The sequence below is a fragment of the Colletotrichum higginsianum genome, chromosome 2 (assembly GCF_001672515.1).
Source record: "Colletotrichum higginsianum IMI 349063 chromosome 2, whole genome shotgun sequence".
NCBI classification, from domain to species: domain Eukaryota; kingdom Fungi; phylum Ascomycota; class Sordariomycetes; order Glomerellales; family Glomerellaceae; genus Colletotrichum; species Colletotrichum higginsianum.
The window spans coordinates 2,999,458-3,225,690 of record NC_030955.1 but is presented as its reverse complement, the minus strand read 5'-3'; the positions used below and the strand labels follow the sequence as shown (position 1 = coordinate 3,225,690).

At 56.2% G+C, this 226,233-nt stretch overlaps 62 protein-coding genes across 62 annotated transcripts; 29 read left to right on the top strand and 33 right to left on the bottom strand.

Annotated features, from left to right (window-relative positions):
- Positions 1–530: 530 nt before the first annotated feature.
- On the top strand, positions 531–2,498 carry CH63R_02688 (Protein kinase; the record flags this gene model as incomplete). The annotated part of the gene is made up of 7 exons (XM_018297663.1): positions 531–617; positions 695–823; positions 917–978; positions 1,049–1,230; positions 1,283–1,896; positions 1,975–2,164; positions 2,254–2,498. The coding sequence occupies 7 exons, from the start codon at positions 531–533 to the stop codon at positions 2,496–2,498; spliced, it is 1,509 nt and encodes a 502-aa protein (XP_018162479.1).
- Positions 2,499–3,905: 1,407 nt separating this feature from the next.
- Positions 3,906–6,121, top strand: CH63R_02687 (Phosphoinositide phospholipase C; the record flags this gene model as incomplete). Its single annotated transcript, XM_018297662.1, has 2 exons — positions 3,906–5,481; positions 5,607–6,121. The coding sequence occupies 2 exons, from the start codon at positions 3,906–3,908 to the stop codon at positions 6,119–6,121; spliced, it is 2,091 nt and encodes a 696-aa protein (XP_018162478.1).
- Positions 6,122–6,511: 390 nt separating this feature from the next.
- On the bottom strand, positions 6,512–7,547 carry CH63R_02686 (Mold-specific protein MS95; the record flags this gene model as incomplete). The annotated part of the gene is made up of 2 exons (XM_018297661.1): positions 6,512–7,459; positions 7,524–7,547. 2 exons carry the CDS (start codon positions 7,545–7,547, stop codon positions 6,512–6,514), a joined length of 972 nt encoding a protein of 323 aa, XP_018162477.1.
- A 3,063-nt stretch (positions 7,548–10,610) lies between these two features.
- Positions 10,611–12,394, bottom strand: CH63R_02685 (Histidine acid phosphatase; the record flags this gene model as incomplete). Its single annotated transcript, XM_018297660.1, has 2 exons — positions 10,611–10,724; positions 10,784–12,394. The coding sequence occupies 2 exons, from the start codon at positions 12,392–12,394 to the stop codon at positions 10,611–10,613; spliced, it is 1,725 nt and encodes a 574-aa protein (XP_018162476.1).
- Positions 12,395–14,988: 2,594 nt separating this feature from the next.
- CH63R_02684 (uncharacterized protein) lies at positions 14,989–17,508 on the top strand (the record flags this gene model as incomplete). Its single annotated transcript, XM_018297659.1, has 1 exon — positions 14,989–17,508. The coding sequence occupies one exon, from the start codon at positions 14,989–14,991 to the stop codon at positions 17,506–17,508; it is 2,520 nt and encodes an 839-aa protein (XP_018162475.1).
- Positions 17,509–18,343: 835 nt separating this feature from the next.
- Positions 18,344–21,408, bottom strand: CH63R_02683 (DNA ligase; the record flags this gene model as incomplete). The annotated part of the gene is made up of 5 exons (XM_018297658.1): positions 18,344–18,880; positions 18,949–19,717; positions 19,773–20,940; positions 21,002–21,132; positions 21,269–21,408. The coding sequence occupies 5 exons, from the start codon at positions 21,406–21,408 to the stop codon at positions 18,344–18,346; spliced, it is 2,745 nt and encodes a 914-aa protein (XP_018162474.1).
- Positions 21,409–21,871: 463 nt separating this feature from the next.
- CH63R_02682 (Pyruvate dehydrogenase E1 component subunit alpha) lies at positions 21,872–23,351 on the bottom strand (the record flags this gene model as incomplete). The annotated part of the gene is made up of 4 exons (XM_018297657.1): positions 21,872–22,380; positions 22,438–22,892; positions 22,962–23,095; positions 23,214–23,351. The coding sequence occupies 4 exons, from the start codon at positions 23,349–23,351 to the stop codon at positions 21,872–21,874; spliced, it is 1,236 nt and encodes a 411-aa protein (XP_018162473.1).
- A 1,003-nt stretch (positions 23,352–24,354) lies between these two features.
- On the bottom strand, positions 24,355–26,609 carry CH63R_02681 (WD domain-containing protein; the record flags this gene model as incomplete). The annotated part of the gene is made up of 5 exons (XM_018297656.1): positions 24,355–24,600; positions 24,664–25,018; positions 25,072–25,458; positions 25,485–26,080; positions 26,142–26,609. 5 exons carry the CDS (start codon positions 26,607–26,609, stop codon positions 24,355–24,357), a joined length of 2,052 nt encoding a protein of 683 aa, XP_018162472.1.
- A 5,331-nt stretch (positions 26,610–31,940) lies between these two features.
- CH63R_02680 (ZIP Zinc transporter) lies at positions 31,941–33,191 on the bottom strand (the record flags this gene model as incomplete). The annotated part of the gene is made up of 2 exons (XM_018297655.1): positions 31,941–32,127; positions 32,182–33,191. The coding sequence occupies 2 exons, from the start codon at positions 33,189–33,191 to the stop codon at positions 31,941–31,943; spliced, it is 1,197 nt and encodes a 398-aa protein (XP_018162471.1).
- Positions 33,192–34,177: 986 nt separating this feature from the next.
- Positions 34,178–35,746, top strand: CH63R_02679 (Histone acetyl transferase HAT1; the record flags this gene model as incomplete). Its single annotated transcript, XM_018297654.1, has 3 exons — positions 34,178–34,196; positions 34,258–34,533; positions 34,590–35,746. 3 exons carry the CDS (start codon positions 34,178–34,180, stop codon positions 35,744–35,746), a joined length of 1,452 nt encoding a protein of 483 aa, XP_018162470.1.
- Positions 35,747–36,179: 433 nt separating this feature from the next.
- On the bottom strand, positions 36,180–51,221 carry CH63R_02678 (Midasin; the record flags this gene model as incomplete). The annotated part of the gene is made up of 2 exons (XM_018297653.1): positions 36,180–43,898; positions 43,956–51,221. The coding sequence occupies 2 exons, from the start codon at positions 51,219–51,221 to the stop codon at positions 36,180–36,182; spliced, it is 14,985 nt and encodes a 4,994-aa protein (XP_018162469.1).
- Positions 51,222–51,658: 437 nt separating this feature from the next.
- Positions 51,659–52,361, top strand: CH63R_02677 (50s ribosomal protein l12; the record flags this gene model as incomplete). The annotated part of the gene is made up of 2 exons (XM_018297652.1): positions 51,659–51,886; positions 52,038–52,361. The coding sequence occupies 2 exons, from the start codon at positions 51,659–51,661 to the stop codon at positions 52,359–52,361; spliced, it is 552 nt and encodes a 183-aa protein (XP_018162468.1).
- A 466-nt stretch (positions 52,362–52,827) lies between these two features.
- On the bottom strand, positions 52,828–54,196 carry CH63R_02676 (CTD kinase subunit gamma; the record flags this gene model as incomplete). The annotated part of the gene is made up of 4 exons (XM_018297651.1): positions 52,828–53,277; positions 53,362–53,538; positions 53,625–54,034; positions 54,118–54,196. The coding sequence occupies 4 exons, from the start codon at positions 54,194–54,196 to the stop codon at positions 52,828–52,830; spliced, it is 1,116 nt and encodes a 371-aa protein (XP_018162467.1).
- A 212-nt stretch (positions 54,197–54,408) lies between these two features.
- Positions 54,409–55,497, top strand: CH63R_02675 (Pyrroline-5-carboxylate reductase; the record flags this gene model as incomplete). Its single annotated transcript, XM_018297650.1, has 2 exons — positions 54,409–54,466; positions 54,533–55,497. 2 exons carry the CDS (start codon positions 54,409–54,411, stop codon positions 55,495–55,497), a joined length of 1,023 nt encoding a protein of 340 aa, XP_018162466.1.
- An 804-nt stretch (positions 55,498–56,301) lies between these two features.
- On the bottom strand, positions 56,302–57,968 carry CH63R_02674 (Pyridine nucleotide-disulfide; the record flags this gene model as incomplete). The annotated part of the gene is made up of 3 exons (XM_018297649.1): positions 56,302–57,042; positions 57,133–57,704; positions 57,818–57,968. The coding sequence occupies 3 exons, from the start codon at positions 57,966–57,968 to the stop codon at positions 56,302–56,304; spliced, it is 1,464 nt and encodes a 487-aa protein (XP_018162465.1).
- A 725-nt stretch (positions 57,969–58,693) lies between these two features.
- Positions 58,694–64,203, bottom strand: CH63R_02673 (BP28CT domain-containing protein; the record flags this gene model as incomplete). The annotated part of the gene is made up of 3 exons (XM_018297648.1): positions 58,694–59,596; positions 59,648–63,773; positions 63,827–64,203. The coding sequence occupies 3 exons, from the start codon at positions 64,201–64,203 to the stop codon at positions 58,694–58,696; spliced, it is 5,406 nt and encodes a 1,801-aa protein (XP_018162464.1).
- Positions 64,204–64,403: 200 nt separating this feature from the next.
- On the top strand, positions 64,404–66,012 carry CH63R_02672 (GDSL-like Lipase/Acylhydrolase; the record flags this gene model as incomplete). The annotated part of the gene is made up of 7 exons (XM_018297647.1): positions 64,404–64,494; positions 64,547–64,671; positions 64,721–64,860; positions 64,909–65,068; positions 65,123–65,219; positions 65,278–65,402; positions 65,455–66,012. 7 exons carry the CDS (start codon positions 64,404–64,406, stop codon positions 66,010–66,012), a joined length of 1,296 nt encoding a protein of 431 aa, XP_018162463.1.
- A 2,277-nt stretch (positions 66,013–68,289) lies between these two features.
- Positions 68,290–70,236, top strand: CH63R_02671 (Ubiquitin carboxyl-terminal hydrolase 19; the record flags this gene model as incomplete). The annotated part of the gene is made up of 1 exon (XM_018297646.1): positions 68,290–70,236. One exon carries the CDS (start codon positions 68,290–68,292, stop codon positions 70,234–70,236), a length of 1,947 nt encoding a protein of 648 aa, XP_018162462.1.
- A 735-nt stretch (positions 70,237–70,971) lies between these two features.
- Positions 70,972–71,785, top strand: CH63R_02670 (Isochorismatase; the record flags this gene model as incomplete). Its single annotated transcript, XM_018297645.1, has 2 exons — positions 70,972–71,123; positions 71,215–71,785. 2 exons carry the CDS (start codon positions 70,972–70,974, stop codon positions 71,783–71,785), a joined length of 723 nt encoding a protein of 240 aa, XP_018162461.1.
- Positions 71,786–71,964: 179 nt separating this feature from the next.
- CH63R_02669 (Hydroxyethylthiazole kinase) lies at positions 71,965–73,853 on the bottom strand (the record flags this gene model as incomplete). Its single annotated transcript, XM_018297644.1, has 3 exons — positions 71,965–73,159; positions 73,259–73,394; positions 73,568–73,853. The coding sequence occupies 3 exons, from the start codon at positions 73,851–73,853 to the stop codon at positions 71,965–71,967; spliced, it is 1,617 nt and encodes a 538-aa protein (XP_018162460.1).
- Positions 73,854–74,731: 878 nt separating this feature from the next.
- CH63R_02668 (tRNA processing endoribonuclease) lies at positions 74,732–77,137 on the bottom strand (the record flags this gene model as incomplete). Its single annotated transcript, XM_018297643.1, has 5 exons — positions 74,732–75,471; positions 75,545–75,822; positions 75,923–76,168; positions 76,246–76,947; positions 77,028–77,137. 5 exons carry the CDS (start codon positions 77,135–77,137, stop codon positions 74,732–74,734), a joined length of 2,076 nt encoding a protein of 691 aa, XP_018162459.1.
- Positions 77,138–77,975: 838 nt separating this feature from the next.
- Positions 77,976–79,938, bottom strand: CH63R_02667 (5-aminolevulinate synthase; the record flags this gene model as incomplete). Its single annotated transcript, XM_018297642.1, has 2 exons — positions 77,976–79,504; positions 79,560–79,938. 2 exons carry the CDS (start codon positions 79,936–79,938, stop codon positions 77,976–77,978), a joined length of 1,908 nt encoding a protein of 635 aa, XP_018162458.1.
- Positions 79,939–82,294: 2,356 nt separating this feature from the next.
- On the bottom strand, positions 82,295–87,799 carry CH63R_02666 (SNF2 super family protein; the record flags this gene model as incomplete). Its single annotated transcript, XM_018297641.1, has 2 exons — positions 82,295–82,813; positions 82,874–87,799. The coding sequence occupies 2 exons, from the start codon at positions 87,797–87,799 to the stop codon at positions 82,295–82,297; spliced, it is 5,445 nt and encodes a 1,814-aa protein (XP_018162457.1).
- A 1,453-nt stretch (positions 87,800–89,252) lies between these two features.
- On the top strand, positions 89,253–90,996 carry CH63R_02665 (Glutathione synthetase; the record flags this gene model as incomplete). The annotated part of the gene is made up of 3 exons (XM_018297640.1): positions 89,253–89,560; positions 89,646–89,921; positions 89,970–90,996. 3 exons carry the CDS (start codon positions 89,253–89,255, stop codon positions 90,994–90,996), a joined length of 1,611 nt encoding a protein of 536 aa, XP_018162456.1.
- Positions 90,997–91,379: 383 nt separating this feature from the next.
- On the bottom strand, positions 91,380–91,941 carry CH63R_02664 (Single-strand binding protein family; the record flags this gene model as incomplete). The annotated part of the gene is made up of 3 exons (XM_018297639.1): positions 91,380–91,432; positions 91,502–91,590; positions 91,664–91,941. 3 exons carry the CDS (start codon positions 91,939–91,941, stop codon positions 91,380–91,382), a joined length of 420 nt encoding a protein of 139 aa, XP_018162455.1.
- A 1,480-nt stretch (positions 91,942–93,421) lies between these two features.
- Positions 93,422–94,723, top strand: CH63R_02663 (Pheromone receptor; the record flags this gene model as incomplete). The annotated part of the gene is made up of 2 exons (XM_018297638.1): positions 93,422–94,043; positions 94,197–94,723. 2 exons carry the CDS (start codon positions 93,422–93,424, stop codon positions 94,721–94,723), a joined length of 1,149 nt encoding a protein of 382 aa, XP_018162454.1.
- A 1,038-nt stretch (positions 94,724–95,761) lies between these two features.
- Positions 95,762–98,104, bottom strand: CH63R_02662 (uncharacterized protein; the record flags this gene model as incomplete). Its single annotated transcript, XM_018297637.1, is given in 3 exon segments — positions 95,762–95,869; positions 95,940–97,375; positions 97,381–98,104. Coding segments are annotated over 3 exon segments (2,268 nt in total).
- Positions 98,105–103,337: 5,233 nt separating this feature from the next.
- CH63R_02661 (uncharacterized protein) lies at positions 103,338–104,920 on the top strand (the record flags this gene model as incomplete). Its single annotated transcript, XM_018297636.1, has 2 exons — positions 103,338–103,810; positions 103,858–104,920. 2 exons carry the CDS (start codon positions 103,338–103,340, stop codon positions 104,918–104,920), a joined length of 1,536 nt encoding a protein of 511 aa, XP_018162452.1.
- A 6,388-nt stretch (positions 104,921–111,308) lies between these two features.
- Positions 111,309–114,720, top strand: CH63R_02660 (uncharacterized protein; the record flags this gene model as incomplete). Its single annotated transcript, XM_018297635.1, has 2 exons — positions 111,309–111,618; positions 111,692–114,720. The coding sequence occupies 2 exons, from the start codon at positions 111,309–111,311 to the stop codon at positions 114,718–114,720; spliced, it is 3,339 nt and encodes a 1,112-aa protein (XP_018162451.1).
- A 1,103-nt stretch (positions 114,721–115,823) lies between these two features.
- Positions 115,824–117,550, top strand: CH63R_02659 (Sodium/bile acid cotransporter; the record flags this gene model as incomplete). The annotated part of the gene is made up of 4 exons (XM_018297634.1): positions 115,824–116,004; positions 116,081–116,266; positions 116,401–116,839; positions 116,929–117,550. 4 exons carry the CDS (start codon positions 115,824–115,826, stop codon positions 117,548–117,550), a joined length of 1,428 nt encoding a protein of 475 aa, XP_018162450.1.
- A 483-nt stretch (positions 117,551–118,033) lies between these two features.
- Positions 118,034–118,761, bottom strand: CH63R_02658 (uncharacterized protein; the record flags this gene model as incomplete). Its single annotated transcript, XM_018297633.1, has 3 exons — positions 118,034–118,221; positions 118,264–118,317; positions 118,371–118,761. 3 exons carry the CDS (start codon positions 118,759–118,761, stop codon positions 118,034–118,036), a joined length of 633 nt encoding a protein of 210 aa, XP_018162449.1.
- Positions 118,762–122,496: 3,735 nt separating this feature from the next.
- Positions 122,497–124,736, bottom strand: CH63R_02657 (Hsp70 family chaperone; the record flags this gene model as incomplete). The annotated part of the gene is made up of 6 exons (XM_018297632.1): positions 122,497–122,798; positions 122,869–123,010; positions 123,067–123,411; positions 123,499–123,601; positions 123,680–124,619; positions 124,682–124,736. 6 exons carry the CDS (start codon positions 124,734–124,736, stop codon positions 122,497–122,499), a joined length of 1,887 nt encoding a protein of 628 aa, XP_018162448.1.
- Positions 124,737–125,715: 979 nt separating this feature from the next.
- On the top strand, positions 125,716–127,061 carry CH63R_02656 (uncharacterized protein; the record flags this gene model as incomplete). The annotated part of the gene is made up of 2 exons (XM_018297631.1): positions 125,716–126,577; positions 126,637–127,061. 2 exons carry the CDS (start codon positions 125,716–125,718, stop codon positions 127,059–127,061), a joined length of 1,287 nt encoding a protein of 428 aa, XP_018162447.1.
- Positions 127,062–128,409: 1,348 nt separating this feature from the next.
- Positions 128,410–130,314, top strand: CH63R_02655 (uncharacterized protein; the record flags this gene model as incomplete). The annotated part of the gene is made up of 2 exons (XM_018297630.1): positions 128,410–128,947; positions 129,014–130,314. The coding sequence occupies 2 exons, from the start codon at positions 128,410–128,412 to the stop codon at positions 130,312–130,314; spliced, it is 1,839 nt and encodes a 612-aa protein (XP_018162446.1).
- A 1,033-nt stretch (positions 130,315–131,347) lies between these two features.
- Positions 131,348–133,141, bottom strand: CH63R_02654 (Glycosyl hydrolase family 1; the record flags this gene model as incomplete). Its single annotated transcript, XM_018297629.1, has 2 exons — positions 131,348–132,734; positions 133,098–133,141. The coding sequence occupies 2 exons, from the start codon at positions 133,139–133,141 to the stop codon at positions 131,348–131,350; spliced, it is 1,431 nt and encodes a 476-aa protein (XP_018162445.1).
- A 2,822-nt stretch (positions 133,142–135,963) lies between these two features.
- On the bottom strand, positions 135,964–136,883 carry CH63R_02653 (uncharacterized protein; the record flags this gene model as incomplete). Its single annotated transcript, XM_018297628.1, has 2 exons — positions 135,964–136,568; positions 136,754–136,883. 2 exons carry the CDS (start codon positions 136,881–136,883, stop codon positions 135,964–135,966), a joined length of 735 nt encoding a protein of 244 aa, XP_018162444.1.
- Positions 136,884–137,480: 597 nt separating this feature from the next.
- CH63R_02652 (2,5-diketo-D-gluconic acid reductase B) lies at positions 137,481–138,534 on the bottom strand (the record flags this gene model as incomplete). Its single annotated transcript, XM_018297627.1, has 3 exons — positions 137,481–137,795; positions 137,835–137,963; positions 138,043–138,534. The coding sequence occupies 3 exons, from the start codon at positions 138,532–138,534 to the stop codon at positions 137,481–137,483; spliced, it is 936 nt and encodes a 311-aa protein (XP_018162443.1).
- Positions 138,535–139,020: 486 nt separating this feature from the next.
- Positions 139,021–141,095, bottom strand: CH63R_02651 (FACT complex subunit pob-3; the record flags this gene model as incomplete). The annotated part of the gene is made up of 5 exons (XM_018297626.1): positions 139,021–139,621; positions 139,677–140,048; positions 140,102–140,607; positions 140,680–140,902; positions 141,085–141,095. The coding sequence occupies 5 exons, from the start codon at positions 141,093–141,095 to the stop codon at positions 139,021–139,023; spliced, it is 1,713 nt and encodes a 570-aa protein (XP_018162442.1).
- Positions 141,096–141,873: 778 nt separating this feature from the next.
- Positions 141,874–144,016, top strand: CH63R_02650 (AMP-binding enzyme; the record flags this gene model as incomplete). The annotated part of the gene is made up of 8 exons (XM_018297625.1): positions 141,874–142,576; positions 142,653–142,708; positions 142,775–142,791; positions 142,844–142,867; positions 142,923–143,028; positions 143,087–143,203; positions 143,261–143,657; positions 143,712–144,016. The coding sequence occupies 8 exons, from the start codon at positions 141,874–141,876 to the stop codon at positions 144,014–144,016; spliced, it is 1,725 nt and encodes a 574-aa protein (XP_018162441.1).
- Positions 144,017–147,955: 3,939 nt separating this feature from the next.
- On the top strand, positions 147,956–149,644 carry CH63R_02649 (Helix-loop-helix DNA-binding domain-containing protein; the record flags this gene model as incomplete). Its single annotated transcript, XM_018297624.1, has 2 exons — positions 147,956–148,637; positions 148,821–149,644. 2 exons carry the CDS (start codon positions 147,956–147,958, stop codon positions 149,642–149,644), a joined length of 1,506 nt encoding a protein of 501 aa, XP_018162440.1.
- A 2,089-nt stretch (positions 149,645–151,733) lies between these two features.
- On the bottom strand, positions 151,734–154,412 carry CH63R_02648 (Pak-box p21-rho-binding protein; the record flags this gene model as incomplete). The annotated part of the gene is made up of 1 exon (XM_018297623.1): positions 151,734–154,412. One exon carries the CDS (start codon positions 154,410–154,412, stop codon positions 151,734–151,736), a length of 2,679 nt encoding a protein of 892 aa, XP_018162439.1.
- Positions 154,413–155,598: 1,186 nt separating this feature from the next.
- On the top strand, positions 155,599–155,862 carry CH63R_02647 (uncharacterized protein; the record flags this gene model as incomplete). Its single annotated transcript, XM_018297622.1, has 1 exon — positions 155,599–155,862. One exon carries the CDS (start codon positions 155,599–155,601, stop codon positions 155,860–155,862), a length of 264 nt encoding a protein of 87 aa, XP_018162438.1.
- Positions 155,863–160,098: 4,236 nt separating this feature from the next.
- On the top strand, positions 160,099–160,377 carry CH63R_02646 (uncharacterized protein; the record flags this gene model as incomplete). The annotated part of the gene is made up of 2 exons (XM_018297621.1): positions 160,099–160,109; positions 160,206–160,377. 2 exons carry the CDS (start codon positions 160,099–160,101, stop codon positions 160,375–160,377), a joined length of 183 nt encoding a protein of 60 aa, XP_018162437.1.
- Positions 160,378–167,000: 6,623 nt separating this feature from the next.
- On the top strand, positions 167,001–167,237 carry CH63R_02645 (uncharacterized protein; the record flags this gene model as incomplete). The annotated part of the gene is made up of 1 exon (XM_018297620.1): positions 167,001–167,237. The coding sequence occupies one exon, from the start codon at positions 167,001–167,003 to the stop codon at positions 167,235–167,237; it is 237 nt and encodes a 78-aa protein (XP_018162436.1).
- A 1,182-nt stretch (positions 167,238–168,419) lies between these two features.
- CH63R_02644 (uncharacterized protein) lies at positions 168,420–169,622 on the bottom strand (the record flags this gene model as incomplete). The annotated part of the gene is made up of 1 exon (XM_018297619.1): positions 168,420–169,622. The coding sequence occupies one exon, from the start codon at positions 169,620–169,622 to the stop codon at positions 168,420–168,422; it is 1,203 nt and encodes a 400-aa protein (XP_018162435.1).
- Positions 169,623–171,386: 1,764 nt separating this feature from the next.
- CH63R_02643 (Duf803 domain membrane protein) lies at positions 171,387–173,488 on the top strand (the record flags this gene model as incomplete). Its single annotated transcript, XM_018297618.1, has 2 exons — positions 171,387–172,218; positions 172,278–173,488. 2 exons carry the CDS (start codon positions 171,387–171,389, stop codon positions 173,486–173,488), a joined length of 2,043 nt encoding a protein of 680 aa, XP_018162434.1.
- A 580-nt stretch (positions 173,489–174,068) lies between these two features.
- Positions 174,069–176,378, bottom strand: CH63R_02642 (RNA recognition domain-containing protein; the record flags this gene model as incomplete). Its single annotated transcript, XM_018297617.1, has 1 exon — positions 174,069–176,378. The coding sequence occupies one exon, from the start codon at positions 176,376–176,378 to the stop codon at positions 174,069–174,071; it is 2,310 nt and encodes a 769-aa protein (XP_018162433.1).
- A 496-nt stretch (positions 176,379–176,874) lies between these two features.
- CH63R_02641 (Nuclear condensin complex subunit) lies at positions 176,875–180,132 on the top strand (the record flags this gene model as incomplete). Its single annotated transcript, XM_018297616.1, has 2 exons — positions 176,875–179,584; positions 179,642–180,132. 2 exons carry the CDS (start codon positions 176,875–176,877, stop codon positions 180,130–180,132), a joined length of 3,201 nt encoding a protein of 1,066 aa, XP_018162432.1.
- Positions 180,133–180,356: 224 nt separating this feature from the next.
- Positions 180,357–183,320, bottom strand: CH63R_02640 (GPI ethanolamine phosphate transferase; the record flags this gene model as incomplete). The annotated part of the gene is made up of 8 exons (XM_018297615.1): positions 180,357–181,392; positions 181,452–181,714; positions 181,769–182,007; positions 182,059–182,429; positions 182,488–182,615; positions 182,665–182,956; positions 183,007–183,051; positions 183,109–183,320. 8 exons carry the CDS (start codon positions 183,318–183,320, stop codon positions 180,357–180,359), a joined length of 2,586 nt encoding a protein of 861 aa, XP_018162431.1.
- Positions 183,321–184,253: 933 nt separating this feature from the next.
- CH63R_02639 (uncharacterized protein) lies at positions 184,254–184,745 on the bottom strand (the record flags this gene model as incomplete). The annotated part of the gene is made up of 3 exons (XM_018297614.1): positions 184,254–184,381; positions 184,439–184,492; positions 184,559–184,745. The coding sequence occupies 3 exons, from the start codon at positions 184,743–184,745 to the stop codon at positions 184,254–184,256; spliced, it is 369 nt and encodes a 122-aa protein (XP_018162430.1).
- A 1,436-nt stretch (positions 184,746–186,181) lies between these two features.
- Positions 186,182–188,138, top strand: CH63R_02638 (MIZ/SP-RING zinc finger; the record flags this gene model as incomplete). The annotated part of the gene is made up of 6 exons (XM_018297613.1): positions 186,182–186,701; positions 186,751–186,819; positions 186,876–187,183; positions 187,261–187,366; positions 187,426–187,651; positions 187,703–188,138. The coding sequence occupies 6 exons, from the start codon at positions 186,182–186,184 to the stop codon at positions 188,136–188,138; spliced, it is 1,665 nt and encodes a 554-aa protein (XP_018162429.1).
- An 895-nt stretch (positions 188,139–189,033) lies between these two features.
- On the top strand, positions 189,034–190,061 carry CH63R_02637 (Transporter particle component; the record flags this gene model as incomplete). The annotated part of the gene is made up of 4 exons (XM_018297612.1): positions 189,034–189,437; positions 189,571–189,688; positions 189,781–189,870; positions 189,930–190,061. The coding sequence occupies 4 exons, from the start codon at positions 189,034–189,036 to the stop codon at positions 190,059–190,061; spliced, it is 744 nt and encodes a 247-aa protein (XP_018162428.1).
- Positions 190,062–190,538: 477 nt separating this feature from the next.
- Positions 190,539–191,920, bottom strand: CH63R_02636 (Malate dehydrogenase; the record flags this gene model as incomplete). Its single annotated transcript, XM_018297611.1, has 7 exons — positions 190,539–190,679; positions 190,746–190,896; positions 190,939–191,401; positions 191,461–191,548; positions 191,623–191,733; positions 191,818–191,849; positions 191,908–191,920. The coding sequence occupies 7 exons, from the start codon at positions 191,918–191,920 to the stop codon at positions 190,539–190,541; spliced, it is 999 nt and encodes a 332-aa protein (XP_018162427.1).
- Positions 191,921–193,424: 1,504 nt separating this feature from the next.
- CH63R_02635 (uncharacterized protein) lies at positions 193,425–193,625 on the top strand (the record flags this gene model as incomplete). Its single annotated transcript, XM_018297610.1, has 1 exon — positions 193,425–193,625. One exon carries the CDS (start codon positions 193,425–193,427, stop codon positions 193,623–193,625), a length of 201 nt encoding a protein of 66 aa, XP_018162426.1.
- Positions 193,626–194,012: 387 nt separating this feature from the next.
- On the bottom strand, positions 194,013–194,867 carry CH63R_02634 (Ribosomal L28e family protein; the record flags this gene model as incomplete). Its single annotated transcript, XM_018297609.1, has 5 exons — positions 194,013–194,187; positions 194,276–194,400; positions 194,510–194,533; positions 194,607–194,701; positions 194,816–194,867. The coding sequence occupies 5 exons, from the start codon at positions 194,865–194,867 to the stop codon at positions 194,013–194,015; spliced, it is 471 nt and encodes a 156-aa protein (XP_018162425.1).
- A 3,144-nt stretch (positions 194,868–198,011) lies between these two features.
- CH63R_02633 (uncharacterized protein) lies at positions 198,012–198,398 on the top strand (the record flags this gene model as incomplete). The annotated part of the gene is made up of 1 exon (XM_018297608.1): positions 198,012–198,398. The coding sequence occupies one exon, from the start codon at positions 198,012–198,014 to the stop codon at positions 198,396–198,398; it is 387 nt and encodes a 128-aa protein (XP_018162424.1).
- Positions 198,399–199,280: 882 nt separating this feature from the next.
- On the bottom strand, positions 199,281–200,454 carry CH63R_02632 (C-5 sterol desaturase; the record flags this gene model as incomplete). Its single annotated transcript, XM_018297607.1, has 3 exons — positions 199,281–199,485; positions 199,563–200,144; positions 200,204–200,454. The coding sequence occupies 3 exons, from the start codon at positions 200,452–200,454 to the stop codon at positions 199,281–199,283; spliced, it is 1,038 nt and encodes a 345-aa protein (XP_018162423.1).
- A 5,850-nt stretch (positions 200,455–206,304) lies between these two features.
- On the top strand, positions 206,305–208,333 carry CH63R_02631 (WD domain-containing protein; the record flags this gene model as incomplete). The annotated part of the gene is made up of 5 exons (XM_018297606.1): positions 206,305–206,437; positions 206,491–206,572; positions 206,641–207,532; positions 207,587–208,054; positions 208,106–208,333. 5 exons carry the CDS (start codon positions 206,305–206,307, stop codon positions 208,331–208,333), a joined length of 1,803 nt encoding a protein of 600 aa, XP_018162422.1.
- A 298-nt stretch (positions 208,334–208,631) lies between these two features.
- CH63R_02630 (uncharacterized protein) lies at positions 208,632–209,513 on the bottom strand (the record flags this gene model as incomplete). The annotated part of the gene is made up of 2 exons (XM_018297605.1): positions 208,632–209,085; positions 209,161–209,513. 2 exons carry the CDS (start codon positions 209,511–209,513, stop codon positions 208,632–208,634), a joined length of 807 nt encoding a protein of 268 aa, XP_018162421.1.
- Positions 209,514–212,392: 2,879 nt separating this feature from the next.
- CH63R_02629 (Transmembrane amino acid transporter) lies at positions 212,393–214,852 on the top strand (the record flags this gene model as incomplete). The annotated part of the gene is made up of 6 exons (XM_018297604.1): positions 212,393–212,556; positions 212,669–213,361; positions 213,424–214,048; positions 214,103–214,168; positions 214,238–214,632; positions 214,699–214,852. 6 exons carry the CDS (start codon positions 212,393–212,395, stop codon positions 214,850–214,852), a joined length of 2,097 nt encoding a protein of 698 aa, XP_018162420.1.
- A 1,470-nt stretch (positions 214,853–216,322) lies between these two features.
- Positions 216,323–218,257, bottom strand: CH63R_02628 (Serine threonine protein; the record flags this gene model as incomplete). Its single annotated transcript, XM_018297603.1, has 1 exon — positions 216,323–218,257. The coding sequence occupies one exon, from the start codon at positions 218,255–218,257 to the stop codon at positions 216,323–216,325; it is 1,935 nt and encodes a 644-aa protein (XP_018162419.1).
- Positions 218,258–222,720: 4,463 nt separating this feature from the next.
- CH63R_02627 (uncharacterized protein) lies at positions 222,721–223,059 on the bottom strand (the record flags this gene model as incomplete). Its single annotated transcript, XM_018297602.1, has 1 exon — positions 222,721–223,059. One exon carries the CDS (start codon positions 223,057–223,059, stop codon positions 222,721–222,723), a length of 339 nt encoding a protein of 112 aa, XP_018162418.1.
- Between the last annotated feature and the right edge of the window lie 3,174 nt (positions 223,060–226,233).

The window sequence follows — 226,233 nt, the reverse complement described above, 5'->3', positions numbered from 1 at the left end:
CCCCGTCGAAAGTGGGCGATTTCGCTGTGGGTGGTGGTAGTGGTCTTGGCCAATTGCGAGACGGGCAGAGTGCAGGTTGCATACAGGTAGGTACCTAGGTAGGTCCAGTGAGATACCTAGTTGGATATGGGCCGGACTGGACCTGGGTCCCAAGACCCGAGACCCAGGCTTGCCAGGAGACCGCCCCCCTCGACATGGACCGCTGCAATCGGTGCAGACAATGGTGCAAAGTCACGGGGCTGGGCGGCTTATGAAAGGAGTCCGTCTGGAGCCATGAGGTCGACCTGCAGGAGCCTCCAAAACTCTTTTTTCTTTCTCTCTCTTCCTCTCCCTCTCTCTCTTTCCTTTGCCGTTTGGTGTAGCCTTGTTTGTTGTTGCTGCTGCTGCTGCTGCTGCTGCTGCTGTTTTCCTGTCCCTCCGCCGAAGTCGAGGAACTGTGTCAATTAGCGTTTTATGGTCTATGTCGTATCTGCTGGCTCAATTGATATATACCTACCTACCTTAGTACCTACCTAGGTAGGGAGCTCAAGATGGACGACTACATGTTCCGCGAGCATGTCAGCAAGTGCCGCCAGATCTCGGAGGCGACGCATTATGTTGAAATTCTCAACTATTCGGTGAGTTCCGAGTTAGATGCCTCTTACTTTTTCTTGCCCGAGAGACGGCATGACATAGCTGGATGAACGGGCCACAGGCGCGGAAACGCGGTTTCTCCATGAACAGCGAGAGACTAAAACCAATTGACTTTCAGGACCCGTTCTACAACACGTGCGAGGAGCACCCTCTAACCATGGACGAATTTGACAACTTCCTCCACCGACGGGTATGTAAGACTTTGTGACAATAAACACAGCCGCAATCCTTCGTGAGAGGCTTTCGATGAGAATCGGCGCGGCTGATAATCCTGTTCCTCCAGGGCGCGTTCGAGCCGGCAAAGGTCAAAGAGGACGTCAAACTGCTCAACGGCATTCGATTAGTGTGCGTAAACATCCACCAAGCATTCGGTGTGAGAGGTCGTGGGGAGGGGGGCTGACTGACACTTGGACAGACTCCAGAAGAATGCCAAGCACAAGGACACATTTACGCCGCATACAATTACCTTCACGGCAGATGCCTACCAGTCCATGGTCCGCGCCATGCGGTTGCCCTTCAGAGCCATCGAGGGCACCAGCGTCGTCGGGCCATTCTTCTGGTGTGCCTATGACCAAGACGACGATGATCCCACTCTACGTTGGTGTTGCCGATTGCAGTGACCCGATTGGCTTTTGCCATTACTGACCAGCCGTCCCAGAAATCATCTTCCGCAAGTCCGACGTCCGTAAAAAGGGGAAGACGCGCGGGTGGGAGATTATGCTCTCGCATTGCTTTAGCAACGGCATCACGTCGGGCTACGTCAAGGGCACACCGAGCTCCGACATCGTCGCAGCGATCCAACACCTTACGTTCTGCGCGCGTCAGGTGGGCCACCCGATGCTCTTGCCCATCATTATCCTATCGCACGACCTGTCGTCGCAGAACGACCAGAAGCAGCGCGACGCCCGCGACTGGCTGCGCAAGCTCGAGCACGCCGTCAGCATGCGCAACGAGATCGAGGACGAGGAAGGGTATGTCAGCAAGGACGGGTACCTCGAGGTGGACGCCATCAGCCGTGACCTCGTCGAGTGTCATAGTCAGGTGCTGTGGAAGCGGCCGCAGGCGTACCTGGAGATCGTCAAGGAGATCGAGGCCGGGCTGCATAAGTTCAAGGAGAAGGTGCCTGCCGACCACCTCACGCCCGACCTGGACAAGCTGCACCGGAGCATGATTGCCAGGTTAGACTTTTACCGGCTGAAGCTCAAGGGCATTGAGAATTACCAGGCGACGACGTTGGAGAGGCTACACATCCAGCGGAGTGCGGTACGGTTTTTTTTTCCTGGTCTCGGGAGGTCCCGTTTGATGAAAACTGCTGGCTGTGATGCTAACAATCGAGAACAGCTATACAACCTGCTCTCTCAGCGAGAGTCCAAGATTCAGTTTCAGATGGCCGGTGAGCAGCGTAGACTGGCGCACGCCAGCAAGCGGGACAGCACGGCGATGAAGACCATCTCACTGCTCGGTGCCGTGTTCCTGCCAGGGACCTTTCTCGCGTCTGTTTTCAGTATGACGTTTTTCGATTTCGGAAACGGTGAGTTTTGGATCCTTGACGGTCTAGCACTTGAAGGCTGGCCATTGGCGAGGTACCGCGGATCACCACGGCTGACACCCGCGGAACAGGAGCGGACCCGGTCATCTCCAAGGAACTCTGGGTGTACTTCGCCATCACGATACCTTTGACAATCGTCATCGTCGGCGGGTGGATCGTGTTCGACCGGCGGCGCGAGGGCAAGTTCGCCTCCGAAGATGCGGATCTGGAGAAGAACATTGAGCACATGGAGGCGGACATCATGGCCATGATGCGGAAGCGGACGATGAGCAAGGCCAACACGTGGACGTCGGTCACGTCGCCCATACGGCCATGAAGGCACCCTGCAGCTCGGTCGACGTGAGGGTTGTCAGAGGGAAGCGAAAGAGCGTGAAAGACGCGACCTCATTGTGAAAACAGACCTTAAAAAGTTGCGGATTTTAACTTTCTGACGAAGAAGGGAGGGGGTGAATGGTGGATGGACATGTGCATAAAACTACCCCTATCACGCCTTACGACCTGACGACAATTATGAGCGAACTATTTTTTTGGTTACATATATCTATATATAAGAACAACATTGGGTATTGTTTTGAACAGAAAGAAACTGGATCCCTCTCTCTCGTTGTTGGGTCGGGTCGAAGACGGTAGGTATCAAATGAGCCGGGATGAACGTGATTGTGAGCACCAGCATGAGCGCGTGAGCTTTGGCCCACTCGAACGGGTGCGGGCCGTTCCTGGTATTTTGGACGTTCATGCTCATGCTCGTGGGGGAGACGGGAGTCGTGCATATCTTGGCAATAGATGGTGTCGGACTATATGAGTTCACTCCAACAGTAGCGGTCTTTGGTTTTGAGATGCTATTAACCACAAGTCCTCTCAACCGTCATTCCAGAGGTTTCTCTACGAGGTGAAGCTCAGGGCAGGGGTAACACACGGAGACCTGGCAAAGAGTACTAAAGTGAGGGGTGAATGGCGGGGGTTGGCACTATCGATAAGCGGGGAGGTTTGCTGTCAGACGGTCTGGACTGGATGGCCCGCTGGGGAAGGGTTCACTTTACCGCCAGAAGAAAAGAAAGAAGACCCTGCAACGACATCCCCCCGAACCACACGAGGGGACTCACCGCACACACCCCGACACCACCCCCGCTAGCTACCCATTCCAGGAGCTGCCACGAAGTCAAGAGCCACTGGGCTTTGGAGAGACAGAGCCCTCTCATACCGACCGCCCCAGGAAGAACCACTCGGCTTCTGTGCCACCCTTGCCAAGCTGAAACTGACTGGATCGTCGGTTTCCCTATTTCTTTCTTGTTGTACCAACGAGAAGGAGGGGAGCGGGTCAAAACAAGATTATCCTTCCCCCCCCTCCCCCTCTACCGAAGCTGCGGGAGCTTGGCGGGTCGACGTAAGGGAAGCCCGCCCACATATATCAAGCAAGTCCGGGATAGCGAGCCGAGTGATACAGCACATACATCAGTAGCTAGCTCGACCTAGCTCGACCTACCTACCTCGGACTCTACGTCTTCCTTATCACAAGCTCACACTATTGACGCTTAGTGATTGAGTTGAAGCCAGCACGCGAGAGACGCTGATTTGTATCTCGTCGTCTCACCTCTCTGCTTGCCTCGCTTTCTCCCACCCTCCCACCTCCTCTCCACTCTGGAGTTTACTCTCAGTCGCTTCTGTTACACCCACCCACTCGACCCTCAACCCTCACCGCCTCACGACATCAACATCGATAACCATGGAAGACACCGTAGCCCAGCCTGCGGTCACCACGGCCGACAACAAAACGACAACCAGGCCACCGCTCCAAGCCCAGGCCGGCGGCGGTGCCAGCGAGTCGCAGCGCACCGTCAAGACGCTCAAGGACTCCGTTCTCCCCCATCTGACCAAGATATTCAACGCCCACGCCGGCCAGGCCGACCAGAAGTGGCACAAGGAGCAAATAGCGTCTTTTGTGAAGAACGTCCAGGCCGAAGAGACGGCCGACTGTCTCACGGCCTTGGCCACGGGGGCCGCCCCGGAGGAGCTTGACTTTAGCGGCTTTCTCAGCTACATGGCCTCCTCGGCCTCGGCCGCCACCGCCCCGGCCCGCGAGCAGGACCTGACGTACCCGTTGTCGAGCTACTTCATCAGCTCCAGTCACAACACGTACCTTACTGGGAATCAGTTGTACAGCGAGTCGAGCACCGACGCCTACAAGAATGTGCTGCTTCGGGGTTGCAGGTGCATCGAGATCGACGTGTGGGACGGTGACGATTCCGACAACGAGGACGACACGTCCGTCAGCAGCAGCGATGATGAGGCTGTCGCCGCCGCCGCTGCGGCGGGTGTGCCGCAACCCAAGAAGGAGAAGCGGAGCAAACTCAAGATGCTCAAGGATAAGATGCCTGGTTCACTCGCGAGCAGGTTGGAGAAGACATCGCTGGGGAAGAAGATGGATGAGAGGATCGAAAAGTCCACGAGCCCGCCGACAGAGACCGCCACCCCTCCGCTCTCGGTCGGGGCTCAGCAAGCAGCAGCCCCTGCCGGATCGGATACGCTGCAGAAGACACGTTCTTCCAGACTCTACCCCATCGAGCCCCAGGTGTTCCACGGGTACACACTCACCAAGGAGGTGCCCTTCCGACACGTCTGTGAGACGATCCGCGAACACGGCTTCGCGGCGGCTGACACGCCGCTCATTGTCAGCCTCGAGGTTCATTGTGGCGCCGAACAGCAGGAGATCATGGTGCAGATCATGGAAGACACGTGGAAGGGCCTGCTGATCCCGGCGCCCGACGCCGAGCCTGCGGAGCTGCCGCGCCCCGCGGACCTGATGGGCAAGATTCTCGTCAAGGTGAAGTACGCACCGCCGACGGGGCCCGAGACGGACGCGCTGGACGACGACGACGGCGACAACGGGTCCCCGTCACCGCCGCTGCCGGGCGCGGCAAACAAGAAGGCCGCGTCCAAGACGAAGCCGAGCAAGATCATACAGGCCCTCAGCAAGCTGGGTGTCTACACGCGCGGTGTTTCCTTCAAGTCGCTGACGCAGGCCGAGGCCTCGATGCCGACGCACATCTTCTCGCTGTCGGAGAAGGGAGTCATGGAGGTACACGAGAAGCAGGGTGCGGAGCTGTTCCACCACAACCGGCACTTCCTGATGCGCGCGTACCCGTCGGGCCTGCGGATCGGGAGCTCGAACCTAGATGCCCCCGTGTTCTGGCGCCGCGGCATCCAGATCGTGGCGCTCAACTGGCAGAACTGGGACGAGGGCATGATGCTCAACGAGGGCATGTTCGCGGGCACGGGCGGCTACGTCTTGAAGCCTGAAGGTACGTTGGTTTTGCTGTCTTGTCCCCTTCGTTCCCCCCAATTTTTTCCCCTGTCAAATTCCCTTGGCATTTATGATCCCATTCACACTGCGGCTTGTTGATGCTAACTTTAATGAAAACAAAAGGATATCGCTGCGCCAAAGCAGGCTCGCCCCCTGAGCCGATGCAGGGCGTCCCGCAGATCGCCTATAAGACGCTGGACCTCCAGATCGATGTGCTCGCGGCGCAGAATCTGCCGCTGCCACCTGGCGACACCAAGGTGAGCGGGTTTAAGCCCTATGTCAAGGTCGAGGTCCACGTCGAGTCGCCCGAGGAGCGGCTGCCGGGGGCGCACATCAAGGACGATGGCCGCGAGCGCGAGAGCGAGTACAAGGCCAAGACCAAGTCGAACCGCGGCGTCGACCCGGACTTCAGGGGCGAGGCGCTGCAGTTCGCCGGGGTCCCCGGCGTGGTGGAGGAGCTGACGTTTGTGCGCTTCACGGTCCGGGACGACGAGATCGGAAGAGACGACCTGGCGGCATGGGCGGCCATCAGGCTCGACCGGCTGCGGTGCGGGTACCGCTTCGTGCATCTCATGGACTGCGAGGGGCGGTTGACGGAGGGTGTCGTCTTGGTGAGGGTCACCAAGAAGTTGTCTTAGATGCCGTACGGCGGGCCCCCGTTGTCCAGGAGTCGAGCGGGGACGAGAGTGCGAGGCTCAGAGTCGGAAGGAGGGGGGTATTTGTTCATTGGCGTCCCCCCCCCCCCCCCATAGCGCAGCAGCATTCACATACATTATAAGCATTAATTCGAGCACTCTTATCATCGCATACATCTTGAAAAAAAGGCGTGATTTGGTATCAGGATTCATTTCAGAGCTCGCTAGCAAACAGCACAAATTGCCGTGATGATAGATGAGAGAGAGGGAAAGGGAAAGAGAGAGCGTGTGTCTAGCCCGCGTACAACCCTTCCCACACGACAGCCAAACACCCCAACCACCTTCCAATCGCCTCCCAGACAGCCGGGGCCACCGAGAGACGTGCGGGTAAGTCTAGTACTCGTTGTCGTCGTTGCCGAACCCAGCCTTCTCGCGCTTGGCCTGGCCCTTGGACCCGAGCTTGTCGCTGTTGAGGAGGTCGCCGGCCTTCTCGAGGATCTTGCCGACCGTGCTGTCGCCCTTCCTGTCCCCGCTGTTGCCGTAAGAGTCGTCGTTGTCGTTGTTACGGCGGGTGGTGGAGGAGCCGTACGAGTCCGAGGTGTCGTTGTCGCGACGGGTGGAGGAGCCGTACGAGTCCGAAGTGTCGTTGTCACGGCGAGTAGAAGAGTCGTACGAGTCCGAGGTGTCGTTGTCACGGCGGGTGGAGGAGCCGTACGAGTCCGAGGTGTCGTTGTCACGGCGGGTGGAGGAGCCGTACGAGTCCGAGGTGTCGTTGTCACGGCGGCTGCCAGTGGTGGTGGTGCCGTACGATGACTCGTCGTTATCGTAGGTACGGCCCTTGTTCTCTGAGGCGTTGTAGGAGAGCGAGTCGGCGCCGGCGAGGTTGGACGAGGTGGAGTCGAAGGCCGAGGAGCCGGTCTTGCGAGAAGAGCCGTACGAGTCGTCGTTGTCGTTGTCGTTGTTACGGCGGGTGGTGGAGGAGCCGTACGAGTCCGAGGTGTCGTTGTCGCGACGGGTGGAGCCGTACGAGTCCGAAGCATCGTTGTCACGACGGGTGGTAGAAGAGCCGTAGGTGTTGTCATTGTCGCCGCGCGATGAGCTGTATGTCGAGTCGTTGCCGCTACGGCCTAGGCCGGAGGAGCCATACGAGTCGAAGGTGTCGTTGTCGCGACGAGTGGTAGAGGAGCCGTACGAATCCTCGTTGTCACGGCGGGTGGTGGAAGAGCCGAAGCTGTTGTCGTTGTCGTCGTCGTTGCGGCGGGTGGCGGAGGAGCTGTAGCCCGTGGTGCCCGAGGTGCCGTAGCTGTCCTCGTTGTCCCTGCGGGAGGAACCGTAGTTGGACTGGAGATGTTGTTAGTCAACGGCTCTGAGATCCTTCGTCAGCCAAACAGAGGTAACCACTCACGTCGTCGTTGCCGCCGTAAGACATGTTTGCTATGAGTAGTCTAGCTTTTTTGGGGAGGGTTTGTTTTAGTTGTGTAGTTGGACTGGGATGAGGAAGGTGATGAGATGATGCAAGGCCGAGGGACAGTGGGAGAGGAAACGGACGGGTATTTAATGAAGCCTGCGTCTGCCTGCCTCCATTGGAGCTGTGTCATGATGCCAGTCGCACTCTCACATGTGTTGGATACTGCTTGCCATGGGCATATCGCAAAGGACCTGACCCTCCCGATCGACAAGGCAGTGGCCCATCGAGAGGAGGGTCACACGCTAAGGAGACGCAGGTTTACGCCATATCCGGGACCCCTCCTTTGAACCCGTCGTCGGATTGGTGGCAGGGCATTGCGGCAGGGAAGCTTGATCTGGCCCGCCGTCGGCGTTGTCGTCGTCGTTGTGAACCGGCTCCCTTCCCCCCATCATGCTGCCATGTCGAGCTGAGTGACGGTTGGATCTGGGGGACGTTGGACCATGCTTGCGCCACTTGGCGCGACGATTAGGGAAACGCTTGCGTTTTTGTGGTCTAGCCCAAGTGCCGGACTAGCTGAGTTCCTCGACCAGGTCTCCCCCCTAGTTTTGAAGGGTGTGTCTTGGGAGGGGCCAAGTGGGCGGGTTGCAAGGCGAGACGGACAGGAACGAGAGTGGACCAAAGGGAGGGGAACGGGTCCCCCTGAGTCTTGATTGAAAAGCTGGGTGCGGGCAAAGAGGTGGCATCGACGATGGCCCGCTCGGCGCAACGGCGGTCAGAGCCTCTCTTGGGCGCCGTCCTTCCCGTCTCCATCTCGTCGTGGCAGCAGCGGACGAGGAAGGAAAACAGGATAGCATCATCTCATCATTTTCTCTTCTGAAAGGCCGGATGGAGAAGCTTACACGGCATCGCCATGGCGAAACGGACACCTGGTCCACCGAGATGTCGTCATACCGGAGACCGTTGCGCATCCCCAGGATCGGGGTCGACCCAGCCGGTACCCTGCGTGTCTTGCTCTGCGCTGGCAGGAACAATACCAGCCGAGCCGGTGACACTCACGGCTGGTGCCCGTCGTTGGCGTTTGGGATGTAACCTACCCAACCTGCCTGTAGACTGGTTGTAGCGTACCAGCAGCGCACTGGCGCCAAGAAACCTGTTTTGGACGACTTGAGAGGGAAAGTGGTGCAATGGTCCAGATTGGAGAGCTGGCGAATTGGGACAATCGGGCGCCCTCCCGCTTGCCTGTTACGGAATGGAAAGAGCTACATACCATTACCGCGGTTTCGGCGCTGCCTGCCACGGAGAGTGTTGTTCCCCCATGTAGCGGGATGGATCGGCCTGGACTCCGAGATGTTGCGCTCTCAAGGTTACCGCCCAAGGGTGGCCGGCCCACCAACACAGCTTGACAGGGGCGGCGGGGGTGAAAGCAGTTGCGCGCTTTTGAACGTCCCCGGGTGGATGGTAAAGCTCTCTCCAGCAACTACACACACCGCTAGCTACCAAGGTGGCTAAAGTGTGCGACATTGCGACATCGACTAGCCCCCAATTGCATTTCCACGTGCGCAGGCGACTCGACCAGCCGAAGACATTGCGTTATATCCTATGGGGGGTTCGCGGTTGAGACTTGACGGGCATCTCGATGCGGCGAGGTGTCGAGTTGAGATCTACCCAGCGCGGCGGGCTGCAGCTCCTCGCGCGCAAGGGTCTAGATCGGCGAGATGAAAAGGGGGACTCGGAATCTGTAAAGAGGCAGACAGCTTCCATCCGGTGTCCTGGGCGGCCTCCGCGAGGGGTGGTAGTAGTGGGCGCACTGGCTGTTGACACGGCACTCGTTTCTGTCTAGTTGACGGCAGGGCTTGGGTGTAACGCCATTACTCGTCCAGAAGACGTAAACTTGTGACCAAGCAAGCACCGGTTGCGGCTACGGATACACTTGTAGCCAGACTTGTGACGCTGGCTTCAACGTCCACATCTGCGACAGCTTGATGCGCGCCGCCTGTGCCTGCTTGAGCATGGTCAGCTACGACTGCTCACCATACGCTACCGAAGAGCCTAGCCGGAAGCAACCAATGCCAGCCGTACCACCGAGTAACATTGCACAGCTCTCGTCACTGTCTGACCTTTTGCGTACCTATCCATCCCGAGGCATACAAGCCATCACAGAGTATCGTAGGCCTCCGTCGTCGTCACCATCACCAGCCCGGCTTGTCTATTGTAGTTTTCGTTTGGGCCAGAGCCGGCGGTCTGGTCTATCAGCATGCATCGAGAAGTCCGTGATGAGAACACTCATCAAAAATGCGAATATTTATGAAGCTTGCGATGCCTCTGGTGCGGATGCTGTTCTCTCATTGCTGCCACAAGCCCCCGCATCAGCGACAAATCCCCACGAGTTCGCGATGCTCGATGCTCTCAACAGCTCATCGTGATGGCCGTTACTGTGCAGGTGGTCCACGTAGCCGCAGTGATTCTCGAGACTCTACGTTGTTGTGTCGGGGTGCCGGATACCAATGTAAACGAGAAAGCCTTCCGTCCGAGCACGCATGTTGTGCCTGAACACCATGCGACTACCAAAGTAAGCTGCATTCCCTCCCTTGGCAGCACCTCACGATAAGACATTGGACGCCAAGTTGGCCTATACCTCTGGCGGATGCAGCCCTACAGGTAAAGGCCAGTACATGTTCGATCGTCTGTGCCGTCCCAACGTGGCGTGGCTAGAACCGTTCCACCCACAACGCATATACCGCCGTTTTCAGTTCTATTTTCACGTTGACAAAAGGCCGATTGTGATACAGTAGATTCCTTCTCAATCGATCTCACCCTTTGCTACTACCACCTCTGCTTACATACGTCTCAGTACACATATCCTGGCTTGACGCAATGGGTTCATGAGACACAGAGCGCCAATGACTCTTGAGAAGAATGCAAATGTGAAGAATCCATGTATGTGAGAAGTGACATCTCACACGCTTTGAGGTGATCTATGATAGCCGCATGGCCTTGCTCCTTTCTGGTCTAACATGTAAGCTATACCAACCAAGGCTCGATTCCAGTATCTGTCATGGCGTCATCCAACAGTTCAAACTTCAATTAGTATCCTGCCGGCTCAGGCTTGGCCGGGAAGGTGGGAGCATTGGCGTTCATGCGGCACTGGTCTCTCCAGCTGACAGGCGTGTACTTGTCAACGATGGATTTGAACGCGGTCTGGATCACATGTCAGTTGTTTCGAGACTGGGCAATGATGCATAGATCTGAATTCTTACCAGAGTGCAAAAAGACTCATCACCCTCAAGGTGGTTACCAGGGGCTTTGCAACCAGGGATCGTCACGGGCTCGTCGTTGTACCGCAGCCTCACATAGTACCCATCCAACTTGTTCTTCTCGGCATCTGTCAAATCGGGAGTCGTCTTACGACCAATGCCGGGGGGCGCAGTGCCCGGTGACGGGGCACTCGCCGGACCGAAAGAGAACCACGAGCTGAACCAGCTGCCGTCCTTGGGGACCGACGCAACCGGTGACTTGGTTGCGGTATCGACTGCGGAAATCCTCGCATCATGGAACATCTCAATGGCAATGTGGCTCGTGAATGGGGGCCACTTGTCCGGGCCGAAGGCCCCCAAGCTCGCCAGCACACCAGCCAGCGTTGTGTCGTGACAGCCGCTCATTCCAAATCGGATGGGTTTGGGAGCAGCATCTGGCTGCTTGATTTCGTAGTCGCCATCCGCCGGACTGTGCTCCACGCTTCCGACCATGCGAGCTACGACATCGCCCATCAGACCTCCTATGCCGAGGGTGCGATACTCCTGGCTCTCGGCGTACCCGCTGTACCATTCCTCCACGCCGATTTTCTCGATTATGGCAATGGCCTTGGGGTCGTAGAACTCGGAGGGTAGCTTCGTCTGGGGCCCGTGTGCGCGAGTAGCATTGATTGTGTCCATGATGCCACTCAACCGCGGCTTAGAATCCACGGCGATGCGGGCGTCGTTCGGCATCCACTTGCCGAGCTTCTTGTTGAGATAGTCCATCTCCGGGGTGTTGTTCCATCGCTCGGCAGTGCGCTGGGCAAAGGCGCGCGAGAGGGCAGCGAAGCGGCGGCAGTTGCCATCGTTGGGGAACAGGGTCTCGTCCTGAGGTGCTCGAGTGAGGAGAGTAAAGGCAGGAAGGTCGGGAGCTCGGTGCTTCGTCGGGTACAGGCCGGACAGGGCCTGCTGAAGGGACTCCAGAGCTCGAGGGACCGGAGTGGAGCGGAGGTAGAGGGACTCGGCATCGGTCAGGTCGGCGGGGAGGAAGCCGAGGCGTTGGACGTAAAGATCGCGGAAGCGGCGTCCAAGATTACGGGTGGTCTCTCGACCGCGGTCGGTGAGCATGCCCATGTCGCAGATGTCATCAAGTTCGGCATTGGGGCCGGCGGCGATAACCGGGCTGTCATCGTTGGAGGCGAATGTTTCCAGACGACGCTTCCAGTCAAGGTACGAGTATTCACCCGTGTCAGGGTCAAGGACGGCGGACCGAAGGTGGCGGACAGCACGACAGTAAGGCCAGTACGGCGGAAGGCCAGTGTTCTGAAAACGAGGGGTTACTGGAGTTCGTTCACCGTGGCGCAGGAGGATCTGCACGAGTTGGAGCTTGAGCTGTGGAGGGTAGAGCTGGCGCAGCTCCTCGTCAGTGTAAGGTTGGCGAGGTTCAAGGGTAGTCATAGCTTCGGAGATTAGGCGCGACTTTCGGTTGGGCGGATAGATGAGGGGAGGGAGGGGATGGAGGGGATGGAGGAATGTGCGTGAGACGAGGTCGGACAGAGCGCGCGCGAGGGAGAAGGGAGGTGGAAGCTCAGAAAACAGGGCGCAGGGCGATGGGTGATGGTTGATGATGCACATGGGACGAAGACGACAAAAGAGCAGGGTGGAAGGGCAGCTCAGGGAACTGTTACAGCAGCCGCTGCAGCTGTAAGAAGCTGGGGGGTTTCTGTTTGATTTTTGGCATGGCAGATGGTCTCAGCAACGGGCCTATCCCTTGGTACCTACCTACTTAACCAAATGCACAGTAGTACCTCACCCCCAATACCATCTAGCATTGCAAGGTACAGACTACGGAAACTGATGTACTTACACAAGTTCCGCGGGTAAATCCAACGACGTTGAAACCAAGGCCAGCAGTGGCGTTGTGTTGTATCTGGTCGCGCCGCGGGTGAGGCTTTGGGTTGGCGGCTTGGCCCGGCAATGACGTCCACGGGTACCTACCTACCTGAGCGCTTGGGAGGGGGGGAAGGGAGGGGAAGAATGACACTGAAAAATTATGGGGCGACTGGAATTCTTATCGGGACAACACCAGACAGCTGCATCAAGGATTCGGAACACAGCAAGCAACTTTGGCACCGAAGAAGGCCTTCAAAAACGCCGTGGCGCGTCCGTGGGCAGCATGCAGCGCAGCGCGGGAACGGGATTGTGCCTCGCGCTGGCCGGCTCGGTATGAATTGCTGCGTTGGGCACGCCGTACATCAGTCCAAGCTAGATAGACTAGACTCTGGAATCATCAGAGAACGTCCGAGCAGGGCCCAATCCGATTATTAGAGCCTCGACTTTGCGGGTTTGAGCTTTTCATCAGGCCATTTGCCCGAGCTTACACTTGCCAGCAAACACCTAATTATTGTTGCGACCTTGGGATAGGCTTTGTTGACTATGCCGACCACCAGCCCATGCTTGTACATACTTGTCGAATCCACACTCGCCTCTTCTTCTCACTCACTCACTCTACGGAATATGTGATGGCTTATGCTGCCTCCATTCTACGTCGGGGGTTTATTCATTCATGACAGGCATCCATGTTTTTCATGTGCTGCTTCTCCACATCGCCCCCCCCCACACACAGCCGTAGACATTGCTGTAAGTACCTAATCAAGGAAAACCAGAGCCGGATCATCGGGTGCCGCGGGCTCGGAGCTGCCGGCCGTTGATGTTGCTGAGGGTAGGGTGGGCGTCGGGCCAATGAGGCTCTTTTCAAATGGCAGCTAAGAGAAAGCGGACCCTTGACTAGCCTCCGGCGGCGCATGTGATTATGTCAGTGGCAGAGAGGGAGAAAAAGACTGCAAGAGCGAGAGATAGAGGGAAAGAACTGGGGTATTGGAGAGCGCCCGATGACCGATGACCTGACGTATCCGCGTACCCAACAACAGCCAAGCGAGCACCTTTTCTCCAGGCAATCAATGAATCGCAGCCGCAGCATGGGAAGGCTCTCCATGTGATTGGATCGGCCAAAAAAGCACACACTCTCTCTCTTTCTCTCTCTCTTTCTCTCAACCCAATTATGCAACGGCGAAGAACCAAAAAAAATTAAACGAAAATGACCATGCATGGCCAGTCGTCTCGCTTCGTCCTTTTCCCTCTCCCTACCGAGCGACGCTCGTTGCGTCCTCTGTCCGAGCCTCTCTATATCTGACAGAAAATACGTCCCGGTCCCGGTACAGCAAAACAACGTCGATCGAGCGCGAGGGAGAAACATCAGTGAGATGAACGAGCCGCCATATCCCAGCCTAGCCGCATTCGATATCTGGCAGCCTGAAGCTCGAGCCCCCCTTCGCAACGGAAGATTTACTTCGCAGTACACGATGTACGGCCGAGGAAGGGTACCCCCTGCTCTCGGGCGAAGGAGGCGCAGCTCTGTGCACATCAGACTTCTGGTCCTTCGACACCATTGCACTATCTCAACACTACAATCGTGGTCCCTACACGGCGGGACGAGATCAGCAAACTTCCCTTCCGTACTCCGGTCTTGAGTTAGCCACCCACTCTCTCTTGAACTGAGGCGACATGTACCTTGCCTTAGGTCCTTTTCTGTCATGGCGACTTGGCCAAGTCCGGGTACGCACGCACGCTAGACGTAGGAACAAGTGGGCACACGTGGGTTGGCAGATTGCCTCTTCCCCATTGTACGCGTTTAGGTACACGGCCATGCTCGAGTCGTGAGGTAGGTACTCTTGTCGTACTATCTCACCGTCTTCTTCTTATATCATCTACTTGGTGCTTCCCTGCCCCGGAGATCTGGGTCGTCATCGCCAAATCTGCCTTTTCTTCTTCCCCCATACAGGGGCGTTGTGCTGCACCCTCGTCCTCATCACTTTGTCACCTCGTCACCTCAACACCGAATACAACCCAACAACCAACCTTTCTTATCCTCCTACCTCTCCCGTTTACTGGGTCGCACTTGCTCCGACCCAATCTTTCCCCGGATTCTTCGGAACCCTTCTTTTATTGCACCTTCGGTTCTGCCATCTCGTTCAGGTCATTATCCCGTGACTGCCTCGGTGCAGCGCTGGCCGGTGTCCACTATCGCGCGCGCCTCCAAAAGAGGATACTGAGCATGTGCCATTGAGCCAATCCCCCGGAACCACCGGCTGCAAATTGCGACCTTCAAATACCGTCACTTTGCAACCCAGCCCTCGCAACATCTCGATATATACAGCGTACAGTTCACAATGGTTGCTATGTCTCAAAAAGAAGGCCTCATCGCGAGGTCGAGTTCGCCGCCGCCGGCGGCTCTTGAAAGGGTTCCGTCTGAAGACCCCGTGTATGGTGACGATGACCAAGACGACGCCCAAGCCGTAATGCAGCCTGCGTTGAGCGTTGCTGCGACCCGTCTTACTCTACCGCAAACATCCGCTGCCGAGAGGGCTGCTGCTTTGGAAAGAAAAAGATCGGCTGGTAACATATTTGAACCTGGTCCTTCGAGCAGTGATGATGCCGCCAGCTCGCCCGAGTTGACGCCCTTCCCCGACGAGATCCCTACCGATTTTGAGACGGAGCCGGAACTGCGCATATCCCAAGCACCACCCCGCAGACGACAATCGCAAAAGCTCCAGAATGCAAGGCCTGCCCCGAAGGATCTGCCCTCGCCCTGGCAGTCCAGTCCAAGAAACACCTTCTTCGTCGGCGGGGATGGCGAGGCGCCCAAGAACGCTCTCGAGTCCATATCATTTGGCCAGACAAGGCACAAACGCTCCTCTTCCACGGGAGCCGACGCGCTCAAGAGGTTTTCAAATGCCTTCTCCTCATTCCCGGCACCCTCCTCAATCTTCAATTCATTCTCCTTCTTCACCGCGGCCGCGGAGAGGGCCGAGCCCAAGTCGGCAGTCGACCAGCGGAAGCCAGCGCAGGCCCAGGGCGGAAGGCCGTATAGCAACACGGCTCCCATGTCCAGCGGTGCCAACGGACTTCCTCGATCGCAGACCATGTCCAAAGATGCGCCGGGGAACCGCCCTTCTGTGTCGTCAGGGAGGCCTTCCACCACAAGGCCTCGCGTACTAAGGAAAGTCACTTCGGATGATTCGCTCTTGTATCATTCTCTGTCCCGCACATCGTCAATCGGGGATGACGATGGCAGGTTTGACCACGTCAGGGAAATGGCGAATGTGAGAATGAAGGCGATCAAAGACAGTTTGCCCGAGAGACCCACGTTCAAAATGCCCAGCCTGCCCAAGCTGGGGTCGTCTCTGAAGCTAAACGAGGACGGAATGAGTAAGGCCGTACCTGAGGCCCCGGCACCAAAGGTTGACAACGACGGATCCTCGACCCTGGATCGGGTTCTGGAGACCTTGACTGGGGACATAGTCATTCTCGGCGGATATCGAGGCTCGATTCTGCGATCGGCGGAACCTCCGCATCACCAGCTGTGGGCTCCTGTCAAGATTGGGCTGAACATGAGGAAAGTCGATCTGGAGGTGGGCCTCGACCCCGAGGATGAGGAAACGATGGAGAAGCGCATCATCCCGTCAGGCATGCTGCAAAACATTGGTCCAATTGACATCTCCAAGAAGCTGTTCAAGAAGATTGGCGCCTGCGAGAACGTTCGGAAAGGAAAGCTGCGTTTGTGGGACTACGGCTACGACTGGAGACTGAGCCCTCATCTGCTGTCTCGAAAGATGATCGAGTTCCTGGAAAAGCTCCCGTCGAACCAACCGGGCTCCAAAGAGCCCAGGGGAGCGTTGGTCCTGGCGCACAGTCTCGGAGGCCTCATCACCCGTCATGTTGTCAACCAGAGGCCTGACCTCTTCTCCGGCGTGGTCTACGTTGGCACCCCTCAACGGTGTATCAACGTTCTAGGACCCCTGAGAGACGGCGATGCGGTACTCCTGAACGAGAAGATCCTCACTGCTCAGGTCAACTTCTCGCTCAGGACCACGTTCGTCTTCCTGCCCGATGACGGTTTATGCTTCGTCGACAAGGAGACGAAGGAGGAGTACAAGGTTAATTTCCACGACGTCAACGACTGGATCAAATACCGCCTTTCGCCCTGCATCGAACCCCCATTGCCGTCGCTGACTCCCAAGGAAAAGTCAACAACCTTTGGTTCTCTTCTGTCGGTCCGCAGCCGCAGCTCAAGCGAGAAGAAACAAAACCATACACTGTCGCCATCACTCGCTGACGCGGCGCGCAGGGCAGAGCTGGCCCGTGAAGGGAACATGAACCCGCAGATCGATGGTAACACTCCCAGCCAGGCCCCGATGACGAGGCCGTCACCATTTACCAAGGGGCCTCCCGGGACGCCGACGCCTGCCAACCGCGCCAGGAACCTCGCCTATCTCCAGCGCGTGCTGGCCGAAGTAAAGCAGTTCCGCGCCGAGACGCAATTTAACCCAGAACTCTCGCGAGCCAACGCCTACCCTCCCCTTGGCGTCATCTACGGCAAGGAGATCCCCACTGTGTACGCCGTCAAGGTTGCAAGCCGCGAGGCCATCGCCCACGCCGGTGCCTACGACGACCTCATCTTCCGCGCCGGCGACGGCGTCGTTCTCGCGCGCGAGGCACAGCTTCCCGAGGGGTACGAGCTGGTGCGCGGCGGGCGTGTCAGCACTGAGCGCGGGCACCTGACCATGCTCGGCGACATGCCCGCCGTTGGCAAGGCGTTGGAGGCCGTCGTTCGGGGCCGGCGGAAGGGTATCGGTCTGGGAAACGCGACCAAGGAAAAGCTCCAGAGGAGCAGCGTCGTTGAAAGCTAGAAGCTCATCTTCACCCGATCGTGCAGGCTTTGCCCGGCCGGGCTAGACAAGAAGCAATATACCGGGATGGAGGTCAGTGTCGTTATGCCCCGGTGCTGGGGCGTCTATACCGTAGCATTCGTTGTACAGTAGTAGAAGATTGTAGCAACAGGATCATGAACATGTGTTTTGTCTTCTTCTCCTATTCCAGAGACAACTAGGACAACGTCCGGAATCCGTGACGCAAATCTCTCGGGTACTCCATCACCCACATCTACGGCTGCACCGACGAGTGTTGTCGGCCAACCAGCGTCTGGACAACGTAGGAGAGCCGCAAGGGTGACTCGCACTCGTCTGCTCTCTTCTTTTCTTCCGTCTTCTCCCCGAATCCAGAGTCCAGCCAAAGGTGGGGGGGGGGGGGGGGCTTTCGGAAGCGCGATGACGAACTCGCACAGGAAATGAACGCCGCCGGGTCCGAGGCGCTTTTGCCGACTGCATATGCACAGGCAAAGCGAATCTGGACGGGGACTTCGATCGCTGGGCGTCCGAGGTAGTGTACACCTGCCCGTCATGAGACGCGCAAACCAGAACCAGGACTTGTGAGCACCGAGCGAAAACATGGGATTGTATGCGGGCAGGATCAAACTCCCATGTGTCGGATTCTTCTAATAGCCATGCTTACAAATTTCCCATTTCTTCCTTGCTTTCATCACCAACATGTCATGAAGCAGGCTCGGGAGGGGGAGCGACCGGGCATACACTCCCTTCATCTTCGCCTCTCCTGGATAAAAAACAAATAAACCATATAACAACGCCGTGAGCCGTGTTGATGATAGTGTATCGTACATCTCATTAGCTAATACTCGAAATCGTCATCCGCCGCGGGACCCTTGCTCTTGGTCACACTCTCCTGCTTGCGGTACATCTCGGCCACCTGGCGGCTGGACGTAGCTTCGTCGGGCTTCTTGTCGTCGCGCACCTTGATGAACCGCGGGAATCGTAGACTGATGCCCTTCTCACCGCCTGGGTCGACACCCTCCTTGCAACCGGCCTTGTATCGCGGGCTTAGCGTCAGGTCAGCCGTCTTGACCTCCCAGACGTAACGCGGCTCGAACCACACGTCGGGCTGATGTTGCCCACCCGAGGAGTGTGCGTAAAACGGTTTGGGCCGGTCAATGACTATGTCCGAGAGCTGCGTGTGCAGCTCCTCGAGGACGGCCTCGGAGAATCCTGTACCGATATTGCAGACAGTTTCATACGACTCGGACGAAGGGTTATAACATGCAAGCAGGAACGCGCCGTAGACGGATGTACGCTTGCCTTTGCCGTGATATGCGCCCAGCACGACGAGATCGAGCGAGTCGCCGATGCCGCTGAGGTAATCCTTCTTGATCTAGAAAACATGCCGTCAGCACGCGACAAGATGTGACGCATATTGGTCGCGGGGTCAAAGCGGCCTACCTTGAGCCAGTTTCGACTTCTCTTGCTGGGCTCGTACCCGCTCTCTGAGCCGTCCAACATCTTGACCATCAGACCCTCGCAGGATGCCTTGACGCTTTCGTCGAGGAACACTTGGATCTGCTCCAGCTCCTGCCCGTCCATGTGCGTGGCGAAGGAGAATTCGCCCTCTACGGGCTGGAAGGCATCCTCGAGAAGATCGCGACGTTCGCGGAGTGGCCTCTCAACGATGGCCTCCCCATTGAGATAGAGTAAATCAAAGGCGAACACGCACACCTTGACCTTGACATCCTCAATCTTGACGTCCTTCTTCTTACGCGTCATCAATTGCTGGAATGGTAAGACCTTCTTTTCTTCGACATCCCAGGCAACCGTCTCACAATCCAGCACGAAGCTCTTTGTGTCTTCTTTAACCCAAGTGTGTAGTTTGGCGAGAATATCAGGGTACTTCTTTGACAGGTCCTCGGAATTTCGAGAAAAGATGGAAGCTACTCCATCTGCCGCAGCCTTCGTGGCACCCGGCAGAGACTGACTGATCTCCTCGTCGGCAGACTTGGCCACATAGTGGATTTGGGCTCGTTCGCCGTCGTATTTGTACTCACATGTGAAGGTCTGGTCCTCGAAGCGGTCCAGCACCTCGGTGATAGCCTTCGTTGGCTTGGCCAACATGGGCTTGAGAGGCACTCCAGGCTTGAGCTTGCAATGTTCCCGAAGGTTCATGATGCCGTGCTCCACCATGGCGGGTATGATGACATCGTAGCTCGGAAGTTCACTACCAAGGATCAGCATCACGTTGGGGCGTCGAATAGAAGGAGGGTGGAACATACCTGTACACCGTCTTGAGAATGGCCTCCGCCTGCTCCACGTCTGTAGTCTTGGGCACCTGACCCTTGGCATCTGCCTCGTGAAATGCCACAGCTTGAGCTAAAGAGACAAGGACAGACTTCTCGGCCAAGCCTAAGCGGAGCTTGCCCTCGAGGAATCGAACAAGATATTTGGCTTCGCTGGGGCCACCCTTGTCCTTGCTGATGTCCACCTTTCCAGAGGAATGCGAATCAGCTGCCGACAGTAGCTTCTTGATAGCGTCCACTTTGCGACCTTGAGCACCGTTGCCGGAAACAGTAGCGATACCCATCAGACCCTTATGCACGCCACTGATCGTCAAGGGTTTGGGCTTGAACATAGTGGGCTGTGTTGATCGACTCTTGACGGCGACGAGACCAAGATCTCCAATCTCTTTCTGATCTTGCTTGATGACGGCAAGACTGCGACCTGTTGTCTCGCCAATGGCTTTCATGATGAGAGACTCGCCGATTCCTAGCTCGATACCGGCATAATCAGGAGCTAGCTTGTTGATCATTAGGAGGACGGTAGGAAGCAGATCGTCGGGGGTCAAGCGCAGGACCTGTCGAAGGAACAGCGAGCAATGGGCCATGATTTCAAGCCGCTTGGTCGTGAGCTCGATTAGAGAGAAGGTGGTGCAGAGCGCGGCGTAAGGAACCGGTTCGCCTTGTTTCCAGTCTGGGTACGGGTCTTTGGTCTGCGTTTTGAGTCTCATCTGTACCTTCTCCAGTGTCTTCTTCGCTACCGCAGGCTTGATATCCTCTTCGTCGTCTTCAGCTAAATCGTCTTCGGACGCAGATTCTGTTGCCTCCTCTTTCTCGTGTTCAACGACCACCGTAGGCGAGGGAGACTTGGAAGCTCTCTTCGAACGAGAAGAATCGGGTGCGTCCGCCTTGGCCTTGACAGCCTTCGTTGGTTTCAAAGGGCTACTCTTTTTGGTCCTCGAGGCCTTGGGCGACCCTACGGACGACTTGGCTGGAACTTCATTCATCATTTCGTCCTCTTCCTCTTCCTCAACGATACGTTGACGAACTCTGCGGGGCCTCTTTGTGGCAGGTTCGTCCTCTTCATCTTCCTCAGTGGTCTCATCCTTGACTTTCGGACTCGATGCCTTGTTGGCGGGACTCGGGCTTCTGGTTCGTTTCCTGGAATCTGCACGCGAGCCATTAGCAAGGTCTTTTATAACAATTCATTTGCCTTTGCCTAGACACACTTTCTTTCTTGACTGCTGCGTCTGGAGCATCCGCCTTCCTTTCGACCGCCTTCTTGGGCGCTGCCTTGGTAGCGAAGCTGAGCTTGCTTTGCTGCGGCTCGGGCCTGGAGCCTTTTGCTCCAAAGAACTTGCTGCAAGATATTGTTAGCAGGCAACCCCAACCACCACCCAAATAGCTGTGAAGATGGAGATCTAAAGCAACCATGGTGGCTTGAGGAGAATTGCCCCTTTACACACCCCAGTGTTGTCTGCGAGGGTTTGACGTACCCCAGTGTCGCCTGCTTCGGCGGCATTGTGATGCGTGGTTGAATATAAACAGTGAAGAGTCGAGTATCGTTGCAAAAGGCCGCCGCCCTGAGTACGTTCCTGCGAGGAATTGGGCTGCTTAAAAGGCGGGCGCAGGCCATGGAAGGTTGTCGGGTGACTTTTGGGGATGCTTGACGCGCTAGGCAGGCGCGTTCGCTGCCCTTAATTGAGCCCGTCGCGACGCGATAAGTGAAGTAGACTATAGGATCCACTTAAATTTAGGCAGGTACCTAAGTAGATAGGCAGAAGTCTGCTTAACTACTTACCTACCTACTACCTACCTACTTAGGGAGGTATTGGATATACGTACTAATTGGGTTTAAGCATCAGTCACAATCACGGCGAAAACTGAACACTCTGCGCTAAACTTTGTCATGTCCAAATTGTACTTCACTTTTGTTGGGCACATTTCACTCCTTGTAGGAATGCGCTTTGTTTAACCAGGAGGATATCTGCAGACCCCGGCCATGTTCAGATTGTGACCACTTCACCCTCTCTAGCTAGTAGGTATTGTACAATAGGACAGGAAGGTTAAGAGACAATTATTCGTCATCGGGAAGACATTTAGTGGAAGTAGTAGGTCTCGTCAGGGGTGCGGCCGCGGATAAACTCAGGCTCAGTGCCGGGGACGTAGATATCCTCGTAGAGGATCTTGGGGGTGGTGTCGGGGACGGCCATGGCCTCCGCGGCGGCAACCTCCTCGTTGACGAAGCTACGGGCCTCCTTGTCGATGGTCTTGAGCTCGTCCTCAGTGACGACCTCCCAGTCAATGATCTTCTGCTTGAGACCGGCGATGGGGTCGTTGGTGGAACGCATGCGCTGGATCTCCTCACGGGTACGGTAGGTGGTACCGGGGTCGGACATGGAGTGACCACCATACCGGTAGGTAACGTACTCGAGGACGAGGGGTCCGTTCTCGGCAACGGTGTAGTCCTTTCCGTACTTGACGGCGGCCTTGACGGCGAGGACATCCATGCCGTTGACCTTCAGACCGGGAATGTACTGACCACGCTTGTAGTAGTCCGTAAGGGCGGAAGAGCGGGCGGCAGCGGTACCCATACCATACTTGTTGTCTGGCACCTCCAATTAGCTCGGCACGTCAATTGCCTTGATGGTTGTCTCAAACTTACTCTCGCATCCGAAGAGAGCGGGCAGGTTCCAGAGCTTGGCCATGTTGAAAGCCTCGAAGACCTGGCCCTGGTTGCTGGCACCGTCACCGTACAGGATGACGGAGGCGTTCTTGCGGCCGGTGTACTTGTGGGCAAAAGCGAGACCGGCGCCGACTGGCACCTGTGCACCGACGATACCGTTGCCGCCGTAGAATCCCTTGGCGAACATATGCATGGAGCCTCCCTTGCCGTAAGAGATACCCTCGCGGCGCCCGAGAAGCTCGCCGATGATGGAGCGGACAGTGCCGCCGCGCATGTAGGCGAAACCGTGGCAGCGGTAGGCGGTAATCAGGTCGTCCTCGCGGGTAAGAGCATGCTCGATACCAACGGCAACAGCCTCCTGACCGGTAGACAAGTGGCAGAAACCACGGATCTTCTTCTCCTTGTACAATCGGTCGGCGGCCATCTCGAGTTGTCTGGGTGAGGTCAGTTACCAAGTTCCATGTGGCAATCTTTCTCATTGCAAAGGCAAGACTTCACCATACCTGACGACAACCATGTCCTTGTACATCTGCTTCAGCTCCTTCTTCGTGACATCGAGAGTGTACGGCGGGGGGTCGAGCTGGTACGTCTCGAAGCTCTCATCGCTCAGAGTGATCTGGAAAGGCTCCTCATCGGACTAAAATGGCGCTGCACGTTAGCAATGCGCAATTGAAAATGTTCACCGAGCCCAAATAAATGGTCCTTGTCGCAGTGGATTCGACGGAGGTGGCGGCGGGAAAAGAGCGCAAACTGACCTGCGGGACTCCCTTCTCGAGGGTTGCCGACGCAGCGTTGGTGGTGACAGACCGGGACGCAGCAACAAAAGTAGCCGGGGTGCGAGTGCGAGTGCGCAGAGGCACCGCTCGGTTTAACCTGATCGCGCGGGAGAACATCGTGGGGGTTGGTGATGATGGAGCCTCCGGACGATGAACGTGAAGGGTTCGGGGGAAGGAGGGTGATAACAAATTATTTGGTCGCTGGAGCTCCGAAAAATCGCGGCGTTGGTTGGGAAGGGAGCTGCTGCTTGTTGAAAACTGCTAGTCCCAAGATGGCTAGCGGACTACCACGTGACCCTGCCTCAACGGGATTTAGGCGGTGCGCTGCGCTTCGAGGTGCAGTGAGTGACTTTGGCGGGCCCGACTTTCACCGGTCGGTCCTATTCTCTATCGGCCCCATCGAGTTCCAGATCGCTATTCACTAGACTAGAAGGCGGCATTCGGAGATAACAAGGAAACAGAGCAGACGACGAGGACCAATCGCCGCAAACGCCCAGACTCCCCTACAGAGCATTCAAAACAACTTTAGGTATGGGCACATTTGACCGGCCAGACTTGTCGTTCCGCTCAAACTGCTCCCACCTCATGCTCACGCTACCCAGGTAGTCGTCTCAGATAGTGAGTTCATCGACACTCTTTTTGATGTAGTATATAGCTCTACAAAACGCTACCACGGGGTATATTAAGACGCGGCCCGGCCGACCGCATGCGCTTAGTTGAGCAACGCTAAAGCCCTGAAGTCTTCATGACCAGAAACCCAGTTGTCCTGCCGTTCTAGACCCACGATTCAAACAAATTCTCTCCACAATGCTGTCAACCCTATGCTGGCCGCCCTTTCAAATGCATACGATGCTTCCAGACCAACGCCAAAAAGACGACGCCCTTGTCTTCGTGGGCCTCACCCGTCTATTCTCAGTAGCGCTCTCGATGAACGAGCCATGTCGGCTAACCCCCGATCTCGCCAACCAGCCATTGTGGATACAACGCCTTGGTGATGCTCTCATAGCAAAACGCCCGTTCAGTGCAAACGCAACTCCTGATGTCTAATGCAGGGTGATACTTGTCGCCAGTCATACCCCAGGGACACTATGCTGCCGTAGAACCCAGAAGCCAAGTTAGTTTAGTCATCATGAAAGAAAGTCTTGTTGCCGCCCTGAAGCGGGGCTGTGGATGGTCCAGCGTCTCTCATATCGACATCCTGGCTGCCGACCGCTTCCCGACTAGGACCTGCGACTGCCGGCTGTGATTGTCTGTAGTCGAGCTGCATGGCACTCATTGGCCGATGTGGCGCCTCTTGCAAGACTCGCTGTTGGAGAGAGAGTGGACGGTCGTACAGTACGTCCTCGGGGGGGGAGAAGGACCAAACCTGAAGGCGTGTTTGGTCAGCACCGATGCGGCTGTACTGGTCAGGCTAAATGGGTTGGCTTACCTCCATCACGGTACGGTTTTGCCGCAAAGCAAGTGCCACGCACTTCTCATCCTCGAAAGCTACCCTCCACACAGCCTCGCCTTGGGCTATGAGCTCCCGAACCAAGTGGCCTGTCTTCAAGTCCCAGATCTTGACTCGGCCATCACTGCCTCCACTGACGACCCGCGTATCGTCAAATTGCAAGCTGGTCACGCTGTTATCGTGTGCAGCAAGTCGATGAATAGGGCACATCTTCTCCAGCGACCAGACTCTGACTGAGCCATCGGAGCCACCGGTGACGAGAGTGTCTCCGCGCATCTGCAGCTGACCGACGAGGGACGTGTGGCCCTGTAGAATGGCCAAGCACTCACTAGACCTAGTTAGCATGCCAATAGTCATGATGCCGTTCTATGTGTGCAAAATACTGACGCTGTTCTTGGGTCCCAGATTCGCACATTGGTGTCCAGACTACCAGTCACCACTCTCTTGCCATCGAAGGCGATGGCATAGATCTGGCTGAAGTGACCTTGTAGCGTCTGGATGCACCGGCCCTCTGAAATGCTCCAAACCTTGGCCATGGTGTCGTAGCTGCCGGAGACAACAATGTCCCCCTTGATTTCCAGGCATCGCACGCTGGCACCGTGGCCAACGAGCACGTTTCTGCACAGCCCGGTCCGGATATCCCATACTCGAAGCGTCGTATCGCGCGAGCCCGATATCGCCGTGTTTGCGTCGGACATCTTCAGGCAACGAACTGTCGATGTGTGCCCTCGAAGGGTGTGGAGGCATGCCCTGTCTATGTTAATGATCACAAACCTGCATCGGTGCGAGCCTTTACTTACCCTGTGGCCAGGTTCCATACTCGCACATCGCGATCGCATCCACCGCTGACCAGAATGTCTTCCCAAGGGACCATCGCCCATACGCCCATAACATGGCCCTGCAGAGTACGTTGCTGATTGCCCTTGGTGTCAAACACGTGGATCTTGGCGTTATCAAGAGCCACGATGATGTACTTGGGCGTTAGATGGAGGCTCGTGACGACACCACCCTCTTGGGTTATGTTCCTTGTCGTACTGGTACCGCCAGATCTCCAGGCTGCCTCGACAAGATACCGTTGCTTGAAGTGCGACTTGTAGGATCTCATCTTGGGTCGCGCATTTCCAGAACCGTCGAGGCTGCGAGATCCCGAAGCATGAGCCGTCATTGGTAGAGCGCCTGGAAAGCTGCTGCTGGCGTATTCATCCCCCCACAAAGACTGAGCTCCAGGCCGTAAGCCGCTTCCCATCGATATCGAGACCTCTGACAAGCGTCTGCCATAGTCATGTTTCACGCAAAGATTCTTCCATGTCATGTCATCGCTCAACAGGTCCCGCCACCTCCTGGAAACTTGCGAGGCACGAGCTAGCACCTTGGGGTCGTCGATGAAGGAGAGAATCTGGAGTAGCAGTGTCAGTATCCAAGTCCCATGGGCCATTGATTAATAATTGAACTCTTACACGTAGGCATAGCTCATCCGGAAGACTGGTAAAGGGGTCCTTCTTGAGAAGAGGACTGACGAACTGATGAACGAAGCTCAGCTGTTGGCTTGTGCACATGTTCAGGAGGTCGGCCAAAAGGCGGGTGCGGTGAGGGCCGCCCGAGTTCTTAAAATGATGGCGCACTTTGGCCAGGAAGAAGTCCTCGTCATCAGCGGCATCGCTCCAGTCGAGTTGACGGTGAGAGGGGCCAGGGGAGGCTGCTGGTGTGGGCGGGGGAGGCGGCGAGCCGGTCAACTGCTGATCAAAGTCTGCGGCGGGGGTTGTCATGCTCGGTGTTGGAGGGCCTCTCATGTGTCCTGGTCGCTGGGGCATCTTGTCGAGCCTTGAACTGCTAGGGGCTCCGCCGGTGTTGAGCGTCATGTCGTCGCTGAGCATGCTCCCTCTTCTTTCAGAGAAACTCAGTGGTCTGTTGTCGTAGCCGGCCATATCGAGTTGTGTTGGGGGACAATCGCACTTGGATCGCAGTGTGGTTGTCGGGGCGGTCGAGGTGTCAAGTCGGTCGAGAAGTCTGGATTCGCTACCGGGCGCTCATTAAACGATCCAACTTTGATCAACTCAGATTTTCGACAAGTAGCGCAAGTGTAATAGACCCAGGTTCAAGTTTTCGGCGAGGATTTGCGAGCGAGGGCTGGCCAGCCGTACGAAACGGCGTAGCAAATCGTTGGTCTTTGCAAATGAGTGCGACGGCGTCCGCTGGCCTCGGGCAAGTTTGGCGATGTCGATGGTTTCGGCGAGACGGCAACGGCGGGGTGTCAGAGATCCGTGTGCCACAGGGTGAGGCGATGGCACGTCTCCTGTGTGGAAGCGACTCTGTCGATTAGGAGACTTGGATGATGGTCTGTTCCTCGTTGAGACCGGGGCGAAGAGAGCGAGAGGGTATGGCGGCGGCGTTGCAGGATGGTGGTGTACTGTGATATGGGGCCAGCGGGAGACGGGAAGCTTAACAATCGGAGGTGTCAAGCGGAAAGCGTGGGTCGTTTGGGCCCTGTAGTGTGGAATGCACAGGGCGAATCACACAATGGAAAGTGGATTGTTCGGTGGTTTCGGAAGATTTCGCTTGATTGACGCCCAAATGCCTTTTGGACCTCCCTGCAATGTAATGTCTTGTCGTTCTTGGTGGATGTTGACGAAGGGAAGCAAGGAGGAGAGAAGGCGGAGGAGGCGAAAGACGGATAGGATTGGAGGGGAGGAAGTCAGCCGTCAAGTGTTTGTCGGCTGGGATTGGGGATTTTGGAGGAGGAAAGTGGGAGGAGAGGAGAGATGAGATAGGCCGGAGCAGGCGAGGTGAGGAAGGAATGGCTCCGGGCGAGTCCCCTGGCTGGCGGGTGTGAGAGGAGAGGACTAGGGAGGTACAGGTGTGTGCGTGCGTGTGTGCGTGTCTAAGATGGTGGTGGACCGGGCAGGGAAGGGAAAAGAAGGGGGAAAGGACCAAGACCTGGGAAAAGCCAGTCAGCGAGCCACAGCGACAGACACCGTGGAGGAAGAGTAAAGTAAGGTTAGCGCAGAGGCAAAGCAGGGTGCCTGGTTGTGGACAGGTAATTAACTAAGCAAAGTCAGTCGGCGGAGTCGGTAGCCTGTACTTTAGGTGATGGCCCTTGTTTTCAGGGAAGAGAAAAAAGATACAGAGAGAACGACGGGAAGGGGAAGGGGAAGGGGGCAGCCGACCGGGGACTGCACTAAGAGAAGGTGCGCCAAAGAAGGCCTGGGCTTCAGGCGATGTGGGTTAGTTGTGCCAGTGCCCTTTGGGGATTAAGACTGGGGAAGAGCGCCAGCCGCACAAACGGGTAGGCAGGTCACTGTGCATCCATATTTCTTTCTTTGTCTTTGTGTGAGTAAGTTCTTTCACACTTCATAGACACATTGCTAGGTTGGTTGGTCGGTTGGTTCTTGGTGGAGTGGGGAGAGGCAGCAATAGAAAAGAATGAACAGAAGGAGCGTTACAAGACTATAGGATAGGTGATTAACCTCAGCGAGCTGGCACAGTCTGGAGGTGTCCAAGGTACGTATCTAATGAAGCAGGAAGGTAGTCCGTACCTTGCTTGAGGCTTTCTGCAACAACACAACCCGAAGAAGCCCCCAGAGAAAACCGTCGTCTCAACTTGAAGCACACAAAGACATGTGTTCCTATGCAGTCACACACCGCCTCCTATGATCAGCCCAGCCAGCATCTTTTCCCTCCATCTCTCCTACACCTGGGTACTGTACATAACTCAACAGTCAGACACCAATCACTTAGACGCCAAACGGAGGCTTAAGCTTATGATTCCCAAGCACAACAAAAATTTATTCTGGGTCCTCTTCTAGCGCTGTTTCGGTCTTGCTAAGATGCCTGCGCTACGGCACTGTTCACCTCTCCCCACCACACAGCACCGACATCTGACACTTCAGCTGATCTGACAATCCACTTTGCTACCTAATTCAAGGTAGCAGCAACAACAGGAACAGTATGTCAACAGCATTGAGACAGGCCCTGCTTACTTTGATTGAACTACAGGAAAATGTCGGACTTACTTTTCTTCTTCGGCGTTGGCCTCCACTAACGCCACCTGCTTTCAATGGTCCGTCTGTGTTGTTGTTTGGCGGTGGTGGAAACGGTGTAAACGGAATGACCCCCGGCTCTGGGACGGGAGCCAAGCATGGCCCGCAAGCGTCCGTTCTCACCTCAGACCCCGCCGGCATCGTCGTTCGAGAGGACAATCAGACACTGACATCGACACCGAAGACGATATTATGCGTACCGTCAAGGGAACCGGGTGTCTGGCAGGTTGCCGCCGTTCTCTGATAAAGGCTGTCTTGTAAGTTTGAGAAAGACATTGGCACCGTTTGCAGATTGATGGCATGGTACTGAAAACTGTGCCTGGTCAACATTCGATGGCACAGTCGCCTTCATCGACCGCCGTTGTTGTTGCCTCTCCCATTCCGAGTACCAGCTCCTTTGCATGCAACACGTTGGGGCCAGAGCGAACCTTTCCATTCCCCAACTTTCGGGTCTATTGTTTGTTTGCTGCTATCCAGCTCGAAAGCGGTCTCACATATTTGTTGGTGTTGCTGCAATCAAGAAACCGCACATTTCTCTCCCGGGGGGGGCCTGCAGGGTCCGAGTTAGCGGCGCTTACATTGCGCTAGTGCTCTTCTTCGGAGTGGGTATTCATGACGTCGATCGATTATTTCAAGCAAAGGCGCAAACGAGTCTGGGTGCAGACCCAAGACAGAGACAGACCTGTCCCTCCTTACCGGCTTCTATTCTGCTATTCGAATTTGCTCATCATCGCTACATTGGCTTGGTCTCTCTGGTTTCTGAAGGGCAAAAAAGTGAATGACCAGCATGGACCGGTTTTCATTGCCGTTCTCCAGCCAGTGCACATTGCATGGAGACACCTAGATGGCGCAGTAGGAGAGTCTCCGCTTGGCTTGTTCTTCCCGACAATACATACGCTAGCCGATGGCCATCGCGATGGGTGCGCCGAATGCCAAGTTGGGGGCAGCCACAGCCGCTCCCCTGACCTTTGAGCATGGCTTCACATCACGCTCAAGGTTTCACCAAAGCCATGCTGCAAAAACATAGTGATCTAGGAAGGAACCGACATCCATCGATGAGGGGCGGTTGCGACGAAGAAGACTGATGTTCTACCTGACTTGCTATCGTTCAGCGCAGTTGGGAAATAGACTTCGACTTCTTCGTCATCGGCCATGGCCGACATGACCAACCACTGCACGGGTATCTGTACTTGTCCAAGCGTTCGAATAGGATCCCGGTTCCATGCCGCAGGTCTTGTATATTTCTGGTCCCCGCTATGCACACTACGAATACCGGCCGACGACGATGTTCGAGCAGGTTGCAGAGAGAAAACGCAGTGCCAATGGCTCAAAAACATCCGTATTACATGGACATCTGGTGACGATATTGTCACACACACACCTTTTCTCTCTTCAACGGGAATAGATGAGTCAAGCACGCGTCGCTTACTGTACAAATCCGACCAAGTCAAGTTTTGTATCGGCCGCTGGGCGAAACCCCCTTCCCCAAATTGTTTTACTTCTTGCGGTCCTTGAGACGGCTTCTTCCACATCCCTGTTCTCCATAAATCGGAATGCCTTGCGTGCTAACCTCGTTGCGTGCTTCGCTTCGACAGTTCAGAGACTTTAAAAGGAGAGGGGAGGAAGAAGCAAAAAAAGCAAACGTACGTATCGCCATTTTGAGCAAACCGAGCCACTACCAACGACTACCACTGACAAAGGAAATCCAACTTGACACAATGCCAGAAAAGTAAAGGTCGCCTTGACTCTTCTCCACCTCCTAGTATCCTGCTGCTGTCTCCTACAGCAGGAGGAAAGGAAGAAACTGTAGGGGAGAGCTCTTCTAAAGGGCTATCGCAGGTTTGGAATAGGAGCAGAGACAGGATTAGGGATGGTGTTATTAAAGTTGGGATTGGATGTCTGTGAATAGCGACAGAACACTCACCGGCTTGAAAGGGTAGAGTCGCCCAAAAGAAACACCCAGCGTGGTCCAACGCGGCTGGCCGCATACTTAGCAGCCTTCATTCAGCGCAACCCCCAGTTCCCCTCACTTGCGACATTGGCGGCTTGGATGCCTCAGATCTGCCCCAGTGATACGACACAGGGGTACAATTTCGTCCTGCGCTCGGGCTCACTCACCTGGGCCAGCTGACCTTTTCAGAGCCCTTCTCGTCGTTCTAGGGGGACCAGCATAGTGTCTCCCTCCCTTGCTCTTGCCTCTGCGGACTGCAGACTATACAAAATTGGGAAGAGGTGGGAGGGGGGCAACAATGCCACTGTGCCTATGGGATGATCTGTGTTTGAAAAACAATACGACATCCATCTGCATACCTTTTATTTGTCTTCCTTTTCTTTCCCTTTCGGCCGTTGCGGATTGACCTGCCAGCAGACATGCACAGGGGTCAGGTTTTGCAGATACTGTCATCCCTCAGTAGTGTCGGAGGCTAAAAGTTGCCGATATCTCGCGCCAAACAGACCAAGCACGTAAGAGGTAACAGGTATATGTACTCTGTACAGTATCCGCACACTGCTTTTTTCTTCAAAGATGGTCGACCCACCATCCGCAGCCAAGGGGCATGTAGCGCTTTTGAGGGCCACCGAGGCGCTGAAAACGCCATGCGTTTGCTTGCCAAGCGAATGCGATTTAGATGCCCACCAGCTCCTTCTCCCCTCTTCCGTTCCTAAGTCCTGCTCTCTACCGCGCCAGGAGCGCCTCGACGGCTTGCCAAGGTCGTCGTACCAACTTGAAACACCCCGATGAGAAAAACCTAGCTCAACCTTTCGACGCTCGGTCGTCGTTCGACAAGGGCGCCCAACCACTCTTGGCCAGGAGCTCTTCTGTGCTCCCGTCGATTTCCCTCAACGTCGTGGACAAACACGTAGTCACTTCACAGCCCTCGAGCCAGTCAGCTGTCGTTTCTGGAACGACGCGCAAAGAAGCTTTCGGCCTTCTTTTTACGGTTTATAGCCAATGAAAGTGGAGAGGCACGGCAGCGGCACAGACATCGAATCGAGAGCACAGATAGAAACTTAGAAATACACCGTCTGGACCTTTTTGAGGTCCAGTAGGGAGGGAACCCAACTTGCGGAAGTCTATACAATCATCATCGTCATGTGCCAGGAGGGCCTGGCTTCATCGAAGTCTTGATTTACACTCGTACAGGGAAAGGAGCCCGGACACTGCCTGTCATCTGGGCTTCTGATGCCGGACTTGCAGTCACACTTTCCGCCGAGTCTTGCTCAATGGTGGTGTCCAAACTGCGTGAGGAGAGGCAGGAGCATGCCGGCAACTGTCGCAAAGGTATCACGCATCTGCGGCTGCTGCTGTCCTCGTTGAACGCTGCCTCCTTCCGAGTAGCCGTTCATCCCACTGTGTTCATGCTTCGGGGAGCTGCCGTCTTCCTGCATGGCATGCATTGCGACAAAACTGGCCCGTTGTCAGTTGCTGGTCCAAACGTCTGGCCTCGTTGGTTTGACTTACAGGAACGTTCCGGCGGAGAAGAGCAGAAGCATGCCGGTCCACCACTGACCCGACTCCCCCTCAAAGTTGCCGCCGCCCAGGATCCTGATAATCGCCCACGTGCTGAGAGCCCCGAAAGGTGCAGCCAAACTAAAGACGATGAGGTGCCCCCGCGCCGTCCGCTTCGATAGCCCCTGCTTGAGGAGAACCGATGTCAAACCAAACGCTGCTGGAGCCTTGTGCACCATGATGGCAACAAAGATGATCAACCCCAGCTTGGTATTGGATGTCGAGGTCGACGCTCCCATAGCGATGCCGTCTGCCGCGGCGTGGATGACCAGACCAATCGTCGTTGCGAGGCTTCGTGACTGCTTCGGCGGAGGCGCCAGGGTGCCGAGGAAGCCTTCCGTCTCCTCGCCCCCGATACTCGCTGACCCGCCCAGGTTATCCAGGCTGACGTGGCGCATCTGCGGCTCGGACTGCATCCGGTCCGTCGCGTGCCGCGGCAGTCTGTCGATCAGGAACATGAGGACAAAGCCGAGAATCATGGACAGACCGATGTAGAACGTCGGCACCTCATTGTGATTCTCTTCGTCATGGTGGGGTTCGGGGCCCGGGGCGCTCTTCTGAGGCTGGTCGTGGTCGTGGTCGTTGTCTTGGTCATGGCCGTGTTCGTCTTGCTCCTCTCGATTGCGCAGCGTTGGAACGACCTCGGCATCTCGGGCGAGCGCATGGAGCTCCTCCTCCATCCTCGTAGACCCCGCGGCAGTTGCTACTTGTGGGACGTTGTCGCCTGCCGCCCACCGCACACCGAGCATCCCTTGCTTGCCTGCCGCATCCAGCAAGCTCCTCTTAGCATGCGAGTGTCCACCAGTTGTTGTGACAGCTTCAATGCCTTCGGGTATAATCACAATCATGGATGTTCCAACCAGGATGCCGACGCCCACGCTGGATATCAAGCGAAGTTGCGACTGAGTGAGGGCTATGGCGAGTGGTAATGAACCGGCGAAGAAGGACCTGGTCCGCGGCATCCCTTGTCAGTATACGGATCGTTCGGGGCAGGGTAGCTGGTCATTTGCTTCATTCCCTTGATGGGCAAGACTCGGGCCATTTCGCTTGAGGAACAACCTACGCCAGGGCCATTACCGCCTGTTTCGTCGCAAAGGAATATGTTAGCTTTTTATATCATGCATAGAGGTCTATTACACAACCAGGAGCCCAAAAGCCCTAACACATAAATGAAGGAAAAAAGTACATACGCTCAGCAAGAGCAGCAACAGTAGCCCTCCCATTCTCTAGGGGAAAACGCCGTCGACCGTGCGAGGGGAATTGGTGAAATGGGAGGAGGAAGGGCGAATTCTGTCGAGAGCTGTAGAATCACACCAGCATGTCTGATACTATATGTATGGTCAACGAACGGGGATTGAGATAAGTGGCCAGCGAACGCAAAGGGTGGAAATGTCTAGCTCTCGAATCTCAGCTTCAGGGAGAATTCCGTCGAGGTAGGAGCTGAGCTGGCTCTCAAGGTGCACTAGGCACAAACCATTGGTCATTGGTTCTTTTTCCTCCCTGGCCTTCTGAGGTGGGCCCCCCAATCGCGCCTTGTCACCCCATGTCGTAATGCCCGGTGGGTCCTTCCCGTCCCTCTTACTGCGAAGACAACTGGAACTAAGTCTTTCCAGTGCTAGCGCCCCGGGCCGATGGCAGCCTATTAAGCTGCTTCCTCTTAACTGCATGAACCACTTAATCGCGTCTCTGTCGCGAATCCTTTGGCGCGCGTCACTCACACTAAAGGCTCTGATCGCAAAGGAGACCCGGTCAAGTAGGTAGGAGCATTGAGACCTAAGGTAAGCAGCCATACGAGATCGCACTGTTTCAACTACCTCACTCAGACAAAGAGTTTTCCTTCTAAGCTCTTCATTTCGAACCACCGGGCAATCCCACGACACTGTCTGCAACCACGACACGTTATCTTCCAGCACCTTGCCCAAGAGTTCCGGCTTACAATCTCAACAGCATGGCTGAGACTGATGAGTGTACGCTCCCCCAACACTCTCGATTATTTGCTGTCGTAACAACTACTGACTGGTATTGCAGGGTCGGCGAACGCCACCGAGTCACTCAACATTAGCCTGATCGCTCCTGCTCTTGGGGCCACGAAGACGATTGCTTCCTTTAATCCTAGGTTCACCTACTCCATCTTCGGCGACGATGAGCGCATTTTTGGATACAAGGACCTCAAGATCGACCTGCGCTATCGCACCTTTGACATGCGACCGAACGTCAAGGTGTTCTACGGCAAGAAGTTTCAGTCTGTTGGCGAGACGGAGGCTGCGGATGTCGATGCTATACTGAAGGAGCACCTGCCGCTAGGTGTGTAGAACCGCCACCGCAAACAAATCCGAGTCGCTGACCTTGATGCCTTACAGTCGCCTTCCAGTCTGCACGCGAATTTAACTCGGGTGCCCAGAGCCAACCTGACGGCTGGACCCCTCCTGGCGCCCTCCATTCTAGCTTTGAGGCCCAGGATGGTACATACGAGGTATGGAAGGGTAGCCTCGCGGACCCTGCTGTTCGCCAGATCGTCACCCGCGTCGAGGCTCTCGTTCCCATGTTCATTGAGGGAGGTTCATACATCTCTCGCGAGACAAACAACGAAGAGGACCCCTGGAAGGTCCCCGAGGACGCCAACAGGTGGACTGTCTTCTTCCTCTATCGCAAACAAGCGTCGGCAGAGATGAGCGACAAGCCCTCATACACCTTCGTCGGCTACGCGACTGTCTACCGCTTCTTTTGCTTCCGCCCGCCGACCCCTCCTTCATCCGAATGGGATCTGCCAAAGGAGGAGTTTGACCTGCTTGAGGAGCTGCCCTGCCGCTCGCGGCTTTCCCAGTTCCTTGTCCTGCCGCCCTTCCAGGGCAAGGGCATTGGTGCTCGTCTGTATAAAACCATCTTTGAGCATTACTACAACAAACCGCAGACCTTAGAGCTGACCGTAGAGGATCCCAACGAGGCCTTTGACGACATGCGCGACCTGGCCGACCTGACGTTCCTGCGATCGCTGCCGGAGTTCGGCAACGTCAAGATCAACACCAGCATCGCCCTCCCCAAACCTCCCAGCGGCACCGTCCCCAAGGATCTGGTCGACCAAGAGCTTCTTGGAACACTGCGCCAGAAGACAAAGATTGTAGAGCGTCAGTTTAAGCGCCTGGTCGAGATGCAGACCATGTCTCAGCTGCCCGCGTCTGTGAAGGTTGGATTTGGCGAGGAGCAGAGGGCCAGGCCGACAAAAGAGGAGAGCCATCACTACCGCCTGTGGCAACTGTTCGTCAAGCAGCGCCTGTACCGTCAGAATGCCGACGTTCTTGGCCAGTTGGACCAGTCGGAGCGTTTGGAGAAGCTTAACGAGGCCCTGAGCAGCGTCGAGCTTGAGTACGCCAGACTGCTCGACTGGCACGCTCGCTGGGAGAAGAACGTGGCGGCTGCCTCTGCTGCCGGCGCCGAGGGCACTGGCAGCAAGCGCAAGTCGGTAGACAGCGCCGAGGACCAGGGTGCGAGCAAAAAAGTCCGTATCGAGGATGCCTAGCCTGTCTGTGACCGTTATTAAATTTGAGACGCCGGGGCGGGCTGTGATGAGGGAACCGGATTAAGGAGTTTTACGGTGGTCTTCGAGACCTTTCTATTTTATTTTGTACTTCTACGCACCTTTGGCTACGGCCCGGTTGATACCACGTTTTCTCACGAGCAGGCCAAGCAAGGCCAGCTTATTGACAAACGGAAAGTGATTTTTTTCAAACATTGAATGAGTTGCCTTTTTGTCTAAATCTAGGAAACGTTCCCATGTTGAAGGCGTCCGTCTATTCAGTAGTAATCCCATCCCGAACTCCAACCTGTAACAAAATTGCACTTAAAAACTAACACGCGAACTTTTGTAATGCTTCCTCCCTGTATTCTCATTACTCTTTTTTTCTTTTTCTTTTCGTTCTCTACTACTTTTCTCTCTCATCGTCCCCTCTACTTCACGAGTTAACCTCGGCGAACCAGGTCCTCAGTAATCCGGCAAGCGCGCCGGGCAAGTCCTCGAGGTTGTGGACGATGAGGTAGTATTGGAAGGGGAAGGTGTCGAGATACCTCTCGATAACGACGCGGCTGTTGCCGCTCTCGTCCTTGACGAACTTGGCCTCCTTGAGGTCCAGGACGCTGTCGCCCTTCTTATTGCCCGTGTCGTCCATGACGATGAAGACGATCATGATGCGCTCCTCCATGGCCTCGCGGAGCAGGCGGCGGATGGGCTCGTGCTGCGAAGACGGCGTCAGGCCGTCCGACAGGATCAGGGCGAGCTGCCACAGGTCCTCGGCGCCGCCGCGAGCCGGGTTCTGCAAGCGCGCGGCGCGGAAGTGGTCGATGGTCCGGCGCACGAGCAGCGCGATGTCGGTGCGGTCCTGCTGGAAGTTGAAGTGCTGCATGACCTTGGCTCCCGCATCGTGCGAGGCGAACGGCTCGGCGAAGTCGTGTGCCATGAAGGTGTCGGCTCCGAAGCCGAGGACGCCGACCTGGCCGACCTCGAGCATGGTCAGCGCGCGCGAGACCATGACGAGGGACTCGAGGGCCAGCGTGCCGGAGCTCGACTCGCCCATGCTGCGCGAGTCGTCGACGCAGAGGAGGATCTGGTAACTACGTTTGGTCGGGATGGCGCGGCGCATCCAGATCTTGTCGCGCTTGTAGCTGGACGCGATGTACGGGATGATCTTCTTGATGTTGAGGCGCTTGCCTGTGCGGTACGAGCCCGAGAGCTTCGTGGATTGGGATGGGGTGAGGATGAGCCTGAGCTGAGAGGTGAGGGAGAGCGAGAGCGGGTGCGTCTTGGACTGGAAAGCGGTCCAGGACCGCAGCGACTCGGAGAAGTCGCGAAGGGGAAGCTGCTCGTCGCTGATGTGGGTCGCCGAGAGCTGCGTCGAGGTTTCCTCAACTGCTTGCTCATCTTCCGAGTCCTCTTCGGCTCTTTGGTCCTCGTCCTCAGTGGGCGATGCCTCGCGCTCCAAAGCGCCCTGTCGCGTCTTGACGCCGGACCGGCCATCGTCCTTGTCTGCACCGGCGTCTTTCTCCTGGACTTCGGGGGCCTCGGTCGTGTCCATCTTGTCGGGGTCCTGGTCCATCTCGGCATCCTCCGCGTCGGGCATCACTCGGCTCTGTGGGTCCTCCTTCTCTTCATCAATGGCCATCGCCTCGTCGATGGGCTGCACCTGGTCTTCGGAGGCGTTGCCCATGGCCTGGGCGTCGGCCGCAGTCTCGTCGTCCTCCAGGTGCTGGAACTCGCGAGCGCCGAGCTCCGCGTCGATATCCCGCGACTGCTTCTGCTCGCCCTCTTCCTGCTGCTGCTTCTCGGGATCCTTGATGTCGTTCTGCTGGCGGTGCCAACGCTCAAGGGCATCGCCGAGCTTCTTGAAAGGATCCTGTCTGCTGGTCTCGGGCGTGTCATCCTGGTCCTGGTCGGTGGGTTGCGCTTGGTCGTCGGACCGTGAAAGCTGGCCCTTCTTTCCGGCGCTGGTTTGTTGCTCCGCGGAACCGTCTCCTGCGTCTCCGTCGTCCCTCTGGGCAGCGTTGGTGTCGAAGTCGTTCTCAACGTCCATCTTGTCGGCGTCTTGATCTTGGCCGCCGCCCTTGACATCGCTCGGCGCAGCGTTGGCGTCGGCATTGGAGTCATCCCGAGGGGGTTCCACGCGGTTGTCGGGCTCCTCGGGCTGATTGGGCTGCTCTTCCTCCTCTTCCTTGGGCTCCATATCGACCTCGGGCTCGCCCGCGAGATCTTCCTCTGGCGCTTCCTCCTCCTTTTCTTCCTCTCCTTCATGTTCGGGACCCTTCTCATCAGGTCGCTGCGTCTCTTCCTCTCCGTCCTCGACATCCGACTCCTGCTGCTGCTGTTGAGGCTCGTCCTTCTCAACGTCTGACAATTTGTCGAGTTCATCGTCCTCGGAACCTGCATCTTCTCCTTCATCGTCGAAGTCGAAGTCCATCTCCTCGGGCATCGTCAGCGCGTCGTTCTCCTCCACATTTTGGTCTTGCTTGACCTGATCGTCCTCAAACTTCGCGTCTTCTTGCTCCGCGCCTGGCTCTTCCTCTTCCTCCTCCTCCTCTTCCATCTCCTCGTCCCCTTTTTCGGCATTCTGCTTGTCATCCTCCGTCTCACTTTCTTGGGCGTTGGCCTCGGCTTCAGCCGCCATCTGCTCGTCCATCTTCTGCCCCTTGGCCTTGTCGCCCTTCTGGTCCTTTTCTGCCTCGTCATCGCCTCCGTCCCACATCTTTTCGTCAACGGCCGTCGGATCGAGATCGTCGACATCGCCAACCTCCTCTTCCATTTCGTTCTCCTCCTTGCCATCTTCGCCTTCTCCGTCGGAATTTTCTTCCTCGTCGTCTCCACCAACACTGCCCATCTCTCCTTCAAGCTCTTCGTCCGCCATGTCGACAGCGTCCTTCTCGTCTTCCATCTCGCCGTCCTTTTCTTTGTTCGGCTCCTGGGCAAGCTCTGTCAAGTCCTCATCGGGCTGGATGTCTTTGCTGATGTCCTCCGCTCCATCGCCGTCTCCCAGACCGGTTCCGGACTCGAGTTTGCCTGATTCGCCAGACTCCTCGCCTTGCTTCTCTTGAGGAGAGCAGAAGCCCTTGGCAGCGAGCTGAACAAAGGTTCGAGCCAGCTGGTGAGCCATGAATCCGGTAGCAGCATGTAGGCTATGGAGTTCAGCGAAGCCTCGGCGACAGATTGAGGCGTATTGCTGAAGGATAGGAAGAACAACGGCCAAGAGCGACGAAGAAAGTGCACTCAGTTTGGGTTGCTCCAAGTCAACGCTTTCCAGGGCGGCCAAACACGCCTCGATCTTGCTGACGATCGCATTAATGTAGAGCGTGTTGAGGCCGGAGATGCGGACAGCAGAGGCCTTTGCTAGCCAGCCCGAGTCTTCGGACGAGCTTGGCAGATCAGCCATGGTCTTCTTGTACTCTTGGAGCGCAACAAGCACAGTATCGCAAAGGTTGGGCACCGTATCGTTGAATCGCTGGGCGTTGGTGTCGATGTCGACGCGAGCCTCCTGGTCGCCTTGGACGGTCTGAATGCTGAACCAGCTTGTAATTTGCTTCAGCACGAAATCAAGATCCGAGCGGCCAAGGCCGGGGATCAGTGCCTTGAAGTTCTCCTCCGCGAGCAAGGACCGCTTCCGCAGGGAGTCGTGCTGTTCGGTCGTGAATTTCTGAGGAGTAGAAGCCAGAGCGTGCCACTGCTTCGACAATTCGTCCACTTCCTGCAGGGTGGCCTGCAGGTGGCCCATTACAGGTTGATTATCGACCGAGGCCAGCTTGCCGTGGATATCGACAACCTTGATTCCGAAGTCCAGAATGGGCTTCATCCAGTCCACAGTGATGGTCGGGCTGCTTCCATTGGTGTTGCGCCCGATGGTTGTGCTGCTCAAGCTTGCAACCGAGGCGATGGCCCGGTCAAGAGAGGCGATGGCCTTGCGAGTAGCAGACAACGAGCTGTGCTGACCCAAGACGACAGCCACCATGCCCTCCATGAACCCGGTGCTTCTAGACATCTCGGCACCAGTGAGCTCTTCCGAGTATTCGTGTATGGAGGCTCTGACCTTGGGCGCAATGTCGACAACCTTGTGGAAGTAATACTCGGCGGCATCGTCGGCGCTGTTCTCCTCCTCCTGAATGTGAGAGGCGGGCATACGTGCCAGGACGACCGCGAGGGAATCCTGCTTGGCCAACTCCTCGGTTCCGAGGTTGTAACGGAAGCCCATCTGTCTCATCATCTTCAGGACGTCCGCAAAGAGGTTGCGCTTGCGCGTCTTGAGGTTCTTGACTTGATCCTTGTTTTCGTCTGTCAAGGTGCCGGGCGTCTCCTTGCGCAGTTCCGCAATCGAAGCGTTGAGATCTTGCACGTACGAGAGGATCTCCTGGGTGGCATCGAGGGGGGTATTGTGAGCCCGAGCAGCGACTTGAACCATGGTGTGAAGCGTTTTCGAGGTGTTGGACAGACGCTTATGTTGATAGAACCATTGATCCAGGGCCACGTTGCAGGCCTGGACGGCCTTGACGTCAACCTTGAGATGGGCGAACAAGTCTCTGCCGCCAGCCTGTAGAAGGACCTTGTCTCTAGCATCTGTGATCTGGGTGATGGGCACCTCGTCGTCTGGTATACCCTGCTCCAGAATGGGCTTCATCGGCTGGCCAAGGACAGCGCGGAACTTGCGAACAAGTCTGAAAAGTTTCAAATGAGACTTGCGCGCGCTCTCGCGCAGAGCATTAATGTTGGTATCCTTCCAGCTGGCCAGCAAGACGACTTCTTTCATCGTTTTCTCGAACGGCGCCCTTCCCTTGGCAATTGCTACCTTTGCAACCTTCTCGAAGCGAGAGTGGTAGTCGATGAAGTTCAGTGCCGCGTCGGACACGACGGCCAGGGAGGGGTAGTCGACGGTGAGCAGCTGCAGGTGTTTCTGCAACTGTCTTAGCAGTCTGAGGCGAGCGGAAAATTGGCCGATGATGGCGGTGGAGAAATATGTCTCGAGCTCCCTCACCAGGTTGACGGCGTAATCCTTCAGCTCGGGGGAGTCGACAAGAGACAGGGGAACGGCGATGAGGACCTGGTAGGCGATGAAGAACCACGAGTCAGCATCCTCTGAGCACTTTTGAGCCTCCATGTCAAAGAGCTTGGCCCAGGTCGAGAGTTCCAGTCGTCGCCAGCTGATGATGGTGTCTGTCAGAGACGTGTAGAGGGCCGGCGCTCCATAGATGGCTGGAGCGTAGCCTCCGTGCTGCCACTCGTAGACGATACCGTGAAGATGCTCCAACTTGGGTAGAATCTTGGCTAGGGGCTCGGTGTGGGTGAGGTCGAGGAGCTGCTCGCAAGCGGCTCGTACGTCTGCCAACGGCTGCATGTGGCCGATCTCGTCCACTTGTTGCAAGTCACGGAAGCGAGCCTCCACCTTGTCAACGAGAGGGATCAGGCGGCGAACTTCGGGAAGGTTTGAGTCGGTGTAGAAGTTGTAAGTGGTGCCGACGGTGTTGGTTTTAAGCGCTGTCATCTGCTCGTCTACCGACCAGAGTGCAAGAGGGAGCACTCGGCTGTTGACGCCCTGATGAACCGCAGACTTGTGCGCGAGCTCCTGTGCGACACCCTTGCCAACCTTCTTGCAAACCTCTTGGAGCGCTTCAGACGGTCTCGGCTGTTCCAAGAAGACCTTGCGATGAGCCTCGGCCAGTCTAACCGACACGTCGCGAACCTTCTGATGTCCGATGGCGGGCTTCTCGTCCTGCTCTTCGTCGTACGTGGGGAAAAGCTCGTTAAACTCTTGCTCGTCCATCTCCTCCTCGTCTTCGAAGCTTCCCTTAAAACGATAGAGGTTCGTCCGAGCCTCCTCCGCTTTGCGGTCGTCCTCGAGCCTCTTGGCCCATTCTTGGAAGAACCGGTGGACGCATTCGAACAGCGCTTCACGGACACTGGCGTTGAGGTTCGTCAATCCCTCAACGGATGCAATCAGCCCGATGTAGTCGAGGAACTCCAGGCTCCTGTTCGGGAACTTCTTGAGGACATGGTGCTCGGGGTTGCCGCCAATGAAGGGCGTTAGGTCCATGAGAGTCTTTTCCGCAATATGATGTTCGATAGACTCAAGCCCGTCGCTCAACGACAGACCAAGCTGGAGACAGCCAAGAATGTTGACGAGAGGTCGTGTCATGTCCTGATAGGCATCGAGGTGGTTTGCTCGGTGATCACGGTTAGCCAAGCGATCAACCATGTGAGCCAGGTTCTGCCTGACGAGATTGATCACTTGTACAGCGTCAGGGGAACCCGATAGGGCAAAGGCAGTATGATGAGCCGACAGGTCCTGCCCAAGGATGGTCGCCAGGACGTTGTTGAAGGATGTCTGAACGTTGGTGAGCTCCGATCGAGCGGGTCTGTAAAGCAGCTGTGTCGGTGCTGGTGCCGGGCCAAGCGCTTCGATATCTTGTTGCACGAGCTGGATGCGGAGCGATGTCTTTTGACCCGTGAAGCGAGTCTCAAAGTCCAACAGTGACAAGAGTTTATGTTCAAGTCCCTTGGTCAGCTCGTCGTGAACGTCCTTCTCGAATTGCGGCCGCAATTGCGGATCGAAAGCCTTGTCCGGCACGTAAAGCATGATCGCGCCAACCGAGAACTCAACCCAGGCGACTGCCGAGCAGGCGGCGACAATTCGGGCGCTGGCTGCCTCGCTATGGGGCTGACTGGTGCCCTCGATCTTGTCGGACACGGCGAGGGCAACCAAGGCAGGGATCAGGTGCTGCTGGGCGATCTGATGGACGTGAACGGGCCAGTCGCTAGGAAGGGTGCCCTCGAACTGGGCGGCCAGCTGCTTTATCTGCAGAGGCGTGACGGTGACGCCTTCGAACTCGCGCTTGACCTGATCGTAGATTGCACTGACGAGCTGCTCGTGCTGCTCACTGCCATGAACGGAGAATACAGTGGTGATGAGCCTCTTGAGAACCGCGTTTAGGGCCGCGATTTGGTTCTTCTGGATTGTCGGGGCCAGAGCAGCAACAGATCGACCAATGGCAGGCAATTCGGTCTCAAGGAGTCCGAGTGAGCGCAGACTCGTTGCATGAAGGGAGTTGAGTCTTGATAAGAGAGACGTGGCGAACTTGCCGTTCCAGACATGGGTGGCAGGATCCTGGGAAGCGAGCAGGCCGATGGTCAAATACTGTGCTTCTTTGGCTCCGAAGCTGCCAAGACGGATCTGGTCAATGGTTTGCTGGCTTGACAAGACCAGAAGATCCGTCTCGTTGGCGCTGTATGGCAGGCCTTGGAAATATGCGATGGCTTGCGACCTCAACAGAGAAGCCTGTCTCAGAGTCTCAAACTCCGACGCGAAGAACGGCTTGACCTCGCTGGACTCCGAGCCGACTTTGGATTCCAAAAGCTCGATCTCCTTCGTGAGGTCTTGGATGAGCTCTGTCACGTCAGAGTTGGTGCTTCGTACAATCTCGTCGGCCTTGACGAGAGTTGTCATGGCTCTGGCCAGATCAGTAATGGATGCCTTGACCTTCCACTTGAGCTCGTCGAGACGCTTGCCGAGCTGCTCGATTTCCTGACTTTTGGTAAGAGTTTCCTCGCTCATGACGGGGAGCGGCTTGATCTGCTTCCAGAGGACTTCCATGCTCAAGCCAGTGGTCAGGCGGAAGCCCGTTGTGAAGTCTTCTTCAACAGTCTGAAGGTAGCGATCAGCGAGCTGTCTGTTTGTGGCTTCCGTCGTAGGCGAAACGAGTGTTTGAACGGATTCAACTCCATGCATCAAATGGGCCTGGAACCGTGCTTCCTCAAAGAGGTTCTCGGTGGTAAGGTTGAGAGTTCGCCACCAGAAGTCCAGCATGTTTCGGATAACCCGAGCGCGATCTTTCCAGCCGTGGGATGTCGTCAGATTGGCTTGGATAAAGGTTCTGATGATCTGAAGAGTCCTCGACAGAAATTTTGATACCCTGACTGTCGAGTCCTTCGCGACAGATGCGACGCGGTCCGATACGATGGATCGCTGGAGACGGTTCAATGAAGCGAGTTTCGCTGCCTTCGCCCTGGTGGCCTGAGTGGCAATCGCGGCTTGGCATCGCTGGATCTCCAAGAGAAACCCGTAGCTGACAGAAAGCCAGAAGGGCAGCTCATCTTTGCTTTGGTGCAAAACGCGTACAATGGAGGCGTTGTGGAGAGGGTTCAGGGGCTGGGGTTGACTGTCAGTTGACTCTCCTCTTTCCCTCCACGACTTGAATGATCTTACCTGCGCAGATCCGAAGCCCGAGTTGGCACCGGGAAGGGCTGCATAGAGTTGCGAGATAGCCTCGCGGAGACCGGCCGTCTCCGTCGCATCCAGGAATCCGAGTTGCTCGTTTAAGCTCCCTTGGTACTTGTCGAGGCCAGCCGAGCCGAGATCGGTTAAGCGGCGTTGGACGGCGCGCGAGAATCTTTCCATGAGCGCCAAATCCTGAAGGGAAAGGTTCTCGAGCGTTATATTGCTCACGTCTGAGGAGTCGTTCTCGCTCAAGACAGAAGTGGAAATCCGACTGGAAGCGGAAAATCTTTGCAAGCTGCTCTCCACATGAACGTGAGAGCTGGGTTCTTGGAGGGCGTGCGTCTTCCGCTCGCTGAGATGGATCTCGGCGGCTCTGTTCCTCATGGCTCGTGACAGCTCACCGTAGCGCGGATCGACCGTTAAAAAGATTCGGAAATCCGGGTGAGGTCTGATGATTCTCGGCTCTCCGTTAGGTCCGCAGTGTTCATTGATGCTCAAAAAGCCGTTTGGCTCGAGCAGGGAGTTTAGTCTGTCCAGAACGGAGGCGTTGCACAGATTGGCGTTGTCCAAGACCAGCCACTGGCCGGTTTCGAGGGCCTTGACGATGACCCCATCGAGCCACTCGAAACGGGGGTTGCTGACCACCAGTGGGTTTTGTAGAACGGTGTAGACGTTGGAGAGGAGCACGCCAATCTCCGACTCCCTGGAAACGTCAGAGAGAACTTGCTCGACTGCTGCCGTGATGGCCGGAAGGCCATTTGTGTCTCCGCGATAGGTTTCCAGGAGATACAGCAGAGCGAGGGCCTTGGCGGGGACTTGGCCCGGCACCCGGGTCAGGATTGTGGTCTGCAGACCCTCGAAGAGCTCCTTCAGGGAAGCGTTTACCTCACGGAGGGGGTCCGACTGCTCAAAGCCACCGACTAGATCCATTGTGTCGATGTCGGCATTGAGAGGGAAGACGACGAGGGGCTTTCCGACAAGGGCAGCAACGTGCTCGAGCAGTACCGACTTTCCGCTGCCAGACGGACCGCTAAGAATGCACGGAATGTCCTGTTTGATGCAGACCATGAGCGACTCGATCTCGGGAAGTCGAGTGACAATGTCGATGCCAGGCAGAGCCAAAGGTTGCGAGGTCTGGTTTCTAGGAAGCAGTGCGTTGCCGACTTGAGAAAACGCCGCGTTGGTGTCATGGTACAAGCTGTGAGTTTGCGGGTCCCTCGAGAAGACCTGGGCGAAGAGCTTGTTCACTTCCTCGCGATCTGAAGAAGACCGGAAACGCTGGCGGATAATGAGGTCGAGGAAATCATCTGGTTTGCCGGTCGCCAGGAGAGGGTCGGTAGTCGCCAGGAGATGCAACCATCTGAGGATATCTCTCAGGTTGAACTCCCAAGGACTTCCGTGGGAGCCGAAAGCCTTCTCGATCGCAACTTGGTGATCCAGGCGAGAGATGAACTGAATGACGCCGCTGACAACGTCGGTAGAAATGCTGGGGAAGTTGTGCTGCGCAATGAGCAGAAGGTCCTCGGCCGTGAAGACGTCGGCGTAAACGACGATGAATCTGTTCACGAAGGAGCTCGGAAGTCCCTTTCGGCCGCCTCCCTGGTGATGGGGGTTCTGCGCAGCAAATAGTCTGAAATCGGGATGTCTCTTGAAGACTTGGTCCAGCTCGGAGATGTAAACCTCTCCACGATGGTCAAGACAGGCATTGAGACCTTCCAGCACCGACTGAGAGGCCAAGTTCATCTCGTCAAGCAACACCCACTCGCCGTTCTGCATGGCTTGTAGAAAGGGAGCATCGCGCCAGGCAAAATTGCCGGCCTCGGCGCCCTCGACAGGCATATCCGTACCGAACAGGTCCATCAGATCAGTCTGGTCTGACAAGTTGATTCGAGTCAGGGGCCGGCCACATACGCGGGCCAGAGCGGCGACAAGGGTCGTCTTGCCGACACCAGGGCTACCTTCCAGCAAGATGGGCTTCCGCATCTGGAGAGAACGCATCACTCGCATGGCGTTGAGTCTTGTAGTCGGGGCGTTGAAGGCGAAGCTGGGGTCCGTTGAGCGGGCTGCTTCTCTGGGCAGGCCGAACTCGCCGATGGACAGTCTGTCTTCGGTCAAGGTGACTTCGGGCTGTGCTCGGTAGACAGCCGTGGTGTCGTAGCCAAGCAGCTCGCTGAGCTTGTCCAGACATTTCTGTCTCTGGGAATCGAGTGCCTTAGGATCCATGGCCAGCAAGGCTGAAGGGTTGGCGCCCAAGCTGTCGATGAAGACGGTCGCGGCGCCATGAACCACGGCGAACTGGGGCGATGAGGGCCCGCAGAGGTTGATGAAGTTGACCCAGATGAGAATGTCACGGATCGAGAAGGCCGTAGAGGATGAAGACCTGAAAACTTGCCCAAACCAGTGGGCGAACTGCACCACAGGCTTGCCGTAGGACTTGAATGCCGGGTCGAGTTTTGACAGAACGATGTCGAGCATATCATCCATTTCAGACATGGCCGGGACCCAGATCTCGGTGAAACGGTTCCTCAGGGCCGGAGACAGTTCTCTCTTGCCGAAGTCGCCTCCCGGGTTCATGGTCGCGAAGAACTGGAAACCATCGGCCGCGGTGACGAACGAGTTGTCAATGCCCTTCTCTGCGAGGAGAAGAGATCGTTGAGGCTCGAGAACAGAGTTCAGACGCTCCAACACGGAATCGTCGGCCAGGGAGATTTCGTCGAGCAGGAAGAATTGACCGGCCTTCATGGCGTGAACAAGACTTCCGTCAGACCACTCAAACAAGGCTTTGCTCTTGGCCTCCAGCAGCGCGATCTTTTCTTGCGCGGGGCCGTCGACCTTGGCCAACGTCTCGGTCGGAAGGGCGTGGTATCTTTGCAGCAGGTCATCCAATGAGCCTGTCGAGTCTTCGCCAAGCGCCCCGAGGAGAGAAGTCAGATCGACCTTCAGCGAGTCTGCAATCGCCCCTCGGTTTCTCACTGGTCTCTGAGAACCGATAAGATCTCCCGTCTCGGTATTCTGGTGGGCGTTGACAATGTGCAGCTCCTTTCCGAGCACGTCTCCAAGGATCTGACAGACAGTGGTCTTGCCGCATCCGGTCTCGCCCACAAGAAGAACGGGCTCGTTGTTGCGAATGGCAGTGTGGACCAAGACATAGAGACGACGCATGGCGCGAGTCCATACAACGCCGTGGTTGTTGGGCATCCCCTGAAGCTGGCTCAAAATGGGCGATGACTTGGCGGCGTATATAACTTCTGGGTCAATCTTGACCTTGAAGACGCTCTCGATGACCTCTCTGACAGCAGTGCGCTCCTCCTCGATTCGTACTCGTTCCGCAAGCAGCATGAAACCGTTGACCGCGATCTGCTCGCGAGTATCTGCCTCTCGCAAAGCCCATCGGAACAGATCACGAAGCGTGGCGAAACTGTCCTTCTGCTCGAACAGACGGCTAGTCTGGCGAAGACGGGAGAGCTCCTTGTAGACCGTGACGATCCTCTTGCAGTCCGAGGGCGCCGTGTTGATGCTTCTGTTTTGCAAGATATACTCCAGTTCGTCCTCAGGGATGTCGTCGAAGTGCAGCTCCAAGAAACGGTTGCGGAACGCACGTGAAAGCACCTTTCGGCCACCGTAGAGGCCAGGGGGGTTTTGGGTCGCGAATAGCATGAAGTTATCGTGCGGCCTCACGACCTCCTGTGTCTCCGGAATCAGAAGCTCTCGGTTGTCGTCGAGAAGACGATTCAGCGCCTCGAGCACGTCTGTCGGGGCAAGATTCAGCTCGTCAAGAACGATCCAGTGGCCTTGGCGCATGGCTTGCACAAGCAACCCCTCTTGGAAACGGAGTCTTCCTGTCGAGTCTGAGACATACGTGCCCAGATACTCCTGCAGATCAGTGTGCTCGTGATTATTGATGCGCACAAACTTGTTACCAGTGAAGTTTGCCAGATACTCGATCATACTCGTCTTTCCTGCCGAGGTCGGGCCCTGAATGAGGATAGGAAATCGACGGGTGGACGTCGCGCGGACCAGGTTAAGCAGGTTGCGCTCCACATAGGGCGTGATGATGTAGTCTGTTCGCTCCTTAGGGGTCTCCCCTCCCTGAGCAAGCCAGTAGTGACGGTCCTTTGCCTTGTTACGGAACCGCACATACTGCTTGCCATCGTCAGGCTGTTTTGGTGGTTGAGAAAGCAGAGACTGAGCATTAGAGATGCGTCCAAACAAGTGGTGGTCGATCAGCGGCATGATCAGCTTTTCCGATTCTCTATCGAGAAGGGTTAGGAACCCCATCGAGAAGCCCTCGTACAAAGATCGGCGAATGCCATAGAAAGGAGCAATGTAGTTGACATAGGTCAAGACGCGTGTCAAGGTACGAAGACTGAAATGCGGCACCTCGTTGGCCCCGTCAACAATCTCCTTGCGCTCGGCGTAACTCTTGGTGTTCATATACAGCGCCGCGATATCGTTCGTGGCGGCCTCGTCTTTGATGCTGCTGTTTCTCAGATACGTTTTGACGATGGTGATCAAGTCGTTCTTGTCCTTGTCTGGGCTGTCGACGTAGAGCTCGGTAAACCGAGACCGAATCCCGATAGGGAGGTCGCGTTTTCCCACATCTGTCGCAGGGTTCATGGCGCCAAAGATACGGAAGTTCGGGTGTGCTCTGATCCTCTCGATTTCTCCCGTCTCCGACAGCAGGATGGAAGGTGTCTCGACAGGTCCTGTCAGGAGGTCTGCGATACTTTCCAGAGTATCCGGCGATGCAAGGTTGATTTCGTCGAGGAGCACCCAGTCACCATTTCGGGCGGCCTTGATAATATTGCCCTCGACGAAGGAGAAGGCGAACGCTGTCGAGCCGCCGGACAGCTGGACTTCGAACTGGTCGAGACTGCGAGAAAACTGATCCCACCGGGGGCTGAGCTCAAGGAGAGTCTGAAGCTTAGATTCGGTTTTGCGCCGCTTCGTCGGCTGGCCTGCCTCGTCACGAGCCTGGCTCTGCTCCCTCTCTCGCCGGGTGAGCTCCTCGATAATCTTCTTGAACATCTTGGGGGCTTCGCGCCACAGCTTGGCAGCCTTTGCCCACTGTCCCTTGGCGAAACACTTTCCGAGCTGCTCGAGGTACCGCTGGTTCTTCGTTGTCGAGATTCCTGTCGCGGAGAACAGGTCCTCGAATTCCTCTTTCAGGGGAACGGCCAGACTCCTCACGTTGACGGGCTTAAAGCCACCAAGGAGATCACCGGCCTCGCTCTGCTGAGACAAGTTGATGGCGACCAGCTTGTGACCCAGGGTGTCGGCCAACTGCTGAACGACAGTCGTCTTTCCGATACCGGTCTCACCAACGAGCAAGATCGGCTCGCCTAGGTTCACGGCGACGGCGGTCTGCTCCAGCAACTTCTTTGCATGCGTGGTGCTGGCAAACGGCTTTTTAGCGAGGGCAGCCTTGTTCACGCGCTCTTTGCGCTTGCGCAGTATTGCGCGGCCGATTTTGAACTGGCTGTCGCTTTGCTCCAGCTGAGGAATGTATTGGTCGAAGTGGTACTCTACCAGCTCCTTCGCCATGTGCATTTCCTCGGCGATGCCAAAGATCAGATGTTGCTTGACTTGAACGTCCGGAATGCCAGCAACGAAGCAGTCGACAGCCTCCATGAACATCCAGTTCCGGGTGGTATCGGTGATGGGCTCTTCGCCAGTGGTGCATCCCGCTGCAGAAAGCGTGGCTGTGAGGCGTCTGCACCATCGCAGAAGATCTCGCAAGCTGATCTGGCGGTCAGCCATACCACGGCTGGATGAGAAGGGCATGCTTCCAGAAATCGGTTTCGACAAGCGCCGGTAAACGGCGAGAATCCCTGGGGCAAATTTGTGGAGGACGGGGTAGGACCCGACGACGATGTCCTGCAACTCGGTCTCCGTGGGCGTGTGTACGGAAAGCAGCTGCCAGAACCGCATGCCGAGTAGGTTTGGGAGCGTTTCCCGGCCATGCATGCCCCGGGAGCTTCTCACTGTGGCGAAAAGGCGGAATCCGTTGGCGGCCTTGATCCGTTCACCCCTACTCGGAATGAGGAGCTCGCCTCGTTCGATCAGGGGTAAGATTGTGCTGATGACTTCGTTCGGCGCCCTGTCCAAGTCTTCAATGAGGACCCAACGACCTTCTCTGACGGCAGTCGTCAGAACACCGGCCCTCCATGAGAACGTTCCCGGCTTCGAGTCTGTTGAGTAGAGCCCAATGAGCATCTTGGCGTCTGTCTGCTCATTGATGTGTAATGTCACCATCTCAGAATGTTTTCCAAACTCCTTGGCGATTTCGTGGACTAGCGATGTCTTTCCAGAGCCAGGAAGACCGTGCAGCAGAATCGGGCTTGCATTCTTGAGGAGACGGGTGAGAGTCTCGAGATTTTGGGTAGTAGTGGACGTCAGCACGAGAGACGAGTTCTTCTCGACCGGTCCGGACGGTCGCGGCAAGATTGTCTTGCCGTAGCACGCAACGAAGGGGGTCAGGCTTTGCGGAGGGACAGGATGGATTTGATTGCTTTGAGAAGCATCGCGAAGCTCACGGCGCAGAGCCGCGACCTTCTTGACCCGTGCATCTTCATACAGACTGAGGAAACCATAGTCTACTTGGAGCCCGTCAAAGTCAGCGAGGATAGCCACCTTCGTCCCAACATGCTCGCAGATGAGAGCCTCCAATTTTGAGTCGGCTGCACGGAGAAGTTGGCTGAATATCCGGATAGCCAAGTACCGGACGGCGCGGCTCTCATGTGTGAAGAGAGTCTGCATGTGAGTTGGTGAGACCAGGATACCGTAGGTCCTCTGGTCGAAACAGACCAGCCGCCATGCGGCCAGAAGAAGCCGCAAGAGGTCGGAGTCTTGAGCGGGAGCGAAAGTGGTGAGGTCGGGGAATCGGAGGTTCAGCGCCTGGGGTCCTTGGGGCGGCGTCTTGGTCAAGTCCTCTTTCATGACATGTTGTAGGAATTCCGACAAGTACGGGGCGAAGGACAATATCCTTGCAAGAGAAGCAAGGACGTGGCCGTTGCTGGTTTGATTTCTGGGGTTGAGGAGCCAACGGGAGCAGATGTCGGGAAAGACATTCTCAAAGTGAATGAAAATTCGATCTGTAAGTTGGGGGATAAGAGCGGCCTCCGCGACGGCGTCGAGGAGGTTTGAGGCCGTGTGATTTCTTATGACCTCTAGAATTTCGGTGGGTAAATGCTCCAGGACGACGGCGTTGCTCAGGAGAGCGCTCCTCTGCGCTGACACGTCTATCGAAGTCATTGTCGCGGCTCAATCTCAAGATACGTCGCCGGCGGTGATGTTCATGAGAGGCCGGTTTGTATGTACCTCCAATTATTTTTTTCTCTCCTACTACGAGAAGGACCCTGCCGCCCCAGCCAAAGGCAACTTTTTTTTTTTTCCTTCGGATGGAGCGACCCGACCGGGGTCCCTGCAGCTCCTGCCCGCCCCAGGGGCGGAAGGCGGCGCTACAAAGGTCCCGGACCAATCAGAACTCGGACGACTCTCTGCAACCCGTTCACGCGACTGGAACCGTTCGTGAGCTCGAAAAACTTCAAGCCAGAGATATCCCGAGCTAGAACCTCCCTGCTTGCGTGAGAGGCCGACTCGACGACAAACCCGCTCCGCTTCTTCAACAACGTCTCAATTGGGCCCTCCCCTCTTTTCTGCTCTCATCTCTTCGCACACAGATCATACAAATGGCGCTCTCTTGCAGATACGCAGCCCAGAGCTGCGCCCGTCAGCTCCGTGCCACCGGCTCGCTGCGTGCCTCGACATCCCTCTTCCAGATCCGAACGCCCGCCACCGCACGAAGACACAACTCCACCGAGGCCGCCGCTCCCACGAACCCCAAGATCGCCGCCATCGTCGACCAGATTAGCACCCTTACCCTTCTCGAGACCGCAGACCTCGTTTCAAGCTTGAAGGTTAGTTGAAAAAAGGCACAACGAACGGGGAGGGGTTGCGTTGCGTTGCATCCATCCAACCGTCCCCCGAATGGACTCGTAGTAGAGGGGAGGGGTGGTGGATAGGAACAGACTAAGGAGCTGATGCTGACCGTCTCCCGCTCAATTGCAGTCCAAGCTGAACATTCCCGATCTTCCTGTCGGTGGTTTCGCCGCCGCTCCCGCAGCAGCCCCTGCCGCGGCTGCGGAGGTCGAGGAGGCTGCGCCGGCGGCCGCCGAGAAGAGCGTCTTCAACATCAAGCTCACGGCCTTTGACGCGGCCGCGAAGGCCAAGGTCATCAAGGAAGTCAAGAACCTGCTGGGTCTCAGCTTGGTGGACAGCAAGAAGTTCGTCGAGAGCGCGCCGAAGCTGATGAAGGAGAACGTGGCCAAGGACGAGGCTGAGAAGATCATCGCCACGATGAAGGAGCTTGGCGCCACCGTCACCATGGAGTAAAACGCCCCGATGGCTGACCGGGTTGGCTGATTTGGGAAACGAACGCGCGCACACGCGCGCGCGCCCTACTTTCGGGAGTGTGAGGAGGCACAATCCTCGGGAGGGGAGCATTGTTGTCGGACATCTGGATTGGATTAGTCTAGACGGACGTGTATGAGTGTACAAACACCCATGTAACAATATTATCAAAGACATACACACGCCACCATCTATTTATTGCAAAAGTGTCTCGTTTTTTTCCCTATCTTTTGGCATCTGTGAACGTGACAAGACAGTTCGTCGTCTTGTTGTTGCTTAAGCTACCTTACTGTTTGATGGGAACCCTGAAGCCCGGTACTGCCCAATAATAATAGTACCTGCATAGAACCCAGCCGCCGAAAACGACCCCTTGAACGCCAATTTTCCGCTTTCCCGAACGCCAAGATATGCCCATGCGAAGCTGACGAAGTGATCCCCTTGGCAGCCCTCAACGCTTCTTACCATTCACGATGCGAGTGCTGGCAGGGCCGGCGGGTGGCTTAGGGGGGCACGAGTGCTGCATGGCCTGGGTGAACTCGGTAAACTCCTCCTCGGCGAGGATGTGGTCGTCATCGCCGAAGTCGCTCGTCTCCTCCCAGATCTTGTCGACCTCGGCGTTGTCATGGGCTCCGATCGCCCAGATGTTCTCGCGGAGACGCTTGTGGCGCTCGCGGTCTTCCTCGATGCGCTGCTCGATCTGGCGCTTCTCCAGCCGCAGGGCCCGGCCGTTGGTCGGGAGCGACTGGGCGGGCGGCGCGTCGCCCATTTCAACGTCGCCGTTAACGGGCGATGAGAGGCCAGCGTCGTGGGCGCTGGTCTCGCGCTCCTTGAGAACCTCTTCAATCTCGTCGACGGTGCGCGCCTCAAGGAAGTCCTTCTGCTGGAGGCCCCGGAGAACCTAGTTTGCGCGTCAGTAACTCATTCACCCAAGTCACATAAGCAAGGTGAGTGAGAGAGAGGGGGGTGCGAGAGAGTAACTCACTCTTCTGACGACCTTGACATTGGCGGCGCCAGATCCGTCATCAGGAGCGACTGCGTCGACGATGCGGATGATGTCGCGCTGCATCATGCGGACGTAGTCGATGTGTTTCTCCTTCTGAGCCATCTCCAGGAAATGCTCGATGAAGTACATGATGTTGGCGCGAGTATTCATGTTGTTCTGGGAGGGGGGGGGGTTGAGAAATCAGCACCGATCTCTGCCAAGTTCTTATTCCATTTTTATTTTATTTTTCGCGACAGACTCACTCGCTCCAACTGCTCGAGGATGCAAGAGTGCAGGTCCTCGTCCATGTCCTTGTACTTGAGGGCATACTGAGCGGCCTTCTGAGCCGAGGTGACAGATGCGTTGAGATGCTGGAGCTGGGCCGTGAAGCGCATCCGAACCTCGAAAGGGTCCGCCATCTCTGCTGAGTCCCAGTTGCCGTCGTACTCGGCTTCGGGCGATTGGGACTGGGGAGAGGCGTCAGGGTAGCTGTCGAGTTCGCTGACAATGCCCGGACTGAGGTCGTTGATGAGATCAGGTCGATGCTCTTGCTGAGAATCAAAGCTGCTGTAATGGGTCGCCCACGCTGAAGCTGGAGTAGCAACAGGCAAGTTTCCCACAGGGGTGTCCTCTGAATTTCCTCCATCCTTCAGTGGTTTCTGGATTGTGAGCACTGTGCGAAAGGCATAAGGTTGACGCTAAGTCTGCTTTGGGCTTAGCGTCTGAGAAAAGAGAGCTCAGTGGATGAGGGCGGACGATATCGGAACAGTGGAGAGCTTCTCTTTTCCATGAGAGGTGGATAACAATATTGGCCGGGAAACTCCTTTTTCTTCATCTTTATTCCTGTGCTTTTGACTGATAAGGCTGAGCGGTTTTGGCAATCAAAGAACTTATCGACGCATTGAACTTTACTGTGCAAACGAAGGTGGTTTTTTTGTGTGGCTTTTCCCCCTGTAATCAAACCAGCCTTCATACAAGGAGCACTGTAGAAGTGTCACTTACACCGCAATTCCCTCTCATACTATCATCATTCACTCCCCCTTAGCCATGTCTGTCATGGGAGACTACAGCTCTTCGGAGCTTACAATGACCGTCCTTGGTTGCGGTGAGTGTCTCTCTGGGCTGTCAAGTCCTCAAGATGAAGCCAGAAGTTGACTGACCCCGGGAACAGGAACCATGGGCATCGCCATTCTTAACGGCATCCTCACCTCTCTCGTGGAGATGCAGGCACCCAGGCCTCTCCAGACTCCTTCGGCGTCCGGCACCTCCACCCCGTTGTACGACGAGGTTCCCGCCCGTCTCCCCTCGCGCTTCATCGCCTGCGTGCGCCGGCCCGAGAGCGCCAAGAAGGTCAAGAAGGCGCTCTGGGAGCACTCCTCCGTCCTCAAGGTCGTCCAGAATGACAACGTCAACTCGGTCCACCAGTCCGAGGTCATCATCCTCGCCTGCAAGCCCTACATGGTCAAGGACGTCCTTAGCGAGCCCGGCATGGCCCGCGCCCTCCACGGCAAGCTGCTCGTCAGCATCTGCGCCGGCGTCACCGAGACGCACCTGGAGGAGATCCTCCACGGCGCCGCGCCGACCAAAAACCCAGAGGAGGACGGCCGGTGCCGCGTCATCCGCGCTCTCCCCAACACCGCCTCGCTCATCCGCGAGAGCATGACCGTCATCGGCGCCCCGACGTACCCGCTGCCTCCCCAGACCGCGAGCCTCGTCACCTGGATCTTCAAGCGCATCGGCGACGTCGTGTACCTGCCTGCCAACAACATGGACGCCAGCACCGCTCTATGCGGCTCCGGCCCGGCCTTCTTTGCGCTCGTCCTCGAGGCTGCCATCGACGGCGCAGTGGCCATGGGCCTCCCTCGTGCCGAGGCCCAGAGGATGGCTGCCCAGACCATGAAGGGCGCCGCCGCCCTGGTCCAGAACGGCGATCACCCGGCTCTCCTGCGGGACAAGGTCAGCACGCCCGGCGGCTGCACGATCGGCGGGCTGTTGGTGCTTGAGGAGGGCCGTGTGAGAGGCACCGTTGCGCGTGCGGTGCGGGAGGCGACAGTCGTTGCCAGCCAGCTTGGCCAGGGTGTTCAGGGTGTTAATGGCACCCGCTTCCCCTCGCAATCAGGATACCCCCAGTACTGAAAGGTTTCTGCGCCAATAGATCAGTTAAAACAGCGTTGAGATTTGCAGGGCATGATTGACGAACATGAATATACAAGATCTTTTCATTCGATGGGACCGTCGTGTACCGGCCCGATAAGAGACATCAGGTGCTGCGTTGTCGAGGTTTACTTTGGTGCTCCCGATCCCAATTTGTCTGTCTGCCCCTGTCGATGTAAGTGACTTGTTATGGCCAAGTCCAAGCACATTTATCTATCAACCGCTTGCGGGTGCAGGTTCAATGAAACATGCCCAATGCCACTGCAGCATGTTCCGACCTACTATAGCAGTCTAGTGTGATGTAATGGGACGGGGTATTTCTGTACGGTACGCAGCCAGGCAGAGACTACCGATCTTCCCCATGGATCTATCGCATGTTTCCGGGTTGCCTTCCTTTGTCTAAGTCTATCGCTTAAGAAAAAAAAACCAAGGAGATTGCAGATCAAATCTGGACTTGCTCTTCGCCAGAGGTTAACCGCCGCAACTTCTCGTCCGTATCTTACATATTGCCAAAAAACAAAGGCTTGCAAACAAAGAAACCAGACCTCATGATGGCCGAGATTATGCTTCAACGACCCCAGAAAGAGGTTTTGGCACCCCCCAAAGTTCCCCATCACTCAGAACCGGGAAATGCCCCTTCCGAAAACCCAAGTGATGAACCAGTAAACTGGCACCAGGATCTTGTTCCGAATGCTCATCGACTTGGTCAGGTACGCGCAACGCCACAAGATCCAGGCTGCGGACCAGATTGTTAGCAGATTGTCCCCCCGGATGCATCTCACAAACTCATCGCAACATACCTGCACGGCCCTTCAGCTCGTCCGCGGAGCTCTGGTGAATCGCCTTCCAGCTTCCGAGATACGCCATCGTCCCCAGGTTGCGGAACTTGAACGGCTTGCTCTGCCCTGCCCCGGCCCCAGCCGCCTTGTTGAGCGCCTTGGCGAGATACACGGCCTGCTGGCTGGCGACCTGCGCCGTCGCCGGCAGTGTCTCGGTCTCCAGCACGGAGCAGTCGCCCATCGAATACACATCCGGCAGAACGGCCTTCGCGTCCGCCGGGTCGTCGAGGCGGACCCGCAGACAAGAGTCCGTGACGATGCCGGCACTTTTCTCCGCCTTCAGGATCTTCACCGTGCCCGTCTCTTCCTTTCCTTTTCTCTCGGCCGCCGCGTTGGGGTTACGCAGCTCTTTCTTCATGATCGTCTGAACCAGCGGGTTCTGCATCAGCCCTGTGCTCCACACCACGATGCCGGCGCCGACCTCGTCGTCGCCGTACTCCTTGATCTTGAGCTTAAGCGTGCCGAGCGCGTCGTCCTCGTCGGGCCGGATGCGCTGCAGGTGGTGCTCCGTCTTCACCTTGATACCCTGGCGGCGGAAGAGGTCCTCGGCGTAGGAGGCGAGCTGCTGGTCGAACATGGGCAGGACCTTGGGCGCGATGTCGTAGATCGTGATGTCGATGTACTCCATGAGGTGCGGGTACAGCTTGGAGAGATCATCATGGATGAGATCGTGCAGCTCGGCGGCGAACTGGAAGTCGAGTCAGCGGCAGGTTCAAGAAAGACATTAAAAGAACCGAAGACGACGACGACGACGACGACAATGAAAAGAAAAACAGACCTCAATTCCGGTTGGTCCGCCTCCTACAACAGCAAAGTGCAACAATTTTTTCCGCTGCTCGTCCGTGGTCGTGGGCCAGTCGGCCTTTTCGAAGCACTGGAGCACCCTCAGACGAATGCTCCTCGCATCGCCAACGTCCCTCAGAAAACTGGCATACTCCTTGACGCCCTCGATACCGAAAGTCTGCGAGTACGCCCCGACGGAGATGACTAGCTTGTCGTAAGGCACGTCAATCACCTCTCCTTTCTTGGGGAGGTGCGGCTCCCTCGCCGGGAGCGTGCGGGAGGTGGCGTCGCCCGACGTGACCTTTTCGATGCGGATGAGCTTCTTGGAGAAGTCAATGTCGTCCGCCCAGGCTTCGTGGAAGGAGTCCAAGCCCAGCCGGCGGACGGGCTCAAGGATGGAGCGGAACTCGAGGGTGCCGACCGAGGTCGAGGCCAGCAAGGGAGTGAAGACGAAGTAGGAGCGCGGCGAGATGAGAATGCGCTCGTACTTCTTGGGGTCCAATTCGCGGGCGAAGGCGTAGCCTGCCCATCCCGAGCCCAACACGACGACTCTTTCGCGTTTTTGTTCTGTCCTGTTGTGTGAGTTGGTTTGTTCCCATTCCTGCTTCGCTCTCGGGGGATAGAAGGGGTGGGGGTGGGGGATGATGAAGGTGACTAAGTTGATATAAGCCGTGACTGACCCGTTGGCGAACTTGAGCTCGTATTGCTGCGATGCTTCACAAGACTCGTGTTAGTCACGGTCTCGAGCTGCAACGCGGTTCCGGCAGGCCCCCGGCGTCCGGGCCGGGCCAGACTTCTCCAATATTGTTGTGCAACTTTCGATGAAGCCATTTCGAGGTTTGAATCACACCACCACACCTGCTATAACGGGGCCGTAGGAGCTGTATGTCATATATAAAACCCCCACAGACTCAACCTCAGGCTGGGCTTTATTTAACCTTTGTCACAAGATCAGGGCGGCGGTGGGTTATGCCCGATGGTTTGTGCAGGCTTAAGCAAACGCCAAGTGGGCACGATAACGGGCCGGGAGGTTGAGGCGTTCGGTATCGGAGAGTTCTCAAAGAGCGCAATTGCTGATTGCGGGACAAGGCGGGACGAAACGGGACGGCGGGGGGGGGATGTCAAAGTCCAAGGGTTCATATGTATGTGCGACACGCTCGTGGCAATGCAGGGCGACTGGGCGAAGTGAAATTGAAAGTGTGAAAATTATGTTTGACTTTAGGAAACCAGGAGCTTTTGTCTAAATTCAATTACATGCAACCTTTTTCCCAGCTCTGCGTCACCGGAGCCTAAACAACGTGGCCGGGCTACACGGGCAAGTGACGTCTCATGTCTCCACTTCTTGCCGTCCGGACACTCCGGCGTGGCCGTTCCCGCTTTTTAATGTCCAAATGACGTCTCAAAATCCCACCCCTTTTTTTTCTTCTTTATTTATGGGGGTTTTTTTACACGGAATCGTCCACACTCAAAGGTCCGAATCTCCGTCCGATCGATACCCTCTCCTCAAGCCTTACGGGCCCCTTTCTCCAGTTTTCTTGCATACTACGAGCCCTATCTTACTGCAACATGGAGTCCAGGCTTTCGCCAAGGACACCCTCGATCTTGACGATCCACCGGTGCGTCTCGCGCTCGACCACCTCGTCGTCGTCGTCCTGGAGCTCGCTGATGTAAGGCAACATCTCAGGCAGCGCCGACAGCCATTCCTCGCCAAGCTTCTCGGCGAGCTCCTGCTGGCACTTGACGGCCGCCAGACGTACCGACGCCTGCTCAGACCGCAGGTGGCGGAGGATCGTGCTGTTGAGCTCCTTTTGGTGCTCCTGGGAGTCTGCCGCAGACGCCAATTCGACGACGGCGGGGATTAGCTCGGCCGACAGGTCAACGGAAGAGGCGTTGAGGAACTGCGCGGTGAGAACCGGCGCGGCCTTGCTGAAATGCGCGGGCGCTTGCCAGAAATCGTCCTGGTCGTGCTCAAAGCACCTTGCCAGAGTCGACAGGACGCGCCGCCACAGCTCCTTCTGCTCCGGCAGCTTGAAGTCGCACGTCTTGATGATTTCGACGGCGTCGTCCACAATGTAGGTTGCGTAGTTGGTGACGATCGATTTGAGGCTCTCGAAGAACATCTGCAAGAACCCGTAGACGCTGAAACGGCGCAGCGCGCGTCCGGCGACATCTTGCTTGGGGAGCTGCGTGGACCACTCGACGATGTGCGTAAAGATGGGCCGGAAAGCCGCATCATTGAGCTTGTAGATCATCTTGAGGGCGACTTCGTTGATTGACGCCTCGATCTTGGACACGCGCTGAGACGCCGTGTTGCCAAGCTTCTCCTTTGCGTGCTCGCGTCTCCGGAGGTCCAGCGAGTTGAGGAGAATCGTCGACAGGGCAGTAACGTTCTTTGTGACGACGGACTTGGTGTGACTCTCGACCACAACGCCAAAGATGTCAACCCATTCGTCAGTTGCCTGCATGTTTGTTAGTCTTTTTCTAGTCTCGTTGTACTTTGGCAAACTCACGTCGAAACCAGTCTCAGTGGCCGGAATCCAGTTCCTCTCCAGACTGGCCAGCAGGGTCTTGGCTTCGACCTTCCTAGCAAGGAATCTCAGGCAGTTGAGGCGCTCGTCGTCGGCCTCGTTGTCCAGGTTGGCCTCAGCGGACTTGTTGGAAGCGAGGAAGATGTTGTCCAGGTGCTTCGCGGAGATCATGTAAGGCAGGTGCTGCGCCAGGGCGGTGATGAACGCGTAGCCGGCGTTGTGCAGCTCGTTCGCGGCCTTCTCCTCCTCCACGCTCTGTTCGATATAGAGAATCGCCTGGGAAATGGCAATATTGACGATAGGCAGGATGCCATCTTGCAGGACATCAACGAGAGAGGCAAGGCAGAGCAGGGCCATGACGCGCAAGCGGGTGTCGGGCTGGCCGAGGCAGTGAGGCCCGGCGATGGTCGCCGCGGCGCCTGCCACGGCCTCGACATCCTTCTTGCCGTACTTCTCCGCAATCTTGTCGATGCAGGCAACAGCGGTGTGCTTGTACTTGATGTCGTCCGTGTCCCGGATCGCGGCTGTCAGCTGCGGCAGGAAAGCGAGCAGCGCCGTCCTCGAGGCAACATCTGCGACGCCCTCCTGGTCCACGCGAACCTCGAGTGCCCGCAGAACCTTGCGGCGGAGATCGATTTCGGTATGGTCCAACAGGTTCTCGACCGACTTGATGAACTCGCCAATAGACAGTAGGTTGAGCAGGTTGGCCAGGGCATTGCCGCAGCACTCGTGTAACGCCTTCTGATTCTTGACGGTCTCGGCGAGGGCCAGGACATCCCTGAGAAGAATGGCGTACAGGTCCCGGATCTTGGATGAGTCCATATCGTCCCTCTCTGTAAGGACGGTGATCTCCTTCCGGAGCTTCCTGCTGGAAAGGAGAGAGGGGAAGACAGTCAGCTGCTGCAGGGCAGTGGTCTCGGGCTTCTTCTCCGCCAAGTCCTCGCCGACGCCCAGCAGAGTGGCCGAAAGACCGGGCTTGGGCTTGAAGATGTCACTGATCAAGTCAAGGAGCCTGGCCAAGGTCTGGAGCTGCACCTCAGCGCTGTAAAAGCCGAGGAGTTCAGAGGCAAACGCCATCAGGCTGTCGTTGGGGCCGTATCTATCGACCAGCATCGCCAACAGGGCGTACAGGAACTCATCGGGACCCAGGGTGTTGATGAGAGCAACGAACAAGCCCTGCTTGCGGTGTGCGGGGATGTGCTCGTACGCGGTGACGAAGCTGGCAAGCAACTCGGTGGCACCGGCGACCGGGTTTCGCTTGCCCTTCTTGAGCGACGCCATCAAAGGCGGGACGACCTCCTTGATGGTCTGGTTCACCACATGCGCAGAGTGGTCGTCGTTCTGGCGGAGAACGGAGGCGCCCATGAAAGTGAAGATGGGCATGACGCTATGAAGCACGAGATCCGGGGCGGCAGAGGCGAGGCTGGCAATCAGAAGCAAGGCCGAGTTTTGCACAATCGGGCTGGAAGACTTCTGGATGCAATTGACGAGCAGGTCGCCGTGGCCTCCAGAGCCGTCAATCTTCAGGCTCTTGTTGTTCCTATAGGCGGGGACCATCGCGATCAAGCTTGTCAGCACCAGGTTTTGCAGGTAGCCAAGCTCGGATCCAATGACGGTGCGGAAGTGCTGCAGCTCCGAGAGGGTGCCGAATAGACTGTCGAGGAGCTCCGGGTGGGCAGCAGGGTTGGAACCATCCACCAGCTGGAGCACAAACGTGACCGATCTCAACGTCGCACTCAGCTCAGCACTGGCCTGCGCGGTGACTGCGCGGTTCGCCTCAGACGAGCTGGTCCTGCGTCGCTTGTTTGCCGGCGGCTCGGTGATGAGCTTTGTACCGGTCTGGATGGACTCGAGGAAGTAGGCGAGGATCTCTGTGGTCAGCTCGACGTTCCTCAGGAAATCGGCAGCCTCATCGGCAATGATGTCCTCCTCGTCCTGGGATGCGTGCCGCGCCTGAGAGAGTTCCAGCATTGTCTGAGCCACGTCGAACTTGGTATCGGCCTTCATCGAACTCCAGATGGCGCGGATGCGCGCAGAGATGGACCGGACCAGCTCCGGACGCTTGGCGGAGGCAGAGTCCTTGATGATCGAGAGGAGGCAATCCAGCCCCTCGCTGTCGTTGGGCACAACGATCTCGGCGAATCTGGTGTGAAGCACAGCCTGGTCCACTTCCTCGACCTCGGAGAGACGGTTCGTCTCTTCCGCAGACAAGGAAGCCCACCACTGGAACGCCGGCAGCAGTACCTTCGTCCTCGAGGTGGACGACACTCCTCTGATGCGGTTGAGGACAGAGAGAAGGTTGGACTTGACCCGGAGCAGCGGTGTCGCAACAACGTGGCTGGCTAAGAATGACAAGACCGACGATCTGCCTGCTGAGCTGAGCGCCTTCTTTCCGTCGCTGCCCTCGTTCTTGGCGCTGCTGTCGAGGGTAGAGTGCAGCACTGCGCGAATGTGGTCTTCGTGCATGATGCATTCCTCCAGAGCGGGAAGAATTACGCCGTGCAACAGGCGGGAGACAGTGTCGGCCTCCAGCCATTGCACCTTGGCACTGTCGTCGTATAGGTTCTTACCGCCCCAGACAGACTTCTTCGCGGCCTTTGACTGAGGGGGGAAGAAATGACCAATCTGGATCAGTAGCTCGGCAGCAGCACGGCGCACCTTCTTGGAGGAATCAACGAGAGCCACAAGACAGTAGGGGATCAGAGCCTGGAAGTCGAGGTCGTTGCCGTCACCGTCGCTCAGACGTCTCCTGACAGCATCTACGGCGGCAGCGCGAGCGAGAGTCGGGTAAGGACCCGACCAGATGCGGACAAAGAAGGTGATGTATGTGTGGTCGCTGACTGCAGTTTGGCGGCTCAGAGATGGCAGCTGGTCGAAATCAGCGAGCAGTGTCGGGTCCTCGGACTGCTGGGAGACGACGCGAAGGAAGAGTCTGCTGAACTCGTCGTAAACCTCGCCGGTGGTGGTAGAAAGACACGAGGGGAGGGCGCGCTTCTGGGTCGAGAGTTCCCGGATAGTCTCTCTCAGATCCTCCTTGGAAGGAGCAGGGGTCTTGGATTCGGTCATTTCGACGTCCTCCTGAGAGCCCGGCAGGGCCTTTCTTTGGCGGATGGAGACGTCAAGCTTCATTTCCAACTCCTCGACGTCAAAGTCGACTTCCTCCAAGACGGTACGGATGATCTCGCTCGTCTCGCCCGAGAAGCGAGACAGGTCGATCAACGTGGAGCCAAGCTCCTTGCGGATTTCGCCGTCCTTGTCAACCTCGTCGTCGAGTCTGTGCGCAGCCAGCACCAGGGACTTGAAAATGACAGCAATCTGCTTCTCCTTCAAGATCTTGCTCATCAAGATGGCGCGGATAATCGGCAGGCCGCGAGCGTCGCCCTTCTTGCACAAGCGTTCGATGAAGGCAATGCATAGTCCGTTGGTGAGCTTGTCGACCCTCCTCTCCTGGCCCAGCTCGACCAGTATCTCGCCGAGGTTCTGGACCTTCAACAAAGCCTTGGTGACCTTTCCGGAAAGTTGCTTCGCCGAGCGGTACTGCGCCAGAATGCACAAGCAGACAAGCCCGGGGCGCACAGTCTCGCTGGTCCAGCCGTGAACGATCTGCTCCATGAAAGCCGAGAGGGTTGCGTCGTCGAAGCTGCCCTTGGCCGCAACGATGGTGACGGCCATGTAGGAGGCGATTTGCATGTTGGGAACCTTCTTCATCGACATTGCCTCGGCGAGGGTAGGCCCGACGCGGTGCAGAAAAGCTTCATTGTTGTCCTGCTGTACAGCGGCGCGACCGGACCGCATGTTCTCGAGAAGTCCGTTCACGGCCTCTGTCATAATTCCACCCCAGAATGAGACCAGAGTCGGGTACTGTTGTTGATTTCTGCACGCCTCGAGAGCGTATTCGGACAGGGTGTTGAGGAAGTCGGCCTTGTGGATCGCTTCGTGGACCAGAACGGATCGCGGAGGCGAGGTGAGCGACTTGATGTAAGGGCTCAAGAATCGGTACTCATGAGGAATCTTGGGCGGGAGAATCGAAAGCAGGGTGACGAAGGCGGGGATCGAGTGATACGGGAGGAAAGTCGTTATGAGAGACTTGGTGTTGTTCTCGTGAATTCTGTCGCCCAGTTAGGCACACAGAAACATGCCGTCCGACTGCAACCGACATACCTGAATCTCCGTACGAGCCACTCAAGGGCACGGATCGAAGGCATGAGCCTCAAGCGGCTGCCGACAAGGCGCAGGAAGGACTCGACTTTCTTGTCCAATTCGGCATTCTCAGCGGTGGTCATCTGAGTACGGTCTTCACTCATGCTCTGCTCGCTGAAGAGCGTCTTGGAAAAGGGCTTGAAGCGGCCATCGAGTTCGCAAAGCTCCTCGAAGCCCTCGGAGCATATGGTAAAAAGAGTCTGGTAGCTCTGGGTCGCAGCAACTCTCGGCTCGAAGATCAGAGACTTGGAGTGGGCGGCCTTTTGCGCCTTGATATCCAAGGAAGCCTTGGAGTTGGCGGCGATCTGCGCTAACTGCGCAGCAAGAGAGGACGCCATATTTCAGAGGTTTTGCGGCATTCCGCTATGATCGAATACTCAATGGCAGCGGGGTCCTACAAGACTAGGATTTTTTCCTAGAGCGTTTACCTGGAGATTTCTCGATTTTTTTTTTTAGACGGGTATTAGTAGAGCCGACTTTTTAGTGCCGATAAGCAGGACGGCCAATCGTTCGGGTTGTCGATAAGAGAGTGGATACCATGACATGGACCCCACCAGTCCACCTCCAATTTCTCGCTGCCGTTGCGAGCTTGAAGCTTGTGATAGGTCTTACCAAGCGAGTATTTTATTGTATTGGGTGCGGTTGTATGCAAGCTCTCGTGTGTCTCTTGTTGATGAACAGACGCAGTCACAAGTGGGGCGGCTGGTAGTCCAGAGCCATCACAGTGTGCTGTCGTTGTTTTTATTGCTGTTGGTGTTGTTGGTGTTAGTCTCGTAATCGGTAGGTGGAACCTGGCCGCCAGTTCGGTACGATTGGCGCGGCCACTTCGTACAATTGATAGACCGATAACCGCAGACGGCCAGCCTGACCAGTGAGAGTATCGTGCCTTCGGCTATGCGGGCTGCCATGCCGTGCAAGCAGCCCCGCGGTGATTGCGGACTTCAGAGGGGGGTCGGTTTCTGCTGGTTGCCTGCAGAGACTGCTCGTCAAGTGAGGTAGGTAGATATATACGGCTCCACACAACACCAGGCATTTCAGTGCAGTTCATTCTGTCTCAGCACAGCAATACAATCTCCTCTTACACAGGAGAACGCTCTTGACGACGGGATACATAATCACCCTCCACATAAGCAACCCGACTTCCTCATTTCATCTCTTGGCAACACATCGTCCTTGGTTTCCGCAACGGTTTTCGAGATGGCCGTGAGTTGTGATTCTGGATCATGATCCACGATGGCCTACTTACCATAATGGCAGAGGCCCTACCCTCAGATCGTGCTCTTCGGAGACTCGCTCTTCCAGGGCTCTGCCGTGACGTTTGACGGTTTCTCGTTCCAGGCAGAACTCCAATGCCGTAAGTTTGCTCAAGGCTGAATTTTCTGAACAGTTTGGGCTTACGGACCGCGTCTCAGGTGTGATGCGCCGCTACGATGTGGTCAACCGCGGCTTCTCCGGTTGGAACACGGCGAACGCCGTCAAATACCTCCCAGAGATGTTTCCTCCTCCCTCGGACTCCGGACCGCAACTGAAGTATCTCGTGAGTATCATCCACCAGGGCTGGAGGGCGAGATGCTAAAGTTCTTGACCAGTTGGTGCTTCTCGGCGCAAATGATGCTGTCCAGCCCATGAACACCACGACGCAGCATGTCCCATTGAAGGTGTACAAGGAGAACCTTGTCAAGATCGTCACGCACCCCAACATCACAGCCCACAAGCCGAAAATCCTACTCGTCACGCCGCCGCCCATTGACGAGATCCGCATCACCCAGCTCGATCTGGCCTGGGGCCACTCTAAGCCGACGCGGACCTCCAAGATCAGCGCCGAGTACACTCAGGCGGCTCGAGACGTGGCGGCTGATGTGCCCGGTGTGACACTGATCGACCTGTGGCAGGCGCTGATGGACCATGCCGTGTCCAAGACGCCCGGTTTCAAGGCCGGAGGGCCCCTGCTCGGCACGCCGGAGCTCGGCGAGCAGGGCGGGCTGGCGGGTCTTCTTCCGGACGGCCTCCACATGAGCGGCGAGGCGTACAGAGTTTTCTACGAGACGGTGGCGCCTCACATCGGACAGGAGTGGGCAGGCTTGCCCGAGGACGACCGTACGGGCTACGTCTTCCCGGACTGGCGCGATCTGAACCCTCCAGCATAGACGCGAGAAGAGGACGACTCTGACATGAAGGGGCAAGCTAATAGAAGCGGCCCATGCGACGCTGCATGTATCCTGCGAGAGCATTTCAAATCAAGGTGACTTCTCTTTTTCAAAAGAATCCTTAGAAACTGCGTCGTTCTAGGCGTTCGAGTCGGTGCGCTCCGGCGGGCATGTGAAAATGATTATTTGGTTTGTTCAAGTCGTTGGTCCCCTCTTTCTGGGCCACATCAAGGTATGTAGGCTCGTGAGACATGTCTTAAACCGCCAACATCAACGAATATCCGAGCCTCTGTTTCTCTCGTCAGTACGAACTTCCCCCAGCACGCACTCGGCCATGCGTACGGCGGGAATAATATCAATGGTGTTTAGCAGCGTATGGGGGAGCTCTGGTTATAGATTGGACTCGTCCAGCCGGACTACCCTTCGTGGTCAAGACGGTCGGTCCCTCTTTCTAACGTACGAGTAGAGCGGTTCGATGATCTCACCTCTGCCCTATGCGTTGACTGCCGTCGACTGCTCTGATTACTGGCCCCGGCGAGGCGGTGCACGAAGCAGGCAGGGAAGGGCCAAGGCAAGACAGCTGAGATGCAGAGCATTGCGAGCCCATCCTGGCAACAACGAACTCAGGCAGGTTTTCGCCTGTTTCTGCATCGGCATCTCAGCTGCTTTAGAGTTTGGGTGTCTGCAGGGGGGGTCACACTCTCTTGGTGGCAGCGGAGGTGCAGCTCGCAAGAAACAGGCAGGCAAGTGTGCTGGCACAGGTACCTACCTACCGAGGTACCTACCAACATCCACGTTAAAGTACCCAACTTCGGCAAAGCAAATGAATTTGCACGAGAAGGTTGATGACGCATAAAGTTTTCAGCACGTTCCGTCCCTGAGAAAGAGGGTACTGTCCCAGCCCTCCTATCAGCCCTTCCTAACGCGTCACACTACGCCAGCGCGGCAGACAACTGGTGGCCCCGCTGCAAGGTCCAGTTGGAGGAGCCACAACTTGATGGACGAACCTCTCTAAGCACTCAAGGGCAAAGGCTGTGTATTGCTGCCCCGCCGAGGAGGTATCGTCCAAGTACCCCCAAAGTCCGGGCCTAGCGCACTGTATCAGTGACTGGGTCTCATTTCCACCGTGTCCGACTACCCGGCACCTGCCCCCTGCCTGAATCCATCGGCAGCTTCTCTTTCGACCAAGGGAAGGCTCTGTAAACATTGCAGTTCTCTCCGGCAACAGCACCACTAGCAAAAGAGACTGCTACATCCAGGCTACCTACCTTCAGCCACACTACCTCCCATCTTCCATTCCCATCGCTGCCCGTTCACCTCACCTCCTCGAGTCCCTTCGCCCGTCCTTACCAGTTGGACTAATCCAACGTCCCGGTCCGAACTGACTTCAGGCCTTGGGCCGTCTCTTTCAGTCTCTTCGTCTTTCCGTCTCCATTTCTTGACACGGAACGCTCGACAGTCCACTTTGAAAAAGCAGCTTATTTTCTCCGAACCGCCCTTTCTTCGACGCCACCTCCGCTACATCCCACCCCATCCCATCCTACCCAATCGGTCGGTTCTTTCGCGAGCCCTGCGTCGGCCCCGGACAACACATACTACTCTTGCTTCTCTTCAGCGCTTCCAACTGACGACATCACCTTCTTCAACCACCAAGAGGAGCCCCTTTCTTCGCACCCTACCCTCGTCTGCACGCCGTTTACGCTTACCTCTGTCCTCGACAAGCTTGGCGGTCGACTACCTCATCCCGGAGTCGAAACACCTTCCGAAGCCATATCCCTCGGGGCAACTCCGCCTCCACTGATCCTCGTGCCAAACCAGCATAGTGCCGTCACCAACCTTCAGCTGCCGCAGTCGCCCAGATCGACTGGATCCCAGGAGAAAAGTCAACTGTAACAACGGAAAGGTCCCAGAATTGCGTCTGCTGCCGCTGCCGTCGACGACCTATTCGGTCTCGCCGTGCGATGTGGCGGGGGAGGAGGACCTCGTGAACTGATACTGTAGGGATCGAGGTCGGAAGAGCCCATAGCCTTCCTCGACCCGTCATTCGAACTTTCCTGCACTCGACAACCAACTCCCGTCCATGGGCGTATCCCTCTACCCGGACGATCCTACTACTTCCGCCTGCTTTGTCGATACCTTCGCCTCGATCACGATCCGACCGCAATACGCTCGCTTGCTACTGTCTTTCGTTCGTCTACCAGCTTATTTCCCACCCATTTCCCCGAGCTGTTACGATCTCAAACCACCTTGTTCATTTGATCGGGTCCAGTTTTGGGCATGGATCATCGGTTCCCAATTACCCGCGACGATCTCTTCAATATCCAGATGGATTTGAAGCAAATCCAACTGGTTCAGAGTACCCAGGGCGAGAGACTTGCAAGACTCGAAAGACGCCAGGAACAAGATGCGAGCCTCAAGTCGGTGTGGCAGCAGCATCCGTTTCCTGGCGTCCTAGCCGGAACGCCCCAGCAAGGTAGTGTTTGTGTCCTGGATACCGGTCGAAACCACCCATTACTGACGTTGCATGCACCAGGGCCGACCCATATATCACCCAACGACATGTTTGATGATTTTGACGAGCAAGGCCAGCATTTGCTGAGCTCCCTTCACCTCGGTCCGGCTGAAGAAGAACCTACCCGCCGGGGTGCGGCGTCTCGAGCCAACAGCGTGCGATTTGATGAGAGTGCTTTAAGGGGAGCGGATTGGTCTAGTCAAAGCAACCGCCACTCTGGCGAATTTGGACCCCCGCGCCCGAGCAGCGGCCTGATGATGGAGAGGTCCTTGTCACACAAATCGGACGGACGCCATAGTTCAGCGGGCCATTCTGTCCATTCCTTTCATTCCGTGGCATCTGGCCGAGCCAGCAGCCTGGGTCTGGATACCAACTTCATGGTTAGCAGCCACGAGGATGACTCTCCTCTTGACATGCCCGAGCCGCCGCCAGGACTGTTCTTTCTGGGATCCGTCCCAACCATCATTCGATGCTGGCTTACGACCAACTTTTGCCATGACACGGTTCTGTACGCCGACTTGTGCACGGGATCACAAAAGTCCGTGGTGGACTACTCTGTCATCAAGGACCTTGGCTTACTGGACGAGATTCAGCGCGATGTGGACAGCACGTATAAGATCCGACTTTCTGTGTACTTGGTCGAAGCGACCGTTTCCGAACGAAGCAGCCGGCCTTCGAGTCCAGGACACCAGATGCCTAGCCTGCTGACTACCTTTGAGGTGTCCGGCATGGACCAGCCCGAAGGAGCCGAGCCGAGAAGGGGCATCCAGATCTTTATCGGCAGCGACACCCTCAGGGCCCACCAGGCCGATATTCTCTTGTCACAGAACCGCATGTGTCTCTATGGAAGCGAGCGCGAAAAGCTATCAGTGCCGTTCGTGCGTCCAGAGGACGAAGGTGCCTTTAAGCACATCAGCACAATCAACTTCATCCCGGAGAAGCCTCGGCTTAACGCCAACGCCGCGCCATTCGTGTCTGGGGATCCGCGACCACAGGCCTCGACGACGCACGATACATTGGACCACAGCGTCTCAAGCGTGCAGCCTGAAGATGCCGAGTCGCAGGGTCCCTTGTCTCCCATGGATCCTCACTCTGTACCCAACAAGTCGATTGGAGCAAGCAACCTGTCTGAAAGTGGCGGGGAGAGTGAGAGACCAGGCAGAGATCACACCAGCGGGTCTGAGTCAGGGGTGAGAGAGCTTTCGACTGCGTACAACACCTCAGCCAGCACAGACGGCAGCCGACGTGAGTCCGCTGGTGGCATATGGGGCTCGTGGCGTCAGGGCACTTCGGCGAACGGCAGCGAGAACGGACAGCGGGATGCCAATGGCCCATTGAGCGGCTACCAGCCTGCGGGCCGCGCAAGTCGGAACATGAAGGTGTTGAAGCCCCTGAAATCGGGTTCATCATCCTCGTCTGCCCGAACCGGTGCCGCTTACGAGCCGCCACCAGTGCCTAGGACCAGCGGCGAACATCGCCGAAAGAGTCAAGTCAGTGTAGCGGCGGAGAGCACACCCCCCGCAACAACAGTCCGTTGGGAGCCCAAGCGGACAGTCAGCAGCGTCAGTAGCACAGCGGATACCAAGGCCCAGCGCGAGACGAAGAGCGCGGGCCCGCCTCTGCCGCGGTCAGCGAACCCCATTGGAGGTGCATCCGCATTCTCGTGGATGAACCCGGCTGGCAAAGCAAAGCCTACAGCAACGGCCGAGTAGTTGGTCTGGAGGAAGAAAACGAAAAAGCCAGGCCCCGGCGGCATCCGAAGTAAAAGTGGTCTACCCAGACCAGAGAGCATTCATCTTCTTTTTCAATTGCTTTGACAAAATAACCCCCTCCACCATGAAGAGGCGGGATGGCTTCAGTACTGCGCGAGACAGGCCGACTGGTAGCCATTCAGTGTACCAGGACAGGAGGGTTTCATAGCACGATGACTAGAAAAGTCCGCATGGCGGAAACAAAATCACAAATCCACGATTTCACATCACAGTCTCCAGTCTTTTCCAGTTCCAGTATGACACGACTTGATCGACAGAACCGGTTAATGGTGGCGCCGCAGAGATGCCCCAGGTGTTGGCTGCATCGAGGATCTTTTGCCCACTTTGCCTAGGTACCTCTGTGGGCCGACTGATGTGCAGATGGGTGGCTGATGATGGTCTACTTTGCCAGTCAACACGTTTACTCCCGATAGCATTAGCTAGGCACCTACTTACTAACATAACATTGCAGAGATACACTCGCAGCTCAAGAAGGCCGGGTCCGGGAGTATGTGCCCCGCTTAATCGCCCCCCCCCCCCCCCCCCCCCGCGTTCCGTTCCCCCGCAATGCTCCAAGACAAGAAGAGCAACATGACGGATGATTAGAAGCCGACGAATTTTCCTAGATCCCGACCGATTTCATATTGGCTTTCCAACTTGACCGACGTTCGCTGATCTTGATTCTGCCCCTGGGAGATGCCCACTGCGCCAACACTTCGGATCCCCTTCCAGTACGCCGCCCAATTGATCCGGCCACGACCGCACCGGCTTCTACTCCGACCCCGCTTCCTCACAACGGCGACCATGTCCGACACCGCAGCTCGCCGCCTGCAAAGGCCCGTCATCTTGTGCGTTCATGTCGTCCGCGCCAGGTCTCCTGGATCGTCGTTGGTGACGCAAGGAAACGTACAAGCTGCTAACCAAGAATGATATACACAGCGTTTGCGACCTCCAGGACAAGTTCCGCAATGCTATTTTCGAGTTCGACAAGGTAGTCAAGACGACTTCCAAGCTCCTCCGCGCCGCCGAAACTCTGAAAATCCCTGTCTACACAACGACGCAGAACCGCGCGCGCCTCGGCGACACCGTCTCGGAGCTGGCTCCGTTCCTAAAGGAATCGGATCTCGTCCGCGCCCCCGTCGACAAGACCAAGTTCAGCATGTGGGTGCCCGAGATCGCGACGCAGTTCGACGGCAAGGGCGCTCACGAGTTCCTGGTCGTGGGAATCGAGTCGCACATTTGCGTGACGCAGACGGCGCTGGACTTGCTGGCCGCGGGACACAAGGTATATGTGCTCGCGGACGGCGTGAGCAGCTGCAACCGCGAGGAGGTGCCGATCGCGCTGGCGCGGCTGCGGCACGAGGGCGTTACAGTTACGACAAGCGAGAGTGTGATTTACGAGATGATGGGGGACGCGGCGAGGCCCGAGTTCAAAAGCATTGTCGGGTTGGTCAAGGATACGGGAAAGGATACCAAAGAGGTTTTGCAGGCTCTGGCGCCCAAGATCTAAGGGATGGCTGACAGGCTTCGTTTGCTAGCGATAGACCTCTGCAAACGTGCTGTTTTGTTCTTCATTTCTCGTTTTCTTCCCTACCCTGAAGAAATCCGAATCTCATACACGGACTCTAATTACTCTGCTTACCCCGCCCCCCTCTCTCTATAGTTGTACAAGCGTGGTTGAGCAACGCTTTACTCGACATTAATGGCCTTCACCTTGGCCCCTGACAGCCACTGCAGATCCCCTTCAACGGTCAACCTCCGTATCCTCGCCAGCTCGTCGATGAAAGCCGGCACAAACGTCCCTGGGCCCTGCACGTCACCCCTGACGGCAGCCCGCTCGGCGGCGATCTCGAAATGCAACAGACCCGCCAGGACAGCGAGCAGCCGGTCGTCCTCCCAGGCCGCCAACATGGCCGACACCGTCGTCCCTAGTACGCAACCTGTTCCGGTGATCTGGCCCAGCAGCTCGTGGCCGTTGTCGACGGCAAACGTCCGATCACCGTCGGACACATAGTCCGTCACGCCCGTCAGGAGCACCACGTTCCTCTCCCTCCTGGCAAGATCCCTAACGAGCGTCGCCTTTTGCGCGTGCGACAGTGTCGAGCTCGAGTCGACGCCCTTTTGCTGCTCCAGCGCCGCCTGCCCGTAGACTGTCGAGACCTCGCCCTCGTTGCCCTTGATTAGGTCCAGGTAGCCGCCGGCGAGGATGGTCTTGACGGCCGCCTTCCGGACGGAGGTGGCGCCGGCGCCGACGGGGTCGAAGACAACGGGGCGGCCGGCGGCGTTGTAGGCGGACAGTGCTTGGAGGTAGTTTGCGATGCCGTCGGGCGTGACGGTACCCATGTTCACGACGAGGCTGCCGCCGAGGCGGGCGAGGTCGGGAGCCTCTTCGCCGTAGTTGGCCATGATCGGGGACGCGCCGACGGCGAGGGCGACGTTGGCGGCGAAGTTTTGGACGACGAGGTTGGTCATGTTGTGGGAGAGGGGCGAGGCGGAGGCGACGGCCTTGATCACGGCGGGGACGCGGGCGAGGATCTCAGCGACGTCCCGTAGAGAGGTGCCGGCGGCGATGGCGGAAGCAGACGATGACGACGACGAAGAGACGATGTGTCGGTACGAGGTGCTAGTTCTGACGAGCTCCAGCAGGCTGCGGGACTCGGATTCCGGGTCGGGGGCGGCGACGATGGCGCTGACGAGGGCGACGCCATCGAGGGGAGGCGCCGGTGACTCGGGGGCGGACTGGTAGAGGACGCGCTGGATGTTGGAGGGCTTGATGCCGCCGATGCAGACGGTTTTGACGCGTGGGAGGTGGCCGGCCGAGGCGAGCCCGGAGAGAATTGCGCGGAGGCCCGCGGTGCCGATGATGTGCTTTGTGTTTTCCTTGCTGTTTGACGTCAGTGAGGGGGGTGGAGGAACGTTAAGTTGATGAAGCTGAGTGAGTGCTTGGGAGGGCGGGGCGAGGTGAGGTGAAGGGACGACGTACGTGGACGTCGCAAAGACGGTGCCGATGCCTAGGTAGTCGGCGCCGTCCTCGCACGCCTTGAGGGCCTCTTCGATGGTGCTGGCCGTGACGCCGATGATGGCGTCCGGCCCGAGGATCTTCCTCGCCGCAGTGAGTTCTACACCCGGACGATTAGCCTTTGAGCCATTGCAACAGGGAAGCAGAATCGTCACGGTCCAATTGAGGAAATGTACAAAAAATAAACCAATTTATAAACCACAAAAAAGGGAGAAGAAATATAATCATTCATCATGGGGGCGTCACGATGGAGGTCCCTCATCACCAACTCACCCATGTCATCCTGGCCGATGTGCACGCCCTCGCAGCCGACGGCCAGGGCGACGTCGACGCGGTCGTTGATGAGCAGCGGGACGCCGGCGGCGCGGGTGATGGCGTGCAGCCTGCGGGCGTTGGCGACGAGGGCGCCCGTGTCGCTCGTCTTGTCGCGGTACTGCACGACGGTGACGCCGCCCCGGACGGCGGCGGCGACGACGTCAGCGAGGTCGCGGTCGCCGAGGATCGCGGGGGTCGAGTCCGTGACCAGGTAGAGGGAGTAGTCCACCGTGGGCTGAGGCATGGCGGGCGGGTACGGTATTGGTGTCTGACTTCCGGGTTGGTTTCTGAGTTGGGAGAAGAAGAACAAAGAGACGAGGAGATGGAGAGAGAGAGAGAGTTTTGGGTGAATGAGCGAATATTGTATTCGCAGGGACAAAGTTGCGGACGAGGTTTCGCTCTCGGCGCCGCGTTTCGCTCGTGTAAAATGCGGGTATCCGCGGCCGATCAACGGCGCCGATGGCGCAAACGGCGAGGGGGAGGGTTTGGTTAATGCGGGCTGTCCAGGTGTGATGACATTGACCAACTAACAAAACTTCAGCAACGGGCAGGTTTCGTCCGTCAAGGTGTATGTTCCTAGGGAGCCCTTGTTGGTGTTCGTTCCTTCTAATGGAAACATTTTCATGACTGCTTAGGTGTTTGTAATTGAGATGGGTTTCCCCCTCCATTGACTACCTATGTCCCGTGCCATTAGACCAGCACACTTCCCCCCCGTCGTTCTACGAATACAGTTCTGCTTCAATTTGTCCGAGATCTAGGCATCCGTGTGCCTTTTCAAAACAGAAAATACACGCTCCCGCCCTGTGGTGTTACAAATGGTTTTCGTCTTTTGTTTCCTTTTATTATTGGAAGAGGCGTGGCCCTGTCTATTGGCAGACATCAACTCAACGCTCCTGAACGTTCAGCAGCAGTCCACACAGAGCATGCCATTCCCTACCCGATTTCCCGTCCTCGCAGGCCATTGCGAGATCAGATGGTGAAAATCACCGTTCCTCCTCCATGAGTGGAGTTGCCATTTTGTGTGTCATTCAGTCATAACGTTCGTGTGCATCGTCGAGTTTTCCGTTGGCGTGTCATGGTTCAATGTTCGCCAGCTCCCCTTCCGTACGGTAATCTCGGCCGTCAAGTGGCAGTCCAGTCCATGGTGGGAAGCATGGGCCCGAAGTCCCACGTCTCGGCGTCCCCCTCGCCCAGGACGCTGCTCCAGAAGTTGGCGTCCAGGTCCCGGATCATGGCCTGCGTGCCGTCCGACAGGTTCGCCGGCAGCTGAATCGGCTCCTGGATGACGGGCTGCGACCGGAACCCGCTCAGCTCGCCCTTGAGTAGTTCCTTGAAGTACCGCAGCATCTCCGTTAGCCGCAGGAACGGGTCGACAACGTTCGGGCCGGGTACGTCCGTCGGCGAGGCGGCCGGTGATGTTCCAGCCCCAGCCCCAGTCCCTGTCGATGTATTTGTAGCGGCGGCGGCGCCGCCGCCGCCGGTGGCGACCCTGAAACGCCCGCTCCTGTGCGCCACAAAGACATCCAGATGCTCGACCTGGCTCTCCACCACCCCTGCGAGGTCCAGGTGCTTCCGGACCAGCGGCAGGTCCCAGCCGGGCACCTCGAGCGTCATGAGCTTCAGGGACACGATGAAGACGTAGAGGAAGTCGGACGAGCTGAGGCACGTGAAGCGCGGCTGGACGCTCCTGCTGTTGTTGCGCGGGAAGCGCAGGTCGAGGAACGTCTTGGCGGCGCTACAGCAACCCCAGAGCAGCTCGAGGCGTTCCGTCAGCGAGATGAAGGATGCGGGACCCTGGCTCTCGGGGATGCCAATCTCGTAGAGGAGGACCTCGGCGATGCCGACGTGGGTGAGGAGACCGACTGTAGGGGGGGGTGGAGAATTTAGCAAAATATCTTGTAGTGTTCGTGAGCTCGTGGTTTGGGGGAGACTTACGGTTGTTCTTAAGGTGGTCCGGGATCGACGTCTTGAAGATGTCGAGCTGCTGCTGGAACGACTGGACGACCATGGTCAGCGGCAGCTGCAGTGACTGGAAGCTCGTGCTCTCGGCCCCAAGCGTCAGGGAGATGGTCTGCGCGAGGTGCTGGATCTTGAACAGCTGCACCAGGAGCACGTCGCTCGGGTACTCGGCGACCTCTTCGATCTGGCGGCAGCACGACTCGAGGTGCGTGGCGTTCATGAAAGCGTCCGGCCGCTTGTTCGTCGTGAAAACACTGTTCACCCATCCAGCCGTGTATCAGCTAATGCGAAGCTTTCTGGTTCCCAGTTCCTGGTTACGGGCTTTGGGAAAGGGGAAGGGGGGCAGACACTCACAGCGTGTTGAGGTAGTAACAACCGGCAAATGCCCTCATCAGTTCGAGCCGCGCCGAGATCTGTTCCTTGGTCTGCACCTTCGTCTTGGAATCTGCATCGGAGTTCTGTACACTGATGCTGCAGGCGCCCCCTTTCCCCCGCTCCTTGAACTGGATCGGGTTCTCCTTGAAGCCCAGGCTGACGCACATGGACCTCGCCAGAAACAGAAGGTTCGTAAGCTGATAACTGTTGATGTTGTAGTGGAACCTTGACGACGTCCCCTCGGATTAGCCAACCCCAATACAAACACACCTCGGATCATTCGGACGTCGACAGGCCCTTACCATGCAATCAGAAGCTGGAGCCCCTGGAGCACATCCAGATTCCTCCTGGGCTTCGTAAACGCCGCCTGCACGATGTCCTGCAGCAGCTCGTTCCCCAGCGTCACCTGCTTCGTCGCGTCCAGGTGGCGCGCCGTCATCTGGATCCCCTTCCACAGGTACGGCCTCTCGGCAGCCAGCTGCGCCGGGCCCATGTTGGGCGGCACCACCACGAACGGGTACAGCGGCTGCAGATCATCCACGAAAGTCTGCAACAAGATGTTTTGCTCGTTGTTCAGCGGCCACGGCGACTCGCCGGGGATGTCGGGCTGGCTCACGCCGTGGCTGCTGACGGTGTGGTGGTCGTCCGCCGTCGACGCGCTCGGCGCCGGCGACGTGTCGGACGCCCCGGCCCCGGTTGCGTCGCCCATGAGCACCTCCGCGGGAGGGAAAAGGTGATCGCAGTTGATCGGGATCCTCGCCGACGCCGGCTTGATGCTGTTGCTCGGCGGCAGCGGGGAGTTGGCGCTGCCTACGACGGTGCCGTTGGCGACGGCGGCACCAGCACTGGCACTGACACCAGCGCTACCTTGGGTCGTGCTCAGCTGCGTCGTCAACTCGTCCAACCTCTTCTCGAGCTCCGACACCTTTGTCGGCCTGGGGTCCCTTTTCGGCCTCGGCGGCGCAGGGGTCTGGGAGCCGCAGGGCTTCCGGAGCCGGTGGCATCTGAATCCCTCCGTCAGAACCTGCTTCGGAGAAAAATGGGACGTCGGGTCTGCATGGATTCGGGGGAGCCGGCAACTCACCGCTCACACTTGTTACTCCCTTCTGGCCCCGAGATACATCTCGCCTTCGCCTTGGCGCAGGTGGTACAGGCCCGAGGCCCCTTGCTTCTTTGCTCAAAGTCCGGTTGCATCTTTACAGATAGTCATGAGAGAAATCTAGCGATGAAGCAACTATTTCACGGGATATGGGAAAGACAGAAAGGGGGGAAGGGCACTCAATCGTGACACGAAACACTGGCCTCTCCAGGGACCGGCTCGCAACGTAAGCCTTCATCAAAGTTATGGCTTCATGACGGTTCTCCTGAACTTGTGTAAGTCATGGTGGGCGTTTTTGACCAATTAAAGGGGCGTTAATGGCGGTCGCGAACGGAGACGGAGCAACTCTCAATGTCCGTCTCCGTCGGAGTTGCTGACTAATGTTTTAGGCCACCTCAGAAACCTCAGAAACCACAGAACATCCTCAAGGGTGGTGACGACGACACCCAGCTTGTTTTACGTCTTGCAAGCAAGTTACGGGCACCGCGGGGACCGACCCGTCAAGTCGGCTCCGTGCCTCTGGGCCGTCGCATTCGCGTTACTATTTGCGATAACGAGGACCAGCCCGCATCCGCATCGGCACCCCTGCCTCGCATTTCGGGTGGCCCGGCTTGGACGAACGACAAAAAAGCAGAAAAAACAGCATCATATTGATTCACAGGCAGAACGCTAAAAGTGGTGAAATAATTTGCCAGCAGATGACAGTTCACATTGTAAAACTATTGGTGTTGCGACCAACACTGAGACCAGCTAGCTACTGTGTAGTTTGGAAAGTCTCAAATCGAAAGAGAACAATAGGCCACGGGCGCGAGTCAAAATCAAATCAACGTTGATCGGTCCAAAGAACGTGGTTAAGGTCCGCTGAGCTCTCCTCCCGAGATATCAACGATCAAAGACGTGCCAGGTCAAAGATTGACCAGCAGTAGAACGGAATCAGATAGCAGAGCTCACGGCCTGGCCAGCCGTCTTGGCCTCACGCTCCAGCAGAGCCTCGACGAAGCCATTGCTGATTTTGCCCGCGGCTTTGATCTCCTTCGCAGCCTGTTCAATGCCAAGCTGGTTGTCGGTCCACAGGGGCTCCTCGAGAGCGGCGTCAGCCTCTCCGACGCCGATGAAGCCGCCCTCAGCAGCCCACTCCGAGGTGCGCTTGATGCCGAGTTTAGTCCAGATCTCGTCGAGGGCCTCGACAAGCTGGTCGCGGTACTCCTTCTTATGACCGGGGGTAGGCGTGACCCGCAGTCTCTCCTGCCCGACGGGGACAGTGGGGTAGTTGATGGACTGCACGTAGATCTGGTAATCCTGGAGCAACATGTCAGACGCCTGCTTGGCAAGCTCGGCATTGCCAACCAGGATGGGGATGATGTGGGAAGGGTTGGGGATGACGGGGATGTCGCGGTCGTTCAGGGCCTCCTTCACCGCGCGAGTGTGGAGCTGCTGAAGACGACGGTCACCGTCGTACTCCATCTGGTACTCGATGGCCGCCTTTGCGCCAGCCATGGTCGCAGGCGGCAGAGAAGTGGTGAAGATGAAGCCGGGGGCGAGGGAGCGGATCATGTCAATGAACTTGGCACTGCCGGCAATGTAGCCGCCAACACATCCGTAAGCCTTGCCAAGGGTGCCGGTGATGATGTCGATGCGATCCATGATGCTGCCCTTCGGGCGGCCCTGTTGGTGCGCTTCAAAATCCAGATGCTCCGCGACACCGGCGCCGTGCGGGCCGTACATGCCGACAGCATGGACTTCGTCAAGGAAGGTGATTGCGCCGTACTTCTCCGCCAAGTCGCAAATGGCCTCGATGGGGCCAATGGAGCCACACATGCTGTACACCGACTCGAAGGCAATGATCTTGGGGACATGGAGGGGCAGTGACGCCAGCTTCGCCTCGAGATCCGCAACATCGTTGTGCTTGAACACAATCTTCTTCGTACCAGAGTGACGGATGCCCTGGATCATGGACGCATGGTTCAGGCTGTCAGACAGAATCACGCACTCGGGCATCTTGCTACCAAGTGTTGCCAGAGTGGCGTCGTTTGCAACGTAGCAGGAGCTGAAGACGAGGGCGGCGTCCTTGGCGTGGAGTTTGGCAATGGTTCCCTCCAACTCAACGGCATGCTTGTTGTGGCCAGAAATATTCCTCGTACCGCCAGCGCCAGCGCCATACTCGTCCAGGGTCTCGTGCATCGTCTTCAGAACTTTCTGATTGCGGCCCATTCCGAGGTAGTCGTTGGCGCACCAGACAGTGACCTTCTCTCCCTTCTCAGCCATGTGAGCGCGGGGGAATTCCTTGGCAAGACGGTTGATGTTGTTGAAGTAGCGGTACGACTTGTCCTTGTGCTTTTTCTCCAGCTCCGCTGAGTAGTAGGCCTCGTAGTTGAACTTGGCCTTGGAAGCGTCGGAATTGCTCATGCCCACGCCGGGAGCGGCGTTCTGGCGAGCGGCCGGCATAGTAGGAGGGATTTGGGCTGGTTCAGGAGTTAGTCAAAATTTCCGGATTCAGGAAAAGGAAATTGTCCTTACCACCATCCCGTCCGTTGACGAAGGGGGTATCAACAGCCCGAGCATCGTTGCTGCGGCTCGTGTGGATGTTGGCGCGGCCGGGCTTGGAGTTGGTGCTCAGCGCGCGAATGCCGGCGACAGACGAGTTTCCAACCTTGGAAGCCGGGCGGCCGTGGCCGTACTGGGCCGACTGCACAGTCAGAGCCTTGCCCATGACGGGGCAGCGATGGGCGAGCAGCTGCAACTTGGACATGGTGCCACCGCAAGGAGAGACAGCCGTCTGGGGCGCCGCCTGAATGGCATGAGGACGAGCCGAGGTGGACAGCGCGCGGAGCTTGGCGGGCGAGGCCGACTTCAAGAAGGGGCACATGGCCTTGGATTGACGCAGGGCAGCCTCCATGGTGACGAGCGGGCAAGATTTCGAGCGACTTTCGAGTTGAGAGGCGTTCGGAAGAGGCGGTGCGACTCAGTGTTGTGGGCGGGTTTGGTGTGGCGATTCAAGCGTGACGTGGAGTTGCGAAGTCAGCGTCGACGGCGAAAAACGTCAGCGCGGGGCTTGAGACACAGGTCAATTGACGGAGAGAGCGGTCGACCTGGATCGACGGACGAGAGATTCTGCAGGTTACAGGTTACAGGAGAGAAAAGGAAGGGTGGAAGTTTGGCGGTAGGTGAGGATGTGAAGGAGAAGCGACGGAGGACAAGACACCTGAGCAGATTCCCGGACTGTCCTCTACTTTTTAGTGTGACTCCGGTGAAGACTCGGGAGTCGCCATGACACCAAACTAGGCCCAGGGTAGGTAGGTGTACCTGGTACCGTGTACGAAGTACGTGCGCCTGGGCCGAGTCGAACTGGGGTCGCGTCTGCGATGGCGGGGCGGCCGGCGCAGATGCAGCATGCAGAGTGGTGGGCGGCGGCCTTGGGAACCCCGAGTTCCAACGAGTTCTGGGCAGTCGGTGGTGAGTAGGGGTAGAATTCCAGGGGGGGTCGTACGGCGTTGGCTGTGGAACCCCTGGTCCCGTTAAAAACGGGTACACTGTACCTACATATCCAATCATAGCCCGTCCAGAGGCAATCCTATGCCGATTCGTCAATTTTTTGATTGGTCCATATTGAAAATGCACCTTTGAATCCCCTGAGGAAAAGACCGACCCAAATCCCTTGCTCTGACTCTGTCTTTTCTCTCTCGTTTTTTCTTCTCATTTTGCGCTCTCGTACGCTCGAGCGCCACTGCCCTTCTCCCGCCTCCTCAGTATTCCGCTATTTCATGCAGGCAAATAAAGAAATAAGAAAACATGTAGAAAGGAGCTGCTATCATTAGGGGTTCAGGATGGAATTAAAGTTAGGGTTAGGAAAGCTGGGTTGGATTGATAGCCGCTTGTGAATAGCAGCATGACGCTGGGAGGTGGGAGAAGGGTTCCCTGCTCTTTTCTCGGTGTTTGCTGTTATTGCTGGTCACCTAGCTAGGTATCCTTAGATCCGACGTCCTTCTCAAACGCCCACAAATGCCTCTTTTCAAACCCCATAGCTTCCCCGCTAGGTAGAAACACCGCTGTTCACGAGTGAGGTGGATCCAAGCAAATCGTACGAACATTTCTATCTGCGCCGGGGCTTTCCGGATATCGGGCATGACACAAAACGATCTCTCGTCAGCTTCCGTCTTGATTCTCTCATCTGGTTGATACATTACATCTCGTGTAAGACGTAGACGGATAAACGTCAAGGCGGGCTTACCAGGAGCGTCCACAAACTTCATCAGCAGTAGAACTGGACGGAGTGGAATGGGCATGTTAAGGTTTCCGGCTTGAATTGGTCACCTGCCACATCGCTTAGAAGGTGTTGAAAGCACCCCTCTTCTGTCACTGGATCCCATAGTCCAATAATCTCTCATACCACGACGGGGCCGAGACGAGAGGGGGGAGTGAGTCGTGCGCTGCGTTCGCCGAGGCTATGGACAGCGTCTTACTTACTCATCGTCGAAACTTCACAAACACAAGGTGTCCTGTCATCCGCAACACGAGAGGTGTACATGTATCCTAGCATATAACATCAGCAGCCACTACACAACTATGTGTCGTCACACGTAACTCAAGCTCCCGTCAGAAGGCAACGTCGTCTCCCATTTGGTTTACCTATATCGGCATCTCATTGCTCAACTCTGTCTTTCACGTCCACCATGCTTAACCCCAATTTCATGCTCTCGGTCAGTTCTTATTCCATCTCCATGAACCCCTCTGAAAGACACCTCGAGAGGTACGCCGCAAAAGACAAAAAATAACGAGAGAAGGGTATCATAAAGCAAGAGCTGCAATGCCGCAAAACTCCCTCGCCATTCCGGCATGTCAGAAATATGCTCCTCCAAATGCAACCGGGCCATGATGGCGATGTTTCAATGCAAACGCCTCCGTGATCACGATTTTTTTCCTGCCGACGATGAGGGTTCCCGTGTCCGCCGTTGTTCCTCCGACTTGCTTTCCTCAACGGCCTTGCTGGCCCATGTGGGAAGTCTGGGGGTACGGTGCCTTCTTTGTGCAGCCACTTTCCTTAAGAGGTCCATATCATCATCATCATCATCATCATCACCCTCATCTTCGTCCTCATCGCGGAAGGGGTGCCTTCGATTAGGTGCTGGAAAGGGACTCGGTCGGCTAGTCACGTCTTGTAGATGCTGTTGGTCATGTCGTTAGCCGCGAGCGGTTATTGTCTGGCGAGTGAAATGCAGTTGCAAGGCGGGAAACGGAAAGCAGAAAGGTCGGGCTCATACGTTGGGCTGTTTGGTCGAGTCTCTTCTCAACCCGAATTTCTCCTGGAATGTCTTGTCGTCAAGTTTTATCAACTCGTCGACAATATTGTTGAGTCCTGCCTCCGTCGATGCGTGCGCGATTTGAGCTGGAGGCAAGTGCCCAGTGAGAACCGCCGCCGCAAACCTGGGGTTCTCCATCAGGCTACACAGTCTCTTCATGTGCGAATTGTCAGATAGAAATCCTTCGTTCATCTCGGACCTTATGTGCCAAGTTGAGCTGGCGATCCGTTTGGCAAGGTCATTCTTGTTCGCTCCGATAGCGTCTAGCAACTCAGGGTCTGTGACCTTGTCAACCGACTCGAGAACTTTTTGCTCAAACTGATCTGGCCAGTTGATGATGCTAGACTTCGTCTTTGCCTCCTTCCTCGTGGACGATGGAAGAAACTTTTCTGCAGGCGGGGGCGTGACTGGCTCTTGCTGGTTCCTGAAGAACGTATTGGCACCAGCCATGGGCATGGGGGGAACACTTCGAGTCTGCGGGTTGGGTCAAGTTAGTTCTAGTCGTTCAGGCCCAAGGGTGACGACTGTACTTACCTCTGTCGCTTTCTTGTCAGCATTTTCGACGCTGGAAGCGACGTTTAGGCCCGCCTGTGAGGAAGCTTGTTGCTTTGTGCCCGTGTTCTCATCGGCTTGGTTTGGAAGACCCGCGGCCTCCAGGGGAGGCGGAGTTACAGTTGTCAACGGTGTCTGGGCAGCAGTAACAATCTTCACGGCTGCAGACGCAGACTGGCCCGGTATGTAAGGTGGGTTACTGACAGCCGTGGAAGGAAGAACCGGGAGTGGAATTGGGGTTTCAACGCCGCTCACGGGCATAACTAGGGGCCGATACGGTGGTTGGGGTACCGCCGCGATCCCAACCACGGACGGTGCAGCGTGGAGTCTGCCAAGTCGTTCAAGCTCCAACTGGCGGAATTTCGCTGGATCCGTATTTCTGATCGAGTTCAAGTAGACCTGCTCCTTTACATCTTTCAGGTCTTCTTGAGTCAAGATTTCGTTGGTGTCCTCCTCCTTGAAAGTGTCTGTCATGATGATAGAACGGATGCCCTGAGATAGGTCAGGGTGCATCAGCAGGCTGTCGAGAACAGTGTCCAACCCCGCAAACCGGCTCAAATCTTGCTGCGGGGGTTCCTCGCGGTTTTTGAGATACTCGTTCTCCTTCTTCGACCATCGTTTGGGATTCTCGTTATCCACGACGCGGGAAGCCAACTGGGTCTTGAAGACGGCCTTATTATGCATGGCCTGTTCGTACGTGCCGCCTGAAATGAAGGTGTATACATAGACTTGTTTCTGCTGGCCAATACGGTACGCCCTGCCAATTGCTTGCTGTTCGTGGATAGGGTTGTACTTGAAGTCGAAGATGACTACGCGATTGGCACCATAGATATTGAGACCTGTGCCTCCAGCAGCTGTCGATATGAGATACAAATGACTATCTCCATTGTTGAAGTCCTTGATATTCTGCTGTCTTATGCTGATCGGCGTGTTCCCATCCAGCCGGGCAATTTTGCGCCTCTGCTGTCGGAAGAGGGAGTCCAAGTAGTCCATGGTCGGGATTGACTGGGTAAAGACGAGAACCTTGTCTCCAACCTTCTCGCTCTGGTCCAGAATGGCGACGAGAAGTTGCACCTTCCACGACAAGACATGCGAAGACATGTCCTTCTGAAGTTTTGTAATCTTGAGGCCCTCGCTGATGATCTGGCTCGTCAAGGTAAGATTCGCCTTGTCTCTTTTCTGCAAAAGTTTGCACTCCTCTCTCAGTCTCGTCTCAAAAGCCTTTGGGTGGTTGGCAATCAGACAGAAGTTGCTGACGGCACCAAGAATCTTTCCACCCAGGCCGAGTTCCTCCTTTCTGAGAGACTCGAGAAAAGAGTCGTACAGCTTGGCTTGGAGCGAGGTCAATGGGACTGTGAGTACAAACTCCTTCTTTGGCGGCAGGCCATCCTGAAGGATTGACTGGATTGTTGCTCTGTTTGTCTTGGGCGCCACAGTTGCCTCCAGGACAGCAAGTGCCTTCTTCGCCTTGCGGTAAGCGGATCTCGAACTGTCCTCGTAGAGGCCAGCTTGGATGGGTTCGGCATAGCAGGCCTTGAATTCCGAAAGGGGGCCCAAGTAACCAGGTGCCACCCAGTCAATCATGTAGAAGAATTCCAGCACACTGTTGGCCAACGGCGAGCCGGTGAGGGCGATCCGGCTTTGTGTCCTGAACTGCGCGGCGGCCATCGACAACTTCGACTCGGGATTCTTCAGCTTGTGGGCCTCGTCGGCAATAACCAGATTGGGGCTTTGAGTGAGGATGTCCTTGACCGACTTTGCATCGGCAGGTGGTGGAAATTCGTTGGTGGGCGGATCAATCAATCTCTTGAACATGTCGTACCCAACGATCAGCACGCCTCCTTCCTCATCCCACGTACGGATCATAGGGCCTCTCTCCGGAGCTCTGGTGATGGCCTCCAGTTTGAAGAGACGCCCAAGGAGCCCATCAGGTGCCCACATCAGCAGCTCATCCATCCAGTTGTCGACAAGCACGGAAGGGCACAGAACCAGGGTCTTGGATTGTCTGAGGTCTTCGGGTATCTGCGATCGAATGGAAGCATCTTGAGACTGCGCAGACTCGGCGATTGCAACGAGCAGGGTGATGACCTGCATGGTCTTGCCAAGGCCCATGGTGTGAGCCAAGAGACACCCCTGGCGCACCTTGGAGTGGTAGACGATTTGGTTCCACATGAACCGAACGCCGTCAATCTGGTGGTTCTTGATTCGTTTGCCGATGTCTTCGTTGACGTAGATCAGTCCTTGATTGTCTTCCTTGGTCTCGTTGATGATCAGCCGTGACTTGTCACTGGAGATGGTGTCGGATGCGGCCAGCTTCTTGCGCAGCTCCGCCCGCCGTTTTTCCTGTTCTTCCTTTCGTTGGCGATCACTTTCTCGGATGTCTTTCGCTGCCTGGTCAATGATCACGACCCGCTTCCGTTTCTTAGACGGAGAGTTCAGGATCTCGTCGTCGCTATAACCAATCAGGGAGTCAAGGCTTCTACGCCTATTCCTCCTAGGTGTTCCTGAATCAGAGCCAGTGATCTGAATGGCTTCTGGAAAATGGGGCACGACGTGTTCCTTCACGAAGTCACAAAAGCCCTCGAAACGCTCTACTTTGCTTCTGATGGTCCTGGCCTTCCGTTCGCGCATTGGCTTGGCAACGCTTGAGGGAGACACCATTTTGCCGAAGACATAAGTTCGGAATAGACGGGCGATGACGGTGCCCATTTCGCGTGTAGACTCCTGCTCTTCATTTCCTGTGTCTTCCAGTGCCATCATGACAAAATCGGTCCAGATATCAGCCGGGGCCATCGAGGTGATGGTGCGGAAGAACGCTTCCCTCCGCTGTGCATCGAGTCGCCAGATGATGCAGATCAGGAACCGACTGTTGTCCAGGGCTGCTTTCCACATCTTGGGCAAAATTGCACCTATACGCTCAGGCTGGTTGTATGGAGTCTCAAGCTCTTCCCGGGTCAGACTTGGCTGTTCCTCGATATCACTATCGGGAAGAGAAGGCGGCATCAGCGTCGGGTTTGGCCTTGGCTTTTCGGGTGTATCGAGACAGATGACTCTACTTCCAGTCTCCTCTCCGGTGTTCTTCTCAAACAAAGGCTCGGAATCACATGCTGTCAAGTCGATGATGTTGGTATCGGATTGAATGTCAACAAGGTTTTCGGCGGGAGATTCGTGTTTCGGTACTTCTGAGCCGTGAGAGCCCAGTGCCGGCAGCTCACCGAAGCTGTCCAGTTTCATCGGGCTGGCATGTCGGGACGCAACCAAGGCCGGTGAGTACGCAAAGTCCATCTTGTCGTGCACGATGAGCTCGTCGTCGTCATCGTCACTGGTTATGAGCTCACCATCTTCGTCCGACAAAATGTCTCGCTTCTTGATGATTAGTCGTGGCTTAGGCATCGTTTCCAGTCGCGGAGGCTCATGCCCTCGTAAGACGTCGAGGAGCCATCTTTCGGCTTTCCGATCCTCAACACTGCATTCGAGACAGCGGGCCTGTCCCCTGAGCTGTTCCTCATCGGGCCATTGATCTTTTCGGATTTCCTGGCAAAGCTTCTCAATGCGTGTGGTGAGCTTCCCTAGTGTGGACGTCGCGGCGGCGATTTGTCGAACGAGGCCACGGCGGCGCGCTTTGTTCCAAATTTCGTTGGCTTTCCGCTGCTTCTTGGGCAGTTTTCTGTCGTCCCAAGAATCTTCTATTTGCTGAATTACTTCTTGTAGAACGCGACTTACGTCATCTGGAGTGAGATATCGAGACTTCAATTCCATCTCCCTTCGCAACTCCTCTTCCTCGTTCTCCATTGCTTCCCTTGTCTCAGTGTCGTAGCCATCTTCACCGTCTGAGTCGCCAAAGAGGGGGAGGATCTTATCCTCCTCTTCCGGTTCCACGTAGGGAGATTGGCCGGTCTGCATCATGGCGAGTGACTGACTATTCGCACGGAACAGTCGTCGTATTGCCCGGCCGACCTGTCGACGTCGGCCATTGGGAAATGAGCCTTTGGTAACTAGATTGAATGTGTCGTCGCCGCCGCCGCCTACTTCATCGCGGGCGTTCCGAACGAGACTCGACTTCGGAATGCGGCCGTCGGTAATTAGCCCCTTGCGTCCAAAGTATGCTTTTGTGACACGTTCTGTCGTAGAAGCGTCATGTTCCTTGTCCCCGAAGCTGTTCGTGGTTGGCGAATCGGGAGGCTGGGCATTCTTTGAACCATAAAGCCGTTCAGCAAGGTTGTCCGCGGCGGTCCGGATAGGCGCATTTCCCACGCCTAGGACATCGTTGGATACCAATGACGGTGCCATTCTTCTCTTCTTCTGAGGCGGTTCGCTTGTCTCTTGGTCCGTTCCATCAATCTGAGCGGTTCTCAGGTGATTAATTTGGTTCAAAACCTCGGTGTCGGGCTCATTGGTGGGAAGAGCTTGGCTTTGCAGTAAGGTTGTAGCAGGGCTGCTGTGATCTTGGTTGGCTTGTATCTCGACGTCCTGGACTGAGGGCGGCTTTTTCTGGCTCTCCGAGGCGGTGATCTGGGCCGGGACTGCAAGCTCATGATCACCGTCGACTCGCACCTCTTGCGAGTTGGTTGGTGTCTCAACATCCGGTCTCACTAAATCAGCCTTAAATTCTCGATATCCGCGGCTCTTTGACTTCAGATAGTTGACTGCCTTCGCGAATGTCATCTTATGAGTGGTCTTAATGAGACCCAGGTCCCGAAAAAGACCATCAAGAGATGGCATCACATCTTGGTAGGTGAGCAGCGTTTCGCCGTCAATATCGTTCTCCACTAATGCTTTTGAGAGCGCTGCTGGATCAGGTCTTTTCGTGATGAGTTTCGGGTGCCACGGACGCTTCTCCTCGGTGCATAGTTCGTGCACCACTTGCTCGACATCCCACTCATAGGGATCATCCTCCTGGCCCGCCATGATGGCTGCTGTTCAGGTCATGAGTTGAGTTGCTGTATACCCACGAATCCATCAGCAGCTGAATATCGTTCCCAGGTAGACAGGAGAACTCACGAGGGGTTGTGAAGTGATTGATCTTCAGATCATGCATGAGGGAGTCGGCGAGGGGGTTGCTTCTTATTTTATAAAATACGAAGGCAGTGGTAGTTTCGAGAAAGGTAAGACGGTGTTTGCAGTTGCAAACCCGTATCTGCCCACAATATGAAGTCCAGACAAAGAAAAACGATCCTTGTCAGGCAAACGAATCGCTGACGCGGGTGAAGAGAGCAAGGTTGGGTAGGAAGTGTGTGGATGTGTAGAGTAGAAAAAGGTGATTGAGAGAGGGGCATAAGACAGTGTTGATTCCACCTACTGAGTTTGAAATGAGAGGTTGCCAACTTTTGGTGGATTGGTAAGGTAAAGAGGTTAGAAAAGATAGGTAGGTACGGATGAAGGGCTGGGGTCTCTCTGTAGAATTCACGACGCGAGAGTAAAGTCGCGGAAGTCGCAGGCGCAGTTGCAGTTGAGTGCCCCACCTTACCTTCCCTGGTACATGGGTAGGTAGGTAGGTAGGTAGGTACTGGATCGATTTCCATCTGAATGCTGGAAGGTACGTATCTTATCCTTTAAGCACCAAGGTACCTAGGTAGGTACCTGATCGTCCAGATCTAGTCCACCAAGCACGTGACCAGAGATAAACCAGTCGGTGTTAAGATAAGCGAGCTCATGAACTGTCTGCTCCCTTATCTGTGTTTTGTGGGATGGAGGGGTAATGGAATGCCAGGAGTGCACTTGAAGTTGGAGGTCGAGGTAATGACTGTTCTGGTGCTGTTACCACAATGTTGAGTCCCTATGGGAGGAATCGGGCTATGGCGATACTATTCGCTTCTGCTGATAGAGGTGTAACATGTAAAGCTAACCTTAAAAAAAGTCCATTGTGTCTTGATTTGTTGTTGACATGCTAGAAACCTATTGTGTGTATTGAAAGGTGCCCTCCCCGCTTAGACAGATCACGTCTTACTTGCATCGTACAAGTCGTTGTCGTAGGAAACCCAGTCTCAAATGGATGCTAATGGTGGGGCAACACATTTCTCCCCCAGTTCGACATACTCATTGAGATTCTCACTATCCGACATCGTGTCTACTCTGCTCAAGTTATACACTCAGGCAAGCCGGATTATTACCATTCACAGTTCCTTCCCAGGCTTTGACGTCTTGTGAGCCCGTAGCTGCAAGCAAAGACCGATCCCAGCCATCCACGTACACGATTCATCTTGTGTTGGCCGACCATTATTAATCACTCAGTCGCATCACCAACCCAACTGGTCCTTACACGTAACCGTGCCGTCGCAGTCTACAGAGGGTTGTCTTTGAGAGTCTGGCCGTCTTATCCTATTTTTTTTATCTTACACATACCGAACGCAGTTCCATCGGCATGGCGACCTCAACCCTTACCAAGGAGCAGTACCCGCCTCGGCTGTCTCAGGCAGAGCAGGACGCCCTCGTACAGACTGTGAAGGACTGGACCATTGGCAACGGCCTGTCCGTCCGCCCGCCCGCTAACGTTGTCTCACCCGAGTCGGACCCCAAGGGCATTCTGGCAGTCAACGTCCCCGTTACGCTCTTCCCTAGCCCGTTTCCTCGGTCGTGCTTCGAGCAGGCCAGGTCTGTTCAAAAGACTTACAACGAGCTCTACGCCGCCATAAGCAGGGATGAGGACTTTCTGAGCGCAATGGTGAACGAGTAGGTCAACGTCCCGGGATGAGAATTGCATTTGTTGCTGGTCTGGGAAGAGGACCGCTCGCAACTCAGGTCTGACAAGGTGCAGAGTCAAGGGTGGCGACGATTTCATCAGCAAATTGTGGGATACCCATGTTCGAGTGAAGAAGGAGGGGTACACCCAGGTAAAGAACATCGACAGTATTTCAAGGCATCCTAAGACTAATGCCGTCAAGCAACTCTCTCTGGGGTTGTTCAGATCCGACTACCTCGTCCACCAGGACACCACGTCAGGCGAGCCCAAGCGCCAGGTCAAGCAGGTCGAGTTTAATACCATAGCCTCGTCCTTCGGGGGTCTCTCTTCACGGACCTCACTACTGCACAAGTAAACATCCAGATTTTTCGATCAAAGACCCCCGACTGATGATCCCAGGTTTCTCTCCGTAGCAGAGTACCCCCTTCTGGAGAGCCCCATCGAGTCCGGCTCCCTCGAGCTGCCCGAAAACAAGAGCGTCCAGGGTCTCTCTGGCGGTATCCGCGCCGCCTTCAACGCCTATGGCCCTTCGGAGCTCGGCCACAAGAAGTGTGTCATCTTCGTCGTTCAGGGCGGCGAGAGGAACATCTTTGACCAGCGCCACCTCGAGTACGCCCTCGCTAGCTCCCCCGACGACCCCGTCCCCGTCTTCCGTATCCCCTGCTCTGAGCTCCTGCAGCACACCGAGGTCGCCGCCACACCCAAGCGCCAGCTTTTGTACAAGCTGCCCCGGGACCCGTCCAAGGTCTTCGAGGTCGCCGTCGCCTACCTGCGGTGCTGGTACGACCCTTCCGACTACCCGGACGAGAGCGCCTGGGAGGCCCGCTACCACCTTGAAAAGTCGGCGGCCGTCAAGTGCCCGACGGTCCTGACGCAGCTCGCGGGCAGCAAGAAGATCCAGCAGGTCCTGGCTACGCCGAGGTCGGGATCGTCGCCTTCGGTTTTGGGCCGGTTCATCCCCGACGACGCACCCCAGACGGCTGAGGTCTTCCAGACGTTCACCAACATCTTTCCTATGGATACCTCCGAAGCCGGTCTCAAGGCTCGCAAAATCGCCCAGGACCCCGAGCTCTGCAGGAACTACGTCCTCAAACCACAGAGGGAGGGCGGCGGCAACAACCACTACCGCGAGGACATCCCCGAGTTCCTGAAGAAGACGCCCGAGACGCACTGGGGTTCGTACATCCTGATGGAGCTGATCACCCCGCCCAAGCAGGACAATGTCATCCTCCGGAACGGTAACCTCGAGGAGGGCGGTGTCATCTGCGAGCTCGGCATTTACGGCACGGCCGTGTGGGACCAGAGCACCGGGGAGGTTGTCCACAACGAGGATGCGGGCTACCTGCTTCGCACCAAGGGCGACACCAGCAACGAGGGTGGTGTTGCTGCTGGCTTTGGCTGCATGGATAGCTGTGCACTTGTCTGATGGGGAGTGGATTGCCCACTGGTGAGAGACTTAAGCGTAGAACCTCGGAAAGACAGACAATTTTGAATAATCTCGGCCTTCGGTGATATGTCAGGGCACCCAACGAAACAGTAGTGTGAGCAGAGCCACGACGAGGCAGACACATGCGGTCGGTGCGTGAGAGGAGCAACACATGGTATCATTTATCGCCGTAGGAAAGGAATTTTCTTTTGTACAACACGCCTCAAGCGGCCCAACCCGTCAGTCATTTTACACAAAACAAGGAAACCCCATCAAGAGTGGAGAGAAAGGGCCAAGTCAGGTTCAAGATTCTCAAGAAACACTCGTTTTCGTCGGTCATACATGGCAGGGATCGGATTCGTCGGTGCTGGGGAGGCACGCGTTTACTCGCTGGCGTTGGTGCCGGTCTGGGGGCGTCTGAGAATCTCGATGTTGCCTGGAACAGGTTGTCAGATCATGGGTTCGCTTCACAATGAGGTGAGGGGGTGGTTCGTGGTAGACGTACGCTGGACGACATTCAGGGAGCTGCGGGTCTTGCCCTCGGCGTCCTGGTAGGTGCTCATGGAAGCGTCGCCCTCCACGAAGACGAGAGATCTGTGACCGCAAATTAGCAATCCGGCGATGTATAAAAAAAAGGGGAGGGGGGCTTTATGGTCGAAAATCGTACCCCTTGGGCAGGCTCTGGAGGAAGTCGCGACGGGGACCCTCGGGCTCGAAGCTGGTGACGCGGAACCAGCTGGTCTGGCGGTTGTCCTTGGGGCCGCTGTTGCTCGCGACAGCGTACTTGAGGATCTCGCGGCCGGTGCTGGTGGGGTGGAGCTCGGGGGTGTCAGCGAGGTTGCCGACGATGGTGATGCGAGCGACGTTGTGGGAGGGGGAGGTGCTGAAGGCGCGGGCGATGCGTGGCGCGGCGGCGGCGCGGCGGAAGAGGGCGGCGGCAGACATTTTGAAAGCGGTCCGGTGACGGTGTGTGGAAATCGTGTGGTGATGAATGAGCGGAAGAAGAACAAAGGTGTAGCGAGTGGTGGTGGCGGTGGTGGTGATGTGTCGGAATTGACGAGAAGGAGATTGTTTGCTGGGGGAGGCGGGGGGGGGAACGAAGCTGGAAATATTAGGGAGCTACTGTCCTTTGGTTCAAGGTGCGCGCGCGCCCGTCGACGCGGTCCAAACCCAGGGGGCCCAACGCGGCAGTCAGAAGTCCCCCCAGTTTTACGCATTGACGCCAGTGATTGCTGTACCGTGTAATCAATTCCAGCTCACCCGTTTTCCTGAATATTGAGGTGTCGAGGATATATTTACTAATGCGAGCCTCCATTGAGGACGGGGTCTCTCTAAGCAAGGGTACCTGTCATAGAGCGGGAGACTTGGACCAAATCCCACGATCTTGATCTGCTCGTGGGATGAACCTGGCATTAAATGATAAATCTATCCTTAAATCTCCACGGTTACACTTGGAGCATTTGTATCCAGCTAAACCTCTTCCTCTTCTTCCTCCATGTTAAGTTGAGTTCGCCTGACCATCAGGGGTCACGAGAACGATCGACGACACAACTTTGGAGGTCTTGACTACGGGGCTTAAGACGATGAACTCACGTCCCTTTTTGACACAATGCGCGACGGCGACAGCGACAATCCCAGTGGCATCGAGGTCTGTACTAGCCGTAGGTGTGTCGAGCTGTGGCCCAAACCTGTCACATCTGACAACAGCCCGGTCGGACCTTGGCTCAAAGAAAACCCCACACGCGCCTTGCTCGAAGCGGGCCTTTTGTCGCGGCTCATACGAGACGGCTCACGAAGATTCCTGGCCAACGGCCTTCGTACGAGATTGCTGAAGGGCCGTCTCGAAAGAAAGCGCGGCATTGGGAAGAAGTCACGAACTCAGCACCGCGGCCGCGGCCCAAACCGAACCCGGCGGTGTCTAAACCCCTTGGTGTGTTTAATTGATGCCCTCCCTTCTTCCTTGCCCGACGGATGCTTCTTCCTAGGTGTCGGTTCAGCCGGTTCTAAACTACCTCTCTCTCTCTCTCTCTCTCCTGAAGAATGCCTCAATTCTTTGGGTATTGTCCTGATTCTTGCACTCTCTTCTGCTTCGTTCCCTGCTCGTCGGACATCGTTCATCGCCATCACCTCGCAACACCTCGCTCGTGATCAACCCAGGAGCTAGCTCCAGGCGTAGTCAGAGTGTCGAAACCGTATCTACCCCGGATCCTCGAGGTTTTCTCCTTCATTTCTGGCGCCGTCGTGGCTGTTTTCCAGGTTTCCCTCACTACCATCTTTTGGGACTCATCTGCTCTTCATGCTAGGCGGAGGTTCATGACCGAGAAGTCACCCAGCGTGCTTCGTTCGCGCCAGTCCTCACCACTCTTCAAAAGGGAGGGAGAAAAAAACTCATACCTTAGAACCAGTAGCTCCACGCCCTTTCGACATGGCGCCCGCTCTCGCCACGCTCATGGCACGCACTTCTCTCTTGGTCCCCAACCCGCCGACAGCGCCGTACACCGACCCGTACCTCACGGCCAACCTCGTCTGCCGCGTCGTCCTCGCCCTCTTTGCCAACGCCGTCTGCTGCGTGCCACTCCGGAATCTGTGCCGCCAGGGTGAGCTCGCCCCAGTTGTCTTGATCGGCACGGTCATGGCCGCCAACTGCCTCACCGTCGTCAACGCCCTTGTCTGGCGCAACGACAATGTGTACGAGTGGTGGGACGGTCGGGTGTGGTGCGATCTGCACGCCTACCTCTACCAGCCTCTCATGCCCCTCTACTGGCTCTCGGTCGTTGCCATCACGCGCAACCTCGCGCAGCAGCTGGGCCTTTCGCGGGCTAGCCCCTTGTCCCGCCGCGAGAGGCGCAGGAAGACGCTCGTCGAAGCCCTGGTTGTGTTTCCGCTCCCGATTCTACAAATGGGCTTGCTGTATCCGATATCCTCGCAGAGATACAGGATTGTCACCCTGACAGGTTGCATGTGGACCGCCCATCCGAGCTGGCCTTTTTTCGTCTTCTTTCTGCTCCCACGCCCGCTCGTGGTTCTCATGTCAAGCTACTACGCCGGTGAGTCTGTGTGAGTGTGCGAGTGTGTGTGAGTGTGTGTGTGTGTGAGAGAGAGAGAGAAAGAGAGAGAGAGAGAAAGAGAGAGAGAGAGAGAGAGAGAGAGAGAGAGAGAGAGAGTTTAACTGCGAAGTCCGTACTCACAACAATGCGCAGTTCTTACATGGAGGCGCTACAGTCTCATCGCGCAGGCCACTCGCCCGGCGCTCATGTCAAATAGCTCTGCCACCTCGCGGGCAAGCCGGACACAGTGGCGGCTGTTCCTCGTCACGGCGTGCGTGCTCGTGCCCTATATGCCGTTGGAGCTCTACATGACGGCCGCCCAGTTCAGGACAGACATGCTCTCCCGTGGCTTCGACTTCCACAGGATCCGGCAGCAGGTCGACGACCCCTTCCCGTGGGATGCCATACTGCTCCTGCCCAGCAGCAGCCTCAGTTTCCTCGAGCTCAACCACCAGTACCTGGCCATCGCGACGGCCCTGCCCATCTTCTACTTCTTCGGCATGACGACTGACACGACGAGGACCTATCGCCGGGTCATGTGGGCGCTAGGCTTCGGCAGGGTCTTCCCACGTCTCCGCGAAGGGTCCGCAGCCTCGGGGCACACGGAGCAGCAGCCGGAAGCCCCGTGGCAAGAACAGATAGTGTGCGTGGCTGCGCCCGCTTTGTGGCTCTGGACGTAAGAAAATGCTGGCTGACGAACCACACCAACTAGTCTGACGCCGATGAAGTCAGCAGGCGATGATGGCTCCCAGATATGCCCTTGCGACCTGGAAGACATCACTAAGCCGCGCTCAGACTGGCATCATGGCCACTCCCAAGGTCCCTCCAACGCCTCGGACTCGTCGTGTCCTCACGACCGGGCGATTATGGACAGCCAGTCCGCCATTGCCTTGCCAGCCAAGGCTCACGTATATGCTCGGTCAGGGTGATGCTCGTCTCCTTCGAGTAAGAATGTGTGTCTCTCGGTGGCCAGTCCGTAGAGAGTACCACAAGGACACCACGATGGGGGGAGGGGGTTTGCTGTCAAACGCAACTCGACTCGTTCGCTAGGCATGAGACCTGCCCATGCATTCCGACAACGAAAATCTGCGTCGCCATCACTGATGCAGCATAAAAAGCTTACCTACCCCAAACGGATGCACAGACGGCGACATGTCACTGCAGAGCGCGTTTGCAAGAAAACCCACGACACACTGAGGCCAACGTTGTGAGGGATAATAGGTATCTAGATAAACATTACAGGGCCATGAGCCCAACTACGTGCTTCCGGGTCGAGCTGTGCGTGGCCGTGTCCCCCCTGGTCGCCGGATCGCTCCAGCCCGCAAACTCTGACCGGTGCAAGCTAAAGCGCAAGCAAGAAGAACAAAAACAGAAAATACACCCCAGGCCGTAAAGCCGGTAAGCGAGAGAAAAAAATAATCATGGAACCACATTCGTAACTATCCCAGCCAAAAGGCTCCTAAAACTCCGCGCGATGCCTTGGTATAAGGTGATAGTTGGTAGGATGGGGCATGAGGCAAGTCAAGTGCCACATGAGTGAGCCCCGGGGAATAATTGGATATCGAGTGCCTCGTGAGAAAGAGAGGCTTCGGTCGTATAAACTCATGTCGGTTCGTCCCACACCGCGGTCGATACCGGTATTAGAAAGAGTGTAGGGTGAAATACGAATTGGAAAGAAAGAATGCACAGGAAAACGAGCCATGGTTTGCCGACAAAGATCAGGCCGTCACGGCAGCCGGCGGCTCCATTGGCATGTTTTCGGACCTCGAGCCCCCAGGTGTGCTGGGGGCCGGGGCGATTTCTGGATCTGGGATTTGAATGTCGAGCTATGCCTAGGTTTAGTGCACCGAACCAAAAAACTTTTTTGAATGTAGAGCTCGGGGAGCGTATACTTACCGTCATATAGCCGGTTTTCCTCAGGGAGATGATGCGAGGCGCCATTGAGCTGTCCTCATTGCCGACAGTCTTCTCCATCTCGACATTCCACTGATCAATCCAGCGTTCCAGGCGCTTCAGCCGAGCCTTGACGCCGGTGAAGCCCAAGTCGTCCCACAACCAGCCCGTCACAAGACCCAGCAAGCCGTCCACCACGTTTCTCCAATTGTACGGGCTGAAGATGGGAATGAGCTCGCTGTTCAATTTGTCGATAATCCTTCGAAATTCTTGCTCTGACAGGCCCGCCGGATCCAGGATTTCGGGGTAAAGATTGGAAAACGTCGGGGCCAGATCGCCTTCTATTAACCAGTCTCGACGTACTCGGATGATTCTAGTGTTGTGATACTCAGGGGAGTCTAGAGGGACGTGAGGGTTCAGATGGGGAAAGCAAGGGTGCTGCGGGCCCCATTCCTCGCCCAAATCCGGCGGCAGTTCCTCTCCCATAATGGACGAGTCTGAAGAAGAAATGGCCGAGCCGATGCCATCGCCAGCCGAGACATTGGAATGACGCGGAAGAACGTCCGGACCTCGTTCTAAATCCTTGGAGGCGCCTCGCCCTGGGGATTCGGTAGCCTGCTCCATGACTGCCTTTCCTTTTCCCTTGTTGATGTCGAGAGTGATGGCAAAGTCTCGGACCAGAGGGTTCGAAACACTCTGACCGCGCTTCCGCAGGCCGGTGAGTCGATTGTCGGCGGGAGGTTCTACCGAGATTCCGTCTTTGTCGTCAGCGGGCCCCGAGTCGGGATCCGGAAAGGTTGGGGAAGGATCGGCGGACCTCCTGCCGTCGTACGAGTGACGGACAGAGGGCGGAAGGCTGATGCGATGTTCGGCGTTGGCGGTCCGATCGACCTGGAGGCTGCCTCGATTAGAGGTCGAGTGTCGGGTCTGGCGCTGCTCGGGAAGGGTCAGCAGCGGATAGTCGCCGGCGCCAATTCCCAGGGGGTCGGAAGGGTCGACGGAGGATGGATCGAGGGTCGGGTGAGATAGCGGAACGGCGGGCGGGGGCGGCGTCGATGGGCGTCGTTTGCGGACAGGCTTGTCGGGAAGCCTGGGGGTGGAGTTGGTCGGGTTCCAGAGACGAGCGGCCGAGAGGTGAGGAAGTCGACGGGCAGCAGAGGAGGCTGCACGATTCCGAAAGGGAGACTGCAGGAAGTATTCTTTAGGGTCGTATTGGCGGAGCAGGGATGGAGAGCGAGCTTGGGGCAAGGCGGCGGCGGCAGCGGCTACAGGAAGTTGCAGGTCGGGGGAGGCGCCGGGATAAGCGGGCTGCTGCGAAAGCGTGGCGAGGCGAGTGTTTGCGACGGATGCATCTACGGTGGCCGGTGACGAAGACGTGCTGCTCGCGTGGGAAGCCGTGGGAAGAATGGTTCGAAGAAGGCCGCCGCGAGGACGACGGCCTTACGGGGCACGGTGGGGAATTGGACTTGTCGACGAAGAGGAGTTTGCAGCAGCGCCCGGGCCAGGCTCTTTGAGATCGCCAGGGCCTCTTTGAGCGGCAGCAGCGGCGTTTTCGGGCGGAACCTGAAGAGTGGTTGAGGAGGTCGGCGCCGCAGTGAGTAAGAGAAGGCGGGCGAGGAAGACGAGGAGAAGGAGGAGGGTGAGACTCGGATGTGACTGGGGGAGATGCGTCGTTGGAGGGTCAAAGCCGGGTCGCGCAGCAGGGCGATTAGGTTTGCTGCGTGATGTGTGGGGACTCGGACAAAGAAATGCGAAGCCCAAGTCGTGCAGGTGCAGCAAGAGACGGATGCAGCGACAACAGTGGCTCGGACTGCAGCTTTGGTCTTTGCTCGAACGGTGGTGGTCTCTTCAATGCGAGCGTGGGCAATGCGGCCACTGGCGGTGGTGGTGGTGGTGGTGGTGCCGGGAGTGTTGGAGGTGGTTGTCCTGGCCGCCTTGGACCGAAGAGCGACGACTGCAGGCGGACGCGAGGTGGTGGTGGTGCAGATACAGGCACAAGTACGGATACAAGCGCAGGCACAGTTGCAGTTGGTGATGGGCGACAATGAATAAGGATTGGTGAATAAATGCGCCCGATTGAGCGACGATGTGCAGGCGGGTGATGGAAGAAGGGTGGAGAAGGTGTTCAGGGGGGGGATGGAGATGGCCGAGATTGACAGTCCCAGCATTGTGGGAAGGCCAGTCCTGGGGGGTGGCGGATGGTTCCTTCCTTCCCTTTCAACGTTCAGCAGCTTTCAAGGCTTGCGTCTCGCGTTGCCTTACCCACCAGTGCCACATATGACCACCTACCTACCTAGGTGGGTAGTTATTGGGGCCTAGGTAAGAAGACCCCTGAACGGACTGAGGTCCTCCACCTCTTTTCTTGCTCTGTTGCGCAGAAACGTGGTTCGGATCTAGCTCGCCCGGGATGATGGTTCCTGCAGCTGCAGCTCGATCAGTGCCCACCAGATTGCGTTGGCGTCGCTGCTGCTGCTACTGCTGCTGCTGCTGCTGCTGCTCTGTTCCTAATTTGCCCGGGAATCGATCGTCTTGCTGCCTCTCGTCAACTGGCCTTTCGCGTCTTCGTGGGTCGTCGCTGTCTCTTCTTCGCAGTCGTTTGAGCTCACGACAACGCCAACTTGCTGGTCCTTGGTCAGGATCGACTTAGAGAGACAACGCCGGTGAAGTTATCTCTTGGAGCCACGCAATGTGGCTGGCTGGCTGTTGTCCGCGACGACGTATCCGGTCGTGTCGTGTTGAGTCGAGTTGTGTCGCAGGAGGGATCGAGGATGGAAGACAAAAAGAGAGACAGTCAGTAACTTAAACCCGGCGTCGCCGTCGACTTTGTGAAGCGGAGCAGGGCGGCATATACGACAATCCCGTGATCCGGTGAAGCGGTTCTCCCTGTTACAGATAAACACGACGCCGCCTTGACGCAACGATGCCGTTGGTTCGATTTGGTGCTTCGCCCGTCTTCTTTCAAAAAAAAGGAAGAAAAAATTCGCGACAAAAGAAAAGAAAGGTCGAGACACGATGCCGAGCCATCCAAGGCCAACCGGTGTTGGCGTCCCTCAGCCCTTCAATACATGACGACTGCTTGCCATGCTCATGACTTCCTCCACCTGATCCAAACGGTGTTCAGCCTGGCAGGTCCCTCCCTGTTTCCCCGGCCAACAGACAAGGTGCTTTAAATTGTCCATTTGGCGAGGCTTGCAGAGATTTCCCGCCAGACTCGTCCTTGCCTGGTTCAGGGCTGCATATTCGTGCACCACAGTCAATCATTCACTCCTTGACGCATTCTGGTTTCCAGGACCCATCCAGTCACCCTGGTTCTCCTTGCTTGGCGAGCCCTCGCCCAGGGCCCCTAATGAGGGTGTCCGGGTCGGCAGACGCCATTGCGCGCCTTGCTTCGTCGCCCCCTGCCACGCTTGAGATCCGTTTTGCAAGAGAAAGAGAATAAGCAACACATCGGTGGCTCTCTGCCTCTGCCTCTGGCCTATGCCATCCGGCATCTCGACTTGGACGCGACGTCGGCATGAGGGGAGAGATAGAGAATACGGCATTCGAAGGGTTCTCCACGGATATTCCGTAAGCAGCACATCTGTCGATACGCGTCGTCCTTTCTGACATACACCGCGACGCGATCTCCACCTCCAAGAAACACACTCTGGGGAGCGGTATCGGCCATTGCCCCGTGGCCCGGGCAACGACACTGGACCATTCGTGCGTATCAAGCGGCGACTGTTGCACTCGGCCCATCCGCGCGTCAATTTATCGACTGCCGCGGCATCACGACAGTCCAGACAGACAGCCTCCTCTTCTCCTGTGTATGCACTACCAAAGCGTCCAGCTGGTTCAAGGCCCGCCATTGGAGCCATGCGAATCAAGTACGAAACAGGAACGTTGGTCTGCCAGGCCCACAAATTGGATTCCCCTTGTGGCAATTCAGTTACCAGTAGCGGGGCGCAAATCGCTGCCCCCCCCCCCCGCCATTCAATAATCAGCCTAAGCCACGCTGCCATTGGGTATGGCCTGAAGTTGATCCCGGCGTCGTGGACAACATGTGGGTGGTGGCGGAGATCGTGCGGGAGGGCGTTCAACCACATTACTCCAGTGCACTACACTGTGACATCGTGGCTACAAGAGCACAAATCGTACGTGAAGAGGAGCGAGAGCATCTCCCTCGAAAATAGTTAGGCGGGGCCTTTCGGTGTCTCGCCTTGCTATTGATATCCAAATGAGACAAGAAGGCATCCCCCATGCCGATCGTACTATCCCAGTAAGACAGCCAGCCAACTGCATGCTGCACGCAGCAAGCGGTCTGCTCATTGACCACGACTACGTCACTCGCCAATCACAGGTGCGCGTCACAACTCCAGCGGAGATGGTGCTGGCTGAGAGTTGTCAACGAATATGACCGCAACAAGTTACACTGTTCGGCCAAGGGAACCTCGGGAACCCCTCCCATTCTTTTATTTGAACGTCGCTCACGCCTGCGGCTGGTGCTTCCGCGTTAGGTGTCGACGAGACATTTCCCGTGGCACTGTGGGGTTCCGTCTGATACCCGTCTCTTAGACAAGAAAATCTCTTAGCATTTGCTCCTGACACTTGGCTTGGGTGACGGACGCCATGGCCCCCTACACTGCGTCTGCAGGTCTGCACTGACGAATCGGATCACCGGAACTCGGTCTTGCTCCGTTTCTGGTCCGTGGCCAGCGAATTTCTAAATGGCAGCTGGTTATCCACAGTTGCCTAGATCGTCTTTTGTGTTCTGACGACATTGGTGATCAATGTCTCCCGAAATGGGCATGTCACGGATGCAAGAGAAGGCTGCGGCGCGCGGCGGTCCCAGCTCACTCGAAACATCCAAGCCGGCCCTTTAACACTCGCGGATCTCTCAACTCGTGGCTTATGGGGACGGGTTGGGACAGACGATACCATGGGAAGCTTTGGCCACAGTCCCGTGGCGAGCATTGGCCCACAAAACTATTGACGCTTCGATCAACATGTCTGTTCCATCCAACAAGCCAAACACACGGCCGTTTGTCTTGGGGGGCAAAGTCAGCGCTATATCTACCCAGGAATAAATTGAACCCGGTCTCCCCCCCCCCCCCCCCCCTTTTCCCTGCTCGTCGTCATCCACCCAGTTTACGGTGTAGGCGTGCGAGTGATTCGGGAAGAAAGAGCGAGGTTGGGTTGGTTGGAGAGTGTGAGTTGTGTGACGAGCTTGTTTTTGTTGGGGCGGGAACGGAGTTCATGGCTCGTACAAGGAGGTTGCCACCACAGCCGTTGCCGTTGTTGATGCCATAACCCGTTCCAAACCTCGGCTGCCAGAACCGCGAGGAAACGTGATGAACATGAGAGTCGGAGCCGAGGCAGAGGAGAAGCTTGCTGGGGTCGTTCGTCCCTTGACACCGGCACCTATAGTAGAGAGGATGGCTGGCTTGCAGGCCATCGAGGACACGCACACCGCCAAGCCATGACGGCAGGCTAGATAAGGTTATGGGGGAGAGGTGGCAGCCTGCAGGCGGTTGACACGCCACTGTCCTTCTTATCGAGTGATAGTGCACCTCTCATCGGTGACGACGAGGACGCGGGATGCGTGCGCCGTGAAGGCGAAAATGGTAAGATGAGATGGCGGTTTCACGTCCCGCTAGCCTATGGCGTTGGCCCGAAGCGAAGTAATGTCCTGTCTACCTACGTACGCGGACAGCAGACAGCGGACAGCAGACAGCGGACAGCAGACAGCAGACAGCGGCTGCGTGTTGACACTTGAAGCACGAAAGCCATGCGCAACACGGCAGAGTCACTTACTGTGGATGCTCTGTTCCGTTGTTAGAGGAACCACTACTACCACTACTACCACCACCACCATCACCGTCACCAGGACGCCAAAATGGCAACGGAAGTAAGTGGGTGAGGTTGAAGCGGTAGAGATGGGGAATATTATCCTTCGGCCCAGTCCGGCGTCCACAGTGGATCATGCTACAGGGTATCCAGGGGCTGGATGCGAACGCGGGCAGAGCGGGAGCGGGGGAAGGTGCGAGGGGGAGGGAGGAGGGGGCGCCGGCCACGGGCGGGTTGCATCACTGCATCATCATCCCTGTCGTCAGCATCGAAAAGGGCGGGCCGTCAGCCAGCATACTTACAGATGCAGCTGCAACGATGAAATGCTCTTTCTGCTGCTGCACGAGTCCACTGTAAGTAAGATAACTAATTGCCCAACTGGCTAAGCCTTCAGTTACCTCTGAAAGCTGCCAGACTGCTAACAAACCCTCTTTGTGGGCGAGAGGCAGACAGGCAAGGAGGCAGGCAGGTAGTCGGGTACTTGGAGCCCGAACGTTCGAAGCAGTGGTACCTACCTCCCTTGGAATGAAACAATTCGGCCAGATGCAGGCCGCCTGAATCCCTGCCCTGCTTGCACTTACTTGCATCCTTTAGCCCAGCACTTTCAGGCTACGACTGCGTTTCTTCACTTCACAGGCCGAGCATCCTCGCAACCTTATTATGTACTTCGGACTTTGGTTGCTTACCTCTCCCTCCACATCCACCGCCACCACCTCGAGCTGCCTCCACCTCTGCCTCCGTCTCCATCCCGAACATCGACGCTGCACTTGGCTCTTCTCCCGTCCACGGCTCCTGGAACCCTCGTCCCGTTCCAACCGACGCCTCGAGGGGAATCGAACCTGACGCGGAACAAGGGCAGGCAAGGCGCACCTTCACCTCACCTTTCCTCGGCCACACGTCGCCGACTCCATTCGAGACTCATCAAGAGTCAAAAGTCGCCGGACAATTCCCTCCACCCAATCACGTCCCGGTACCTTACCTAGGGTAGGTAGCAAAACACGGCCAGAGACGATCCAAGTCGCCACCACCAAAGCCCCCCGACTAAAACCACGTCCATCGCCGCCAGCGACATACCAACGCCAAACCAATCCTCAGCTCGTGGCGCTTCACTTCTCGCCCTTGGTGAGACTGGGAGGACCGGTTCGGTCGCACGTACGCACACACGCTACATACGCTACACACGGCTACACACTACCTCTCCCTCCCCAAGACACGCAATACCTAATCTGTAGTTAGCGGCCATTCCTCCCCTCCTCCTCCTTCTCCTTTACGTACCTCATTCCCTCTCCTTTTCTCCCGAGACTCAGGAGGAAGTCTGGCAAAGGAGTCCTCCACCTGAAATTTCGTTTTCAAGGGCGCGCCGTGTGTCGCACGGGGAATCCTCAAAAGCCCCCCCTACAACCTGCCTACCTGTCCCTATCTAGCTCACACTTCGCACGTCTTCCCGAAGAACGTCCCGTAATCGACCAACACATCAATCCAACCGACCAGCTCAACACCAACAAAGAAGCGGACAAAGGGTCGCATTAATACAAGAAAGCTTTCGACTCGAAACAACCACCCAATCTATCCGCCATGTCGGACGAGAACAGTTCTCGGAGTCCGATCTCGCCGGTCACGACGACAAGCAACATTAGCAGGAAGCAGACCATATCATCGCCTGGGACAACAACTTCACCAGTGCCGTCGGGCCATTTCAAGCGAACCGTGGTCGTAGACGATACTTCCCAGATGCGCCGACGGCCGCCCTTCGGCCACATACCCACCGAGAACTCGTTCGCAGAGACAGGGCTGGGGAGGAGAAGAAGCTCAACTTTATCCGAGTACAGCTTCAGCGAGGCAAGGGACTTCCTGAGCCCGAGACATGGCGATATCCCGTCGACGTCGTCGGCTGACGAAATGTCGAACTGGGCTTCGATTCCTCTCGCTTTTGCCCTTCTTCCTGCCGTTGGAGGTTTGCTTTTCCAAAATGGTAGCGCCGTCGTGACGGACGTCATGCTACTGGGTTTGTCGGCCGTGTTCCTGCACTGGTCTGTGACACAGCCATGGTAAGCCCGGCGCTCTCCTTGACCTGTTTGCTTGTAGCTATGGGCAGGACCATCCGAGCGCTGACACACCAGCCACCCAGGAACTGGTATCACTCGGCGCAAGCAGTCCGAGTTCGCGCCGAAATCAACACAAGCGCCGTCATCGATGACGAGAGCGAGACGGAACAGGCCGTCGGAAGCCCGTCCTCGGCGACGTCGACGGCGAACGGCCACACGGCGAACGGAAGCATCGACGACATGCCCGAGGTGCCTACCACACCCACGTCCTTCGTCCAGGGGCAAGTCCCCAAGACAATGCCCCGGGTCAAGAAGGAAGACGCCCTGGCCGAGCTCTGGGTGCACGAGATTCTGGCTTTGATATCGTGCTTCATGTTCCCGATGTTGGGAGCATACCTGTTGCATGCTATCCGCGCACAGCTGAGCCGGCCCTCGGAGGGACTAGTATCCAACTACAACTTGACAATCTTCCTGCTGGCCGCAGAGGTCCGTCCTTTATCGCACCTAATGAAGCTGGTCCAGTGCCGGACCATTCAGTTGCAACGAGACGTCCATGTGAACCCCTATAAGGACGACGGCGTCACGTCGGATCAGGTCAGGGTAGTCATGGCCCGGTTGGAGATGCTGGAGTCACGACAGGAGCCGACGCAGATCAAGCAGAACGGCAACTCGGACAACTCCAAGATCAAGCAAGAGGCCTCCATCGCCCGGGATGTCCGCAACGCCATCCAGCCCGATCTCGATGCGTTGAATCGGGCCGTGCGGCGGTATGAGAAAAAGGCCACTGTTCTTGCGTTCCAGACTGAGTCGCGTTTCGCGGCTGTTGACACACGCTTAAACGACGCCATCGCCCTTGCCGCGGCAGCAGCCAAGAACAGCGTGGCCCGGCCGGGCTTCATGCAGTGGCTGGTCGAGTCCGTATGGGCTGTCATCACGATGCCCTTCTTCGCCGTGGTCGCTCTGCTGGTGCTTCCTTTCAAGACGCTCCGCGGGCTGCTCAAGCGCAAGAAGAAGTCGTTGCCGGAAAGGACGAGATCGAGCCGTAACGGGAAGGCCATGGGCCACAGTCGAATCGCGGCGGACAGACCGCCGAGCCGGGTTTCGAAGAGATGACGATGCTGACCGTTAGTACGGTAGTTGGTGGTATCAGTGGCTTGGAGTTTGAACATGATATCCTCTTTTCGGGACGGAAATGGCCTTGGGCGGAGTAAATGGAACAGATTTTGGAAGGGATAGGTCGATTTATGCTGGCGTTGCAAGAGCCATCCATTGCCGGTCGAACACGGAACCGACCCCCTTTTTTGACGTATATTGCCTACTCTGTATTGGTAGTATCAAACCAGGTTCCTTCCAACTGATACCCCGGCTTCGTGCTTCCTTGAGCTTCTCGGGCGGCTACCATACCCATATCCAAGAGTATATTCTCGTAGGAATGGGATGGAAAGTAACCACATCATTCCTGGTCGTGCATGACTGACGTTTGTCCGTTCGCACGAACATGTCGGTTCACTCTCTCTTTCCCGACTGCTTGCTTACCTTGGCGGCCCTCGATGAGCTGTCCGAGGCATCATGTAGAGAGAGTCACCAGCAGCTCGAGCCCTCACGCAGACACCTATTCATACTACGCCGCCGCCAGGAATGAAAGAAGAAGATCGCGGGTACGGCCACAGGCTATAAGGGCGCATGCACATCGGTCTTTGGGGGGGGGAGGAGGGGGCAGCGGTACGTTTCCAGGCTCGGTGACCAACAACACCGGCATGCGTTCAGCTCTCGTTATACAAACCAACCCGACGTCGCATCCGGACACTATTGCCGGGCGAGGAATGCCATGGTGCCATCGCATAAGCCGTGGCCGTGCTGCGCGGTGGTGCTTGGCAATGGCGAAGTACGGAGGGTTTCCCACGTGAGCCTTGGCCCCCATACTGGGCTTCCAGCGGGCTTCAGATGGAATTCGGCACCCTTTCACCGCCGCTGTGAGCCCACTTGGGATGTGTATGGCAAAGCTGGTCTCTACCTGGCCCATGAAACCCCACGTACACACGTTGAGGCGGACCTTTGGCCGTCCTGGTAGTCAACAGAATCCAGGACGGGGACGGATAACGGGGGACGGGACTCTAGGCAGGAGGAGGTTGGGAGAATGTCCAGGTGTCCAGTTCCTTGCTGCCACGTGCGGTCATCTCGTTGTTCGCATTAGGTCTTGTGGAACTTGAGGGGAGCGGCCCGAGGGTAGTTTGAGTTTGTGGGAAACTGGGGGAAGTCCAGAGCGGTTCCCAAAGCTCTGCGGAGGGTTGCCGCGTACAATAGCATTGTGTTATTTGGTAAGGGGACTGCTTTGCTTCACAGCCCCAAGGTATAATAGGCTCGGTGACACACGGACGGAGAGACCTAGAAACGGACGTCCCAAACGGCGACCAGAGAAGCGGGAGCTAGGGGCCGAGAACGAAGTGTGAGGGTCAGGCGATGTCCGTTTGGGCGTTCAACTAGGAGAGCCCGCCGTTTTGGAATCGCGGCGCTAGAGCGGAACCGATCCTGGCGAGAACCCCTCTGAGACACGACGAAATGGCTTCATGAGCCGACCTGTCCGTCTGGATGAGAATACGGGGATCGGAGCCGTAATGCCACGACGACCAGAGCCCACACGAGAATTGAAACAGGAAGGGCAGAGTAACTCGCATCAAATCTTGCGACTTGAATTCGGCGAACAAGTAAGCGACATGGTGGTTGCAAGCAGAACCCCTTGACATGTTCAAAATGGTTGATTCCTCAAGAGCCGGTTTCTCAGGGGAAGCCTGTCGAAGACAATATCATCGGTTTGCCCCCCCTCCCCCCCCCCCCCGATGCAACGTCGGACGAACCGCTAAAGAAGACGAGTTCGGTCGGGATGGGTTTTCTGCCACTTGGTTGTTTGCGCCGTGCGGTCATGGCTCGGTGGACTCGTCCGACGTCAAGCTGCGGAAGACCTCGCCAAGGGACTGAAGAGCGAGCCACTGGTTCACGGGAATCCGCAGACACGGCGCTCGATGGTGGGACAAATGAAGCAGCGGCGAGGCGGCGATGCGTCGCGGCCTGGCGCAGCTGCGCCGAAATTACTCTGTTGCTTTTTTCGTTCCCTTGTTTATTAGTCGCCAGTGCATCAGTTGCCCGATTCGAGCGGCAATTCAATCAGCCACGGGGTTCCCGATTTCGAGGTTTAAGACAAAGCGACGAGAGATATTCCCCAGGGATCCCTACTATGGGGTGGCTCATGCGACGAGCCTTTGCTTGCATCGAAGCAGGCAGGGATGCGAGGACCCCTTTATGCGATGAGGCGCAGGGCGTGGAGTAGGTACAACGTGGATTGCTGGGCGAGGCCAGTATGTATCACCTGATTGCAGAACCAGACAGCTCCGCCAGAAAATCACCAGAGAAATCTTCTCTTGGGCTGTGTGTGTGTGTGTGTGTAAGAGAGAGAGAGAGAGAGAGAGAGAGAGAGAGAGAGAGAGAGAGAGAGAGAAAGAGTGGGCTAGGGAATGGCGGATCCTTCAATTTCGCGACGCCTTGCTGGGAGATGTCTCTCCAACAAGGCCGTTTCAAGGCAAATCAGTCACAATCTCGGCCGCCGGTGAGGCAGTTGTAATACTGTGATGGGCGAGCGCAGAAAATAGAATATGGGCTCAGTGCGATCCCGACTAGACCAGAAGCCACTGATTCCGGAGCAAGCCACGAAACAAAGCTTGCTGTTGTAATTCTGCGACTTGTTTCTTGGGGGGCAGATCGAGAAGTAAGAGCGACGTCAGCCTGTTTGTGGCCATCCCGAGGTGCCAGGTGCTCCATGCCGATCAGACAGGTTGCGTTGAAATGTCTTTCTGGCCCCAGACTGCGCCAGGGGGCTGCCAGTCAAGCTGTCATTGTGAACGTTCTTGTGACAAGGGATGTGCTTCTCCCAAAACCCGGCTCAATGACACCGTGGGTGCCACTGGGAAGGCCGGGCTGAGGAGAGTTTATGGCAGAGGCCAAAGCTAGAGTGGGTTGGTGGAGGGAGAGAGGGGGGGGGAAAAAAGCCAACCTAAAATAAGTCAATAATCTAAATGGAAAAAGAAAAAAAACTTAGAGTGCGTTTGCAGCGCCTAATGTGCGCGTGTCTGTTTGTGTGGATTCCCAGACTCTTGATAGCTCGCGCTTTGGGTTCGTGGCCCGAGTTGAAAGTGATGAGTGACAAGGTCCGGAACAAAGCGGTATCCCCGGGCCGATTGTATCAGGGTTTCATGGGCCGTGGTGAGAAGTTGATTGAGAGTGTTCCTTGCATCTCGATCGGCGGCTGAGTGGACGGATGGATGGATGATGGACGATGGACGATGAAGTATGTGCGCCGTCACGCCGCGGAGGGAGAAAAGTACGAGGGGCGATCACTGGAGACGGAATACTGGGCCGGCATCCATGTCTCGTTGTCGAAGTTGATTTTGGCCATCGTTGGACCATGGCAGGAGGGGGGGTTATGTTGCGATCTGTAAAAGAGGAGGTCCATTCATAAGGTCCACGTGTAGTTGGTCAGAAAGGTCAGGGCTCCGAGTCCAAGTCCGAGTCCAAGTTCGCACCCGATGCCATCCGCTGGTTCACCTCTATGGGGGAGCCCCCCCGGCCTTGGGAGCGACGCAAGGGGGAGCAGGGACGAGCGGACGCCGGAGGCATAGTACGTACGTAGGTACCTGACGATATTTTCATTATCCTTCTTTTTTCTATCTTTGCTTCCTTAAAGGCCCCATTAAGCTCCAGATGGGTTGAGCTAGCACTTAAACGGTTAGCGTGTACTGCTAGGTACCTGGTTTCTAGATCTAGCTCGGGTGTGGCACCTACCTGCTTTTCGGCCCTGGGCCCTTGGTCCAGAAAGCGCCGGTGGACTGTGATCGTCCTCGTCCCGCTGCGGCGGGGCAGCCATCATTTTACCCATCGCGACCTTTTTTCCATCCATCCATCCATATTCGTACGTTCATCCTTCTTGTCCTCAGTCCACTTGCGGCAGTCGCTGCCCTGTTTGAATCATGAACGGACGTGAACGAGTGCATTGCGGTGAGGGCAGGGGAGGGAAGGTGCGGACAGTGACTGCATGGCTGCAGCCTACAGGTGTAGCTGAAGCCATTGATTGCTTCTTGCTGCACTGCTACCTATCAGTATTAGTCTGCTAACCAAGTCTTGAGTATCGGCAATTTCATCTACGGCCACCGACCTTGTCTTGCTTTGGGTGCGCCACCGATCTGGCGGCGGGCCTGACTCACGTTGCAGTGTCCGCAATCTACCAATTCACATAACGAGTATCCGTACTTTCTTCTCAATACCCCCTCACCTATCCGCATCTCAACCATTGGCACAGTACCATCCAGCGCCGTGGGAAAAGCAAGCTCTCGCAATGCATGAACATGGGCGAGGCGCGTCCTCATTCAGACCCGGCACCACCCCGGCGGCAGAGAATTGCTGATTTCCTTAACACGACAACGCTCCAGAGAGAGATAGAGAAGGGGGAAGGAGGGGGGTGGCGTTGTCAAACGAGTCGACGTGATTTCCACATCATGATGATGTATGATGCACCAAGACCGCCTTGGATGGACGGGGCCGGGGGGGCAGTCCGGAATCTTGACACCAGACCCAACCGTAAGGCCTGCGATGCAATGCGCTCGTTGTCCTATGTCCTCCCGTCTTGCGCACTGCACTGTGGCACTGGCCAGACAGAGCCACAAGATTCCGCCGCCCGTCTCGGGCATTTCTGCGAGAACAGACGACTGGACGGGGGGGGCCAGAGAGGTGTCGAGGTGAGCTCTTCTACGTGGTACGGATGCGGGCGACGGGATACACGAGCTTCGCTCACTCACTCGATGGATCCCACAGATTCTTCCCTCACGAGTCGTTTCTCATCCCAACCACACACCCCGGGAAGTCCAAGCTTCGACATCCGTCCCATTCCATCCCGTCTCTCATCTCAATGAATCTAGGATCCCATCCACTGTATCTGCTCTTCCAATTTGCCCGTCCAAAGTCCTCGTCCTCTTCCGTTCCCATCCACCCCCCCGAACGAAGTCACACCAAGTCCCACCCCTCCTATCAAGTCTCCTCCCACCATCGGGATTTTCTTGTGTGTGTGTGTGTGTGTGTGTGTGTGCCTGTTCCTGATTGTCTCACTGCGGCATTCCCATCTGGGTCAAACGCCAAACTGGGATATGCCGGGGTCATCCCCTGTCCCTGTAATTTAGGATGAACGCGCCTCGACTTCCGACGACTGTTGGTCTCCGCTCGCCAGCCGCACGCTCACTGCTCGTTGTAACGCTCGCGAAGTTTTCTGCCTCACATCACACCTTACCTCACCTCGACTCTCTCCGCTTAGGGTCCATTAGCGTTTGCGCTTCATTGCACATGCTGTTCACCCACAGAGACCCCATGGTACGGCAGGCAAAATATCTGCTTTCAGGCCGCTTAACCGGCACATTCGGTTTGCTTTGCTTGGGGGCCCGTCGTCTTCATCGCCGCCATCTTCCATGAGTCCTCCTCTTGGCAATCTTCTGGCCGAGAACCGCAGGTTACTCGGCTGTATCCGACGCTGCCAAGTTGGATCTCGCGCCTTCTTGGCTGACCAACACGTCTCTCTCCCTCTCTGTACGGTCTACCCGCCGCCACCTTTGCTTTTCTCAGCACATCCGTGGTCTTCATGTCCCGCACCCGCACCCGCACCTGCGCGTCTTTCCGTTTGTACCGCATTTTTCCCAATCCTGCCCGCTTGGCTCTCCCCGTCTCATCCAAGCTGCTAGTTCGTCGTTACGAACCTGCTTTCGAGCATGCAAGACAGCTTCAACCTCCGTCCGATCTCACCATGCTTTACATCCACCCTGTTGTTACTGCTGACGTTGCTGTCTGTAAGCAAGCGCTTCGCAGTCCTTGGCCACCCTGAGTGAGGTTCTATTAGGTAGGCATGTTGCTCGAGAGCCGGATTTGTTCCTTCATACGAGCAAGGACTGCCACACTGCCCTTTCACACACGAACCCATCTGACCAATGGCCTCTGTACGCCAATGGTGCCCTGCTCGGTGTTACCTGCGAGATCCGCATCCCTTATGGATCTTCCCCTCCGGCATTACCCTCTCCTCCTTCTATATAGTTTGATCACCTCCGGGTCTCGACTCCACCCCACGACATCTGGGCTCTCCCCTGCCCCTGTCTCTCTTGTCCTCCCCTCCTCTTCTCTTCCGTCAGCCTCAGAGCTGTCTCTTGTCTCAAAACCCCACTGGTCTCTGGGGCTCAGGTTGATGCTGGCTGGCCATTGTCTACTGGACTAATAATACCGCCGCCTTTCCTGGCCCTTCCTCCTCCGTTCGCGTGTTCCCTCCGGCGTCTGCCTCCTCGCCGGCATCCCTCACTCTTTGGACGTCGCCAGTCATCACGACGGGTACTCACCGTCTTCGACCACACGCCATTGTGATCGCAGTTGGACACACCACTTGGATCATTTGTTCTCGATATCAAAGGGCAAGAGAGTCACCATGGCGAGACGGAATCACCTGCTTACTTGGGCTGTTCTCATCATCTGCCTTCAGATCGTCGTTGCCCATGTCGCGGTTCCGTTTAAACGACAGGAGAGCGATGCCTCGACAACCGCCGTCTTAACCTCTTCTATTCAATCCGGAAACACACGCGACCCTGTCACCACGACGTCGCCATCGTCGTTGATAAGCTCAGCATCAGTCACCACCACGGACTCGGTCGCTTTCTCCAGCATTCTTTCTAGTCCCTCGGCCATCCCAACTGTGTCTGGTGGAGGCAGCACCCTTGATAGCTCTGGCCTCTTCAACAGTACGTCGGCCTCACTTGACAGTGCCTTTGATGTCGTTAATCGAATATCGGATGAGACTGACCGTTGTTCCAGCCACTATCCCTGAGGGCCAGCTGCCCATTGAGCCGACCATAACGCCCGGCTGGGCCGTGGCTGGCGTGATACTGCTTTGTACTGGCGTCGTTTACACCCTGATTGGTATCAAAAACACGGTCTTGCACAATGCCTTCTCGGTCGCCTACGTCGTCGGTCTCGGCATATCGGTTTTGATCGTCTATGTCATGGTCATCCCAGTCTCCAATGCGTCCCAGGGGGCCTACGTCGTCGCCGCCTTCTTACCGGCTGTTCTCGCCGGCGTTCTTTCTTCCTGGTTTTTCAAGGAGATCACAGAGTGTCTGGCGTGCGCTCTCGGTGGGTTCTGCATGGCCATGTGGCTTCTGTGCCTCCATGACGGCGGTTTGCTTTCGGGCATTGGCAAAGTCATCCTCATCATTGTTCTCTCCCTGGCAGGATTCGCGACGTATTTCACCCGATGGACACGGGACTGGGCGCTCATGATCATGATTTCGTTCAGTGGCGCCACGGCAACTGTGCTCGGCATCGATTGCTTCAGTCGCGCCGGGTTGAAGGAGTTCTGGGCCTACGTCTGGGATTTGAACAACGACCTCTTCCCGATGGGTGCCGACACATACCCGCTGACCAAGGGCATTCGTGTTGAGATTGCCGCAATAATCGTAATTTTCTGCATCGGCATCATTTCCCAGAAGAGGCTGTGGAACGTCATCAAGGATCGACGCGCCAAGCGAGACGCCGAACTGGCCGAGGCGCAGCGTGCTCGCGACGAGGAAGAGTCGAACATCGGCAAGGAACTCGAGGCTCGAACCGCTCGCGAACGGCGGGCATGGGAGAGGGTCCACGGAGATAACGTGTCAAACGGCTCGGACCACGACTCCGGCTTCGCCCGCGACAGCGACAGCGAAAAGGGAACTCAATACAGCCACGGTGCGGCGACCCCTCGGTCACAAGCCTTACCAGCGGTTGAAATGGTAGGCCCAGATGTCCCCCCTGCAGTCCCTCCCAAGCCGATGGCATCGGGTCTGATGGTTTCGGAGAAAGAGAAGGACGGCATGGTGACAGTTCGAGTTGCCCCGGACGATATCATCACAGACTCCGACGCCATAGACAGAGCGGTCGACGAGAAGGCAGCACAACAAGCCACCGCTTCTGTCGAGAGCGGACCAGAAGTAGCCCCAGTTCCCGTAGTGGTGCCTTTGCCATTCAGATTTCCGGATCCCGAAGAGAGCATGGCGAGAGAGAAGGAGGACCGATCCACCATCGCGACATTCGCCGACGATGACGAAGACCAGGCGGATATTGGGAGCAAGCGAAGCTCTTTCGCAAAGCGTCTCTCCCGTAGCTCGGCACAACTCATGCGGAGAGTCTCTCAGCGCACGTCTTCGTCGCTTCGCAATGAAGACGGACGCGGCGACGAGCTGGCAATTCTGCGACAGCCAAGAGATGACGATGTCGGCTCCATTGCAGCGACAATCGACACTCAGAACGACAGCGGTGGAAGCACTGACAATGGGGTTCCCCACCACCGGAGCCGCAGCATCGAGATCAACGCCCAACTCGCTGAAGGGCAGCCGGGGAACCAGAGCCCGCAGCGGAGATCGACATCCGCATCTCGGCGAAGCACGAGTGCAGGGAGTATCGGAAAGCGAGCCTCGACGATGACGGTCGCGAGTGATGCTGCAGCAACCCAGCCTCCGGCCAAGGAGGCCAACCGATCCGGCGTCGAGGCTGCCAAGGACACCCCCCCGAAGCAACAAGAGCATTCGAGCCCCGTACCGAGCCGGAAGTCAGCGGCGTCTTCCCAGCAGGGCAAGTCCGTGACCTCGGTTGACTCTGCGCCTGTGAACCTGACACAAGATCGTCTACCGTCTGGCTTCTCCAACGTTGCGCTTCACTATCGGACAAACGAGTGGGCCAAACACCTAAGCCATGCAGAGGCACCCGAGCCAGAGACCTTGCAAGTGGGCGGCAGCAGACCGCAATCGCGCGAGGCCCCGGCTCCTGTGCACGTGGATGAGCTGCAGCAAACGGCATTGTCTGCCACGCCAGCCCCAGTGCCAACCAGGTCGCCCGGCCCCATGCAGAGACCCTTGTCAAACTACACGCCGAGCCGCGGTCACTCAAGGAACAGCTCCTACCATTCACATCGTCGTGCGTCGAGCAAGACGCAGTTTGAGCCCATAGCGGAGGAAGACGTGCAGGTGCCCCCCAAAGCAGCGAGCACGAAGAGTGACAGCTCCGGACCCGTGTCCGGCGCCGCTTCTCCCGCCACACCCGTCGCCTTCGAACGGCCGCCTCCGCCTCCAGGGATTGTGTCTTACAACAGCCCCCAGAGCCTCATCGCTCAACGAAGCGTCGCACTGCACAACAAGACGTACGGTATCTTGACTGGGGTCAACACGATGCCCGAGATCCCCCCCGCGGCTTACCGGGTATCGAGCGAGTCTGGTTCCATGTACAACTACCCTGTCTACCCGCAGCAAGTCCCACCAGCCTCGTTGGACGACCTTCCTCTGAGCCAACGCAAGGCGATGATCCGCCGTCAGAGCAGCTTCGGAACGATCCAGTCGTCCGTGGGAGATCCCAGGCCGGCGAGCGGGACGTTCATGCCTGGCATGTCCGCTGAGAGCGTCGCCTTTGATTCCCACCAGCCCATGCGGAACTCCAACGCACCGTCGCAAGAGGCCCGCGACGCCAGGCTGGCCAGCTTCCGCAACTCGGTCCGAGCCGATCTCCGCGCGGGGATGGCCGCATCTCCTGCCGGTGCAAACGGCCGCGATATGAGTCTGGGCATGTACCGTTCACCGAGCGCAACGAACCTCGCCAGCCAGAACGTCGCTCGCGAGGCCGACATGCAGAGGAATATCGACCTGCAGCGGAGCTTCATGATGAGTCAAAAGGAGGCGGAAGCCAAGCGGAAGGAGAAAGAGAGACTCGACAAGGAGCGGTCCGAACAGGCCTTCACGAGGAGCATGCAGAGCGGCGAGATGTTTGAGCTGCACCGGGAAGCGATGCGGAAGCTGCAAAACCGAGCGAGAGACGCCTGAGATGACAGAGCGGCGGTGCAGCACACCGTTTCTTCCATTGTTCCTCATTTCTGATCCTTTTTTTCTTTCTTTTCACACAAAATATCGGTAGATACCCTGGTTTGGAAGCACGGTTAGATGACAGCGATGGGAGAACAGCACGACCTGATGGATGATGGAGACGGTTGTTGTGTCCGTGATGACGGATAAAGAATGAAAAGGGGGCACCAATATGCTCCTGATGGTACCTAGTCGTAAACGTAATAATCCAATAATCAATCAATTGCAAGATCTAACTAGCCACCTACCAACACCGAGTTTCAGAACAAGGTACAAACATTGTCCAAGCATTGGTGGTTGGGCCTAGGGCCAACCATCATTGGCAAGGGCCGAGATGAAAGAAAAGTCCGAAGTTTTGGGGGGGGGGGGGGGGGGGGGGGGGCTCTGTCGACCGGCAAATGGGAGTTCCGGCCGACCGACCGGCGAAGGTTCGGCCAAGCCGGCACGGCACCGGGGCCGAGACCCCGAGACTACCACTCCTCTAACGAGACGTCAACTGGGACACGGCCTTAAGCGGCCAATATACGCGTATTCGATTGCGTCGTGTCGTTCAGTGTCCCAGCCACCCGATCACCCCAAAGCCGAGGGATGTCGATTGCCTCTTTCGGAAGACGCCCGATGTCGGAAACTTCACCGGCTGGTAATGAGCCGGTCCCACCCATAACCAATCGAAAGGGAAAGGGTAAAAATAAAAATAAAAACCGACCTGGGCATTGGCGTCATCCGTTGTCTGCCACACACAATTCTTTCCCCCCCTTAGGAATTGTGCGGCGGAGAAAGACATGTCCGTCCAGGGGGGGGGAAGGGGGCAGTAGTGATCAAGCCAATCTCTCTCTCTCTCTCTTTTGTTTTTGTTCTGGCCGTTCCGTCTACGTGCCGGGGGTGGCGCCTGAAGTCCATTTAACCTCGACATCTTTCCTCCAACCACACGGGTCTTGGCACATCATTGCCCGCATCGCATTCCGGGAGACTCTGATAAGGTTACCGGGCGGGTTCCACGTTCCCGGCACGGCTCCGAATCGACCGACTCCACTTCAAAGACCTTTGGGGAAAGCGTATAATCCATGACCGGCTCCGCGGGCGGCCAGAACCGGGCGGCGGAGGGGGAGGAGGAGAAGCACCCGTCCGACGCGTCGGCCGGGGCCCGCTTCCGGGCGAAGGCCGTCAAGGTCATCAAGTTTGTGCTCGCGCAGTGGCTCGTCATCGGGTTCGGACTGAGCTGCGTGTTTGCGTATCTCTTCCCGAGTAAGTCCGACGGTCGGTTGTTTTGAAATTTTTTCGCAATGGCGCATCGCTGACGATGTATATCTCCCCGTGGAAGACGTCGCGGCCAGGGGCGGTCCGATCAGGTCCGAGTACTCCATCATCTACGGCGGCATCGCCATCATCTTCCTCGTCAGCGGCCTGCAGCTCTCGCACGCCAAGCTGCGCCAGAACCTAACCAACTGGCGCCTGCACATCATCGTTCAGGGCATCAGCTTTATCGTCATACCCGTGATACTACTAAGTAAGAGAGACTTGGTGATATTGATTTGATCCTCACTCGACCTTTTCTTTGTTTCTTCGCCTTCCTGGTCTTCTCTTTCTCACGAGAAGCAATCGCAAGAGGACAACTGACACTAATACCTGGGACAAAAAAAGTCATCATCCACATCATCATCGCCGCCGGCGGCCTCCGCAACAACGTCTTGTCGACCCCGATCATCGTCGGCATGGTCGTCGCGTCATGCCTGCCGACGACCATCGCCTCCAACGTGGTCATGACGCGCGCCTCGGGCGGCGACGAGGCGGCGGCCATCATCGAGGTCGTCATCGGCAACGTCCTCGGCAGCTTCATCTCCCCGGGCCTCATCTACGGCTTCATCCCCAAGACGCCCGAGTTCGCCGACTGGCAGCCCGCGAACCCGAGCACCCTCGGCGGCATGTACGCCAACGTCCTCAAGCAGCTCGGCCTCAGCGTCCTGCTGCCGCTGGCCGTCGGCCAGGTCGTGCGGTGGTTCTGGGAGAAGCGCGTCGACTGGGCGCTACGGACGTTTTACCTCGCCAAGGTGTCGACCTTTTGTCTGATTTTGCTCGTCTGGTGAGTGGGGAACTGCTGCTGCTGATGATGCCTTGCTCTTTTCTTTTTTTCTTCTTGCCTTTGCTGACGGAACCCTACCAAACGGACAGGACAACCTTCTCGGCCGCCTTCAAGACGGGCGCACTATTCGTGACGCCGCACGCGTCCATCATCTTCAACGTCTTCATGAACGTCGCCCTCTACATGCTCTTCACCCTCATCTGCTTCTACGCGGCGCGCCCGCCCCTCTCGGCGTGCGAGGCCGTCAACCCGCGCGTGGCGTCCCGCGCCGCGCCCGGGCTCCTGCGCCGCGCGCTGACGGTGCGCCAGCTGTCGCGCGAGCAGACCATCGCCGTGTGCTTCTGCGGCGCCGCCAAGACGACGTCCCTCGGCATCCCGCTGGCGACGGCCATGTGGACGGCCTCGGACGACCTGACGAGGGCGCTGGTCCAGATCCCCGTGCTGCTGTACACCATCGAGCAGGTGTTCATGGCGCAGATCCTCGTCTACGTCTTCAAGTGGTATCTGAGGAAGGCTGCCAAGGCGGAGGCGGAGGCGACGGAGGACGAGGAGGGCGGCGGCGGCGGTAATAGTGTTGGGGGCGTGGGGTCAGGGGTTGGGATGTCTGCAGACGAGAGGAGAGAGGGGGAGGGGGAGAGGTATTCGGGTAATATGGCTGGGGGCGGCGAGGGTGAGAAGCAGAGTGGCAAGGAGAAAGGGGAAGGGGGTTGATGTGGTGCCTGTGAAGACGGCATCGCAAACATGACGACGGCTGTCCGTGGGCTTCTTGGATATACGAGGGGCGCGTGGCGATCAACGGATGCCACTTAGACTTGGGTATGATACTCCAAATCAACACTCCGTTGCTGGACACATGGAAAGGTTTATTCGACAAACACGAAACATACAACACCAGGTATTCGCTGATCGTCACCGACCCAACCTACTAATCCGGCCCTCAAAGCCACCACCACCACCATTGCTACTCAGCCCTCAGCCCGTCCCTTTCTCGATTTTCTGCTTTTCGAAACCCGACTCTTCTGAGTGCTCCAATCATAGTGTAGCAGTCTTCCATGCCATCCCATTCAGTCTCCGTTCATGCTATGGTCGGTGCGTAGGGTGAGGGCCAGATGCACTGCGCCACCCCCCTGGTCCTGTTATGTCCAACAACGGGTTGTAACAATAGAGTCCGGTCTCCCATGCGAGTTGGGTTAACTATTCATCATAGCTCCTGAAATTGACTCGGAACCAGGATTCGTCCATATCATCGTCACCGTCAGACCAATCGAATGAAGAAACATAGAGCCTGTCAAACTCTTGGAACTCGTCGGGAATCTTGCTCGAGCCACTTGCGTGAGGAGATTTCTGCTTCAAGTAGTCGAATGCAGCCACGTCGTTCCACGCTACTCGGCACCATCCGTCTGAACAATTAGGACTCCACTTACGTTGAACGTAAGCAATAGCTCGAAGTGTGTCCTTGTTGGCCATATCTTGATATTCTTTCCTATTGTTAGGAACTGCGTAAAAATACGTTCAAGGACGGAAATCTTACCAATGTGACGTAGACTCCCTACCGCATCATTCGAATAGTCCTTCCAAAACGCCATCAAAACATCTCGTGCTCTGACAAGTCGTCGTCCCGGGTTGGTGTGCTCAGCATATTTACGATACACAGTGTCACCGTTGACACGAGCTTGCATCACAAAGTCGCTGCCATGTCCAACCTCCATCCAGTCCCCGTTGCCGGTCGCTTGGACATCGCAACCGAGTTGTGCTAGTGATGGAACCGGCCGTCGATCCCGCGCAACCAATCCGCTCGTTGCAGCAACAGCAGGCAGTTTTTGATAACCATCATCTTTACGAGATGGCTGTAAAGGCCCCTGCAGTGAAACTGAGAAGAAAAGACAGAGAAGTGTGAATAACGATTGTTTGTAGGGTGCCATGACGAGAGAGATTGATAGACAGGAAGTGATGTAAGAGCTGAATGCATGAGGCTAAGCTGAGGCATTCGGTATTTATGCCATCGGCTGCGGCCTCACACCGGTTCTACCAAGGTGCAGAGATTGCCAGTCTGATCCAATGCCAAGACAGCATTGTTCAATAGAAAATTTCAAACGCAAGGGTATTTAGAGAAATACCAGAGAAAGTCAAAATGGCGTGCATCCGCAGCCGATGGGAAGGCTTTTTTGGTGTAGGGAACTCAAGAGGGAAACCACACGCCAGAACTGTCTACACGGCATCTCCGATGAGGCTTCTGTGAACCCTTGTCCAGCAATCCTCATAAACGCACTATCTGGTTTTTGTAAGTCATCGGCTTTTCCTGTAATTAATTGATCAAACCTAGTGAAAGCACGGGAGGTATCAGGCTCAAAGCAAAGCCGACGTATTTTGATTTCGGTTGGTTGGGCATAACACGACCGGGCAGTGCAGGGCACCCGTCGGCCACAGGACTTTTGTACACAAGGGCCACGGGGACGACAGGGACTTACTCAGAGCAGAAGAACTACAAGCAAGTCACGCGACCACGGGAACAGCACAGAATGAAGACAGAGGATATGGACATGTTGGATATGAGCTATCCTAAACGACGCTGGGAATTTTGGAGCCGTTGCACATGAGGACAGCTGCCACTGGTCACCTGTCAGCCATCCCAGGTCTGCTAGCCTCACCAGGCCATCAGCCCACCTGGGAAGATACATAGAAGCAGAGACAGCACAAGTAATACAACAGACACGACAGGCACGACAGTACCCGTACAACCCATTTGGCAGATATGCTGTTTCGGTCCGTTGCTGGACATGTGAAGGATCCCCGTCGTAAAGGAAATGACAGAAGTGAGCGACTATGACCAGCCATTGATATAAAAAACCATCCGCCAAAGCTCAATTGGGTAAACCTTGGCAATAATCAAACGAACAGCCGAGACCGCCGCAAGTAGCAGCCTGGTGACAACCGTTTACGTCACATTTATCACCTGGGAGCAAGCCAAGCCTGTTGAAGACGCCAACAAGGCGCTCCTCGTAGCAATAGAGAAGCAGTTTCCTGGTATACCAGTGCATCGGGCCAACAGCCATGATGCTCGCTTGTTGGCATCATTGCGTTCGCACTGCTCCTGTGGCCCTCTGCCTGTCGCAGTCTCACAAACTTTTTCCATGGAAATCCAGCCTCACACAGATTTTATTCACCTCCTGATCGCCGATGAGTCTTCGGAGTCGACCGAGGCCCCCAGTCTCACGGTGGCTCTCACCCAGGGCGGCAGTTTATCCTAAACCTTCTTGACGACTTTTCAGTTGACGCCCCTAATGGACATCATGTTTGCCTCATGCAGAAACCAGTAAGGAAGGTTACAGCAGCCTGCAGCACCAACTAGGTTAAACCCATTTTAACCTTACTACATCTACACCTTTACACTTACCTTGTTAGATTTTACTGTTTTACTGTAAGTAAGTATAGAGTTTAATTAGCCTATCCTATTGTTAAGTAGGACGGACTACTCCAGAGTGTTTCTACCTACGGTAGTATCCGGCTGAGGTTATATACCTTTGCTCAGGTACTTTCCATCAACCCCCCCCCCCCTTCTTCTACTAATTTAGGTTTAGCTAACATTTGCAGTGCTTCTGGTCTGTTGGCAGGAGCAAAGGATGGAAGGTGTACTGTAACTCCACAAGTCATAAGGTTGTAGAGGTGGTCAACACGTTAGGGGTCATAAAAACTTACCCCTTTAACCTTATACTTAAGTATGCAGGGTAGGCGCTGGCGAGAATGCTAATAATAGTGGGCAGGTACGCTGCAGGCATGAGCTGGATCGTCGCCGACCAGAAGCAAAACGGGCAAAATTCATCCCATGATGAGGAGCGAAGACGGACAAAAAAACATACAACACCAGGTATTCGCTGGTCGTCACCGACCCAACTACTAATCCGGCCCTCATTGGCTTATCTATGGGAGAGCGGACGGGATCCCGAGTTTTCCAATGGGTATGGTCGTATGTGATGGTGACCTCCTCTTTGAGTGAATATGAAGATCGCTTCCATGTTGATGGTCGCGTCTCGGGCGGCTGCACATACATACAATGAAAGGGAAAACAAAAGAAGATCATAGTGCCATATTCCATCCTCCTCCTAACAGTACTCTTCATGGGGATTTTTACCACCCTTTTCCCCTTTTTTTATATTACTCTCCAGTCTTCTCTGCAGGCCACGTAATAAACTCTTCCTTTGGCCCTAAAAGACCCGGGTCTCCTGTGATTGCATCTCTAGGCCTTGCCTCTATCTCTGATGGCCATGTGTTTCCAACCCTGTCGTCCTTGATATAACCACCACGGACTACTGTAACTACGTTGAAGGACTTGAGATGTGGCGTGTAGCTGTGGGAAGATTCGTGCTCCCCTTGCTTTGCTGTTTCTGGATTCTTCACCGATATGGTGATATGAGGGTTGTCCTTGACATAAACGCCACGAGTTCTGGTCGACGGGTGTATATAGGATCTAATTGATCGGCATTAACAAAACAATTGCACAAGCGGAGTACGGCCAGGGAAAAGCACCGAATGAGAACCTGGGTTGTGTTGGGATCTGTCTGGATGGCGGGCTGGTCGGCGGCGAACATCAAGGCTCTAGCCGTTCTTCGGTTACGCAACCTTTTAAACTTACTCGATAGTACGAGAGTCCATAGCATTGGAAGACGGGTTTTGTTTCAACCGGAACGAGGTTGTACAAAGCTCCACGTCAATCCATCTGGCTGTACTTGAAAAAGGAATACCTGCGCCTTTTTATCAGCCAAACGGGCACCCTCCGGCTCAAAAACCCCATGGATCTTCCCGGGTCTGCAGGGGTCCATGATGGCGTTTGAACCTAATGAGAGGTTAACGGCCGAGCAGCTGATGAGGTCGGAGTATATGGAGAAGTGGGCGATGCCAGCTTGGGAGAGACAATAGGAGAGACAAAGAGAAAGCGGCGGCGTGGGCACGACGCTTTCGAGATGGCGGGTTGCTGGGAAAAGTATGCTGGGACGTTGACAGGCACCTTATTGGCTTGTTTCACACATATGGTGGCGCAACATCGATTGCCCATTTCCCTATGTCCGAATAACGGCGGGATGTAGAAGAATCACCTTTTGAACATGGAGATGGTTGCAAGTGTAACAGCCACATTGTCCTTCCCAATCAAACCAAAGATCTGACGGCGAACATGGGTCACGTGTCGCGATTTCTGCTCCAGCCTCACACGTGGCTGTTTAACGACAGAGCAGGTCAGCGCATTTCCCTCCTTCCTTCATCATCTCCACATAATGAGACACTAACACGTACACCAATACAGTTCCAAGCAGCCGTGTTTGTCAACCAGACAGACAGCTCTTCTTGATCAATCTGCAGCATAGACGAGTCATTTGCATCGGTCTGTATTATGAGCACGTTGCTTTGTACTGGGGACGACGATTATACACATCTAAACCATCTCAAGTCAACCAATACCACCGGCCAGGCTCCTCAAATGCGCCGCTCCAGGTATTACCATGCCGACTTGTCATCTCTCCGGGGTGCCTCATGCCTCCAGCCACGCCTGGCTACAGAAGTGCTGTAACGTCTCACCGATACCCACTCACTAGCCTCGACTCCTTCCGCTGTTCAACGGCTTTCGTCAATCATCGCGCATCACCCCCCCTTCGCGTACCGGCCGCCTAGCCAGCAGGCGACATCCCAAATCCCGTGTTTCTCTTTTGCTCGTTCACCTCACCGGCCTTGACACCTTCCTGGTCCCACGACACAGCAATCGGCTCGTGGTTGCCCGAGAACTTCTGCCCGCCGAACCACAGCTCGAATCGGAGGTCGGCCGGCGCGATGATGACCCGGATGTCAAAGTTCAGCACGTAGAACGTGTATCCCTTGGAAAAGCAGGTTCCCCGTTTGTGTTTGAGCACGAGCTGTTCTTGCTGCAATCCCGTAAGGTTGCTCCGTACATCACACAGCTTCGTTGCCCCCGCTAGCACGACCACATGCATCAGTTGATGTTCGTCACGTCGCGCGTCTGGCTAGACATGGATTCGACTCACCCTGTTTCATGCTCTTTGGCAGGAACGATGTCTCGTTGTGAGAGACGACAATATGGGCGTCCCATGACCTCTTCGTATCGCCCGGGGCCAGTGACACCGCCAGCGAGTGCACCAGCGGCGAGTTTGGGTTGACACTGTCGCCCTGTCGAGACGTCAGCAAATCCCCGTCTGTCCATGAGCATCGGCCTCGACACAGACCTTGCGAATGAGCCATCGTATCTGGTTCATTGCCCATTTCTTCTTGGGGTCAAACTGGTCGTTTTGTATTTCCTCGTCGAAGTGTTGCTGCGGCGAGTAGACTTGTTTGATTAACACGCCATAGCTGGCCCGGGCTACGCGCGTCGCGAGCACCGAGATCCGCCCCGTCTCCATCTTCTGCTGGTGGTCCAACAGCAGGCCGCGCACGACGACAAGTTGAGGGTCTTGGCAAGGTATCACGGCGACCTTGCTGGCGTTCTGGTGCGAGTAGTTCTGGAATTGCTTCTGGAGGCTGTCTCGCACATACGCAGAGCCCCCCAACCCTCCAGACAGAATCATGTATTCCTGATGGCATCATGTTAACCAAAAATATCAAGAAAGAGAAAAAAACTCCAGTCCTCGAACAATCAATCAGAAGGAAGAACGACGTACAATCTCTTGCGGTTGCTGTTTTTTGACCAGCCTGTCCAACTGCTCCCTGATGCACCGGAGGATTCCCTCGATATTGACATCGAACAGCGCTTGGATTTCTTGCCTGTGTCAATTATGAGCAAAAGTACCCACCCCTTCCTGTGTGACGACGGAATCGAATGTCGTCGCGCAGAACGCTTACATGGTAAACATCATCCTCCCGTCCACGATCCGTAGCCCGGCGTGACTGAAGTCGTGCGAGACGCCCTCGAGCTGGATCTTGAAGACGGGCTGCATGTAGGCCCTCTCGCCAAACTTGTGCTTCACCGTCTTGAAGTGGTGGCTCCTCGACATCCGGAACGCCAGGTTGTGAGGGAGCAGGCGGTGCGCCTCGGGGTACGCAGCCAGCCGCGAGTTCACCAGGTTTATGAAGGCCACGTCGATGAGGGACGCCCCGATGCCGACGCCCTTGACCTCGGAGATCTGCGACATCTGTGGGTGTTTGCTGTCGGTCGAGGTGATTTGCATCACCGCCAGGTCCGTCGTGCCGCCGCCGGCGTCCACCGTCAAGAAGAGGCTCCCTACGTGGAAGTCGATCGCGCTCGTTTTGAGAGTAGCGACGGCCGCCGCCTCGGCCTCGGTCAGGTCGACTTGCGCCAAGTGCCGCGGCCCCTCGACGCCGAAGCCGGCGTCGTGGATGATCCTCTTGAAGGCGTTGATCGTCTCCATCTTGGTCCACGTCGTCGGCACGCTGAAGAGGAAGTGGACGCTCATGTCCGTCCATCCGCCCGAGTGACGCCGCCCCAGCTGCGTCTCGATGGACTCCTTGACGTGCTCGTACACCTCCCGCATAAAGTCCGTCACCAGCCTCTCGGCCTCGGCGACGTTCTGCGGCGCGTTGGGCAGTCCTCTCTTCTGCCACGCCTCCAGCGTGTCCGGGTCGATGAAGATTTTGAAGAACTCACGCCGCACCTTACCCGGCATGTTCTCCTCCTCGTCCCCGCACATGAAGCCCCATTTCGACAGGCTGCCGTCCGAGTTGTAGGTGAGGACGGTCGGGACTTTGCGCTCGCCTCGATCGCCGCTTCCGGGCCAGTCGTTGATGACCTGTATCGGCGTCTTGGGCGTCATCCAGGCGACACCTGCTTCTGGTCAGCTCGATGCTGCGAGTGGACAACGAGTGGGAGCTGTTGCGCCTGGTTACCTGTGAAAGTGGTGCCGAGGTCGACTGACACGAGCACATCCGGTTTCTCACTCATGTTGATGGGCGCGATTTGGGGTTCTCCTTTCTCTCACTGAGTGCGAATACTTGGGGAAAACAACAAAACGCTAACTCCAAGTTGATGTTGAAAGAAACCTCTGATGATCTCCGGTTTCTATTCTGTGTCTTTCTCTTCAAACAATGTCTGGACGAGAAGAAGAAGAAGGCGGGCGGATCAAGGGGCCAGTCGTCTGGCCCCCACTCGTTTGCCTCCCCAGCCTTGTGTCTTTCTGACTTGTAGCGAGGATGCGGTTGAAGTGGTTGGAACTCATGTCGGCTTGGGTTGTACGCATGGGGGCCAATACCGTGCCACTCGCCCAAAGTATGGGGAGCTGGAACTTGGGAACCCCGGCAGCCTGATCCAAAGATGGACAGGGTTTCGCTGGGGCTGACTGGTCCAACTCGGACCAAGCTCTCCGTATGCCCATGAAGAGTCCATCAGAGAGGCCCGTGATGTGTGGCTACACTCCCAGACAAGCGTATTTGTACCTACCCAACCGCCGCCACGGGCGTCGAGGCGTCACGAACACACCCGGTTCCAATATCAGGCTGCAGCCGGCCATTCTCGAATCTGCAATATGCCCGTGCCTGTGGCGCCCAGCCTGCCGGTGGAATCAAGCTGCGGGTTGGTCGCCCTGCCTCTCCCTTGGCCCCCAAACTCTGCAGCTTTCAGCTTTGTGTTACACAATACAACATACACGGGGGCGGTCGAAATCAGGCTGGGTGTCTGCTTCCGGTGGGCGGACATGGCCATCGAAAGGACTGGGCAGGAGAATCTAACAGGGATGGGATATCAGCTCTGGACTCTGGACCCCCTGGCAACCCCGATTGTTTTGTGGTTTCTCGACGTTACTTTCGCCTGGCCTTTCTTTCTATAATGTTCTCCCCAAAGCACATCGGGCATTGATCCTTCATCCCTTCCTCCTCCTCATCCATTCATCATCTCGAGCAAAGGAAAGCCTGTCTTGTTCAGCAAGATGGCAGCGTTCGTCGCTTCAAACGCTATTCTACCCAGGCAAGAGGGGATAACTCTATCGACAAACTCACAATCAGATATAGGCGCCACCTCTCTCACATCAGTTACACCAACAACTACAAGTTCATTCTCCAGCACCTTGTCTTCTGTTAACACTGGAACAAATGGATCGACAATCTCGTCTCTTTCTACTACTTCATCTACAGTTACAGTCGTTTCAACGTCGCTCGCAACTGCCATGACATCAGAATCGGCGTCTTCGACAGAATCTCCTACTGGGCCGTCCTCAGGGATCTCGGCAGGCGCCGTTGCCGGCGCCGCCATCGGTTGTCTTGGTGCAGGGCTCGCCATTGGCGCTCTCGTTGCCTTCCTCCTCCTCCGCTGGAGGTTGCGGAAGAACGGGAGCCGCTTCTGGCGGCGCTCCCAGGCCACTGAACCGAAGGCTTTCGGATCTCTCCACTCGGGAAACCATGGCAACAACGATGTCCAGCTGAGCCAGTTCCTCCTCGACGCGGTCCCGGATAAGGAGATTGCGAGCGAGCTTCAGTCTCTCGGCGAGCTCATCCACCAACACGTTGAGAACCACTACCACTTGAGGCCGGTGCAGGCTAGCGCGCAGTCGCTCGCCCCGAGTCTCTCGATCCTAGGACTGGGAGCCCTTTCCGAGCTGGACACCAAGCAAATCGCCGCGCTCTCGATCGACCCAAAGACGCGGCAGACTGCGCTCCAGCATGTCATCTCTCTCGTGGTGGTCGCCAGCATTGACTTCAACTCGCGGAGCCGTTTCTCGGTGCTGCCAACACCAGTGGCCGGCTTCCTGCAGTCGGTCCCGCCGGTCGAGCCCGCAGGCGGCGACAAAAATGGTAAGTTGATACAACAGAGCCCCCCGCGATCATTGTTTCTCTCGGCTCACCTATCTCAGCAACTTCACTCGCACTTTCGAAATGGCGCACCTTGTCGGCATTCCTCCTTCAGCCCAGTCGAAGTCAGCGGACTCCCCTCGCTCCAGTCGAGTCGGAGGTGTCTCCCAAGGCGCACAATCTCGCCACCGCCCTCAACGAATTCGTCCATCACTTCGTCCCGATGGACCAAGCGAGCCGCCTTCAGCAGCTGGAACACCTGCAGGCAGTCATTCTGGAATTCACGAGGCTCGGCTACGAGATCCTGTCCCAACCTGGTGACTGGCACTTCACGTATGGGGCGGACGATGCAGATGCGGTGGGTGTCCAACCCGTCGTGGTGTGTCCGGGTGTAGACAAGCTCAGTAGAAAGGATGGGAGGGTCTACAACCCTCCCCGTCAGGTGGTTGCCCCCCTCGTGGCACAGTTGCCGTATCGACGCCGATGAAGCGGGCGATATCTGCAACTCGGGATCTCGAGAGAAATTTCAGGGCCCGGGACCGCCGAGACTTCATTTATCTCCGTAACTGTTTCCTAGTCATAACTTCTATCATAGTGATCCGTATATTAATGGAACCAGTATCTGTCTCGGTGGCGGTTCTGAGCACAGCCATGGCGATTGGTTGCGAGCTGGACATGTCCAGCCTGATTTTCTCAACACAACTCGGGTAAGAGATTGTTGGCCATCGCAAACAGAGATTCGCTTGATATGAGAAGATACATGATGGAGGGATCCAATAGATGGATGGCTTCTTTATGCACCTCGGTTCCTGGTAGTCACAGCTAGCCGTTCGCGGTGCTTCGGGCAATCCAATATTTTCTGTTTTTGGAGTTAATCACCGCGTCCTTGACCACGATGCGTTACACAGCATGAACAGCCCGAGTGAGGCTTTGGGGCAAAACGCTGAAAGATACAGTAGCCGCTCAGCCGTTTCGGTCCCCGGGCCAGGATTACCATCGGCCGTCATCGTTTCTTATCCGGCGACACCACTACGTGAACCGAACGACTCTATTCTCGGAAGGCTTGTTTGTTCTGGCCTTTCTCACTGGATCCTTTCCCTCCCCCCTCTCTCAAACGGGTGTCTTCAGTGTTGGGCATGTCGACTCACATTTCAGCTCCATGCCAAGCCCTGGTACCGCGCCAAGGCAGCCTGCTTCTCGGAGCCTGATCGCGGCTGGTGAACTGTTTCTAGTTCTGGGGTTGTCGGCGAAAGACTGCAGTGATGGCTTGCACATCTCGCGTAGAACGTTTCTCCGACTTGGGTGGACAATGACGAGAGGGGGGCCGGTGGCAATTCCATGCAACCATCAATCCGCTCAGGGACTGAGGACTTCACAATCGAGCCGGTCAGGCTATGGTAAAGATAGCCCGAGTATCATTCGCCCAGCCTGCCAGACTATCTTCCCCCTTCACCCCATCAGACTTTCCTGTTACAGCATGGCATTACTTCTGTGCTGCTGATTCCCCAAGAGTTACAGGAAGTACTTGCTTGGGGCTGATTGGGCTCTGTCTGCATTGTGTCAAAGCCCCAGTCCCTAGAGCCAACGCCTCTCTTTCCTCGCAGTAAACCATCACAACCTCTTCCCGTTCTATTTCCCGTAAGGTTCCGGCTCCTCTCACACGCTTCATCGGCCGCGTGGAGAACTTGTTATCCAAGACAACCCCCCCCCCCCCCCCCTGGCTGTTGCCGAGTGCTTCACGGCCTTCGTACCCCGTGGTAGAGCGAGATGCAACGCGTCTACTCCCCTTGCTGTTCATCCTCAGACGCTTCTCCGTACGCACACGGCCGTCAGGGATGGACCCCGTCACGGCCTCGCTCCACGCAACCTACCAGCTCCTCCGCTTCAGCGTCGACGTCGACCATGCTCCATCACAGGTCCGCCAAAGCCTCGACCTCGTCCAGACATGCTACCGCGACCTGCAGCACCTCATCGAGATCCGGAACGAGTGTCTCCCGTTCCTCCGGCAGACGCCCATAGTCCTAAACCGCGTTAACGACATCATCGAGACGGCCGGCCAGGGCCTCGTCGAGGTCTGCCGCATCGTAGAGAAGCGCCGGCCCGACGCCAACAAGGGCAAGGTGCCGTTGAGGGACAGGATGGCATGGGTGTTGTTCGATTCCGTGGAGTTCAGGGGCCACGAACCCACCATCAGCCGCCATCATGCATCTGTGTTGGCCGAGATGACGTTTCTTAGGCACGCGGCCCTCCTCGCGCCTCAAATACAGCAGCAGCAGCGGAAACCGGCTGAAGCTGTCGAGATCAAGGGAGGGTCGGAGATCTTCCACAACGTCGCTCTCTTGGGTGGCCTCATGAGCCAGATGGCATTCTCAGGTGCGCCAGATCACTTCTGTTTTCTACTCATTCATTGTTGGTGGCACTATTGACTCTCCTCTGTAGCGAAACCCTCGCATCAACCTTCCTCCCCCCTATTCGAGGAAGCCATCTCGACCTCACAACTCTCGAATGATGCCAAGTCGCCAGAAACCTACCAGTCTTACAACCCCCCTTACCAAATCAACCCGGGGAGCTCGAACATCACTGTCGGGTTCCCAGCGGTGCCTCACGAGTCCTTCTGCGAGCTTGAAGCACCCTTCGATCCATCTCTTCGATCGTCAACTCCACGTTTAACTCCCTCCAGTCCACCGCCCCCTTTTCAGATCTTGCATTTCGACCATGCACGGAGCCAGCGCGGCATCACGACGGTCCGAAAGTCCTCGGACATTGGGTCTTTATCCCTCTTGAACGAGAACCAGACGCAATACTCGTTGCCCGAGCCTGCTCCGTGGCCACACACGCCCGGCCTCCTAGTGTCAAAGAGGCTTTCCAATGACGAATTCGCTCGCCCGATCATCCCATCATCCCCCTCGATCCTGTCGTTACGCAGTACCAACGATACGTCGAGTCAGCTCTCTGTCCCCGAGCAACCGAGCGAGCCAGGTATACCGCCCCAGACCACGTTCAAACAGCGGTTTTCCGGGCCCTTCCGCCAGATGAAAAGGGCAAGCCCGAGCCTTCTGGCCCCCGAAGACGAAGGATCATCAGCCGGCTCGATGCGATCCAGGCGTCCTCCGAGCGAGCTGTTCTCCGCACGAGAGCCCTTCCGTTCCGACACCGACTCGTCGCCGGCGGACTCGTCCGGGAGGTGGTTCTCGCCGGACTCGGTGCACGCGTGGCCGGTCAGCCCAAGCCCGAGTCTGTCGACCGCGACCCTTGACAGCGAGGCTCCCACGCTGACGAGCCCGTCTCCGACGATGACCACGCTCCACTCGATGCCAGCGCTCTCTCTCGGCAGAGACACCGGCGGAGACGTGTTCCACTTCGACGACGACTTTGATAGGATCAAGTCCGGGTACTACCTCCCGGCGCACGTCTACCCCGAGCCGACGGCGCCGGCGCCAAGAGCAGATCCGACTGCGAAACTACAAACTGCATGGAAGCCCGCGGACCGCCCCGCTCTCCCCGGATCGCTGGCCCCGCGGTCGCTGAGTGATTCTGCGCTCGTGTTCGGCTCCGCCTTTTGGGGCCCCGACGCCGGCCAGGGGTTGCCGTCCAGCCCAGATCCCGCTCTGGAGGTGGCCCGGATGAGGTTTCCGGGAGACCGCCAGGAGCGGGACACTGTACACGGTATTGGATCGGTGCCGGGTTATTCGGGGGTGAAACGCTCGAGACACGCGGGATCATATGCCGACCAAGCATGATGTCCAAGGAGGCCGTCGTTTTTCAACCACGACCCCTGAATGCCTTGAATTTGCTTCAGTTACCGACTGGAAACCTGGATGGTTGGGACTCCTGCCATGGGGCGGCGAAATCGAGCGGCTCGGGATTTTCGCCCGTCAACCTAGCAGATTTTGAAGTTGGAGTCTTTGGGGCAGCGACATCTGCCATTTGAACAACACGCTTTGGGATCGGAACATGCGGAATTAGTACCTCTGAGGTAGAGTTGACGGGTTAGATGGCTTGACGGACAGCTTGATGGATCGGAGCTTGAGAAATCTGAGCTTGGTGGATCGGGACCTAGGGAATGGGAACCTGAGGGATCGGAGATTTGCTTAAGTCTGTCGAGCCATCAGTAACCATGGAGGCCGGTTCATCATCATCAGAGTCATCATCCGGTTCTACATCCGCCAGATCAGTCTCAGAGACCGCCGATGCCAATACTACACCTGAAAATAGGCCAGAATAGACAACCTGGTCGGGTATCGTTGCGTATGGAGCTTCGCAATGCTTCTGAGTGAGAGATTTGCCAACGGCCATCCCCTTGATCAACTGGATCATCGCTTCAATGACCTCTCGAAGATCCGGCAGACTCTTTGACAACTTTGAGGCATCTCCTTCCTCCAAGGCCGCGATCTTCAGTTACTCTCCACCGTCAGCCAAGCCCAATGATCCAATACATTGTGTACGACAACCCCCCCCCCCCCCCCAGCCCTTGAAGCCGGTACAAACGGTTCAATATTGGAAATCATGTGGTCAGGGGCTCATTCAAGTGGCGAGCGGCGAGGTCAAGAGTCAAAGTCCTGCTCTCGTGTTTGGTCTTGGGCAATTCATTTATCCAATCTATATGATGGATCATAAACAAAACAAATAGGACATCTTCATACATCAGTCGTGAGCAGTTGCATGCGCTCTCTCTCTTCGTCTCCCATTGAAAAAAAGAAAAAAAGGCATGCATGCTTTTCCATCAACGGATGGATACTCCAAATAAGTCGCCGCAGATAAGTCTAGCACTCCTCACTCCTTCTTGATGAGGCTGTCGAAGAGGGGCTTGAGGCTCTTGGCGCTCTTCTTGGGGTATCTCTTCTGGTCGTTCTCATAGTCGACAAAGGTGACGCCGAAGCGGGTCTCGTAGCCCTCGGCCCACTCGAAGTTGTCCATGAGGGACCAGGCCATGTAGCCCTTGACGTTGACGCCGTCCTTCTCGGAGGCGTCGGCCATGGCCCTGACGTAGTCGTCAAAGTACTTGACGCGGAAGTCGTCCTCGAGGATCTGCTCGAGGGGCATGTCGTTCTCGCCCTTGAGGGAGGTACCGTTCTCGGTGACGTAGATGGTCGGGTAGTTGTAGCGCTTGGAGAGCCAGACGAGGAGGTTGCGGAAGCCCTGAGGGTTGGGGCGCAGCCAGAAGGACTGGGTCTCGGGGCCGATGTTGTCGCCGTTCTTGGACTCGAAGAGAGTCTCGAGGTTGCCGAGGAAGTCGTCCTCCTCGGGCGGGGTGGACTTGTGCTTGATGTAGTTGGCGGTGTAGTGGTTCATGCCGTAAAAGTCGTTGGAACCCTTGACCAAAGCGAGCTCCTCGGGGGTGAACTCGGGCAGGCGGTCGCCGAGCTGCTTGCGCATGGAATCGGGGTACTTGCCGAAGTAGATGGGGTCGGCGAACCAGGAGATGGCGAACTCGATCTTGCGGTCCGAGGCCTCGACGTCCTCGGGGTCCTCGGGGTCCCAGGGGTAGGTGGCGTCGCCGTTGAGGGTGATGCCGATCTGGCCACCGTCGGTGGGCTTGAACTCGTCGCGGTAGACCTTGACGGCGCGGCCGTGGGCGACGAGGAGGTTGTGCCCGACGATCCAGGGCTCGCGGGCCGAGTCGCCGACGGGGGACTTGGTGCGGTCTGAGGTGTGGCCGGGGGCGAAGAAGCCGGAGCTGTAGCCGAGGATGGAGGAGCACCAGGGCTCGTTGAAGGTGATCCAGTTCTTGCACTTGGGGATAGCCTTGAAGACGACGCGGGCGTAGTGCTCGAAGTCGAGGGGGAACTCTTCGCGGTTCAGGAGGCCGCCGTAGCGCTTGTCGAGGCCATCGGGGAGGTCCCAGTGGAAGAGGGTGATGAAGGGGGTGATGCCGGCGTCGAGGAGGTCGTCGACGAACTTGACGTAGTGATCGATGCCGGCCTGGTTGATGGGGTCGTTGCGGCCGCCGACTGGAATGATCCTGGACCAGGCAAGAGAGAAGCGGTAGGTGTTGGCGCCGACGGACTTGAGCAGAGCAATGTCCTCAGCGGTGCGGTTGTACGAGTCGCAGGCGACGGCGCCGGAGCTTCCGTCGGCGATCTTGCCGGGAATGGCGCTGAAGGTGTCCCAGATGGAAGGGCCACGGCCGTCCTTCTCGGCGGCACCCTCAATCTGGTATCTGCGGCAGGAGGGAAATAGCGTCAGCAAGGGTCCGGCATGCCATGCTGTTGGGCTCGCTTATCAAGAGCGGAGGATGAAGGGGGGACGGGGGTGGGGGGGGGGGGGGGGAAGAAGAAGTAGTGAGTGGAGGAAAACAGTGAGTTGGGATTTGCAGGCGGGGAAGACGGAGGGAAAACGGCGAAGGCTGATGGGAGGAGGGGAGGGATGCTTGTTAGTCGTCCGCATTGGGATGTCGGCGGAAGGCGGCGCGAATATGCATGGTGACTGGTGACGGGGTGACAACGACCAGGGATTCGGGAGGAGGCCCGAAAATAAATCTCTTGATGGGAAAGGATTTGGCACAACCAGGTGAGGTACGTACGAAGCGGTGGCAAAGCCCCAAACGAAGTCGCTGGGAAGAGACATGATGGGTGATGTCGATAGGAGGTTCTAAGAGTTGTTGGTATTTGGCTTCTTCTGAAAGCAGCAGGGTTGCGGGTCTAATAGTACTAACAGGGCGGAGAAACCAACCACTCGGCAGCAGTGGGTGTAGATGTGGTGGTTGAGCAGAGGAGAGCAAGGGTGATGCACAGAGACGGAGAGACAGAAGAGCAAGAGGCGGATTGAACAGACAGACGGGAAGTGAGGTGCTGCCACGATACTTATAAGAAGTGGGAAGGGCAAGAAGCAGCGCAATTTAAAATGCCATTCATCACATAATGCTGCTCTCTGTATGGGGATGGGGATGGATACCTACCTACCTGGACGACCTTCGCAACTTTAGGCAAAAGGAGGACCCCTACTTGGTGGCTACGGTACTTCGTACATTGTGTACAAAGTACAAGGATCCCGGCATCAAGAGATGGGACAAACACCAGCGCGAGACGAACGTCACGTCAACATGGGACGAGGATGTCGACACACGGGGGGACGGGATGGTGTTTTCGCCCAGGACGTCCGTCCCCAGGCGAGCCTCCTCTGATTCTCCCATGTCGGACCGTTGTCACCGAAGAGCTAAGACTGGGCGTTCGCCCGAGGCACATGTATCGACAAGTACGTATGTACAGTACAGTCTGCATTCTATCTCTATCTCTCCTTAATGACGCGACGGGGGGGTGGGGGGCCATTGGATCACTGAGCCGTGGATGACAACGGACGCTTCAATCTCGAGCAAGATAGGTATCAACCTGTTCGCTGCAACTGCAACATTTGCACGGTCAGTATACATGCCGCCCTTCCGATCGCATCGCGTGTGGCCGTGTACCTTTTCCCCCTTTTATTCTTCGTCCAGGCCATTGGCACCGAAACAGGGGCCTGGCAGCACAATGTGCTACCTATCTATTGTGTCGGCCCTACCTATGTATGTACCTACCTACCTAGGTACCTTAGCTACCTAGCTCCCTCCAGGGGCACGCCCTTCCCCTTCCGTTACCCCGCCGTGGGGTCCTTCCCCCCTCTCTCCCTAATCCCCCGCCGCTTGCCAAAAAAACCAAACGACGGCCCGTCATTCCGAAAAGACCACATCGTCCTCCTACCTCTAGCCCTTCGCCAGAGCCGATTCGAAACACGAGCAAAGATGAAAACCACGATCCCTCACATGATGGCTCCCTCGACCGTCTGATTGGGCCACAGGAAGTCGTCAACCTGCATTCGGAGCGAGAGAGCCAACATTAATTGCGCTAGGAGCTGTGCAGACCTCGACACCTCGACATCCCCGCGGATGGCGGCGGCGGCGGCAGCAGTAGCAGCATGCATTACAATTCCACGGCAGCCCTCGCCAAATCCTCGGGTGACGCCTCACCCTCCATTGACCGAATGGCGGACGGACTGCTTCACCAGCACCGGCTGATGGCCGCAGATCCATCTGCTTTCTGCACATAATTCACAATCTTGTTGCACTACGCACCTGCTCGCATAAGGCGAACAGGAAGAAGATGGGAGCGCCCACGGGTAATTCTCCCGAGCCCCCTTCCTAGCCTTCCAGGAGCCAGGTACCAACTGATAATCAGTCTTCTTGATACACCATCTCCAAGGCTCCAACCCCCAACTACCAAATGCACCCCCGGGTCCCGCCTTTTGCCCCCCTTTCCCGTCGGCTTCGGTGAGTGGAAGCCGAACGGGAGAGCCTCCCCATCCAGAGGAACGTTCCCTGACTCCCGGCCCGTCCAGTGCTGGGCCCAGCACTTGGGGACGTTTTCCAACCACGCCTCATCATCCCAGCATCTCCGCAACGTCTAGGCGCCGTCCAACCCCCGGCCACAACCTCATGGCGAGCCTCTTTTATGAACGACACGCCGACTGCCAACTGGACACCTGGCATCAATCATTTGCCTCGCCCCGGAATATCCGTACTCTGAATCGAAGCCTTTGACGCCGCGACTATGCACCCCCTCGAGTCGGAATACGACATCGAGCCTGGCCAGCTGGCTGCGAACGGGTGCACTTCCAACTCTCCGCAATCCCGCCCCTCCAAAGCCGCCCAGCTCCATTTTAAATCGCTTTTTGTTGGCTTGGACTTCCAACAAGCGAGCATCACATGAAGGAACCACCGATCGACCGCGCGTTATGCCCTGCGCGTCCAAGGTTACAGACGTATCGTATCCCTCAGGGATGCCTTCGTTGCGCCGTCACATTTTGGTTCCTCGTCTTCGGTCGACGAAGCCGCCTCAGCCGGATGGCGGGTCCGTCTTATGAAGCCAACGAGCCTTTAGGGAGCTTACACATGAAGCAGTGAGACCATACTCAAACAATCAACATGCGGTTAATCGTCGGGATTTTTTCTTTTCTTCTTTTCTCTCTAAACATTTTATCATTGAGGCATCTGGGCAAGCCGCCTGCCTGCCTCCCTCTGCCCGTGTAGGCTGCTGTGCTCATTCTAGGCACTTACAACAGCAAACCTCTTTTCTGCCCCGTCCGTTCCGGGTTTCTCTCCCACCCACTTCGTTTCTGCCATGCTCGTCCGGCCCAATACACTCTTTTCCTCGTCAAGATCACGGCCGCCAAACCAATCCAGTACCCATCCTTCCGTCTTACCACACTCATGCAACATCTTGCCCACGCCTTTCTATTAAGTACACATCGCTCTCGGTTCGAAGCAAAGACGCGCCGCCCAGGTACTCTCGACCTGGAGCTCACCGAGGTGTGCGGAAGCCGGGACGAAGGTGAATCGGCCCAGCCCAGCCCAGTAACCCTCGGCCTCCTCACCACCTATCCTGCTGCTGCTGCAACGCGCGATATGGGCGGGGTCCTCACTGCATGGCTTCGACAGCGGCATCCGCATCATCTCGGTCTCCCATCTTGCGTTTCGTGGCATTGTTGGTCACCATGTCGACGTCTCCAGCCGTCGCGGGGGCTACGTCGTGGATATCGTCCGAGTCGGTCCACTCCACAATCTCCCATTCGACCCTGATCGCCCCGTCCCTGCTGTGGTCGACTACTTGGCTGTGACGCAGACTGCCCAAACGGGTCCCCTCGATCATACTCTCGAACCACGGGACGCCGCGGGTTTCTCGTCCAACTACCGTCGTTGTTGTCGGGATTGCGGGCTGCTCCTCCGCCTCCTCGAACTCGGGTATGAGCCCCAAGTCTTCCAGGTCTCTCAGGTCCTCGCCCTGGAGGCTGGCCAATGTGAGGTGGATGTAGTCCGCCTCTGCCTGGGGCCGTTCTGTCCAGTAGGACAAGGGCGTGCCACAGAAGCCACAAAAGTGCCGCTTCGACGGGTGCTTGGACGAGGATTCGAAGACTCGGCGGATCGTTGAGTGCTTTTCGTCCGGGAAGAGGGCGTGGGTTGAGCTGTGATACCACGAAAGCGGTACGCGGATCATGGCGGCTAGTGGGGTTGCGAGAGGAACTCCTGTGCATCAGAATCATGACCGTTAGCCCCAGAGCTCCCGCCCGCCCATGAAGCGCAAAGGTATGTCAATCGCATTGCGGGAAAAAAGAACATTCCCCCCTCTTTTCCTTTCCTTTCTTTTCTTCTTCGTTGTTGTTGAGAAAAACGCTCCTCGCCAGAGAGACTGGCGACATGGTGCAACTTACTATGCATCGAGTCTGTGTGGAAGAGCACCTGCGCTCTCTCGGTGGTTCCCTGGGGGACGTCGATGATGTAACTGTTACGCCCGCACTGGCAGCCGCCGCGCAGGGCGCGTTGCAGTCTACTCTCACTCATGTTGGCTGTTGGATGAATTATTCACAGAGTCGGGAGGAAAGATAGAGAAGGAGAGGAAAGGCTTCGAACTGGGTTTCTGATTCGACACTAGAGGGAGTGTTGAATGTGACTGGTTTTTGGTCCTTCGCTGTTGACCTTGACTCTCCCAAATGCAAAGAGGCAGGTTGCCAAGCGGGACAGGCCGGGTCAGTCGAAGCTTCCAGGTGAGCCTGGCAATTTCATGTCCCACACACCAAGTCGCCAACCCAAACCACTCACGCTCGGGCCAGTGGGCGACCTTTTCCACATCTACATCGTAACTACCTTGACCGTGTGTTTGTGGTGTCTGCAGGTCTCGTCGGATCTCCCGCCTTGCTTTCACAGCGCATTGCCCCCCCGCCTCCCCGCCGCTGGGAGGGGCTTCTGCGTGGGGTTCTTCCGTCATGTAACCCGGCTTTTTTCTTGCTTCCCCCCTCCTTGGTAGGCTTCTTCGTTGTGCTTGGGGATGCAGCCTACAAGGTTATGCAATCTGACTAGCTACTAGGTACGCAAAGCTAACCAACATGTCGGGGGAAGAGGAAGGAGGGGGGGGGGATCGAGTTTCCAAGGCAGTCGCCGTCAGCCCACATTCGCCGGAAACAAAGCCCCCTCAGCCCCCCTGTCCAGCCCATCCAGCATCGCCATCTCCTCTCCGTCCAGCTCGAACCACCACACGTCGACGTTGTCCCGGATCCTCGCCGCCCCGTCGCTCTTGGGCAACGGCACGAAGCCCTTCTGCAGAGACCAGCGTACCAGCACCTGCGCCGCTGTCACGGTCGCCGTCCCTTCCCTTCCCTTCGACTTCTGCCTCCGGCTCCGTCTCCGTCTTCGCGCCGCCCGGTTTGCAGCCGGTCGTCGGGGGTGGTGGTGGTAGTGGTACCCCGCCCCGCCCGTCTACCTAACGCTGGACCCGTTCTACGACGGCCCCAGCACCGGATTTGCCATCCGCTCCCCGCGCGCCAGCGGACTGTCCGCCTGCACGACGATGCTGTGTGCGCGGCAGTAGTCGACGAGCCGTCGCTGCTGACACCACGGATGGAGCTGTGTCCACCTGTCAATGAACTGGGTTAAGAAAAGAAAAATACAAATCCCCGGGGGAGCCCTCACCTCAATCTGGTTCACGCAGGGCGGTCAGACAGACCCCCGCGTACGCCCTCATCTCCTCCAGCGCCTCGATCCCGAAGTTGCTCACCCCGACCGCCTTAACCTTCCCCTCGGACCGCAGCCTCTCCAGCGCTGCCCAGAGCTCCCTAAGCTTCTCGACGGGCCTGTGGACGAGTAACAAATCGACATAGTACCCGTCCCTGTCCCTGTCCCCGTCATCGCCGGCGACCCGCCACACGCTGCGCGGCGCGCTGCGGTACGTCTTCTCCGCGCCGCCGTCCGTGCGACCCATCTTGGTCGTCTCGTCCAGAATATGTCCTCGCTTTGCGGGCGCCGTCTCATTGGTTTGTGACTGCTGTTGCTGCAGCAGGTACTTCTTGGTGACCCGGCCCACCTCCGCCTCATTGCCGTAGAGCTGCGCCGTGTCGATGTGTCGGTATCTGGCCTCCAGGGCCGCCACGCATGCTCGGAAGCAGTCTTCCCCCCGTAGTTGGTACACGCCGAGGCCGATACGAGGCACGAAGGCCATCGTGCCCGGTAAGCTGACGCTTTTTTCCCATGGTGCTTGGTTTTCTTCTTGAAAGAGACGTGATGATGGGCAATAAGTAGTTGGTTGGGCGGCTGCATCTCAAAAGAAAAAGTTGGCTTGACTCACCCTTCATCTGGCCGGCTTACTTTACCTCGACCCCACTTGCGCAGGTGAAAGATACCCGACGATATGTAGTATACGCAAACACATTCAAGAATTGAGCGAGAGAAGAAGAGAGAGAGAGAGAAAGTGATAGGAGAAAAAATGGTCTGGTATTGCAAGAAAAGAACACCTGTCTGTCCCCAATCCTCTCAAGGTCCCTTCCCAAGTATTAAACTCTTTTGGTTCGCCTCCACGATAGTGATGCCTGTCGGCCAGCATGCAAGTCGATGATCGTAGTGTTACACATTCCGTCCGGCCCGGAAAAAAAAACGCCTCTCAGCCTCCTCGTGCCATTCGCATGCCCCAAACAAGACAAGCCGTTGATTACCCCGTCTTCTTCTTCTTCTTGGGCCTCTCCTCTTCCTCTTCTTCGTCGTCATCCGCCCCGGCGTCGTCATCAGCATTGTCGACGTCACTCTCCTGGCTGCCGGAACCCGAGCTCTCGTGGTCACTGTCGAATTCTTCGGCGACATCACTCTCGCTCTCGGCACGGAAGTCCTCGTCGACACTCTCCTCGTCTTCGTCGGCCGAACCGCGGTCGGCCTTGGCGGCGCCGACAACCTCCTCCTCCGAGTCGTCCATAGCCTGCTCACGAAGGGCAGCGGCGATCAGGTTCGACTCTTCATCGATCTCGTTCTTGACACGCAAGCCCTTCAGCCTGAAAAACTCCTCAAGCCCCTTGAGATCCTCGCGGTTGATGTTGCTGAACTGTGACGAGCCCGCACCGTTCTTCATCTGCACGGTGATGTCAAAGGTCGAGAGCGCAGATACGGCGCCACCGACGCGAGAGAATGTGATGGATGCCGTCTGCTCGTAGGCAATGTAAGTCGCAGGTTTCGGCACGAACATGAAGGCCTTTTCCAGACAGTACAGGAAACCTTCGCTGGCCTTGATGGAACACTTGATGCCGAACTGGTTGCGATGGCTAGTCGAGGTTAACACGGGGATCGTCAGTTAGAGGTGGAAGGGAGGGAACATACGTCTGAAAGTCCTTGGCCGGTGTCGTAATCTTCTTGTTGGCAAGTCCTCTGAAGATGTAGGTGATGACCTGGTGAAGGGGCTGCTCGTAGTGAGGCTGCAGCCTGTCCTTGTACCGCTCGTCTATTTGCTCCTCGGTAAGGTTCAGATCAATCGTGACCTCCTCCTCCTTCTTAAACTGCATCACGATAAAGGGGTATCTCGTCTGACCCTGGCGCAGAGGGGGGTCCAGACCGACACACAACAAGACATGAGTCTCATCCGGCTTAGGGAGAACCATGAACTTCTTGATGGCGTCGTACTGGATCTTGTAATCGTATGTCTTACCCCGGAGGCGAAAAGACGCGTCGTACATGTCGATATCGAAACGTCCTCTGTGGACTCGTCAGCAGGGCCTACCGAAATAAATGACCCATGTGCAACGTACCTGGGTGTAAGGTGCAGGATGTCCAAGAAGGTAGCGATGGTATCGCCCGCAGTCTCGCCAATCTCGGCCTTCTCCATCAGCGTGTCGTAGAACAGCGTGACGGCGTTCTTCTCCTCCTCGGCGCCGGCGTCGCTGCCGGCATCGTCGCCGTCGGCTTCCTTCTTGGCGGTTCCGGGAATGTAGAAGCGCATCTCAACGAGCTGGTCCTTGCCGGCTCCCGCCTTCTTGCCCTTGCCTCGCGCACCGCCCAGGTGACCGTTTGTGCCAGTGTCATTCTGATCCGTCGGGGCAGAGAATTCCACCGCGACTTCGTTGCGACCAGCCAAATTGGTATTTGAGATCTCGGAGTAGGGGATTTCGAAGGCGGGTCGGTTCTGGACGTTGAAAGAAAGCTCGGCCTTCCCGAAGTCGGCCTTGCCCCAGTTCCATCCTCTCAGGGCGTGCTCTCTGTTCTCGAGAGCAGTGCTGTACCAGTTTTTGAAGATCTTGGCAAGACGCTCGTAGTCCTGTGCGCCGGGTAGCCGCCAATTAGCTCGACCCTTCTTGGTCATTCGGATAATTCAAGGGGGCTTTGTTACCTCTTGCTGAAATCCATCGAGCTGGATGATGCGCGAGTCTCGGTTGAGGATCTTGATCTCGTAGCCTTTGGCAGCTCGGCTCCACTGAGCCGAGGCGATGTTGCTGTGGTCGAGGGTGAAGGTGTCACCGCCGCCGGCAGGCTTCCATCCAAGGCCACTCTCGGCGAACCTGCACTTGCCACTCTCCTTGGACAGGTCCAGGTAGATGCTGTCGAAACTCTCGCTGGAAGAAGGCATAACGTTAGCGATTGCGGCTTGAGGATGCCAGGAGTGTGAAGACTCGTGACAATGGCCAGAGACCGGTTGTTTGAATGCGCAAGTTTGCATAGAAGGAAAGACGAATCGCCCGACGGGTAGCCGCAGAGTGGGATCCGTGCAGGGACGAGGTTCAGAATGGACACTCACATAGCTGCCATGGTTGCCACGAGAGATCTCGAAAAGATCGGAGGGGGGATGGTCGGGGTCAATGAGATGTACTGTAAATATAGTAACGAAGCGAGACCAAAAAGAAGGTGTGTGAGCGACGTTCGGCTCGGTTTACCAATGGTCTGGACGAGAGGAAGGGATGGCGGTGATGGCGATTGCTTGGAGGGTTGTCGGTGATGAAATTTCGAGCATTGGATTCGCGCGGCGCTGCTCCCCTTGTCGCGCAAGGCTACAGGCGTGGTCGGTGGCACGGCGACGCGACTTTTCTTAAGTGGTCATGGGCGTCTCTGGACTTATTTTCCATCCACCCTGTGGCGTCTGTCTAGTCTTCAACCCGGAGAAGAGGCTTATGTAAGAGACCTTTCTGTATGCGGTCTAGTCCCGTCCACCCCAACTTGACTGGGAGCTTTGAAGCTGGACCGCAGTTGCCAAGTGTGGGGTAATTTCTACCGAGGACAACCGGCGGCTCGAGCTGGGACGGTGGCAGAGCACAGTATGTCTCAAGCTGAACCGACAATTGGGGTATGCCAGCAAGGCCAGCTAAGCCATGCCGGAAGAAGGACGTCTTCGTGTGGCTGGCAGGAGCAACATTGCCTTCAAATAGCAAGAATTGTTCAACTTATTCTCACCATCTACTCCCCTCGCCTACCGTGCTTGTAGCCAAGAGCAGCAGCATCGTTGTCGTCTCATATCCATCGTATTCTGGATTTGTTGCTGTTTCTTGTTACTGTCGTTTCCCGGGAAGAAGCGTGCCGAGCAGCTGTGACCATGTCCAGCCCTCCATCTCGTCTCAAGAACATACTCGGGCACCTCCTCTCGTCGTCAACGCCGAAGAAGGATGAGCCTCAGCCAACCCATAACGTTCACCAGCTCTCCCCGACATTCTTTCTCGAGCGTGCCGCGGCAATTGAGCCAGATGCTGAAGCCATCTTCCACATAACGGCGAACGGCCGGACTTTGCGACGGTCTTACATCGAGTTTGCCGACAGAGCGCGCGGCCTCGCCTACTATCTGAAGAAACATGGCTTCAAGAGGGTCGGTATTCTGGCTCCCAACACCCCCGCCTTCCTCGAGTCCATCTTTGGCATTGCTGCCGCTGGCGGGGTCAACGTGGGCGTCAACTACAGACTGAAGCCGGATGACATCACCTACATATTCGACTTTGCCGAGGTTGATTCCATCATCGTCGATCATGAGTTTATCTCCTTGCTCGACGACTTCAGGGCGAAGCACCCCAATGTGCCTTTGATCGTCGACACAGACACTGACGCCACTGAAGGCCAACTGAGCGGCCCCTTTGATGACGCTGTCCTGGAGGGACTGCGCTATGATGGTCTGCATGGCAAGGGATGGGCGGGGCTTCACTCTCAGTGCGACAACGAGGACGACATGCTGGCGATTCCCTTCACCTCGGGAACTACAAGCCGGCCCAAAGGTGTCGTGTACACCCATCGTGGAGCCTACTTGGCTGGTACGTGCCCCACGCACAACCACTGTCCTTATGCCTGTCCGCTGTTTGCATCTACTAATGATTGATGTCCTTACAGCCGTCGGAAACGTCATTGAGTCGGGGTTGAACTATCACACCGGACGTTGTAAATATGTAAGTGAAGGCCAGCACATCGGCTTCCTGCAACCTCGGCGCTGACTACCGGCTTCTATGGTGTAGCTATGGACTTTGCCCATGTAAGCGATGACTTGTTTTCCGATCACGAAATCTCATGCTAACTCGTCAAAGGTTCCACGCAGTTGGTTGGACCTTGTAAGAAAGACACGATCATGTGTACCTCCCTAATCTCACACTAACTTCACGTTAGCCCATGGGCTGTGACGGCAGTACGTGGTACGCATGTGTGTCTTAGGAAGATCGACTACCCTCTCATCTGGAAACTCCTGAAGGAAGAAGGCGTCACTCACTTCAACGTAAGTCATACCAGATGGGAGATTTACAGAAAGGAAATATCTGAAGCAACATACGTAGGCGGCCCCGACCGTAAACACTCTCTTATGCTCCGCGAAGGAAGCAGAGAAACTGCCCCACGAAGTGCGGGTGACGGTGGCTGCTAGCCCCCCAAGCGCACACCTATTTGAGCAAATGGTAAGAACATCTTACGAGGCCAGTACGGTTTGTCGGTTTTCGTTCTGACGTGCACAGACGAACCTTAATCTCTTCCCCGTTCACGTGTATGGGTTGACGGAGACGTATGGACCCATCACCAAAGGCTACCATATGCCATCATGGGAGACTCTTCCAGCCAGCGAGAAGTATGCCAAGATGGCTCGCCAGGGCCACGGTTTTGTGACGAGTCTTCCCATTCGCATCGTCAAGACGGATCAGCCGGAAGGTGTTCTCGTCGATGTTGCCAAGGACGGCAAGGAGATCGGCGAAATTGTGTTCCTCGGCAATATCTGCGCCAAAGGTTACTATAAGGACGCTGAGGCAACCAAGAAGCTGTTTGACAGAGGTGCGCTGCACTCGGGAGATCTGGCAGTCCATCACCCAGACGGTTCGGCCCAGATCCTCGACCGAGCGAAGGACATTATCATATCGGGTAAGCGGAGAGGACTCGTGCTTCGTCGCGAAGTCGATGCTGACGTGATTGTAGGGGGTGAGAACATTTCGTCGGTGGCGCTCGAGGGCATGCTCATCCAGCATCCCGATCTGATGGAAGCAGCCGTTGTGGCGGTGCCCGACTCCCACTGGGGCGAACGTCCTAAAGCCTATGTGACGATCAAAGAAGGCAAGAGTCTTGAAGGGGAGGATCTGATTGCGTGGGCAAGGAACCAGAGCAACATCTCCAAGTTCATGGTGCCTCGCGAGGTTGAGGTGGTTGACGAGCTCCCCAAGACCAGCACGGGTAAGCTGAAGAAAAATGTTCTCAGAGAGTGGGCCAGGGGGCGCCGAGAGTGATGCAGGAGGTGAGGGGTGTCCCGGACGGACTGCCTGACGCTACTGCAGGACAACCGTGGATAGGTAGGTAGGTGGGTAAATAGTTACCTGGTGAGTGAATTCGATTCTAGAGCAGGCAAAGATAGAGTGTGGCCCTGAAGCAAGATAGAGAAGAACCAGGATACGAGCCATTGTAAGATGCCAACAAGTCAACATTTGCACGGCAGCACCCCGGTTGACAGACGGTTTCGCCCCTGGCTTTTACGAACACAGCCCCGTTGTAACCGCCAGCAACTGACGTGTTTCTCTGATGCCATCATTTCCTAGCTTTCGTTCTGGAAGAACTGCACACAAGCATACCAATCTGAACTGAGTGTGGAGAATGGGTATATATGTACGTAGGTAGTTAACCACACGTTGTTCGTACCTGGGTAGATAGGCAGGCAGGTACCAGCACTCAATGGACAGCGTGTCCAACATGGACCGGAAGTCAGTATTCAGTGCTTGCCCCGTGCAAGCTTGTGTGTTGGGCAGGCAGGGGAGGGGAAGGAAGTCGGGGCAGTTAGTGGGGAAAGAGCCACACGAGATTCACCTCGTGATGAAGTAGGACCACCAGTCCAACATTCCTTCCCAGAGCACAGGAACTACTACCATACTCGACGATCTTCAACAACAGCAGGTAAGAGGTCACTGGAAGACGCGATCAACTTCCTCTCAAGCCACATAAATGATAGGATTTTGGTCCAGGGGAGCACGTCACATAGCCATTCTCGCATTGCAACCAAGGATGAAGGCACCGGACAACAACGCGCCTCTGTCGATGTATTCAACCTCGTCAACGTGTGTGCGTTACCAGCAGCATTGAAACCTGAGGCGAGAACCAGAGCCAGAAATACCCACCATTTCTTACACTGTTACGGAATACATCCGAGGTTCCGTGGGCTGAGGGACAGAAACACGCCATGAAGGCATCCACCCCACTTGACAACTGATGAGGGTTTGAACCAAGCCCGACCCGAACACCCCTAACAATAGAGAAGGAAATTTACACGACCATTTCGAATCTAAGCATCTCGATCAAAGGCCGAAGGGCAGGGCGATATCTCGGTCCCTCATAGGCCGAACAATGGAGAACAACCCTGGACCTTGGTCCATCTCCAAAGAACAGGAAGGTCACTGCAGCAATCCGAGTTGAGTCCCGATGACTACCACCTAATGACGGTACCCTACCAGCCATGGAAGAAAGTATCTTATCTTCATAACTGAGATCATCACGCTCTTGGCTACAGACGTAGATCAAGATCACAGCCCCCTCCCCTCCTATCTCGACTCGAACCCGGAAAAGAAGACATACAACAAAGCTACTTACGATTAATCGCCACGGGGGTTCGGGCTTTGGGTTCCTTCCCATCTCGATGCCGAATAGAAAGTACATCCATAAATGGATCGACGAGGACAGGGGAATAGAAGCAACTCCTAACACTCATCAGTCCACTCGTACTTTGGCATGCTTTGTCAACCTAGTCGCCCCTGAAGAGCCTCCGAAATCCAGGACCACTTAAGTCATACCTCCAATAGCTCTATATTGAACGTGATATACTATCACTTGGTAACGTAACAAGAGCAGTTCGTTTTCTCTCCCTCTCTCGGCCCATGACTTGAAGCAGCAGCTTCCCGAGCCTGGTGAAACCAAAGAGACCAATTCAAACAGAGAGATTAGTTTTCCCTTGACGATAATGCACAAGACGCAGACACGAACAATACAACTGCATCATGCAGGCTATTGTGGATGTAGCTGCGCCCGCAGCAAGGAAATATTGGGTGCACGCCCAAGTTGCTGCTTAGGATTGGGCCGGAGAATCCACGTAGGCGCTACGCAAGTCTTGGGAGCCCTTCGCGCCCCCTGCCGGGCCCCGTCCTTCATCAAACACGGATCCTGTCGAGAGGTATGAGACTGCGATTCCCGAAGCCGAGCTCATATGGGAATTACCCTATCGACCAGTTGGTCTTTTGCGTTTGACCTCTCCTTATAATTCCCACGTTGGCCCCCCTCTCCTCCTCAAAGAGGGGAACCAGGCCTCAGGGCAGTACTTGCAAGACACGACGTCAGTGACGTTACTTGATAATGTGAGAGCTGACAGATTTTAAGCGAGAGAGAAGCCGTGACGGAAAGGCAGCGAGTTACTAGGCTTGCCCCTGCTGCTGAGTCGGATTGCATAGAAAGCAGTCGACTATGAGACAAGTCAAGATGAAAGGAGAGGGAAGGGGAAAAGAAGATAATAACAACACAGGAAGAAGCGAGAGAGGCTGCCGCTGGCTGACGAGGGCACGAGTTTGGTACGAATAGTAGGGCGATGAAGAAATGGGGAAGAGGAAATACTTGTCACCCTGGACAAGCCAAGGCTAGCTTGCCGTACAAACAAGAAGACGAGGAGACACTGACTGCCCCTGGCCAAATAGATCGAGATCCCATAAGGCAACGACAAAATCGATGGCCGGTCATTTATAGACGGGATCACCACCAAGAGGGGTAGTCGAAGCGAAGCACAGCAACAGGAAGCTGTAGACACAACAACGTCTTCTTCGGTGTGTCCTGCATCCCCTGCGTCGCAGCAAAGGACTTTTTGCTCTTCAGCGACAGCCCTGGAGTGGAGTGATTCTGGCCAGAATCCAGGCCACGTCCCCCCCCCCCCCCCCCCCCCCCCCCCGATTGCCGGCGTGTGTTGGGCCGGCCGCATTGCACTCGCATTCCGCCGCCGTACGACACCGAAGCCCAACTTGAACATGACCACAAAGTTGGTTCACCTGGGCGGCTGTCGAAGTCGACTGATTCCATTGGAACCCTAATTCCAGACATAGCCGAGCCCCGTCAAGAAGCCATAGTCGGGCCACGGGAGCGGCATATGGGCGAACCCAACGCCACAAGTTGAGTCTTCCGACTACCCGCTATTCTCTTCCAATTGTGCCCGAAGACGTCGTGGCGTCTAATCCGGAATACTGACCAGACGCTTGACTGAATACTCTCAACGGTTGCCTGCGTTCACTGGGGCTACCCGCCCTCACGGCTTGCTTGGGAAATCTCCTGATCGTAGCTGGTTTGCTCGTCCTTGTCGGATCTTGGCTCTTCGTGGCTTGGAGGTCTCTCGCCGGGTCCCGGGATCGAAAGTAGATACGGGAATCAAGTCGAAGCTTCGGAGGAAATAAAGCAAGTCAAAGTTGTATAAATCACCAACGGCTTTACGCAGCTCTGAGGCCAGATGGTGGGATTCGGAAAGGGGGTCTCCAACCAATCCAAGACGCCTCGCCAACGCCGGCAAGACGATACGATGGCTCACACGCCGAACAACGAAAACAGCCAGATCTTCTTTGAGTATCACGGGCATGAACCAGAAGTAAGTAAAGCCATGTTGCGCGTCAGCCCGCAATATCGATCATTCCCTTCCCCCCTGGATCGTTAGCATTCAGCCACCCCCTTATGGCCATTTCTCAAACCAGAAGGCCGGTTCAATCCTTCCCGTCCCTTTTGATTTTATCACGCTTGTTACTTCGAGCGTATCGCAGTAGGATGTCCCGAAGGAGAAATGAGACCTAGTGGTCGGGAGCGAGTACACATCATCGTCATGCCACGCCCGCATTTCCGATGATGAGCCGAGCCACAAGCGGAAACCCTTTGATGCTTCCATACGTTTGCTCGCAGTCATCGCCTTGAAAGACAATACGGGTATGGAAGTGGAACGGCGGACGGCGGACGGCAGACGGCGGACAGCGGGCAGGCAGAATGGGGTGATGGAGAGGCTTTGTTCTGAGGACCCGATGCAGCACCAACTGGTGAGACAAGACGGGCGATGGGGCGAAAAATGAGTAGAGGCGGCCGTGATTCAAAAAAGAGAGCTTTCCGTGAGAGAGGGGGAGAGAGAGAGAAAAGGAAGAAACAGAGAGAGGAGGGAAAGAAGAAAAACAATGTCTGACGATTACTTCTATCAGCAGATGATGGCCTCGACGCCGATGTCCGCGCACTTGGTTCCCGACGGGGCTTTCGACGCCGGCGACGGCTTGCACCACGCCACTCGGCCCGGGAATCAGACCACCCTGCTGAGTCCAGACAACAATCGCCCCAGCTCGCTCAACGAATCGACCACGGCACCACTGGTCCCTGAACTAGCGACGGCACAATTGCACCCAGTCGCAGGTCACTACCAGGTTACGGTTCTGCAGCATCAGCAGCAGCCTCAACCTCTGCTCCATCCTTCAGCCCTGAGTCTGGGGTTGGGTCTGGATTTGGACTTGACACATGCAGACGGCGGCCAGGGTCACTACCACCGACACCAATTCGACCCAGTGGCTGCTTCTGTCGCTGGCCAGCAGCAACGACAGGCTCCGTCATCGTTGCTCCATCCGCAGCAGGGCTATGAGCAACCCCCCGAAAATACATGGCTCCCGCCCGGATATGGGGTCCCGGTGTACCATGACAGCCAACAGCAGCAGCGACAACAACAACACCATGCCGGCGCGACGCCCTGCTCCTCATCATCCTCCACCTCCCGAAATGTCAGTATTCCTGCAGCAGGCGGCCTGGGCATCGGCAACGACAGCATCGGCACAAGCGGTCACTTATACGATTTCGGCTTTGCTGCACCGCCGGGTGAGTCGTCCTTCCTTGGCGGAGAATATGCCGACATCACGCCACTTTCCATAGAGGCAGCCGCAGCAGCAGCAGCAGCTCATCCGCAACCACCGCCAACGCCCACGTTTGGTTTTCCCTCTTCGCCATGGCGGCCTCGGCTACAGGACAGCAGCGCCGTCACCCTGACATCCAGCATTGCAGCCATCGCCGCAGCCGAACTTAACCACGACGTCCGAAAGCACAGCAAGAGCAGCATGGAGACGGACAGCGATTTCAAGAACCCCTCGTGGGACGACGAGGAAAACGAAGTACCCGATAGAAAGGTCGGCAGGGTTTCCGAGACGCGCAGGACATCATCGTCCGCGTCTCGCAGGCAGCAGAGGAATGGCAAGCGGCCTGCCGTGGCCGGCGCCGGCGCTCGCGACCTTGACAACGACGGCGACGGCGACGATTGCGACGGCGACGAACCCACCAGCCCCGCGGACCGGACCAGCATCAGCGGCCGATCGATCAAGTCGGCATCCGTCGCCTCATCCGCCGGCTCGGGAAGCAAGACGGCGCCGGTGCCGCGGTTGCGCAGCGCCTCCCGCACGTCTAAGAACCAATCGCAAAAGCCGACCGAGACGCTCGAGGAACGGCGGACGCGCGCGTCGCACAACCTGGTCGAGAAGCAATACCGCAACCGCCTCAACGCCCAGTTCGAGGGCCTCCTCAACGCCCTGCCGGAACAGGCACGTGGTCCGGGCGACGCCGGGGACGGCGGCGAATCGGACCCGCAGCAAGCGGACCAGGAGCGGCGGGTCAGCAAGGCCGAGGTACTCGACATGGCGCGCAGGCACATCAAGAGCCTGGAGCGGGAGCGGGAGGTGCTGCACCGCGAACGCGGCGAGCTGCTGCGCAGTCTGGAGACGTTGGAGAGGGAGGCGGCGCTGAACCAAGGCGGCCGGTTGGATGAATTTCTCGACGTCCAAGGGACTGCTGCCGCCGACGAGGGAGGCGAGTCGTCATGGAGGGGCAATGCCTGACAAAGGTCTTGATTGGCATCCCCCCCTTCGCCATTGGGAGTGTGTGAAGCTATGCGCTGTACATACTTATGTCTGAGAAGGGGGGACGCGTGAGCCCAAAACTCGGAGGCAAGGGTGCCGGGGAGCGGGGGTGACAGGTCGTCGGAGCTTCGCCGATCGTCCGATGACACGCCGTGGGGGGGGGGGGGGGGGGGGGGGGGCACGCCAGGCCAGCCAGACCAGGCCAGTCATATTGGCCCGACCGCTTCGTCTTGGCTCCCCGTCTCAGGTATACACAGTGTACACCAATTGCCGATATTGTTTTCTTCGTCGCTCTGTCTGTTCTGGTTTGGTCTGGGTTGATTTAGTGGTTTTTTATTTATTTATTACTCCCTCACCTCCCCGCTAACAGAGTACTGGCGCGGAGGGGGGCGTCGTTTCACCCTAGCATGCATGATTGGACGACTATTAAGGCATCTGACAAGGACGAGCGAAAAGAGACTGACTGGCCCGTGGATGGTTCAGTCAACGGAGACCGAGTGACAGGGAAGAGGATATCGTGAAGAAGGGGGTGAGAGGGGGGGGATGATGTATGGAGTTAAGACTGGGTGACAAGGGATGGGAGGAGGGCCACATGCCTATTCGCACACGACGGGACTGTAAGCAGCGGCAGTTCGGGGTCGTTCTCTTGCAGATAAATCCAAAAAAAAAAAAAAAAAAAGGGTGTGTGTGTGTGTGTGTCAATGCAGCACAAACCCATCACGACTTGCAGATGGGATAGATGCCCGGGGCTGACTGCAGCGGCATGCCATTCATTGCCGGCACGTCCTTTTCTTACGTCGCCTTTAAACCACCCCCTCCCCCACCTTGTCATGCGGGAGGGTCATGTGGTTGAACATATACGACCGAGTTGTATAACATGCCCGCGCCACTGAAGACTCACTCCTACTCACTACATGCATGGCCTTCCTTTCCATCTTGAACTGCGCGTTGACGACGTCTTCATCTCACGCGGGAGACCAGAACACCACAGTTGGGGTTGGCCACGTCCATCCAGCCTGGGCAATACGCGCGGAGGTGGAGGACAGACACGGACAGACAAAGTGACAGCGTCTCGTTGAGGGGGTGAACGGGGGGGGAATGATAGTATTGAATTCCCGGAGCACACGAAGAAAAGGGCTTTTTTCTTCCCCTTTCCTGTTTCTTTCCTTTTCTTGCGTGCTTCCGAAACCGTGTTGAGCATGGGGTAGATGCTATAGTATGCCACACCTTTCCCCACAGCATCCCCCCTTTCTCGATGCGTGTATGCACCATGAGAAGAAACAGAATTTGTAGAAAGAAAAAAGACCTTCTCCGTCCGTCATCATGCCTCCTTCGCAGTTGGCCCTGATTGATCTCGTTCCTCCTTTTTTTTTCTTTCCCTTCCCGCCTACACGCCCTGAATTCTTACACAACTGCTTTTTTTCTTTTCTTTTCCTCCTCTTTTTTAACCCCCCCCCCCTTTCCGTTTCCTGCTATCTCTTCCTTCCCGTCTTCTGTCTCCATTTGTCATGAATCCATCAAATCATACCCGGCGGAGGCTCCGTCCCTTCCGAAGGAGGTGCCTCTCCCTTGCCGTTGTGAAACTTTTTGTACAAAATAACAGTAATCAGTAGGTGGCGGTGATGCCAATGGTGGTAGTATAAATGTTGAAGGAAAAAACTTGACTCCTTGAAGTGCGCCCGTTGTGGTGGTGGTGATGAAACGGACTTCGCCGTCGGCTCTTCCTTCCGAGAGGGCCTGTAGACAAAAGGAAATGGGGTTTGATGCCGAGCCGCGGCAGCCATGGTAGGCGGTCTATGTGCAAGAGAGAGAGAGAGGGAAAAAGCAAGTGTTGAGCCCGCGAGAGAAACTCCTCCGAATGTGCCAAAAGTCTATAACGAACCACGGCAGTCTCGGAAATGCCGCCGCGACATGTAGAGAAGCAAGAAAGGATGTGTGAAAGATGAGTGTTTGGTAGGGGATGTGAAAAGTGTGTGGTATGTAGTGTTTGTGTATGTGTGTGTGTGTGTGTGTATGTGTGAGTCGTCGACTTGGGATGTGTGGCTGTTATGTGTAGGGCCCCAAACTCTTAGATTCGGCTGCCCGAGTAGATGGGCGGGAAAAGAGCGTACTGCCCGGGAGGCGGAGGGGCGCTCAGAGTCTGCGCACGTTGGCGTCGGTGCTGGTTGACGGGCTCCTTCGTCTTGTAGAGCGGCAGATTCTCTTGGGACTGGCTGGCATCGAGCCGTCCCGAGGCGGCGCGCATGTCGCCCGTCGAACGAGACATGGCCAGGACCTCGTCAGACTCGGGCAGAGGCGTCATGGTGGACTTTAGTCCCCTAGGGGACCCGAGGGCGAGTTCGGGGAAGTCGTCGGCGCTGAACGAACGCGAGTGGTCGCTGCCTTCGAACTTGGGGTTCCATCCTTCAAACGTCGTGCTTCCCGTGTACCTGGTCAGCGCCGTCCATGTCGAGTTGGTAGAGGCGTGGCGCGCTCCCGTCGAGCTGGTCTGGCTTGACGAGTTGCTGCCGGTCGTCGACGTGCTGGCGCGGTCTCGGGCGAACAGGCCAGGGGTTTCCATCGTCAGCACGGGCTCCTCGTCGAAGGAAAAGTGGTCCGAGTTGTGCCTCGAAATCTCGACGGGGTACAAGTCCGTATCCGATTCGGCCAGCATCTGCTGGCGGTAGTCTCCGGGGATGAGAAGCGATGGCGACAGGTTGAACCCGTGGGACTCCTTGAAGCTCGAAGCATGCGATGCCGTCCTCACGTGGAGGTGCGAGGTGCCTCTGTAGTTCGTCTCCTTCCGGGGGTGTGAGAAGTTGGATTTGACGGGCAATGTCGTCGTTACGGTGGGCGTGATGGCCTCGTGGCCGCTTGTCGAGGTCTGGCTGGCGGGGCTCAGCGCTGGCATGTTGTCCATGTGTTGTCCGCTTGGTGCCGGTATCAGTCCGGCCGAAAGCGGCGCCACGAAGAAGTTGTCCGTGTCGAAGTTGGTTAGCACGAAACTTTCCCTCACGAGGTCCAAGGACGGACGGTCCCATGCGTAATCGCAATCGGCCTCGACCTCATGCTCGTAGCAATAATCAATGTCGTCCTCCCAGCTGGCCCGGCGAGGAGCCTCGGCCGCGTCGGACTCGGCCTCCTGAACCTCCCTCGGCGCTTTCTGTGTAGCTAGCACGTCGAGGCTGCCACCCAGCGTGTCCGACGCGCCGCTCGGCGGCCGTTCGGGATCGTCTTGCGTTTGCGCCAGCTGCCTCAAAACAGGCACGGACTGGCTTCCCCGGAGCGATGAACGCGTGCTGACCAAGCTGCCACGAGACCGTCCAGTCGAGACATACTGCTCCTCCTCCTCGGGCACGTCTGGCAATGCCATCTCGTAAGAAAAATTGGTGCTGGCGGTCAGCGGCCACGCCGCATCGTCGGGGGTAGTGATTGCGTGGGAGAATCGCGGGTCCGTCAGCACCTCCAGGCCGCCGGAAGACGTCGTCTCTTGAGCGGTAGCCGTAGGCTCGATGCCATCGGTTACTGCTTCGGAGAAGCCGGGGTTCTGGATGCCGTTGCTGGTCTGGGGGCGTTGCGGTGCGCCGCTGTCGGCCGTGGCGACGGATTCCTGGGAGACCGTAAAGTGTTTCGCGATCCGGCTCGACGACCTGGGCGGGGGGACGGGCGAGCCCGGGAGGGTGGGCGACATGGGCTCTTCGCGAATGGGCGACCTAGGCGGCCGCGGGGGCGCCGGCCGTGGCGGGCTCGAGCGCAGTTGTTCCTGTGAGCGGGTGTGTTTAATCATCCGCCGGGGCGCCGAGGGAGGGCCTGTGTGCCGGGAAATGGTGGGTGGACGGTTTAGCGACAGGTCTGCTGCGCTAGTTTCGCCTGATGAGGCGGCAGCGGCGGCGGCGCCATCTTGCAGCGTGTGCAGCGCTTCGGACGAGAAATTGGCAAAGTGCAGGTCCTCGACGTCGAACCCGCGGGGCTGGCCAGTGGTCGGCCGTTGGCCGGCGCGGATGGCGGAAAACTCGCTCACCAGCTCGGCACGGCTGCCCCGCTGAAGGTCCGGCAGGTGGTCCCGTTTGGTGTGAGTGACGTGTTGGAAGTTGTAGGGGCCCGATATCTGCAGCTTTCGTGCCAGGGCCGGGTCGTCACCTAGGTCGTCCTGCCTTAGAGTCCTGCGACGGCCGAAAATGGATGGAATGAAGTGGTCCTTGTTCGTCGAGGTCGGACCATCGAGGACAAGCTCACCGGGATGCAAGGAAGTGCCAGAGGGCGTCTGGTTGCTACTCTCCCGCTTCATCCTGGCCCTGCGGTTGAAGATGGTCTTGCCAAAGAGCTGCACGCTCTCTGGGCGGTCTCGGGACGACGGCATGGTACTCGAGGTTGAGCGGCCGGAAGAACGTCTCGAGATGGTGATGGTTTCCAGGGTGTGTTCCCACGATCGGTCCGAGTTGAGTGAGCGCAGCGAGGACGACGAGCCGGAGGACGTGGTTGCGTGGCTCTTGTGCTTGTCCGCGGCCGAGGCCCTCTTCATCTGCTTGCTCAGGGCACGAATTCTTTCTGGCGATGGCGGTCCATCAAGAGCAGGCTCGAGCAAATCCGTGATGTTGTCTGGGTGAAACTGGGTAGAAAGAAGAGGGAGGGGAGGTGGTGGCTGTTGTCTGCTGTGGAGGGAAGGCGACGGCGGCGAGCTATCTTTGTTGTTGCCGGTGCTGGCCCTCTCTTTCCTTCGGTTTGGCTTGTAGGCCGAGTAATACGGCAGTGGAGCGGTAGCCCACATCTTGTTTTCGACTTAATGCAGAGGGCGACGTCAAGCCAGGCGTGCCCCCTCTCAAGGATTCCCCTTCCTCTCCAGTGCGCTTTGTGGACGGGTTCCAAGTAAGTCGAGGGTTTTTTCTTCTCTGCTGTTCCCGCTTTGTTTACTGTCCTTACTATACGATAAAAAAACTGGGCCGGCTTGGATCTGGATCTTTCGGGGTCGGGATCGAGGGTGTACGATTGGGGAGTGAGGGAGTGAGAGATATGTAATGGGAGAGAGGAGAGTGCGAAAGAGAACAGGACACACGCGCACAAACAGAGAGAGAGAGAGAGTGTGTGTGTGTGTGAAAGAGTGTAAGTAAGAGTAGAGTGAGAGAGCGTGTGTAGTAGTGAGTAGTCTGCGTAAGAAAATCGGATGTCGTACGTGCGTGCGTGCGTGCGTGTTGTGGTTTGTGTGTGTGTGTGTGTGTGTGTGTGTGTGTGTGTGTGTGTGTGTGGGTTGTGCGGTGGGCGCTGTTGAGGGGAAGAGGTTGTCAACCAGCATCAACCGTCCAGGACCCCTTTACGGATACTTTTGTTCGTTTCGTCCTGGGAGAGCGACAGGTAACAAGAGACAAGTTAGACCAGTGGGGGATGCGCTCGGGACTGGCAATATATTTAAGATGGTGCTGTTCTCAATGCGTTGTGAGCTGGGGGGTCGGGATCCGAACATTGGGATCCGTCAACCTGTGCTTTCTTTGGGCGAGGAGCCAGACCAAGACCAAGTCGACCATAGGGAAGAAGGGGGGAGGGGAATAGAGACCGGGGAAGGGATGTCAACGGCGGCGCCCCGTTGTTACCACTTAGCCCAGTGCGATGCTCACAGTTCTCGAAGTATCGCAGAGCCTAGTCCCAGAATGCGACGCCGCAGCATCCCCCCGTTCGTCCCCTCTTCCAGGATATCTGACAAGGGGGGTTTCCAAGGGTGGTGGTGTAGGGGTCGGGCTGTGAGGATGCTGCCGGGGGTGTGGTGTGGTCGTCTAGGGTGCCCGGTTGTAAGGATTGAGGGGGCTGCCGGTCGATTGTAAGTGGGTGAGTGGATGGACGGCAGGGTACGAACTCTCTCTCTCTCTCTCTCTCTCTCCCCCTCTCTCACTCACTCTCACCCACCAAGCGAATAGCGTGAGCAACATCTGGTATCCATCCACAGACAGTGCAGAAAGCACAGAATGGCAAGCAAGAAGCAAGCGACGGACCTCTTCCTCCCCTCTCCTCCTCCTCCTCTTCTTCTTTTACCACCAGTCCAGCAATCCACGGCCGGTGCGAAGTCGGCGGCCGCGGCGGCGGTCATGCAGGACGCGGCGATACTGGGCGGACTGGCCGCAGACGGTCCGGGGGATGCTGGCCGGGAAAATCTCCCCAACATTGATTATCCCTCCTCTCGGAGCACTGCAGCATGCACCCTGAAGACCGACTGGTCGACACTGTGGTGACAATGTCGGCATTTCCAAATACTTGGTGGGCCGCACCTCCCTGCCACAGACACTGAATGCAGTTGACGAGTTGACGATTGGTGAGGTTTAGATGGCAGACCAGGTGACAGGAAGACTGATTCCATATCAGCTTCAACTCGGCGAGTCGCGCGCGAGACTTGCAACGTACTAAATGAGGGCCGTGAGATTTCCGTCGGCATGGTTTACCAATATCCCGTAGTCGCAGGGCTGGCTGACATTTTGCTCAAAGTGGGGTCCAATAACATACGAGAAGCCTCATCGCGGCAGGTGGACGGGATAAAGCCTGTTCGCCTGTTCCCCAGACGAGTCGAACAGGGACGCCAAATGACGACGGGAAATGAGATTGGTTCGCACTCGACCATTTGGCATACACCATGCGTGCGTTGCAAGATGGCTAATAACAGTCATGCACTATGGAGGCGGGGAGGAGAGTGAGTTGGTAAGTTTGCTGTGTCTGTCTAGAATGGTCGCGTCGACGGCGCCGGTTTGCCGTGCCGTTCAATGCTTGCTGCTCGCTATCTATCCAGGAGGCGGGCGCCATGCACAATTGCGACGTCGCAAGCGCGGCGCCTCGCCAAGATGCTCGTTGGACTTTGGTTGGATTCTCGTTGTTGGGTTCGCGTTTGGCGGCTGCATCCTTTCATCGCTGGAGGTATACAAGCATGTAGACAAATCACGAAGCAGCCGCCACTGACCAAAGTTTCTATTTGCAGTTGGCCTTGAAGCTTGCTTCGCAATCCCGGGGCCCACCACGCGGAAGTCTGGAAGCCTTCCATACTTTTTCTTTTTGCGCTCTTTTTTTGTTTTGGGGGGAGGAGGGTTGAAAAGGCGGACCAGTCACGCTGCTGGGCTGTTGTCGCGCTTTTACATGACGCGTTTGCCCCAAAATGCTTGCTTCTTGCTTTTCTCATCCGCCCATTTTGGGTTCCTCCTCTTCCGTTTTCTTTGTTTCTTTCTTCAACGGCATAACACTATGGTATGATGTGTCTTTGGCGTGGCGCAAACTTGAGGGGAATCACCCTTGCAGCTGCGGTATGCGGCAGTTTGTCTCACACTTGACGTCGTCTTTACTTGGGTACTTGGAGACACCAGGCGGTTGGCATGTACGAACACTGCGTACGACGCGTGTGGGTGTCGTGCTGCACAGCCGTCTGTCGGCACCGTCCACGGTAGAATGAGGATGGATGATCCCGGGCCAACAACAGCCGCGAAGACATTCTCTTTCTTTGTCTCCCTGTCGGTTGCACAACAATGCTTCCATGTTTGTGTCGAGGTGACGAGATCACGGCCGTCTTTTTCTCAAAGCCAGTCTGTCCAATTCGGAAAAGGGGCGAAATCCCCCCCTCCGAGGGGAAAAAGAACAAGAAAGCCACCCAGGCATCTCTTCAAGACAGCCAAACTCCATGGGCCACCATGCATGGACGCTTGGGTGGCGGCAAACTGCTGTACAGACCCGGCCGTACCCAAGATTGAATCAGTTTCATCCGAACGCCGGCCAAACATTGGATCGACCCGCCAGGAAATTGGGTTAAGGTTCTGGGGTCGTTGCCCTTCCATTGAGCTGTCGTTTCAACACAAAGTGCTGTCAAGCTCTGACGCTTGTGTGTTGGTGGCGGCCCGGGCAAAGGCTTTCCAAGGCCGGGCTGCCCTTTGTCGTCTGAACTTGTGACATCCAGGACCGCGAGACCAGCTCTAGCAGATATGTTTCGATGGCTAGGCCAAAAGGTTAAGAGATGGCTCGTCTGAACGCTTTAGCCAACGGGTTCCCGCAGCAAACATACGAACGTTGCGATACGTTAACGGAAGGGGGTTTGGTTTGGTTTGGTGACAGGTCGTCGACAACCTTTTGAGTGACGAAGCCCATGCTATGGCGTGTATCGCTAGTCCGAATCGATCAATCCTGTAAGGCCGCTCGCCTGCCCACCTTCCATTTTTTGATTTGTTATCTTTATCTTTTTTTTCCCGGGTCTCCCAACTCTTTTTGCGTGCTGCCCGGAAACCAGACCAACGTTATTCGCACCTCGATACAATATGGTTTGAGACGTGCGCAATAGGTGTCCCACTGGAATACCAGATCGTAAGAGGTTTCGAACCGGAGCGGTGGAATCATATTCTTGTCTTTCTTTACTCCTACTCGACGTGGCTAGCCCCGTGGATACTCATCTGTCTGAGGCGTTTGAAGATTTCCAAAGCGTGCCGACCAGCGCCAGCGCCAGAGCCAGATCCAGATTGTGACAGATCATGATCGACGCCTCCCAGACTCCAGAGGGCTGTGACCCCCGCTCGAGGGCTTTTTCCAGTGCCACGAATAGTAAGGCCTGGGTCCATGGTCTGTGGGCACGCTGCACTATGGACAGGGGGTCGCACAATTGTGGACTTGACAGCTTGCCGGCCGTACGGTCTTGCTTCTTCGTCCGCGAAAGAGCCCGTCCCAGGGCCATGTTGCGAGTGAGGTGCCGAGGGCGTGCACAGTCATCCAGCATCCGTCAGCCAGAGCCAGGCATACATACACTCCTGTAGTCTCTCAGTTGTTCAATCTGTTGAGGTTTTTCGGGCTCATGCAGCGCGCCGCTCGGCGTCGAAGGAACGAAGCGGTCAAGGCCGTGACGGAGCCAGCCCCCCCCCCCCCCCCCCCCCCCGGCCTCGATAGTTAATGCCGTACAATGCCGGAGTGTCTCATGTTTCAAAACCGGCGCTGGCATGGCCGTTAGGTTCGCGGTGGTAACAAACGGGAGGGGGCCTCTGAGACAGCCTAATTAATCATTTGGCGGAGGAGGGTGAGACAATAGCCGTTGTTGGCACTATTGTGTATGGCGGTGCGAATGAAGTACGAATCGTGTAGATGAGCGACGACGTGCCAAACTCGCGCGCCCCCTCGAAGGCCGATACCCCTAGCTTCTCAGATTTACGATAGACTGGCGACGTACGCTGCAGGAAAAAGAATTGAAGTGACAGGCTCGTGAGTCGCATCCGCTCTGCCCTGTCGATATTTTGTCGGTCGGTCGGTTCTGGAATTCCCCGTGGTACCCGAGTTCGTGCTGGGTTACCTAACCAGCCGCTTGCGGACGCCTGCGGACAGAACAAAACACTCAGGGTGCCAGGGGGCAAGGCAGGCCATGCCGCCATGGCAAGGCGACGCCGAGCTTGACCGGGGCAGGCTCAGGGCTGGTTCAGACTGGGTTGAGCTGGGGCTTGGGAAGGGCCAGCCACGTTTGCTCCACGGGGGATCCGGAGCTGGTGCATGCCCGACCATTACCATGTCGGCTTTCAAATATGCCTCTCTTCCTATCCCGCACATGCATGTGCTCCTTGCCCAAGACCCATCAACTCTTCCTAGATAGTGACGTCCGCCCGTCGGGTCCTTTTGTCGATAACGGGCAGCTCGGGGGGGCCGCGGGGGGGAAGAGAAAGAGGATGACGACAGCGGGGGTTTTGGGCTCGACTAGGAACTCGTCATGCTGTCGTGAGAATGATTCACAAAGAACAGATGGAGCTGATGCTGCTGTCAATGTAGTGTAGTGTTGCGTACATGCGATTGTGCCGCAACACGCGTTTGGCCCAAGCTTCGTGATACTGCTCATAAGTCAGACGATCACTGGGGCAGCAGCGATAGCTGCTCCTTTTGCTAGAAGCGCACTAGCTCAAAGTTCTGGGCCAGTTGAGCATACCCGCTGCAACTTCGCCGGGTCCAGGTCGAGCCCGCAATCCGAGCTCTGTCAGATTGTGAGTCCGTCCGGCATCCCAGCTGGGGACTGAGTCGCGACACGACACGAGCCTTGTACACTATAGCCCCCCATGTAGTCCACTCCGAACCTGTTGCTCATGTCTTCTCCATTGGGAGCACCGGATGTTGTCAAGGCCCGTCAGAACTCTCATTGAGCTTTGGCTCCTACCAAGAAAGGGGACCCGAGAGTGCGTCTTTTTTTTTCTTTCCCACATTCCCTCGTTGTGGCTTTTCTTGCTGAGCAGGACAGGCCAGCAGCTGGCAAGCTTGCTAGCCTAAGCGTTGGCTTAAGGCGGACCTGAGTTGCGTGCCTGCATGGCCCCAACGCACAGACGGCGAGGGAGCCGTTTTCCCTTTGGTTTCCACTGTCCCACAGAGGCGGGACGACTGCCTATTCGTTGGAAGCGAGGGTGATGGAGAAGCATGGCGGCGGGGGCCGCGGTTGGTATACGTAGGTAGTCTGGAACAGAACATGCCCGTTGACCGGCCTGATGGCTGCAAGGTACGCATAGTAGCCAGCTTTTAACACGCTCTGTACGTATGATGCTGCGTAATGCGTACGGCAGCTCAAGTCAGCTACCCCCCTCACGACTCGCAGTGAGGCGGATGGCCAGGCAGAGCGCGAGGGCGACGTAGCCGAGGGGCGTGAGATGATCACTGATGACGGACGGATGGGCGGGGGGGCAAGCCGCGGTGCAGCAGTGCGGCAGAGCAGAAGCAAGTGTGGAATGCCAAGCGAGGCCGAGGCCGTCTGCAGGGGCAGTGGATAAGGTACGGGATTGATGTCCAATGGATGCACACGTCCCTCTCCGCGGCGAGTGATGGAAGTGGCTTCGATTGGGGGTTCAATTTCTGATTTCCGGCCGGTGGTGGTGATAGCCGTGGTGGTGAAAGCTATGGTGGTGATGGTGGTGGTGGTGTTCACCGATGCGGGTGCCGGATTCTGCAGATGGAGCTCCCAGGAGGCCGGTGGGAAACAAAGTTTGCTAGGCTCTTTTTACGTACCCATAACATCAACGATACGACACTTGAGAAGCATTGCAAAGTACACAGGCGGCCCGCACATGGCGATTTGTCGTATGTGGCCTTGAGTAGTGCGTATTCTCTCTCGGAAAGGGAAAGAGAGAAAGGGATCAAGACCCTAGTCGAAATGGTGTTGCATCCGCAGCTTGGAGGGCGGCGGGAGTGGGCAGGTGGACGGGTAGAAAATCCAGGGTTCCGGGTATGCGTGTCCAGCACTAACCTACCGAGGGTGCTGTGATTCTGTACTGTACTGTAGAAGGGGGGGTGGGTGATGGTAGTGGGTGTTGTGCTGTTTGGAAATTCATGAGCACACATTTGGATCTCAAATTGGTGCCGACTGATTCAGGACGCCATATCGCGAATTGGAATTGCGGTTGTGATGAGGCAGTCTGATTGGGCAATTGATTGACATTGCACTTGCCGGACAGAGGTCGGTGACAGGCGGATAAGGCGGAACCTCGGAGGAAAAGCTGGAGGCAGGAGATGAGCTTTTCCAGATTGCCGCATGGCAGCGCATGGGAAGCCTGTCCAGTTTGTCATTTGACCTGCCTCTCCTGTCTGGTACTTGCTTTATTGAGAGAGAGAAAGAGAGAGATGGAGATATTGAGATTGGGAGAGATGGAGATGTCCGTGGCCAAGCTGGGAGGGGCGAAATGTGTCTGTTGAGAAATGCTCTATACTGTCTTTTGTTTGTCCCTGTCTTCTGTCTAGGGGTTTGATACGACTGACGCCATCTCGATTCTGCACGCAGTCAGATCTGCATCCGTGGATCCGATTATGGCTCGGGCTCCGGGCACGGCTCCCCGACTGGACGGGCTGACTATTCGTTCCTGGAAGGAGGACAGACAAGAAAGCGAATGGAGATGGAAGCCGGGAGGGACTGGATTGGATTGGATTGCGTCGAATCGAGGGCGGGGACGTTGGAGCAGGCAGACTCCAGATTTCCAGACAGAGAGAGCAATGGAGCAAGGCAGGCGCAGATGGATGCAGATGCAGCTTACACAGGTCATTATTGCACGCACGCGCATCTTTGCCTGTTCCTGCCTTGCCCTGCCTTACCTTGCATTGCCTTACTTTGCCTTGTCTGGTTGGACCTGTCAGACTCAGGAATGGTGCCTGTCGTTCTCTGCTGTCCCTTCCGCCGTTAGGGCCATGGTCCCACTCCGAGCTCTTCCTAGCGCGCCGTTCTCCACACTCGCATCTGCAGCACCCCGAGTTTAGCCCAGCTACAGTGCGAAGAGACTGTGTCCTGGAGTTGTCCACTGTAGCACTGTGAGGCGGCGTTGGACGAGCCTCGAGGGGGAGGTCCGTCCCACTTGGACTGGCCAGGGTCCTCCCAATCCACAGAATCAATCTCATAGTGGCACAGGGGACCGACTGACTTCCCAAAGGGAGCACGACTAACACGACACTGTCGTTGTTACTGTCACTGTCCCTGTCTGTCCCCTCTCTCTCTTTTTCTCTTTCCTTCTCTCTATCTTCTTTGATCCTATCTCCCTTCCCTCCCGACCAACTCCTCGCTCGCGCTTCTGCTTGGTCTTTGGCACCGTGGAACGATCCGTCTCCTCCTCGTAACACAGCGCGGTCCCCCTTCCGCCTCTTACGGATGATGCGTTTGCGGCCTGGCCTGCACGGTCGGGGCGAAAGCGGCGCGGTTGCTGATAATGCTGAGGATCGAGGTGGGGTTAACCGGCGACGCTGCTGGGTCCCAGAGGTCTAGCCCTTTTGCTGATGACTCTCGTTGTTGGACTTTTCCTCGGCTCGCCTCTTGGGAGCCGGGGATCTGGGGACTCCTCAAAATGTGGGCAAAGGGTTCGGATTTCTCGTTGATAATGGGGTTGGTTGATGAGGTGCTCACTGCGTACTGGGGGGTGCCATGGCCCAGCCGCGCGCGCTTTATCGACTCATTGAATACGACGGGACAACGAACCCAAACAAATCCCCGAGAGAGATTCCATCCATCTTGCTCGTTGCCCTCGGGTCGGGTCCAAAGTCCAGGCTCCCCATATCTGGAGCGAAGCCCGCCAACCCCGTGCTTGTCAGAAACTACCCTATCCCTAGCTACACCAGCTCTCACGAGTTATAGTACAGTATTCCGTGCCCTTCCTTGACCTATCTTACCTTGGACAGGTGTGCACAGCATCTATATCACCAGATACCACTGGAGGCCATCCTCTGGCTCTCGCGGTCGCTGGACCTTCCAATTGGAGGGATAGCGACGAGGAGGGTGGGCGGGTGCTATGGGGTTCAATGCACTGTGGGCGATTCCACAACGCCCAAGAAACGGGACACGGACGCCGGTCCTGGTCGATGTTGCAACGGTTGGATATCAAGGATGTTCTGCAGGAGACGGCGCCCTCTCCCGCCCCTCCAGCACCCGTTGGCTAGATGGCTGGCTTTGCTTTGCCTTGCCTTCCTCTTGTCGCTTGTTGTCTGTCCGTCCATCAAGCGACAGAAGACTCGGGGAGGGGAAAAGACCAAACGCAAAGTAAGTTGCGCTAAGCCAAATTCGAGAAAGCCCGTCTTATTTCCAGATGTTGACACTACTACACTTGCTTGGTATGAGTTGAAGAAGAGAGAATGAATGACGTGATGTGCGAAACGGGTACGCCGTCCGACTTGTCGAGATTTTACGACGACGACGACGACGACGACGACAACCCTTACATCACTGTCATTTGGAGCGAGAGGAGCAACGCGCCTCATCCACGGTCCAGGAGGCACGTCGACGCTACCTGGAGAAGTTGGCCTTGTCCTGCCTATCCCGTCTTGAGGTTATTTTCTGCTACAGGGTGCCCATCGCCATCGCCATCGCCAACCATCATCCATCAACGAACCCTCCCACCATTCTTGCCTTCCTATTCCTTCCGCCTGCTGCCTTGCAGCACACACACACACACACACACACACACACACACAAAATAGCCAAGGCCATGCGGCCGGGAGATTAAAGATGTTCTGTTGGAGGGTCGCGTCCTGAGCCAGTCAAGCCTGGGCCTGGGTACCGGGTGCAGTTCTTCATCAAACAGTACATGAGAGCGAGGTAAGGCTCCCCGCTGCAGCTTACGGATGACTTGACGTAGGTCCGTCTTGCCTAATTACAAGACGCATGTTCAGCTACCTCCGACAGCAAAGACCAGCCTTCGGGACGATGCCTCTTGGCGGATTGCAACGCCGTCATTTCCAGAATGTCAGCCAGGGCCGCTCCTTTGGGGCTTTGCCTTGTCGGTGCATCATCATCAATCTTCCTCGACCATGTGAAGGCGGCTATGACGCCCTAGAGCAACGTCGGAACAGGATGCACATCGGGTGTAAATACTATGAGCAGCACTCCGAACAGAAAGACACAATGAGAGGAAGACGCCAGCGCCGAAAGAAGAGCACCGCTCGCGCGAGAGCAAGGTGGATTGGCATCCGAGGGAGCAAAATAAAAATAAAAATAAAAGTAAAACAAAAAGCATCCAAAGACGCGAGAATTCAATATTGTACGCGAGGTGCCTGCGGCTTTGGCAAAATGCGGAATAGACGATTGGACGCGTTGGTGGTCTCCCAATGCGGAGAAAGGATGAGATCCTGGGGAACGATCACACCTGCATCAATATCTCTCTCTTGCAGGAGGATTTCAAACTTTTAGAGGGACCGGTTTTCTCAACGCCGCGGTCTGGAAGGATAAAAAGCTTCAGTACTGACAAAAAAACAGGAGGGAAAGGGCGATGCCAATCCGCCGCCTACTCGTTCAACATGGAATACGGTGCTAGTCTCTGCGCAAGCGAACAGGAGGATCGTCAAGGACGGGTGCTACTACGTCCAGACAAGCAACCGTGGACCATCGCACGCCCATCCGTGTCTCGCTTCCCGGAAGCTGGGAATCGAACGTCTGTGGTGTGTGTCGCGTCGGCCTCGACAGAGTCTCGGCTGACGGAAGGTGATTGTGGCTACACTACCCTGTACCACTCCCACTGCTGCTGCTGCTGCTGCTGCTAATTCTACTACTGGCGAAAAAAACTCTGTTGGGGGATGCGCCGAGCTCCAAACATACATACATACATACATACATACATACACGACCCTGCACTGTGCCGCCGCGAGGCATCGAGTATCTCAAGGGGTCTTGCATGGGCTAACGACGGATTCGTCAGCCGGTGTGACGGTCCAACTGCTAGCTGCGTGAAGCCAAGTCAATCCTTTCTCTCTCTCTCTCTCTCTCACTCTCTCAACAACGCCCGGATCGGCCCTGCGCGAGTGAGTGAGTCTGCAAGGTCCCGCGAAGCTCACATGGCATTGAAGTCCCCCCTCCCCCTCGAGACTAGGACAGATGGCCCGCTTTCGCGACCTGCCTCGCAAGTCGTGCATGAGCATGAGCATGAGTATGAGCAGGGTTGCCAAAGATTATCTTGGTTTGTCACAATAGCACCAACAATCGCCGAGAGACGCATCATACTGGAGTACACACACACACCTTTCGGGATGGATGGGTTGAGGCCTGGTTACATCCATCATCCATCTCCTGTCGGTAAACTCCTTCATCGAGGTTGCTGGAACTTGGAACCTCCAAGGGACGAACCATCAGCGGGTGAGCTGGGTGCCACACTTGTTCTCGCTCGTATCGATCTGGGGATATGCTGGCGACACTCGCAAGTCGAGCCCCCTTGCCCAAATCCCCCGAACCCCCAACATGCTTTCCGACATCACGCCACCGCCGACAGCATGTTACTCGCTCAACTCCCCCCATTCCCTAGCCGCATCATCTGGATTACACACCCGTGACAAACCTCTTTTTCCTTCCTCTTTGTCTTTCCACCGCCGATCTTATTGCATCTGGTTGGCAGTGTGATGGTGCAATGGAAGTCTCAAGAGTGGGGACAGTGGCCTCCATCGACCTCTCGAGGGTCTCAACCACGACCGTGACCCCCGCCCCGAGCAGGGAGAATCCCGATGGCTTGGGCGCGTCGGTGCCGGCTCCGCACACCGGCCTCCAGGTCACGGCCGTCGGTTCACCTACTCTGCCTTCTGGATTGCGTGCTGTGGGACTCCGCCGGCCGGCGATCCCCTTTCTCTGTAATGTATCCCGTAGAATAAAAAGACGATCGCGGACGCGGTATCGCCGTTCGATTCTCGAACGATATTCCCTGCCGGGCTTCCGCGCTGCCTGGACCCGGGGTTCTGCCTATGCCCCTGGGAGAGACTCGATGCAGGGCAATAATGCCTTTTTCTTATTATAGCGTCCTTTCTATTGCGTTTCCCCCTGCTTTTGTCGTTGCCGCGTCTTCGAGACTCTCTTTGCGTCGGCCCTGGGGGTTTCATCGCTCTCATACATCTATCGGCCCTCGCAGTCATATACCCAGGTTGAGTACACACAACGAGCACATCGTTGACGCAGTGTGTAAGCGACGAGAGTATCGCATCGCCTCGGGAAGAGTCGAAATATACTCCGGGGGCCCCGAGCCGCTCATCGCGAAACGGCTCATACTCCTCACACCATGCACCCGCCATCAGGCTGCTCTCCATCAATGAACTGGGCACAACCCGGACGCGCCTTGTCAATCGTCGATCGCCCTCCACTCCCAGGCGCGCGCAATGTCTCCGGATAAAGTTCTATCAAAGTTTGGACGCTCGGACGGTTGAGATCAGCATAAACATGAAGGATGGGAGGGGCAACAAAAGTCTCCTGCACCGCGCTCAGACTCGAGTTTGTCGATCCTTGCTTTGGAGTACTAAACCTCAAGGCCGTCTTCGCCTTCTACGATCCTTGTGATGCTATTTCGGTCAACAGACAGGGCCAACACGCCAAGGAAAGGGGGGGGGGGGGGGGGGGGTTATGACACTATTATAGTGTTGTCGTCTCTTTGGCTGTCACGAGTCTTATGATATGCTCTCGTCAATAACGGGAGACCAGGCGTTGAGAGGCCACCCTGGCAAGGTCTGGACATCGCGCGTTACCAACGTCCTTCTTTGTATCCTTCCCGTTGACCTCCGTCCACGGCGAATCCGACGTAGGTTTCTTGGCTGTGCGCAGAGCGAACGATGCCGCGAGTTTGACCGGGCTTGCAGAGCGAGCACTTGTGATATCTGACATCGAAACCATCGTTTTTCTTGGACCCTCACGCCATCCTACGATATCCGGCCCTTTCTCTGACAGGCTGGACAGCCAGATAGTCCCCTCTCTGACCGTGCGAGTCCGGATGGCTTGTACCGGGACATCTTTGATGCGCCGGCCGCCCCCATGCAGGAGATCGACTCGTCCGGCCAAATTGGAGAGATCGTCAGCCCCTAGTTCGGGGGATATTGGCCTTTGTGCGGGTGAACCCGGATGGCGCTTCTAGCAACCACCATTCGATGTGAACGGATCCATCCTCGTCTCTTAGCCGCGATGCAGGTTGCCCCGGAACTCGCATCGACAGACGCTCTCGTCGCCGAGCGCGCCCGTGTCGACTCGACGAGACTGACTTCGTGCTTGACGTCCACCGAAGCTCGATACTCGCCCACTGGACCTCCTTTCCACCCAACGCCACCAGGACAATCTATCCCAGATGAAGAAGAGGAGAAACTACTGCCAGCGCGATGTGGTATCCCCATCAAGTATCAGAGCATTGCCGGGGCCTGCTAGCACACCAGCTAGGTGGCCTTGTAACCGACTGTTGCCCGGCGCATCCAACTGCAAGCTAACGAGCCGCTGTCTCTGACTCAAAGTAGCCGACTGGTCTTGGAACGGCTATCACCCGACAGCGTCTCATTGACTGGCAGCACGGACTGACCTCTCGGGTTCTGTCTGGCGTCCGCGCTTGGTGCGGTGGGGGAGAGAAAGACGATCTCCTGACAGGTGTCGAGGAGCCCTCATTGCGCGACGCGTCGCATGGACGAATGGCGGACTAGTGTGCGGCTTGTCTGTCTGTCAAGGAGCTCTGGCGCAATGTTGCACCATGGAAGCGACTGCCGCGCGCTTTACCAAGTCTTGAGTGCCGCAGGACTGATAATATTGTCAAGTTTAAACACACATTTGCTACTTCTTCTGGGAAGGGTGGAAGGGAAGTAGAATACTGATGCCAAGCACCAAGTGAGTAAGGGATAGACTGGCCTGCGTTAAGTTTTCTCCCATTGACCGCGAATTGGTCTGGCGTCCCGATCTTCGTCAGACTGACGAGTTAACCGCGGTTGATGAAGCCCGTCTGACCTGAATGAACACTTGGTGTCGGGGCTTCCAAGCACGATCGTCTCGGGGAGGCACGGGAGCCTTCGGGAAAGATGTGAACTAATGCAACCAAAGTAGCTCATGGGCATGTGTTCGCACTACTGGGTTGTTGGGTTGCGTTCCAGTACGAGACTGAGACTAACACGTTCAGTAGTCGTATGTGCGTTAATAGGGCCACGCCAAGGGCAGAATGTTGAATGATATATTTGTTGATGAATAAAGGAGCCCAAATGACGTCCAAAACAGACGCGGGCGGTAGGTAGACTGATCTAGGATTCCAAACCCTTTTTTACCCTGGAAGGAGAGAAGCAGGGGTCATCAGCCATGCGGGAGTAGAATATGAGAACCTGTGGTTGTGGCCAAAAGGACCGAAAGGAAGATAAAGGACAAAATTCAGGAAGCCGAAGGAGGACTGCATACCCTGTTTACAAACATGAACGTTTCAGTAACCTCAACTTTTGCCCAAGGTCTTAATCTGTACCCTTGGTACTACGTTGGTTGTTCGTACAGATGCCCCCTGGGCCCATCCCACCCCAATAACTCCTCCAAGCGAGGTGACAAAAGAAAAGAAGAAGGGAAAAGGACGAAAAAGTCACTGCTTCATTTCCAGAACCAACTACTCTTGTCGTTATTATCCCTCTCGCTGTCTTGCTGCTGCTGCTGCCGCTGCCGGTCTTTCTTGTTACTGCCATCGGTCGAGAAGCTCGCCGACCAGGCGTACTCGGAACGCCTCTCAGTCTGCCTGCCAACCTCCTCACCCCTGTCGTTGAAAGTTGTGACGGTCTTGGTAACGTGGACGTTACCATTTGCGTCCTCGTGCTCTTGGACCTTTTCCACCACTCTCCAGCCCGAGGGAAGACCCTGGGGCGAGAGATCTCGCGTGGTTGAATGTGACTCGGATGACTCTGATGGAGTCGCAGACGTTTCGCGGGACGTGTTGAAGCGAGCCTTGCCTATAACTGACAAGTATGAATCCTCCTCCGTCTCCCCATGATGGACTCGTTCGGGACGAGCCAGCCTTTCCCGAGCACAGTTCTCAACTGCAGAGCGCTTCCCCGTCTCCTGAGGCGATGACTGGCTGGGAACGGACGGCAACCGCCGCTCGTGAAAGGGGTCGTCCTGCTCCTGCAACCAGCGCTTCCACCGCTCGCTTACAGCGCCGTCCAGCACCTCGGGCCTCGTGTCCCAGCCGTCCCACAGACCCTGGCGGGTAAGCTGGTGAAGCCAGAGAATCGGGGGCAGGCCGTGGGGGAAGGACTCGCGACACTCTTTCCTGAAGCGGACGCGTTCGTTGATCTCCGGTAGGCCCTGGCCACTGCTAACCATGAGCAGGTCCTCGAAGGCGTCCTCGAAGCCGAAGAGGGTCGGGTCGGCGCCCTTGGGCAGGTCCTTCGGAGTAGGCTGCGGCAGGTCGTGGAGTCGCAGCGGCGAGTAGGGCGAGTCGATGAGGAATGATATCCACATGACCTGGTAGAGTGACTCTGTGAGCTTCTCTGTTTCGAAGAGGGCTTGCATCGGCGACATTGACGAGAAAAGGTCAAAGACTGTCGGGTGGGGGTACGGCGAGGACGGCGTGCGAGGGTGGGCGACGGCGTTGGTGGCGCCACCGCCCTCCGACGCAATTGCCGTCCCGCGCTCATGCTCGTCGGCCTGGGACGGTCGGGGAGGTTCGGGCCAGGTGCTGTTGAGACGGGACACAGCGGTCGGAAGGCCCAGAACTCTCTGAAAGGCCGAGGCGACGTGATCGTCCACCTTCTGTTTGAAGCGGACAAAAAAGTTGTCCGAGGGGCCGTTTTCGGGCATAATGGACGAAGTGATTGATAAGATGCCGAGTATCTAAGTGTTTAATCTTAGATGCGGGCTGTGAGTGAGTTTGTGAGCGTCTCAGTTGATGAGATGCTTGTGATTGGGATTTATGCAGGCAATTCGCGGATTGTCTCCGGATGCGTCAAAAGAGGCTCGAGGCCTACATGAACAATATAATATCTGGACGACGGGTCTGACGAGGATGAAGTGTCATGAGAGGGGAGTTGACAACGTTGTTCAGATCAGCTCACCCCGTAGTGGCGATCGGGGGACAGCGGGGTTCCAATGAGGTGGCAGTTGGTTGAGAGAGAAAGAAAGGGAAATCGGAGCCTCTAGAAGTTCCGACAATCATCCCCCCAACAAGCTGGGATTGGATTGGATGGTCAGCAGTGTATCTGGGGTGCATGGGGGGCGAGTGACAGAGTTTCGGTGACGGCTGTAGGTGGCTATCTAAGGTACCTAGTAGGTAGGTATGTAGAGACAAGAACATCCTGGAATAATTCAGCCCGGTCAAGCCACATTTAGCTCCCCGCTGCCACAACACGTGCCGGGACCCACGTTCCAATCGTTCAATCGGGGTCCCAAACATCAGCCTCATCCGTTGCCTGGTCCGGTCGGATCGGTCGCTCACTCGTGGTGATGCGTTCCCGAGGACCCATTGCCTCTGGCCAGCGGACGGACGCTAACAAGTACCCGTAGTCCGGTACAGAGTCTGTCTGGCTGGCAGGTAACCACATGCCAACAGTGAAACTAAGCCTCGCTGTGTACCTGTATACACCCAACCACCTTAGCTGCCTAGGTCCTTGGAGAGACAGCATTTTGCAGCAGAATTAGCACAGTTCAGAGCCCGAAACCCCCATCCATATCCGTTGCTGAGCCACACTTGCCTGTCTGCTCTGCCTGCCGAGGTACATACCTAGATGGTACCCACGCAGGTACTTCAGCATCCACTGGGACCATCAAAGGAGGCCCCGCTCGTCCTTTCGGCCGCTCAGGGACTTTCTTTGAAGGCCCTCTCGTCTTTGAGACTTTGAGACTTTGACTGGGGGATTTCGGATTGAATGTGGGAACGTGCCTCATGCCCAGACCCACGTCAGCGAGTCGGTCCTGTCTTGCCGACCGATGCGAGTCCCAGTCGAAGAGGAAGAGAGAAGAACAACACCACCACAAGCAAAGCACCACACAACTTACCAAGTAACAGGAAGAACAGGACGAGCAGCGTCAGCCAAGTTCCATCGGCCAACCACGGGCGCCTGGCATTTGCACTAAATCTTGGTTGTCCTTGAGCTACCTTACCTACCTACCTAGGTAGGTACCAGCAGGTACCTGCCTCCTTACCTTGCCTTAATTACTCTTCTCCAGAGCTACTTTTGCCTACCACTTCCCGTTTCCCACCCGCAGATCCTCATGGCTGGCTACGGCGATTTGCACTTCACATCCTAGGACGACGAACCTATCCTCCCAGTCAGTTTTCTGGTGCTTTCTGTTACCATATCCTTTGCGCCGTCCAGATGATACCGCATCCTACGCGAGCCCATCCATCCACCGCGCTTGGATGCCAGGCGACCGACCCCATTCGCTCCGTCGTCATCGCCAACGTCACCGAACTAGCACTGTTTGCTTGCGCTGCCTCGAGTGGAGGCGAACAAGAAAATTAGCTTGTGATACAGACGGCCGCGACCGATCGAAATCCACCCACCATCTACTCTTCGCCCTTTTCCTTTCCGACATATCCAATTCCTCCCCAGCGTCCACCCGGCCATGACGATAGCCCCTGTGCTCGTCGCCGCCGAACCTGCGGCACGCCCGGACGACGGCAAGGACCTGCAGAACTGGTCCTCGCTCATCGGCATCATCACCGCCATCGTCGGCAACGTCCTCATCGCTTTAGCCCTCAACGTCCAGCGCTACGCACACCTTCGACTTCACCGAGAGCGCATCCGGGTCCGCCGGCGAGCGAAAGAAGCCCTGAAACATGCGCCGCGCGGGGGCCAGACGGGACCCTACGGCTCTGTTGGCCGAGGAGGAGCCGGGGACATGGACGAGAGCCGTGACAACGACAACGGGAACCGTCATGCAGACCACGATGCCGGAGAATCTGAGCCCCTAACGAGATCCTTCCGCTCCGAAGATTCCGCCGGTTCTGACTACTCTGGCGATGAAGACAACGACAAGGGTCCCTCGACGTACCTCCAGTCGCCGTACTGGTGGGCTGGCCAGATCCTGATAACTCTCGGCGAGCTGGGCAACTTCCTGGCTTACGGTTTCGCACCCGCGTCCATCGTATCGCCCCTGGGAGTTGTCGCCCTGATATCCAATTGCGTCATTGCGCCGATAGTGTTCAAGGAGAAGTTCAGGCAGCGCGACTTTTGGGGTGTCATTATCGCCGTCGCCGGCGTCGTTGTTGTCGTTCTGAGCGCCAAGCAGGAGGAGACAAAACTCGACCCCGACGATGTATGGGACGCAATCACGACCTTGGCCTTCGAGATATACCTGGCTGTGACCATATCTTTGATTATCATCCTCATGTGGGCGAGCCCAAAGTACGGCCATCGCACCATCTTGATCGACTTGGGCCTGGTGGGACTCTTTGGTATGTGCCCGCGCTTGACGATGGCGATGATGGGAAATGTTGGCTAACTTTCGTTACAGGTGGCTTCACCGCTCTGTCTACCAAGGGCGTGTCCTCGATATTGTCGACGACCCTCCTGGGCGCATTCAAGACCCCTGTTGCATGGGCGTTGCTCTTCGTCCTACTCTTTACCGCGGTCATGCAGGTGCGCTACGTCAACAAGGCCCTGCAGAGGTTCAGCTCGACGCAGGTCATTCCTATCCAGTTTGTTCTGTTCACTCTCTGTGTCATCATCGGCAGTGCCATCTTGTATCGCGATTTTGAGAGGACGTCTGCCGAACAGGCTGGCAAGTTTATCGGAGGTTGTTTGCTCACCTTTTTTGGCGTCTTCCTCATTACTAGTGGTCGAGTCGAGGAAGACATCGAGGACGGCATGTCCGACGTGGACGGCGTGGAGGAGACCATCGGCCTGGCAGAGCAAGATGGATATAGCCCAACACAGCCGCTGGCGCCTTCATCCACCTCTATCCAATCCTCGACATCGCGCCGCTCCTCTCGAGCTTCCAACGGAGGGCATGCAAACAACGGGTCCAAACCATTCAGTATGCAGCACGATTCTGGGATCCCCACACTCCGCGTCCCCGCGTCCGCGTCAACGGGCAACATTCCCGGCGCGGACGTGGAGCCACTGTTGGCCAACCCGTGGAGTAACTCCGCAGACGAGGTTCTCCCTCCGCCTGGTACGAGGACGATATCCGACGAGTCCATTCACACCTTCCCCGGGCTCGGCTTCTCGCCATCAGAACCCACGACCCCTTACTACGACGGCCAGTTACAACCAAAGTACCCTACAGATAACAGACCAGTCACACCCCGTGCAGCTTTACCGAACCGGCCTCATAGTCATCAGTACCCTGGTCCCCTCTTCTCTCCGTCCCCTCTATCGTCTACGGTCAGCGCCGTGGTCAAGGACACTCTTCTCAGGAACGCGGAAAGTCCGCTACTGCGCCGGCCCTCCGTGCGGAGGTTACGCTCCAGCATCCGGGCCAGTCTTTTCATGCCAGAAAACAGCGAGGGCGCGGATGTCGATGCCGAGAGACGGGACTTGATGAGCCGGGGGGATGATTACACTGACGGAGGCGTCGCTGAGCGTAGTCGGACCGCGGGCGAGGGAGCGTCCAGAGAACCCCATACGGGAAGACCGCGGAGTCTAAGTGATACGCTTAGTGGTTTCTTCAAATCGAAACGGAACAGGAGGGACGCCAATACGGACCCTGAAGAAGGCGTATGAAGGAAGAGGTGGAAACGGGGTTTTTGACCAAAGAAGAGACCCTTCTGATCCGGGAGGGTGGTAAGGCGGCTTGGGTAGGCTTTGTCACATCTTTCCCAGCATTGCATATTGGCGTTCCTGGTAGAAGGAAGCTCTGGAATTGGCTGTCATTGGGTTTTCATCCACTCAACAATCATAAATGTTCATCGTTTTGGGGTGGGGGAGGCGCAGGGATAGGATACTGGGACGTTGTTTTAATTTTTTACCTGTGTATAGACTTTTACCTCCGTTTGTCTCCTTCCTCCCATCCCCACTATATCCTTGGGTTGTGAGTCACGAATACAAGGGGCTCTAGTTCGACATGGTTAAACGATATGCCTTTCAATTCCTCGTATGCACTCGCTGACGGAGACAGTCGGCTGGCCAGTATCGCATCACCTTGCAAACAGGCACGAAGATGAGACCGCGGTTCTTGACAGACTACGTAATGTTGTGGATATCAAGTGAAATTCGATGCTTTTGGATAACCCTCGGTGATGCACTGAGCCCATAATTACACCCCTCGCACATGTCTTCTCTCTCCACCTGACCTACACCTAACCTAGCCCCGGGATGAGGCCTTCTTCTTCCTCATCAGACGCTTCCTCGCAATCAGCAATGGCTTCACGTCTTCGCGGTCGACCTTGCCCGTAGGCTTCTTGCCATCGGTCGTCTCCACCTTCTCGGGCTTCTCGTCCGTCTCCTCCTTCTTGCCCTTGTGCAGGTTGCCCTTCTTGCCCTTCTTGCCCTTCTTCTTGTCCTTCAGGGAGGACATCTTGGGCAGCTCATTGCCCCCATCGCCACTCTTCTTGGCGTTCTGACCGTCCTTGGCGTTCTGCGCGTTCTGCCTGTTGCGGTCCAGGTTCTTCTCGTTGGCCTTGCGACGCGCCACAACAGAGGCGTTCTCGATGGCGAACTCGACAATGAGGCGCTGCTTCTTTCCCAGCTCGTTCTCCAACTGGTACCCGTTGAGGAAGCGCAGACCCATCAGAGCCCAGCGGTGTGAAGAGTACTCGATGAACCCGTATCCGCGGGACTTGCCGCCGCTTACCTCGGGAACCTTTGCGCCTTCGCGACTCTCGAATTCGATTTTGGCCTGGCGGACGATACCCTTGCGCTTCAGCTTACGCTCGTGCTCGCCCTCCTTGGCCTCCTTTGCGCTCCGGACCTTCTCCTCTTTAGAAAGGGGTTGACGCCTGCCCTCCTTGACATCCTTGGCGAACTCGACACAGGCCTTACGGGCCAGCTCCTTGAGCTCCTTGGAGCCGAGGTTGCGCGGGATGTTGCGGATGGCCAGACGCGTCAGACTGATGTGCAACGTAGGGTTGCTCTGCACAAGCTTCTTGCGCTGTTTCGCGCTGTCTTCCCTCATCTTGATCTCGTTGGGGGTGAGCTTGTGGTACAGCGTAGACCTGGTATCAATCTGACCCTCGTTGAGTAGGAAGAGGCGTCGCTTGTCCTTCTCTCGTCTGCTGGCACTGCCGTCGGCAGCCAGGCGCTCAGCGTCGTCCTTGCTGACAGCCTGGGCAACCTGCAGAAGCCGGCTGTCCATGGTGTATCGGCCATCCTGATCAGCGGAATCGTCCTGCAGCACGGAGTGCTTGGTCGGGAGGGTGGTAGGCTGCGTGCGCGGCGCGCCCTTGATGCAAGCTTTGGCGTCTGCCTCGTTGACGAAGCAAACGAACCCAGTGCCCGCGGGACGGTCTGTGGCACGATCCATGACAACACGGGCGTACCTAACAGGACCGAACTTGACGAAATGTTCCTTCAATTGGTCATCCGTAACGGTGAAAGGAAGGTTTCTGATGAAGAGTGTCGATGTGTTGTCGGTTGATGTCTGCGTCTTCTTGACAGGCTTCTTGTCGTTGTCGGCATTGCTGGCGTCTTCTTCGTCGTCGTCTTCAGAGAGGTCATCATCCTCGTCTTCATCCTCTTCCTCATCCTCGTCCTTGTTCTCGTCACTGTCCTCCTCGTCCTCCAGATTCATCATGTGGTTCTTCATGAAGTTTTCCAGATCGGCGTCGGCGCCCTGAGGCTCCTTGCTGGCCTCGCCATCTTCGGCAGGCCCCTCTTCTTCCTTTGTGGCAACCTTCTGCTTCTTGCTCTTTGGCTTCTCATCCTCGTCTGCCGCGTCTTTGGTCCCATTCACCTGGTCCCATTCGCTCTTGTCCACGGCCCAATCGACCGCAATAGTTCTGCCGTCGATTTCCTTTCCGTTCATCTCCAGAGCCTTCTCAGCATTTTTCCGCCCTCGAAGGGTAACAAAACCGAATCCCTTGAGCTTGCCCTTGTTTTGGGGAAGGTCGGCGAACTTGATGATTCCATAGGCCCGGAAAAGAGCACCCAGTTGTGCGGATGTCTTGATGGACCAGGGCAAGTTGCGGATAATCAACTTGGGAGGTTTCCTGGCCTCCTCCAGCTCTTGCGTACGTTTCTGCTTCTGGCCGGCGGCAGCCGCTCCCACGACGCTCTCCTTGCTGTCACGGCTTCTGGCTTCAGCAACATCGACTCTGATGCGGCGTCCCTCCCACATCATGTTGTTGAGCTTCTTCTTGGCTTCCATTGCATCTTCGGCATCCGTCAAGGTGACGAAGCCATAGCCTCGGGAAGCCTTGGTGGCCTTGTCGAGAACGACAGTCGCATGCTTGACCGGGAAATGCTCGGAGAAGAAGTCGGTCAAGGATTCGCTAGTAGCTGTCGCGGGAAGAGAGCGAACGAAGAGAGAGCGGTTGGCCTCGGTGCGGGCTTTCTTTGCCTTGGGTTCCGCTGCAGAGTCTGCTGCAAGGTTCTCGGCGACGGCGGCTGCGACGAGGGCATCGTGCTCATCTTCCTCGGCTCGTGACCGCTTGAGCGGCTTACCAGGAGATGACATGATGGATTGATCCGGTCGTCTTCAGCGTTAAAAAGTCTGGTATGAAGTGAATTGCAAAGTAGCAGACCGGAAGAAAGGCTCGACTGGCAAAAGGCGTAGTGGAGAGGTTCACTCAATTCTGCATAGGAAGATGGCCGGCGGTGATCGCAGCTGCCGATTCTACGATAAGGATTTTTTCTTTGAGCTTATCAGCACGTGCAAAAGCAATTATGGGGACGACATATGTTGACCCCGCGCTATACTGCTTGGGGAAGTCTATTGACTTACTCGTTGCAGACTGGATAACAACAAAAACGCGCCGGGGTTTGCCCACTGTAATTGCGTGCAGTGTGTCGGAAGTCATTTCGCAGATGGGGGACGTTGGTCATCACCCGTCAATCAACAAATACATACTTTTTTTCCTACTTCATTAACGAGTACACAGCAACTGCCAACATACTCCATGCCGCCTCGTCCAAATTACTTGCTTTGACGATACGAACACGACAACCCCAAGATGCCCGCACGAGTATCTACGAGGTCCACGCGGACGTCGGCCGCCGTTTCGCACAAATCCTCCGCGGCGACGCTCGGCTCTCGAGCATCAACAGCGTCTCGATCCTCTTCGCTCGCTCTCGACGTCCCAACCGAAAGACCCGACAATGAGCTTCGTGGCCAGGTGTGTGCTGTCTTCCGAGACGCGCAAAAGAACACAGCGTCACACCGCAAGCTCGTCGTCACCTTGCGCAAGATCCAGGAGGCCTGCGCATACGAGCCGACCAGCCTGAAGAAGTCAACAACAAACGACTTCGACGAGGAAGCCTTCAACTCCGAGTTTGTTCGGTGTGTCTTGAGGGTTATGCCCATCAAAAAGGCAGAGAGTGTTGGAGAGAAGACGATCCGGTTTGTCGGTTTCTTCCTGCGACATGCGAACGACAAGGACAACGAGATTCTGGGAGAGGTCGATGAGGATGCTAGTGTCATGCCCGAGACTCCCAGCACCAGACTTATCAGCTACCTCATGAGTACTGTTCTACCCCTGATGTTGGCCAAAGACAAGTTTGTGCGGTACAGATCCACTCAATTAATCTCGCACATCATCAACTCTCTCGACGCCATTGATGACGATCTCTTCCAAAAGCTCCGTTACGGCCTTCTCAAGCGCATCCACGACAAAGAGGCAATGGTCCGCGCACAGGCGGTTCTCGGCCTTGGGCGCCTGGCTGGCAACCAAGTTGACGCCGCGAACGACGATGATAGCGACGACGACGACGCCAGCGGCCTTCTCGAGAAGCTTTTGGAAGTTCTTCAAAACGATCCCAGCGCAGACGTGAGAAGGTCGCTTCTCGTCAACCTCCCCATTCTTCCTGCCACTCTCCCATACCTGTTGGAACGCGCCCGAGATCAAGATGCCTTGACTCGCAGGGCAGTCTATTCGCGGCTGCTGCCAGCTCTCGGCGATTTCCGACACCTCTCGCTCTCGATGAGAGAGAAGCTCCTCAGATGGGGTCTCCGTGACAGAGACGAAAACGTGCGCAAGTCCGCAGGCAGGCTTTTCCGCGAACGATGGATCGAGGACTGCGCCGGTGTTGCGCCGCCTGAGGAAGGGGCCCCACCTGCCGAGCCCGCGCCTCCTAACTTCGACGGCCTCCTTGAGCTTCTGGAACGTATCGATGTTGTAAACTCCGGTGTTGAAAACGGTGTCGCTCTCGAGGCAATGAAGGGTTTCTGGGAAGGCAGGCCCGACTACCGGGAGGCTGTCACTTTTGATAACCATTTTTGGGAGACGCTATCTGCAGAGTCAGTGTTCATGGCTCGTAGTTTCAACGACTTCTGCAGGAGCGAGGGCAACGGCAAGTTCGAGTCTCTGGTTGAGGAGAAGTTGCCAGAGGTGACCACTCTTGCGTTTTACCTCGAGAGATACATCAGTGTCTTGATTGAGGCCATTAAGAGGGTCTCCCAGGCAGAGGGCGAAGAGGACGAGGAGGAAGACACTGTTGAGCAGGAGTTCATCGTCGAGCAGATGCTTCACATCGCAATCACCCTTGATTACTCCGATGAGGTCGGTCGTCGCAAGATGTTCGCTCTGCTTCGCCAGTCGCTTTCGGTCCCCGAGCTTCCGGACGATGTAACGAAGCTCACAATCAACGTTCTGAGGGACATTTGCGCGCCAGACAACGCCGGTGAGAAGGAGTTTTGCTCAGTAGTCTTGGAGGCCGTCGCAGATGTTCACGACACAATTGTCGATGACCCAGCACCAGATGACCGCACGGAAGATAGCTTCCATTCGGCGAAGTCCGAGGTCGGCGGTGACGTAACACCTACACGAAGCGGCAGCCGACAGAAGAGTCCAGAGCTCAGCGAAGAAGAGGCTCGGGCGAAGGCTGTCAAGGAGATCATGATCAACATGAAATGCCTGCACATTGTGCAATGCATGTTGTCCAACGTCGCCGGCAACTTACAACAGAACGACCACTTGGTTTCAATGCTCAACAACCTTGTTGTCCCTGCCGTTCGCAGCCACGAGGCGCCGGTGCGTGAGAGAGGCCTTGTGTGCCTGGGTCTCTGCTCTCTCCTTGACAGATCTTTGGCCGAGGAGAACTTGACACTCTTCATGCATTTCTTCACCAAGGGCCACACCGCCCTTCAGATCACTGCCTTGCAGATCCTTACCGACATCCTCAACGTCCACGGGGCTCAGCTGCTCAGCTCCACGCCTACACTGCTCAAAATTTACATCAAGGCGCTGAAATCGGGTACAAAGTCGCCCGAGGTCCAGGCTGCCGCTACTCTAGCCGTTTCTAAGCTGCTGCTGGGACGTGTCGTGACGGACGCAGAAGCTTCGGCCGAAATGCTCAAGACGCTCGTCGTCCAGTACTTTGACCCAGTCACGGCGACCAACCAGAGCGTCAGACAGGCACTAAACTACTTCTTGCCAGTCTTCTGCTACTCGCGAGCCGAAAACCAAGATCTTATGCGTACCGTCGCCCTGGATGCCCTGCACGCACTCCTGAATGTCCGTGAGAGCTTGGAAGACGATGACGCCGATGTCGATGAAGACATGGAGAGCTTGACGACCATCGGTGCCTGTCTGGTGGACTGGACCGATCCTCGCAAGTGTTTCAACCCTGCAACTGGCCTTGACTTGGAGAAGAAGACTGTCAACGGTGACATTCACTTGGAATTCGCGCTGGATATTCTGGATCGCCTGAACAGCAGCATTAGCAGTAAGTCAATCTTGATTTGCGACGAGACCCGAGGTTCAGTACTAACTTCCCTCGCAGAGGAAGAGAAGAAGGTCGTGGCGTCGCTACTCGGAAAGTTGTACATCTCGCCCACGAGCACAGAGGAGAAGCTCAGAGAGGTCTACGACGAGGTCACCATCGCCGTCAACGACAGGCTAATCTCCGACACGACTGGCCGCAACGCTCTCAATAAGGTCCACCTCAGTTTGGGCAAGATCATCGCCAGCCTCAGGGAACAGCAGGATGGCGAACCACGTCGCATGAGCAGAAGCGTGTCCGTCGCCGCTTCGGTCGCCGGGTCTGTCGCCGGGTCTGTCGCCGGGTCTGTCGCCGGATCTATCGCTGGGTCGGTCGCCGGGTCTGTGGCGCCGTCCGACAGGCATGAGACCGACAATGAGAAGACAATCAACCTGGAGCCCGACATCAAAGAGGAGGATGAGGACAGCGATGGCACCGTCATCCAGACCACTCTCAAGGACGACGGCAACTCTCTTGTGAGCGAGCTTCTGTCGGACGAGGAGGGCGCGTGAACATAACAAACACGTTGATAAAACCGGTTGGCACTTTTGTTTGATGGACGATCGTTACTGGATCATGGGACAAGGAAGCTTCACGGGTTGGTTTATTTCACAAGGATTGATGATATCTATGTACTGGTAATGATGACCCCATGCGGAATCGATTATGCGAAATTGTTTATTTCGTCTTTTTTTTATACCACAGATTGGGTTTCCGGCTCTCTGATGAAGGCCGGTCATGCGGATCCTAAGCGATAAAGTAGGCCAGAGACAATGATGTTTACGACGAGATGTTGCCCAATGCTCCAGGCCATGCAGTACAGGTACTTTGGTGAGAAGACGGTCCAGACAAACAGGTGTGTCCGCAGTGCCTCGCACGCCACCATGATGAAACCGACGCTGCATGCCGTGAAGAGCGTCATATGACCGACGTGCCGTAGAAACACGTCCCTCCCCTCGTCGCTGCCCGCCCTGCGGTTGCGGTACTGAAGCAGCAGCAGGTTCGTGGCGGAGGCCCAATAGATCGGCCCGGCCCAGTTGCTCACAAACGTCAGAGCCCCGACGGCGACGACGCTGAAGCCGGCGACGCCGTTATAGGCGCTCGAGAGATCGACGGAGGATATGGCATTGGTGCCGCCAAAGGCGAAGAATGAGGCGTACTGCAGCAGCAGGGAAGTCGTGGAGAGCGCGGGCAGGTCGAGGTCGAGGGAGGCGAGGAAGGGGAGCTGGAAGGTGAAGAGGAGGAGGAGCGGGATGTTTGTCACGCGGGACTGGGTTGCAAGGAGGAGGGTCGTGAGGTGGTGGAGTAAAGGAGACGTGTGTCTCGCCTCGGTGAACGGGTCGGATAGAGCGAGGTAAGTTGAATAGGCTGCCACAGCGGCAAGGCCGATGAAGACGGCCCTGGCGCGGGCCACGAGGGAGAGGCCCTGCGTGAGGGCATTGAGGACAGCCGGGAGGCCGGTAACGAGCTCCGGAGCGTCTTCACTGGTGAAGGCGATTTTGAACGTGAATGCGGAGAGAATGAGAGTGGCAGACGTGGCAGTGGCGAGTGTGCGAGGCAAGCCACGGAGTTTCCTCCGGATTTGTGCGAACAGGAAGAGATAGGCTAAGCTGACGAGAGCCCAGAGAAGGGAGGGGTTCGCCACGATGAAAGTCTTGACGATGTCGGGCTCGCCAGCGTGCTTTTGGCCGGTTTGGTTCCACCCCCGGATGAGCCTTGTGGCTGTCAATGCTAGCAGAAGCGAGGCCAGGGTTGGTATAAGGGCACGAGTGCTGTAGTATCAGTCAGACCTTTGAGAATCATGGTGTCAGACCACTCGCGGGGTGCTCACGTTTGCATCTTCTTTACGGCCAAAGAGCCTAGCCAGGCCGACGTAGCCCAGTACCAGAAGTGCTGCTCTTCTTCAACATAGCTGCTAGCGAACATCATGATACCATACATGACGGTGATGGTGAGTAGCGGAATGAGGCTGGGCCGGGCGCCGAAGACCAGAGAGCCTGTTCCGAGGAAGGCCACGGCTTCGCCGACGTGAAGCCTCCCCATGTCATAGTTGCTGGCCATGCTGCTCATGAGGTCTTGAGCGTTGCCGAGCCACTGCAGGATGTTAGTAAAACCTACACCTCGGGTTGGGGCAAGGCGGTTGCAAACCTTGGACATGGCTTCAAGCCATACTGGATCTAGTTCTCCCTGGCCGTCGTCCATGACTTTGAGCGCGTCATTGACACGATGCCATTCACAAGCTAGCTCCTGAGCATCATCCTGCGGGTTCAAGCAGGCCTTCTGCGTTGAGGTGGTTGCGAGATCGAACATCTCAGAACCGAAAGTCGCTGTCACGATGTTCAAGATTTGGCGAGCGTTGCGAACGAGTAGTTGAATCTGGTCGTTTTCTGCAGCGCGTCAGTCAAGACACTCTCGGGTTCATGGCCGTAGAAACCCACTATCTGACCAAAAGGGCAGGAAGTCCGATATGAATGCGCCCAGGTTGTTCTTGGGTACCGGGAAACCCAGAAGAGCGCCCAACGTAGGGGCGAGATCCGACTGTTCGACCTTGGTATAATAAGAAAAGTCCTCCCGAAATGCGGCCGGGGCTGGCAGGTGGCGTTGCAAGACCTTGAGCTTCGGCGATATGAAAACAAGCGCCGGCGAGGTCTCCCCAGGAGATGATGCCCCATGGTTGCCGGCGTCGTTCATGCCGTGGTCTCCACAGAGAACCATCAAGGCCGAGGACATGTGGTCTTGATTTTCCATGGCACTGTAGATGCGCTTGACGATATCGTCCATTTCATGCTGTTTCGGGACCATGTGCGAGCTGGTCATGCAATCAGTACAGAAGTCCAGAAGTCTGTGTCCAACAGCGGTGGTCTTACCTTCGTGGTCCCGATTTGTGTCCGATGTGGTCCAAGCCGAGGTAATGCAGAACCAGTGTACTCCAATCATCATTCTGTAGTTCGGTATCGATGTGCCTGGTGACGTTATTGTCAACCTCGGTAAAGTCCTGGGATGGGTCAGTTGAAGAGCTCATAAGACCGATACCAAACACTCACTGCAACGAAGAAGCTCGAGGTGCCATCGGCGCGGTCAAAGGTTCCAGGGAAGAGCTTGAGCCAGGTATCGTCACCATACATGACCAGTTTCCCCGCTTGTTTGGCCTTCATCTGAGCAAGCCAGGTGTCTTGAGCAGCCAAAGTCGAGGATGTGTCGGCTTCATCAAGATTTAGAATGACATCCAAGAAAGACGGGATCGAGCCGGTGGTGATAGCCTTGATCCTTGGCATTGTGACGGTCGGCGATCGAGCATAGGCAGTAAAGGGCAGAGCGGCTCCTTGACGAATAAGTCTACACTAGTGTCAATGATATTAAGGCAGCCAGAGATCACACCCACTTACTCCTGAGTATGTGTAAAGCCTGCGCCGTCCACGTACACAAAGTCGCTATATGCATATCATCAGCATTTACCGGGCTTGTGCATATTGATTGATGCCGTTTACCTTCGCAGTGCATCGACTACCATGAATACGAGGCGGTCGAAAGGCGCAGCTGGTGGCGGGCCATACTCCAGCGTCTCATACTGGGCCAGACCTGGGAGAACTGGCTTGTAAGGGAAGAAGCCAGTCGCGAAGATGACAATCGCCACCGGAGTCAGTATGTTGACAACCGTGAGAAGGGTCGTCAGAGCGCCCGATCCGTAACGAAAAGACATCTTCCTGATGTGTCCATCAAGGTGGCCGTTGAGCGCAGTTTGATGAGGTGAGAGGGAGCTTAGATGTAGGCTCCAGTACAATGAAAGTCGGCTCTGTGTTCCAGCGGCCGGAGGCGGATGGTTGCATAGCAATAGGAAGATGCCGCTAGGTCATTCATTCATGATACGGTGTACGAGAAGAGTGAGGGTCGCGAGGTAAGGCGAGTTGAAGGAAGAATGGATGTGACGCTTGCGAGCCAGCGGCGCAGTTCCGTCAAGGTCGTTTGGATCCGAAATGGGCAAAGCCGTTGAGTGGCCCAGAGGTTCACAGCTATGTAATAATAATGGACTAGGAGCTGAGATTGAGAAGGACACTGTGACAGCTCTAGCACAGGGATGAGACGCACCCGGCTGGACGGTATTGCGCCCGCTGATTGGCCGAATTTGGTAAAGCGAAGTCCGAGTCCCGTTGCAGCACCAGAAGGCCCCGGCCGATACGAGCAAGATATCTAGGCTTACCAAGGTCCTGTCGAGGCTCAGACTGTGTTTGCTTTCTCAACCATTATTAGGCAACGGGTGTGAATGGAAGAGGTACGAGGGTCGAGGGCTGGCACTGGATCATAGGTATTCTGCATCATTCAAGAGTCGTAATTGATTTACTCCCTGTTGGTGCAAATTCCGTCTACCGATTTTCAACCGAGTCTCAAATTCCGTTGGGTGCAGGTTCAAAAAACGACACCCAAATAACCGCAAAAAAATTCAGTCCCTTGATTACCCACACACACACAAAAACAAACGCCAAGGAGGTATAGGCTATGTTCAGAAGCGAAACACTCGTAACGAGACTTCTCATCAGGGCGGTCCGTCTTTCGCCTCGTTGACAAGCGTCTCTCCAGCCATAACATAAAGTGACCATGAAGTCAGAAGCATGATGAAAAAACGGCAGCGACAAGCTTAGGCCTTCTTCTGAACACCTCCGCGACGGTCCTTGTACTTAGGGAAAACAACCTTGGACGTCTTCTTCCTTTGCTTTTGGATTCTACCAGACCGACGCTTGGGCTTGGCCGAGTCGACATCCATGACTGTAACGAGTGTCAGCTACGTAAAGTGTAGGGGTGGGTAAGCATGATTCGACGTACCGTTATCGTCGGTCTTTTCAGTCTTCTTCTCAGCATCATCGCCGTTGATTTGCGCTGTAGACAAGTTAGTCTCTTGTAGATATTTCAAAGGCAATGGTGTTTATGGGGTTGAGCACGCACCATCATCATTCTGTTCTTCAACGTCCATGTTGACATCGGCCTCCTTCTCGGGCTTGGGCTGCCTGGATAGTTCCAGCAGCTTCGCCGAGAGACGCTCGGCTCTCGCCTGCTCAACAGGCCCAAAGACATTCGCCTTGAGTCTCTGGTTGTTCTTCTTAGTAACGCTGGATCTTGAGCTTCTGGCCATTGTTGCGGATGCTGCCCGGACGACTGGTGACGTGGAGAAGAGGGACTGGGAATGAAATGATGGACACAAAGAGATCAAATGAGTAACTAAATGACTGAGTAAAGGTCGGCAGAGTGACAGAGAGTTGGAATCGCCGAGGGTGTGAAAGTTACTGTGTGAGAGCGAACGGTCTTCACCTTCAGTGAGTGAGCGTAGGAAATTTTACACAGGCGGTCGCTGACTAGCCCCGCCTACCGATCAAGATGCCCACTGACACTGCAGGAATCCCTGGAAGGGTCTCACAAGGGCCAGACCACCCGCCTGCCACTGCTCAATCCTATCCTCCACGCCGCGGGGCCTGCCGGCTATTGCCACCCCACTTCGTCCAGACGCTGTCCTCACTCCCAAGTCTCACCTCATTTTCAGTTCACACGGGCATTTTTCTGCCTGGCTGCAAAGGGTGAGTAAGAATTCAAAGTGGTCGACTTGAGACCGATGATGGATGAGCGGCATGCAGCAAACCTGGTTTAGGGGACGCAGAGGCTGAAACAGCGGCGGCTGCGTCCACTGCAGCCTGCAAAAGCCTACCGGTTTGGGACCCTGTTGGTGCCGCCGGCTGCCACATTCGCCCTGTGATTCTTCTACAAGGTGAAGCCCAATGGGGACATTGAGGTCCTCGGCTGGTCCTCTGTTTATTCCCACGCCCGGTCCTCACTACGGACTGCACTGGGCGCTGCAGTTCGTCTTCAAAGAGCCCCAAAAGGCCGAGAAAGCTGGCGCCGGTCGTGAATGACATCAAACTCTTTGCCGACCCGAAGAATAGCCCGTTGGCAGGCCTAACCTCACCTCGTTCTGCCCCGACTCGCATCGCCGTTTTGTCTTGGACTTACGCTGCTGTCTCTTTCTCGGTTGAGCGTTAGAGTCAAGGCTGGGGTCCAGCACCACCAGCGTCATTGCAATTATTGTTGTCGAGGTTGTCAGGTCCCGTCGCAGAAAAAATCGCCGTAAAAAAGACACCGCAGTCGACCACTTCATACCTACTACCGCTGCCGCCACCACCACCACCACACACCCATTTGCACCAACAGCCAACAACACCCAGTGCAGAGCTACCTACCTACCCTGCCCTTGCTTTCCTCGACTGACTGACTGCAACTTCCCCACGCATTTTGCTCCTGCCTGTCGGCGCGCACCACGAGCCTTGCCGCTCCTGCCTCGTGTGGTTGCGCCCATGGTTCTTCTTTCCACTTGAGCCAGTCCTCGTTCTTTCCTTCTTTGTTTTTCTTCCCTATCCAAATCTGCAACCAGTTCAGCGATTTGAGCCAAGGCCACGAGACACTCACCGACATCTCCGCGCTCCTCCCCCCGGCCGAAGTCGATCCGACGTCGCATCCGCAAACCTTCATGAGGCTATCACCGAACGCACCACCGCGACTCGTCCATCTCGCCCGGGAACCATGACCTCCATCCCGAGGCCTGAGCTGCATGCTCTGGTCAAGCTGGTAAACAGCAACCAGCTGCTCAACCGCCAGCTTTCCAGCATCTGTCAGCTGAACGGTCTTACTAGCAGTGGCGTCAAGGCGTCGCTGCAAGGTCGCATCGTCAATGGTGAGCCGCCCCTCCTCCTATTGCGCTCCTTCTTCCTTCTCCGCTGCTTCTTGCCGACTACGGCATTCTGCAAACCTCTGTGTTTTCTCCCCATCTTGAGATCCACCCTGGCTGACTTCTTCCGCCTACTAGCGATCCAAGAGGCCTTTAACAACAACGACGTGACTCGCTTTCAACAAATCCAACGCAGCATCGAGACCGCAAGAACCGGCGCCTCCTCTTCGCCCGCCTCCCACAAACAAGGCCGCCCTGCCGCAGCAACTACCCCCGTGCCCATGTTGCGTCAAGATCAACAATACTGGGGGAACTCACGCACCGCTCGCCCCGGCGGCTCGAACGGCCTTGCCCTGCCTAGTCACGGATCGGGTGGTACGTCGGACACACTACGATTCATCCGCAGACACTGATTCGTTAGCAGGACCGTCCTTCAGCAACAGCCCATTCTACGAGATACAGTTTCGCGTCGGTAATGTTCGGCCTTGCGAGGGTACGTCATCTTCTCACCGTCTTCTCACTGGGGCCTGCCGACTAACCATCACTCAGCAATGACCCAGCACAGAAACATGGTCTCTATCCCGGTTCGAACCAGCGAGAACCCGGGAGTCGACAAGGTTCTCGAGGACAAGTCATTACGCATTATGGTATTCTGCGCTCAGAATGACAGCGGCACCCAAGACATCTCTTTCCCCCACCAGTCGGAAATCAAGGTCAATGGCACTGAGGTCAAGGCCAACCTCAGAGGCTTGAAGAACAAGCCGGGATCGACAAGGCCAGTCGACGTCACAAGCTACCTGCGTCTGAAAAACGACTATCGGAATTTCGTTGAGTTCACTTATGCGCTGACTCAAAAGGTGGGTTTTTTCGACGTCGCTTCTGTCGAGTAACCACTCATCCGACGGGCCTTTGCTGATGCCTGATTTCTGTATAGAAATTCTTCCTCGTTCTTTACGCTTGCAAGATCACGTCGGCTCAGGAACTGGCAGAAAAGATCAAGGTGGGAAAGAAGATCCCAAAGCACAAGGTCATTGAAGAGAGTAGGTTTGTCCGAGTGAGCCTCTCCGGCTTTGTTGCCTTGCTAAGGAAGAAATGACAGTCAGCAGAAAGGCGGCGGACACGGATATTGTCACCACATCGCAAGTCCTGTCATTGAAATGCCCTCTTTCCTATATGCGTCTCGATGTCCCGTGCCGCTCAGTCAACTGCTCGCACATTCAATGCTTCGACGCAACGTCATACCTTCAGCTGCAGGAACAAGGTCCCCAGTGGCTCTGCCCTATTTGCAACAAGTCTGCGCCATATGAGCAGTTGGCTGTTGACGAGTGAGTTTTACTTATGATTCGTTATCGTCTCCCAGCTAACCCTCCTTCGAGATATGTCAGAGACATCTTAGCAAACACATCCAAATCTCTGGATCAGGTTACGATCGAGCCTGACGGACAGTGGCGCGTGAATTTGGCGCAAGACGATGGAAAGCCCACCAATGGCGGAAGCGGCCTGGTCGATGATGACGATGAAGATGATTGGGGTATTGTCGAGGTCAACCCTATTCGCAGCCGCAACTTCGAAACACCCAACCGCTCAGTGGCCAGCACGGCCACTCCCACCACAACAATCATGTCACGTGAAAGCTCGGCAATGCCGAGGGGTGTGGGCACGACCAGCGGCAAGCGTCTTCATTCGGACAGGGTGACAATAGACCTGACCCTATCTGACGACGACGAACCCGTTGCGCCGCCCCCGAAGCGCCAACAATTACAAGGGCCAGGATCATATACCAACGGCTACGGTAGTGGATTGCCGTACTAAGGAGAGGTCTTCCTTGTTCTCTCAATCTTATTTATGAGATAAGGAGGGATCGTTGAGGTCAGTCAACTCATCGCGTACATAAATCCCTCGAAGGCGGATATGTAGCTCATGTATGCACTTTTCCCCCTCTTTTTTTTCAGTTTGGCGTGTGAAGGGACAGATGGATAGCTGTTCGGGCGTTTAGGAGGCAAAACATATCCCAATATCCTTGACGACCGAGTGTTACATGGCATGAAAAGAGGGCGATAGTCAGCCCTAGAGCAGAAGTCCGCTTAGATAGCGGAGGCCTTATGAGGCAAAGGCGAAGCTCTAGGGGCAGCGGTCCCTCTACTAGGGAGTCATGATCGCGGGCAAATCTCCCGCAAAATCAAATACCATTACTGCGAAGCTTCTCGTTCCTTCCCATGACTCCTGATATATTGTGCCAGGCCAAAATATTATCTTTTGGCGACCACCTCCTAGTGTGCAGGTGAACCCAAGAAGTAAGGCTGGAGTGGGAGCTGAGGTGTGGACCCTGGAGCTCAATGCCAAGCTCCACCAAGTACGTACCTAATCCACTTGTCTGTCGTCCTTCACCTGCTTGCATTTGTAACTGCCTTGCACTTGTACACAAAGCTGGCGACAAACACCACGATACGAGCTGTCACTACATCCTTCCGAACATACCCAGCGCTTTAGTAAAGACGGTCATAATTCGGATTCAACTCCCCCAGCTACCTGCCATTCATCTTTGCGAAGTCCTATCACGCCCGTGCTACATCGTAATCGACTACCGAGCAATTTCCCAGACCTACCTTTACCTTAGCCCAAGGTACGAACGATAAGCGAAACAGTATCGTTGCCGAACCGCTCGGAGTTGGAAGAAACAAACCAAGGAGCCGATTTCGTCGCAGTCATGTCGTTCGAAAGCGTCATGCCGCCGTACAATGCCACGGATCCGTCAGCCTCGTTCCTCAGCTCCTCGTGCCTAGACTTCCTCCTCATCGAGCTCGTGCCGCTAGCTTTTCGCGTGACGAGGGAGCTTGACACAGCGCCGACAGGCGACACAGCGAACGGTACGGTCGCGGGGGCACCCTCGAGCACTGGTGGAGGTGCTTCAGCCGACGCGCTGTCGTTTGTGAGCCATAGCCAGGGCGGGGGTGCAGCCGGTGGCAGTGCCGGTGGTCTCGCGCCGTCGAGCGCGGGTGGCGCGGCTGGGAGTAGCACAGCGCGGAAAATGGACGAGGATGAGGAGCGGGATGCGGTCTTTTACCGGCTTGAGACGCTGGGGTATCGCGTCGGGCAGGGACTCGTGGAGAGGTGCGTATGCCTCCGACTTCGCTCGTCGTCCCTCCATCTTCGGTTCTTCGCGACTGGAAAATGGTGGAAGCCGGCAGGCAATATTACAACTACTGGAGGCTTGAAGACGCTGACCCAATGTTTGTTGTTGCAGATTCTCGAGAGACCGGCCGCGGTTCAACGACACGCTCGACGTCATCAAGTTCGTCTGCAAGGACCTCTGGTCGCTGGTATTTAGGAAACAAGTGGACAACCTCAAAACGAATCACAGGGTATGTCTTCGCAGTGTCTTGGGGTCTTCCAAGCAAAGGAGAGATCAAGCTTAGGAAAGGCAGTGCTGACATTTTTCGTTCTGCTACATCAGGGCGTCTACGTCTTGACGGACAACTCGTTCAAGCCGTTCTCGAGGATGAGCACAGAAGCCGGCGGGCAGGCCGTTGTTCGTGCACAACCGGTTTGTGCTGATCTTGGACACAGCCGACATTTCAAATTGCTGACTACTCTTGTCGACAGTTCCTCTGGTTCCCCTGCGGAATTGTGCGCGGAGCCTTGGCGGCGTTGGGGATCAACGCTACCGTTCAGGCCGAGACGAACGAACTACCGGCCGCCATCTTTCAGATCAAGACACTGCCGTCGAGTACATAACTCCCACCAAAGAGGTTTTATTCCCTGAGCCACGGTTTCTCTTGCACGAGCACAAGCGAAGCAAATCATGGGCTTGACGGGATACTACCGCCGCAAGTATCTATTCGAAAATGCGGTCAATCTGAGTTGATTCCGAAGTTGTCTAACTCCAATTTAAACCAAGCTCGCTGATGGGGCAGGCGGAAACGCCGCCGCCGCCGATTTCCCGCCATATTCAAAACCACCGACGCCTCTGCCCCGTACGTACCGCGAAATCACGAGTCCAGTTGACATTGTACGCTCGTCAGCTACAAACTGTGCGAGATCAACGCCACTTCACAGCCTAGGAAAAAAAAGAATCGATCAGCCAGAATTCTCCCTCGGTTGTATTTCATCTATCACCAGTTCTCCTTGGCTACATTTGGAAGCTGTTGTCATAACGCTTCCTCGAGAGGGTTCTGGGGGGCTGTTACGGAAACAATTGTACAAAGGGGGGAATCACTTTTGAGGGGGGTTGTGGGCAAAGTCAACACCCTTCTTGATGTTGCCCTTCAATCCCGCAACGGCGGCCTCCAGCAACTTCTTCTCCTTCTCCGTGATGTTGCCGAGAATGTCAATCGCCTTCTCAGCACCGTTAGGCTGTGAGGGTGTCAGTGTGGCGCTTTGGAGTAAGGGGTGGGAATGCAGTTTTGCTGCGCGACTTACGCCGAGCTCGATGGGAACGGAAAAGAAGTCAACGCCAGTCTTCTCGGCAATCTCCTTGCCGCCTGGCACACCGGGCAGGTAGACGTAGCTAGGCTCAACAAGACCCTTCTCGCCCTTGACGGCCTTGAGAACCTTCTCGGCGAATCTACCACTGTCAGTCTAAATCTTTGCGATGTGCCAATCTCACTCTTACCTGAAACCGGCATAGGCCATAGAGAGGGTGGCGGAACCGGCCCCATCCTTGGCCTTGACGACCTCGTCACCGCCGAACTGGACGCGGTTGACAAGAGCATCGTACTTGTCGTCGGGGATAGAGACGGAGGGCTGGACTTGACTGAACAGGGGAACGATGGTCTCGCCAGAGTGGCCGCCAATGACGGGGACGTTCAGCTCATGGGGCTTTGACTTGCCCGAGATCTCAGCAACAAAGGTCTCGGCTCTGACGATGTCGAGGGTGGTGACACCAAAGAGGCGCTGGGGGTTAAAAACACCCTTGGCCTTGAGGACCTCGGCGGAAATGGGGACGGTAGAGTTGACGGGGTTGGAGATGACAAGGATGAATGCCTTGGGAGCGACCTCGGCGGCGACCTCAATCAGGCCCTTGACGATTCCAGCGTTGATGTTGAAGAGGTCATCACGGGTCATGCCAGGCTTGCCTGGAAGGGCCGCCGTCAGCATGAAACCGGCGCGGGCGGTGGGAGCCAATTAGACTTACGAGGAATTCCAGCAGGGATGACAATGATGTCGGCATCCTTAAAGGCAGCCTTAGCGCCGTCATCCTTGGGCAGGTAGCCGGTGGTCTTCTGTTTGCGGGAATCTTTGTTTAGCATACAACAGCCCGTGGGGAACAATGCTATTGGAATATGGCGAGACGTACCGCGACGGATGAGATGTGGGAAAGATCGGTGGCAACACCGGGAGTGTTGACGACATCGTAGAGGGCAAGCTCGTCGACGAGAGGAGAGAGCTTGAGGAGGAGGGACAGAGGCTGGAGAGGAGAAATTGCTGGTCAGCCCACGCGAACTAGATTTGCCTGATCCAGGCGGGGTCTGTCTGTTTGGCGTCACCGTACCTGTCCAATACCGCCAGAGGCGCCAGCAACAACTAGGACAAGCAGTCAGCATGAAGTTCTATGCGTAGTCGTGGAACAGGGTCCGCATACCGGCCTTGACCATTTTGACGATGTTTGTGTGTTTCGGTTTAAAGAAGATGGGTTGGAGAGGTGATGGCCTAAAAGGTTCTCGCGGATTAGCGGGGTGTTTCTTTCGAAGCTCGGCGGGAGCTTGTTCGCTTAGCAGGTAAGCTCTGGCCTGTGTTGCGTTACCAGAACCAGGTATAGAGCTTCTCTACCCGAGGCTTTGGGGAAGACGATCTTCACACACGTACTTTGGGGTTTATCTGCGATGCTCAATTTTGAATGGGCAGGGTAGAATCAGGCGGGAGGTATGCTGGTTTAGTACGAAGAAGAAGAGAAGAAAGAGGGCGTGAGAGCGAGGTAGAAGTAGTCTGCGCCAGCTGATACCTAGTTCGGAGGCTGTCGGCGGGGACGTAGGTTCAACCGCGGGGGGACAATTGCGACGGGTCCTTCTTGCCCACCCCTCGTCTCATGGGATCATCTGTGTCATTGGGTGGAGGGGCACGAAGAGGGGCAACAATAGGAAGGGGAGAAAGGGGGGTGACGCCAGTGCATGCGCAGAATAGTGACAGCGACTAGCGACTGCGACTGTACCGCTTGTCGCATAGTGTAGTACGCTGCAGGCATGCTGCGGGATGCGCTGCACCCAGCAAGATCATGCTGCTTGCTGCTCTCCATTTGCCTGCTTGATTGCCCGGCCCAGTGCTGTTTTGTCTCGGGAGTCGGAGACTTTGGGGGGAATGGGACTGGAGGTAACAAAGAGCGAGGTACCTTTTCCCTGCCGCACCAGGGAATAGCCGTCGCAGACACCTGTAGGCCATTCGTCGTCATTCGAGGCCCAAACAAAGAATAGGTCTCTGAGACACGCCCAGCCAAAGAAGACGAGACTTGTCCCCGAGCAGTATATTCCGCCTCCAAACCAGTAACCTTTTTTAAAGGTATCGATGGCCAAAAAAAAACCAAAAAAAAAACCTCCCCCAAATCCCCCCACGGGCCATTCCCCTCATCCATTCCACCATTTCCATCGGGCCTGATGCATGTGAGAGACAAATATGTGAGAGCCCGTTCTCGTCCAACTCCGTCGTCTCCGTCAACTTCCGGAAACTGGCCTATACGTTCCGATGTCTCCCTGCGAATGACGGGCCCAGTCCCAACTGCAGGGGAGCTCTGGCCTGTGTATAGCCAAGACTCGGGTGCGGTAGAAACCAAACGTATCCATCTTGAGTGTGCCTAGTGCATTGCGAAGCGGCCCATCGCCCGGTAAAGGAGTTGCTTGCATCATTGATGGTATCGCCCTCGATGATGAGACAACCCGAGATGTGCACCATGCCTATTATGTTTGAGTAGAACAACTGCCCACTGTTGATACATCTCGCTGGTCGCTATCAAGGACTCAGGTAATAATTGTTCATTATGAACCATCTACCATGTATGATTGTACCTACCCTGCCTATTGATTAAGTAAGGCAACTGTGCAGCCCCGGCTACCAGACTTACCCCGCCATGTTGCAATGGGGGGAACCATCTCACAGTGCCGGAGGAATATGGGCATCAAATCCAAGTCGGCGATGACTTACTCCGCGAAAGCTAGGCTGAACCGTCTTCAATGTCTCACAGCCCTTTTCGGCAATCTCTCGTGGAACGGCAGGCGCGGCTTCGTCATCGCCAGGGACGCAGCAGGGCCGGGAGCCGAACCACCCGTCGACTTCCCGATGCCTGCCCGCGGTCCCGAGGTTCAACTATGAATCGCAGCCTGCTCTACTCGGGCAACTTCGGGTAGCAGCCAATGGCCGCACCATCACGAACAACACTCGCCACACTCCGGCTACTGTCTTCTGACTTTGCCATATTGGACCACGGTCAACCCACTCTATGGCTCCGGAACTTTCCTGTTGTGGAGGCTTTTCATCATTGCAGGATGCGCGTTCGAAACACACAACGCCTCGTGGGCCTTCACGGTGAAAAAACAAGTCTCTCCCTTGCGAGCAGTGAAACCAGTCCAGTCATTATTTTTTGGCCCTTTGACTCAAGCTTTTGATTTGTTTCCGCCTGTGTCCCTCAAAAAGGTATTCTATTTGCTCGACGTAACGCCCAAACCAAGCCTTTCCCGTCCGCTAAAAAGCATAACACGCTTATGCCTCAGTCTCGGTGGCCTTCTTGGCCTTGGGGCCGCGAAGCTTCTTCTCGGGGGTGGCCTTCACGGGGCGCTGGGAGCGGCGGATAGCGGAGACACGCTGGACGGCGGCCTCGCGGAGGTCGGCACGGTAGCCGCCGGCGGCAGCCTGACGGGCAACAGCGGAGTAGGTCCTGTTTCCGAATTATCAATATCTCGTAGTTCCTGGAGCAGTGGTACTGTCCATGCCGAAAGGCAGACACGGGCCGGGTTCCAACTCACTTGCGCGCGGACTTGTTACCGCCGTAGGTAACCTCAGTGGTGCCCTGGGCAGGCTTGTTGCCGTTCTTCTGGTTCTTGCTGATCACCTTGACACCGCCCTTCTCGTTGGGGACAACGCCGATGGCCTATTTGTCGCATTGTCAGTCACTTCTGTTCGAGATCGGCATGTCGTTCGTTCGGGTAAGATGGTTGTCGAGCTCGTAAGGGGAGATTGAAGTTCGTATATGTATGTACCTTGTCGTTGACGAAGCCAGCGTACTACATCTATAGTTAGCCAAACTGCAATGATCCCCACCACTTCTTTTCCAAAACAGTTCGTTCTTAGACATACCTTGCGGGAGTGCTTGTTGACCAGGTTGAGGGGGTCGCGGGAGAGCTGGAGACCGCCGGCGTCGTTGCGGTTGACCAGGAACGCATTCTGGCTGCCTGTATGTCGGGGAAAACGAGAAATGGTAAGCCACGATTGTCTTCTGTTTTTTTTCTTCTCCTTCGCTGGTGCTCTAGGCTACACGCGCAGTAGGACGCCGAGGTGCAACTTACGGACGACCTCCCAGATCAGGTCCGAGGAAACGTTGGGCAGAGTGGCGGCCATTTTGACTGATTTGAGGGATCACGGAATGGGTTGATGAATACCTTCACGAATCTCTGTTCGCTGCCTTCTGCGTCTTGGTCGAATTCAATGGCCGGAATTGAATGTGTGGGCTATCGCTTAGCTGTCGTTTTGCGGACTAGCGCCCTTCGTTCCCACTTATCTTATCGCGGCGCCACACCCGAGACCCCTCCGGGGCACAGAAGCCCTCCTCGACGGGCCGGCACGGGTGTGGCTGGTGATGGCGGTGCATTCAACGATTCCTACGTGTGCAGACGACTTCACCCTAGATTGACGACTTGACGACGCTTGACATATCCAAATCTGCTTGTATTGTGTTTGCTTCGATGTCTCGCAGTTTTTGAGGCGTCTATTAGCAACCGAGCGATTGATCCAAAGCAACTCAGCGCGTTTCTTCTGCAGTACTACTTTTCGTTTCGAGTTGTCTGCAGGACGCTTGACCTATAGGACAGACTGGTAAGATAGCATCTCCTATGCGATTGATATCTTTGCACGGGAGATCTCTCGCATCGGTTGGTCTAGTGAGGTGGACCCAATGTGGTTATGTTACTAAAACGTCCGACAAGTCAGAGCCTTTGGGTTGAGTTAAGACACATATCAGGACTATGCAGTCGGACATGGCTCGAGATGACGGTGTGGGACCGGCTTCTGTAAATGTAAATTGGCAAAACTAACAGTCTCGCCTTCTTCAGACTTGTAGATCCCTTTTTTGCAAGACCTGTATCACCGTGGCATCTTTCAGCTTGTACTGGTCTACAGATGATTGTTCTGACTATGTTTACCACTGTCTATTCGTCTATTATGATGCTCGTCCATTAACGAGATGGCTTCATGCTCAGCCGAAGTATCTAAAAGCCAGGGAAAGGTCGTCAAGTAAATCGTGACGAAGGCGGAAACAACATCTCGCAAAACATTGGTTCAAGCCAGCAAAAGAAAAAGAAGAAACACACTTGCTGCATGGGACGACGCCTTCCATCATGTAATGATTTATATGCGCACAGACATCCGTCCTCGTATATTGCAAGGGTGTAATAAAGCTAAGTTCATGTGCAACGAACCCCCCCGATGTGTATCAAATACACATTAGCAGCCATGGTTACGTCAGGTTGTTGCGAGACACCAATTGCCCCCTCCAGCATGCAAATAAGATTCGCTATGGGTGTATACGTCATTTCGCAATCTAAAACCAAATGTCAGTCGAAGTCGGAGGCATTTTCTGCCTGAGCCCTTAGTCTGACACAACGACACTTCAAAACAATCGCGCAACGTTTAGCGGCTTCACACATGGCACGACTGGACACAACACTCGATAGAAGAAAATATTCGTGACTGTTTCAGGATGATTCAGGCTACATGGACATCAAAAGTGCCTCGTAGACCTGATCTGAGGTGGTGAAGTCTGTAGTTTCCCTGGCGAGTGCATACCCGTTCAAGGCTGACATATCTCATGTTTCTCAGCAACTCAGTCTCATGTACTTTGGTTCTAGACCCATCGACTATTACAGCCAACGTGTCAGTTCCTTGATAAGTGATACGAGTTAGTGATGAATAGCATTCTCGAGACAAGGTTGTCGTGTCCCCAGCTAACCCAACCTATATTGCCGTGCGAAAAAGAGCTTCCATCGAGCGTCAGGGGCACATGACTTTAACAATGTCACATGCCATATCCATTCTCATGGCTACAAGTCATTGGCCTGTAGATGAAGCCCATACAACATGAGTTGGATCAAGGCGCCTGAAACACGCTACAAACCGTGTGGATCATGTGATCCCTTGAAGCCAGGTGCTCAGAAGAGAGACGACCCAGTTGCTTCAAAGACGGGCTTTAGAAAAGCTGAGGATGGGCCCATGTCCTAAATCTGCTCCGGCGTAGTCATCTAGAGGGGCCGGTGATACTCGGCTCCTGTGCCGGGAGGTTTGTCCGGCCGGACGTAGGGTTTCAAAGTCGGGCGGCGACCCACCCCGGCTGCAAGGTTTCCCAGATCAGATCAGTGACCACTGGGGGAGGGGGGTCAGCTCTGGGGTGCTCGCAACCCCACCTTTATGCAGAACTGAAATTCGGGGGTTTTCATTCAGATTGACTTTGGTGACGCGGACGCATGATTCGTCGCAATAGTGGATGGCTGTTCGGCGTAACCCCCGAGGAATTTGGCGACAACTGGGGCTTTGAGATAGATCAATAGAGGCGGCTTCCGGATGTTCCTTAGAGTGCCGATGACATCTCGCCGTTAAGGCCCTCTTTCTCCGGTATCTGGAGGATTCCGGATGGTGGGGGAATCCTATGTCTTGCTGCGGTTCCCAGGCGAGACCCAGAAAGCTTCGTGGCCCATGCCATGGAGTGAGTGGATGAGGGCCAGCTTACGTGATGCAAAAGGTTTGTTTCTTGCACCTAAGTTGGCGGGCGGCACGCTTCGCGTCAGCGGCCTCCCTTGCCGCCCGATGTTGTGAATGGTTCTGCGCCCGCGGTTCTTACGTATGCTTCTCAACGGAACTGTGTCCCTCAAGGGCCGTGGTGAGTGAGGCCTCACCTCCCTGAGGCTAGATGAGCCTGCAGGGTCAGACGGAAACACGGGGGCCGCTGGCAGCCCCGGCCTCCCGAGAGGCCTGCGCCTTATTACAATCACGCAGCGTGCCCACTGGCAGCCAGGCGCTGCTGCAGGCAAGGCCCCAAGACAGCCAAGCACCCCCAAAAGGGCCCAAGAGCAATGCACACGCAACGCAACAGCAGCCCGGCCGCCACAACCACACGACGGGGCAGCATTCGTCATTTCGTCTCCTTCTCTACCCCTTCTCTTTCCTTTCCTGCAAAGAGTCAAACACGACCGACGCCCGACCGCCTGCAGCTCTCGACATGATTGCTTAAGCCCAACGAACGGTAGTCTCTGACCGTTTCGACTTCGTTGCCGACCTTTTGTTTATCTCCTAGCCTGTACCCTATCTTCTATTCGTCTTCCATCGCGACTACTTTGCACTTCAGCAGCCACCTGCACACAGCTGGGTACCACCTCATCACCAGCCGACCGGCCAGCGCATCAAACCAAGTAGGGCCACACTTGTTGCCCTCCCATCGACCAAGTGACCGACGAACCGAGCGACTTGGACCTGATTGAAACTCGACTCACCAAGATGTCCTACCTACTCTACTCCGTCTCCTTCCTCCTCCTCGTCACCGCCACGGCGCTCTACTTTACTCGCGCCCACTGGCTACCACACCTCGCCGACCTCCCCATCCCTGGGCGCGACTACATCTACTCGCGCCTCCCGTCCAGCTTCGTCGGCGATGTGGAAGCCGGCCTCTCCAGCTCCACATTCGACCTTGCCGGCAACGTTGAGTCGGGCGATACCCGCGCCGGCCTCGACGACCGGTCTAAGGCTGAGATCCTGAAGATCATGAAGAAGCGCCGCATGAAATTCGACGACGCCCGCAGGGCCTACATGCAGCAGCGTTTCAAGGCCAACGGCATCGGACCCGACGGGCGGCCGCTGGATCCCAAGGCCGTGACGTTCAGCTAAACGAAGCCGGGAGAGCCGTTGCGAAGGGGACCGCCCGGATGGGTCGGAAGGAACGTATCGCGCGCCGCACGTGTCGGCTGCCTCGATGCGCTCATCTTGACATTTAGGGCGAGGGTCAGGAAAGGATTTGGGGGATGATAAACCTGCCTCCGCCTGGCTGAGAAAAACGACGCCGAATTATACTACCATATTCCATACTCGGTGGCTGCACCACACCGGGCTACAGCGACCGAACTCCGACATGTCAATACCGACACCGACTACTTTCCTTATTTTGTCATTATTATGCTGATATCCTGCGGGTTCCTGGGAGAAACTGGGCGTTAAAGCGTTGCTTTCTTATGTGTAAGGGTCTGCTTGGGTGAGTCTGGAGATGGAGAGATGGAGTCGGATGCTCCACATCACCAATGGTGCCGTTTTTGCGGCGTAGTTCGTCCACGTAGAGCGCGTGTGATTCAAGATTTCAATAGTCAAGTCGATTCACTTCTCATCCTGGCCCGCCTGTCTTCTGTAGAGCGTCTGACAAGGACAGCGTCACTGGGTTTCTAGTTTGTTATGGTTCGCCTAGCACCAACTCGGAGCGCTACTCTAACTGGCACCTCGTCCCGTCTCGCACTTCGTTTCAATCTGTACCAATACAGTGCTTCCCCGTGGAAGAGTGGCTGCGTTTCTTGACATTACATTCTAGTCTCCTTCGCTGCGGAGAGGATGCGCCAGATCATCCATTCTCAGTCAGTTCGTTATCGACGGCCGACCTCCTATTCGCTCGGCGTCGCCATGTAACGGCTTACATATACATCTGTGTTACAATAAAAAGGCGTGACAAGATGCAGGTATTGTCACAAAAATTCCGTACCAGGTCGCTGGCGACCGTCGCCGCGCTCATTTCTCTTTCTTCGTTTCGGCGGTGACGTACTGGCGGTCGTCGTTGCCCTCGACTTTCTTCCGGATGTCCTCCATCTCCTTCATATTGGACTCCCACGTCTCCTGAGACATCTTGGTGTTCTTGTTGAACCAGGCGAGGTCGGGCTCTCTGTAGCTGCCCCCGAGACGGTCCCAGAGCGTCGTGAACTGACCGTAGTTGTAACTGTGGCCCCCGAATCAATACATGGTCCTACCAGTCCATCGCAGGGGAGGGGCGGAGAGGCGAGGCTCGGAACTTACTTGAAGTACAGGTGGTGGGCGGTATGGCACGCGGAGCCGTTGATGATGGGGTTGTCGGTGATGTACTCGCCGTCGTGGATGAGGATGGTCCAGAAGTTGATGAAGACAAACAGGGCCACGTAGGCCAGCTTGTTCAAGGGGAACAACATGGGATAGACGTGGTAAGGGACGGATTGGGCGAAGCCGTCCAGAGGGTGGAAGGCGTGGCTGGCATATGGCGAGGGAATGATCCACTTGTGGTGCGGCTTGTGGAGGTGCTTGTAGACGAGGGGGAGGTGCAGCCAGCGGTGAACCCAGTAGATGCACAGGTCGGTGAAGAGAATGAAGAACGGGAACTGTGCCCAGTCGTACCAGCGCCCCGGACCGTCCTCGGAGGCGTCGTAGAGCCTGGAGAAGCCGCGTACCTCGGCGACGAAGGTGAGGGCGGTGCAGACAGCCATGACGGGCATGGCCTTGTTGGCCTGCTTCATCTCGAGGCGGATCTGGTTATTGAGGAACTTGGGGTGGTTGAAGGTCTTTTTGTCAAAAATGAACATGTAAGAGAGAGTCGCGAAAACGAAGTAGTTGAGGACTCCAAAGATCCTGGGCAGACGTGATGTTAGTGACTGGCTGACCGACTGGACGGCCAAACACACGCATACCAAGTGATGAGAAAGAGGGACATAGACTGGCGAAATATGTTATCTCTAGGCCAGGCACTCATGTACGCCGCCTCAGAGGGCTCGAGGTATAGCACGTGTGTTGAGGGCTTGTACTGCCATGTCGAGAGTGGTTGCGCCGTGGCGTTAGCGGCCTGGTGGGGGAAGTCATATGGCGCAGCATGAGCGGGCAGGAGAGCGGCATAGAGCCTGTCGCCGACGAAGGTGTCGACCACCTCCAGAACGACGTCCATCGCGGCTTGTACTAAGGATGGAATCAGGCCTCGAGAGTTGTCCGACGACCGAGAGGACGGGGGACAGAAAGACAGTGGAGAGAAAGAGAGATCGAAGTGGTGGTTGGAGGGAGCCGCGTAAAACAGGGTTGTGAGTCGAGCCGTCGCGCAAAGTCGCCGAGAATCGTGTCTTGCAAAGACAATAAATAGCTCGTGGTATGATGCTGCGTTGTCGGGACTTTTCGACCAGAGGCTTAGATACCGAGCTGTGGCGGCCCGCTGGGATGACGATCGAAGCAAGAATACAAAAGAGAGAGTTGGGATCCCTGAAGTGAAGGCCGGACAGGCTTAAGCAATGCAGAAATCCAAAACCAGGATCAGATTGACTCTTTATTTGATCTGTCTATTTCTGAAGCGAATAGCTCCAGCAGATAGTAGGGTTGGTATGTGCAGGCTAATCTTGTTTGTGCGTGGAGAGTCGTCCGAGGTTCATGTCGCGATGGGATGTTCGTCACTCGGGGAATCGCATGATTCAGCAGAATGAACTCCCTAGGTCCCCTGTTGTCCCCCTCTCTCTCTTTCGAAGTTGGACTCGCGTGGGCGGCCAGGGACCCTGCTGGCGCGGTCGACCAATCTATCGGTAAGAAAAATCAAATGCAATTGACTCGTATTCGGATTCAGTGAAAGTCGAAGACAAATATAACTGGAAGTTGTCCGGCTGGCGGTGGTCTGATCAGGGTCTGTACTTTGCCCAGGATCTGTTTGTGCCATCTCTCGCGAGCCAATCCGCCGGAGCAACAACAAGCAGACCAAAGCTAATGCCGCCGTCAATTGATTGATGGCAAACTCTCGACTTCAGCTGTGGCGGTTGTCTTGACGTCTCAATACAACACAAGGCTGCCGCCGGCGTTTCGAGGCCCTGATGATAATATTTGTATCTGGGGTGATTCTGCATCTTCGGCCGCAGCAGGGTCATCCAAACCGTTCCAGCTCCACCGGTCATGAGGAGCCAGATCGATTGGAGCTTGTCATTTCTGACCGACCGACCAGTGACTGCGGTCGGGCGCAGACGAATTCAAGGACGACCCACGTGTGAAGACTTATGTTGTCAGACGTCAATGTGCTCTTTGCCGCGGGGTCATGACCGCGTCTCTCTGGATTTGATGCAGTCGGAGCTTCGCGGAGCTTCGCGGGGATTTCGGCAGCAGGCGGCACCCCACAAGACGTTTAGCAGCTCCCTCCATGGTCACCCTTACCTGGCTTTTTGATCTAGGAACCCTTGTTGCGAGAAGAGCCCTGGCACGCGGCATCTAGAACGCCTCCGATGACGTTTGAAACGAGTATTTGCTGGTGGTGGGCCGCTGACTCGGCGAATGAACGATATGGAGGTTGTCCCTCATGGCCGTTACAATAATCGTGGATCAACCAAGGGGACTGTGTAGTTCGGCCAGGAGTACGAGGTTTTGCTCCCGATATGGCTGTGAAGAACCATAACGTCGGACGAATTCAGCCAAAGCGCGCAATTCTTCCTGCGATCCAGCTTTTCCTCTCGACTGCCTCGCAAACCAGGTTGTGGATCTACCTAGGTATTACCGCTCAGGATGGACCAGCGATGCATGGTATCGCCATGATGGCTTCTTCAAGAATGGCCCCAAGGGTTGGCTGGCATATGCAGGCAAGTCAACCAATCCCCTCCTGTCCACACCCTGCCTCACATTTTCTTCACCGAGACATCTTACGTCAGCTGGAAAGGACCCAAAATAGCAAGTCACCTAACCCATCTCGCCCTTCCAAACCACCCCAACGCTAAGACACACCCCGAAACTGTGACTGAATGTTGCCTGGCCCGAAGTTGCAGTCGTCGGCAACAGCGCTGTCTGTGTTCACCTTTCGCCGCAGTCACACCGAAGCTATGGTTCAGTACATCGAAGGGATCTCCCGAATTTGGAATATGGTGCAATTGAGCATTTGTTGCCGGCACACAAGGACTTGTTGCGCGTGCCTTTATGCCATACAGGAACCATGCAGCCAGTTCGAGATGGTGAGAGTCGGACTCCACGAGCTGCATCCTTTCCTGTGCAAATCGTTCTCACGTAGTGTTCCATTTGTTGCAGTGAGACGTCACCCCGTCGACAGCCAGATGGCAATCTCGGCGAACCAGGACACATCAGGACAGTCACTGCCAGCCGAAGCCTTGGTGCTATGGGATGCTGCAGTGGGCATGATTCCTCAACGGGGTGGCATGATATGACAGTCGAGGGCTCCCCCGAGAACGTGTATAAGTACGCTTGGCTGTGCTGGGCTGGGGGGTTCGCGTATTGTTCGCTTCTGGTCCTACCAATGCCGGAAGGGCAGGCTGTGTGCCAATAGATGACAGGCAGCAAAAAAACAAAACCAAAAAGGTGTCAGCAAGGTTTAGTGAAAGAGTAAAAAAGAAAACATCGTCGAGAGATGGTGTGGGTGCCGCGACAAGAGCAGCGCCAGTACCCCACGCAAGAGCGGCGTATGTACGAATGCACGGTGTGTACAATGTGTGTGTGTGTGTGTGCTGGTTGGTTTGGTGTCCCCTGTTTTCGCGCTACACAACATGACATTGCATGGCGTATGCATGCGACTACGGGAATGCCATTTCCTTATGGTGTTGGGCGGCGGGGATATGACACATGTTGCTGCCGAGACCTAGAGGAAGAGAGTATGAGGTGGTTCGCAGAGTTTTCCGATGAATATTGTTTTCGTCTTTGTACCTCGTTGGTGCGATTGCACTACCAACGGGCATGGAACATTTCGACAGCTTCCATGCCCGAAGCGGGTGATGATCGGACGGCCGCATTGACCACTGCTGACTACCCACCGACGGGCATAGACCTCAACAAGCGACGAATAACACGCTGGACGGGTCGCCGGATGGGTGACAGCAGAACGAAACTGCGTTTGGCCATCTTTTCAACAGATTTCCAACCCCATCGTCCGTTGTCTACCCATTACGTGCGACAGGCAGAAAGTATATCCATGAATGCCACTCAGCTGCTAGGACTTTGGTATTCTAGATAACGAACCGCCGTCGGGAGGGGGGGGGGGGGGTGCCTTGTATCTGGACAGTATATCGTATACTAGTGGTATGCAAGGCTTCATTTACCTTGGCTCACCGACGCCGATGTTCTGGCTCCTCAGCAGCCGCACTAAAAGTCTTTGGGAACAGATGCGTAGTAAGCAGTGTGTGTATAAGATACTCACGCGCTAACCAGGCTGACGCAGGAGATTCCTCCGGTCTCAAACTCTCTACTGTTTCCACCTTTTGCTCGGCGGATACCTACGACAGGACCAGACGATCCACCACGGACACAATCCCTCTCTCACAGGCACCACACCCAAGCGTACATACTCACACTCACCCCTCCCCCCCCCCCCCCCCCCCCGTTAGTGACCCTGGACCTTGACCCCTTGCTTCTGAACGATAGCCCCTCTCCTCACTTCCTCAGTCATATGCTCTCCTACCCGCCTCTTTCATGCATATCCCTCACCCCTTCACTTATCATCGTCGTTACTGTATAGGTAGAACACTGCCTACCAGCAACAGCAGCCTGGAGGCCTACGGGTTGTAAGCCATCGCGTCTTTCACTTATTCTAATGGAATATTCTCTGTCCGAGTCCTCTGCTACTACACCAACGCACACGCCACGCCCATCATGTGTGTGACCTTGGATTTTCTCAGCCCTCTCGCGATGCTTCTCTCTAAGTTTGACTGCCTTTTCCTGCAATACCCAAGCCTTGTGCCCGGAAGCTGCTTACGCCCTCCATCCTCTTCACACAAAGATGGTGCCGATGTTAGTGCTGAATTGGGCTTGTCTGCAGTGACCCCCTCCCTAGCACTGCGCCTCTGCTCTGCATCCCGTCAATCTTATCCCTCGACCTTTTGTGAGCACCGCCGTCGTCACTCAATTAACAACGTAGCGATATGCTGCTTTTACCAGGGTTGGGGCATCCGCCCGCCGCGGCGGACGTGCGCAACTGCCCATGCAACACGTTTTCTACGTACGCCTGAGGATTTGGGGGCCGTGGCACGCAGAGCCCTCTCAACGGTTCGGTTCGCGAAGGCTTCACTTCCTTTCGTCGAGTGTGTGTCCGCCGCCGCGTAGGGCATGGGGCAATCGACGCAGGCCTTTGCCGAGTAGTTGCTCCTTTCCGATGCACGAACCCGAGACTTCTCCAATGACGAATCCGCAGTGCGACATTTCTGGAAAATTTGAGAGGGGATGTGGTGCGGAAAGGGAGACAAATACATGGCGCCCGAGGAGCGTGCCGTATCAGCCATGCAAACCGACTCGCACCCCCAACCTCTCGATATTGACTACACGGTAGGCTTCTGGCGAGAACCGACGTTATGAGCTGGCCCTCGTATGATGTATCATCTAACCTCGTCCCATCTAGCATCTGGTACTGGCTTCTGGTCAAAGTTTAGTCACTGTAACCGCCGCAACCGATTGTGCGCGCGATTGTCCGGCCTGTCGCTCCCGGGTCGCAGCGTCGAACCAGGGCGAGGTGTTGATCAGAAGCCCGACAACGTATCCCAAGGAAGAATGTCACATTGCGGCTAGACGCAGCACACAAGCACGCCTATTGTTAGTAGATGTATGGTCGCAAGCGACAGCAAGGGAAGAGAGAGGCAAACAACCGACTAAAACAATCCTTCAGCAGCCATATAAACAAACATTGGTGGTCACCGAGGTTCGCTGAAGCCTAAGGTACCTTGGTCCAGCACCAGACTAGGCTCAAGGGACGTGCTGCACCCCACTCTAGCACCACGCCCCCGCTCCGAAGGCTAGCGTTGGCACTAAGGGCCCCCTGCCTTGTCGAACCGATTCAGTCGCTGCCGCTTGGGGGCCCACGCATCCAATTGAAACTAAGGTACCTGGCTACCGCCCACACCCGCTGGGTGGAACACTCCCAGCAAGCGCCACATGGAAAGACCCATATTTCGAGCCACCTCACCCCCAAAAAGTCGTGACGCACAGACCTTGCTTCTAGCTGGGTAGCGGCCTCCTTGTCGATACTTGACGACTACATGGCTGGCCACTGCGCTTTCGACCCCCTGACCTCTGTTACGAGCCCGGACGATCTCGTACCTTTTCGTGTGGCCCAACGTATCCCTGTACAGCAAGCTACTTGTCAAGCTTGGTGTTGCGCCTGGGTCCAGGGGGCGGCGGCGACGGCACAGAGCAGTTCACCTTTCTTTCGTGGGACCCGCTTTTACATCAAATCCCCAGGCGGCTCCCATGGGCCATCCGTCTCTCTCCTTCTTTTTTTGCCTGTGCACCTTGCAGTCTCCTCCGTTTCCACTCGCCAGCCTCTTCAAGCCCGGTCCTCTTCTTCCTCTCCTTGCCTAACCCGAACTTTTCTTCCCCCTTCCTCTCTTCCCCATCTCCGCCGTGACAACTTCGACACGCGCACGCACACAGCACACCACCATCATCATCAATCGATCCCTAAGCTGCTTCCATCTCATCATCACTTTCAACTCCCGACTACATTGGCATCGCGCATCCACCTGCGCCTCTCTGCCTGGACGGCTCTGCCGCTGTCAACACACAAAGCCCCTCTTAGCTAGCGGATCTTACTAAAGGCAGGTCGCGCCTTGTCTTCCTGCACCCACCGATTGAAGGGAGCCCCATCGCCGCGACGGCCAAATTTTCCGAGTCACGGCCACCACGACAGACTCGGCACATCGTCTTTTATCGTCGACGCTCGAACAAACATCCATCCCTCATCCCCCGATTCACTCGATCATCTAGCTTACATCGACTTACTCCCCCAGCCGCCCGGCGAACTGTAGACTTTCAGCTTTGAGCAGTCTATTCGACAGCAACTGCAACCATGTCCATGTATCCGCATCGCGCCATGGGCGCGGTGCCCCCCAACAACTCGGCCCGACTCAATGAGCTCCTCGACCAGATCAGAACCGAGTTCGACACGCAGCTGCGCCAGACCGAGGGCTACGAACACCAGAGTAAGATGATTGCGCCTGGCACGTGTCATCGCTGTCGCTAACAACCTCTCTAGTCCAGTCTCAAGTTCAGGAGATGCAGCTGGTCAGAGAAAAAGTGTACGCGATGGAGCAGGCGCAGATGAATCTGAAGCAAAAGTATGCTTGCCGACGCAGTCTTGTAATTCAAGCAGACTTTGGAGACGCTAACAACAAGTCTTAATCAGGTACGAGGAAGAGATTGCTATGCTCCGCCGCCAACTCGAGGGAGCTCGCGGGAACGCGCCTCCTAGCATCGGCGGACCTCCCCCCCACGCCGGACCGTCGCAACAGCCCCCCTCCATCACTCCCGGTACTGGACTCTTCAACGGCATCATGACGGGTGGTGGCCAGGCTCAGTTGGCCCCTCCCCCTCCTCCCCCTCCGCCCCAGGACCAGCAAATGGGCCCGCAGCATCAGATGGCACAGGGTCCTCCGGGTCTACCCGGCCCGCCGCCGCCGCCGCCTCAGTCGCAGCAGCCCTTCCCGCAATACCCCCAAGGTCCCGGTGGTCCCGTCTCCAACGGCCTTGGCTCTCAACCTCCTCAGACGACAGCGTCTCCCGGCCCCGGCAGGCGCGGAATCGGACGACCCCCTGCGGCTGTTGGCCCGGCCACTCCCCAGATCAACACTCCGATTCCCTTTCCCGGCACCACTCAATCGCCTCAAGTTAGCCACCCGACCCCTGATCACGCGCGCATGGGCGGCCCCCACGCTCCTCCTGTGGGAAACGCTCTTGGCGATCTCGACCCTGATCGCCTGCCTCCCCATTCTAAGAAATCGGGTCACGACTGGTTCGTTATCTTCAACCAACATGTTCCTCGGATGCTTGACGTCGATCTGGTTCACACTCTTGCGCACGAGAGCGTTGTCTGCTGTGTGCGCTTCAGCCATGATGGCAAGTACGTGGCCACTGGTTGCAACCGATCCGCGCAGATTTACGACGTCCAGTCCGGCGAGAAGCTGTGCGTTCTCCAGGATGACACTGTCGACATCACGGGCGATCTTTACATCCGCAGCGTCTGCTTCAGTCCCGACGGCAAGTATCTTGCCACTGGTGCTGAGGACAAGTTGATTAGAGTAAGCCATGGGTTGACGAACATTGAGATATGACAAAGCTAACTATCTTTTTAGGTCTGGGATATCCAATCTCGGCAGATTCGCAACACTTTCTCCGGCCATGAGCAAGATATCTACTCGCTCGACTTCGCCCGCGACGGTCGGACGATTGCTTCCGGAAGTGGCGACCGGACCGTCCGTCTCTGGGATATCGAGCAGGGCACCAACACCCTTACCTTAACCATTGAAGACGGTGTCACGACTGTCGCCATCTCACCTGATACCAAGTATGTGGCTGCCGGCTCTCTTGACAAGAGCGTCCGTGTTTGGGACATTCACCAGGGCTACCTCCTGGAGCGTCTGGAGGGGCCTGATGGTCACAAGGATAGTGTGTACAGTGTTGCCTTCTCTCCCAATGGCAGAGACCTGGTCAGTGGTAGTCTGGACAAGACTATCAAGATGTGGGAGCTTAGCACGCCTCGGGGCCTGCCCAACCCCGGACCTAAGGGCGGACGCTGCGTCAAGACCTTCGAAGGCCACAGAGTAAGTGATTACCCGACAGAAGACTACTTGGTAGGATACTGATGAGACTAGGATTTCGTTCTCTCCGTCGCTCTGACCCCCGATGCCGCCTGGGTCATGTCTGGTTCCAAGGACCGTGGTGTGCAATTCTGGGACCCTCGTACTGGCGCCACGCAGTTGATGCTCCAGGGACACAAGAACAGCGTAATCTCCGTTGCGCCCAGCCCGACGGGAGGCTACTTTGCCACCGGCTCAGGTGACATGCGGGCACGCATCTGGTCTTACCGAAGTGTCCAGTAGGAGGCTGAAATTGAGCTTCGTGAGTGGCAGATGTGTATACCAAATGGCGGTTTCGAGTAGGGGGTGGGTGCTCTGATACTGGGGTGGGTTGTGGTCAAATTTGTTGTCCCTGTCTCTATGTCTTGGGATATCCTTAGTCGAAGAGACGGACAGGACGGATGGGGCGCACAGGCAGGGACATGTCGGAATCTCGTATCAAATAGCCATCGCTAATGAAAGTTTTTGTAACTTCTTTGCACCAAAACCGTTTGGCAAATTTTGTTTTGTTTTTGCATTTTGGGAAGTTTACATGGGTACTCTATATCAGCGAGCTGAACAGATCGGAAAACTCGTCACCCCTTTTCGACTTTTTCTTGCCGGGTTTCTTCTCAGGCTTTTTCAACTTGGCCAGCTTACTGCTGGGCTCAGATTCGCTATCGGACACATCAAGCATGTTGCGCTTCTTTTTAGTCGCAGTTGATGTGACAGCCTCCCAGTCGTCTTTTCTTGGGCGGCGAGCTGCGGGTTTAGCGGCCAGCTTCAACTGGTCTCGAGAGATGGCCACGCCGAGGTCCATCAGCTCTGACGGTGTCTGGTCCTTAACTGTGACGGCATCGTGGCTGGCTGATGTATTGGTCATGGGCATATCACCACCTCTCTCGGATTGTTGGGGGACCAAGGGAGCGACGGTCGAGTTTATACGGGCCAAGACGCCCAGCAAGACCAGGCCAAGGGCAGCATGTTGGTTATCTGCCGCCAACTGACTGAAAGCTCTAAAGGGTGTTAGTTCACGAAATACGTGGACGAGAGCCTCATGGTGGTCCCTGGAGGCCAGCGTCGCGACTTACAGAAATGACGAGGGGATGATTGAGTCGAGCAGCAGCCGCGCCCTCGCAGTGACATGCTCATCCAATGCATTTCCCCGGCGGTTCCCATTGCCGATGACGACGCCGGCGTTGGCCTTGCTGGCCGACTTCTTGGAGGGTGCCTTGAAGCTCTGGGCGTGCCGATGACGCACGCGGGCCTCGAGGGCGTCGTGGAGTCGCCGGACGGAACGGCGAAGGAGGTCGAAGCGGGCCCACCAGCGGGCGACGCGGTGCTGATTCTTGTTGCGGTGGTTGAAGCCGTCGAATATCTGGAGGACGGGGACCAGGGCGGCAACGGCGGGCCGGTCGACGTCTGCTGTGTCCACGGGGGCCATGGTGCCGCCGCTGCGGGCCGCGCGCCTTCCTATGCGCTCTGCGTAGGACAGGGTTTAAAGCGCGTTCGACAGGCGGGCCGCACACCGTTCAAGAGGGCTGTTGGTTGGTGAGGCTGTCAGCTTGTCGGGAAATGGGTGTGCCTGGCTGGCCCTGTGCCGTGGTTTTTTTTTTTTTTTTACATATATCTCTTAGTGGACCGTGCTCCTCGGGTTTTCTTGATTCTTTAGGAATAGTAATTGTACTTTTTTTTCTTCCTTTCTTTCCACCCCTCTCACTCTGTGTTATTTGGCCTCCTTTGACTATTGTTCGCGCGTTGCGTAGGTCGAATGAATATCGAAGTAGAATAGTTAGTCGGGACGTTGGGTTGAGTTCGGGTTGGTGCGATTTTAGCTCGGCAATATCGTGACATTCTACAGAGTACAGTGCACAATTCGAGTTTAGTCCTGGCTCGTACACGGAGAAGAGTTGTCATGTCGCACTGGACGAATGGATGTTCGTTGCAAGGGACAGGCCGGCACGGCCGGTTCCCGCCACGGAACCATACTAAACAAAAAAAAAACAAGCTCTGCGCTACCCATTACGCCAACCCGCCGACTCCCCCCAGCCAACTGCTCGAAAGCCCTTAAGAAGGAGAAGTCGTAGGGTAAGGAACGGCGGTTTTGGGAAGGGGCACCGAAACAAAGAGCGAACCGAGCCCGTCAAACGGGAGACCGGCTCGTGTTTGTAAAAAGGGTAATGGTCGTAGATGATCTTGGGTCATGGGGTTCGATTGCGACATTTCCCCTTCTGCAGAGACAGGCTCGACAGCATGTGAGCGTGAGGCTCGAGCATCTGGGGTAGAAAAGTAAAGGGGAGTTTGAGTTAATGGAGAATGGGTGGGTGGTGCTAGCTAGTAGCAGTAGGTCCAGGGATCGAGTTGTCGACCTTTGTCGATAATCCCTCACCGCAGCAGAGCAGCTGATACGATGAGGCAGCTTTAGACGTTTGTGCTGGCTTGTTTCTCCCGAGTCGTGATAACTGGTTAGCATCTTGTTGCATGAACATGTCTCGGCGGAGGGCACTGGATGGCACGTCATGTGGACTCTGGCTCCGTGCTGGCAAGTATGCAAGTAGCGGTGAGTTACCAGGTGGTGGCAGTAAGCAGAGAGCGGGATTCCTGTGGTTGTCTGTGTACGGCTACAGAGATCTCGCTGCCTATCTGAGGGAGGGACGTCTGAGAGATCAAGTCAGGTACTGACAACCCCAGTACATAGATACCTTGCGTCTTACGCACAGTTGGTAGGTACCTCAAGGTAGTACAGATGTTGGTGGATGATGCCGAAAGACTTTGGTTGCTTTTGCCCGGCCCACTGCTGTGTCCCACGGCGTGTGCAATACGTAATGTCAATCCTGCTGCAAGACAGCGAGGGCACTCGGCGAGGAGGGGGTGGAGGGCGGAGCCGGGGTTAGACAGGTTCTGGCCGCTGCGAGGCCCTGCAAGCTGCGGATGTTGCAGGTCTGAGCCGATGGCCCATTGTCCAACCACGAGCGCGGGCGCGATAAGCCGGCCAACTTTTGACGACGCAGGCGGCGTCATGAAAACCCAACGTCTGATATGCGGCCGACACTTGTTCTCTTCAGCCTGCCGGCCGAGGTGGGCAGTGGGCAGTCGAACCCACCTTCGACGTGGACCATCTGTTTACCTACATGGCTATCTACGTACAGAGCAATGTAATGTGATTCCATCCCGCATTTGGATCGCTCTTCGCAACGTGTACGGGATCGGATGTGTGTCTCTCGCTGTGTATCTTGCTATGGGACGGCAGCCATGTCGCATGCAGGCCGATCTGCAGATAGCGACGCATGATCATTTATACTCGTGCGATTTGGATTTCTGTATGGGCCCGGTGCCGCCGATAGCAACAACCTTGGGCCTGAAGGGTTGAATGACTAGGAGGAAAACCACAAACGGCCTAACCTCGTAATAATTTTTCCCTCAAGATCCCCATCGGCCCTGCCTGGTTCATATGTAGGTGTGCCAACACGGCCAGGATGCACCCGTTCATGCCCTCCGAATTCCATGTCTAGTCTGGCCTGCGAGAAAGCTGGAGAAGCGGTGGCTGGTCTGACTGTCCGGCTGGGGTAGTGGTGGTCTCCTGATTTTGCTGGCAGGGTTCCTTGGCTTTCGAGCATCTACGCCTTTTACCTCTCTATTCCGGCTCTACGTCGTTGTCGTTGTCGTCGGCTTCTTTCCACCATTTTCTCCCACTTTCCCTCTTCCTCTGTCTCGTGGACAGCTCAAACCAATGAACCAACCAACAACCAACAATACCAGTATCTGGAGTTTTACATCTAGCTCGCCTCTCTCCCTCTTCTCTCCTCATACTACGACGTAACCTGAACTGCTGTTATCTCTCTCGTTCCGCCCTCCATACCCACCCCGACGTGGAGTAAAACCAGGGAAAAAATAAGCAAGCCAGTTGGAACTTCGCCAGATAGTATCACCTGCGGCAGACAACCTGGGCTTCCGACAATCCACTGCACTAGCACCATCTCATCTCCTGCGACTTCCCCACTTGGACCGCCTCTGGTAGGGGTGCGAAAGGGCAGATTTGCGACCTATCTTTACACGGTCCGGCCGTTTTGGGCGCTGCACGTAGCGTGTGTCTCGTGCCGTGCTACGGATACCACGACCAGGTATATACACGACTGAACGCCCGCGCGCAAGAAAAAGCCAGTCGCGCGACCGCCTCAATATCTGCCTCTCCCCGTGCTCTACCTCTTTCTCCCCGTCTTCTTGTTTTCGAGGCTCTCTTCGCCTCTGCATGGTCGCTCTGGCCAATTCCAATTCCTCCCAGAGTAGGACTCTTATTGCGACAGCTCTGTATCAGTTTTCCCCATGGCCTCGAGAAACCCCTCCACATGGGACGAGTACGAACGGGGCGCATCCCCTCAGCGCTCCGTGAGCATCGACTCCAACGCCGTCGCTGAGGACCAGTCGCTCCTGGGAGAGGACGACGAGGGTGGCTACGGCGCCGGTTCTCATGGGCTTCGCCGCAGAAGGTTGGTCCTTGGACAAAAACTCTGAAACGCACTCGACATCCCCAGTCGCTGTCGTCGTTGGTGCTGTTCTTCGATCCTCCTACCCCCCTGCTAACCCACACACCTCATTTAGGTCTTCAGTAACGCGACACCTCGCCGCCATTACAGACATTGGCGGCGTCAACAGTATTCGCTCCTTCACTCGAAGTTGGGCGCGTGCGGCGGGCTTTGCCGAGGTCTTGCCCCAACGACCATCCTTCGTCTTCGCGCCCGATCAGGTTCCCATTGCCTCGGGGTCGAACGAGGCGCTCGACTACTCCCGAAGCCATGTCGAGTCGGGCTCCCACCCGCGAACCTCGCTGCTCCGACAGCACCTCGAGGCTACACCCGAGACGGGGCCGAGCACCTCACACCAGAATGGCTCTTCCGCTTCACTTGTGGACGACGGCTCGGTCCAGAACGACTTCCGCGACAGAGAGCGCAAGGCGGTCGAGGCGGAGATGTCGGGCGCTGTCTACAGCGGCTCGAGCTTCGGTAGTGGCCGCCGTCCCTCGCAGTCCATCTTCGCAGTCCCGCCCCATTTGGCGACTCCGCCGCTGGTTGGCAGCTACAGCTCGTACAGAACGTATGGCACCATAGAGGATGTTGACTCGCCGTCAATGGCCCAGGCCGGCGAGCTGTGGCGTCAGCAACAAGAGGCAGGGGGCAACGTACCCGACGGAGAGAACATGCCCATTCTCGTGAAGGAGGTTGAGCAGGACGGAAAGATCATCTTGACTGTGGAAGGACAGTCCACGCTTCCTCAAACCATCTTCAATTCGATCAAGTCAGTGGTCATCCCGCCTCCCTCGCACACAGCTGAAAGCAAATTGCTGATCAATAGCGCAGCGTTCTAATCGGCGTCGGTCTCTTGAGTTTGCCGATGGGTATTAAGTATGCCGGGTGGATTTGCGGCATGACCATCCTGGCCGGTTCCGCGGCCGTAACCGCCTACACGGCGAAGCTTCTGGCCAAATGCATGGATCTTGACGCCAGCTTGATTACCTTCTCCGATCTAGCCTACATCTCGTACGGACGCAACGCGCGCATTGCCACCAGCATTCTCTTCACTCTCGAGCTGTTGGCTGCCTGTGTCGCCCTCATCGTTCTCTTCGCCGATTCTCTGACCCTGCTGTTCCCGGGTTTCTTGAGCGTAAACACCTGGAAGCTGATATGCTCCGTCATCATGATCCCTCTCAACTTCCTCCCCCTCCGGTTGTTGAGTTTTACCAGCGTCATTGGCATTGTGTGCTGTTTCAGCAGTAAGTACAGTCGCATGTCTGTGTTGGGATCTGGGCTGATGTATCGGGTAGTTGTGGCGATTTTGGTGATTGATGGACTCATCAAACCGACAACACCTGGCTCGCTCATCGAGCCAGCCACGACGTATCTGTTCCCGGCGAACTGGGGCACATTGCCGTTGAGTTTCGGCCTGCTCATGAGCCCCTGGGGTGGCCACAGCGTATTCCCCAACGTGAGTACTCATTCACCGACGGCGGCCGAGTGCTGTAGGCTGACGACTCCGTAGATCTACAGAGATATGCGCCATCCTCACAAGTACCCTCGGGCCGTAAAGACGGTCTTCACGTCCGTGGTGAGTTGGCACGCCGTTCCGTTCCGTTCCGTCTCCCCGGCATCGGACCAAATACTGACCACGATGCAGTACCTTCTCGACGCCTTCACGGCCGTTGTGGGTCTCCTCATGTATGGTGACAACGTCATGGATGAGATCACAGCCAACATCCTCCAGACGAGCGGGTATCCACGTGCGCTCAACTTCTTGTTGTGCGTTTTTATTGCCATCATTCCTCTGACCAAGATCCCGCTCAACGCCAGACCGATCGTTGCGACTCTGGAGGTGTTGACTGGCATCCACCAGCAGGCTGTTGCCGACAGCTCAGCCATGGTCGGCCGCTCCGCCACCTTCAGAGGCATCATGAAGGTAGCCATCAGAGTCGTGACCGTCTTGGTCTTCCTCGTCATCTCCATTTTGTTCCCAGCCTTCGACAGCATCATGGCGTTTATGGGCAGTGCCTTGTGCTTCACCATTTGCGTGCTGTAAGTCGAACACCCCCCCTGACGACGTCAACACTCGAGTGACGCCTCAGCTGACCCTCATTCCAGTTTGCCTCTTGCGTTTTACGTAAAGCTATTCAGCAAGGAGATCACTCCGCAGGAAAAGCTCCTTTGCTACGTCCTGATGACCATTTCAACGATCCTGTCCGTGGTGGGTACGGTCTGGGCTTTCCTGCCGAAGAGTCTCATCGGCGCAGAATGAGTGGCGTTGATGGCATTGGGATGCTTGTGTTCGTCGTGGCCGTGATTGGCGTCTTGGATATTCGCTCTACCAGAACATTGCCTGGCGCTGGTGGCACCGGGTTATGATGCCTGCATGATGTAATGGGTTGTTCTGTGCATGTTTGCCGCTATATCCCCAGCATTTCTTGTTTATTTCTCTAGCCGAATCGTGCCTGCGGGGCCCTTTGTCTCTCAATGGCTCTGTACAGATGCTCAACCGTGCTGTTCAAATAAAATCTTATCTTGCTGCCTTTTGCGACAGCTTGGTCTACAAGACTTGCACCCTCTTCTCTTTCTTCCCAGTCCTGATGATGGCACCGTGGTCGTTTAACGTCCTGTCCCGGCTTGGCCTATGCTCCCCAGGTTAATGCCCCAGGCGAACCAACGGCAGGTCGTGGGAGGCCTGGTAGATAGACACGCAAAGGGCCACACGGCTTGTCGTCATGGTTTTACTTTGGGGCCTGACCCACGCAAAGTGCTCTTGATAGGTACCGAGCACTGGCTGATGAGCCCGAATGGCCGAGAACCCGGACGGACACTGACAGGTCTATCAAACACGACATGTCGGCCTGGCTTGGCGTTGCTCCGTCCCCTTGCACCAGAGTAACTCGGCCTTCACTCTGAAGTGTCTGTTTCGTTCACTAGATCCGGGCATCTAACCCCGTCCTGTGTTTGGTAGGTGTCCAGGAGCAGATGGGTAATGGCGGCAGCGAAGTGAAGGCACCTACCTACCTACCTACCTACCTACTTGCCTATCTATTTCATGAATCCCGCTAGCCAGAAAGGAGGAAATTTCCGTCCCCGTCGTCGGAAAGAGAGATCCAAACAGATGGATTACGGAACTACTCCCTTGCTCGGTTGTACTACCGAGCCTCCACTGAGTTCCTCCTAGTCTCCCCGGATGGGAGTGGGAGGACCAAGAGGACCTTCCAGGATGTGAAGCAGAACCCATTAGTCCACCCCCCCCGCGAGCAGTGGGTACGGGGTGCTGTCCGACTTGTCGGCAGTACCGAGGTTGCAATCTGTCATCTATATAGTTATCTGCCGCTGCTGTGCAGTATGGGGTTGTTGGCGATCGCGCGAGTCAAGTCCAGTGAGGGGTAATTGACGTAGCATCAATGTCAAGGGGGGAGGGGGAGAAGTAGGAGGCTGGACAAAGCCGGATCATACTTCTAAGATGGTCAATTAACTAATAGCTGCCAGGGAAAAAAGGTCTCACAAATGCAGGTGGAAATTTGAGATGAGTGGGTAACTTCTGGTATTGTTCATTAATCTGGAGATATCTAATACACAGAAAGCGAGTTGAGTTCTTTCATCCAAACAGGTGGCATGTCTTGCCCAAATAGCGCCTCAGGCTATCCCGGTCGTAAACATTTATGTCACGACCAGCAACCAGGAGGAAAACCGGCGACGTCCCGTTGATGAGAACCCAACCACAAGAGGTGACCGACTAGGAATGTGCTTCCTGCCAGCCGCCAACCCACTCGACATCTGCGAGATCATTGCGCTTCTCCCTGCGCCAGTAATTCCAATCTCTGCCCTTGTTCCAGGGGCAATCCTTGACCTTTTCCTTAGGTGATTTGTTGTGAGTGTTGTGAGTGATGTGATGTCCAGTGTGGTCCGAAACTCCCGCTGCATAAGAGTTGTAGCTCAGTCCGATTGTTTTTTGTCGAGGAAACTCGGGTGACATTTGCGAGTATAACGAGCCTGTGAGCCCGCGACGACGCTGACCCAAGGCAGACCATTTGTCGAGATTGTCCCGCTTAGGGGGTGATTGAGAAGTGGTCACCATTGGCTTCGGCTTTGGTGGAGACGATTGTTGAAAGAAGAATCCGTCAGCAGCGTGGTCGCTGTCAATGTCGTTGTGGATCAACTTGTGGCTGTCGTGATGAGAACGCTGAGGGGTAGTCGCAATGGGGGTAGCATCCACCGTGTCGCAGTCGTCCTGATCATCCAGCTTGCTGTCGTGACTCCAGGTCCTCGAGTTAAGGTCCTTAAGAGACTGCATTTGCCTCTCGCGCTCCGCCTCCGCCTCTTCCTCCTCCTCGTCCTCGTCCCACATGTCACTCCAGCTCTTGGAGACGACATCCTTACGGCCAAAGACCAAGGACATGGAAGACAAGTTGCTTCGAGGCTTGGTCATGTTGATGGGGAGGGACCCGGCCATGGGCGAGACCTTGGGGATGGGACGAGGCGCCGCCTTCATGGGTCGACCGATGTGGAGCGACTTCATCGACGCACCAAGGCTAGAGTTGAGCGTGGAAGAGATGGACGGCGTCTGGGCAGAGCTGAACCAGTCCGAAGTCTCACCTGACTTGGAAAACAAGTCCTCAGTGTAGCTCTCGTCGTCGGCGATGGCGCTAAGCTGGCGAATGGGCTTGGGGGGCGTGGTGTGCAGGGCCTTGGCCCAAGGGAAGGCACCCTGGTCGACCTGGGGGCTCTGGATTGAGGGCGTGCGAAGAGGCTCACGGTTGGCGCTGGCCATGACGTGACGCTCGGCGCAGCAGAAGTCATCGTCGTCTTCCTCGGTGGTGGTGAAGCTAACGACACGCTGTAGGGCAGCTCGGGCACCAACAAGAGACCTCTTCTTAGGGTCCAAGCTCATGCACTGGGCAATCACCTCGTACGTGTCCTGCGACATGGATGGGAAGACGTCGAAGAGCGACTGCTTGTCCCTCGAGAAGTCTAAGAAGAGAGGGTCCGCCTCGGTTGGGGTGGTGAACGGGTTTCGGGAAAAGAGTATGTTGAGTAGGCAGATGCCGATGGCCCAAATGTCCGCTTGGGCAGGGGAGTAACCGGCACCGGCAGAGTCGTACTGCTCCGGGGACATGTAGCGGTCGCTGCCGACGGTGTTCTCCAAGGTCCAGTTCTCAGTCGTCGCCAGTCCAAAGTCGCCGAGCTTCATATCACCAGACTTTGTCAGGAAAATGTTCTCCGGCTTGATATCTCGGTGAAAGACACCCTTGGAGTGGATGTAGTCGACAGCATCCACGAGCTGCAACATGAACTGTCGAACATGTTCGGTCTCGAGTGGTCCCTGACCATTGCGAATGGCCTCGTACAGGTCACCCTGAGGACAAAACTCGAGGACAAGGTAGAGGTGAGATTCGGTCTCGAAGGTGTTGAGGAGGTTGACGATGTTGGGGTGCGATCCAAGGTGGCGGTGGAGAACAAGTTCCTCCGACTTTTCGTCGATAGCGAAGTCGAAACCGATGTCATCAGCGGCTTCCTTCTTAGTCAAGCACTTGATGGCGACAGTGTCATCGGTTTTGATGTCCTTGGCCATGAAGACCATGCCAAATGAGCCATGGTTGAGAGGAGAGATGGTCTTATACCGACCATCAAGCAAGACGCCATTCTGAAAGTTGTCTCTCAAGCATGCCATGTCGAAGCTAGGCGAACGAAACGTTGGATGAAGGGTATCGAGCGGAGAAACAACGTGGAAACGAAGACGATACAACAGTGAGCCTAGGTGCTCTTCGGGTGTCGATGGTTCGTTGCTGGAGAGGGGTTGTCGAAGTGAAAAAGAGGCGTGTGAAAGTGGCGATGGTTTCGTAACAGAGGTTGGTGATGTTTCGAGGAAGGAGGCGGCGTGTAGGTTGTTGCCAAGAATATACAGGGTTGGAAAGAATAAATCTAACAGGAAACAAGACGGTATCTAACTCCTATTCGTTCACGTATCAGAGGCTCATCGAGGGTATTTTTTTGCTATTGTTGAACATATGAAAGCGAAGGTCTGTTGTTGATGGTTTGTTGTTTGGTCGTAATCGGGTTATTTGGACGTCGGGGTCCGGAAGAAAAAGACAAAAGTATCGTTATGAGGACATTGAAAAAGAAAAGGCTTGATGGTAAAAAGTAGAGAGTGGTGGTGCCCGAAGGTCGAAGAAAAGGCAGTGCGAGATCAACCTGTAGGCGTTGATGTGCAAAAGAAATGAAGATGTCGATTCCTGACTAGAGGATTCGGCGAGTTTGCGAGTCGGCGAAGCCTAGCGGCTGTTGATTGTCGGATTGCTGACTCTGAATGGCACTGAGGCCTGGTTGACGCGATTGTCGATGGCCGAAGGTGGTTGTCGTCGAAGTGTGATTGCAACGGCTTGCAAGCAAGCAGACTACCGGGGTCGGCGGAAAAGCAGTGGCTACAGCAGCATTCGAGCGTCGACAAGGGCACGGAGAACGAATCGGTTGACGAGAGTCGTTCGTGTCGAGTAGGAAAAAAGGGCGAAGGGTGCAGCTCTTATTTGGATATGGGGGTGGAGTGTCGTTGCTTCGGGAGCACGAGGCCTTGTGGAATGACAAAGGCGGGGGGGGGGGGGGGGGGGGCAAATGAGTCAAAGGACACGGGTGAGTCGATGTTCGATGACAGCAAATGCCGAGGCTGGTGGAGTCGGAACTGGATCGAAGTCCAAGAGGCCTCTCTTCTCTTCTATCTCCCGTCGATGGATTGACCGGTTCAACTCTTGTCAACTCTTCGGCGGAGGTGGTCGAATTGCGTGATTGCTTGCAGAATAACTCGCGGGCTAGAAGCGTTGGATTGACGATGCGAGTATCGGTTGGTTGACGATGGTGGGAGAGAAAGGAGGGAAGGGAGAGAGGGGAAGAGAGAGAGATGAGGGAGAGGATATGTAGATGGCAAGGGAAGGGGGGAAGAGGCGGGATGGGAGGATGGTGACTAGCAAGCAAGGAGAGCAAGAGAGGCCGTTGACGACGATGAGGATCAGGTGCGGTAGAGTAGGGAAAACGAAAGAAGGAAGGGCGAGGATGATGAGGGGGGAGTATTAGAGTAAAGTAGGTAAATGCAGGATGTAGGCAGGCAGAGTACGGTAGGTTGGACGAAGGAGAAGGGTGGGTAGGCTGGTGCAGGGAAGACAAGGTGACAGAAAGAGAGGTGTGAGTGCGAGAGTACGAGAGAGGATGATGCGAGCGTGTGAGCTTGTGTGTGGTGGTGTGTGTGTGTGTGTGTGTGAGTGAGTAACAGATGGACAGCGAAAGAAGAGGATGGAGGTCAATGGACGAGGATGGATTGGCGTGGACGAGATGGGATGGAATGGGGAAAGCAGTGAGCGAGCGAGCGAACGGAGCGAGAAGACGGGAGCGAGAAGACGGGAGCGAGATAGGTAGACTGGGGGGTGGGAGGCCAGCGCGAGTACGTATCCGTACTTGACACACACTCTCTCTCTTCGCACGCTACAGGAGAGGTGTGTCAGTGAGAGGTACTTACCAACCTGGTCATGTACACCTACCCGACCCGGGGCTCGGGGTACGTGCTGTGAGGGTATGCTGCTGTTGCTGGCGCAGGGTACCAAGTGCGGCGGTACGGAAGATACGGTACACACTGGGGAGGCCAGACGGTGGAAGACGACGGGACAGTGACAGCCAAGCGGGAAGCGGGAAGGGGACCGCGAGGCGGTGGGCGAAAGGGATACGTACTCTGGATGGAGCATGGCGCGCTACGTGGAATGATGGCGGAGTGGTGTGGGACGACCTGGACGCACGCTTGACAAACTTGCAGCAGCATCCCAGGCAGGATTGAGTCCCCCCAATGAGTCCAATCCCTACGATGTAGCTCTGAACAGGGTGGTTGTCTGTACTTGTATTTTCTGCACGGCGAAGGGCTTTCTTTCTGGCTGGGCCGGCAACGAAACGCGATGCAATGCAACAGCAACCCAGCCATACCTATGACCTTGTGCATGAAATGTAGTATGTAGACAACAACCAGATCGACAGACTGACAGGCCGACACTCGCTCTGTTATCACTCATGGACGATTCCCCAGACCTCAAGCATGGGCAGCGAGTTGACCGTGTACAGATACACTACAGGTAGAGAGAAAGGCTGTGAATGAAAGAGTCAGCCCAGATACCCCGCCTCTTGTCTCTCAATGGCCTGTAGTGTGTTTCTTGCTCGTCTCCGCCGTTTGGTCCCGTCAACTTCACGGCCGCTTATGCACAGTGCTCGACCACACGCTACCGTATCAAACATAGCTAGCGGCAGTGCAGACCGAACCCGAAGTTGTGCACTGTGATGTTGTGCCGTCAGAGGTGACATAACGGAAAGCTCAGCCCAGAGTTGGCTGACGCATTGACGGGCATTGACACTTGTACCTTCATCCCAATGATTCCTCGCAGAGCTACCTCGCATTGTCTGTTGGCGCTCAGTACAGAATAATGAGCCTTGGTAAGCCTACCGGGAGACACGCTGCTTTCTCTCTCCCCGCCAGCACCAAAGCACTCGGGGACCCGTCGAGAAGCAGGCCCCAATAGAACCCACCCTGGATTGTCGACGGGTTCCCGGCATCGCCCAAGCAGCTCCGTCCCCCGTCATAGTAGCAATTAATCATCTCTCTCCTGGGCCCCGTGCTTTGCTAGGAGCTGCCAGCAAGGAAACAAGAGTCATACCTCGCCATCCATACGTATCCGCACTCTGTTGAGGTACCTCGGTGTCCACTCCGGCGATTCGGTGTAATGAGTGACTCGAATTGCTTGCCATTGCCGGAACGGATGATTGTCATCCAAGGACGGAGCACAACATCAGCCCGCCGCCCGTGTCTTCCTTCCATTGACTTCGACGGAGCGACAACCAAGATGCCATAGGTTCCTGGGCGGCCGATGTGAGGTATCGTTTTGTCCTCGGCAGCGAGACTGAGAGAAGAATGCGTGGCTAGTCGCCGTGTATCCGGACGGAGGATGGAAGGATCGGCGCGTGCAAGTAAACACGGGGTCGCGGAGCCGACAACTATGTCCATCAACAAAATATCAACACAACAGGCGCTGCAACAATAACAAGCCGGCAAGAACGTTGGTTGCCCGCTAAGTGAGACGGGGTGCCAGCCCAATTAAACTCGCGTGACACTGTAGCTATGACGAATGCCGATAGTGAGGTACACCAGTCCAGCCGAGGACTGGGAGACGATGCCACGTAATCCAGGCGAGTTGGAGGGTTCCTAGGTATCTCACACACCAAAGGAGACTGGCCGATACGACACGGTGCGACGACAGGGCGAGGGTTCGGAAACTTGATTCCAGGAACTAGTGCACGAATTGGTAGGTAGGCTTTGAGGGGCAGGCAGACCCCTGTGATGCGCATGAATGGGCGAATAGGTGGCAGGCTGCTCAACCGGGGTGAGGCGTTGCTGGTGGGGGCAGCAGCTCAAGGGTCGCTCGCGTTGATTCGAGAATGAGTCTAAGGTCTGAGGTCCGAGGTGTGAGGTGTGATTGTGAGTGGCTGCAAGGGACCGTCTGGGGTTGAACATTCGCCCTTCCCTCTCAGAGTGCTCTGTATTGAGTACGATGCTGGTGCTAGGCATGGCGAGACACGAACGAGGTTGTGCGTGATTGAGGATGCCCGTGTTTCTGTCCATGTTTTTGTCGTCGAGCACTTGAACAAATGACGAAGAGTGTCTTGCTGTTGATTGGCGGAGAGCACAAGGCGTTGGTAAACAGTGGCTTGGAATCCCAAGGTTTAAACATCGAGAAAGCCAACTGATAGTCGGTGCCAAGTATTCGTAGTGTATTGAGGGAGAATGAGCCCAAACATTTTCATGACCAAGACAGGTAGGTACGTACCCTAACGGTCTTCCCGTTCAAACCGTATGTTGAACGGACCTCAGCAGGTCGTGCTGGCTGACAGGCTCAAGCGCAGGCACAGGCCAGGTACCCTATTGCGGCATAGCCGGCTACGTACCTGACAGACACGACGGCCACGCCCAGCCCAGCCATTCCCTGGGGCTTGGCTCCACTCAGCTGCGAGGTTCATCGCCACACCGCCCTGGCGGTACATGCTATGTTACTGGCAAGTACAGCGTCTGCCAACACTGGCCGCGACTACGACCTGACGGCCGCGTATCGCGCATCAAGGATTCGCGCACGCTGCCACGCTGCCACCACGGGGCTGCCACTCAGGTTTCTGCCAGTCGTCCCTCGTCTGCCAGTCATGTCCAGTCAAGCGCTTCGGCGAGTGCCAGAGTTTGCCAGAGCAGGCACACGCACAAGCCCATCGACGACGACGACGACCACCCGATGGACCGGCCCAGACGGCAATGAACCCAGGACCGACGTCCCTAGCGCCTACTGTCCGTCGGTACAGGTCCCATTCGTTCATCGACGCCAACGGGGAGTCACGCACACCAGGTACGGGTACCAGCAGCCAAGCGGTGCAGCAGATACGGCATAGTGCGACCTTGCTTTCCATGGCAGACTTGGTTTAGATGGTGAGGTAGCGGGACATTGTGTGGGTAGTGCAATGACTATCCACTGTCATAACAGCAGCAACATGTATAGGGAGAAAGGGTCCTTCTCGATTCGTCGTGTCCCTATGACTTGGACTTGCTCGAAGAACCTTGGTTTCGACAGGCCCTCGCGGATAACTCAGCAGCACGCCATTACGACAGCCTTTCCTATTGGCTTTCCTGTTACATAAGCTACCCTTGTCGACTGTTAACCAACAGATCCGGGCTCATTGCGTGGGCGAGGGTGCCGGTTGTGGCATAGCTTCCAAAGATAGAGTGGCAATGTCAACGGGTCCAGTGCCTCTCCTCGAGAATGAGGCCCCAGAATTTCCGAAATCACGACCTGGATCATGGCTGAAGATCATCGTCATTTGGTCATTTGGCCATTCGCAGCCCACCCAATTCGTGGGGCTCAGGGACTCCCACTCAGGGGGACTCAGGGACTTTCGGTCTCAGCAGATTCCGGGACACATTGCGGACCTGGATGACCATTAACTCTTACTTCTGTAATGGAAGTTGCATTGCAGAACCGCGGCATCGAACCGTAATAGCAGCAGTAGCAACTGGCTGGCTCGACCTTTGTCGTCAGGCTGAGTTGCGCAACAAAATCGGACAGAGAGGGTGGATCGGGACAGGACAGATGGCCAAGTCTCATTGACGGTGCCGTCTTCTCCTGCAATCCACCCCACGTCGGTCGCGACGGCCAGAGTTCGGTAGTTGGAGAACTGGGTTCGAGACTTTTTGTCGATGAACGCGGAGAAGCAAGCAGGAAACCGTTCCAAACGGTCTTTCCAGCACACCTCGCACACGGCCTTCCCCCAGTCGGCGAACGACGGTCCTGCTGTTTACATCACACAGTCTCTCGACTGTCTGTTTCACGTCCTTGCCTCTCCTCCGTCCCATTGGCTATGTCTCGCTGCACTCCTTTTGGCCTGCAGATGGGACAGAAGTGTAATCCGGCCCATCCCACACACCGATATCGCGTCCGGATCCTGTTCAGAGTATCCTTACTGTCAATCCCGTCTCCATCCTGCGTCTCCCATCCTCCGTGCCTGCCAAAAGGGAGAGAAGACTCACGGACGACCACGACTTCCCCAGAGTTTCCTAGGAGCCCCAAGCGCCGCCGCGCATCCCTCCCTCAGACCTCTACCAATCGATTTTCAAGAACAACAAGACGAATAGGGCTTTTCGCGGGACCCTTTTCCCAATTGGAAGCTCCTCTTTGCACTTCAAACAATCAGGGGTCTCAATCTCTCTGCCCATTCCACGCTGCCCCAAGATAAGACACTCACCCGTGCAGGTACCGATAGCGGATAGGCACCTGCCTACACTACTACCCCGGGGCCGGCGTTATCTTGCATTATCGGAGGGAAGGAGGTTGGTATTATGTCGACTTCTGTCAGGCTTCTACGTACTGTACACACTACGGATACAGAGTGTGCCTTTGGTTGCAACGTCGCTGTAAGCCAGCAACCTTGAAGCGCGCCCCCTTGATTCGCATCGCCAATCTGGCCCAGTCCGAGTCCTAACGTCAACTCTTCGTCCGATGATTGCGTGCTGATCTGATCCCTCCTAGCCTCCAAGCTCACCTCATTCGAGCCTCGCCCAGTCCGGCGAAGACACCCTCAGAGGCTCTCAGAGGCTCAGTGTGGTCTTCTCGCAATCACACCCGTACCTACTCGTAGCGCCCGTCACGCTGGCTGGGCCTTGGGCCCTTGGCTGATGGCGACTGCCCATTGAGGGTGTTTCAGACATGGGCGCTCTTCGTCATCCCCTTGAACCCAAATTGCTTTACACAAAAGTTCGAGGGGGGTTGAATGTATCCGCATCTCATCATTCTAATGTGGACAGTCCAAGGTATTATCATGTAGGTGTGGGTGTTTCTTTCTGACAGACTGATACGATATCGGATACGTGGACTGTGGAGCTGTTCAACGTGACTCTTAATCATTCCGCCTTTCTTTTCCGTCAAGTCATGGTTCGACGGGTTGACTCGCAATGCGGGGGAATTGAGATGAGCAAAGGCGTCACACGGGCACGGCCGTTTACCATTTCGACGCTCTGCTCCTCCTCATGGGCGATGGGCCGTTCGCCGTCCACAGTGAGTCGCTCCCCACCACCCCCTCCATGCCCCGGGCCTGCCGTCCCCAACAATTTGGTCGTGTGACCGGTAATAGCGACTGTTGCTGAATGGGTGACCCGGCCGCCGGGGATTTCCTTTGGACGGAACATTGAAACGTATCTCGATATGGATATAGCGAATTCACCTCCGACCGATTCCGGCCGCCGGCAAATTCCTCGCAGTTGCAGCCATTTGCAACGGGCAGCACATCATCCCAGCCAAGGCTTCCAAAGGGCCAAAGGTGGGCAGGATTGACTACTGACGAAGAATCATAACAGTACAACAGCTGATCACGTCTTCGGGCCCTGGCTGAGGCTTCAATGTTTTATGGTTCCATCGTGTCTCAAACCTGTGCAACCCTCACTACACTACGCTGCCGCGCGTGCTGCATATCTTAGGCCAAAAGGCCGTGTGAAGACTGGTGTGCGCCCCTGAAAAGTCAGGCGTCGTTCAGGCGTTTTGCTTTTCGCGGCCAGCGAACATACCAGCTCGTTACTTGACCGGGATCCTTGTCGGCGAAGGACAACATCTGCCGCATCCGGAAGAGAGATAGAGGGATAGAGATAGAGAGATAGAGATGCGTGGTCAGTCGTGATTGTCGGTATCTCATCATCTCCTGAAAAACTCTGGGGTGGATACAATGGCCCTGATCGATTCCACACAACTCTGCAGCGGGCTGCATGCTCATGCCTCATGGGCACACTCTATCTGTCCCAAGACTTCATCGCGACTCGGCAGGAAGGTGGCGGCGAGAGTCTATTGTGGCCAATAGATAGCTTGCTGTCGTGCTATTTTTATATATATATATATATTTTTTTGCGCGGAGGCGAGCTCGGGCCAAAGCCGGGCTCCGTTACGCTGCATGTGTGTACGGAAACCTGGCCAAGTCGATCACGAGCTGCCGATACCTCTGTTGTCCCCCTTCCTACTCCGTCTTTGCCCTGGCTATCCTCCCGTTCTACCCTCGCGCTTCTTGCGGGAAGTGGAAATGGCATAGTCGGCCGTGCGCCGACCT